Source organism: Camelus ferus, chromosome 15 (genome assembly GCF_009834535.1).
Source record: "Camelus ferus isolate YT-003-E chromosome 15, BCGSAC_Cfer_1.0, whole genome shotgun sequence".
In the NCBI taxonomy this organism is placed as follows: domain Eukaryota; kingdom Metazoa; phylum Chordata; class Mammalia; order Artiodactyla; family Camelidae; genus Camelus; species Camelus ferus.
This window is the reverse complement of record NC_045710.1, coordinates 41,792,832-42,081,189: the sequence shown is the minus strand read 5'-3', so window position 1 is coordinate 42,081,189 and position 288,358 is coordinate 41,792,832. Positions and strand designations below refer to the sequence as shown.

General features: G+C 35.6%; 2 protein-coding genes across 6 annotated transcripts; one reads left to right on the top strand and one right to left on the bottom strand.

The window, feature by feature from the left end:
• Positions 1–126,118: 126,118 nt before the first annotated feature.
• On the top strand, positions 126,119–198,320 carry FANCL (FA complementation group L). Of its 3 annotated transcripts, none has more exons than XR_004326345.1 (15): positions 126,119–126,282; positions 131,240–131,298; positions 133,279–133,339; positions 135,835–135,891; positions 140,358–140,458; positions 154,165–154,261; positions 159,286–159,354; positions 182,566–182,716; positions 185,007–185,090; positions 185,569–185,614; positions 185,690–185,771; positions 186,612–186,728; positions 188,029–188,100; positions 188,272–189,437; positions 196,954–198,320. XR_004326345.1 is itself a non-coding variant. In XM_032497595.1 (15 exons), exons 5-15 carry the CDS (start codon positions 135,838–135,840, stop codon positions 188,377–188,379), a joined length of 981 nt encoding a protein of 326 aa, XP_032353486.1. In that variant the 5' UTR covers positions 126,149–126,282; positions 129,665–129,739; positions 131,240–131,298; positions 133,279–133,339; positions 135,835–135,837; the 3' UTR covers positions 188,380–188,953. The 3 variants fall into 3 exon arrangements, 2 of the variants coding, with proteins under 2 accessions (XP_032353485.1, XP_032353486.1); XM_032497595.1 differs by lacking the exon at positions 196,954–198,320 and adding an exon at positions 129,665–129,739 and having other exon boundaries at positions 126,149–126,282; positions 188,272–188,953; XM_032497594.1 differs by lacking the exon at positions 196,954–198,320 and having other exon boundaries at positions 126,120–126,282; positions 188,399–188,953.
• Positions 188,464–284,123, bottom strand: VRK2 (VRK serine/threonine kinase 2). 3 transcript variants are annotated; one of them, XM_032497590.1, is made up of 13 exons: positions 283,815–284,115; positions 282,193–282,333; positions 253,704–253,753; positions 252,924–252,993; positions 251,743–251,830; positions 250,009–250,114; positions 248,722–248,814; positions 223,403–223,535; positions 215,012–215,132; positions 212,627–212,679; positions 208,656–208,822; positions 203,420–203,581; positions 188,464–188,826 (listed from the first exon to the last, which is right to left on the bottom strand). In XM_032497590.1, exons 2-13 carry the CDS (start codon positions 282,326–282,328, stop codon positions 188,497–188,499), a joined length of 1,509 nt encoding a protein of 502 aa, XP_032353481.1. In that variant the 5' UTR covers positions 282,329–282,333; positions 283,815–284,115; the 3' UTR covers positions 188,464–188,496. The 3 variants fall into 3 exon arrangements, with proteins under 3 accessions (XP_032353481.1, XP_032353483.1, XP_032353482.1); XM_032497592.1 differs by having other exon boundaries at positions 188,690–188,826; positions 203,413–203,581; positions 283,815–284,122; XM_032497591.1 differs by lacking the exon at positions 188,464–188,826 and adding an exon at positions 189,029–189,109 and having other exon boundaries at positions 203,413–203,581; positions 283,815–284,123.
• Between the last annotated feature and the right edge of the window lie 4,235 nt (positions 284,124–288,358).

Sequence of the window (288,358 nt, the reverse complement as noted above, 5' to 3'; positions counted from 1 at the left end):
AATTCAGCATGTGCTGTAGCACAACAAAAAAGGAGAAGAATAGTAGCCTTACAAGAGTAGAATGCTTGTTGATTCTTCCAAATAAATATACAGTTTTAAAAAATGATTTGGGTCCTGATTGTCATCATGGTGAAATGACTGGAGCTTCTGTGTGACTCTGCAGGACTGGACTGTAGCCACCGGATGGGGCCATCTCCCTCAGTCACTCCTCTAGGAAAGAGTTGCAAATAATGGGTTTATACTGCAGGCATAAATTGTTGTTTTCTTAATTCTGCCAGTTCTCTGAGTTATGTGCACTTTCCTGTGCTCTTTACAGAGAAGAGTATAATGGCCAACTCTGTTAACAAATTTGGAAATAATGAAATGGGACATTAGTTTGGGCTCTGGCCTTGGGGACTCTTGGGAAGGATCAAAGATTCTGCACTAACTGGTGGAAAAAAGCAGTCCTTTGCTCACTTCAGGATGTAAGCAATAGAAGATTTTTGACATTCTTACAAAAGTGACAACTCTGCCTTTTTTGTTTTTTTTCATGTTGCCTCTTACACCTTTGATTCCTACAAACTTAGACCCAGATATTCTGCTTTTACCAGTGGTTATACACTGAGCTAAAATCAGGCACAGCCAAGCATTTTGTGTCAAGCAGTTACTTATAATACATAACTTATTTTCCTTTAGCCAAATAAAAGCTACTTTAGAATAATTCTGCATTATTCTATTTGGAAACATTAGGCCCCATCTAGCTATGGTTATTGGCAGTCAAAATTCATCTCCAACAGTAATTAACAAAGAAAATAATGGTGGCCTCTTTTCTCAAGAGAAACTAAGCCCTTTATTATACTCCAAGAAAAGATGCTGTAAAACAGATTCTGTTTTACATACCAAGGAAAAATGGATTAATATTTCAGGTAAAAGTCATGATGTTCCAGGCCATTTCTATAGGCTAGGGAGTCAAATATAAATAATTACTATATATTTTATTGTTTTTTCCCATGAGTTATAGTGGACATAGTTGCATGATGCTGGTTTTGTTTTTTGTTTTTTGTGTCTGCATCATGGAAAAAAAAAAAACTTGATGATGCCGAAGTTAAAGATTTTATACATAAATATTTATGTCCTTCAATATCATAGGCTGTGAAACTTTCCCAAATCTGGAAGTTCATCTTTAGGATAGACAAAACTAACTTAGCACTTCGGAAATAACTTATGCCATTGTCTATCTACTAATGTCAATTAAACAACTGCAAACAAAATAATAACATTCTGCAAACCTAAATTTCTGTGACTAGCACCACGGGGAGCTCGTGGAAGTGCAGTGGTGGCGCACCTGCGTCACTGCTGGCCGCCGGCCCGAGGCAGCGGAGGTGGGGGGTGTGCGGCAGCCAGCAGGCACAGACTAGTTCATGCACCCATGAGACACCTTCCAGAAATACTTCAGAGGAACCTTGCCAGGTGCTGGGTCGTGCGTGACCAGGTTTGTTGTTTTTGGTTTTATTTTGGGGGTTTGGGGGGGTTGGGGGGGTAGGGGTAGAAGTGTCAAATGTCCAAATAGCAAAATTTGAGTCTCCATTCTGATGAAACCTAATTTATTTCCACAAGCTTCCGAACTCTGGGATAGTAGGATAACACTAATGAAGCTTAGAATATCTTCCCAGGTTTGAGGGACTCCAATCTGTAAAGCCAGTCCCTTCAAAAGTGGAAGGTCAGAAAACTGCAAAAGAAATTAGGTTGAATGCCCATGTTATCAGGGAAGGCATGATAAGAGAGCCAGCGGTGTGGGCAGCCACTGAAATGCCCATACCCCCTACCTCAAATTCTCCACACATTTTGGAACCGTGAAGGATGTTACTTTCATTGAAACCGTGGGGTCTTTTAAAAAGTATGTTTAGAAACATCATCTCCTACTCGTGTTGGATACATGAGAGAAGCAAATAGGAAGAAGGATGTGACTCAAATAGCTCGTGACTGGAAGTAATCTTAAGTTTACGTACAAGGAACCCATCCATTAGTTCCACCGATGAGATGATGTTGGGGGAAGAAGTGGGAATGAAGCTCACAGCGGTACGGGCCTGGGAAATGCCGGAAGTACTCCCTCTCTGCATGTCCACACAAACATCCTTTCCTGATGGCCACACGACACAGGGCATGCTCCACCCTGCCTTCCCATCAGGGAATGAAAACTCTTAAGGAGCAGTGTTACACACCACGTCGTGCCCTCTTCTCAGTCAGCACCATGTCTTTGTACTTCAAAGAGGCTTGATTCCTATTTATGTGACCAAAAGGAAGAGAAAATGGCCCTATCCTACTTGCTTTCAAATTGTTTTAGCTCTCAATCCTAAGCTTTTCACTACAAAAGAATCTCTGTCACATTTTCATTCTTCATAATTTGCTAGTTTTTTCTCTTAGATGCATATAAAGTAAGACTGTGTATTATTATTTTCCTATTTTTCATCCCCCCTCACCCACCTTCCTTGGTTTACATTAACAACGGCCCTATAGGGATATGCCTTCATTTTGCAGTCTTTCATTGGTCTGTTCCTATTGTTTCTTATCTTAATAACTCAGTTCTTTGGCGTCTGTGTATTCCAGTGAAATAACCTGGTTATTTCATAAACAACAAGCACACACATAACCCTGGGCCTGTATATGTACACACACATGCATACACAAACACTTTGAAACTAATTCCTTTTTCAACGAGGCACATTAGAATCACATCAAATATAAATCCACATATATGTCTACAAAAATTTTAAAGTAAACATAGTCATTCTGAGTTCAAAAAAATGGAGAAAATAGTTGAAATGATGGGAAAACTGATAGCTCCCAGAGGCTGAAATATTATGATCATTTTCATAATTGAAACAAATATGTAATTGTTAGACATCAGCAGGGAAGATTTACAATCGGCTCAACTAAACCAAGGAATCAGTAGCGATCAGTCGAGGAAAATGTACCCTCTTATATCTGAGGTAAATTAATTTTGTTACTGAAATGTCATTATGTTGTCATATTTCCACTCATCTCTTATTCAAACATTTCCATTTTTCATTCCTAATGTTTCATTGCTAAGATAATTGAACTTTGCCGTTTTTACCTCAAGCTTATATTACTTAAAAATCTCTGTGTGTGTATTATTACAATGAAAGGGCAGAGGTAGAGATGAGACTTATTTAGCTCTCATGGTTCGCGATTGCATTGAAGCTCACAATTGATTATAGCTTTCTAACCTCTCTTTTCCTTCTCATTACCCTCTTCATTTTATACCAGTATTCCTAGCCATTAGACTATCTTTATTTAGAAGGCACAAAAGGAGAAGACCAAAAAGGATTTGGAAAATAATGTATTTTTGTTTTGATGTTTCAATTTAATGCAGGTTTGAAAATGCTGAACTGTCTCAGGTATACTAAATATTCATTAGGCAGTTTAGCTTTTACTAAGTTCTAAATGAAAATGACCCAGCAAAATCAAATTGAAATTTCATAGAGTACTTTTCAAGTATGGTTCTAAAACATACATTAAACAAAATGCATTCATTTGAATGCAAGTCTCTCTCTTTCTCTAGAATACATACACACCCTAGGGTCTATTAGACTTTCAGTTCAGTGCCTCCAAAATGTGTGTGGTGTGGATCAAATAAATAGTTCAACAGCTTTCACAAGCAAACAATCTTATGGTCTGGTATATCTACAAACCTCTTGTGCTATTTCTTTATGCCTCCCCACTTACAAAGGTTAATGCAAATTTCATTTGAATTCAAGCAAAATATTCTGCATTATTTTCTGCGTAGACAAATCTGTTCAGAAAGAGCCCATCAGAATTTGTCCATGTGAATCCAGCAGCTCTTTATGGACTTGTAGAAGCCTAGCAAAATGTGCTCACTTTTAGAAATCAGATTTGCCGCTGGCCAACCCTGGAATCATAGTACTCTGAGTAGGAAGGACTTTAGAAATCATGTAACCCAACCCTCCCCTTTAAAAAAAAATGTAGAATTTAGCATACATTCAAAACAGAGTATGTTGTTTATTTAAAATGTCCTTTACCATTGGTAACAGTCCTTGTCTTGATATGTGCTTTATATGATAATAATAAAAGCACTCTAGCTTTCTTATGTTTACAGATTTCATGGTGTATCTTTTTCCATCTTCTTACTTTCCATCTATTTGTGTCTTTATGCTTAAAATATACCCATTTTATAGATGGATCCTGCTTTTTGATCCATTCTGACAATCTCTGTCTTTTAACTGGAGTTAGTCTGTATAAAATTAATGTAATTATTTTATTTTTGTGTTGTCTATTTGTGTCATTTTCTCAAATTTTTTATTCCTCTTTTCACCTTTTGGTTTAATAAAAGGTTTTTTAAAATAAACATTTTATTTTGGAACAATTCTATGTTTAGAAAAAATAAATGTAAGTCTTTCTCTTGCATAATTTATAATCAGAAATAAAGCGTGAAGATAATTCAGAGTTCCCATATACCTCACACCCAGTTTTCCCTATTACTAGCATCTGTGTTTGTTATTAATTAACCAATATTGATGCATTATTATTAATTAAAGTCCATACTTTATTCAGATTTCCCTAGTATTTACCTAGCGTTCTTTTGCTATTCCAGAATCCCATCTAAGACACCACGTTGCTTTTAGCCATTATGACTCCTTAATCTTCTCTTGGTTGTGGCAGTTTCTCAGACTAATCTCCTTTGGCATGACCTTGACGTTTTAGGGAAGTACTAGTCAGGCATTCCGGAGAATGTTCCTTAATCGGAGTCTGTCTAATGCTTTACACACGGTTAGGCGAGGTTATATATTTTAGGAGAAAGATGACAGAGGTAAAGTATCATTTCATCACAAGTATCAGGGTTACACAGTGTCAACATGGCATCGCTGTTGCTGTTGACCTTAATCACCTGCTTGAGGCAGTGTTTGTCAGTTTTCCCCACTGTAGAATTGTCCTCTTTCCATAACGTACTCTTTGGAAGAGAGTCACTCTTAAGGAGTCGGGAATTACGTTCTGCCTCCTGGAAGGCAGGGAACTTAGATAATTTGGATATTTTCTGCTCAGGAGATTTATTATTCTCTTTTATTTATTTGTTTGTTTGTTCATTCATTCCTTCAATCATTTATTTATATCATTGTGAATCATGGACATTTACTTTATGCTTTATAATCCAGTGCTACTAGGGTATCGTTGTTCTAGGCCCTCTCGGCTGACACAGCAAGGAAACGTGTGTGTATTAACCCAGGTACATATACCACGTGTCTATAATATTTCTGTATGTACGCATATATATGTATATACACACACATACTAAGCTAAAGATGATTTCATACTGATGTCTCTAACTCTAACCCATTACCACATGGATCAGTCTAACCCCTTCCCCTTGCTGTGTGTCACCTACTCCAACAGTGAAAAACAGAGCTCCCACTCTTTGTCATCCACTTACTTAATTGTTCAGTTCCAGTGTACATGTGTGGAAGTATCAGAATTATCTACCCACACCCTCATGGGAAATGACTTGATCAACTAGAACATAGCACTTATGTACAGATTCTTTTGCCTCCTGTCTTACAGACCCCACGTATTTCCAGAGTTACTTAGGGCAGCCACTTTTTCCCATAGTCCTTTCAGTAAAAATGTTTTATACATTTGTTATGAAGATATATTGTTTTGTCACATTCTGCATTCCACACTGGGACTCCACAACCCCCTAAGTGATTTTTTTTAATTTGCACACATTAAAATTTACTCTTTATGTTGTGAAGTTCTGCAGGTTTGACAAATGCATAGTGTCATGGATTTACCATTACAGTACTATTCACTGCCCTGTGTTTCACCAATTCAACCCTTCTCCCTCCCCTAAACTCTGGGCAACCAGTTCCTTTAACTGTCTCTATAGTTTTTCCTCTTTCCAGGATGCATTTAATTGGAATCCTGTATACAGTATATAGTCTTTCCAAACTGTCTTCTTTCATATAGCAAAATGCATTTAAAATTAACTCACATGTTTTTGTGTCCTGATGATTCATTTCTTTTTCTCATGGAATAAAAACACATTGTATGGAGATACCACAGATGTGTCATTTCATCTACTGAAGGACATCTGGTTTGCTTCTAGTATTTGATGATTATAAATAAATCTGTCATAATCATTTGTGTGCAGGTTTTTGTGTGGACATGTTTTCGGATCAGTTTGATAAATAAATACAAATACAATTACTAAATTGTATGTTTAGCTTTGTAAGAAACTGCCAAGCAGCTTTCCAAAGTGTCTATACGACTTTGCATACCCACCAGCAAAGAAGGAAAGTTGCCGTCGCTCATCCTCAGTAGCAATTGATACTGTCAGGTTTGGGTTATTTTGTTTGTTGGTTGGTTGGTTGGGTTTTTTGTTTTCTGCTCTTTTAAGAGATGTGTAGTAATTTTTCCTCGTAGTTTAATTTGTGATTCTTGAATGACAGATAATAGTGGGCGTATTTCATTTTGCTTATTTGCTATCTGTATATCTTCTTTGGTGGGTATCCACTCACATCTTTTGCCCATTTGTCAATTGGGCTGTTTGTTTTCTTTTTGTTGAGTTTAAGGGTTTTCTGTGTATTTTGGTTATAAGTCCTTTGTCATTTAGACGTTTACAAATTTTTTCTCTCAGATTGTGGCTTGTCTTTTCGTTCTTTAACAGTGTTTTTTGTAGTGCAAAGGTTTTTAAATTTCAATAAATTCCAGTTTATCAGTGTTTTCTTTCATGATTCATGTTATTGATGCTTTAGCTGAAAACGTACCACCAAACCCAATCTCACTTAGACTTTCTCTTATGTTTTCAAAAAGTTTCACAATTTTTCATTTTACACTTAGGCCTATTAGCCATTTCAGATTTATTCTTGTGAAAGGTGTAAAATCTCTGCTGGATTGACTTTTGTTACATATGGCCATCCAATTGTTCGAGAGCCATTTGTTAAAAAGACTGTCCTCTCTCCCTTGAATTTATGTGATAGGCCAAATAATGCCCTGCCAAAGATGTTCACATCCTAGTCCTCAGGATTTGTGAATACACAAATTTGTGAATTTGTTTTCAAATCAGTTTGAAAAATAAACAGGAGTACAGTTACTAAATTGTATGTTTAGCTTTGTAAGAAATTGCCAAGCAACCTTCCAAATTGCCTGTACAATTGTGACTACGTTAGGTTACGTGACAAGGGACAATTCAACTTTTAGATGGAATTAAGATTGCTAGTCAGATGATCTTGAGATGGAAAGATTATCCTGGATTTTCCAATATGGGTCCAACATAATCACAAAGGTCCTTAAAAGTAGAAGAGGAAGGCAGAAGAATCAGAGTCAGAGGAGGAGATATGATGATGGAAGCAGTGTCACACTGATGCAGTATGAGAAAGAGTGATTGGCCATTCCTGGCTTTGAAGGTGGAGTTGATCCATGAACCAAGAATGCGGTGCCTCTAGAAGGTGAAACAGTCAAGGAAATGGAGTCTCCCCTAGAACCACGTGGAGGGAACTCAGCCCTGCAGACAACTTGATTTTAGCCCCACTAGACCCATATCAAACCTCCACACTCCAGAAGTGCAATATAATAAATGTGTGTTGTGGTAATTTGTTACAACGGTACCAGTAAACAAGCACTATTGCCTTTGCTCTTTCATCAGAGATCAGTGACTGTCTTTCGGTGGGTCCGTTTCTTTGCCCTCTATTCTTTTCAGTTGATCTATGTGCTTTTTATTTCACCAATACTGTCTTAATTATGGTAACTTTATAGTTAAGTCCTGAAACTGAATCGTGTTCTTCTAATTCTTTCTTCTTGTTGTTGTTGTTGTTGTTGGCTCTTTTACAGTTTTTTGCCTTCCCAAATAAACTTTGGAATAAATTTGTTGGTATCTGTAAAATAGTTTGCTGGGACTTTAATTAGAAGTGTGCGAAGATGAAGCTGGAAAGACTTAACAATATTGAATCTTCCAATTCATGAACATGGAATGTATCTCCATTTATTTAGAGCTTCTTTAATTTCTTTCACCAGAATTTTGTCGCTTTCCAAATACAGATCCTGTACATATGTTGTTAGATTTATATTATTGTAATATATTATATTATTGAAATATATTATATTATTGTAAATGGTTTCTTAAAAAAAAATTCAAATTCCAATTGTTCTTTGCTAGTATGTAGAAAAGCATTGTCTTTTACATCTTAACCTTGTGTCCTGTAGCTTTGCTATATTCACTTATTAGGTCTATGAAGTTTTTTATTTGTTTTTTTTTGGTTTTTGTGTTTTTGGCAAGTTTGGGGGATTTTTTTACATAGACAAATCATGTCATCTTTAAGTAAGGACATTTTAAGTCTTCCAGTACAATGATGAATAGCAGCAGTGAGAAAGGATGCCCTTGATCTGTTCCCAGTCTTAGAGGTAAAGCATCTAGTTTATTACCATTAAGTATAATGTCAACTGCATGGTTTTTGTAGTTTTTTTTTTTTTTTTACCAAGTTGAGAATGTTCTCCTCTATTCCTAGTTTATTGAGAGATCTCACCATGCATGGGTGTTGAATTATGTTAAATGTTTCTTCTGCACTGACTGATACAATCATGTGATTTTTTTTTTTTTGTCTTTAGCTTATTGATAATGGTAAAATACATTGATTGATTTTCAAGTTTTGAACCAGTCTTGCACACCTGGAACAATCACTTGGTCATGGTGTATGATTCTTTTTATACATTGTTGAAATTGATATGCTAATATTTTCTTGAGGATGTTTACACCTATGTTCATGAGAGATATTGGTCTGTAGCTTTCCTTATAATATATTCATCTGATTTTGGTATTAGGCTAATTCTAGCCTCATATAATGAGTTTAGAATTGTTCTTTCTGCTTCTACTTCTGAAAGGGATTGGGGAGAATTGGTGTAATTTCATCCTTAAATGTTTGGTAGAGTTCATCAAAGAAGACATCTGAGCCTAGTGCTTTTTTACATAAGGGAAAGGTTATGAGTTATTGATTCATTTAAAAATATATATATAGGCTTATTCAGATGATTATTTCTCTTTATGTGAATTTTGGTAGTTTGTATCTTCAAGGAAGTAGTCCATTTCATCTAAATTTTCAAATGTGTGTACACAGAGTTGTTTGTAATATTTCTTTATTATCATTTCAATGTCCATAGGATCAATATTGATGACCCCTCTTTCATCTGATATTGGTAATTTGTCTTCTCTCTTTTTTTTTAGTTAGCCTGGTTTAAAGGTTTAATGATTTTATTGATCTTTTCAAAGAACCAGCTTTTGATTTCATTTACTGTTTTACACTTTATAATTTCATCAATTTCTGTTCTAATTTTAACTATTTCTTTTCTTCTGCTTGTTTTAGGCTTAAATTACTCTATTCTTTCCTAAGTAGTAGATGGCTGACTTTTTTTAAAAAGCTAGCATTAACATTTTAAAATTTTATTTGGCGCATTCAGTATATTTACATTAACCTTAATTTTTTATATATTTAGAATTACTTATACCATCTTATTTTATCTTCTACCTAACTCTTCCTATCTTTTTCTCCCCTTTCTTAACTTTCTTTAGATAGTTAGATTTTTTTTTCTCATTTCATTTTCCCCTTACTAGTTTGGATTTCTATATTCTATTTCCATTTTGTAGTTCTTTCTTTGGGAAGTTAAATTTACATATATTTACATACATTTAATTTACATACCTAACATATTATAGTCTAAAGTTAATGAGTATTTCTGTCCTCTTTCTAAACGCTTCAAGAACTTACAGAACTTTATTCCAGTCACCTCTCTCACAATAAATGTTTTTATTGTTGGGAATTTTAACTCAAATTTTTAAAAAAATGGTTTACGTTCTTGTTATATTGTTGTTACTTTTTTATATAGTTAATGTTTAGATTTACTCACATATTTATTGTTTTCATTGCTTTTTATTTTATTTTTTATCTGTGATCACTTTTTTTTTTTTTTTTGGCCTGAAAACATATTGCTTAGAATATTACTTAGTGAAGATATGCTGGTGGTAAAATCTAAGTTGAGAAAGTTCTCATCTATTACTAGTTTATTCATGCTAAGAATAAACCCATTAGGTTTTTTTTTTCCCCTGGAAAACATCTTTATTTTACCTTTTTCTTGAATGATGTTTTGCTGGCAATGGAAGTGTAGGTTGGCAACTGTTTTCTTTCACTCCATTAAAGACATTCCTCTGCCTTCTGTCTTCCATTTTTACTGTTGAGGAGTCAGATGTCAGTCTAATTCAGGGGTCAGCAAACTATGGCCTCCCTGCCAAATCTGAATCACCACCTGTTTTTGTAAATAAAGTTTTATTGGAACACAGCCATGCTTACTCACTTAAGAATTTCCTATGGCTGCTTTGACTACAATGGCAGGATTGAGTCTTTGCAGCCAAGACCATACAGCCTTCAAAACCTAAGGTCCTTACTATCTGTCTTCCCTTTACAGAAGAACTTTGCTATTATGGCTCTATTTAATGTAATCAGTCTTTTGAGATGATGTTTCTGCAATTTATAGTACTCTGCCGTTTCAATATGATTTGTCTCAGTATGGACTCTTTATATTTGTAATTTGTTGTGCTTTTTGAAGGTAAGGATTATTGCTGGTTCTGTGTTCTGGAAAAGTTTCATATCTTGCCTCTGCTGCCTCTCCCTCTTTTCTCCTTTTTAAAAGGCAAACTGTCTCACTCTGTGCTTCCTGTCTCTAATAATCAGTTTTGTATATTTTTCACCTTCTCTTTCTCCCTTATACATGCCAAGTAATTCCCCAGATTCACCTTCCAGTTCGCTTACTATTCCTCTAATTTAGTCTGCTGTGCAGTTAACATAATCCGCTGAATTTTTAATTTATTTGTAATAATTTTAATTTCTAGAAATTCTGTTTGTTCTTTTCCAAAGATACTTGTCCCTTTTTATATATTCTCTTTTTCCTTGCTCATATTTTCAAGCTACTCTCTTATTTCTTAAATATAGTAAGCATGATTTTTAAATCTGTAATTGATAATTCATGTATCTTTATAATCTTTTTCTGCTATATGTTATCTCATGTAGAACATTATCTATCAGAACTCTTTGAGACCTTAGATGGAGGTAATTCCTCCAAAGAGTATCTGCAGTTGCTTCTGCCCCATCTTTGGGGGCAGACCAGCTCAGCACCACCTGAAATTATAGTTTTATACATTTGAGGATTTCTGGAGAACCTAGCCAATGTAAATTGCCCTATAAGTCCCAGGAGTAGGCATTTGTTCAACAATTTTCAAGGAAGAATTTTTTTCCCACTTTCATTAAACACCATGGTGTAAGGCAGGCAATTTTCCTTATATTTTGGGTGGGGTGAGGAGTTGGGGATTCAGGGAAGGAAGGCTCTGGTTTGTTTATAAGTTACCCTTTCCCTCTTACATAGGAACACTTCTGGGATCCTGACTTCGCTTATTTTTTTATTTGCCTTGTAGTTATCTTATCAGTGCACTTAAGAGGTGGGAAAAAAATTATTCAACATTTTAGTTGTTTTTAGCAGAGAATAAGTTAGGATATTTTGTCTACAATATTGATGGGAATGTAAATCTAAATCCCCTTGTTTAAACGTGAGCATCCTCAGGTCAAAAGAAGGCAAGTGACCTGACTCAAGTCACATCGTTCTGATTGCCCAGAATAAAAAAAAAAAAAAAGAAAAGAAAAAAAAGAATTACCATTCAATTTACAGTTGAACAGCAAATTCTTTTTAAAGAATGTTCTTTAAAACCAAAAAAAAAAAAAAAAAAAGTTTTTAAGAATATTATTTTTAAGGAATTTAAGATTCAGAAGATAATAATTACTGGGATAGAAGCAAATATCCATCAATATTCCAAAGAGTAGGTTACCTATTAAACAGACAGTCAAATAAGTGCATTTCAAGGCACAGAGGACTGTCATTTGATTAAAGATTTTAATCTAATACACTGTCATTTCCACCTCAAACCGTGCACCTCAGACAAATGTCTTTGTTTCATTTAAAATTTTCCCAACTGCCCTACTTCCTAAACACCAAGGGAATCACCAGCTGCTATCCTGGTATTTAAGCCCAAATCACTGGCATTATCTTTACTTTCAGATCTTTCTTCTTCCACACATACTCATTTATCAACTTTAGCAGCTTCCTTTGCTCTGTCAGTCCCTTGTTGAGGTCTGGCTACTTCCTGATTAGAATATTGTCAGTTTCATTCTAGCTTTCTAGTCTTCCACATCTACCCAGAAAGCTTCCAACCTCATAGAAAACACATGTACACATACATACACTACACAGACAATTAGCCTCTGTGTTTTGTCTGGGCATCTTTTTATATAAATAGAGAAAGACTGCTTAGTGGTTCCTTTGGAGAGGAGGGTTCTAAAACTGGAGAGACAGTAAAAGAGTCTTTTGCTTTATATGTAATGTTTTGTTTCAACTTTTTAACAAAGAAGTTTACCTTGTACTACTTAGGTAATCCAAATTACAGTATTAAAAAAATGCTTATATTTACTGTCAAAGTAATGTTTCTTGTGATGTTTATTTCAGTCTTTTGTAGTGACTTTCTTTTACCCCTCCATATAATGGAAAAAATGAAATAATATATAACCCAAATGCCTATTGATAGGATAAATAAATTGAGGGTAGAGCCATGGAATCCACATCAGTGAAAGTGAATGAACCCTAACCACACACACACAGAACATGGATTCATTTCACAAACATAAGGTTGAGTGAAAAATGAAAATTGTGGAATATATGTAACTTAATTTCACCCATAGGAAGTATAAAAACAAGCAAAACTAAATACCCTGTTTTAAGATATGTCTGTATGAGGCCAAGCTATGAAGAAAAGCAAGTAAAGGAGAAACACAAAATTCTGATCTGTACCTACATCTGGGCAGGATGGAAACCGGGACGAGGCATCCAGAAAGGAAAAGAGGGGACTTCACAGCTATTGATAATGTTCTATCTCTTAAACTAAGTGGTGAGAACATGGATGTTCATTTTATCATTTTTCTTTAAAATGTATTTATTCATACTATAAAATATTTCATAATAAAAGATGAAAAAAAGAAAGAACTTATCCAATAAATATTTTCTTATAAACTAAAAATATTTTTCAAAAGCATGGCATTCTGCCTAGCACAGACTAAATGAAACACATGCGTTAGGATTTATTGCTGTTGCTATTACCTCTTCTTAAGTCTTCATTTTTGCCTCTGATTCATCTTCTCTCCTGTGACTGTGTTCTCCTTCGTTCCTGCTACCACTTGGTAGTATAATTCTTACACTCCCCTGATGGGAACCCATAATCTCTCAGGACCAGGAATCCTGAGACAAAAGGAATTTGGATCAGGGAAAGATTTCGCCAAGTATGTTCCTTTGGGAAAAGACAGGGCTACATATGAGGCTGTAAGTTTGACATCTGAAAGTAATTGGCTTTTAACGGCAATAAACTGACTGTAGGATGCAAAATGAGCTTGATAGAAATTGTTTAGTAAAAGCATGGATGACAAGTAAAGAAAAAGAAGAACAGAGCCAAATAAGATTGCAGATTGTATGTAACTGTTTGTATTTAAATAAATTCATATTATGTTAATAAAACAGTTTATAGAAACCTATGCATCCTATAATTGGGATTTCTCTGAATGTGACAAAGATAGTAAGAAAGTAATTTGGTGCAATAAACTAACATAAGGCAAAATTTGTATCCTTGAAAATCTTTGTTGCATTCTAAACAATGGAATTTCCTTAACAGTAGACGCAGATTTTTATTGAACACAGAATAAAGAAAACATACCTAGCTCAGGATTCTAATCTACAAAAGCTTACTGCTGCTTCCTTCTTTCAGTCTGGGATGGGAATGTATAGGAGCTCTCAAAGGTAGGATACCACTACATACTAAAGCCAGGCAACAGGGTGTATCAGTCAGAGAAGCAAAACCATTTGGAGATTATATATTTATATATACACATACATATACCTATATATGTATATGTGTGTGTGTGTGTAATTTTTAAGGGATTTGACATCACACAATTGTGGATGCTGATTGGGTAGTCTCTGTAAGGCTGTTGCCTTTGCCCCTGAGGCTGGAGTTTGAAATCTGCAGGGAGAGCGGAGTCAAAAAGAGAAGATGTTAAAGTAGAGGATTACAAGAACAAGCTGGAACCCACAAGCACCTGCTGGCCATTCTTGTTGCTCTGATATATAGGAGTGTCTGCAGGAGAAGCTGGCATTCTTCATCACCTGATGCAAGAGGTGGAGAAGCAGAAGAAGAATTCAGGAGAAGATGGGGCAGTTGCAAGCGTGTCTCCTACTCCATGCCAATGAGATAAGGCAGTAGATCAGCAAATATATGTGTGAGTTTTTACAACAATGGCTGCCTCTTCACTTCTGCCCTCCAAATCCTGCACAAGAGCTTCTCTTGTGGCCAAGTCTCACTGGAAACACAGTGGGAAAGGAATTCTGGGAGATGTAGTTCAGTCTAGCCAAGGTGACACATTACAAAGCTGGCACAGTACATTATGGTTGACCCTTGAACAGCACGGGGGTTAAGGGTGCCCACCCTCCCTGTGGTTGAAAAATCTGCCTATAACTTTGCAGTCAGCTCTCCTGTCTGAGGTTCCACATCCATGGATTCAACAGTGTAGTATTGTAGTACATATGTATTTATTTAGCATATAAAGAAGATGAGAAAGATAAAAGTGACTCAAGTATATTGAGAAAAGGAGAATAGTTTTGCCAACTATTGACAAATAGTTGAAGAGACAGAAGTAAGGAAATTGAAGGGGGCAGCAAGGACAATATGGAATCTGGTGTGGGATGTGGTGAGTTTGAGATAATGGCAGATCATCCACTTAGAAGTTAAAATTTAGGAATGAGGCCCATGTGAGAGATTGGAATTATGAAGATAATCTTTTCATGCAATTTATTCTGCAAATATTTGCCAAATCTCCATGACAATAAACACTATAAAAGCATGAAGATAAATATGGAGTAAAGGAAGAAAATCCACATTTATCAAGCATCCTAACACACAATAGACAACCTATTGGAAGGATTGTTTTGTTACTAACCACTTTAAGGATACTTTGGATTTTTTCAGAGTGATTAAGTGAACTTCTTCTGCCATATCAAACTCCGTGTTATTTCAACTACACCTGTCTGCCTCACTCTGTTCTCAGTATGCTTACACTCCAACAATGGAAAAGAATGCATATGCTAAGATAACTTCAATATAAAACTGCACGTGTCCAAGTTCTAACAAAGGAACGTAAAGCCAGGACCATCAGAATCCAGATGAGAAAGATGAACTCCACTGGCTCAAGGTGTTCAGGGAAATCTCAGTGGAAGAGGTGGCATTGGAACTTAATCTATAAGGATGGAAAATAATTTGAAACAGAGATGGGAAGAAGAATGTCCCAAATTTAAGAAGCAGAAATAACAAATATAAAGGATTAGAGAAGCGAGGAAGCTTAGAGCTTTGTGACTGGTGCAGTTTGGCTGAAGGTTAGAGTATTTGGGGGAAATGGTTAGAGATGATATCAATTGCAGATAGTCTGGGGCCTTAAACACCAACCTAAATCTGTAAGCTATTTAGAAAGCAAAGGGAAGACATCAAAGGCTCTTGAGCAAGGAAATGATGTAATTAGTGCTATGTTTTAGGACAATTACTCTACCTGCTGGCCACAACAATTGGTTCAGCATGGCTGCACAGCAGAAAGAGAGGCTCTCTTTCCTCAGGATTTGAAACTTGGGGGGTAAGAGTGAAGATGCTGGGAGCTACTATTCATTCATTCATTCGTACAGTATTTATTAAGCATTTACTCTGTGCCAGGTCCATGTTTGGGTTCTGAAGATAATAAGATAGACATAGTCTTTACTTCTGTGGTGTTTGCATGTTAGTTGAAGAGAAAGATAAATGCAAAAAATAAATAAAATAAAGCATAAGCTAATATCAGATAATAAGTTCCATAAAGAAACTAGAACTATAGAAAAATAGAGTGACTGAGAGCTTCTCAGATTACTTTACGTAAGGTGATCAAGGTGTATGACTTCGGAGTGATGATATTTGAGTTAAATTTTAAGTGATGAGAAGAAAGAATAATTATCCTGGTCAAAGGAAAGACCCTTGGCAACGCTTCCACTTTGAGTCCTTGCCTTGCCTGTTCGAAGCGTAGGAAGGAGATGAGTGGGACAGGATCAGAGTGAATGATGTCAGAATGTTAGGAGAGGAGGAATTACCGATTCATGTTTTTGTATTTCGCTTTTAAATATTTTATGACATTTGATAGTTAATTTTATGGATCAACATGACTGGGCCAGGGAAGTGCCCAGATACTTGATTAAACATTATTCTGGGTATACCTACAAGGGTGTTTCTGTATGATACGAACGTTTGAATCAGGAGACTGGGTAAGGAGATCACCCTCCCCAGTGTGGGTGGGCGTCATCCATCTGTTGAAGGCCTGACTAGAACGAAAAAGGCTGAGTAGAGCAGAATTTGCTCTTTCTGCCTGCCCCTCTTAGAGCTGGGATGTCAGTCTTCTCCTGCCTTTGGACTCAGACTCAGTCTTGAACCTACACCATTGGCTGTCCTGTTTCTTAGGCCTTCAGTCTTGGACTGCAATCATACTAGCAGCCCTCTGGGGTCTCCAGCTTGTCAAATGCACATCTTGGGACTTAGCCTCCATTATCGCATGAGCCAATTCCTTATAATCAACATAGATATACGTGTACGTGTATATATATTATATATGTACTTACATATATATTGTATTATTCACTTTCTCTGGACAACTCTGACTAATAGACACTCATGAATTCCTTTTGTATTTAAAAAAATGTGATCTTTTAAAAATAAAATAGACTTTACGCTAAAATAAAGAACAGAGAAACATTGAGAAAGTATTGGGCAAATTACTTGGGCAAGTAATTTGATTTCCATCTCCACATGGTCAGAAGACAGCATGAAGTGCCCCCACTTCATGGGCACTATGAAGCTCAAATACAATGTTTTTAGAACCAGGATTGATAGAGTGGTGCCACTCATTGTTGCCAAAGAAGAGCATCAAATAACCGAGTCTGGTTGTTTCCTGAGAGGAAGGAGAGCCAGCAACAGAAGCCAAAAAAGAGTGAAAAGAGAGGAAGCATGAAATTTAGAAAATGAGAGCATCACAAAATGTAAAGAAAAGAAAATATCAAGGAGGGAATAGTTAGAGATTTTAAATGCTGCTGAGAAAGACACACCCAGGCTCTTATCACATCTAAATTCCATTGACTCTATTGGCATTTAATAGTCCTTACTCCAGTGACAGGCACTTATGAACTCACTTTGATGTGTTGACTTGCTCTTGTACAGGTTTTAAATCATATTCATTTACATAACATCTGTGCATCATTTTCCTCTACATATGGTCTCCTCAGCCAGACTCTAAAGTTTTCAAAGCTAGACTCGTATCTTTTTTCCCTAAATAATAAACTTTTTTACTTTCTCCTCTCCTACTTCTTTTTGAACACACATAGCACCCACCCCTCCACAACACACACACACACACACACACACACACGCACACACACAAACTTGGTAAGGACACAGGAGCCATTAACAAGGATTTAACCTACAGATGTTAATAAAGACAGAAGTACAGATGTTTAAAAATTAATTTTGAACATAAACTATCCTTAGAAAATTTTGTTACAGGTGATTTACTCAAGAGCATTCAAACTTACACACTTCTATCCAGAGCTCTGTTTTGATAAATTCTAAATTATATACTTGTCACAGGAAATAATAAAACACTATCTCTTTGGAATTTAATAAGAGTTGCTCTCTTAGTCTACCAACAGGATATCTTACAAGTATTACCGTAAAGGAAATTTCTAAAGAATAATTTTCATTTTTTACTTCTATCAACTAATTCAGTAAGTAAAATAAGTTATTTCCAATGATTCTTTCTCTTTTTTTATGCTTTATTCAGTTATTTATTCAATTACTTCGGTAATCTCTGTCCAGATGAATAGAAATGAGTGAGTCTCTTTTATTTTGAAATAGATCATTTTTATGGTTGTAGGCATTGTCAAAGTTTTATAAAAGTTTGGCCTTTAGCCCACCATATCTATAATGAGCGTTTTCCTTTTTAAATCCCAAAAGACAACATTTAAATTTTATTTGATGAAGTAAATCATCCCCATTACAATGCCTTCCTTGTTTCCTTAAAGAAACCCAAAAATAAACTTTCATAGTGAAAAAAAATCCCAAAGGGTCTTAAAAATATTATAATACAGACATGTGCACGATGAGTAGAGAAAGTAAGTGTTAAGTGATGAAAACAAATTTTCATTGTGCTGTTATATAAAGCGAGTAACTGCGTATCTCAAAGTCTTCATCTTGGACTTAATTTGGAGGCCACTTTCAGTTGATGACTCTGCTTCTTCTTTATCTGAGAAAATGGAAGCAATTCACATACATCCACCACTAAAACAACAAACTTACCTACGTCTAAATCCGTGTTGATATTCTGCTCTCCCTGCTATTACTGCAGATGAGCTGAGTAAGAGTCATAGTTCCTGTCTGAGGCCAGCAGTTGTTACCTCCATCCTGTCCCCTCATATCTACTTGCTTGCATCTGCAGTTGTCTCTTTTGTCTCTCGTATCATCAATTTTTTTCCTCTCTTCTGGTCATCAAGAAAGCAACTCTGAATCCAACTCTCATTCCATCTACCTCTCTTATTCTCTGCTTCTATTTTTAGCAAAATTTTACCGTATGAGACTCATCTATACTCATTGTGTTCAATTCTTCCCTTCCCTTGTGAATGAACACAGTCAAGTTTTTTTCCTGCCTCTCTTGTCATCAGCTCTGGTCAAGGCACAAAAGACCCTCACTTTGCCATGTCCAATGGTTAATTCCCACCCTCATTTTATTTGGTCCATCAGCATCCACAGACATAGAGAATTGTTCTTTGTAGTCCTTAATCACTTGAGACACAGAAGAGTGGTCCCTTGATATTTTCCCTACTTCACAGACCATTCCTCAATTTCCTTTGCTGGTGCCTCTTTATTTTTCCAGTCTTAAAACATTGGTGTTACTCAGAACCAAGTCACTGTATTCATTCTCTGAGTGATCTCAACTGGTCTCGTGGTTTTTGACATCATCTTACACTGATGACATCCAAATTTGTATTTCCTGTCCAGGCTTCTCCCCTGGGCTCCAGATTTATAAATTCAGCTGGTTATTCACCTGTCTCCATTTGTGTGTACAACAGCCATCTTAAATTAATCAAAACCTACATTTTGATTACTCTCTCAAAGCTTCTGGTTCTTTATTCTTGCCTCAGCAAATGGTACCTCTATTCTTCTAGTTGCTCAGACCAAGAAAATTGGAATAATCTTGATAACATATCCTGTCTATGAAAAATGTCCAGGACCTAAACACCTCTCATCTTCCTCCACTACAACCGTTGTAGTATAAGCTGCTGTCAACTCTGCTTCCCATGATCTGCTATATTTTCCTTTGGAATACTTATCAACATCTGAGGTTGTGTATTAAACTGTGTTCCTCTCAAAAAGATATTTTGAAGCCCTAACTCCCAGTGCCTTAAAATGTGACCTTAATTGGAAATAGGGTTATTGCAGATGCAATTAATTAGGATGAGGTCATACTGGAATAGAAGGGGCTCCAAATCCATTATGACTGGCATCCTTATGTAAAGATGGCCATGTGAAAACACAGGAAGACACACAAGCAGAAGGCCACGTGAAGGTTGAGGCAGGGATTGGAGTTATATTGCCGCAAGCCAACATAGCCAACCTAGGCTACCAGAAGCTGGAAGGATCCTCTCCTACAGACTTTAGAGAAAGCATGGCATGACCAACACCTTGATTTTGAACTCTTAGCTTCTAGAACTGTGAGAGAATAAATGTCTTGTTTTAAGCCACTCAATTTGTGGTACTTTATTATGGTAGCCCTGGGAAACTGATACACCTGGCATATTACACATTTCTTTTATGTATTTATTTATGTCTTGTTCATTGTCTGTCTACCTCTACTAAAATGTGAGCTCCCCAATGACTAGGATTTTGTTAGTTTTTTTCATTGCTGTATTGCCTTACCTAAAAGAGTGAGTGGTTTATTGCAATTATTAAGACCTCAGAGAACAGGTCTTGGATACCATTCTATTCAGTTAGGGAGAGTGCCTTTTCAATTTGCTGTGTTTTTTTAAAGGCTGCTAGCCCTTGGAAAGAAAACATCATATCCAAAATGACCTAGGTAATAAGAAAAATTTTGACACAAAATCAGGACAAATTTCATTAAGAATATGTGGAACACAAGATAAAAGTCATTAAAGCATGTATGTATAATATTTACAAACAAAAAATAAAAGAATACAGTGCTGAGATTGTCATTGTTAAAACTATCTTGCTACTCTAGCAAAAATAAACCCAAGAAGGATAAATTTTTTTTAAATGTTTATCTAGAAGGAAGAGGTAAGATATGGTAGATGAAACAGAAATGAAAGCAAGACTTTTCTGAATATTTTATGTTGTATAATTGTGATTTTGGAAGCAAATGTTTCGTCTGCCCCCAAAAAAATCAATTTAAAAAACAAATCCTGAAGTAATAGAAAACAAATACAATTATATACCCTAAATGCATACCAACTGATGGAAAAACACACACACACAAAAAAAGCTATTTCAAGTCACTCTATAAAATGAATATGTCCTTAATGCAGTATATTCTAAGACAGATACAACTGCATAGAAATGTTAATCTTTACTTAGGGGTCTACCAGTGGTAAAATTGGTATTGTTATTTTGAAATTATTTATATATATGATAGGACAATGCAAATAAGTAATTATGATACTACTATTAGGAACCAAGATTTTCAGTATTAAAAAAAAGAGAGAGAGGAGTATAAAATCAAAGAAGTTAAGTTAAAATCCTATCATCTTCATTTTTTAATTTCCTTGTATTTACATTTGAATTAGAAGAACAATATGAATTCATTTAACTTAATCGCTTTTTTTGTAAAAATAAGTTCTTCTTAGTTTTATTCACTGAAGAGGCCTAGAAGCAATGACAAGCCAAGACGAATGAGCATACCTAGAGCCTATTTGTGGGATTTAAAGTCTAGTCTAGTCTCCGTCTCCATTAAAGGGGACTAAGACATCATAGGAAAAATCAGGGCAGGAAGTATACAACATCCCTGGGGTATCTTGATGGACTGGAGACCAAAGTCTCAGTTGAATCCCATGAGGTGTCAAATGAACCTAATGGTCAACATGATGGAAATCCAACTGGCCTAAGAGGGAACAGTCTGAGGTCAAAAAAATAATAATAATTAACACAATTGGTTGAAACCATTAAATGCTCTCTTGTGAATTCAAAATAATATTTGAAAAGAGAGTGAGGTGGGGGAAAAGAGAACTCCTAGGTCAGAGGGTGGGGACAACATTTCACTGGACACCACTGGAAGTAACTAAGCACCAACACCTTACCCTGAAGACCGGCAACAAAGAGGAGAGAAGCAAGCATTTATCCTGCCTTTTCTGTATAAAGCACTGCAGACTAATCCAATAGCCCTACAGATGAGGGAAGAAAAATCCTTCTTTATAAGCAAATTCCATAAATCTGTAATGGATGATAGAATTGGGGGAAAAAAATCACTGTTTTCAAATCCTAATGAAATAAGCGATTCAGGCAAAAAACCGTCAATGGATGGATGATCAGGTGAACAGTTGTTGAAGGGATCAGGCTGTCAACACTTGAGCCCACTGATCAATCTTAGCAGCACTAAAAGTGGAACTTAAGGTACTATGTACCTCTGATACGAAGCACACAGCACCACCGGCAAATTAGCCCTGCTATAAAATGCTGAACTTGAATCTAAACAAGCATCTAGGGGTAACCTCTATGTTCAGGAAATACAAAGGGAAAAGGAAAAACTAAATGACACCACAAGAAAGCAAATAGACAAATCCAGACTGCAGGAGGTTCTTCAAATCAGCTGACCCAGTTTTTTAAAATATGTCAAAGGCAAAGAGGAGGAAAAGGAGGGAGCAGAAGATGGGGGAGGGGAAATGCTTTTGATCATGAGGCTTCAGGGACACATCAAGAAAATGTCATTGCAGACCTTGTTTGGATCCTGATTCAAACAAAACAATTATAAAGAGACATTTTTGAGATAATTGGGGAAAATTTGATTATAGTAGTGGGTATTAGATTATATTATGGAGTAATTGTTAATTTTGTTAGGTGTGATAATGACATTATAATTATAGAAGAAATGTCCATATTTATTTAGAAAAATGTACCAAAATGTGTAGCAGTGAAATGACATGATGTTTGGGATTTATTTTGGAATAATTCAGCAGAGAAAAAGAAGAAGAAAAGAAGCATATATGGCAAAACCTTGATAATTATTGAATGTAAGTGATGGAGATACAGAGTTCATTGCATTGTTACTTTCTCATATGTTTGAAAGTTTTCATAATAAAATAATTTGGGTTTCAGGTATTAGGACATGATTCTTCAGAGAAATTCCAGTTGGGTGGCAGGGGAGAAGCGAGATTGACTTATGAGTAAGAAGCAAATTGGCAATGAAGCCAGGAGGCAATATGTTTAGATTCATCTGCACACAGAGCAGTTAAAGAGAAGAAGTAGAAATGGCAGAACAAGTTGTGAGAAGATGGTGTGTGCACATATTGTGCGTGAGTTTGTGTATGTACCTGTGTGTGTATGTTTCTGTTTGTATGTTTTAGATTTACAAAGAACCAAACATCAACTATTTTGACAGGTTAAAAAAAAAAAAAACCAACCTAGTAAAAATATACCCATTATTTTCTAGCATTTAAAGTTCTTGAGGTATTGGTTTATCCAACAGTCTTATCATTTTCTCTCATGTTCACAGAAATCACATGAGAATAATTGATTTAGCTTAAAGGTGGTAATGCTTATATTAGACCAAATTCAGGTCAAACACACCTCCTCCAAATCCACTTCTCCTCCTACCCTTCCATGTCTACGCCAGTGCCCTCTTGGCTCTCTGCCCCCAGCTCACTCCTGCTGTCACCTAATAGGTGCTTTTATCCTGTCATTTACCCACAAACATCTTCAATGACTCCCACTGCCTTTGGAAGAGTAGGCAAATCCTTGAGCCTTCATTTTTAAAACTCTCCAATGCCTAACGCCAATTTTCTGTTTTTAAAAAATTTTTACTGTATTTAATTTCTTAAAATCTTCTAGTGAACCCTCTGCTGTAGTCAAGTTATTCTGCTCATGCTTAACCTGACACGCCTGCATAATGTTTCCTTAAAGTTATAAAATATAACATTGCCTACAGATATCTATCTGTTGGTAATACTGTTACCAATCTAATTAGGCATCTTGTCTAAAGAATCAAAGTATTTTGAAGATATGAAATCAGTGGTTCTCAACCCATCATCAATAGTGCTCCTGTTGGGAAACTTTGTATTAAAGTGGTACAAATCAACCCAAATTTCTAGGTATTTGGAAGGAAAGGGATCTTTTAAGAACAATTTCTTGCCAAATTCTTCTACAGAATATTCAGTCCCAGACAGGCTATTCTAGGTCTGCCAAAATGAATTTAAAACTCACCTGCAAGCCCCCTCTGGAATTTTGAGTAAGAGAATTATCCGCAGCCGTCTTTATGTGTTCAAAGACTGCACAAGGGACTTTCTTTCAGGAAAAATTTACCCAAACCATGAGAATAAGCTGGTAAAATATTGGTTGCAGTATATCTCATGTGAGGAGTATTTTGGACCCAGAGGGGCTGAAAAAAAGAATACAGAGAAAGAAAAATTATCCTGCCCCTCATGGTGATTCTATTAATGAAATCTTATTTAAGATCTCAGAAATTGATCTAGTTTCATTCTTTTGCATGTGAATATCTGGTTGTCCTACCACCATTTGTTGAAAAGATTATTCTTTTCTCATTGAATTTTCTTGGAACTATTGTCAAACATCAGCTGAGCATAAATTTGTGGGTTTATTCTGGATTCTCAATTCAACTCCATTTACCTGTATGTTTATCCTTATGCCAATGTCTCTATATCTTGATTACTGTAGCATCACCCAACAAAAAGCAATATATACTTGAAAATGATCACTCCCTCAGTGTTGTGTGAAATGGCTTGAGGAGGGATAAGAGTGGAAACAAGGAGAATGATTAGGAGGTGATTACACTAGTCCCTGTGGAGAAGTCATGGTGACGTGCTTGATATTGCAATGGGATAAAAGTGGAGAGTTGTATTTTGAAGGTAGATCTTGAAGAACAGCATGTTGGGAATGAGAGAGAAAGAGATAATAGAAATAACTCCTGAATGCTTTGCCTAATCAAGTTGGTGCTTGGTAGAACCTTTACAGAAGTAAGAAAGATCAGAAAAACATCACATTTCTGAAGGACAATCTAGAATCTGGTTTTTAAATTATACTTACAAAATGTCTTTGAGGTAGTCAACTAGAGATGCCAATTATAGCCCTGGTTATAGAATTATTTCTGTTCTTAAATTAGGCAAGCTCAGGGTTGTTGTACCTAGAAAACTCTTGCCCTAAACCTTAGTTTGTTCCTTCTTATGATTCGTATCTAAGGCTCAGATGTTCACCTAACTGAGCCCTGCTCCCATTCCCTTCAAACCCCTGACCCCATCCTGGTTGTACTCTGTGACTTTGCCTTGCTGCTTTTGTAGCATTTAGGACCATCAGAAATTCTTGCTTTCTCTATCTTTAAAAAAAAAAAAAAAAAAAAAAAACTAGTTTAATGTTTGATTTCCTCAACTAGAATGTAAGTTTTCTAAGAAAGGGTTCTTTATCAGCTTTGTTCACTGCTGTATCCGTGGCGTAGTTACTGGTGCTGCTGCTATCAACTACATTGCTTCCCTCCCAAGTTATATGTATGTTGAAACCCTAACTCCCGATGTGATGGTACTTGGAGATGGGGCCTTCAGGAGGTAATCAGGTTTAGGTGACGTCATGAGGGTGGGGCCCTCATGGTAAGATTAGTGCCTTAATGCCTTATAAGAAGATACATCAGAGAACTTTCTGTCTCTTAATCTCTTTCCCCCACCCATGGAAGGACATAACGAGAAGGTTGCCATCTACAACCAGAAATAGAGCCCTCATCAGGGAAGCGAATCAACCAACCCCTCAGTCTTGGACTTCCCAGCCTCCAGAACTGAGATACAAGTTCCTGTTATTTAAACCACAGAGTATGTGGTAGTTTTTTTTATGGAAGTACAAACTGACTAATACACCTGGAATAATGAAAATGCATTAAAAGTATGTATGTGTGTGTATATATATAATGAATATATCTAATGAATGAATTCCAGAGCTCAGAAGATTGAAAGTTGGTGTGGGAAAGAAATATAATTTGGGGAGTTTTCAACATTTAGATAGTATTTAAACCTAAAATGATAGATGATTTGGGCGGGGGGGAGGTTGTACCATGAATGTGGTTTGGCAGCTTTAGTTTCCCTTGCGGGATGTCTTAGAGAGTAACCCTGCACCCATCAGCTGACAGTGTCTTAGATTCTATGAGATTAGGCCACTTCAAGGACCTCCCTTCCCCATTTTCCCCACACCCTGGATCATTCACCTGATCAACCAAAGAGATAGAAAGGGTCCAAGACAAATTCCTAAAGAAGGCCATGAAGGAATAGCTACAGGGAAGGAGAAAAATCAGCGAGGACTACAATTTATTTCAAGAGAGAAGAGTATCAGTTATGCCAAATGTTATTGAGAAGGCAAGTAAATTACTGTCAGCTGGATCACTAATTTATTAGAGATTTACTTAATGCTTACTATACGGAAAGCTGGACCTAGTGGACGGGGAACATGCACAAAATATAACTACCGTGTGTGGTGGTTTATGACCTAAGTCATAGCAGTAAGAGTGAACTCCAAGAATACATTAGATCCTGGGATGAGAAGTAGAAAGGACATTCATTCATATGTTCATTCATACAACAAACCGTTTTTGAGTACTATTGCAGGAAAAAGAAACCATATTAATATAGATAAATAATCTTAGAATAGTCCAGGCTTTTTCATTAGAATGGAGGAGAACATATTGCTTCCAGAATTTTTGATTTGCAAGTACTGTAATTCCCTTTAACTTGTCTCTACATGAAACAATGTATTTTACTGAGAATAAGGAAAGAAAATGATGCATTGACGTTGGAGAACCCATTAATGTAGTACCTTTGCAGAAAAACTCAAAGAGGACTAAATTGAATGAGGTATTTTTGGAGTACCTAATGTGTATCTAGTGTTAAACTTATAGTGATATAAAAGAAGCCACTGAAACTATTATTACAAGTTTACCATTAGAATATAATCAAGTGCTAAACAATGGCATATGGACCATAGAACAGTGAGCATGGATTTATTTAAACTCAAAATATATTTTCCTAAAAATAAATTGGGAGATAGTCCAATAACATACATTCTGAATCATTAGAGCCTTCCACCCCTCACCTTACTTAGCTTCTACTAAAGACACAGTGATTTTTTTTCACTATGTGGAAAGAGAAAGGTATGCCATAACTTTTCACTAGGTTAAAAAAAAAAAAAAAAAAAAAAACTTCTATCTTGGAAAAGATAGAATAGAATATCTGAGGCTGGAAGAGTTTTAACATTTATATTGAAAATGACCCCATTTTCCTCCAAGGGCAAAATCTGGCTATAAAAGACCTCTTCCCTGAGCTCTGCCCGGGCCACAAGTGTGGGACTATCAGCTATAATGAGGGCTGTGTGGCTAAGTCCCCATGCGCTGTATGGAATACTTATCCTGACCAAGTGTCTGTAGACATAACGAATGTTACAGCCACATTAGAATTATGGGCTGTAAAAAATATTGCGGTATCAATTATTTGTCAAGAAATAAAAGATGCATTGTAATTTGCCAAGAAACAACTGTCTAATGTGTTTCCTTTAAAAAAAAAAAAGAAAAAGTGCTTGCTTGCAAAATATTTGGAAAGTAAATTATCTATTACTATTGCTTGCTTGCTAATTGTCACTAATAATCCCTTTCAATTACTATGGTGAAGTAGGTCAGCCAATTTTTAGTGCTTATGAAACTCGCAATTTAGAGCCAGGCAGCGTATCAGCCGGTTAGGCTGTAATATGAGCAAAATAGGCTTTCTTTCAGTGCTCTTCACCCTGAACATGGATGTAGACCAGCTGTAATACCTAAAAGCAGTTACGCTTAGTCTTATTTATATTATTTTTGTAACCATCTGTAATGCTGAGAATCCATTCTTAGCCATTTTAATTTTATTTTTTAATTCATGGATTTTATGTTTTAGAGCAATCTTAGGTTTGGAGAAAAATTAAGCAGATGTAGAGAGAGTTCCCATATACCCTACTCCACCATTCATCCATTTTCATTTACCCCAACTTTTCTTTGAGTATTTAATATTCTTAGGCAGCTTAGAATTCTGAGGCTATCTTTATACAGTTTTAGTAATGTGACCACCTTCCTACCATAGTTACCTGCTAAATTCCCTTGATGTTTCCGGTATCTTGTCCAACCATATTTCTTAGACAGTTCAGCACTCACAGCCATTGAAGAGCTTTAGATTGGCCATTTGATGAGCAAACCTTGCAGCAGTGATGGAGTGTGGAGGATTGTTGGATCAGGGAGAGTCTGGGGGAAGGAAGGTCACAGTCCAGGCAGAACCGATGAGGGGCTAAATGCTCTTAAAGCCTTTACCAGGGATGGAAAGGAAGAGACAGATTTGAGAGAGCTTGGGAAAAATTCAGTGTGACCTAGCAATGAGTTAGATGTGTGTGTCGAAGGAAGAGTGGAGACAAGTCCCAAGTTTCTGGCCTGAGCTACGGGTGTGGCCGTTAACAGAGATGGGGAAATTGGAGAAGACGACCCATTTGGGGAGGTGGGCAATACTAACTCGCCATACTTAAGGGGAACTGCAAGTGAAGATGCCTGCTTTGCAGCTGAAATAGGGAAAGCTCTTGGGACTAGTTTCAAGCTGTGTAATCATCAGTGGAGCGTGAACAACAGAGGCCTGAATGGGTATGGGACAGGCCAGGGACGCTGCGGCACCTTAGAAAGAAAAGATCCACTTGTAATCCACCAAATCCATGGCTCTCGCTGGCATTTGGAGGCATAGGTATGAGAATTTGGCATTCTCATTCCTACCACGGCTTTCCCACCAGCTGAGTGACCTGAGGCAAGTCATTTCCTATTTCTGTGTCTGTTTCTCTGTCACTTACTGAAAAGAGATAATGAAGTTTGTCTAATTTACTTCGTGGGTCAGTGTAAGCCCTGATAAATCAATACATGTGAAGATGTCCTCAGACGTTAAATATAAGACATTATCCATCTCCGGAGGCTGGAAGCACTTTGGACATTCTGACAGGGAAGGAGGAGGAGAAGCGAGGAGGATAGGAGGGCAGACCTAGAAGAGTGAGGACTTATTTAATTGGAGTGGTTAACAGCCAGCGGCTTCTTTAGTTTTAACCCTTTATTCTGTCAAGGACTGTTACAGGTTGGATTGTGTCTCTCTCAAAAAAAGATACATGAAGTCCTAACCCCAAGTACCTCAGAAGGTGACTTCATTGAGAAATAGAGTGGTTGCAGGCGTAATTAATTAAGCTGAGATCATTCTGGAGAAAGGTGGGCCCTGAATCTAAGATGACTGATGTCCTTATAAGAAGACAGGCTGGTGAGGACGGAGTCATGGGAAGAATGCCGTGTGGAGACACCAGCAGAGGCGAGGCGTATGCAGCCGCAAGCCAAGGAGTGGCAAAGACAATGGGCCTGCCACCAGACGCCAGCGGGAAGCGAGGAAGGATTCCCCCTGCAGGGTCTCAGAGGAGGTGTGGCCCTGCCCAGAGCTTGATTCAAGCTTCTGGCTTCCTCTAGTCTGTGGCACTTTGTCACAGCGGCCCTAGGACACTAATACTGAATTAATTACTTCCTGTTTAGAAAAGTTTTAATAGACCCCATGGTTTCTGTTCCCAGGCAGAGGAATCAAACAGAGTAGCAGGGTAAGTTATATTCAGGGGGGGAAAAGTGATTTTTTTTTCTCAGTTGCAAGGAGGGCTTGCCTATGCAAGTAAGCGCAGTCACTCTTTCCAGTACAAGAAGTCATTTAGTCCAGGCAATAAAGCACGAAGCAGGCTGATTGGACAGTCTGATCAACCTCAGGCTGATAGATTATCATCGATTAAACAAGTGACCCAGATGTCTTTCCGTAATCCAGAGATGTGAGATGAATTTGTCCTGGGTGTCATTTCTGCTGATAGAAGCCTTGGAATTGCATTGAATAACCATTAGGTAGCCTGCTTCTTACCACTGTTGAAATGGGACAGAAAGGACACCACTAATTCATGTCAGGTGTGCTGAAGAGTACTGGCCAAGGAATTAAGAAACACAAGTTTCAGCCCTGACTCTGCCACTTTTGTAGGCTTTTAGGTAAACACTTGAGTAGACATCTGTAGTTTTTGTCAATTCAGCATTTTTTCCTTCAAAGATTGCCTCCCCCTCCCCTGTGCTGACACCAACTGGCCTCACTTAGATCAGGGCTAGGCAGGTGGCCCTTGCAAGTTCTTGTCTCTCGCTCAGCCAATCTAAATGGTTTGCAAATGTTATATGGATAACGAGGTAGAATCTTTGGCTTCTGTGTCGTGAACACTCAAGGTCGGTCCTGCTGGAGGTTGAAACCACTACAGAGGAAAGCAGGGCCATGGGATGGAGAAAGATGAAGACACCAGACATCCTTTGAACCAATAACTTCAGCTTGCCTTGAAGTCATACCATCCACTTGGGTTTTCCAGTTGTGAAAACCAATGAATCACCCCCCTCTCCCTTTTTCACCTTGCTTAGTTTAAGATGGATTTTAGTATTACTTAACCTCTCTGGCTTTCAGTTTTCTCATCTATAAATTAAGGAGATTACCGTTGAACTTCTACCATCACCGTGAGAAGAACATGCCCTGGTTGACCTCTCTGGTATTTGAAGGACCAGAGACATATGAAACAGCGTCACCCTAACTCACCCACAGACCCGTGGCCTCGAGCAGAGCTACCGGCCAAGCCCAGTCTAGATCGGTCAAATCGCAGCCAACCTACCAATGCATAGGTGAAAATAAAGAGATAGGATTTTTTAATGCAATAATAATAAATTAAGAGGTTGAGATAGTTAAATTTACATATGCTCATGTCTAAAAACGGAACATTAATAGGTAATTACTTTCCCATCCTCTCTCCACAAACTCAACTTCCTTTTTAGCCTCTCTGGCCTTAAGTCTAAAATTGTTACCATTTTTATTTTCAAATTTCTCTCCTCTAGGAAAAACAAAAGCTGCATTTATTAGGCACCAATGGAAATGGGTGAACATGTCAGGGTGAGCCCTTGAATTTTAGAGCTAGAATGTAACTCAGAGATCATCTAGTTCAATCTCCTCCTTTTACAGATGAGAATCCTTAGATCCAGAGAGCTTGCACGACCTATCAGAGATCTTACAGCTAGTGAATGTTAGATGGGACTAGAACCCCACGCTTTTTTAACGTGTATTTCATCACTCCTGTTATGACACATCTTTCCCAGTGTTTACCAAGTTTGGAAGGATTTAAAGCAAATGCTCCCTTCTGACCTCACTGACTGTAATTTTTCTAAGTATATTTGGGGCTTTTGAAAACTGTGAGCTTGAATACCAAAGCTTCTTCTTGTCCAAAAAAAGAAGAACAAATAGAGGTAGCTGGTAAGCCCGATGCTTTGTTATTAGCCTATGTTATGTTGCATCAATTTCCTGTTTCAGAGGAGTACAATGCTTCTGCCATTCAAAAAAAAAAAAAAAGGGAGAGAGAGATTTAAGTCACCACTCCATCTCTGTCTTTTATGACAGCACTTTTTTAAAGGCTGAGCAGCGTTCCCCCCACACCTGTTTCTTTTAAGCTGAAGGGACCCAGCTGCACTCAGCAGGGAAATCACAGAGACAACCAGAGATCTTGTCGATTTACATCCAAGCTTGGCTGGAGGAAAGTGGGTAGCTGATCTGAGGAGATAAGGGAATAAGTACGCTTACCTGAAGGTGAGCATGGCCTCGCCGAAGAGACCAGAGATAATGAGGAAGGCTGCCTTTGGTTTGGTGGGGAAACCCATGATTCTGTAACATCAATCAAGACGGTTTTATCTGATTGCTAAGTTTCGAGAAAACCAGTGAGCATTTAAAATAACTATACAGGGAGAGAAAAAAAGGAGATGGGGAAGGTACAATCGTTTGCTGTTACGTCAAGTTGGAAACTAAAGCCCTAAATGGTGTGGGATTAATAGTAAATTTCAGTGTTTCACAATGAAGGAGTGAATTTAGGTTAATTTTATAAGAACAAAGGGTCTTGTAGATTTTCAGGCTTCACCTGCAAGAGATTTTGACCTGGGTTCAACGCACATAGAAGAGAAACATTGTCTTGACATGTGAGGGCCGGGATAACAAAGTGAACTTCTTTAAAACTGAATGTGCTTAAAAAGTCTCATTGAGAGTAATCACATCATACATGCTTCTAGATGTTCAGTACACGTGGGTTAAAATCATTTGCTTTATAGTCATTCTCTTACATCATTTTACCTCCTCGTTTACCTGGAGACTGCTATAGGCAGCTCATTCTCGTACCGTAGGCAGCAACCAGGGGCATAATCTGAGGATGTTGATAGAACCTCTTCATCCCTTCCCCAAGTACACACCCACAAACACACACTAGTATACAGGCTTTGTGCAAAAAGTCCATATTGACTTGGCTTTGATGACTCACAAAGGGGCAGGAAATAATCTGCCTGATTAACTCATTATTGTTGCCTACCAGGGAACAATTCAGTTTTGGAGACTGGGAAAAATTGGAAACACAAAGTCTGTTAGGATCGTGGTGCAGGTATCAAGATGCTTGGAGTTGGTGGGGAGGTTCACAAAGAAAGGAGAGAAGTGCTGAATGTCAGATTACACAAGCAGCAAAAAGGAACCACCTCCTCAATTAATTTCAGTTAAATATTATAAAAATACCAATTATGTGGAAGGGATTGCCACAGTATTAATCATCTCTATATTTAAGGTCCTTACTCTATGATTAAGAATATAAAACATACACATCTAGAACATTAAAACATACAAACAATAAATGGCAGTGACTAATGACTAGTCGGGGCCCTAAAGACCATAAATGTTTGGAGATTAATGATATTGCTGCAAGGTGGGTGTGGAGACTGGAGTTCAAATAAGGCTTTAGTACAAGAGGAGTCTTGAACCAGAGCTTCAGGATGGTAGGATGCCAGGAGAGAGGGATAGGAAGACGTTCTACGTGAGCGAGGAGATGAGAGCAAAGTGCGGAGGTGAGGAAAGGCTGGAAGCTTGTGCAGAAGGGAGGGGAGACCACCCCGACACCAGGAGGAAGATTCTTGGAATGTTCTATATGACAAAGAGGCCGGGATGATCCACTGTGGGCCTTTTTCTATGTTGAATATGGGGAGTCTATTTTAAAAGAAAACGATCTGATTCATTTTAGTCGGGTTGATTGGCTTCTAATTCCCTAGACAAGGCCCCTCTCCGCAGAAGGACGTTCATAAAATGTCTACAGTCTGAGCAGCCTCCCAGCAGTTGCCGGCATCTAGAGAACCACTGACCAGATACCCATGTGGACACTGGAGGGAGCCCAGGGTCAGACTTGGAGTTTGGAGGACATGCAGCCCCAGCCAGCAATACCATTTTATTTTACTTCTCATAACCTGATCTTTAAAAAAAAAACAAAAAAAAACAAAAAAAAACAACTCCTTGTCACAACCATTCCTATTTCTAAATACAGAGCAAAACCTTGCCTATGCCTTTCTGCATCACCCATCACTGGGTACTTTTCCTCCCATTTTGCATCAGCAGGAGGACCTTCCTGCTCACTCTTTCTGTTCTTGCCTGTTTTGTAAAGTGATCGAGGAAGCAGTGGACGTATTCGAGATCCTCTCAGAGGATTGCTTTCTTTAGGGGGCCGAATTCTGTAAGCACTTCCTATGTGGCCATCTACTTGGGTTTTTTTTGTGTTTTTGTTTTTGTTTTTGTTTTTTTTTTTACATTTTCATTCCCTATTGAATCTTACAAGGGAACAATAAAGTGCTACCCCTCGTCCCTTAGCTTCTAATCTCCCACCCACCCACTCACAGTCACAAAAGGAACACAGGTCTTTTTCTTCCCTTCTAGCCACTGCCTTGGGCTAAATTTTACAGAATTTATATAATTGTGAGGAATATGAACATGTTCTAAAACTGACACTTCTCTTGAAAATATGAAGCTGACCAGAAATTCTCACAGTGAGTGATTTGGGAAGGGATGGTGGCATCTTAAACAAATAATCTGCTAAATTAATAAACCTCATAAATTACAAAATCCCTGAATACCAACTGCTGAAATACAATCACTCTCTGACCTGAACCTATTAAATGAAGAAGTCTGCTGTGCATAATTTACAACAGTGCTATGAATGAAAAATAGCTCCTTAAAAGGGAGATAAAATACAAAAATGGTCTTGTTGTAGAAACAGAATTACTGGTTATTTCAGTTCTTATTTATTCTAATATTGGTTTATGGGTCATCCAATCATTTTTATCTTTATCATTGTTTTGCTCTCAATTGCTCAATAATCCACAATCCAGACATCACATTTTGTTGGTTGGATGGCAGGAGCAATGTTAAAAAAGGCAGTATTCATCATGTTAAATTGTACATATGCGTAGTTTCCTTAAAGTTATAAAATATAACATTGCCTACAGATATCTATCTGTTGGTAATACTGTTACCAATCTAATTAGGCATCTTGTCTAAAGAATCAAAGTATTTTGAAGATATGAAATCAGTGGTTCTCAACCCATCATCAATAGTGCTGCTGCTGGGAAACCTTGTATTAAAGTGGTACAAATCAACCCAAATTTCTAGGTATTGGGAAGGAAAGGGATCTTTCAAGAATAATTTCTTGCCAAATTCTTCTACAGAATATTCAGTCCCAGACAGGCTATTCTAGGTCTGCCAAAATGAATTTAAAACTCACCTGCAAGCCCCCTCTGGAATTTTGAGTAAGAGAATTATCCGCAGCCATCTTTATGTGTTCAAAAACTGCACAAGGGACTTTCTTTCAGGAAAAATTATCCAAACCATGAGGAAAAGCTGGTAGAATATTGGTTGCAGTATATCTCATGTGAGGAGTATTTTGGACCGAGAGGGGCTGAAAAAAAATACAGAGAAAGAAAAATTATCCTGCCCCTCATGGTGATTCTATTAATGAAATCATATTTAAGATCTCAGTCTCTAATCTATTGAGACTTTGAGGGTGAACACTTGCTGGGATTGATTGGTTGAAAGAAAAAAAATGAAAAGGGGCATGTAGTTAGGACACTCAGATATTTGTACTGCTAAATCAAATTGTGAAAATCAAGACAAGTATGCAAGACTTTCTTCATTTGTTTTTTCCTAGATCTAAAGTCAGTTGAGTTCTGGAGCTCCTCCATTCTCCACACACACACACACACGTGCACGTGCACGCGCACATGCACACACTCACATTCACTCACCATTTCTACTGGTGGTGAGAAATTCTTAATCTTCCACTTCATGATCCTTCTGCCTTTCTGATTTACAGATATATATCCCCCTCGTCAAATTTAAGATTCGAACTCAACCCGTTCAATTTTCTCCCACTCTCTCTTCTGTCCTTCTCTTGGGAATATGTAAGTTCTCTGGAACCTGATAAGTTTGTAAGAGCAAAAGGTTGGAAAAACTATGAGTATTTTATCCTGCCTCTGAACCAGACCTCACGGGGCTGTGGGACAAATAAGGTCCAGGCAGAGGACATGTGAGGGTCTTGGTATCTCTTTGCCAAACCTATCTTTGTCCTTCTGCTTCTCCTGTTTTGACTTTGCTTTGGGCTCCAGTGAACGGTCTTGCTTCTTCTTGTAACCAACACCCACAATTCATTACCACAATTCCCACACAAATTCTGAGTTTCTCTTGTACACTCGTTACTCTTTCTCTCTCTAGTTCTTGTGGACACCTAAGAAGGGTCCTTACTCTACATTCCTTTTCCGCTAAAGGGACGGAGTCCTGCATCTGAATTCTAGTCTGGAAAAGGAAGCCTGTAGCCCAAAGGTAAAAGACCTAATGTACCTGAACCATCGCTGCGGGAGAGGAGTGATGTCAAGGAAGGCTGACAAATTGTAATATCCACCTTTTCCCTGATGCTGGAGTTTCCCATGTTTTCTCAGTACAAGCTCTCTCAGCTTTTTGGGCTCATTGTTGCCAATAAAATTCTGTTCCTGGCAATGAACTTTTCAGTTTTAAACTTGAGAACCTACAGATGAATTCATGGCCCTGATAAATATATTGGAAGTCTGAAGTGGAAATAGCTTAAATGACTTATTATGAAATAAGAAGACTTATTTCTTCATAAAACCACTGAAAGTTCTAGTCACTAGCTATAAGATAAACGTAGGGTCCAAAAGTTGTTTTATCCAGTCTACACTAAACATTGCAGACCCTTTTATATTCTCAATAGTCAGTGTGTTTTATAGCCTACCAGAAAATTTAGTGTGTATATTAGATCATTTTATTGTTTAATTTTTCAAAATTTAAAATTGCTGTAAAGGATTTTAAAACATCACCCGAAACTAACACAATATTATAAATCAATTCTTCTTCAATTAAAAAAAAAGTTTAAACTTCTTATCATTGGCCCAATCTTGATAAGTAATTTCAAATCAGTTTTTAAGTTGATTTATGTGTTAGGTGTTTGTGTGTTTTACAATAGGTGTCCAAAAAAAATTGGGAACTTGAACAAATTACATTGCATTAGCAACCACATTTTAAAATTTTGTTACCTAGTTTAGTTACCTACTTGCCTGGTAAAAGTACAAGCATTGTTATAATGTAGAGCTTTAAAAAAATCTGATTTCACTGCTGTTGGAAGTAAGGAGAGGCTGCAGACCCCTTGGGCCTGGACGGATCCTACCTCTTATGAGGAATGCAGTACCATCAGAATAGAGGTTAAAACAGGGCGCTCAGACCATCAGCCTCCTGGCTTAGCTAACACCGGCTGCCACTTCCTCACGCACACCTGTAAATACACCTACGAAGGGCATTCTGAAAATAGAAGTGACTGACTAGTGGGAAGTCGCCTTCTTCTGATACCAGGATTGATGTTTTCAGCGATGTTGCGTTTCCCTCCACCCGTCTTTCATTGTCAGTGGAAGAGTTTTCTCTAACGACTTGAAGATCTTGTCTCTCACTCTCCTTTATGGCACTTTTTACTTCTTGTGTTCTTAGTCAGTGTCAATGAACCTCACTGATTTCCTTTTTTTTTTTTTTTTCCACACAGTGTCAGTGTATTCACCTTGAATGTTTAAAACCTCGCCGATCTCTTCGCCCTTACGTTAACCTCTGTAGAAATCTCCAAAGTGACTTCCCTAGGTTCAGAGGGTCATGCTTCTTTCTGAACTCAACTTCTAATTTATCAGTTCTTATTTAATTGAAGGACAAAATGCAACCTCAATATAATTTTTTTAAAAAAGACATCTGTCCAAGCGCCAACCTAAACCCGGCGTTCCTGGCTCCCCTCACGTCCACGCCAGTGTTCCTTCTGTGGAGTTCTGCTGCTTCTGCTGCTCCCCTGAAGAACGAGGGTGTGATCCTGTATTCATAGTCACTAGAGAAAGTGTACCGTAACAGAAATGCGTTCACATCATTGGGATGAGTGTGACCCACTTACAGCAGGGACCTTCCAACTTGTTTTCCAGACAAGAGACACCGTATCTCACAAGTGGTTGTTAACAAATATGAAAAATGATATTTCAGTTCTTAGATATCCTTTTTTTATTCAGCGCATTCTTAAGTCTCTGAGCTCTTAAGGGAACGGAAGTGGTACAGATATTTCCCCATAGCTCCTAATGCATTTGTTTTAACTCCTTTTTCACCAGGGTCAGAAGAGGTAGGTTGGAGAATAAGGGAAATGGAGGATCTGTATCCAGGCTCCACTATTGTTTAGATAGTAGGACTTGGTATTTCTCACATGCAGAGAGGGTAGTTTATTCTGTTGCTTAAACAGAAGGAGAGAAAGTATTTTCCAAAAGTAGTATCACCACAGCCCAATATACCATTAACATCTGAAGTGATAACAGGACACATTTATTCTCTCTGATTATTAAGGAATTCCTCACTTATGAAATACCCTTAGTGGGAGATCACATTTAGCTTTGTCACTTCTTACACCTTAATGTTAAGTCATTTACCACTTGGGCATATGATCAGTATTAATTTTGGGGTGGTAAGCAGAGAATAGGGCAAAAGTTACAGAAATTGTTGTCTATGTGATATAAATAAGGGGGGCTGCAAAATTATCAAATGCACACTCATGAATTTTTAGATGAAGAAATTAAGACTCACAGAAGGTTGATCAGATCCAGATCCAGGGCTGAAGACCACAGACACTGACTCCCAGAGCAAGGCTGGAGCCCCTGTCCCATGGGGAGGGGGAGCTCTCCTCAGACATGGGACAGCGAATGCCTGTGAAGTCTCCACATGCTGCTGAAAATATTTAAGAATCTTCTTGTGCCCATTGAGGTTCTATTGGGAAAAGAGAGAAAGTTTAATGTAGAATTTTAGGGACCTGAGGGATCAGCAAGTCTCAATTTCTCAATTTTGACAGGAGATAACTGACGCCCAAGATAATTAGTGGTAGATCTGAGGCTAAAACCCAAGTCACCCAATTCCCGATCGAGTTCTCTCGTCACTTTGTCTTGCTTCTGTGAGGACTAGAAGATAAAAGTGGTTGCCTGACTTTCCTGGAGAGAAACAGCAGAATGTGAAACTAGGAGGGGAGGGTTATGTGAAGAGCAGACCGCAGGCAGAATTCTGTTCCAGGACGTGGTGGGATGGAGTGACGTGAGAGGGCAGTGAGTGAGGAGCTGGCATCGCTAGGGCTGCAGTTCTCGAAGTGTGATCTGCGGACTAGCAGCACCAGAATTACCCGAGAACTTATTAAAAATGCAAACTCTTGGCCCAGCCTGGATCTACTGAATCAGAAGTTCTAGGGGTGGACACCACCAAGCTATATTTTAACAATCTATCAGGTCATTGTGATATACCCTAAAATATGAGAACGAATGTGGTAGAGAAGTTTTCATGAAACTCATCTGGACCCGATTCTTGGAAAATAGAATCTTCTGAATAGGAAAGCTTTATCAGACACAACAGAACTTTGTTCTGTCTGATCTCTTCTAACTATGAAGACTGACCTGATTACTTTCATAAGACAGCCACAGACTCTTAACGTGGGCAAAAGTGCTCATTTAATTGTCTCTCATTTCTTTTCAAGCTTTGAAGTTCTTATTCCTTTTAAAATTATTTCTCACCGTATCATTTAGTGCTGTCTATTTAGGGATTTCCCCTCCCATAGTTTCTCTGCATCTATATAGTTTGGGATAGCAACAACATGACATGCTAAAATTATTTGGACTCACTAGATCAGAGGAAGCATATTTAACTGAAAATATTTTTAAAGGACAAATCCGAGTTGTCTTCTTTTTCTTTTAGGTCAACCCCACATTTGTAAGCTCTGTCATTTAATGGGGTCTTGAAGACGGTGCAATCATGTTCTAGTACAGATATATTTAACTCTGATTTTGCTAACCTACTCATTTTCCAACATTTTTCTTTACTAAACAAAAACAAAGACTGGTCAATAAAATAGGTAACTAACACAGCTGAGGAAGGGGAAGCAGCTCAACAGAAATGGATGCAAGAAGCCCTCGTGTGAACAATGAGGAGACAGCATGGTGCTGTGGGTTAAATCCATGTGGGTCTGAGCCTCTGCTCTGCTGCCTCACAGAGGCGGACCGCTGGAGCGTCATCCCCCTTCTCCTCTTAGTCTCTGTTTTGTTCCCTGGAAAACAGGAATATGAATACCCACCTCCTGGGGTATTTTTGGTAACAACCAAATGAAATAATTCATGTACAGTAAGAATTAATGATGCCTATTTATCTCCCCCTCTCGTCTTAATTTTCTTTTCTACCAACTTTGCCTTTACAATATGCTGTTTTGTATTAAATGGCTCTCAACTGTCTTATTAAATCATTGAGGACAGAGAATGTGTCTGAGATTTATTCATAATTCGTTCAGCCCTGTACACAAAACTCTGAACATCTAAACGTGTGTAGTTGGCCTCCAATCACTAAGAGATATCCAGTGTGCAATGGCAATGGAATAAAAAGTGCCACCAACACTTGTCCACGGGCTACTTAACGTCATTCCTGCTAGAAAGGCTCCTGCTGTCTCTGTGGTCCCTACTCCCTGGCTTCCTGAAGCAGACGGACAGCAGTCATAGGGCTTAACTTCATCAAAAGACCAAGAAAGGGTTTCCCCCTAAATAGAAACAATAATTTGGTCTGATGCACTTGTTACGCTGTACAGTGGTTCTCTTAGTGAAATCTCTGGAGGAGCAGCATTAGCCTCACCAGGAACCAATTAGAGATGCTAATTCTCAGGCCCCACCCCAACCTAAATCTGACTGTTGTGGTTTCACAAGCCCTCCAGGTGATTCTGATGCACATGCAACCATTGGCCTGAAACAATGCCTTTATTTCCACTTCCTAGTTACCAGGGGTCCCGGCTAGCATCCGTCATGTTTTTGAGGCAGTTATCTTATCAGGGACAGATAGTGGGATAGCAATGCATGTATTCTATCAATCAGTAATAGTTACATAGTGAAAATAGAACATGAAATGTCTCAAAGTGTGTTTAATGGATCAGTAATTCATAGGCTATTAATAAGTACGATGTTTGAGAAAGAACAGAAATTACTTAGGCAAATAAGTTTAGAGTAACTAAATAGGATTTCTTCCCTGAGAAATTCTCAGTTTTTTTATACGCACCAAAGCATTCTAAATCTCCAAAAATTTCCCCGAACTTTTTTGAAACCGCCTTTCTTTTCAAATAAAAATGAATCTTTGCTGATACGAAGATCTCTTTTGTGGTTGAATTTTCCACATCTGAATTTTGTTACAATATTACTTGTCATTAAGAAGCGTTTGATGTTATGCTATTTTTACTTGGAGCTTTTCAAAATTATTAGTCCAGAGGTTCTCAACCAGGTTCTCATACCACCTACCCCACCCCACCCCAGGGGTTAGCTGGCAATGTCTGGAGACGTTTTTGCTTGTCACAGGTGGGAGGGCATGTTTGCTACTGGCAACTAGTGAATAGAGGCCAGAGATGATGCCAAACATCCTGCAATACACAGAACAGCCCCCGCAACAAAGAATTATCCAGCCCAAAATGTCAGTAGCATCGAGGTTGAGATACCGCATATTCTTCAATCAAGTATTTAGTCAGCTTCTGTGCACACACCCACTGAGCTACAGAATAGACTCGTTGTCTTCATCTTCAGAGTTCCAGTCCTTACCACACTGCCTGACACAAAAGATGCACCCAATAAGAGCTTAGTGAATAAATGAATTAATTTGTAAAAAAAAAAAAAAAAAATGAATGATTGGAGGAAGCTTGACTCTCCTAAATGACATGGCAGCAAACCTTGCAAGACAATATAAAATCCACCTTATTTGACACAGCAAGTGAAGTCTATGTCCAGGAAGGCTATGAGGAGGCAGGAAGGTTGCAAATGATCTTAAGTGATCAGAGCAGATGCTGGAGAGCAGAGAGCAGCCCAGCCGAGGGGGATACAAGAGACGGCACAGAGAACGGGGCCCAGCCAGTTGCTCCAACACACCTTGTAGGTCAGTGCCACGCAGCTTTACTCACGGGATTCCACCTAGAGATTCTGTTCCATTCCTTTGACCCAATGTCCCATCACAGACAGGTAGCAGGTGGCAGAGATCACCATCTGCTGGCCTTAAAGCCGTAGTGTTTTGTTTACCACCACAGGGGTTTTTTTTGTCTGTTTGATTCTTTTTAGGAGTTTTCTTTTCTGTTTAACTGTCTTTAATGATCTCAGCAACATATTATATTTCAGTGAATTTTTTAACAAATTCAGATAAAACACCAAGTCCTCCTTGACCTCCACCCAGTCCTCTCTCGTGTTTGACACCACGTTTGTTTGTTTGAATTCACTTTGAATGCCTGTGGTTGACTTTGACTTTGAACTCGCCAGCTCACCACAGTCTCCACCTACTGCCTCACCCCTAAGCTGACTGCCATCTATCTGCCGCCCACCTGGCCCTGCGGTCACTTGCTGTGAGAGGAAAAGCACTGTAATTGGCGTCCTAAGACCACCCTTATCTGAACAAACCTCGGCTGACCACTAAGCACAGTGAGCTGTATCTTGCTCATTTCTAGGACCTGTGCTCCCTACAAGACAAGAATTAAGAAACGACCTGGCAAGCCATACTTTCCTGAGCAACAGGTACCCCGAGCAAGGGAGCGTGTATCTCAAAGAAGACTACAAAAGAGCAAAACCTTTCCCACGCCCGTGATCTAGCCATGAAAATCAAACAAAACTTGGATTCTGTCACGTGATAAATTCCATCATAAGCAATGATACAAGTGAAGCACTTAGACATTCCCCGAACAAAAGTGGTTCACAATTTTAGTATCATTTTTGGTGCTTCAAACGATAGTCATAAAAAATTCCTGTTTATTTTTATATGAACATACTTTGTTACTTTCTATAAAGTAGAATTGATATCCCAGGAAGACGAGTCATGTTTGTCCTAGAGTTTCAGCTACTTCCTGACAACCTACAAAACATTAAACAAATGTGAGATGTTGGGATTAGCGGTCTTCTAAGACCCAGCTAAACAACTCTTTCATAAAACCCTCTCTGACCGCCCCAACTGAACTCCTCTGAATTCCAGTGGTGGTGATTTCTCTCCTGTTTTCTTGGTCATTATGTGTACACATGGCCTTGTTTTGCTTCTATTGTTGTCACACTATAATTTAAATATTTGTGGAATGGAGATTCTAGTCTTTAATTTTTCATGTGTTTATCTCACCTCTCCTCACTTGGTTAATGGGCTTCTTGATGTCAGAGGCCACGTTCCCTGCCGCATTTTGCAACACGCTACACACATTGTAGGCGCCCAGTGTCTTTAATTTCATTTGAAGAGAGTGTTAGATCCTAGAAGTGCCACAGAATGTGTCTCTTAAAACTCCTCATCTATAACCTTGTCCCTTCTGATTTGTAACCAGAGAAGAGCTTTGAAGTGAGGTGACAGTTTGTTTCTTTCTTATGTGTTCCTTGGAACGAAAGCCCTTGTTTTCCACCCTGGCAAAATGAGATGATTTTAATCTCTCTAATGCAAAACCCAATATATGCTATTCTTTGTACTGAAGGTCATCTGCTAGAATCTAAAAGTATCTGTTAGCAATAATTATTTAAGTAGTGTATTTCTCATCTTCAAAGGGATAGCTCCATGTTTCAAATTAATTTTCTTATTTGTCTATGGTTGCAACTTAAAACACTTTTCCTTAGATGCACTATAAAATGTTAATAGCTACATATAGAGTGACTTTACGACTGTAGTATCATTTTTCTCAGCTTGATCAGCTCTTTTGAATGGCATCATTATGATCAAAGTTGTTTACAGTAATAAAATATGAATAGTTTCGATAAAAAAGTAGGCACCATTACAATTAAACAGTATCTGGCATTTTAGAATGTGATAACTACTCATAATGCTGTCTTAGTATAAGCAAGTCTACAATATAAACACAGTCACAAGAATGACCTAAAGAAGTCTTTGAAGCACAAAAAGGAACATAAATTGGGGGGCGGTGTGGTGCCATAGGGTGAGAACGTGACTCAGAGAGCAGAATATTCAACACACCTAGATTCTTTCAAAGAAATTGTGCTTTTACAAAAAAAAACAAAACATTTTATTTATACAGTACCCTTCATCTAGTTTTACATCTGTAAGAAACAAGCAAATTTTAAAATTAAGACAACATGCCAAATGTTTCAATAAAACTTGGGTCTTAATACTTTGTTTAATAAGGTTTACTGCAAAAATTAGCATATTCATATTTGTAGGGTGTTTATTCAATTATATTACCGTGCTATTGGAAAACATAACAACTAGGATATATAAAATAGCTCTATAAATCACACCTTGTACTAACACCTCTCCAACTGCAATCAAGTTTTCTTGATCCAGGCACTGATTTTCAGGTTTCTATTCCTTTTCTTTTTTCTGAAGATTGACTTACTTCTGGTTCTTATATATATTATTATATACCCATTGTCACCACCATTAGAGGGGTGGCAGGTAAGAGAAATTTGATGAATTCCTAGTCAATCAGTGTTGCTACTGGTTTGAGCTTCTGAAACAGGTTTGAAGACGCAAAGAGTGGTAGACTATTTCTTTGGGGGATAAAAAGGGCTGCTTTCAGCAATTTTAGGAAGGTGATTGTCTTCCTAATGTTACAAGTGAGTAAAGCTGTGAGGGCAAACACAGAAGCAGCTGAAAATGATGACTATGTTGGCTCCTTTATTGAAGAAGGGAAATAAGCAATTTTTGACATAGAGTAATTAGGAACCTGTGTACAAATAAATAAAAGAGTGGTTAAAAGATTACTTAACATACTGTATGTATGCCAGCAACACTAAAATGTAACTCAAGGCATATGATCTTTTTACTAATTCATTATTTTTTCATGAATAACTAAAGTGTTTTCTCCTGCCAGAGTATTTTAATTTGCCAGATGAACCAAGTTCAGACTTTGACCTTTATTTAGGGCTTTCCACAGTCTGACCTTGGCATCCTTGAACAAATGTATGGCTCCCCAGACCTCTCTGTAAACCTCCAGCTCATCTACAGCTCCTTGAAAAATTGTTACAAATTTGTGTCTCCATTGATCCCAAACACACATACACACACACACACACACACACACAACCTATTGCAACCTCATAAGTATCTAAACAATATCTTTCTTATGAAGCTGCTCCATTTCCACCCCATCTTCTGTAACCAGTCTCTCCAAAGCTCCTTCTTTGGTTCAGTCTTCCTCTATCATCTGTACCATGCACTCAACGCTTATCCAGAGCTATTTTAGATTTCTGGCTCACTACTTCTGGTTGCCTTTCACATAATATATCCTGAAAAATATTTAGTGGGAGTTTTTAATAGTCATGAGATATTCTGATTATAGCATAGAGTTATCCAATGACACAAAACAATAATCTATGTCCTAAATCTATAAGCTTGGAAAGAATTTCTTATAGATGGGGCTTTTCCGTTTTCCTTTAGCGCTCAGAATGTATACTTTCTTGCTTTCCTATACTCTCTGCAGGAGATACCTAAGTTGAAAGTAGAACAAAATTAAGAAACAAATTTTAAAAAAACCAAACCACTGAGGTATCAGAATTTCAGCGGAAATACTTCCCAAATAATCTTCATTGTATAAGCAAAAAAAGGCAAGTGCCAACTGTGACAGCTGTTATCTGCAACAAGGAAAACAGTGCAAAGCCAGTCCATCCTTTCTGATGTTTTTGATTTTCACCCATCCCAAGGGCAAGATTATGTGTATGAACTAGACAAGTGGTTTCTAGGGAGGGAAAATAAAATAACAACACATTTGATCATCACTACCAGGCTCAATAACACGGTTTTAAAGTAAAATTTGAGACTGTTAATTTAGCAGTTATTAATTTAAAAGATCAGCAAACTCATTAATTTAAGAACAAACATGTAAACCAATGATTCACCATTCCAGGGATATCATCTTTCAACAAATATAAGCATACCATACATGTTTGGCACCTTTACTTAAAGCAGCTGTGCAGGAGGGATGGAGAAGTTGAGGACTTTGGTGTTAGACACAATCACTTTTTTTGCTTGTTTGTTTTGACAAAAAAAATGTATATATTTAAGGTGTACAATGTGATATGTTGATATATGTATACACTGTAAAATGATCACCACAATCAAACAAATGAATATCTCCGTCACCTCCCAGAATTATCTTTTGTGTGTGTGTTAAGAAAATTTGAAATCTACTCTCTTAGCAAATGTCAAGTTTGCAGTACATTCTTATTAACTGTAGTTACCATGCTATACAGCAGATCTCCAGAATTTATCTTGCAACTGAAAGTGTGTGCCCATTGATCAATATCTTCCCTTTTCTCCTACCCCTCAGCCTCTGGCAACCACCAATCTACTCTCAGTTACTATGAGCTCAACTTTTTTTTTAGATTCCATATATAAGTGAAATCATGTGATATTTATCTTTCTGTGTCTGGTTTTGCAGTTAGCATAATGACTTCCAGGCTCATCCAAGCTCTCTCAAATAGTAGGATTTTCTTCTCTTTTTTTTAAGACTGGATAATTCATTGTTTATCTATACCAGATTTTCTTATCCATTCATTGGCCCATGGACACTTAGGCTGTTTCCATATCTTAGCTACTGTGAATGATGCGGCAATGAACATGAGAATGCAGGTATCTCTTCAAGATATTGATTTTATTTTCTCTAGATACACCCCTAGAAGTGGGATTGATGGATCATATGGTAGTTCTATTTTTAATTTTTTGAGGATCTTCCATATTGTTTTCCATAAAGGCTGTGCCAGTTTGTAGTCCCCGCAAGAGTGCACAAGGGTTCCCTTTGGTCTACTTCCTTGCCAACACTTGCTATCCTTTGACTTTTATTAACAGCCAACCTAACAGGTGTGAGAGGATATCTCATTGTGGTTTTGATTTGCATTTCCCTGATGGTTAGTGATGTTGAACATTTTTTCATGTACATGTTGGTCATTTGTATGTCTTCTCTGGAAAAATGTCAGTTTGGGTCCTTTGCCAATTTTTCCATTGAGTGATGTATTTGTTTGTTTTTGCTATTGAGTTGTGTGAGTTCCTTACATATTTTGGATATTAATCTCTGATCAGATATGTGGTTTGCAAGTATTCTCTCCATTCTGTAGGTTATCTTTTCATTCTGTTAATTGTTTCCTTTGCTGTACAGAAACTTATTAGTTTGGTGGAGTGCTACTTGTTTATTTTTGCTTTGGCCAAGGTAAAGGAGATTTTCCCCTGTTTTTTTTTCTAGAAGTTTTATTTTCAGATCTTAAGTCTTTAATCCATTTTGAGTTGATACTTGTGTATGGTGTAAAATAAGGATCCAATTTCATTCTTTTGCATGTGGATATCCAGTTTTCCTACCACCATTTATTGAAGAGATAATTCTTTCTCCATTTTACATTCTATCCTAGAAAACTAGTTGACTGCATATGTGTGTGTTTATTTCTGGGCTCTCTATTCTGTTCCATTGGTCTAGGTGTCTGTTTTTATGCCAGTTCCATAGGGTTTTGATTACTATAGCTATGTAACATATTTTGAGATTAGAAAGTATGATACCTCCAGCTTTATTCTTGTTCAACATTACTTTAATTATTTGGGGTATTTTATGGTTTCATACCAACATTAGGATTATTTTTTCTATTTATGTGAAAAATGCCATTAGAATTTTGATAGGGATTACACTGAATGTGTACATTGCTTTGGAAAGAATGGACACTTTAACAACATTAATTCTTCCAATCCATGAGCACAGGATATCTTTCCATTTATTCCATTTGATTATAAAATGCCTGCAAGTCATAGGAAAGAGAAAAGGAAACCTTCCAAAAAGAACATTTATATATACACACATTCACATATAGGGCATGTGCCTTGTGGGTCAGCCTCTCACAGAGTCCTCAAAGCAGCATGTGTATCAGCCACCGAATTTAGTCCCAGGCCACCATTGTCACGGTTTATATGATTTGCCCCAGCAACCTCACTTCTAGAAATCTGTCTTGGAAAAGTATTTTCACAAGTGCAGATCAAAAATTATTTTTTCAATTACAAAAAATTCCAGCAACCAAAACTTGAATTTGCCACACACCAGCAACTATTTACATAGCATTTACATTGTATTTACAACTATTTGTTATAAAATTATACATAGCATTTACATTCTATTAGGTATCGTGAGCAATCTATAAATGATTTAAGGTATATGGGAGTGAATCACTATGCTATATACCAGAAACTAGCACAAAACATTGTAAATCAAAGATACTTCAATTAAAAAAATTAAGTATATGGGAGGATGTGCATAGGTTATATGCAAATACTACACCATTTTATATAGGGGCTTGAGCATTTGTGGATTTTGGTATCTGCAGGGGGTCCTAGAACTGAGGAACCAATCCCTTGGTTCCCTGTGAAAACAATGTAAAACTCTACATTATTATCTTCTTTAGCTACATAAGGACCAGAACTAGATTTTGAGATTGCCTCTTCCAAGTACTTAAATTTTTAGAAAGTCTAGAAGTCTATCAAAAGGGAAACAGCTGAATAAATTATGGTAATTCCAGGTAATGGAATATTATATTGCTATTAAGAAGAATGAGGTAGTTCTCTATGAATTGACAATCAAATAGGTTATATTATTGTGAAGTAAAATATTTTAAGTTAAAAAAGAAAATTACATAATATATGTAAAGTATGGTGCCATTTTTTGGTAAAAATACATATATTTGTATATTCATAGAAAAGAGTCAACATAGATGTATGTCTCTCTGGGGGAAGGAAACAGTCACAATTTATTTGTATTATTTTAACTATCACAACACATATTTTTAAACTATTTCTATGGTACAAACACCAGAGAGTCTCAGAAAATTTCTATCAAACTTCAAGAAAGACATAATTCCTTTACTTGTTTGCAAACAAACAAACAAAAAGGAAAATCTTCAGTTTGTTTATGAGCTATTTTTTTCTATCTATATTTGCTATTTCATTTCATTTCCACATTTGGAAATTACTTGTTTCATATTCTTTGGTCGCCTATTGGAACACTAACAACTGATGAAACAGAAACCAATATTGGTCCACATACCCCAACCTGAGCAGATGATCCGTGCGTGGCGTTGTGTGTGGATTCAGAGCTGGCTCTTGGTAGCTGCGCAGCCTCAGCCTCTTGTCTAATAGTTGCTTGACTCTCCCACTGGACAAAATTGAGAAATCACACAACTGTGCTGCTGGCAGCCACTGGACAACCCCAGAGGAGCTAGCCTTCAGATGAAGCTGAATCCAAGGTTGCAGGGCAGAGAGACAGAGAGAAATGGGGTGTTTGGTGATGTCTCAGAGCTGATGGATTGAACAACCCTGAAACCTTCCCTATGCTGAGTTTCCAGTTACGGATGCAATAAATTCCCTATATTACTTAAGTTGTCTTGAGTTGCTTTTTCTGTTAGTTGCCATTGAAGGCATCTTGCGGATGTATTTTTCTTAAGTGAATAATTAGGAATGTAGACCAAGACTTATGCACAATAATGGTCATCAGAACTGTTTTATAAGAGTGAAAAAATATAAATGATGAAGATACTGAATATTAGGGAAACAGGTACATAGATTATGACTCACTGATACGATGGAATATTCAGTAGCTGTTCAAGTTGATGTTATCAAGTAGTTTTTAATGAACAGTTAGCTCCTTATCATCTCTCTCGCCTTGGTTAGCACTGAGTACTCTCTGTCCAGATTCCAGTCTCATCTGTTTGCTTTGCCACACATGGTTTTCTCTGAATAGAATGCTTCAAAAATCTTCCAACTTTTCATTCTACTTCCCCTTTAAAATTCATCCCAGGAACACCTCCTCCCGGAAACCTTCCCATAACTCTAACTTCCTTGCTCCCCAGCCTGGAACTAGTCCCTCCTCTATGAACTCATCATATTTGTGGTTATCATTTCTCTAACTGACAGGGTTTTAACTCTCTGATGATGTGTCTTTCTTTACCATTAGACAGGGAGTAACTGATTCTTATTTAGCTGTGCATTTGTAATGCACGTAGGTCTAGCATTGTATAGATGCTCTATAAATATTTATAGACTGCAAGGGTGGGTGGTTAAATGAGTAAATGAAGGAATCTTAACCAGGGATGTATCAAGAATGTAGGATAGTTAGCATCTAACTTTTGTAATGGTTTTCTGTATTTTGTACAGAAGTGGGAAAATTATGTTTAAAAAGCAATAGACTCTTTATATGGAAATTGAGACTAGACTTTTAAAAATAATCCATCATTTAAACTCCCTTTGTAAAAATGTATTAACCAAAATTTATTAATAAATATTTATAATTGAGATTGCTGAAGACAAACCCCACACTGCTATTCTCTCATGAAAAATTAAATTGACTTACTCTTTTGATTAATTTTGAAAGCTTTGGTTTAAGGTTATCGGAGTCTTGACAGAAAAATTGAAGCTGTGATTGATTTACATGACACACTTTTAATGGAAAATACTGTAAAACATTGCAAAAGCTCTCTGACATCTTTAAAGATGAACTCGGATGAGAAATGCCAGGTTTGCAGGGCAGGGAAAGGTCGCTGTAAGTCACCTTCACCTCAGACCCACCTTTTCTGAGGACCCTGGTTGGGCAGTGTGCTTTTATTTCCTAACTGCCACCTACAGGAACAGCAGAGAGATGAGACATTCACTTTCTCTATCTTACTATGTTGGTATTGGGCTTTATAAAAAGACTTAGAACAGCAGAGAGAATATAAAATAAATTCTGAATCTGCACATTACATATTAAAAGCACAAAGCTGGCAAAATCCCTTTCTCCACCCCTCCTCGAGGACAGATTGTATTAGTCATTTTGTAACCACCCTGCCAGAGGAGTAGATGGCATGCCGCAGGCATTCCTAGGAATTGCTGAATGGATGAAATGTTAATGGTGGTTATGTTTATGGAGTGGGATTATCTATGAGTGTTATTTCTTTCTTTGCATTCTTCAGTCCTTTCTAAATTTTTGAAATTTGTACTAGTGGTGTTATTTTCATAAATTCACAGTCTATAGAGATCAAGGGAGAGGAACAAAGATATTCTGATATTAGGAACCTCTTTGTTCTCTTCTGTAATTCCACGTGCTCCTAATAATTGGTGCTTTTGTATGTGTGGCCAATCAAGATAGAAATAGGTCTTCTCCAAGTCCTAGCCTGTCAGATGTGCAGCCTACCTGAATTTTTTCCCCTCCAGTTATCAGAATTTTTACTCTAGTATCTACTCATGTAAAAGCTAAACCGACAGGAGAATTACGGTGGCGAGAACTAATATTTGCTGACTACCTAGTGAATTTGATGCTCGGTTATGCCAAAAATCTTCTCACTAACCCTGCATCCCATGTTGGTGCCAAAGAATGCCAAGGAAAATTAATAGAGTGATCTTTAACTTCCCTATAATTTCTATCACTTCAAATAAATTTAAGTAAAAGCAGTGTACTTACTCTCCAAATGCAGCTTCGAGACAAATCGCTTCACCCCTTACCAACAAGACTTCCATATCTAGGGCCCTCCTACAAAGATGATTTGTAGGTATGTAGATACCACCATAGATATTATTATCTTTATTTTACAGATGAGAAAAGATGAAGGAAACCCGGAAAGGCACAGTTAGTGAGAGGGAGAGTTTATAAGAGAACTCTTCTCTTTCTGACCCAAAGTCTGTCCTTTTCCTGCTAAACCATGCTGCTAAACTTTATAAAACCACAAAATAGTAGATTTAGAATGAGAGGTTTAGAATTCATAGAATGAAGACAATCTACAGTTTATTATTTGGACACGTTATGCAAAATGATAAGTGATTCTGGTATTAATTGCAAAAATCTCTTGACTAAGAAATAGAAAAGAATCTCTCAGCCAGCTGTGTCCTAAGGAAATATTTCTGTTTCTCCCTAGTTCGAGATCTCTTTCAGACTGATCGTCCTGTCCTATTGGTTTTTGTTTTTCACCTTAGCTGACCGTCCGTAGCCCATGCTGTTCACATCATAATGATCTCCATACTGCAATGGCCATTTTCTTACTTTCAGAACTTAGCTGTTAATTGCCAAAAGGATTTATTCATTTATTCTCCTTTAGGTAACTGCTAAAGGCTCTCATTTTAGATTCAGTATTAATCAACTGTATTTCTCGCTCTTCAACTAGGTCTGTGATCATTAGCTGCTATAGGTATCCCTGTAATCCTGGAACATAGGAGGATGTGTGATGTTTCAAACTGCTCACATCAAATGACTGGCTATTTTATCTTGAAAATTAATTATCTGTATCTGACTCAATTCTAACCTTCTGTTCCCTGTGACTAGAAGGGAAAATTTGTATTATCTCTGGTGGGTTTTTTTGGAAGAGTGGAAATAGTATAAAGTCCTCCCACCTTGGAGCTGAATTCATTTACTGTTACCTCCACAGTGACAACATTAACATTCCCACCCTGAGCACAGCAGCTGAGGGTGGACTGTTCCTGGTTCACTGAACCAGGATTCTTGAATGGAAAGCTTCAATTCAACTCTGTCCATTGTTCTTCCCACATCTCATTACTACTATTAATTTCCTCCTCAGAACCATCTTCTTACAATCTCTTGATCATAGAAACAATGGACAAATTGTATAAGCCTCAATCGATTTTGGTCAGGAAAAAAAAATCCCAGGGGTTCATCTTGAAGACTCCGTCTGCACACATACCTGTAGCTGTATGAATGACCACGATGTAGTGATACACACACAGGTTTCAGATCCAGGAGATCTAGAATCTCTAGCTCTAGAATCTACATAGCATATTTTTAAGTTTAACCAAATGATATTTATATATTTTGCAACTCCAGGAATAAAAGAGAAAAAGAAAAAAAATTGTCCCCTAAATCTGACTTAAGCTGTTAGGAAAGGAGTTGGGTTTTTGTTTTGTTTTTAGTTCCAGATTTTACTCCTTCTCCCAGTTGGTGAAAGAAGAGGTTTTCCTATTACATGGATAATTAAAATTTAAGAATATGTGAGGCTATATTTTACTTTGATAAAAGCTTATTTTGAAGATCAAATTTTTGCTTTTCTTTGGTCCTTGCTGGAATCTTGTAAAAGGAATACTCTACCCAAGTGGAAAAAAAGATACCTGTCAATGACTCTGAAACAGTGACCATTTAATATTGACTATTTTCTAAAATAGGTTTTGCTTTTCTGTTTAGTTTTAATTATGTTCTCACTAAAGCCAGCTGATATACTTACTATGTAACTGAGTATGCTATAAATCTAGCTCATTAACAAATGTCTAATTCATATTACCTCTCCAGAAGCAGGCTTTTTTTGCTTTGTGTGAGGCTTATTTATTATTTTATTTATGTAGATGTATGTTTAATAACTTTAATGAAGTATAAATTACATACCATAAAATAATACCTTTTTTTAGGTATACAAGTAAATAGTCATAATTGTGTAACCATCACCACAGTCCAATCTTTAAACATCTTCATTGTCCCCAAAGATCTTTCATTTTCAATCACTTCCTGTTCCCACCCTCAGCCTCAGCACCAAATTTTAAGGAGAAAAATTTTTTTTCTTAAAAATGATCCAACTCTCCTCCATTATCTACTCTTTAGATAAGTCAGCCAGCCAAGGGACTAAAATTAACAAATCAAAACCAAAATTCACCTCAAACTAAATGGGCTTTTGAAGTTCAGTGCCTCCCCCAGAGTTATTTATTTGTTTATTTATTTTGCATAAAATCAATTGACACTGTTTAGTTCTAAATTATTTTGGAAGAAAGATCTAAGAAGTGGAGCCAGCAAGTTACTTAGGCTGCTTCTGTTTATCCCTAATTTACACTCAATAAAAATGCATTTAAACTATTTCTTTAAGCATAATTGAAATGTATAGATTTTTTTAAAATTCACTTTTAAACATTTTTTTAACTCATTGATTTTTATTTAAAAATTTTTATCTTGAATAGACAGTTTTCCCTGCACACCTTCCCAAATTTTACAAAATATACAATTATTCCAGCTAAAATTTTAAACTTTAAAGCAAAAAGATCTCAGTATAAAGTCATTGAGGGCGAGGGCCAATTTCCCGGCATGATTATACACAACCTGGACACCACAGGTAGTAAAAAGGTGGCCTTTGAAAGGTAGATTTCAGACCTGTTTAGTAAAGACATCTGCCTCATCAACCTTGTTGGCCTTGCAGGAGGGGTTACTCCTTACTGGCCATGTAGACGTCTATATTACTAATTAACTACTTGGAAAAAAGTAATGAGACTGTACGGGGTGAGTTATAGGCCTAATATCAGGAACTCTCCCATATCTTTCCAGCCTGCTTATACAGATGCTCTAAATGATTTCACTGGATAGTAAAATCTTTCTTTCATGGAGATTAAGAATTATCATATCACTCTACATACATTCATTAACAAATACATACTAAAGAGCCTATACTATAGAGAGACCATGCAGTGATAGAATTAAAATCATTTTTTAATTGGAAGAAAGATATTTGAATTGCACTGCAGGCGAGGTAGGATGAGCAAAAGTACTTACTCTTTCAGTAATCAGGAAATTTTCAGAGAGGAGATAAACTTTAGAAGTTTTTTGTAAGTACATGATAGACTATAAAGTTGGATCATGAAATGGTAACAGGCAAAGCTCTGGTCATATCTTAAAAAATGGAGTTTTAACAGATGTACATTACTATATGTATTAAATAGATAAACAACAAGGACCTACTGTATATATAGCACAAGGAACTATATTCAATTTCTTATAATAACATGCAATGGAAAAGAATCTGAAGAATAGATGTATAGATGTATGTATATGTACAATTGAATCGCCTTGCTATACATCTGAAACTAACATTGCCAATCAACTGCACTTCAGTAAAAAATAAAATTTAAAAAAAGATTCAAAATGGAGCTTTGTTACTAAGTCAGTGGTAAGGGGGCTATAAAAATATGACCCTCTTTTTTTTCAGTTCAGTTCTTTTCTATTCAAATCCACAAGTATTTATTGAAAGTTTATTATGTGAAAACCACTATGCCAGAGCCATAGGCAATGTAGTAGGCCATGTAAGTAAATGAATTAAATGTAACAGGGGAATTTCTGCTCAGTTGGCACTCAGCAAAATACAGTTGTGTTGTAAAGCGTGCCAGTCATAGCATTGCCTGCATATCTTTTGGGCCCAAACTTCAAATTGTGCAAGGATTAGTTATGGTACCTATTTTCTCACTAGACTGAACAATTAAGTCTTCAGATAGAAAGGATCCTCTAGGCAACACTAAATATAACCCAAGTAGCTCTAAATTTTCCACGATAACCTTGAAGCTCTGCATGATAAAATTTCCACAATTTTTCAAACTGTGCCAAATTTGATACAAGAAGTCACCAAATCCAAATACAATTTCAAAATGAGTTATACCTAGAGGAATTCCTAAGATCACTGATGACTCCTCTACCACATGTGTGAAGGTTGCAGGACAACGCTGACATTGTGCAGAAGCTCTGAATTCTGAACAAGAGGAAGATATGCAGCAGTGGTACGGAGGAACACGGTTCAGGAGGGCTGACTCTGGATTGCACGTGGGTTCTGCAGGCAACTGGAGGATGTGTTTTCACCAGGACCCTTGATAATTTCACCTATACTGCCAAGATTTTTCAGGTCACTCTAATTTATCCAGGAAAAATCTACTCATTAGTGAATTAATTGACTTACTAATCATACTCTTCACAAAATACAAATAACTTTCAAGAGAATAAAAAGGCTAATAGTTATTCACAAGTTAGTGGAAATTAGTTTGAAAATGTTTAATATAATTGCTTCCCTCCTAATAAATTTAAGCAACTACATAGTAGGAATGGTAGTTTTTATTTATTAGAGTAGTTATAAAACAATGAATACGTATACATTTTTTTCAGATCTTAAAAATTTTAAAAGATCTGTGACATTCATTATCTACTTTGATGCTCCTAAATGTCATGCGACCTAAAGACACTGTTGATTGCCCACTGTCAGTTGCTTGCATGTAAAACTTTAATTTGGGGTACTTCCCACACCTCATTGTGACCCAGGGCTAAAGCAAGAAAAATATAAACCAATTATGGTTTATCATTTCCCTTACTGATGATCTGTTTGGGGTGGGCATGTAACTCTCTTCTGGACAATGAGATAAGGGGAAGGCATGTTGAAGGGCTTCCAGAAAAGGTTACTTTGATCTGGTGTGGTGAGGGGAGGAAGGAAAAGGATGCACAGGAAGGAATCAGTCCCCTTTCTTCCATCAGATGTTCTTATACAGATTCCTCCACTATCCCAGAGGAGAGTGTTCCCATGAAACCTTTCTAATCTAATGTAGTTTTTTTATAAAAGACAAGTGGTGTACAGTGAACTTTCAAAAAGCAAGGGATACCTGTATTTGTAGGTGAGGCCATGCTTCAAAGGGAATCAAGCCAGAACTGCAGAAGTCATCTTATTTCCAGGAGGTTACTAAGTTATCATGCTGAAAATGGCTGACAGAAGAAAAAGTTCTAGGGTCCTTGGTCTTGTTATTCAGCTGCTAATTTAAATATTCCAGTAACTACATCCCCTTAGAAGTTTGTGTTATAGGAATGAATTCATCTGCCTTATTGCTTAAGATAATTGAGTCAGAGTTTTTGGTTAGTGCTAACTGAAATCACAATACATATGAACGAGTTAGATCCCTGATTTAGAGATGTGATAACTGAGGTCCAAAAGGTTAAAAAAAAAAAAACTACCAAAACCACAGGGTAAATTGCAGGTATGTGACATAGTTGTAATTTCACATTCCAGGGATTATATGCCTTCCATTTAATGCTATATCTATTTTGTTGAATGGAAACAGTAAGTAGTATTGGGGTGTTAGACACTTGGAGAAATGACATAGATTTATTCTTTTATTCTCCTCAGAATAGGAATGTTGTGGCAGAGGGCTTAGGATATCAGAAAGAACAATGGAAGACTGGAGTGCAGAAAAGAAGTAACAAGGTCATGTTTTGCCTATTTTGAAAATTTTGTCTAAAGCTAGCCTGAAACTCATGAGAAAAGTGAAACTGTTTCCTCCTTCTTATTTCATGCATACTTCTATTCCCAGAACCCCAGACTTTGGTGAGTAGTATTGGTAATTCTGCTATGTTCTGTCTAATAGAGCTATATTTAGCCAGGTAACTTAAGTAGGATCTCCTGAAGACAAAGTGGGGAAAAAAACCCCTATTTGAACTCCATTTAAACTAAAGGAAAAAGATGAATTTATTAGAAGGAATGGGGAATCCCCTGGAACAGAAAAGCAGAGCACACTGTGTGACTAAATAAGGGTCTAAAGCCAGGAGTTAAAAATCTATCAGGAACTTACATGTGCCATCACATAGGAGTCTCTGGGGCACTGGAGCTCTCTTTTCTAATTTTTCTCTCTCTCTGTGCAGACCAGCTTTTCTCTACTTCTCATGCCCAGGGTCAAAACATACATCTTCCCATCTACTATCAACCCATCAGCACCAATTTAACATGACTTTCTAGGCAAACGCTCTGTTATAATGGACCCAGTTCTCACCATGTCTCAATTCTTAATCCTGAATTATTCAGAGGGAGAATAGTTCTGGCCACACCAAGCCTCTGGATTGGTTTCACTCCAACCAGATTTCCTTACTTCTGTCCCATCAACTGTTGCCATAGTCGATGGCCACAATGAAACATCATGACCATCTCTATAGTAAGGGACAGTTCTCAGAGACATGGTTGTGGCTGGGAAGTACCCTCAAATCAAGTCTGAACAGAATTTCAAACATCCCTTTTAGTGATGAAGGGGAAAAAAGTAACCAGACATCCCTGATGACGATGATTACTTAGTGTGGACAATGGACAAATAAGTGAAAAGAACCTTAATTGCTAATGTATCTCACCGTTTTTCAGAGTGGAATTATCTGCATAACTTATAATTACCCATTGCACTTAGTATATACATTACATATACAAAAACATTTTTATGTATGTACATGTTCAAGGGGAATTCAAAGAGTAAACATGTTTTATATGGAAACTATATGGGAAAAAAACTAAATTCTTACATAGGTTATTTGATTGCATCCAAGTAACTCAGCTATATGCTCTCAAAACTGTAGATGTAATACTAAAATTTCAGATAGACAAGTGATATACAATAATGTAATGACATCAGAAAATGTAATATATTTTAAAGTGGTGAAATGAGTTACGTTAAAACCAGCTCACACCACACATGACACTAAGCATATGAAATATACCATTTAAGTCAAACAAAAAATACCCATATGTGAAATAAATTGAAATTAAATGTTAATGAAGCTTAGGGAAGTACAGGTATGAAAACTGTTTAAACTAAAGGAACTTAAACTACAGGTTAAGAATTGTATAGGTTATAAATTTTAACCATTAGATTTTTGTGTGCTGAAAATTGACATTCTGTATGTATTAACACCAGTATGAATTTTGTTTATCAAACATGTTTTTCAAGGGCCACAAATTTTAGGGGGCACAATGGCTTCCAATCATAAATTCTGACATGACACATGAATCTATGAAAATATATATTATATATGTAGTTATACATGTGAAAATATATTGGGAAAAACCCAGCTAACATGAAATTCATTTTGTAAATTGAAGTAGGCAATAGTATAGTTCTTTATGAGAGTTCCAGGGAATTTGAAAAGAAATGTTATGTGGAGTAGGTCTTTTTAAAAAGTAATGACTTAAGATTTTCAAGTGCCATGACAGAAATGTCAGAATTTAATCATATAGATTCACGTGCTGTACACAGAGGGGTTAGCTAGGATGGTAGCTGTTTTCAGCATAAAAATGAAAATAAAAATCATACTATTCATTTAGAAAAATCAGAACCACACAACACGTACCCAGGACCACAAAAACAAATTTCTCACTTTTTTCGATAAGGCAATTTCATTCCTTTGTTAGTTTCCATTTTCACTAATCTCTGCCCTACCTGGGTTGAGTGAATATGCCAAAATGCGATGCAAAAGCTGTTCTTGTTTCAGCTTAATTGGGAACCAGAAATAGAGTACATCTCCAGGGATTTCTAACTGAGCATGGCAGACATGAAATGTTTGGAGTGTTCAGATCGGATTTTGGACAAGAATGCGAATTATGTTTATTCAAATGCCTTTAAATCTCCAGAATCTCCAGGCCAAGTCTGCTGTGACTCTGGCTGAAGGGTGACATCTTACAACTTAAATGAGGCTGAGTCTGCGGTGGCTTCACCAGAGTACTTCCTCTGGTCTGCACCCAGGATCCAGGCCACCAAGGTCCTAGGACCCCACATCCTGGACTGAATTTATTATAATTCTGAGCAGCCCCTATCATTTTGTACAGTGTCATCTGGACACTAAAGACAAATCAGCAGGGACCCCAGATGGACGCTGCCAGGAATCCTCAGCCACGTCTGGCACCCTAAGGGCCAGTTAATTCCGTTCAGTCTCTCATGCTTATAATCTTAGGACAGTGAACAATATGCAAATTACTCCAGTCACCTAATTCTTCAATATCTGGTTTGTGCTTCCTTTTCTTTTTGTTGTTTTCCTACTGTGATACACCTACCTTTTTTTTTTTTTTTCTGTCAATTCAGTGTATTTGTTCTTTGAAACTTTTTTTAAAAAATTGAATTATAGTCAATTTACAGTGTGTTGTGGGACAACGTGGGCAGTGGCATGGTGACACACGGGTTGGGAAAAGAATTTACTAGAGCTAAAGACATATGGGGATAGAAAGGAGTTTATTAGGGTATGCTGCCATAGACAACAGCAGGCCACGGATGAGAGGTGCCTGTGTGAGCCCCGAGTGCTGGTTGTTGGGGTCTTTTATAAGGTTGGGTCACAAGGTGCCTTATCTGCTTGTGCACAAGTCTCGGATTGTCTGTAGGTGAGGTAGTAGGTTTAGGGTCAGTGAAGGGCCTGTGGGGTTTGACTCTGATAAGGTAGGCACTCCCTGGGGCTATTTGTTTGGGGAAACACGCCCAGTAAAGAATATCAGACATCTGAGAGCCCAGGAGTCGGGGTCTTTGGACTTTGAAGGATATCAGTTGGCCCAATACAATGTTATGTTAATTTCTGGTGTACGGTATAGTGATTTATGTTTATATATATATAAATATTTCTGATCAACTCTCCTACATTATCAGCTTTCTCACATTCACTCCATGGTCGTGTCTCCTTCCCTTGTTTCTATTGGTTTGCAATAATTTTCTTATTAAGGTAAATTTACATTTAATAGAAATCCCAGATTTTAAATGTATAGTTCCACAAGCTATAAAGACTTTGATCACATCTCCAATCAAGATATAAGACATTTCCTTCATTCCAGAAAGTTCCCATAAGGATCTTTCCGGTCAATTGCTCACCTTTCCTTCTAAGCAACCATTTACAAATTTTTATCACCGAAGATTAGTTTTGCCTGATTTATAACATCAAGTGAATTCTTTGGTCTGACTTCTTTAGCTCAGTATAATGTTTTCAAGATGTGTCTATGTTGTTGTTTGTATCGGTAGTTCATTCTTCTTACAGTAGAATAGTGTTCCGTTGTATGGATACATGACCTAACATTTGGGTTGTTTTGAGTTTTTTGCTCTTAGGATTAAATCCGTTGTGAACATTCATGTACAAGTCTTTTTGTGGGCATACGTTTTCATTTCTCTTGAGTCTTCAGATTTGGTTGCTGATTCACGTGGTATCTGGTTCTTATAATAAATTATCCATGACCCTCAGGTTTTATAAATCAGTCTCGTGAGTTTACTTAAGTTTAAGTTCACCTGTGAGAGTTGGAGCCCCTCTAAGCATAATGACAAATAGGGCTTCTAAGACTGGAGGGCAATCATGACTTGTGATGAATTCATCGTGGAAAGGTCTCAGGAGGAGCTGTTTCTAGACACTAGCTGGCCTTCACACCATGATTCTCCTCTGTCCCACCATGGACCATGTATGTTTTCATTTGAAGCTGTGTACATTTTAACTGTTCTGCCTGCCCGTGTCACACTTCTGCGTGTCACACTCCTACCTACATTCCACCAGTCACCGTGTCACTGTTGGGAGAAAATCTTCTCCTCTTCCAACTTGGGTCCAATGACTGGGGGCCTGCAGATTAACTGACCAAGAAACAGATTCACAGGAGAACAGACAGGGTTTATTTATATGTGTGCTGTCTACCTGCAGGAGTGCTTAGCCAGGAGTAACTCATACAAAAGCCAAAGATTGAAAGTTTATATTAAAAAAAATTTTTTTAAAGGTGGGGGGATGTTTCAGATTTCAATAGGAAGGTATGAAAGGTTCTGTTGGGCTTTCTGATGTTGGTAGAAATGGGCAGTCTATTTCTGTGGCAGCTGAATTCACAGAAAACTCCCTGGAGCGGGTTAATGGCAGCTGAATTTTCTGGAGGTTCTGCTTTAGTCAGATAAGGGAAGTTCAGATAAGATTTCTTTCTGCATCTTTTTAGTGCAAATGTCTTCAGTTTAAAATAAACTTTATACCCACTCTGGGGGTCTGAGTGGGTCTCCATATTTCCCTATCTAAAACTTCCCCAGAAGTTCGACAAAAAAAGAAGTCAGGTTGATTGCTGTGGAGAAAGGATTCAGGTTAGAAATTTGTGAGGTGGGAGGTCTGCAAAGGGAGAGAAACACAAAGATTAATGGTTGGAGCAGACAATAAACCCAGTTTTTAAATCCAGAGGGCAGATAGTCAAGATGATTTCTTGACGTTGGACTCGAAGCATCTTTAGTGAGAATGGTGGTGGTAATGTCACCGTCATGGTCATTTCCTGGAGCAGAGACTGGGAGATGCAAGTGCTCCTGTGAAATTTCTGAGCGGCCCACACTGTTTTGGTGATAAAGCCTTTGAAGTTCCGTCAAGTCATCCAACTTCAGCTTACAGGGATTTGGGGAAGAGGCAGCTTGTGTTTTCAGTGGTGCTGAGCCACGAGTGTGGGAGAAAAACTGGAAATATGAATTACTGGTAAAAAGTGCAAGATGGCAGGAGCTGGTTTATGAAAGGGTAAAAAAATAGCTCAAAGACAATGGAAAAGACTAGACTCTGATAACTCCCAAGGGTTGGGTTATAGTTTTCCATTGGGACACAGAATTTCTTGTACAGTCACCCTCTTTTTGATCAAATATAATCAAAGGAAAATAGCCCTTGTTTACAAAATAAGTGTGGTCTCATTTACATAAGCCTGGTCATTTACATAACTGCAGGAAAAATAATAATTATTCACATAGGCCTTTGTAACTTTGCTTTGTTGGAACTTTCCTAAAGAATCTCAGATTGGACTTTTAAACATCTCTCAGGGCTAGGACATCAAGCTAACAACTTGCCATCAGACTTCACCTGCATTACCTGTAGATTTGGGTGAATTCCTCTTTTCTCAGGGTTGCCAAAACAGCTTAAGTTTCCTGGACCTGCCAGGAAGCAACGTTTCTTACTCATCTGTAATACTGGGAACCCTGTAAGTCAGTACCAGGCCCATTTTTTAAAGAGGCCTTTATAAAGTCCCATTAAGTCAACTGTAGTAGCTTAAGACGTGTCTGCTCATATCTGATGCCATGCCATCACTCTCAAATATGACATTCCAGCCAAAACCTTGGTAATATAATCAATTTTCCCAATTATGTCCTGTTACAAGGAGAACAGATTCTTACTGAACTTAAGCAAGTAACTATATGGCCATGAAAATAAGAATACCCAATAAGGGTTTCCAAATTCTGGAGGGATCAGGGAAGGAGGGGAAAAAAATGTTTCATCTTTGTTTAGAAAGGTACAGTTTACTAAATTGTGAGTTATAGATAGCTTAAGAGAAAACAGAAAGGGGTTTGTTACACCCAGAATATTAAAGAACTGGCAATGCTCCAAACATCAGGCCATAAAAATTATAATCATTCTTCATCAGTTCATTCATTCCCATGTGGTTAACTCTTGTTCTGCTTGATCTTGGGTTAGCTGTTTTATGAACCCGTCAGCTTCTCCACTAAAATTCTAGAAATCCTTACTCAGTCCAGTGATATGATCTCAAAGTTATTTACGCAATGCCATCAGAAGCCTATAGCCCAGGGCACCTCTCATAATCCTTCCCAAGGATCTCTGAGACATTCCCTTTTGTTGAGGATGAAGTATTCTGTCTTATTGCTGATTATAACATCTTTCAGGAAAGCATCAGAATAAAACAGTAACTGTGAACAGCAAAAGACTTAAAATGGCCATCATTAAAGATTTATGGCGATTTCATTATAAAAGTACAGTAGTCCTCCCTTTATCCACAGGTGACACTTTCCCAGACCCCCAGTAGATGCCAGAAATTGCAGATAGTCCTGAACCCTAAATATGCTTTTTTTTTTCCTATACATACCTATGATAAAGTTTAACTTATACATTAGGCACAGTAAGAGATTATCAACAATAACTAATAATAAAAAAGAACAACTGTAACAGTATATTGTAATCAAAATCATGTAAATGTGGATTGTCTCTTGCCCTCTCTCAAAATATCTTTTTGTACTGTACTCACCCTTCTTCTCGGGATGACATGAGATGATAAAATGCCTATGTGATGAGAGGAAGGGAGGTGAGTGGAACAGGCGTTATGATGTAGCGTTAGGCTACTGCTGACCTTCTGACAATGTCAGAAGAAGGATCATCTGCTTTGGACGATCATGGATCACAGAGCCATGACAATTTCAATGGTTGTGTGTCAGGGGAAGATGATGTCAGTGGTTGGGGATCTCAAGCAGGATGGAGCAGGATGGTGCAAGATTTCATCACGCTACTCAGAAGGACACACAATTTAAAACTGATAAATTATTTATTTCTGGAATTTTCCATGTAATATTTTCAGACCATGGTTGACCTCAGGTAGCTGAAGCCATAGAAAGTGAAATGAAAGAGAAGGGGAAACTACTGTAACATAACTGATAAGAGAATTTGGTTGTTTCTGTGACATACATTTAAGGGTAATAATTAGAATTATGACTGATAACATACCAGGAGATACCATGAACAGCTAGAACACTGACAAATCTCTGTGGATTTTATATAACTCTGAAACACCTATATTAACAATATGTACCCAGGCAAATATAACCCAGGGAAAGTTAAATATCTCTTCTTATTTGACAATGTGTTTATGAAATTAAACACATGAAATAAACCTAATTATTTTTTAATACCTCTCTTTTTCCAAGGTGAAAGAACAAATCCTTTGAGATTTCCTAGGAGCCCTCTGGGAAATCTCAAAGTCAGTTTGAGATGAAGATTTCATTTAGGATTTGATTTTGGGAAGATAAAATATCAGAAGTTGTCAAAAATGACAAAAAGTTTAAACAGTAAATTACATAAGATCACAGATGACTATGAAACAATAAAGGATTTTTTTATAGTAAATATAAGAGGTAACATGATTATAAAAAGAAAAAGAAAAAACTTAGGTCATTTAATGGTGAGAAGATTCAGTTCTCTTAAATAATGGAAGACACGATAAAGACAATACACTACAACAGAGAGACACATAATCTTTGTTTCCTACGTGGATTATTCAAAATGTAAAGAAAAACCTTTTACAATCTTACGCTAAGAGTTCGCCAGTTATCTAAGAAACTCTGTCCTTTTGAGAGAGAAAAACAAACTCTAGTTTTACATCAGTACACTGTTGATTTTAAAGCTCATTTTAAACCTTATAATAAATTATAATAAATTCAATCTTGGTCAACTTGACCACGAGATAAGATTCCCTCTCTCTCCACCTCCCTCCTTTTTCCCCCTTTCTTTCTTTTTTGCAGACCCTTTACAACTTTACAGATCCCTTCAAGTTTTTGTCCTTCATTACCCTTTTTCCCATTCTAGAACAACCTTTAAACAACCTCTAAATAACTATCTCAAGACAATATTACTCTCCTTTACTGTCTTTTTCCCTTAAAAAAAAACAGCCCACACCCTGCATTCCTTTTATACCTTTCATACAGAGTTTTTATCCTTCACTCTTACTATTTCTAGGAGTTACAGCCCCAAAGTTAGTTTTCCAAAGTGCAAATGCAACCATTTTCTTACTTAATATTCAATAGTTATAGTAGTAACTGTACTTATCACCTACTGGATAAGGTTCAAATTCCTAGAAGGTCCTTGTTGACTGTGATTTTGCCAAACTCTCTAGTGTTGTCTATAACCATTTCCTCCTCTTACCCTCTGCTTTTTCAGACTATAATACATAAGGGCTATTCCTTGAATGGATTGTGCTTTTTCTTACTTCCACATCTTAGCACACAGTAGTCCTGTCCCCTGAAATTTACTCTCACCTCTGACCACATGCAGATTTCTACATGCTCTTTAAGAGTCAGTTCAGTTGTTTCCTCCTCTGTGAAGATTTTCCAGTTTTCCTGTCCACACTTAGGCACTTTTTTTCTCATGGCTTCCATTGCAGCTTATGCACACCTCCCTTCCAGTAACTGTCACGTGATATCATTTCATCAGTGTTCATATTTTGCCTCCTCGTGACATCAGTTTCTTGAGGGCGGAAATAGGAATCTTTTCTTCTCTATATCCCCATCATGGATCACAGTGCCCTGCAAAAAAGGGGCTGCCCAATAAGCAGTTGTTGAATGAATGAGGGAATAAATGAATGAAGTTTGAAGGCACCCTTTCAGCTCAAGCCTTTGGGGAAAGAAGTTCCAGTAACTGATGTCAGACTAAAGGAGAACGTGTCCAGGAAGTGGAGGATTTTTGCTTGCATGCAAATCCAGGTTGCTTATATATGATAGTCTTGAAAGTGCACTTTCATATACCTCTTTATTTTTATCTTGAGCCTTACAATAATTGGTGACGAGAGCAGAACAAGTATTATTTCCATTTCATACTGGAGGGATGAGGAAATAGGCACTGAAAGGTTGAGGGTCCTAGAGCTGGTTAGTAACAGAGATGGAGCTAGAATGTGGTGTCTTGAAAGAGCTTATATTCCACGTTTCAGATTTTCATTCCATTCTTCTTTTTAAACCTTGTATACTTTCCTTAACACACACATACACCCACACACTCTGAGCTAAGTTGTAACACAATAAGGCATAGAGCAAGAAAGAACCTTAGAAATCATGTATAATCTACTCCCTTATAATGAGAGTGATTATTCCTCCCATAAGACAAGCATCATCTACATCATTCATATTTCATCTGAGCAATTGGTATCTTTGTCTCCAGTGTCACTTCTCCGCACCTGCAAATAGCTACCCTTTTGCCTCACAGAAGCCTTAGGAGCAAGTACAATGCACTTCTCAAGGTTATAAATTCCTTACAATGTGGCATCCTTCTCCTTTGGATTTGGATGTTAAGAAGGGAATCTTTCTCTCAGCCACTCCCTCCCCATTCCCCAAGCATGATATGGGGGCGGGGGGGGGGGGGTCCTGCCTGGGAGATTTTGATAGTCCCACCCTTCCACACACTGAATGAGCTCGTAAGAGCAGCCCTCTGACTTAAGGAGTGTCAGCCAAGTGGCAGGTCAGCCTGTCGTCAGTGAGCCTGGGAGGCAAGCGTAAAGTGACACACCGACCACGCTGTGTTACTCATTCATCTCCGGTTGCTGCCTGTATCAAAGGAGAGACAATGGGAAGTACCTTCTCACCTTTATCCATATCACCTCTACCACTCAGATACAGTCAAGCACCTCCCCAAGAATAAAGGATGTTGTCATAGGGGCTAGTTTTTACTGTTAGTGTTGTTTTGTTTTAGATTTTGCTCTTGTTTCATGTTTCCTTACCCACTGTCATCACAGCTCTAGCCCAGTCATACAGGGTGTGATGGTTAGAGTAAAAACTTTCTTTTTTCATTTTTCAGTTTTATTAGGTATTTGACTGCACATATACAATATATTGCATGTAAATACATATACATATACTGCACATATTTTTAAAATTTATGTATATGTACTGTTCATTGTTTCTAAGAACATTTAGAGCCTTTAGCTTTTTAAACTTAGTTATCAAAGGAATAAAGCAAACCACAAAATAAGAATTAATTTAAAAAGATATATACACCCTGCTATTAACAGCAACATTCCTTACAATTGCCAAGATACGAAAGCATCGTAAGTGCGCACCAATAGATGAATGGATAAAGAAGATGCAGCATATATATGTAATGGAATACAACTCACCCCTAAGAAAGGATATTTTGCCATTTGCAGCCCTTCATTCACTTTTTTTTTCTTTTCACTTCAAAAACCAGAATTTTATAACTGGCATAAATATTTCCATTGCATCAAAAACAACAAAAATACCCAGAAATAAACGTCACCAACAAGGTTACCTATACTCTGAAAACTATAAAACACCGATGAAGGAAACTGAAGATGATACAAAGAAATGGAAAAATATCTTGTGCTCTTGGATTGGAAAAATCAACATTATCAAAATGGCCACACTACCCAAAACAATCTACAGATCCAATGCAACCCCTGTCAAAATCAGAGTCAAAACTTTTAACCCAGCATAAATCCATGGAAATGATCAATGAGAGGATATAAGTAATGTCAGAGAGAAAAGAATACCCAGAACTGAAGCCCTGAAGTGTAAATGTGTATTACTAAATAAGACAACTGTAAATGAAAAGGCAATATCATGCTCACAACTCATTTGCAAAGTTCATTACCACTCATGACTAGGTTACAATAATTGTAAAGAATTATTCATTGTTAAACACTCAGCAAAAATATGGGTTTGCTTTGTGTTTTATTTCCACTTTTCAAGTTTCTGTAGCTGTTCTGTGCACTTTACAATGTCTGTTCGTATCAAAGACAGATTATTTCCTGATTTTTAGGAGCACCTGGATTTTCTCAGTACAGGGGTGAGGAGAATTTATAGCAGAATTTGAAAATGAAATAAGCATGCTGTAATATTTTCAAAGTTTAGTATACATGCTTGTCTTTTCTGCAGGTGGGGGGCAAAAAAGATTAAAACGAGTTCTTTACTGGTAATTCTACTTTTCTATCGTGGAAATGTCACAGTAAAAATTATTTTTAAATTTGTTGCATGAAATTTAAATGCATCCCGTTTTATTTGAAAGTCTGGGTGTGCTTACTTGTGATATTTATGACAATACAAAAGCTTTCTGTGCTTTCTGTATAAGTAAACTATTATTCTAGATTATCTAAAACAGAAGCATCTCAACTGGTAACAGCTTTGAAAGAAAGGATACAACTGGAAACTATTGTTTCTTTGGATGTAGACCCATGCCCTGTCCTCCAAAAACAAAAGAAGCCAAGTGGTAGACAATTTTATCATCTGAAAGCAGTCTAATTATTATAAACTACAGTCATATTAATTCTTAATTCAAGTCTCTTTATATCATTTTTTAATGTAAGTTTAATGCAAGGAGCAGCAGCTCTTGCTACATAACTTATCAAAGATAATAAAGCAATAAAAGCTGGATTTGTCTTTTAGGCTTGAAAAAAACCCCACCAAATTTACACAGAGAAAGTGATATACAGCGATGACACAAGCTATACTCCTGTTATCAGAAAATAACACAATTGAATTGCACTGGGCCAGCTCAAGTTGTCATATCATGTTGCTATTGTTTCTTATAAAATAAATAGCTTTGTTTATCATGGGCCAATGTGACATGGCAGCACAAAAATCACATTCCACGCTCCGGCAGCAGGGAAGAGAGCAGGTGTCACCACTCAACCAAACCTGCAAAATCCTTTGGAATTCCTATTTATTAAAGTCCACATTCTTTGCACCTTGCTCGCTGGTCGCTATACATCTTCTGCAACCAGATTCACAAATATTTTCATGGATTAACCAATAAAAGTGCCCATTCAGAAGAACAAAGGTCTTTCTTAAGGAATGCTGGAATACAAATTGATTTCACCAGGAGCAATCCGACTGTACTGTGTCATGCACACTCACTTATCACCAGTTAAACTGCTCTTTCACCACAGGTAAAATGTCCCCCTTAAAAGTTGCTCTGTTCCTTTATACACAAAAGTGCAGGGCAGAAATCTTGCAATGCACCATTCATAATAATAATTTCCGTTGCCTGTCTCTTTACCTCCTCTCGACTTTTCTCATTTTATCCCCAGTATCTTGTGGCTTTTCTTTTGTAAGTTGCATTATAGAACCTTACAGTGAGGGCACAATAATGAAGAAAAGCAAAACTAATAGGGAAAAATGATAATTAAGCAGTCCACGGCACATTTCTGCATGAAGCAACGGAGGCAATGTCCAACATTGGTCCTACCTGTAGGAAAAGCTTTTGCTGTGCTAAGGCACATTTTCATTCTGATAAACTATGGAACCTAGAGTGCCCTCATAATGGTTTTCCCATAATACAACTACATTCTATGTCCTGAGGTGAGGATAAAAGTGAAAAATAAAAATCTAAGTAAATTGATAATACTTTTAATACTTTTCTCCGACTGAAAAGTGGAGAATTTATATCCTTTTAGGACACTAAAAAAAATTGTCATTTTACTTCTTTATTGTGTGTTTATATGCATACATATATTGTGTGTAAGTTTGTCCATGTATATAATGTATATACTCACATATATGCATGTATATATGCATACATACATAATTTATATAATATATTATGTCTTTTACATTATATACTTTATATTATACATATGAAATATACACACATTACACACACTATATATTTATAGTGTGTGTATATATATATATGTGTATATATACACATATATACATATAGTACCTTGGGGGAGATTCTAAGAGAAGATGCCATAAGCATAGGGTTCGTATTCTTGGAATAATGGAAATACTTTCCCTGCATGAATCTCAAGAAATCCTTTGACAGGTTAATCTACAAAACATGCCCTCTGATCACTTTTTACTTTCCTTATTTTAGAGATTTGTGACCTGTGCTAGAGAAAGAAAAAGTAGTTTACACATATTAGCATAGTAGATAGTCGAGCCCAGCTGTTACAATATCCATTTTCTCTTGAAAACAACATCCCCTCTCTTTGCCATCCTCCATTGAACTTAGTCTTCAGGGTACTTGGAAACCAATGAGCAGGAGATTGGATCAAGCTAAGTCAATCAAGTCAGACTTTTCTTGGAATTAGAATCTTGAGCAATGTCACCGGAATAGGCAATAGCTGGATCTGACTCTTCTGGGTCACAAAGCTCTGGAAAAATTGTTCAATAACTCTGTAAACCAGATCCAAGCATCTGCCCTGAGGTCTGACTTTCCAAGGCTTGATAGCCATTGTTTTCCTCCAGCGCCGTGAGCTGCCCTAATCATGTTCAACAAATTCCTTTTTTGTCTTTTTGTTTGGATTAGCCAGGATAGCTTTGTCTCATGCATCCAAAGAGCTCTAGCTGAAATAGTTAGCAGTATTTTCTATCCTGTGCACAAGCCATTGGGCTGCTCCAGAAAATTTCCCATTTCTAATATGAAGAAAGACTTTCAGAAGTATACCTGTGATATAATAAATAAAGCCTCAGTCAAAGAACTTCAGTTCTGATTTTGCCTTATTAATTCTGGACCTTTTTCAAATCATTTAATATCTCTGAACATCAGTTTTGTCATTTGTAAAGTGGAGACACATTTCCTGCTTAGTTATGTTGAGCATTCATTGAAATATAAATTATTCGAAAATCCCTTGTAAGTTGTGATGTATAATCCAACTGTTAGCTATTGTTATTAACTCCTTCGTTCCAGCTTGGCCACTCATGAGCTGTGGGAACATTTTCATTTGTGTCCCTCAGAATCCTCATATGTAAAATGAAAAACAACAACCTCAGAGAGCTGTTGTTATTATTCAGTAAGTTAGCAAGTGTAAAGTGACTGGTGCAAAGCAAGTATTATAAAACTGTTACCTATTTTTGGCTGGAATATTATTCTTCCACTGTGAATTCATAGCAACATAAATATACATGTTTCAGGATGGTATCTGCCTGTTTACTCCACTTGTTTTTCCTCTCTATTATAGTTTTTTTAAAAAATAAGCTACAATAGAGGCATCCAGATGGGAAAGGAGAAAGTAAAACTATTTCTGTTTGCAGATGACATTATCTTGTATATAGAAAATCTTAAGACTCTTACTAAAAAACTATTAGAACTAATAAATGAGTTTAGCAAGGTTGGAGAATACGAAGCCGATAAACAAAAATCAGTTGTGTTGCTATACACTTGCGATAACCTATCTGAAAATGAAATTAAGAAAACAATTCTAGTTAAGATAGTATCAAAAAAAATCTGCAAATAAATTTAACAAAAGACGTGCAAAGTGTATACTCTGAAAATTACAAAGCATTGTTGAGATTAAAGAAGATCTAAATACATGAGAAAATATCCCATATTTATGGATTAGAAGACTTAATATTGCTAAGATGGCAACACCCCCAGTATTGATCTACAGATTCAATACAATCCCTATGAAAATCCCAGTGGGGTGGGTTTTTTTTTTTGGTAGAAATTAGCAAGCTGCTTGTAAAATTATTAGGGAATTGCATGGGACCCAGTGTAACCAAAAAAATCTTGAAAAATAACATAATTGGAAAACATACATTTCCAGATTTCAAAACTTACTACAAAGCAAGCAGTGATCAATGTGTGTATTGGTACAGAAATAAACATGTAAGTCAATGGATTAGAATTAAGAGTTCAGAAATAAACTCGTGTATCTACAGTCAACTGGTTTTTGACAAGAGTTCCAAGACCATTTAATGGGAAAATAGCAGCCTTTTCAACAAATGATGCTGGGACAACTGAATTGAATGAATGCAGAAGAATGAAGTTGAATGCTTACTTCCCACCATATACAGACAGTAATGCAAAATGGATCAAAGACCTAAATGTAAGAGCTAACACCATAAATTTTTTAGAAGAAAACAGAGGGGTAAATCTTCATGACTTCAGATCTGGCACTAGATTCTTATATATGACACAAAAGTACAAGCAACATAAGAAAAAAATAGACTGAACTTCACTAAAATTAGAAGTTTTGTGCTTCAAAAGACAATATTGAAAGAATGCAGACAACCCACAGAATGGAAGAAATTATTTACAAATCATATATATGATAAGTAACTTTCATCTAGAATATGTAAAGAACTCTTACAAGTAATAATATAAAGACAAATAGCCAAGTTTTAAAATGGACAGAGTATCTGAAAAGACATTTCTGCAAAGAACATAAGCAAATAGTCAATAATCACATGGAAAGATGTTTGACTTCATTTGCCATCAGGGAAATTAAGTCAAAACCACAATGAGAAAAAAAAAAACACAATGAGGCACCACATCACACCCACTAGGACAACAAGAATCAAAAACTCAGGTAACAACAATGGTTGACAAAGATGTGGAGAGATTGGAACCCTCATCACCCCTGATGGCAGTGTACAGTGCACCCTCTTTGGAAAACAGTCTGGAAGTTTCTCAAACAGTTAAGCATTGATATACTATATGATCCAGCAATTCTACTCCTAGTTACGTGCTCGGGATAAATGAAAACATATTTCTACACAAAAGCTTGCACACAAATGTTCATAGCAGCATTATTCATAGTAACCAAAATGTAGAAACACCCCAAATGCCCATCAGCTGATGAATGGGTAAATAAACAAAATGTGGTATATCCATCCAATGAAATATTATTTGGCCACAAAAAGAAAGACGTATTGATACATTCACAAACCTTGAAAACTTTGTGCTAAGTGAAAAATGCCAATCATAAAATACAACATATTATATGAATCTACATGCAATGTCCAGAATAAACAAACATAGACAGAAAGTAGACTAATGGTTGCTTAGAGCTGAGGGGGTTAGAAGGGTAAGGAGTCGTAACTAAGTGAATGGGGTTTGAGGTGATGAAATTATTCTAAAACTAACTGTGGTCATAGTGACACATATCTGTGAATATACTAAAAACAACTGAATTAGGTACTTTAAGTGGGTATAAATGTATGGTATTTGCATTAAATGTCAATAAAGCTGTTTTTTCCTTAAAGCTGCTATAGAGAAAGGAAATTATATATCTCCAAGTAGTTAAACAACAGACTCAATATTGGACAGACACAGGACCATACTTGACTAATCTTGTATGAGTGTATCACAGGGCAGATTGAAGTACCTTGGCAGAAAGTGATAAAAAGTACGCTTTGCTTTGGGTTGTTGACTTTTTACGTTTTACCCATACCTTTAAAAGAAAACAAAAATTGGAAGAATTATCTCCTGCCTTCTCTGTTAAGCTTTTCTACTTCTCATTTATTACCACCTCCATCAGAATTGAATACTATTGTGTCTTATCAGAGAAGCTTGCATATATAACTGTGTCCCAGCACTGATTTCATCCCAAGTCACTTTGTTTCGAATGCTTGTTATGTCTACTAGGCTGCGGCACCTGGAGGTCAGAGACTATGTGTGATTTATTCTCCCACCTAATTTCTGCAGAGGGAATGAATTTTTTACATTTGGGCATTCCAAAAGACGGGCTTTTCTATCAAATATAGTACAAAACCATAGAAATTCAGAGTTGAGGCCTTAGAAAAGATTTGGTCTAGTGTCTCAATAGATGTTAATAAATCTTTTCATAGCATTCCTGAAAAATGCTTTATTCAAGCCACTATTTGAACATTTCTAATGCCGCAGAATCTGTACCTCACAAGGGGCTTATTACATTTTTAACTAGCTTTTATTGTTGAAAGGTTCATCATTAATGTTAAACCTAATCTTGTAACTTTCACCCTTTGGTTGGTCTAAGATCTGTCACATATGGCTGTACAACATTATCTAATTCATCTTCCATGACAGCATATTAATTATTTAAAGACACTATCATAATCTCCCTTGTCTTCTCTTTGCCAAGCTTCCCACTTTATTCGAATGTTTCTCATAGACCTGGTTTCTGGACCTTTCACTGTATGGAGTCAACTCCTTGGGACACCACCAGATTTTCAATATCCCAGTTAAGTTGTGCTTCCCAGAAAAGAAGCCTAAATCAAGTGATCAGTGTCAAATATACAGATGCCTTTTTCCTTCCTTAATCTGTACCCAGGGCTTCTGTTAATCTTTCTAAAACTGCTTGAGTTATTTTGCAAGTCACATCACGCCACAGTCTCCTACTAATAAGCTTGTCATAAACTGAACTCTTCTTACATATTTTTTCTATATGAATCCTGTTAAGTCGATCTCCTTCGTTCTTACACTAGCAGTCCATCTTGTTAACCTTCACACAAGACCATAGTGATTTACAAATAAACAAAATGCTCTACACAAACTAGGTGCTTAACAAATGTCTGTACCTCTCTTTCACATCTCTTACCACAGAAGTAATGTTCTATTTACTATGCAGTCATTTGAGGGCTGGACCCATGTGAAGTTTTGATCAGCACTGTATCCTCATCACTTAGCACAGTGACTGACAGAGCAGTCACTCTCGAACACTATTTCTTTCCATAATTCTTTGACTGCATTGCCACGTGGCCTAAAACAAGTCAATTCAGATAAATAGTTTGGTTGCATCATCAGTCAGTTCGGTCAAAACAGTTAACTGAGTGACCTCATGGTGACAGTGTTTGAAATGACCTTCCCAATATAGGGTCAGTACCATTAAAAACCCAAAGTTAGTGCCGGCTTTCCAAAATATGCCTCATTCTTACTGAAGAATCCAGTCTTTGTGTCAAAGACTAACAATCCCACAGCCTGAAAAGCATTAATTTACTGAGCACAGTGGCGTCCACGTACTTAGTCTCTACAACGCTGCCTTGTAATTAGTAGGTTCACAAGGCTGATGGCCTCAGCTACCGCGTGTCAGGTTCAAGGAGAGTTCATTTTCCTAGTTTTACTAACTCATGAAATTTTTGATTTGAGCATGTACAGTTTGTAAGGTATATAATCCATTTTTGTTTCCTTGAAAAAGTAAAGAAAAAATTCAAAGACATCTCAAGACAAAGAACGGTTTCAGAGTATAAGTAAATGGAATTTCTAAATAAATTGTAGATACTATTGGAAAAGACAAGCAACCTAAGATTTCTAATTAAAATTAGGCTGTCACTTTTTTACAGTATATGGAGGCTAAAGATTCTCTTTTATATTACACACCAACTTGACCACATTATTTCATAAATTACACTTAAAATTCCCAAAGATGTTAGAATTTGGGAAGCTTTTTATTGTTTTGGGGTTTTTTTTGTTTGTTTTTTTTTGTGTGTGTTCTCATATTTATGGAAGAATAGGCAGACAAACCTCCTGCTCTTTAATAACCTAACATCAGGTACTTCTTGGAAACAGGACACAATAGAGAGAGGGAGTGTTTATGAGTCAGAGAAACATGTGCTACTGTCAACTTGAATAAGAGCCATCAGATATTTCTGGTGATGAAAACCGTTCAGTGAGGTGAAACAGGCCACGTTCCATTCCTTTTATTTTCAGAGATGAGATGGATTTGAAAACCATAACCTGGCTTCTTGATGCAAGGACTCGCCACATGAGATAATCTCCAGCACATTACTATTGGCAAGCAGATCTTTCACCCTTTTGTCTCCATGCATTACAGAAAATGTTAAATCAGTTTGGTGTCCATATCAACTTTTGATCCTCGGAATAGCCTAGGGTACCATCATTATCTTCCCGAGGACCATGTATAGGCCTTCAGTAGGTAGTACTAATTTAATTTCTTTGCTAGAGGAAAAAGTAGCTGATTTTCTAGATCAATATTTGATTGAATATGTTTGAAATGTTGGCAGATAAAGGCCCCTTTTCTGGTCCAAAGACTTTTTGAACCACAGAGGTATAGCGTTCTAGCTCCCCTGGGATTTGAGTGGAAGGAGGTCTCAAAGATCTGTAAGAAGCCTTCCTGCCTTTCCTTGTGTTCTTCCAGCAAGACTCTCTAAAGGTTGAGATGAGAAAAAGATAAGATCAAGAACTGGAATGTCTTTATACCCATTTTTTTAATCTTTCCTGGGGCTTCTCTTAACTAAAAATAATCGTTTATAACACTAGTTTACAAAAACCTCCTATAATAGGATGGTTGAAAGGAAGCCTATCTGATCAGCTTTAAGGAGATAACCCAGTGACTTTGGCAAATAATTTGAGACCTCAGATTCTACCACTCATACCACTAATTAAACAAGAATGCCCGTGTATCATCAAATATGAAACGAATAGAAATTAAAAGGCTGAGATAGACACAGATTAGAACTTGAGTTGTGTCTAGTTAGATTGATAAATAAAAGATCTTTTCACAAACTGTACTGGTTTTGCAAAGATCTATACAAAGGAAAAATGGAGATTGGAGAAAAAAATTCCATCCATATAGTATCTGATCATACAAACAAAAAAATTAGTTCAGAAGCATGTGTCAGTATAATCATTGTTTTTTCTTTTTACAGCTTTATCAAAATTAACAGCTCTTCCCCAAATAAAACAGCTTCCACATAACGAAAAGTATTATTCAGAGTAAACAATGCTAGCAACATCGGTTTCTAAGTCTACACAGGAAATTCAAAGAAATATTCTTAAGGAGAATTTTTTCCTTTGCTACAGAAATGCACATGCATTCCCTCAGCACAAGAAAGAGAGGATACTCACCAGTTCCTTCCACTTTCTTTCCTATCATTGAACTTTTGTGTGACTGAAGGAGAAATTTGCTTTTCCCTAGCCACTGATTCGAATACACAAGCTCATTTTAAAAAGGGGAGTAACCAACTACGAGCAAAGCCAACTGCAGCTCCTCAGGACTGCAGACTCCAAAGGATTTCTTTTCCACAGGTCAAGACAAATCAATTCTCCTATTCTGAGATGGGAGGATTACACTCAGTTTAGTTTCCTTTGTTGTTGTTTGTTTTTTAATAACAGTTCCCCACAGCTTCCTTCTATGTTGGTAAAAATCACCTAATCCAAGTAATAAAATTTGCCGTATAAATCCAACAGCTATTCAGGGCATCCAATCACATTTCTCCCTTGAAATGGGAAATAATTAGGCTGTGAAAAGGGACTGAGTTTTTGATATGTTTTATTTTATCACACCTTGCTGACTGCTAGGTGTAGAACAGTACACATAATAAATACTTAAGTTGATCAGTTATGTAGATAAACTTAATAATCTTCAAGGTCTGCTTTTTAAGGAACAGCCATAATTTGAATAAAGTAAACCAAATTTCTAGCTACAGTTACATTATGAAATACACAATACTAATGTCATCAGAGATTGTATCAGAGATTGTAATAGAGTATTTCTTCACAGCACTACATCAATTGAACATAACACATAAGCAACTGCTATAGGCAGAAGGATCTTAAATACAAACTCAAATTGCCCCTGAATCTTTGATTTAGAATCCTTGCTTCAGGGTCTTCTTGCAACCCAAGCCTCCCTTGTCAACCAGGCAGTGCTGATTGTTAGTTTTTGAGAGTGTCCTTTTTTTTTTTTTTCTCTCGTGGTCTAACAAGAAAAAATAAAAAAGACAAAAGCAGTGAGAGTTATTGGATGTGAAAATTTAGAGTGATACCAGCAAGAAATACAAAGTATTTCATATAGCTTTCCTCAATATTATTGTTAATAAAAATGCTCTACTTTTCCCCAAAACCTAGTGTTTTGTAAGGTTCAATTTACATTATCTCTTGTAATAGAAGGTCCTACCATATGCTAACATTTAAGGTTTAAAATTTCTGGGTATTTTTCCTAAGTAAAATCCTGGGCACTGAACTGGTGTATCTCATTGACACATGTCATGTCTAATTTGAAAATTCTGTCTGACTTTATAATGCAGAAATATTCTTTTCCCACCCACATTCCCCATCCTTTCAGACACTAGAATTGAGAGGGGCAGGAGAGGGGCTATGTATTTACTTCTTCCTTACATCATTCATCTTTCGAGGGAAAGTTGAGCCTACTCCCAGCCTCCCAGCTCCAGGAAAATCTTATCAACTTGCTTAAAAACATTTCTCCCATGAACTGTGAAGAAAGCCTGAACTCCACTGAGGCCGGGCCCCTTCACCCCACCACAGGGAGAAGGCTTGGGATGAGGCCCTTACTGTAATCCACAGAGAATGACCAGGGAGGCAAAAAGACACTGAGTCCTTGACAGCCTCTGGACCAAGTAGCCCTGAAGTCTGCCCTGCTCTTGATTTTTCTTGCTTGAGCAATCAGTCTCCTCTATCATTTAGGCTATCTCGAGCTGGGTTTTCTGTTATTTGTAGCATTACAGGTCCTAACTGATACTCTAACTTTCCATTTTTAGTATATTTCCTTTCCCACTGTGTCCTTGCCACAAGGAACGTAGCTCATTTGTGGCAAATGATGTGGTTTCCTTGTGACAACATAGCCATGCTCCAAATTCTATTGTTTGGGTATTTCAATTTCTAATTCATTTTCTCAATGGAGTTTTCATTATATCTAACGTATATTCAATCTAGAAATCAAATTTTAAAGTTGGGTGGGCCTGACTACCTCCTGAGTGACTCCAAACCTGGGGATATGAAAGTTTCATGAGTAAAAACAGATGGAGAAACCCACTAACGGAAACAGAGGGTTTCATCCATACCGTGCACACACTGGTGAAACCCAACAGATCTTTTTCACTTAAGCAAAAAGCATGAGCAAAATAACATTATTTGAACATTATCATGAAACCGTGCTTTTAATATAATCTCATTAAGGTGAATTTAAAACTCTACATTACCTGACATTAAACAAAATGTCATAATAACAAATAACCATGATTAAATACTTCCATTGAACTGTATCAGACAGATAATATTTATATTGATATGAATCAAGGAAATCGTTTTCCAAAAAACCTGGGTGGCTATTACATATATTTTTTAGTTTCTCAGTTTACAAATCATTTTTGTTTGTTTTTGCTGATAAATTTGCAAGAGACTTTAAGACAGCTGAATTTTACAAATGAAATTAATGTATGTCTGGAGGCACTGTGATGCACTTGGTATACTTACCATTTGTTTTAATTATGTGATTAGCATGTTCTTACTCGTACTATAAGAAATCGGGTATGGTTAACTACATGACTTTTAATTACAATAAAATAATGTAACTAAAATCTAAAATCTATTTTTCTTTTATCTCATACTTTTACCTATATAACACTCTCTTTGGTGACAAGGATTGGATGCTCTGAAAATAGAACAAAGATGAACCACAGTGGGTAGTATGAATTCACTCCTAACATTTGTGGCAAAGAAGTGAATACAGCACATCCTGGAAAATTGGAGCAAACTCTGTGATACATATAAAGTATTCTGTATTTACACGCATGGAGTATTCTGAAGAATTTCAAATCAAAGAAATTCAAAGTTTGAGATCAGTCATCCTTTTTCTTGACATTCATGCTCTGGAATGATTGTATTAGTCTTTACCTAGATGAATATCCTCAGCAAATATAAATAAACATTCCGGGTATATGGCAAAGCCTATGACTAAGGGATGGTGATTCCCCACTTACTGAAGCAAGCAATTCCCAGGAGCACAGGGAATATAGATATGGTTCAATGAGAGCAGAAGAGAAAAATATGGGAACCACGTAGCCAGAGTTGGCTCTTAGATTGTGCCAGGTGGTTTAAGCCCTGTGCACTAGGTCTCCTTCATTACTTCAGAAAGCACTGCAACCAGAGTCTGATCACATAGACAAAGCATGGTTGCCAGGAAAGCAGGAAGCTGCCATTTTTCTGGAATTAGATGAAGCGGTTGGTCATCTGAGAGATATCCACTCTCATCCTTGGAATGAGGCTTCTGGATATAAGCCAGGCAGGGTGGCTCCATCTGCATCACTGGAGGGGATTCAGGGCAGGCTTTCCAACCAATAGTATCACAGGAACTGAGGTTGGGTGATACAAGGGAAAACAGAGATGGTCTCTATTGTTCCAGGAAAGGTACAGGAAATGTGTAACATTTTACACCAGGAAATTAACACTGCTACTCACAGCATCATCCTGAAAGATTTCTCCAAAAGCTACAGACTGGGGACTATTTTAGAAGATGTCTTGATATAACTTTGTAAGTAGAATCCATGATGCAGGCTCATGGAAGCAGGAGAGATGAATTATGTAGTTCTTAGTAGTTATCTTTACCCACATAGTACAAACTGAACATGGTATACTGAGTAGAACACAAGTTTTTTAGTCTGAGCTGTTGCCAATAACTGCATTGGTGGGGAAGTCAGAACCAGTGTAAGCCTCCATTTCCTCACTTATAAAATGAAAATGAGGCAATCAACCGGGATGATCTCTAAGATTTCTCGAATACATTTCGTGGTTTACACATTTCTGATAGATTTCCTGAGACAATAGGTGTCGTCTCTACTTTTTTTTCTCTTGTCCCACCTAACTTCAGTAGCCATGTTACTATTCATTATTATATAGAAGCTGATTTTCCTAAATCACCTGTCTTTTAAAGATTAGCAGCCTTCCCCTATTTCCACACCATCCTTCAGGAAGTTCCTCATATCAAACAGAGACTCTAAAAGAGGAGAAACTAAGCACCTAGCAGCTGTGATGGATATGCAGCGGTCTCCAAAAGGATAAAAGTAAGCCTGGCAAAAATCTTCGTTTCACTCCCTGCCTCCAATACATTTGTGAAGGAGCGTTAATGAAAAATGAGAGTGATGTCCCCATCACATGTTTTGGGATTACCGTGCAGCAACATCAATTGGAAACCTAATGAAACAGAGACCACCTATGGAGGAGGGATATTGTGTTCCTCTGTCTGCCTGCATCCAATTTACCAACCGGCTGTAGAGAGCAAGCTGCCTGTTTGTTTGAGGCCCCGGTGCTGCCTGACCATACATTTAACGTCTGTAATGGGCAGCGCCAGTTGCCATTGCCTTTCACTGGTAGAAGTAGGTCATAGTACTTTCCAATTATGGGGTGATGGTAACTGGTAATAGGCACATTTCCACTGAGGGTGAGCTCAAAATTCCAGCACTGTGTCCTCTCACCATGGTGACCTGTTGGAATCAGCCCGGGTACCAGGTGAATTGACTGGTCCTTCCTCTATTTAACCCTTTCCCTTGACCAAGTGAACATGCTATGTATGCATCAAATAGACCTTCTCCCAAGCAGGGGAATAACAGTAAGAAACCTAATAGGTGAGTTCCCACAAAGCGTATCAGGGAGTCCATAAAGAGGGAAAGCTGGTGATGTTCCAAATGGAAGTGTTCTGTTCTTTGTTTTTGCACCTGTTCAAACTGGCACCTGGTATTACACTTGTAACTAGTCAAACATTACTACTTTCTGTCAAGCTGGCTGGGAGAAACAAAAGAAAGAGAACATAGTGTAAAACATTAGCTCATCCTTGTGTGTTATTTCAAAATGTAGTTACTGTGTTTCCCTTGTCAGGCTCCCTACCTGTGCTTATCATTGACTGCAGTTTATTCTCTCTCTCTCTTTTTTTTTTTAAATTTGACTTCTAGAAGCCATCTGGTATTCAGTCTAATTCCCATATTACAGTTCTCCATAAGTCAGTCTGCTGACTGCCTGTCAGGTAATAGGATTAAGTTTAAGGTTTTCTTAATTCACTGTGAGGTTCTTCATGGATATAATCTATTATATCTTCCTGAGCTAGTCCAGTTGTAGATTTCTGTGTGTGATTTATGTTTAGCAGGTGTTACTTTGCTAGAGCTTTCTAAATATCAGCTTCACAATGCAGGGGAGGCTTTGGAAGACCCAAGGACTCAAAACTGTATTGCTCCACAACTGGAGAGTGGCCTCCCTGCTGAAGTTCAGTGTTGCAGAGCAATTTATTAAGCTAAAAAGATGGAGATCTCAATATATGGAAATTAAAGAGACTCAAATTCCAAAATCCACTCACCAGTTGCGCCTGTGTACTGTGTGACTCTCAGGATACAGTATATCATTTAACGGGTAGGACAACCAGGTGAATTTAAACGTACAGATTTACTCTTGGCTGTAAATTACCGTGAATTTGAGTGGTATTTTGATTTGTCCTATTTTTCACTTGAATTCCTTTGTGTGATTTTTGTTTTCCTGGTGTGAAGTTTGAGTGCCTAATGAAAACCTAGACATTGTTGGGGGCGGGGGGAAGGCTTCCTTTAAAGAGTATACCAATAGAGTATTTAAAAATTCATTATTGTACATTTGGAAGATGTATATATATAGCATTGAAGGAAACACGGAATAAGGAAAAAGCTAATTGAATAATGAATGTCCACTTAAGTATTTGAATGCTATTACAAAATTTTTATTTCTTATGTTACATGCACGTGAATAAAATTCCTAAATTGGGTTATGGCGATTTCCACTCTTCTCATTACAATGGGCCATTTGTCTTACCTTTGTGTGAGTGATACAACACAATGTTTATTAAACCCATAAAATCTTTAGCCTCATATTGTTCTTTTAGGTGAGAGATAGATATATTTTTCTTGTTGTTGTTGTGATTGTTGTTGTTTTAAGCCACTTTCTGTTTTATAGTTACTCTTCACCTCAACTACAGGAAGAAAATTGTTACACACATATTATAGATGGTTAATCCAAGACACAGGGAGATTAAGATATTGTGCCTGTGGTCACCCTGAAAATTAATTAAAATTAAAATGTACAGCTCTGAGTTCCCAGGGCACTGCTCAGCCCCTGGAGCAATGACACTTTATGCTATAAATTGTCCCTATAACTTAAAAAATTTATAATGTGCTCATCGATTTGCGTATCTGAGTATGAATTACAAACATTAAAATTGGCTACAATTCCTCATCACCCAGTTACTAACAAGAAGCACCTGAAAGGTCAAAGTCATGAGAGACCAAAGTAAATGATATGTGTGCACCTTTTGCTAAACACCTTACATATCATGCAACATGTATTCCTTATTTTTTTTTTAATTGAACTATATAGTCAGTTACAATGTGTCACTTTCTAGTATACAGCATAATGTCCAAGTCATGCATATATATATATACACATATTTTTTCATATTCTTTTTCATTAAAGGTTATTACAAGGTATTGAATATAGTTCCCTGTGCTATATGGAAGAAATTTGTTTTTTTATCTATTTTCATATATAGTGATTAACATTTGAAAATCTCAAACTCCCAAATTTATCCCTTCCCACTGTCCCCTGGTAACCATAAATTTACTATGTCTACAAATCTGTTTCTGTTTTGTAGATGAGTTCATTAGTGTCCTCTTTTTTCTTTTTTTTTTAAGATTCCACATGAGTGATACCATATGGTATTTTTCTTTCTCTTTCTGGCTTACTTCACTTAGAATGGCCATTTCCAGGTCCATCCATGTTGCTGCAAATGGCATTATTTTATTCTTTTTTATGGCTGAGTAGTATTCCAGTGTATAAATAAACCACAACTTCTTTATCCAGTCATCTGTCGATGGACATTTAGGTTGCTTCCATGTCTTGGCTATTGTATACAGTGCTTATAAACATTGGGGTGCACATATCTGTTCAAAGTAGAGTTCCCTCTAGATATATGCCCAGGAGTGGGATTGCTGGATCATATGGTAAGCCTATTTTTAGTTTTTTGAGGAATCTCCATACTATTTTCCATAATGGCTGCACCGAACTACATTCCCACCAACAGTGTAGGAAAGTTCCCTTTTCTTCACTGCCTCTCCAGCATTTATCATTTGTGGACTTTTGAATGATGGCTATCCTGACTGGTGTGAGGTGATAACTTCATTGTAATTTTGATTTGCATTTCTCTGGTAATTAGCAATATTGAGCATTTTTTCATTTGCCTTTTGGCCATTTGTATGTCTTTACTGGAGAATTGCTTATCTTAGATCTTCTGCCCATTTTCAAATTGTGTTGTTTGTTTGTTTGTTTTTGTTATTAAGTTGTATGAGCTGTTTATATATTCTGGAAATTAAATCTTTGTCAGTTGCATCATTTGCAAATATTTTCTCCCATGTTGTAGGTTGTTGTTTTGTTTTACTTACAGTTTCCTTTGAATGCAAAAGCTTGTAAGTTTAATTAGGTCCCATTTTTTAATTTTTGCTTTTATTTCTATTGCCTAGGTAGACTGCCCTAGGAGAACGTTGCTAAGATTTATGTCAGAGAATGTTTTGACTATGTTTTCTTCTAGGAAGTTTAGCGTGTCTTGTCTTATGTTTAAGTATTTAGCCATTTTGAGTTTATTTTTGTGTATGTTGTGAGAAACTGTTCTAACTTCATTGATTTACATGTTGCTGTCCAGTTTTCCCAACACCACTTGCTGAAGAGACTGTCTTCTTCATTGTATGTTCTTGCCTCCTTTGTTAAAGATTAATTGCTCGTAGGTCTGTGGGTTTATTTCTGGGCTCTCTATTCTGTTCCATTGACCCATAGGTCTGTTTTTATGCCAATACCACACTGTTTTGATTACTGTAGCTCTGTAGTATTGTCTGAAGTGTGGGAGGGTTATTCCTCCAGCTTTGTTCTTTTTCTTCAGTATTGCTTTGGCAAGTTCTGGGTCTTTTATGATTCCATATAAATTTTAGGATTATTTGTTCTAGTTCTGTGAAAAATGTCCTGGGTAATTTGATAGGGATCGCATTAAACCTGTAAATTGCCTTGGGCACAATGACCATTTTAACAGTATTGATTCTTCCAATCCAAGAGCATGGGATATTTTGCCATTTGTTCCAAGTCATCTTTAATTTCCTTAATCAGGAAATTTTTGTAATTCTCCATGTATAAGTCTATCATCTCCTTGGTCAGATTTATTCCTAAGTATTTTATTGTTTTGGATGTGATTTTAAAAGGGATTGTTTCTTTACTTTCTTTACATCTATATTCATCGATGATATTGGGCTATAATTTTCTTTTTTAGTAGTGTCTTCGTCTGATTTTGGTATTTCCTTATTTTTTTTTTTTTGACACTAGGAAATAGTTCAAACCTTGGCTTATTCATAGTAGTTGAACATGAATTATTAGATGAAATTAAAATTATTCTAATATGATTAAGATTAATGATATCATCTTTAAATACAAAGTATTAGGGGAAAATACTTGTGAACATACAAGTCACTAATAAGATATAATGTAATCTGTCTACTGAAAATCAGTACAGTTTTTTAAAAAGCCAGTAATATATAAAAAGAGTCATATAGCAGTATAACATGTATTAAGCACTGACATAATACATTCTGGTTTGGGAATTTCTTGATTTCTATGGGCATTTCCTCTGTAATAAAAAAATGTCCACAATTTTCTACTTTCAGCTGTTGTTCTCATTCTTTGCCCTGTTACGACTTCGTTGTTTGGCATCTCACAGTCAGTTTATCAATGGAACAATTAACCATATAGCATTGATAAGGATAGAAAGTTCATAAAATTGTCAAAAGAACAGGAAATTCAAGATCTTTTTTGAAAAGGCTGGTAGTCTCACTGGAAACTGTAATTAAAGTGTAAATGATTTTGCTTGTGTGTTTGTTACACAGTTCTACTAGTCTAGAGTTAAAGAAACATGGGACCCTACAGTGGATTGCAATGAAAATAGAACTTTAATTCTCTAGCCGGTGATAATAAAGCATAACTCCTTAGGGAGGGATTTTTCCCCGTAGTATTTGCACCACCTTCCTTTCAAATGCTACTAAGTGTGAAATTAGTGTTGTCCCTCAAAGTGCATAAGATTAATTGTTAGTAATTGAACACAGTTTGGGGGCTAATTATATAAAAATTAATATTAAAAGAATACTAGCAGATTGATTGAGTTTTACAGTTTGCATTTAGTTTTCAAATTACATGAGTTGAAAGGCAATGGCAAGAAACAATAAAAATCCATTCAAAGCTGCTAAAGCAAATTAAGGTTTACTAGTCCTTTGAAAGACAAATGAGTCAAATGCTATAATGTAGGGAAAGCAGTAAAAATGATTCTGAAATTAACTGTAGAATTAAAATATCAACTGTTCTAAGAATGTATGGGGGTTCACTACATTTGTGGAGGTGACCTGGCTTTCCCAGTGTGTCTGACTAGTTCGAGTAGAGCAAACCGGAATACTAAGGCTATTCTTTTGAAAATATAAATTATGATGATTTGGCTGAAGAATGGGAAAAGTGCATATAATTAATTGCCTCCCCATTAGTCCCTATTTATCTTTAAATTTTCAGCTAAAGACTTCTGCTTCCTGAAATATGGACTAAATGGCCTTTTCCCTATTTCTCCCACTAAGTACAACTAAAAGCCCTGGACATTACATATAAAACAAACATAAGAAGGCTCTGAAAGGTGGACAAGAAAGCAGCCTAGGTAGGGAGCTAGGAACCAAAGGAACAACCCAGTGGTGAGTTCTGGGTTTTCTTGATGCCTCATACATTCCAGACTGGATGCAAGAGAAATGTCAGAAAACACCAGTGGGTGCAGAGCTAAAGCCCCAGCAAAAGCCTGTTCTGTCTTGCAGGAACAGAAGGAGGTAGCTTAGCAGGACAGAAATTTTTAGACAATGCTTTGTAATAGCAAACACCACAGACAAAAACCCCCTCATCCTATCCAGCAAAGGCCAAGTGGAGAGCCTAAACTTTCGCCCTTGCCTCATTGTCCAGTGCACCCCAAGCTATCCTCCTGAGATCAGTAGGACAAGATACGTACTTCTGAAGCTACTCAACCTTCCTATCCTCATATTTTCTCTCACCACATGTACCCAACTCTCGTCCAAGGCTGTTTATTCTTTTGTACCCACCAGTCACCCACTCCGACCCGCTACTTTATCCCTGCCTTCCTCTTTGGCTGTCCGGCACTGAGCCCCTTTTGTTCTAATAGCCTGGGCGTCTACCAGGGCTGTTGGCAATGTCATTCTTTCCTCGTCAGAAGATCTTCTTCCTGATCTTCAGCTGCTGATTGTATTCTTTCTGAGCTCCCTGTGGACTGGCCGCACAGATGGGTTTGGACCTACCTGAGGCCAGCCATCGCTTGGGGACTGATATTAAGTGCCAAATAACAGAGCCAGGATGACAAAATACCTAAGGGAAAAAACCGTTGCCAAAACAAAGAGACATTAACAGAAACAAAATTATTTGAAGGTATTTTAACGTAGTGCTATCAGTCTAAGACAAGGCAACTTGGCTAAAATAAATAAGGTCTTAGAGAATCAAGACAAAAACTAATAGCTTAGAATTTCAATGTATTGAGAATCATACCCCCCTCAAGGGCAATATAATTTTTTGTCAGGATCCTCTAGAATAGTACATTGATGAAAGTATTATTTTTTTTTTAATTCTGGGGAGAAGTATAATGGATAGATTTCAGACTTACTACAAATCAAATCATTCCCATATTAGTTAAAATAGTAGAGTTCTGGTGTAAAAATAGGTCAATGGAACAGAAAGAGAGCCTTCAAATAGTGTATTATATATATGTAATAAGTTAATATATCATGAAGGTTTTATAAGCCAATAGCAAAAAAAAAAAAAAAAAAGACTTGCCAATGACAGTTTTTAGATAATTGGTTGGCAACTTAGGAAGGATCAGTTTTGACTTTCACTTTACACCATATACCAGTGCTTTTTAACTTACTTCTCAAAAAAGGATATATCCCCAACTATAGGACCAAGGATGAAAGCAGGAAAGGGAGATGGGACAGAGTGAACTGACCCCCACCCATTCAACTGCCCAACACCAAGCCACCCAAACCATTCTGTATTCTCACTTTTATAAATCAAATTTCCATGTCAGATTTTGTTTAAAGAAATAGTTTTTCACCAAAAAAGAAAACGAAAGTTTGAAAATTTACCATACACCAAACGGCATTTAGAGGAATGAAATGTTATTGAGAACAAAACACTGAAAATCCAAGGGAACATATAACTCATTACAGTAAATATCTAAAATGAGTAGAACTTTCCAAATATAGATGCAATAGAATAAAAACATAGGAAGGGCTGAGATGACTAGATAAAAATGTGAAACTTTCTTTACATCAAACTAAACCAAAGTAAAAAAAAAGATAGTAAGAAAGTATTTCTATTATAAGTGAATTTTAAGTGTTATTAATTTTAGAAAATTAATTTAATTTTGGAAAGCTTTTGTATAGATGAATTAAAAATACAAAGATCTCAAAGTTCATAAAAAAATTTTGTTTGGATAGCAATGTCCAAAATGGAAAACCCGGATAAATACCACAACAATAAAGAGATAGAGGGTGAGAAATTTCAACCAATTTTTGCAAAACGGAAGGTGGGTAAAGGAGTGTAGACTGAGCATAGAGGAAGGGGACAGGGGCGCTGACTGATCTGCCCTACAGAGCCCCACAGTTGGACTCTGAAACATCAGGGAGTGAGACCGGGAGCCGGAAAGAAAAGGTTTATCGGCAGCTTGGACACAAAATTCAGTCACTGCTGTCTCTCTCCACCCTGTCTCATTCCCTCGCGCGCACACCTGCACCCGCACACACAGGCAGAATCCCCAGAAGTCAAGCATTTATTACCCAAGTTACAAAAGTAAACAAGATCAGAGCTGCCTTTTCCAAAGAAAATGAACCACTTCTCTGAGGGAGAACTCAAGAGTGTGAGGAAGCCGCCCCAGAGCAAAGCTTTCTTTCCTTGCTTTAGGGCCTCCCTGGCATGATGGCTGCCTCCCACCCTACTCACCCCAAAGCAGAGCATGTTGGTGGATATACTCTGCTCCTGTACACAAAGCACAGTCATTTAATTCTGTTGTCACAGTCTTAAATATAAATAGGTAAAAAGGGAACAATTGGCATTGAGGGAAGCCTGTAACATTGTTACGTAAACGACAGGCCAGTCAAGAAACAAGCACCACTCCGAGGGTTGGAGTACTCAGATGTATTACGCCGGCGGGCTCAGAGGGGCTTCTGCTCCAAAGCTCTGAGCACCTTCAAGATGTGCACATGAGGTTTTATAGGGTAAAGTACAAGCTTGGGGTATTTGGCCAATAGGCATGGAACAGCTTTAGCAGCATTATGATCACAAAAGTGGAGGCGGGGAGGCAGCAAACCAACATTCCAAAGCCAGATATGTATCTTTGAAAATCCAGCTGGCTAGCAAAAAACATAAACAGCAAACCAACACTAATTAACTTAGATTTATAAGTTAGTCCAGCAGAACTCAGATCAGTATTCCAATACTTAGACTTGTTAGCCCAGCCCAGCCTCTCCTTCACATTCCTAGACTTATGAGTTATCTTGTCAGACCAGCCCGGTTTTTCCTTCACAACATGAAGGAGAATGATCATGAAGTAGAAACAGAAATGTCCATCAAAGAAAGACAGAATTAAGGCTAACAAAAATAAATTAAGAAAAATAATGTCTAATAATACTTCATGAATATTTCATAAAATACTGTATCTGTAAAGTATGAACAGGTTGCTATTAAAAGGAGGGGTCAAGCAGAGAACAAGAAAAACTCGTGGAAATAAAAATAGGATGGCTAAACAAAGAACTATCACTAGTACACAAATATATGGGAAAATAAACAGCATTACAAGATGCAAATTATGCAAATTGACACCAAAATGCCATTTTTTGTTTCATTATTAACAAACGCAAATTAAAGTTTTAATATAGAAATACTCGATGCTCGGGAAGATGTCATAAATCTCTGCTTATGGTATGATATATTTGTAAAACTCTTTGAAAATAATTTGGCAATATGTATATAAAAAGAGACATAACTAACTTTTGGCCTAGGTGTTTTGTTTTGTTTCCATCTGGGTGGAAGATATAAGGAAATTTAAACAAAATATAGAAACAATGAGGTGCCCCAATGTATTACCACAGTGGTATTTAGAAAAGTAAAATATTGCTCTCAGAATAGCTGTTCCTGAGTGAGCCCTCTGTTCAGCAGGCACTTTCAGAATATCCACGAGCACTGAGGGTGTTTAAAAATCTCACCCAACAGTCCTCTTACAGAGTCTACTTTTGGAAGTGAATTGTTTTGTCTTTTCTTCTCACAATTACTAGTTAATAAAAGTTGTTGCTAGACAAAATAATGCCTGGGATAGGTTTTGAAAGATAAGTAAGAGCTAAACAGAGTACAAAAAAAAGAATAGCATTTCAGACCACAGAAAAAGCATGAGCAAGTATGCAGAGCATAAGATGATATAAAGTGCATGAAAATCTCTAAGCAGCTTGGAGTTCCTAAGGCTTACACCATTCAGCTGGGCGTGGCGAGAGATGAGGCCGGGGAGGTAGATGGGGAGTGCCAGGTCAAGGATGGCCTCATCATATTCCAGACTAAGAAGTTTTGACCTTAGGTACTGGAGAGCCATGAAAGAGTTTAAGCAGAGGAGTGACAGCTTCAGATTGTGTTTTGATGTATCAGTGTTGCTACCTGAAAGGAAAAAACTGTATTTCCTCTCTCTGTACTCAATACTCTCCAATACCAAATGTGTGGGGATTTTTCCCACACCAAACAATTTAACTCTCCAGTGGAAACTGATTGGGTATCTTACTCTGACACCATCTACCTGGAGATAGCATCATATCTCACAGATTGAGGGCTCAGTCCCACAAGACTGCCTTCCCCCCACCTCAGACACCCATTGGAAGCCCAGGTTGTCATTTATGCTTCTAACATAAATGAATGAATTGGGCTATGAATTGGAGGTTCCCATCTCCACTCCTCAAGTTCAATAATTTGCAAGAATGGCTCAAAGAACTCAGGAAAACTCAGTTTACTTACTACATCACCAGGTTAATCATGTGGTTGGTTCCCTTGGCAACCAGATGCCCATTCTTAGGGAATTTTCAAAGGACACCTCATTAACATAAACTCAGGTGTGGCAGAAAGGGGTTTGTTATGAATGACAAAAGGCTTTCTTTGCTCTTATGACTTAGTAAATTCCAATGGTTTTAGGAGCTCTACCAGACCAAATATGTATTTCTTATTCTAAGTGTCGACTGAAATAAATGCACAACCTAAAAGCTGAGAGTTATGTTTTACTCTGTGGACAATTCTGAGAACTTGAGCCCAGGATGACAGCCTCTCAGATCGCTCTGAGGGACTGCTCCAAAGAGGTAGGGGAGGAGCCAGGATATATAAGAGCTTTACAACAAAGACCAGGTAGTTGGAACATTAAAAGATTACTTGTTAACTAAAGAAAACCAGACATCTCAAATTAAAGAATTTAGCACTTTTCTATGTATGGGAGGAAGCAAACAATTGGGCTCATTGAATTCATTCCTTTGACAAGCATCTAGCTATCTAGGGCCAGTGTCCTGTCCTTTCTTATTCTGAGTGCCCTCAGAGTGCACCATTGTGAGTGGCTGCAGAGGCTGGGCTGCAGGCTTGTCTTCCCTGGGGGATAGCGGCAGCCACTAATGACTTGAAGGCTTCAGTATTCTTTGTTTACTGATACGGTTTGCAGTATTTTTCATCCACCTAAGTCACAGTATTACACTAGAAAAATGGTAAAAAATAAGTGGGGCGTGGGAGATGCTGGGTTCGGTTTAGGGTATGTTACTTATATGGTTATTACAAGACATCTAAAGGGCTATGTCTAGTAGGAAGTTGGATATATAAACATAGAGGAGAGGGAATAGGTTAGGGCTGAAGACAACGTTTTTTGAAGTCATTAGCATTATAAGTGGGAGTTAAAACCATGGCAATGATGAGATTGTATAAGAGTGTGTAAAAGAAGAAAAAGTAACAGTGAGTTAAAAATGGAACCCTATGTGGCACCAATATAAAAGAGTCAGGCAAGGAGAAAGAGTCTACATAAAAATTAAAAACAAATGAACAGAGGTGGGAGAGGAGAATGAAACAACACTGGGGTGGAGAGTTGCAAAAAAAATGTCAATAGTGTTCAATGGAATAGGGAGATTTATTAGGCTAAGGAGCAAAACACGGCCATTAGACTTGGTTACCTGAAAGTCGTTGATAATTTTTTTCCCCAACAAGTCTCTGCAGAGCCTCATGATAGGAAATTTGATTATTAGTGAGTTATAGGAAGCAAGAGTCACCTCCTCTTCAAAGGCAACTGATTGAGCAAACCAGGAGAGTAAAAGAGTGTAGAAAAGAATATAGGGGATGTATGTGGGGGGGTGGGGGTGGGAGAGGGGCTTTTGTTACTGCTTTGTTCATTTAAAACTGGGAGACCCATGAATATATTTCTAGGATAAGAAAAACAAGCAAGAGAAAATAAAGCATGAAAATAAAAGAAGAGGGTGCAATCTTGGAGTAGACTGCAAGCACTGAAATCTAAAGCACAGAAAGCAAGGGTCTTACCAGGAAGATATAGACTGTAACCTTTGAGTCTTGCAAAAACCAAGTAAATGTAAATGTGTGTATAGAACAACCAGAGTGTGTGTTTTAGAGTTGGGTGGGGGAGTGTCAAGGTGGGGAGAACAGGAAATAAGCTGAGGTCTCACACCTTATAGACTTAATTTTTTTGTGAAGTAGGAGATAAGCTCAGTTGGGTAAAGAAATGGAAGAATATGGTAAGATTGGAGCATCACTGAGTCCAAATGGGAAAGGGAGCTGACAGGGTATAATTTAAGGATTGTGGAATGGCAGTGAGCCCCAAGATTGGAAGCCAGAAGTGTGTAATAGTGCCAGTGTGTATGGTCCTGAGGTTCTTCTCTAGTTATTCTCAGAATCCCAAGTGTAGCAGGGAAAGCTGTCTGTCCAATTGACCAGGGTGAGATGTTCCTGAGTGGATGTGCTAGAATAGTGGCTGAAGAGCTTGGAGAGAAAATAGTTCAGGTGCCGAACCATGTAGCTTAGGCCAGAGAGGGGCTAATAAATTAGGGAAAAATTCATCAGACAAAGGACTTTTATCAAGTAAAAAAGCATTAAAGTGAGCCTTTATCTGCAGTAGATTTGTATCACTATTATAAGAAAAATAATTTGCAGAGTTTTTTTTTTTAATTGATGGTAGAAAAAGCAGTTTTCTACCATCAATTATAAGTATAGAAGTACCTTATATTTACACAGCATGCAAGAATTAAAACATACCATTTGCAGGTTATACTAAAAAGATAAACTAGTATTAAATAGAGAATAACAATTCATGATATAGAGAAACAACTTTCTGATGTTCATGTGTTACGGAAACGACAGGCCAGTCAAGAAACAAGCACCACTCCGAGGGTTGGAGTACTCAGATGTATTACGCCGGCGGGCTCAGAGGGGCTTCTGCTCCAAAGCTCTGAGCACCTTCAAGATGTGCACAGTGAGGTTTTATAGGGTAAAGTACAAGCTTGGGGTATTTGGCCAATAGGCATGGAACAGCTTTAGCAGCAGCAGCATCACAAAAGTGGAGGCGGGGAGGCAGCAAACCAACATTCCAAAGCCAGATATGTATCTTTGAAAATCCAGCTGGCTAGCAAAAAAACATGAACAGCAAACCAACACTAATTAACCTAGATTTACAAGTTAGTCCAGCAGAACTCAGATCAGTATTCCAATACTTAGACTTGTTAGCCCAGCCCAGCCTCTCCTTCACATTCCTAGACCTGTGAGTTATCTTGTCAGACCAGCCCGGTTTTTCCTTCACACATGAAATATGTACCACTTTATTATTTGCCTCAGACCAAAAAAAAAAAAAAAAAAAAGAAGCTTTCCAACAAATTCATTTTAATAATCATACATTTCCACCTAGGTGACAGAGTTACTGTAAGTATCAAAGTGAATATGAGTAATTTTCAGCACACACCAATAAGGGCTTTTGGTTCACCTTGGGCCGTGTGTTTTTGGTTTTAACTAAATGAATAGGAAAAATTATAAGAATTAATTAAAAAGTATATGTTAGAACACTTAAAATAACACATTACTGGCATCATTGGGTAGGGAGCCATCTAAATTGACTTTGGTGATTTTTTTCCTCATACATGGGATGTTTTCAGACTTTCTGTTACTGACCAGAGAGTACATGAGGCAGTTTATTCATTCATTTGTTCATTCCTTTGTTCATTCACTCATCAAGCATGTTTTGAATGTCTAGAATATACTCGATATTGCTAGGGCCTGAGAATCAAAGGTCCCTGTGGGCCCGGGACTCATTCAGTTTTCACACCGAAAATCATGCATCTCAGGAAACCCTTTAGTCCCAGGCAAATCAGGAGCATTCTCCTCCTGGGGCCAGATGTGTTTCAAAATATTCCTCAGATTCTAGAGAAGCAGTATGGTATGTGTGCCATAAATCATGCCAACCCCCTAGTCTGGTCTGCGGACGCACAGCCATCATCAACAAACAGTACTATTTTTGCAGAGAACTTCATTCGTCAGGCTTTGCCTGCCAATGAATTTGCAGCAGACACAAAAGGCTTTTGTTTTTCCGAGCTTTTTAGATTTATAATTGCAGATAAGGGATTACTGTGTAAGGAGCAAGCTGTCCACAGGTTAATAGGGGATCACCTAAGAGCCCACAAAGAAAGGGAGAAATTAGGAAAACTTTCTCAGTTAAGATAAATCTTGAGCTGAGTTTTAAAAGATAGTGAGCAATTAGCCAGTGAATGAGGAGGTAATAGTGTTTAAAATAACAAGAAATGTGCTTTAGAAATTATGAGTACATTTCACAGAGTAATCCTAATTGAGCCTTCCCCAGGTTTCCTCAGAAAACATTTAACAAGAGCTTCTGCAATAGAACAACTTACACTTGATATTTTGATATCAATTTCCAAGTAAAGTCAATATCGTCTGGACCTCCTGAGAAAAAGTATTTGAATATTAAACGGAATCCTCTGTTTAAAGGTAGAACGTTGTGTGAGAAATGGCAGAAATCAAAATCTGTCACAGACAGATATGGATGAATTAAAGCATTATTAACTCGAATATCAAAGTCTCTCAAAACTAGAACTTAAACTGAACCTAAAGGTGTTTGTATTACAAAAAACGTTTTGCCCTGAAAGAACTTTTTTTGCTTATCTTTTTGTGCACAAACATTATCATTTACTAGTTCAAATCTAATAAAGCCTTCTCCATGAATGCATCATTAATAAAATCCGCAAAATGGCTTCTCTCAACATTTTCTTTTTGATTTTTCATGATTTAATTAGAAACATCTTTTAAAAGGCTGGTTTTACTATGGTAGTATCACTTCTGCATCTTCAGCAATACGCTGTTTAATCACAATGGGTTATAAAGTGGAACTCCCAGTACTTATTGTATTATCTAGTAGAACCCATGCATTTTGTATTTTTAGTGCCCCTGAGTCATCATCTTATATTTGTTCATCAACATTTTAACTGCCCCTCTTTAAAAAAATGCAATTTGATAGTTAATTTTCTAAACTTGTTATTCTTTTATTTCTTTTCAAAGGAATGCCATTTCATATGACTTTGCTATGCTTCATCTTGTACCTGAACCCTGTTCCCCAACAAATCAAAAGACATTTCTCTCTTGCTGCCTTATATTATTTCTGCGCTTTTTGCTTAGGGACATGATAAGCCTAAATCCTTCTAAGGTTTCATGATCATCAGTAAAAATAAATTAGCTATTTTACCACATCATTGGCTAGTTTTAGAAAACACATAAACGCTATGGTGGTAGTATCGAAATTGGTAGCATGAGATTGAAGGTCTAAGAAAAAAGTACATATATATATATAAATTTATAGGGAGACCTACATATCTGTAAAGAATGGGTTGGTTAGTTTGACAGTAGAAAAAAATGTCAAGTTACTTTCAAAGGAAAGATTTCTTTTTCTAATAAAGATTAATTATCATATTCTTTAATGCTCAAAGAATGGTTAAAAAAATGTTTTTGGATGAAGTGCTAGTTTGAGAGTATTTCACTCATTGCTTCTTGTCTGGAACAGAATCAAACCATTTTATACAAAGGGTCCATAAGCCTGTTGATGGAGAGTTAGGCAGTTTCCCACCTACCACCCCCATACCCTTGTCCTTTCCTTCTCTATTTCCCTCTTCTCTTAAATGTCAGAGAAAAAGAGGTTAGCAAGTTATTCAGGTAAGCTCCCTTGAAAGCTAGAGCCCATTTTTAGCAGACCCCTCCCCACCACCCGCAACACAATGCCTTTATCATTGCTTACACTATGCAGAGCAATAGCTGAAAGCATGGGTTCTGGAGTCCAGATGCCTTGATTTCAGTCCTGGCCGTGTCTTATGTGACTTTGGACAAGTTACTGGACCTTCCTTTATCTTGAAATATAATACTACTACTAGTAGTATTTCACCTACCGGGTTATATGAAATAAATGCTACAGTTCAGGCATTTAGAACTATTTCTAATACATGGTAAGAATTTAATCATTGTTAGTAGTGAGACAGGAAGGGGGCAGGGCGCAGCCATTCAAGGAATGCTACAGCAATTAACATCAAAATGGTGAAAGATTCAACCCCCAGTAGGCCTTGAGGCTCAGGATGATGAGAGATTTAACTCCTAGCAGATCTTGAGCTTCATTATACGCCCATTGTAATGTATTAACATGGTGAATAACACGCCCAGCGGCACCATGGCAGTCCCAAGGCTAGCCACAAAAGGTCAAAGAGTGGGAAATGGCCAACTTCCTGGGAATCCCAGCCCCTTCCCCAGGCTACTCAGACTGGTCCTTCCACTTACTAGCATATGAAGCCACCAAGCCCATAAAAACCAGCAACACGGCGCCTCGTGGCCGCCTCTCTCTCTCTCCCTCTTTGGAGACAGAGTGTGTCTATGGAGTGTGTACCTACTTTTAATCTGAGCACTCAACACCCACACCTTGTGGCCTTTCTCTTGCCTTTCAGTGTATCTCTCTGAATAAACCTACCTTCACTCAACTGTGGCTCGCTCCTGAATTCTTTCCTGCGTGAAGCCAATGACCCACCCACACTTGGCGGGGCACGTCCCAGGGGCTCAACCAAGACCTGGGACACAGCCCTCCTCACGCCCCACATCTGTTTTCCTGCATCAGTAATATTATTATTGTTCCCCTGTTTCATTTTGCTGGAAAGGTAAATTTCTTCTTCTTAAAAAAAAAAAAATGTACTTAATGCACCCAAGCTGCTCTCCTTTAAGTAGTTTATTCATTAATTCGTTCTTTTCTTCAGCAAGTATTTTTTGAGTACTTGCCATGTTCCAGGAACTGTACTAGATTCTGGGACCTTAAGAGTAAACAAGAAACACAAAGCCCTATTTTCAGACTTGAGAGTCAAGAAGGGGCTTCCCAATTAAACAAGCAATTACAGCATAGTGCTATTATGACAGTAGCAGTGCTGGGGTGGGGGTGTATGGAGCCAAAGGTGTACACCCAACCCAGGTTGGGAAAGCGCCTGGTGGGGAGCCCCAGCGTGTTGGAGAATACCATGCCTTGCCACTCTCTAAGTCCTAAAACATCACTTCCTCGCCTAAATAGGTGTCTGCAGATTCACAAATTGGATTTATCTGACCCCAAAAAAGAATAGGGCCTCGGGGACCTAGGTAGTTAGAAAGCACTCCAACTGATTTTGATGCAAGAGTCTGAAGATGCTTTGCAACAAGTCTCAGGCAAAAGAGGCCAGGCAAGAAATCCTGGAATAAAATCCCAGTGCTGCTGCAGTATATCCAAATTGTAAACAAACTGGTATATCATTCCAATAGTGCATTAAAGAAGAGCTTTCAGGTATGATGCATTTCAAAGACATATTTATCCTAGACAGGACAATTAATCAATGTCATCACCTTCTGTTCAGTAGTACTCATAAACCAGGCCAGAAAGAACTGAGTACCTTATTGTAGAAGACTTTCAGGTAAGAGGATTCTGTAGCATTCCATGATAACACTTTCTAATGATTATAATGAATGTTTATGTGGAGTGTCTAATTACTAGGATAATTACTTTTCTACTCCCCAACACTGTATATGTGTTGTCCCAGTTTGAGTGTATAACCTGTGCTGAGAACTCTATGCTCTGAGGTATGGGGGAGCAAAATGAAATTATCCACAGTGGTTTTAAAAGCCAATTGTTACTTTTTATACGTGGCAGAATAATAATAATAATTGGCACCACTTAAATCGTGCCTTTCATCCTGGGACCTCAAGGCACTCCAACATTGTTACTTCACATTATTTGAAGTGAATTTCTTTTGGAAGACGGGGCAAATTGAGAGACACATAATACATGGTTAGCTATGCTAATTCTGTTTCCCTTAACAAATGCAAAATAAATAGCCTACTAAACAGCCAGATAGTATCTTGAAGACAAACCCTTTCTAAAGTAGGTTGTGCTAAACAGATGTGCTTTGTTTCATATCAATGTTATTTTTAAAAATTTTCTTCACACAGACATAAATCCCAGACATGATTAATACTGATTTTTGTTGATTTCTATTTTATCAGAAAAATGGAAACAAGCAACTTGCTTGCACACAGGAAAAAATGTTTTTAATGAACAGTGTAACCAGATTTTTTTCAAGCTTTGCTGCCTTCGAAACTTTATGAGTAAATTTTGTGGAAAACTATGTAAATAGAGCATAATTATTTTAAAAATAGAAGCCTTTGTTATTAGTCATCTAACTGTCATAAGTATACAAAGCATCCCGCTGCAGAGACAAAGGACTAGAACAAAGTTACCTGCAGAGAGTTTTTGCTGTTGAAAGAATAAAAACTAAAGCAATGGGTGAACTTTTGGTTCACAGACGCAAATACTGAACGCTAAACCTGGCTGAGGGAAAAGTCACTTTAGCCTGATAACCGGATTACTTAGAACAAAAATAGGGAAAATTAAGAACTGAAAAGCAGAAAATTAAGGTGGAATGCAATTTAAAAAGTAAGTAGATGATGTAGGCTTTCATTTTCTTCCCCCCCAGTGTCCAGCTAATTAAAATTACAATCACCATGAAAGAGTCTAAACTTGGAAAAATCTTCAGCTAATGATTTTGTCTTTTTAATCATCTTCACATTCAAAGTCTTCTTTTATTCATTTAGGTTTTCACAATAAAATAAAATTGTTTTTCCCCTGTAAAAATCCTCCTTTTAATTTTCCTTATCTGCTTCTTTTTATATCGTATATTCTCTAGTTCTTTTTTCTCTGCCTCTCTTTGTGCCATATTCTTTCAGCTTTTTCCTTTATTTTGAACATACTTCACAGAAGGCAAAAGTTGTATAGGTATAGAGGTTGTATTATTTTATTTCTGAACTTAACTGCTGATCCAAATACAACTCTTTGAGGCTGCCTCACACACAAAGGAATAATGACTTGTTACATAAAATATACCTTGTAAAATTACACTTTCAAAAATTAAGTGGATTCAGTTTTCTTACCAGAACTATTTCTTCATTGCTTTTGCCACCAGGAGTATTCTTTATATTGCCAAGTGAAATCACAGCTAAAGATGCTGCCAATCTTTGGAAATGTTGCTTCATATCTCCCCTTTACAAATATATTATGCTTCAAACTCTCCTGGAATAAGTGTTCGGGGACGCAGGAAATAAAAAAGCACCCAAAGAGCATGAAGCTCATAATGGTGACCCTTTATTTAAGTAACCAGATTTAATACACATTAATCAAGCCCCACCATCCATACACTTTGTTGGAGGACTTGTTCCTAAACCCAGAGGTCAGATCTGGGCTTTACGCAGATCCCAGCCCTCTCTTGATCTGTTTCTGCTCGAGCTGCTTAGGTGACTATTTTATTTTCCAGCTTGATAGCCTGCATACATAAGTTAAACTACTTAAAGAATGGGCAGCAGCATTCCCATAGCCTGGGACCTTGTTGAAAATGCAGAATCTCAGGGAGCAAATTAGATGTCCTGAATCAGAATCTTTGTCTTAACAAGAACCTCCGGTCATTCATGTGCACATTAAAGTTAAGAGGTCCTCTTTGAAGCAATCACCTGTGAGCACTCTCCATGTGTGACTGCTCCTTCTTTGTCCCTCTGCACCCCTTCCACCCCGACCCATGAGTGATGAATGTATAATGTCGAAGGTAAGAATGGAAGGGACTGGCTTTCAAGCCTTGTCAGCATAGGACCTAGCCTAGGATGTCATTTCCCATGGCCAGGGTCCTTTCCTGATAAGCCAGCTAGATGGAATACCTAAAGCCTGTGGCCAGACTTAGGTGACAATGATGGTTTGTCAACTAGGAGCCAACTTGTCAACGTCAGCGCCTGCCTCCTAGATAAGAGACCAGCATGAGCCAGCCACACCCAAGACCAAGCACGAGGGCAGTGAGGACATGTATTTGGGATCTGGGGTAGTTTACTTCTGTTTCCTGCAGCCCAGGATGGATGCTCCCAGCCAGCATAGTTACCTCTGTGTCATCTGTGATATCCAGGTACACTGCCAAGGACCACTGCGTTCTGCTGATGACAAGGAAGCTAGCATCATCCACTCAGAACTCCCCTACATTTATCCATTCCATAAGCATGTAGGCTTATCCTTACTGGCTTTCATTCCACCTCTCTATAACTTATTTTCAGTATCTCTTGATGGCCCTTTTCCTTCTGTCTAACCTTGAAATGTTTGAGCTCCTTGAGACAACCTCGTCTTTTCTCACTCAGTATCTACTGTCTAGACCCCATTCTCTGTCCATTCCAGTGGCTTCAATTACCATCTATGTGTAAACTACTCCTATTTTTATCTCTAGTCCCGCTCTCTCCTCTGTGCTTCCAACCTATATATCTAGTGCCCATTCTGCATATCACTTGGATATCTCACAGGCATCTCAATCTCAATATGTTCAATACTGAACCTACCATTTCCCACAACTAACCAGTTCTTTCTCTGTTCCTGTGCTTAGTAAGTAACTCAGATGTGCTTCCAGTTAAGTCATCTTATGTCATAGCCAATTAATCATCAGGCCTTACTGATTTTACTTTCTGTATTTAGAATTCTTCCCTTCTTCCCATTTCTATCACCAACACTCTGGTCCAAGCATCATTATAGATTACCCAGGTTACTTCAATAGTCTCTCCACTGGTCTTTCCCTATCAACTCTAATGTATGAAAAGCATGATTTAAAAGATGATCCTAGGAAATCTCACTAGAGACAGCCAACAGCCCTAGTTAGAAGTTAGCAAAAGCAGTTATCCAACTAGTCTCTTAACTGATCCCTGCCTTCACCCTTCTATTATCAACAGAACTATAGCCACTAAGATTTTATATACCATGCAATGTTATGTGTGATACTCAGAGTAATTTTTTTCCCTAAAAACTAGGTTTTAATTAAGTCTAATCATGTCAATCTCTTGCTTAAAAATCCCACAAACTCTTCCTAATAATTTTACGATAAAATATAAAATTTCTTACATTGACTTTAAGGCATTCTAAGAACTATGTCCTGCCCCACACGTCATTTTAGTCCTCTCCACATTCCTACTCTTTATGCTCCAGTTTCTTGAAAGTACCAGGCATTTTTCTACCTTGAAACTGGCACCTCAGTTCATATTGTCCTCCTCTGTTTTGCCTGAAAAACTCCCATCCATCCTTCAGTTCTCAGATTAATCACTTCCTATGAGACTTTATATCTTACACCTCAAACTAGGTCAGACCTAGGTTATATGCCCTCTTATCAACTTCTACTTCTCCTGTGTAACAGGTTATATAATTTTTTATGCTATATCTGCCCCTCCAATTAGATATAAGCTCCATCCTTGCAAGGACTGTGTTGGTCCTTATTCACTTTAGCTCTAACAGTGCCGTATACAGGTAGGTTTTCAATAAATATTTCTTAACAAAGAAATAGAGTACGGAAGGAATGAATGAGGATGCCAGGTGCTGGGAATGCAGAAGAATCTGACAGAGCGAGATTGCTTTGACCTTTGTCATCCCACTACCTAAAGTTAGTACTTTATCAAGTTAGTACAGTAAAGCCAATTGCCAGTATTCCCTAAGAATACGTCATACCTAATTATATCTGACTGGCGAATGCCTATTGCTCCAACCCCTCACCCATGACTCAAGAAAGGCAAGACTAGGAAATGTCCTAGGCCTACAAGAGATGAACTCCTCAGCAGTGGTCACCATCGTATAGCACTCCTCCCCAGGATTGATGGCCTGGGTTCAGGTAGTAACCATTAGACCTACCTGATCTACCAAACTAACTTAGGCTTCTTAAATTCACATTGGTCTGACTCTGATGGTTCATCCTATAGTCAGAACAGTTTCCACTTAAGCTGTATTATGGGGCAGTGTGGGGATAGATCCAGCCCTAGGTCCTGCTCGGAATGGGTGTTTGCTTATGGGGTTCATTCTGTTGAATATAGTCCTCAAATATGTTTAAGGTCTCAATAATTATAATTTATAGAAAAATGTGATCTTCACTTTTGTCATGTGTATTTCATTGGTAAATGTGTATCATTTGTAAAGTATGACATTTGTATCAGATCATTTTCAGATTTCAAATTATGTAGCTTATTTATTCATCTTTTCATTAGTAACTTTATGGCTCTAACATGACTGAAAACTGATCAAATTCAGGCAAAATCTGTATATGTAATAGTTCTTTCAAGAAATAATTGCTCGAGTTTCTATTATGTTCAAGGGAATAGTCTAGATGCTGTAGCTATGACAGAAAATAAGACAGAAAAAAATATTCTTTTCCCTGGGGACTATATACACTGTTGAGGGGAGAGACAGACAATAAGCAAAATACACAAGTTAAATTTGTAGTTGCTAGAAGATAAAAGTTTAAGGGAAAAAATGCTTAGGGATACAGGATATGACGGTTGTAGGCTACAATTTTAAATAGATTTGACCAAGGAGTTTTACTGAAAATATGACATTTGGGCAAAGACCTGAAGATGGGGAGAAAGGGAGAAGCCATGTGGGAAATAAACATTCCAGGCAGCAGGAATACCAGTCCAAGACTCAGACAGGAGCATGCCTGATGTGTTCAAGGAAAGCAAGAAGATTAATGAGCCTGGAGCAGTGAGCAAGGAGAATAGTAGGGGATGGGATCAGAGAGGAAAATGAGTTGGCAGGAGAGATCCTATATGGCCTTATAAACCATTGTGAGGACTTTGGTTTTTACTTGATTGAAATGGGAAGCTGCTGGAGGGATTTGAGCCTTACAGGGACATGATACGATTTCCATTTAAAAAGGATCTTAAAGGTTTCTGTGTTGGTAATAGAAGGCCAAGGGTGAAAGCAGGGATCAGTTAGGAGACTAGTTGGAGGACTAGTTTTGCACACATCCTAACTAGGCTATTGTATGTCTCCAGTGATAATTCTAAATGAGCTGTGTAAAGGTTATGAATTTTAAGCCTTAGTTTTCATATAGTAATGGACCTGGTGGAGATGCATTAAAAATAAAGTAGGCTCAACATAACTACTCTTACCTTTCTAAAAGTGGTAGAGTTTCCTTGTGGAACCTGAGAAATGTTAAGGGAAGTTCCTTGGCAGATAGAGATAGGGTACTGCTGGGTACAAAAGCACCTAGTTGTGTTTTCAGAGTGCAGAAAGTCTCTCTGCACTTTTCTTACTATGGGCTTCAGATAATCTGGAAACATGTGGTACTCATTCATAAATTAATTACACAGTTATTTCCTTAATTCCTAATATTGCACAACATAGCTAATGCATAATCAGTTGATTTAGGAGATAAAAAGTAATATACATGGTCCTAGCCTTAAGGAATTTATTTATAATGTAGTTAATCTCATGAGGTAAGATTATAATGGAATAAGTATAGTTTTTATATAGGGAATAAAACTTACTACCTAACTTATAACATACTGCATATTTATGTTCTCATGTAGTCCTGTTTCCTAAAATTTTATATTTAAGTTACTATAATCAGATTGTGTTTCAAGAAATAATTTAACCAGATTTCATGCCTAATTAGTCATTATATGTAGCAACAGAATATGACCTTCAATATAGAGATTGCTCTTGCAAAGTAAAAGACACAGCAGTTAAGGAGTGTCTGTTGCTAGTAGGTGAGATTAGAAATGCTCTTTGGGATATTTTCTTAAAGGTTAAATAAAAAACAAACAGCATCTCTACTAACAACCTGAAGCAATTTATCCTGAATTTCCAGACTTAAAACTGAAGTCCTAAAATAACTTAAAATAGTTAAAATTTGATATAAAAGTCAATTTTAATAGATGCCAAATAATGAAAATTTCTAAGCTTTGGTCAGTGGTCTGTTATTATAGTGACTTGTTAATCTTAGTTTTAGAATTTGTTATGATAAAAAAAATTTCATAATAAGCACCACACCATGTCATAAAAATCAATGCATGTGCCACACATATACATGTATATATTTGTATATATAAAATACATACTTATTTACATGTGAAAGATCATAGCTTAACCTGGGTCTCATGATCCCTTTCCTGATGCTTTGTCTCACTCATTTATAGACTCAGAGAACAAAGGGATCAGGAGAATTGTCGATCTTGCCCTTAATGGAGAGTTCCCTCTATACAACTCAGCACAAATGAGTAATCCATCCACCATCTCTAAGTGGCCATTGAAACTATATTAAATAAAAAATTTTTTTAACTGTTATTCTAGACCAGACTTAAATGATCTTACTTGGCACAGGTTAAAATGGGCCAGTTTTTTCCGTGCCAGATCATTTTCAGATTCATATGTGTTTTCGGTGGACAAGTAAGACTTGTGAGGCTCGGAATCTATGACACAGCTTATGAGACATATAAGCCTAGAGCAAACAGCATGGTATTTTGAGGGTTGTTTGAAAAAAATAGAGTGTATCAAACCCTGCCAAAATCTTTTATGAATGGAGTAAACAAAATGTTGTTTTTCTAAGGGAAATATTTTCTGTGACATTATAAAGCAGCATTTGTCAAAATGAAATCCATTTGACCACAAGATTCAGTTTGTAAGAGAACCCCATGGAAAAAATGCTAATAGTAAATTAACAGTGTTGTTATTAAAAGAATAAAATAATTTATGGTACAAGAACTATCCCATCAACACATAGATTAATTTACACATCCTCTTTAGTGACAATTTCAGCATTTTTTCCATATAATTTTCAATTGTGGATGAAATTTTCTCTAAAAACATGATTACTATTACTTCTCCACTATAATCTTAATTGTGTATTTCTCATGCCCCTCTGCTGAATTCCACATTAAAATAAAGCATTCTAAAAGTGTATTTTATGGTTGCTGATTCTTCTGGGTTTTAAAGTTCACTGTCTTTGGATCCTGGCAAAAAATGCCTCTGCAATATGATTTAGTTTATGTTTTTAAAAAAACAGAAATACAAAATTGAAATTCAAACTTCTACTTTTCGTATCCAGTTGAAAATATAAATATATAAAATATATTAAAATATGAAATTTAGATTTATTAGTAAAGTCTTGGATTTAACAATTCATAACCTATCCATGAGAGTGAAATGAAATTAAACATTCTTAACTCTTTCTAACTCTCTTTACATTGGTTGGGTTACTGGTAAAACCACCATGTCAAAGTCCAAAAGAAAAGATAGAGTACTTGCTAGCATTTTTTTAGCTTGGGTAGGGAAATGAGCAAATGCACTTGAAATAAGTGAAAACACTTTCAGGGAAGCATCAACAACGGCAAATTACTATAATGCAGGGTCTTCAAATAGCACAAAACTGAGGTGTGGATTAAGAGTGGATTAAAATTAAGGTGTACTTAGGGTGATTCAAAAGACACTTCTCAGAGATAAGTTTTGAATTGGCAGGTGGGGACAGTGATTTCCAGTGAGATAAGAGGGCAAAGACATGGAAAGGATGACTATGAGGTGATGACTATGACTGTGACTATCTCCAATATTAAGTCAGAAACTTTCTCACAAAATGTAGTTACTGAAGATGGCATGGCCTTTGTCCAAGAAAATACTAATGGTCAGAGCCAAGGAGGGATGCAAGAATGTACCACTATAGACCCATGCCCCCTTTAATCTTTTAATCCCTTCTCTTTCAGTCCATCACTTACCATTTCTTTACCTATTCAGTATTGACCCTCCAGTACATCACTACAACCACTCAGTCGCCAGAACACTCAAAGGTTTAGATTCTGTTTTGTTCCATTACCCACCCTGGCATGGTTAGTTTCAGAAATCCCAGGAACAAGCTTTGTAGCCACGCCTGCATAGTGGTTGCTAGTGAATTGAACATGGATGGTCAAATTTGGGTTATCTTTCTAATGTGACTCACAGTCATGGTCTCACACTGCTTCCTCTTCTGTCTTTTCACCATAATCTTAACAACTTTTATGTCAAACTGTTACCTCTGTTAAAAAAAAAAAAATTGGAAAAGTTACCAATGTTGAAAGCATAGAATTTTCTCAGGAAGAGCAACAGTTCTCCTCTTCCCTATCCAACACCCCCTACAAGCTGTACTTCCAGTTATAACCACTAGTAAACCTCCAAATTTGGATCAATTTAGCTTTTCTGTTCTCAAATCTAAGATGTTGAAGAAAAACTCAGGCCTGCTCATGGGCTTTCAGAGCCATCTGGGCTTTCAGAACCATGTAGCAAAAATTCTACGTCTCCTGTCTTTTGCAGTGTCCTTTCCCATTTTCCATTCTCCCCCTTCTAACTACTCTCCTCAGATCTCCTACCGCAACAGCACTCTGTTGATGAGATCATTGACCAACTACTGAGCCAGAAGGTCATCCTGTCCACTTGATTATTAAGGAGCCTCTCTTTCATTGTGAGCCTTCTGCTGAGTATTTGCTTGAGGCACAAACATTTCCAGGCTCTGGGATTATTTTAAGAGATTCATTCCAAACATAAACCCATTCCATAAGCTTGCTTTTCCTTTGATCTTGTTCCTTCAAAGTCCTAGAAGATTCATACCATTAGCCCCTGCCCAGGACCAATATATATCTTGACCTCAGGCCAGGTCTTCTTCCATGAAAAGAGTCTAACATGGAAACACAAGTTCTGCCTATTAAAGAGATTTCTATTCTATTCTATTTTCTATTCTCCATTGTCCTAAGAGCTAATAATCTTCCTACATCTGGTATGGAAATATTGTATGGAGCCATTCTTAAACCAAGACATTCCACTACCTCCTCTTCCTAAATCAGGATGTAAAATTTACTTTTACAACATCAGTCAATTGCTTAAAGGAAACTCCCTCTGGGCTACACATGTAAGTTGAAATAAGTGTGGCAATTTGCAAGAGGCATAAGAATGTAGGACCTGTTCCATCATTAAATTATTAGATACCGCAAACTTCATGGCCAGGTTGACTGAATAGTATACAGTTTATTACTGGCAGCTTGAGCCAAATGGAATCCCCCTAGTCAGTCTCCTCTAGAACTAATATTAAGTCAGAAACTTTCCCACAAAATGTAGTTACTGAAGATGGCATGGCCTTTGTCCAAACTTGAGGATCCTTCTCTGTGTATCATTTATCTAGAGTTAGCAAGACCATTCAGTATCTTGGCTAGAGAAAGTTCAAGTGCCATGGGAACTTCTAGATCATAAGGACCAGTTGACAGTTACCTGCACTGAAACTCTGGACCAGGCGCTAAGTTTTCTTTCATTATGGATTCTAATTATAGATGGATAAGATGTGGATCATTTTGTTAATGGTCAGAGTAAGGCATAAAAATATGCTGCCTCTAAAGTTTAGTTACCCGTTTTGAAAGGAGTAGCCTGGAATGTCACGCATCCTCAAACACCCAGGCCCTTTACTGTCATGTCAGAGCTCTTTATTCTTACACAATTCACAGTCATACCTATGACTTACAAAAGCATCTGGAAGCACTTCTACTTTCTGATCTTCATACCCTATCACCATGATGCCTTGTGGGCATTGGATCAAAATGGTAACATGATCAAGGTCCCAGCAAACCAGACTAGATAAAGCCAGAAAACTGATGTATCCCTGAGGCAAGACAGTAGAGATTTAGTGGTATTTATGTCAATGAAGACAAATTTCTGGTGGTGCCTATAATCAAAATACATAAAAAGTGTTTTGACAAGATGAGCAACTGCACCATAAACGCTAATAGACACATTAATTTGTTCTAGAAAGGAGAGAAAAACTGCCATAGCAGAGCTACAACTGGGGCCTCAACTGATTTTGTTTACAATAATCCACTGTCACTCTCTTAAGATCTATGAGATTGCAAAAGCCAAATCTACCTATGAAATTAATCATCAAATCTACATCTTCCAGGAAAGGTTGTAGAGGTTCTGTTCATACCTTATTTTTGCAGGAAAAGAAAGTGCCAAGTGGCCTCCGCTTGGCCCTTCCTAAAATAATAGCCCTTACTTTATGGGTATAAGTGAGAAACTGTGTAGGGTCTGGTATGGTCCTAAAATATCCACTCCCACAATTCACTCAGGATCTGAGAAAACAACCCCAAGATAGTTTTGGGAGTCCCACTTGGCCTACCGTGAAATAAACTCAGGTCAGAACTCCATTTATCACCTGGGCTCCATAATGATCCCCCAACTCTAATCAGCTGACTACAGTGGGACTACAAGTCCCACGAAATCAGTGACAACCTTGAGCCAACATCCAATATTTCCCCAGTTTCAGGATTTCCTTTTCCTCAGTGTACAAGTATTCAGGTTAATGACTGCCAGCCCCATTAGGAAAGACAAGGCCGGAGGGTCACAGGATGCCAGTGTAGTGTTACAGCAGATCTTTCCTCATAGGTACCAGCTTCCCTGTCATCGAGTGATGCTGGGTCTGTGAACCCAAAATCCTCTAGCACGTTGGCTCCAGTGAGGCCTCTGTTCACCAGACCTAGAATAGCTTTGGTTAAATAAATCAAGACACACCTTAATTGACTGTCTGTCTATTTCATTCCTGGGGACCCCATGATTAATTAACCACAGCCAGAGATTTCTGCTGTTGAAGTCATTCCCTGATCCCTGAGTGTAGCATCTGGCTATTAAAACAATACCCACTTTGCTTCAGACTGTTAACAGTCATCACCTGGGCCAGGCCTCAGCTGGCTTCTCACATCCCCATTGAGATCAGGAATACCATTTCTATTGTAGCTCCTTCCACAAGCATTCCCAGCCCAGGGGGAAAAAAAAAGCCAGCAAAGCACTTTTAAATATTTGGGTATTTTTATTGGCAAGGAAGAGAAGTCTTCTGGGCCCTGTCAAGATATAGGGGTGAGACACATGATCCACTTAATCTACTTTCTTATCTCCCAAAGTCTTTATATTCTTTCCTCTATGTTGTGCCAGTGACTTTCTGGCCTTTTATTTTATCAAAAGAGACCAACAGTGGGTTCCTATTTGCTTTAGCAAACCCAGAAAACCTGTTAAAACTACAGCTAACTGCTTGAGCTACCACACTGATGCAATATGTCTTATGAATAAACTGATTGTAATGAGTTCATTTGTGTTCAGAAAAAATCTCAGATTTCCAGTAGTAGCGAAACATTAAAATAAAATAATATGAAGAGTTTTTTAAAAATATGGTGCTTATCACTGCTCCCTGATTCCCAGACTTTTAAATCAGAATCTCTGGTTTAGACCAAGCGTCTGCGCAAAATTGCCTAAGTCATTTTGATTCACAGTGAGGTTCAAGGACCACTGCTGTAGAAGTTATCATTCATTCCCAAGGTTTCTAACACCACCTATATACACTCATATAAATTTATAAATCCTTTTCTAAGACCTGTGATTTAAGCTTTAGCCCATCCAAAACAACATTTCTCTCTTTGCCTCTCTCCCCAATTTTCCTAGAACCTGGAGGCTTACATAATATAAAAGGGATTATCAAAATTAGAGCTTACCATATGCCAGGAGTTGTGCATAGATCAAAGTAAACAAATCAACCCTGGTCCCTACCTTCTTTGTGTAGACATTTGATTGCCTATTACAAAGTTTCGTAATCTCAGCTCTGTTGGCATTTTGAGCTGAATCCTTCTTTGTTGTGGGCAACTGTCTTGTGCATGGTAGGGTGTTCAGGAGCATTCTCAGCCTCTACCCACTAGATTCCAGTACTGTCCTACACCCTCCACCATGAGACAACCAAAAATGTCTCCAGATATTGCCAAATGCCACCTATGGGTCAAAATTGCTCTTGGTTGAAAACCATTGATCTGTGATGATCTGTACATAAAAGTTTCACAAGAACTTACATTTTAACATGTTATATACTAAATCTACTAATTTTCTTTTCATTGTTCCTAGTTTTGGATATTCGTAACATTATCAAGACTTCACCAATTCAGAAAGCTCTCTCTCTCAGGGCCATTGCGTAAGCTTGCCTAATTGGGTCATTGAAATCAGTATTCAACCAAAATTTTAAATGCTCTCAAGTGTTATCTTTCTAAGTCTCTTTTAAAATTGAACCAATATTTCCCCTCTTGCCTTTCTTTCCCCGTGCCTTTGTCTGGGTGAAGAAATTGGTTCTATTGTCCTATAGCATACTTGACGTTCTGGGTTTGCCTGATTGTTTACTTCTGACCGCATTCAGCTTGGTCCTCTATCCCTGTTTAATTTGTATCAAACATTTTTGGTCCTGTACTTCATGTTGCAGTACATCAGTTAACACAATGTCTGCATGTATGGCTTTTAGCTAAAGAGATATCAGGTGGTCTCGGCCTCATTCCACCATTGTAGAGTTGATAATTTTTGCATCAGGTGAATATCTATTTCACTATAACTTTTCAGATAATGGTTTAAGTATCTACTGATCTTACTAAGTCAGGTATTTATTTAAGAGTTATAAATGGTCATTTTCTGGAGGTCTATTTTTGGCACAATAATTTGAGGTGATAATTAGACATCTAAAGTGGATATATCATGTAGTAGTTAGGCATCAGCTCTGAAAGCTGGGGTGAGAAAGATAAATTTAGAAGTTATCAGTACATGGAATGACATTTAATATCTATAGACAGGATGACATCACTAAGGGGAGAAAGTAGATGGAAGAGGGTCCAGTAGTGAGCAATAAGTCACCCCAACCATTACAACTGGATGAAGAGAAAGAGCTAAGAAAGAGCGCTACGAGGCAGACTCTACCTCATTAATATCAGTTCTCATAGCCTTTTCCCCAGCATCGTCCCTGGACTATGATAATCACCTCTTAATGGATCTTACCTAGTTTTGCCTCTTCTAATTCATGCTCCACAGAGATCTCCTGATAAATTTTTCTAAAAGTTAAATCCATGAGATCAGTTCCCAGATTAAAACCCTTAAATAGTTATGCATTGTCTTTAGGATAAAACCCAAATGTCTTCTGTCATATGAGACTCTTTCTGATGTATTTCTTTCCTACCTGCTCAGCCTCACATCTTGCCAATCCCCATCCCTTACCTGTAAGTACCTTATGGCAGTTTCCTCAAACATTCTAAGCTGCTTAATGTTTCTGTAACTTTTATTCAGCTTCTTTGTGGGATAATTTATTTCACTTGGTGAACACCTAGATCATAGTTTAGGACTGAGCTAAAGTCAACTCACTTATTAAACCTTTCTTGACTCCAGTGAGGTGGAACTGACCACCATTATTCTGCCCCTACTGTAGTGTGTGTGTGTATCTCAGAATGTGACCTTAATGCACTGTTCCACAAAATGAGTACAAATATGATAACTTATTTTATTTCCAGTTAATTACATAGAGTAGAACTTAATTGCCATACTAGAGGACAAAAAAAAATTTCCCTCTTTGCTTCCTTTCTAAAATTTTCCAAGATTCTAGAGGCTTACATAATCCAAAGAGAATAATCAGAAGGATATTCACTGTGTGATAGTCATTAGAATTGGTCCAAAAAGTCCTGGTTCTCCTTCTAAACACATAGTGGGTATATATTTTTCTGCTCCCTTGGAAGAATTGTCCATGTTATTTGCTTGAACCAATGAAATGTATGTAGAAATGACACATTTCACTCCTTGTGGGAGCCTTTAAGGCTTGGTATTTGGTTTGTCCTTCCCTTCCCTCTGTGGCAGTGGGTTGTGGAAGCATGTGTTGAGATGGAGTCTTTACAGCCTGGATCCCTGTTGTGATGAGCATCTCAACCTGTGTTGGAATGTAGCAGGAACAGGAAATAACCTTTTTTTTTTTTTCGGTATTCAGCCACTGAGATTTTGAAATTATTTTTCCACAGAATAATATAGCCAATTCAGGCTGACATATACACTAAGTGGGGAGAGAGTGTAGAGTCTGATGATGCTAGTAAGTAAGGTGGCAACCAAGCCTGGCTGCTGAGCAGTCTTCTTGCACATCCCTACAGAAGAGAGTTTCTCAACCTTGGCATGTTTGATATTTTGGTCTGAAAAAAATCTTTGTTGAAGGAGGTCATTGTATGTATTGTAGGATGGTTAGTAACATCCCTGGCTTCTACCTGCTAGATGCCAGTAGTGCCCTCCACCCCAAGTTGTTTTAACAACCAAAATGTACCAAGCATTGCCAAATATCCCCTGGAGGTCGACACTGCTCCCAATGGAAAACCACTGCTTTAGGCAATACATATCTGCTTTTGATGCAACTCTTTACTTAGGCTGCTATAGCTTTGAGACAGAAATGTCACTCTGTCAGAGCTGAATTTTGCCAGTGTGCCTTTGATGGGTTCCCAGAGTCATGGCTTTTACATTTTGACTCTTCCAAGGCCACAGGGCTCAAAACACCTCCCTCTGGCAACCCCAGAAGCATAGCTGGTTCAGATGTCTGTTTCTTGTGATCTTGGATCTGCTATCCTTGGATGTCAGTGCCATCAGAGATGAGGTAGCTATCACTTTTTGATCCTGAAAAAAATATATATAGATATAAGTATGTGTGTGTATATGTATATGTATGTATGTATGTATGTATGTACGTATGTGTGTGTGTGTGTGTGTGTGTGTGTGTGTGTGTGTATAATTTATACATACCATTTCCAGGACAATGGATTGAACAAGCCCCTTTTGGCCCAGCTAACCTGATGGTACTCCAGAGACACACTTCCCTTTGGGAAGGGGAACTAACTTCAATGCCATCAGAGTAACTTGTCCTCTATGGAAATCTCTGTCACTAAAACAGTGAGAGGAAAAAAACCAGTTTAATTCTTGGTGGAACATCCTAATGTCAACAGTTGTTATTAACATTATCATTACTAATAATTGCTAACATCTATTGAGAGCTATGTGCTAAGTTGTGTTACATATATCTCATTAATCCTCACAATAATTGTAAAGATAGATTTTTTAATTCCATACTTTATAGTTAAGGAAATAGGGGCACAAGAGGAATTATGTAACTTGCCCAAAGTTTTACTGTGCACTGGTAATTTTTAAAGTCTGGACTTCAATCTATTCTGTTTGACTGACACCTAAGACCCCTTGCTCTTAACTACTTACATTGAAAATGTAATCAAGTGAGAGTTCCACTTCTGGAAAAGAGGCAAAATGACCCAGTGGAGACCATTCCCCAGTGAAACAATCACAACTTGTGAAAATTATTAAAAAAAAAAAACATTTAATGTCTCTGGAAATTGTCCTAAGGGAATATAGCAAAAGAAGTTATTCAAAACAATCTACTTCAGCCATGAAACCCTTGCTCTCTCTGTCCCAACTTTCCAGCTCAACATGATGGAATTTCCACCTTGGATGGGTGTTGTTAGAAGATGGGGCTCCTTTTCTCTCTCTGCTCATAGTCAAGGGATATAATATCTCACTGTGGGGTCAGGCCACCAGCATTTCTTATTCCCTCCAGCTTTGAGTTGCAGAGGCTAAATTCTGGCAAGTATAGCTGAGAAGTCACAAGCCCCCTTCTTCCATCCTGCCCCTACTCACAGGGTAGAGGTTTTACTCTAGGCACAGCATGGCCCAGAATACTGGGGCCCCAATCACCCTCACCCCAGCATGCTTGTAGTGTAGAGGTCCCATGCTGGAAACCACAAAATGAAAAAAAAAAGAAATATGAATGGCCAATAAGCACATGAAAAAAATGGACAATATCATTAGTTATAGAGCAAATGCAGATAAATAACAATAAGATACCACTTCACATCCACTAAGATGACTATAGTGAAATAGGAACATAATAACAAGTGTTGGGCAGAATGTGGAGAAATTGAAACCCTCATATGCTGCTGGTGAGAATGTAAAATGGTGCATTTTGGAAAACAGGCTGGAAGTTATTTAAAAGGTTAAACATCTCTAGAATTACCGTGACTCAGCAATTCCACTTGGGTATGTACTAGAGAGAAATGAGACCATATAACCACGTGAAATCTTATACATGAATGTTTATAGCAGCACTATGCTTAGTAGTCAAAAAATGGAAACAACCCAAGTGCCCATCAACTGATAATTGGGTAAATAAACAAAATGTGGTATATCCATACAATGGAATAATATTCAGCCATAACTGAAGTACTGAAAGATGCGACAACATGGATAAACCTTGAAAAATTAGGTTAAGTGGAAAAAGCCAGTTACAAAAGACCACCTATTTACTGTATGATTTCATTTATATGAAATGCTCAGAACAGGTAAATATATAGAGACAGAAAGTCGATTAGTGGTTGCCTCCACCTGGGGTTGGGAGTGGGAGAAATAAGTAGTAACTGCTAATGGGTATGAAATTGCACGATTTAAATGAATGAGTTATACATGAATTATATCTCAATAAAGTTGTTATAAAAATACAATCAAGTTATAGTGTTTTCCTGTACTAGGTTGTAAATCCTTGAGAGTAGGAGCCATGTCTCATTCATTTCTCTTTTTACTCCATTTATCAGAGAGGTCTAGTGCAGACGCAAAGAGTGTGGATTTTGGAATTAGGACAATATGAGTTTTGTAGCCTTTGGAGAATTATGTTAGTTTGCTAAGCATCAGTTTCCTCACCTGCGTGATGGAAATGATAGAACTAATATCATAGAGTTGTCACAGGGAGTCAGTGAGATAATGCATGAAAAACAATTATTGTAATGCCTGGCACATAGTGAGTTCTCAAGAAATGTTATGTCTCATTTATAGCAGGTGCTTTAAAAACATACGTTGAAAGGACAGAGGAAAGAAGGTAATCTAATATACGCATAGGCAATAGGGCTTGGGGATAAGAGCTTGAAAAAAAATCTGAATATGTTTATGGTGTTGAATTTCAAACTGCCAGGATGACTAGGAAGTTACTAGATATTCTCGAGTTGGGTAATATATTAAAACTTCTGAGGTGGAGTTTTTTACCAATTGTGAATAAGAATCTTTTAGAGAAGTGTGTTACAGGCAAGGAAGCAAACTGGAAGAAAAGGTGAATAGTAACTTCTGTCTGGAATCAAGAAGCCATTTCTCTCCAAGGCTCAGTTTACAAAGCTATAAAATGTGGAGAGTAATCCTTGTCTCAGCCACCTTACAGAGTTAATGGAAAGCCCAAATGATAAAACAAATATAAATGGGTTTTGAAAGCTATGCCAGTGAAAGTAATGCTCCTTACTAAATTATTAGTTCTAGACAGTAGCAGCAGCTAAGCTGCACATATATTTATTCAAATATTAATGGACGATCATCACAGGTTGAGTTCTCCGTGAAGCAGACCTGGAGAGGAAATGTTTATCAGGAGGAAGTTTTTGAGGGAGTTGTCTGGGGATCAACACCTGTGGGGGATGGAAGGAAGCAGTGCAGGGTGGGGGAGAAGATGGGGTGTAATTCAGGTACAAGGGGGCCTCAGCGAATGACGTGAAGAGCTCTGAAGCTGAAGTAGCCCTTCAGAGTGTCCCTTAGCAGGGAGGGAAAGAAGCCTTTATACTTTATACCCCTGCATTGGCAATCATTAGGTGAGTGCTGCCCTGGGGACAAGTCGTAACTTTGGGCCAGTCAGCTCATTTTTCAGCGGAGGGGCAATTAACATAAAGGGCTGACAGCCCAGAGCTGTCAGTGGCCACCCATCTCAGCAGGTGGGAGGATGTCAGTCAGCCCTGTAGGGAAATTTGGCTAATGCAGCACACCACCCCCAATAACAATAGAGTTAAGTAGAGAGTTGGTAGTCACTGGGTATATTCTACCAAAAGATTTCCAGTTTGGATAAATCAGGCCAGTTGTATTGTTTTTGCCTCTATTATTATTTATTGAGGAAAAAACCCCAATCTTTTCTTTTTGATTCAATGACTAAGATAATTCAGCTGTGTCCATAATTAACAATTTCTAGTGGAAAAGGCTTTTGGTAATCAGGATTATTGAGAAGATAAGTAATCAGAATATCTAAATGTAATCATTAAATAATTTTATTTGCTAAAAAAGAATTTTCTTTCATGGAGTAAGTATCTTAGGAAGGTTGAGGACAAAGGAATTATTGATTGCATCAAATTTATATTATATTGCCATTAAGGTTACTTTGATGTTAAAACTTTGTACAATAGTCTCTATAATTCATTCACTAACAAAATAATCTCTAAAATCATTATAAGAGCAAAACAATGCAGGTTTCAAAATATTTTGATAATCAACCAAACCCATTTGAAGCACATGGGAAAATTTGATTATATCATGAGAAAAATTAATTTACTTTTGACACAAAAGTCTTTTTCCAAATTTCTTAAACAGTGAAAATATGCTGACAATTTGGTCTGTTGGAATCATACATTGTAATTGCTATTTGAAAGATTTTAAAAGTCTGTTTAAAATATGTTTTTCCTGAAAGCTTAAAAACTTAATTCGTGAAGTTTTTCACTTTTTAATGACTTTTTTTTCCTTCTGAGATTTTTTTAATGTTCAAAATTATGGACTTTCAAAATAAGAGAAAGAAAGATAAGAAAAATTTTATGTACAATAAAATGTTACTGAAATTCAGTATGAATTTGTTACTAGTTAAAATACCAGCTATTCTTAAAGGTATTCAATTTTATTACTCCTAAGTAAGAAGAGGCTGATAAAACGCTTTCAAACAGACATTCAACAGGAAAAAAAAATCTTTGATAAGTAGATAAACTGATTTATAATTGTTTATCCCAAGGTAGCTGTTTCAGATTTGTTGAATGTGATTCTCAATCTGTGTAATATCACCTGGGCTTTATCTACAAATATACTGAATAATAATACTGGAGCCTCAGAGAAGTAGTCTTCACATTTTCAACTCAAATATCTGCCAAATTAAAAATTTTAATTTCACATACTTCTGTTGACATCTAAGATTTTTCATTATAAGTTTAAATAGTTCCAAAGGATATAATTTTGGCATGTTGTAAATATTGGACTTTTTGCAATATTGCTCATACTTCATTCTTTTAAATGATTAAATGGAATGTAAATATCATAGCAATTTGATACTCGCTATATTAGAGTAATGCACGCTACATGCTAGTGTAACAAATGAACCGCACAACTTCAGTGCCTTGATATAATAAAGTTTATTTCTCCTCCATATCAACTCAATGAGAAGGCATTTCAGACAGAGCTTCTTCCTACATCATGCCTCCATCATTCCTGAGGGTTTCAGAATCCTTTGATTCAAGCTAGTGGACAGGAAAAGAGAATGTTGAACCATGCATAGAAGGTTTTTATGAGCCATTCACATTCCATTGACTGATTCAGTCACTTGATCACATCAAACCACAAGAGCTGCTGGAAATGTAGTTTAGTTATGGGCCCAGGAGAAGGAGGAAATGGGTTTGGTGAACACACAGCAGTATCCACTGTAGTTAACTCCTCCGATTACTGAGTATCCTTCCTCTTCTCACACAGGAAACCTACTCACCCCCTTTCCCAAGTAGACGACCCAAAGTTTCATCTGTCACTGCATTCATCTCGAATTCCAGGACCTCTCAGTGGTACACATCCCCTCTATTAGAATCTGGATTTAGATTCCTCTGGTCACTGCCACCACCCCTTCTCACCTCAGCACACACACAAACACACACGAGCACAAACAATAAAATGGTGGAGCAGGGACAAGATAAATATAAGTTCACCCATTTGACAAAGGGAATAGTAGAAGATAAGAGCAGTTACTGTGTTTATAGAGGTTAGGAAATCTTGCAGGGTCAGTACTATGAAGAGCCCCTACTCTGGCAGCAGAAAATGTTTCTTGATTGGGTTTTGATTCTTCTCACCATGAAGAAGTCCATTGTTCTCTGTGGCCTCTGGCTCTACACAGATTCATCCCTGTCCATGTTCACCCATAGTCACCTCTGACATGGGCATGGCTTCCTTTAGATGGTCTAAAGACTATGGCTTTTAGCTCAATATATTCTGTACAGTATATAAAGTTGTATTTGACTGAAATTAGGTTAGCTGACAATTAACTAAAGACTATTCTGGCAGAGGGGTTATCCGTGGGGTTTTACCTTTGTTGGATGAACCTGTTTGCTTATCCAATGAGACTATTCAGTTTTCATATTCTCCTGAGTTTACATCTGTTTTTCCAAGTCTCGGGACAGCTGAGGAAGAGAGTATAATTTAGGTTGTGACTTCTACGAACTTATGCACACTAAGGTAACATACTGTTTTTCAGGAGAATTGAACAAATTGTATATATAGAAAATACCTTCACACTACTACAACTTATATGAAATGTACTAGGACAAAACTATAAACATATTTATGTTAATGTATAGTGAATAATACACTAAAGAGGCCTGCAGACTTGCATGATTTCATCTTTTATCTTTGTCAGTCAGGTTTTCATATGAAGTCCCAGCTATAAAACTTTGACTAGCCAACCCCGACATGTGATATTCTTTCCTTTGTGCCTTTTTCCTTTCACAAAGTCTTTTCCTTTGTACCTTTGTTAAGCTATAAAGGAAAACGAGATTAAAATGAATCCTCCTCGAATGGACTATTTGAAGATTATAACTATTTTACAAGAAAAAATTTTATATACTTAAGAAGATTTTGAGACTATATTTTAAAAGTTCTGCTAACTTTCGATACTTAAAATGTTTTTGTCATTTTGAAATGTCTATATATGTGTATATATAAAATTACCTTGAATTTTGGAATGATGATATGTGATTATCTCTTATGATAGGCACCTACAGTAGGGAAATTAACTATATCTGGGTTGATAGGGTTTATAGCTCATAATTTGAACATGAGCATCTTCAGGATTTTGGGAATTCTTAATTCATCAGATAAAATAATAAAACCTTATATAAAGGTGTTTTGCTTCATTTCTTTGTTGCTGCTCACTCTATACTGAACATGAAATTCACCTCCTGCTGCAGTAATTAGTTCATAATGTTTCCTGAAAGCATTTATTGTCTCACTAAAAGTGTACAAAACTATCTTCCTAATTGTTGACCAAATAGTAAAAATATCCAAAATAACTGTTCCACTTTAGATTTCACAAACACATTTCTTATTAGGCAGATAACTGACAATATGAATAAGATTTTCAAAGTTAGGTTTTTTTTAGATTTATTATTCAGATAATCTATATTTAACTATAGTTTTTATTTTTGAACCCATTCATTTCTTATGAATCCATTTTTAGAATTGCAAAGGACCTTAGAGATCATTATGTGATTTATATAAAGTCAAGTGTTTGAACTAAAATTTCTTTTTCTTTTTTTTAATGGAGGTAATGGGGATTGAACCCAGGATCTTGTGCATGCTAAGCAAGTGCTCTGCCATTGAGCTATACCCACCACCCTTAACTGAAGATTCTTGACTCTCTTCATTATGTTGCATTTCCTTCAACTCAATAGATGATTTTAAGTCTGACATCATTTACATTTATAAAAATCTTTGCTAATGCCTTAATTTAAAACATTCATGGTACTGTTAAGTACCTTGCTTTACAAAGAAAAATAAAAAATCCATCACCAACTAATATAAGTTCCTTCTCTTAAATAAATATCAACTAATTATATAAGTTCCTTTTCTTTCGCTTGACATTGACTTGCTCTTTTCATATATTGGGATTTTATACACATTTTATGTCCCAATATTGAGTGCACACATACATATCTATGTAACTTTCATGGCTTTTAGACATTCTGTCATGTTATATAGCTTGACCATTTCCACCAAATTGGATGTTAGGTTGTCTCCTAGTTTTATAAACTTTTTTGGATTATTTTCTTGGATATACTGTCATAAGTAGTACTTGCTCAAAAGAAAATAATTTTTATGGTTCCTGCTATGTATAAGTAGATTGATTTTTAGAAGCGTTTTGTGAATTACACATAACTATCAGCAATGTATGATTGTATCTGTTTCCCCATAGACCTGTTAACTTTGACTTTACATATTTAAGGTTTTGAAGAATAAAAATACAGTTACTCATTTTTTACTAAAATATTTGAAATGGCTTTATTTTGTGTATAAAGTCTCTTCTGAATTTTAGAGTGAATTTTAATTTTTGTTAAATTTAGTTATTTCTCAACATTTTGTAAGTTTAGCTATTTTCACATTACAGATAATTCGTAACTTTACTTGCTCTATTTGTCTATTGATAAAACAAGCAACATTAAATAGAAACCAAATTACTATTTTAGTAAATCCAATTTTATCTGCAAAGGATTCTTTAAAAGAATGGCATAAACCACAACCATATCTTATTTATCTTTCATAGCTGAAGGACATTTTCAGGTGGAAAATATAATTTCATGGCTTCCTCATTCTATTTGTAGCATATTTCATTACTATATAGATCACACATAAATTTCCAAAATGTGAAATTGGTTCTTTATTGCCTCTTAAAATGTTACCTATCCATCTGATTTCTAAGTCTTAATACTTTTAGAGATGATATTCAGTTAGTCAATAAAATATAAATTAATTTTACTATTCTTTTGAAAGGAAAAATCATCTTGAAAAAATAGAAAATAGAGGAAAACATACTAATATCTTTGGAAGTACATGTATTTACAATGGATCTTTAGTCTGAAAATTTGTCATATAAAGTACGCATTTTATTAATAATGCTATGCCAATTGAGTTCAAATCTTTTCTGTTGTTGGGGGAGGGGAGTTCACAGTGTTGCAGGAAGGGGGAATGACTCATCTCAACCATCCTTTCCCTTATTCTAACAGAATTCTAGGCAACATATTTAGCTGAAAAACTGCATTTCCCAGACCTTTTGTATATAGGATGCCTCATGTAACATAAGACTTGTTCAAACAGGCCTCTGGGAAAGCTGTCGTTGCTCTTCCATCTAATGATGGCTACAGCCCCAGCAGTAATCTTGGGGCCATGACAGAAAAGCCAGAAAAATTTCAGGTACCTAATATTGGGATTAATCTTTCAGCTTAAAAAATACATATGTTTCTCTTTTTATAAGTAAAATGATCTCTGTATTGAGAATCATCTAAATATTGGTTTGCCACTAATCAACTATGTTTATTCCTTTAGCTAGGATCCTCTAAGCCTTACCTATGTGGCCAGCTAACTCTGAACTTGGAACTATTTGAACAATTATTCATTTGATTAGTGCAATGACTTCACCTGGCTACACAAAAGAATCAGATATAAAAATGTAGATTTACTAAATTGAAGATAATGGTTTTCAAACTTTAGCTCGCATCAGAATCCCTTCTTAAAACATAGATTTGGTAACGAGATGCTTGGTAAAACATGGATTGTTGAGCTCGTCTCCCAGAATTAAGAGATTCAGCAGATCTGGAGTGACCTGTTCCCAGGTGATGCTGATGCGGCAGGTCCAAGGTCCACACTTTGAGAAACACTGGTCAAGGGAACAACCTGGACACCCAGGTATTAAAATACCTTAACATGAGTATAAAGGTTGAAGGCAGTATCGGAAACCCATAATTGAGAACTGGTAAGATTACAGCTGTTCCCTCTAAGCTCTTTATTTCCCAGCTTCAGTTTTCCAGAATATAAGTGAGGGCTTTGTGCATCTTCTCTTTGTATGCACTTTTCTCTTGCTTTCCTTTTAGTGTCTTGGGGTAAATGTTGTTGACTAGCTTAAGGCAAAATTTCAAAATAAAATCATTTTTCCCTTCAATTTTTCTTTCTGCATCCTTCATCCTTCTCTTAACAGCTAGTCTTTCTTATCCCTAAGTACTTATTAGGCTCTTCCTCCCACAACCTCTACTGTGTGGCCTTTCTAACTTTGCACCTGCTGTGAATAGTTCTCATCTATGCTCCCAGGCTTAACTGCAGCACTCATTACCTGAGTTGTAATCTTTGTTACGTGTTAGCTATTTGAGTACATTTCTTCCAGTTGCTCACCAAAAAATAGGAGTTATTAATCTTTCTATTGGTGGTTTTGGGGTGGGGTGATGTTTCCAGGGAAGAGGGTCTCATTGTGCTTTGCTGAAGAAGAAGATTGTCTAATAACCTAGATTCTCCTTTTCTCCAGGATTCAAGAGTCTTCAGAGACTTTTTGAACAATCCATTTACTTCCTATGTTACTTTAGATGATGACCTCATATTCTCTGGATTCCAGTCCACCCCTGTAACCCACTAACACTTACAGCAGACTTAACCCTTAAATGTTCTTTTGTTGACCTGAGAGGTTGGATTGTGGGCCTCATTGTTCCTTGAGTTTATTGCCTGGATTGAGGTGGAAATTATTATTCTGAACCTGCCCTGGATCTAGACTCTTTATTGGTCAAACCAACCTAATAAGGGGGTTTCTCTGGGGGAGTTTAGATAGGGCTGTAAGAACTAGGATTCCTCCTTATATCACCTACCAAACTGTGGCCACATAACTAAGTCTTTATGGACTATTTATCATGAACATATGCTTCTCAAGGCTTTACACTTAAAAGTAATGCCAAAATTACTACATCACCATTTATGAATTGCATTTTTCTGTTTGGATAGAAAAAAATGGGCAAGAGCAAACCGCTCTTTAAAGTTAATCAATACTTTTACCAAACCAATCCAAAGGCCCCCATGTAATTCTTAACTTTTTCAAACTTTATGTAGCATTCCACACTGCTGACCATGCCTTAATCTTTTTTTTTTTTTTTTTGTAATTTGGTAAGTTGAAGTTCATCTTTTATCAGTTTCATTTTTTAAAATATAGTTGACGTTCAACATTATATTAGTTTCAAGTGTGTAACATAGTGGCTGGACATTTATACACCTTGAAATGGTCACTACAATAAGTCTAGTAACCATCTGTTACCATACAAAGTTGTTAAAATATTGTTCACTGTATTCTCTATGCTGTACACTACATCCCCATGACTTATTTCATGACTGACAGTCTGTACCTCTTAATCCCCTTCACTTAATTTTGACAATTACCCCACTCCTTTCTCCACTGCAACCACCAATTCTTCTCTGTATCTGTGAATTTCTTTGTTTTGTTATGTTATTGGTTTTTAGATTTCACACATAAGAGAAATCATATGGTATTTGTCATTCTCTGTCTAACTTATGTCACTTGCATAATACCCTCAAGGTCTATTTGTGTTGTTACAAATGGCGAGATTTCATTCTTTTTTATGGTTGAGTAATATTCCATTGTGTATATATACTACATCTTTATCCATTCATCTACCAACAGACACTTAAGTGGCTTCCATATCTTAACTTATAAATAGTGATGTAATGAACAAAATGGTACATTTATCTTTTTGAATTAATGTTTTTGTTTTTTGGGGGAAAAATATCCAGTAGTGGAATTGCTAAATTGTATGGTAGTTCCATTTTTAATGTTTTGAGGACCCTCCATTCTGTTTTCCATAATGGCTGTGCCAATAGTGAGTAAGGGTTAAGTTGATGAATATTCTCTTAAGTTCAGCTGCATTCTATCAACTCTGCTTTTTGTTATCTCTTCCTCCACGTTTAATGTTTTTGACGGCATGTGTTACACCTTCTTGTTTTATGCATCCATTAACTACTTATCTTTTAAACTTTAAAAACTTTTAAACTTTTACTTGTCTTTTAAACTCCCTACTAGTTTTGTAAATGGTTGAGCTACTACCTTTACTCTATGTTTGCCTTTACCAATGAGATTTTTCCTTTTATAATTCTAGTTGTGCTCTTTTCTTTCTGCTTAGAGAAGTCTCTTTAACATTTCTTTTGAAGCCACTTTATAGGGCCCAGCAGCTCACTTCCCTCTGGTTACTAGAGCTACATGCTCTATGGCACCCCCTATGTGGGCTGTGTGGGCCCCTATTTGTGATGGGGCCAACTATTCTGGGCACGATTGTCATCACCCAGCACCCAGGCCTGCCTTGTGCAGTGGCTGCTGACCCACTAATGGGCAGTGCTGGGTCCCTGCATGGTGACTGCTCGGCTAAGGGTATCCCAGTACTGGTGCTGGCCTACTGGTGGGCACTTAAGTCCCGGCACTAATAGGCTAGAGGGAGGACTTTAAAATGGTGCTTACCAGCAGCAGCATCCTTGTGATAGAATGAGCACCCAGAATGGCTGCCTCCACCATCCTTGTCTCCAGGGTGAGTTCCAATTGCCTCCTGCCTCTCTGGGAGGCTCTCCAAGATCAGCAATGGGTCTGATTCAGGATCCTTACTTCCTCTGAGCCAGAACTCAAAACATACGAGATTTTGTGTGCACCCTTTAAGAGCAGAGTCTCTGTTTCCTACAGTCCTCTAGCACTTTGGAACTCATGCTTCATTGGTCTTCAGTGCCAGATGTTCTGGGGTTTCATCTTCCCAGTGCAGGATCCCTGGGCTGGGGAGCTCAAAGTGGGACTCAGACCCCTTGATCTTTGCAGAGAACCTCTGCCATTGTGATTATCTTCCCATTTGTGTGTGGTAACTACCCTCTACTCAGGGGTGTGTGTATTGACTATACCACATGGATGTATCCCTCCTACTTGTCTCGCTGTGGTTCCTTCTCTATATTTTTTCTTGTAGAAAATCTTTTCTGCTAGTCTTCAGGTTGTTCTCATAGATAATTGTTCTGTAAACTGTAGTTTTTGTATGCTACTGGGAGGATATGAGCTCAGGGTCTTCCTACTCCACCATCTTTGCCATAAACCTAGAAGACCCTTAAAAGGCTGTTCTCCCTCCATTTTTCCTTAATGTTGGCATTTTCCAACATTGTTCCCATATCTTTCAGTACTCCCTAGCAGTCTCTCCCTTATTATTCTCATTAATGTTAATGGCTGACATCCTATCTTCTTCCATTACTGATGGGAACTGGGAGAAGAAACACCTGAGACAAAGTTGAAAATGTAGGCAATAAAATAGTGATAGATGCTAACTGGAATGGTATTAGTACTTATAATTTTAAACTCTTAAGACTAATAGTCTCCTTTTAAAATTTTAAAATATAACAGATAAGGTGAAAGTCTCCTCTGACTATTCCCCCCATTTCTTGTCCTCCATTTTTCTCCCCAAAAGTAACCACTACTAGTAAAATACCGTGAGTTTATTTATTTATTTATTTATTTTAACATAAATGGTATAGTAGTAAACATACTATTCTGGAACTTGTATTTTTCTTTCATGAAAATGTTTTGAGAGTCTTCCATGTTAGAACACATAGTTCTTCCTCAAGAAATAGCATTTACCATAGGATATATAAAAGAAGTCATGCCTAGGATTCCTTGAAGACTTTGAACTTTGGTGCAGATAGGCATGTAGTTTGTCAGAGTGATTCCAAAATTAAAATAATGCTGGTGGTGGTAATAGCTCATTGGCTTTCTGACTTTTAAACACATTGAATATTCTCTGTGAATCTGACGGTGGCTGTCTTTGACTGGGCTAGATGTGAACAATGGCCCCAGCATATCACATATGAGTTGATGATGGCAGTGAGATCCATCACTCAATCTTGGAAACCTAAGGAGAATGGTTGAATCACTGAATTAAAAAGTCTTTATATGGGATCTCCCTTTGTTCTCTGATGGTTGGATTCCTTAGATTACACACTTTATCCATAATGAATGCTCATTTACAAATCCAACTTCTATGAATGGTGATTTGGATATCTTCCCCTTAGGGGCTAAGGTGATATCTGGCAATATGTTTTGTGACAATCTCTACATCTAATAAGTTAGTTATGAGGATTCAGAGGCTGGCTGTTAGTTTGGCTATAAGTTACATAGTCCAGTATACCAGTGGTAGTGGGTATGAGTGTGATGAAGATGGCTTGTCTGGACAGGGGTGCATATCTGTTCATAGAAGACTAAACTGATATTTAGGAAGTTTCCAGAAGCTTCTAAGTGTCCCCAGAACTGTATTAGTTTGGCCTTCCTGTATGTTCATATATGTATATACACCCACACCCATACACAACTCTAGCACTTTGAGAAAATTACTTTCTTTTCTGGATTTCATTCCTCCAATCTATGTAATGAGGGTGCTCTGCAGTTACTGTCATGGAAAACCTCTAGTTCCTGAGGAATCTATTGGGTAAAATGTTCTTAGGCTCTTTCCTCATAATACGTGGATCTTAGGTAGAACATGCTAGGATTATATTAAGAAGTTTATTATGTTGGTAAATCTGTTATCAAACTTTCAAATTAAATTCTTGAAACCCCACTGTTAGCATGAGTCAGTAACAACTTTAGATAAACTTCCCCTGAGTTTCATGGGAAGTTCATCTCTACCATGCTTTAATGGAAAGGTTATTGAATCTAGAATTTAAAAGATTTGAGTTTCATCTTCATTGTACAGGTCACTAAATCACTATCTTGAACAATTTAATGTCTCTGAATCTCAGTTTCCTTATATACAGAACAGACATTCTAAAAAATACCTACCTAAAGAACACTGCCATCAAAACTAAATAAAATAAAATGTGAAAGTGCTTTACACATGCTAGCTGTTTTATAACTTAAATAAATCCCATGAAGTCTATAATAATGCTATGTAGCCTGATTATTAGGTCTGAGGTAGAGGGGTGAAAAATCTAACTTTCTATAAAGTTCCCAGGTGATGTTGATGGTTCCAGGATTACATTTTGAGAACCACTGCTTTGCTGTAATTTACCACTGCTGCAACAATCTTGTTTTCCCCTACGCACCCAGAATACTCTGATAATTCTCATCAAACTTTAAGAATCTTCAAGAAGTTTAATTTCATTTTGAGGGCAATAAAGATGGGAGAGTGTATATCTTATTCATTTTTTTGCAGAGCCTGTAGTATATTACAATGTTTTGCAAATTCTAGGGTTCAAAAATGTAATGGGTTGAATACAGATAGGAATAAAATGTAGTCCAGTAAATATTAGTAAGTTCCCTAACCTTTAGTAAAAGGGAATGTAAAATTATCGTTCTTGAATTAGATTGACTCTTGTTTGTTTTAATGAAGGTACTGGGGAATTGAACCTGGCATCTTGTGCGTGCTAAGCACTACCTCCCCCTCCCCTTCTTGAATTAAAAAAAAAAATGTATAGAAAGGGTTGTTAAAGGACAGTTAACTTTGGTTCATCACGTTCATCAGCAATTTCTCCTCCTGTTTATCCTTAGACATTTGTGAGTGCAGCGCACCAGACCTGAATCTGGTGTTGATTTGAGTCTGGATTAACATGTTTCCAAGTGTTCTTGGGGCAATCAAGGCTAGATTGATTTTGCTTGGTCAGGCCCGTGAACCTGAGAGCAATCTTCCCTCCTGCCTCCCAATGCCGCCTCCTGCCGAGCCGCGTTTCTTAGGCGGGCTCTGAGCCCAGGTGTTCCCACTAGCACCAAACCTTCATGTTCTCCTGCGGAATCCTCGAGGCTTTTTCCGCCCACGCGCCGGTTTCCGCCTCGGCGCCCGAGACGCAGGCGGGACTGCGCATGTGCGGGCTCGGCGGCCGCAAGTTCCCGGCGCTTGCACGGCGGGCGAACCACGGCCGGCGAGCCATGGCGGGGACGGAAGCCAGCCTGTTACGCCAGTGCCCGCTGCTTCTGCCCCAGAACCGGGCGAAAACCGTGTATGAAGGATTCATTTCGGCTCAGGTACTCGCCCGGGTGGGCTCTCTCGCTGGGAGAGCCTCCCTCTGGCGGGGCGGCCCCACTCCTGCAAGTCTGACCGGAGGGGTTAGGGGCTCGGCACTTGTTGGGGTGAAGAGGAGCAGCCCGTCAGGGCTCCTGGGAGACTGGAGGTTTGAGAACTGCGGCGGCGGCTGGAAAGCCGATCCTCGCCGCCACCTCCGCGCCTGGGCCGGGGTCGCCGCCCGGGCTGGGGCGCTGGGAGACCCGCGCGCGCGGCCTGAGGAGGGGTGGAGAGCCACGCCCCCTCGTTCCCGCCTCTCAGAGTTTGCCTCCCTCCTAATTCCGCGTCTGTCCCAGATTTAAACTTTTTTTTCTAAGTCAATCTTTTGGTTTCCTCTATTCGAACGTTCCCCACCCCCATGAAGTTTGGAGACCGTTCACGGGGGAATCTCTGCTCGTTATATTCGTGTGTCCTGTAGAAAGGACATTTTGGAGGAAAACCTCATTTTGGCTGTACCGAGTCGTGGGTACCCGAGCACATCCAGTTGCGGTATTTTGTAGGAAATCTTGACAACCGGGTTGATTACGTTTGCTGATTCCAAGTGGCCTCTCTTGTGGAGTATATTTCACACGGTAAACTGGCTTTGAAATGTACAAACTGCTTTCCGAGTACAATATCTCACTTAATCCTCAGCCCTTTGAGGCAGAAAAAGAAATTTAAGTCTGTATTCTCACTTTATAGTTGAGTAAATCAAGACATGAGAAAGTGGAGAGATTAGATTTCTTGTCCATGATCGCAACAGACTCCCCTAAACTCAGGCTTATGAGGATGAGGGGGCCATATTTTAGAAATTCATTTGCCTTCAAATTCATTGTGACCATCACAAAAAGTATACGTTATAATTTATTGTTACTTGCTGGAGAAAAGTTAATCCACCATTTCCTTCCCCAATTGGAAGTATTGGTCTTAAGCTACATACTTGAAAACTTTAACAACATTTAGAAAAATTGAAGAGAGATTACTAAATTACATTTTTATCCAGCATCATTTTTACCTACTTACAGGCATTTTAAGAAAAGTGTTTTGTATTATATGTGTCTGTATCTGCTAAAGCCTCTTAGAAAACATACGTAGCCATCACAATTGAGATTAGGTGACATTTTCTTATGACCCTTGCTTTGCTACAATTCTAATTTGTACCTGCTAAGTGGCTTATTGAAATCTTAACCTAAACACTTGATTTAACGTTGTTTTATTTGGTGGAGCTAGCTTTCTAAAAATGTTTGCTTGTGTGTAATTTCAAACTAACAGAAAAATAGCAAGGATGTAGGAAGAATTTGAATGTACTCTTTAACAAGATTCACCATTTTACATTTGCCCTATTTGATTTATTATTCTGAGTGTGTGTATGTGAGTGGGTGTGTACCCACATTATTGCCCTGAACAGTTCCAGATTAAATTATAGATATAGTGTGCCTTTATTCCTAAGTACTTCAGTGTATGTTTTATGAGAACAAGGGCACACTCATGCATAATCACACTACAATTAACAAAATCAGGAAATTTAATTGTGATACAATACCACTGCCTAATCTGGAGTCCAAATTCAACTTTTGTTAGTGTTGTAATTACATGTTTTATACCCCTTCCAAGCCCCCTACCATCTGATACAACATTATATTTTTGTTGTCTCTTCAATGTGGATAGTTCTTTTTTTTTCTATAAACTTGGTATTTTTGGGGTACAGGTTGGTCATTAGGTAGAATGTCCCTCAATTTAGATTTTACTGATGTTTCCTCATCATTGAATTCAAATTATGCAATTTTTGGCAGAGATAACTGCAGAAAGTAATTTCAGTGGGTCTCATTATTGGTGATGTACCTCTGATCACCTACTTAAGGTGGCATCTGCCAGATTTTCCTCTTGTAATTGTTAAGTACTTTCAGGGAGCTACTCTGAGGCATCAGACTTTCACACACATACACTGCCCCCCCTCCCCCGACTCTTGTTTGAGTCAGTTAATACTTGAGTCAGTTAATTGAATTCTGTAAACTTTGGCCTGCCCTAACCCACCCCAGTCTTCTCAAATCAGAGAAAATGTTAGGCTCTATTTGGTTCTCCATCTTTGCGTTATACAGCCTAAAAATTCTCTAGGCTGGCCAATTACGGAGATTTTTCTCATTTGTTCCCCTTCTTTCAAGGATCACTGTCCTATGCTGCCTGTTGTTTGATGTCTGAAAATCGTTTCATATATTTTGTCCAATTTTTTAGTTAATGTGGGAAGGTAAATCCTTCCCTGTTGTTCCATCATGGCTAAAAGCAGAAGTTACCTTTCAGTTTCTTAAAAGGAATACTGAATTATATATTACTTAGTGAGTATTTGCACTCAGATTCTTGAAAGTTCTAGTCCATGGTTGCTTTTTTAAAAAACTCTTTAAGATGTATGATGCCAATATTTTTCCTTTTCCCATATATTATTTGTTCTTTTTCTCAAGAGTGGGTAGTAATGAGTCACTTTTCTCATGTGTCCAGTTGTCATTTTTAGTATGTGAATTTCCAGAAAGTATACTTGGATTATAATTTAAAATATTTCCTACTATTTTGTTTTCTTTTTCAAGGTCTCCAGTTATTTGTATATTGGATTTTGGGGGACTTGGTTTCCACTTCAGTTGCTTTTCTTAGATTGCCTTTTATTTTTTCTCATTTAGTGATTTACTTGCCCTTTTTATCTCTTAGAAAGTTTTTATTTTACTCTCTCTGAGTGCCTATTTTAACTTATCTTTATATTTTAATATTTTTTCTTTTTCTTTTTATTCAATTTCTGTTCTTAGTTTTAAAATTTCTGAATCTCATTGCAAATACTCACCAAATAATATATAATTCAGAATTGTAGTTTGTTTATACATATGTGGTTTTTGTTTGCATGGGAGATTGTCTTCACCTGAAATGTTTTGATTCTCTTATTTGTACTGTTTTTGTCTAATAGTAGCTTGGTATTGATGAAGACACTATCTTTGTGTTTGTGAACAGTGGCTTTTTGCAATAGTTTATTAAATTCCTCATTCAAGAATACCCTCTTTTGTCACTGAAGCAAAGTGCAATTTATTTAGTGGATAAATTTTTTAGTAGTGCTGAAGGAAGACTTGAGTCTTTTAATTTTCTTATATAAGATCTAAATTTCCCACTCTTTTTCCTAACACCCAGTTTCCAAAGACTATCTCTACCTGCCTGTTACCATCTTCTACTGCATTTCTTTTCCAAAATGAGCTCCTTGACTTTTGTGTTCATATTAAGTTCTCTCCCTATAGTCAGTGCTCTGATCTGCCAGAAGTGTTTATTATTATTTTTTGCACATAATCCAATCCCCTCTTCTGTCTTCTGTGCATTTTTTTCTGAATCACCTAGCTCTCTAAAAGGACTTGATGTGGGAGCCCGAAAGTGGAAATCACTGAAAAGTGGTTTATATTTTTCTTCTTACAGGTAATTTTGAAGTTTTATAGTGTTCTCTTTCTTTTCATTCTGCCTAAGACATGGGATTTTTGTGGTGATATTTGTTCTAATTTTGATGTATATCGTTTTCTGGGACGATATGTAGAGAGGTTCAGGTTTAGGCAACTGTCAGTACTTTTGTTCTCTGTAAGCCTGGAAAATCTGCTTCATGAGAGCAATTAACATTTTTTTCTATGCTTTAACTAAAAAAAGATAATTTTGGACATTTTCTTGAATCAGAAAAATATTATGGCACATGACATGGCATTTGACCTTTTAAAATGGTTGGATTTTGCAAATAAGGGGCTTTGGAATTTTATTCTTTCACATAACAGATCAGCAGAGTCGTTTTACTATTTTTCATGTAAATTTTGAATTCCAGATTGTTCTTACACCTATGTGTGGGATGTCTATAAAATTAGGTTAAAGTTACTACATCATACCTTTTGGTGCTTTAATGAAATAGTGAATTATTGTTACTTGACCTTTTGAAAAGGTCAGTAGTACATTTTGTTTCATTTTTTTAAAGGACATTTAAATGTAATGAAAGTCAAAACTGCAATATTACCATGAAAGTAAAGGTTATGGGGTACATTTAATTGTGTTCCTCTATTTTTGAAACTGCTTTGAGGGAGTCTGCTAAAATTCTCGTGGTAATTGTTTTTCAAGAATTTTATTACTCTTTTTCATTTTATACTGTTGGAGTAAAAGATTATATTTCTGTTTGTCTTTTTCTGCTTACCTTTGCTCAGATTTCATGTGTATTATCCTGTTTAAGTTACAAAGTTTAAGCTGCTTACCCATTCACTTTCTCAAGAAAGTAAAATTGAAAATATTTCTCAGAGAACTGTCCTTTTCTCCTTAGAAAGACTCTTGAGTAAAACTTGGTATTTTCAAACGTATAGCTAGTGAATATTTAAGTTAAAATAAGTAATTTAAGTAACAATATTTTAGTGATTTTATTTATTAAAGGTCTGAATGTGGGAGAATTAAATACACTGATTTATGAAAATATTTCTCATGTCTATATTTAGATTATTTAAATATATTACATTTTATTAAAATCTGGAAAATTAGATATGAAGCCTATAATGTATTGTATATTCTCATTTTACATTATTTTTTCCATATCAAAGCAGTTTGATGGAGTTACCTTTTTCATAAATTTATTTCCTAAGAAATGACATTTAAATTTCTTCTTTACGTCTGCATTAACCATTTCTTAGTATTGTGTTTATGTGAATGAATTTCTCTTTAGAAACAGTCCTATCTTCGTGTTTTGATTACCCAATAATTACAAAGTTTCTGACGTTTTTGAGTTATTTTCCCTTAAATGCAATATTCTGTTGCTTATTTTTTATCAAATATTTGGGTAAAGTTGATACCTTTTAGAAAGTAAATGAAAACATTGCCTTTTCTACGTGATTCTCTTTAACTTAACATTAAGTGAAAGATGAAAATTTGAACTTTTTTTTTTACTATTCTCCACAGGGAAGAGATTTCCACCTTAGAATATTGTTGCCTAAAGATTTACAACTGAGGAATGCAAGGTGATGTGGGGTGTTGTTATTTACTGTACATGGATCTTGGCGGGTTGGGTTGGGCAGTCATTTATCTGGTATGAACTGATTGTAGTCATTAGAGTTTTGGGTAAAGTGCTTATTAATCAATCAACTGAAACATTTCTGGTTTTTCCAAATCAATGTGCTTTGTAAATGGTATTCCCTAGTGCTGAAGTGCTTTGCAAAGGTAACATTCTCTAATTTTTTTTTTTTAAATTTAAAACAGTAAAAGGCAATTGTGTAAACTTCATTAACAAGTGAGAATATTTGGAGAATTCAAAGAAATTGGAAAACTTTGCTTCTCTTTTGACTGATGTCAATTTTGTGAATATGCAGTCTCTGGGACAACCCTCATTATCAGTTCTATCCAACAGGACATGTTGAGAAATTAAGTATCAACATGGTTGTTGGGATGGACAGCCCTTCAGGGAATGTCAAGAGACTAGAAACGTAGGTAGTGCTGAAATCTCATTTCTGATCCTAAAAGAGGAGGGAGAATCCAGAGAGTTAGGAGTAAAACTGATAGGATTTTGTGACTGATCAGCAGTGGGAGGTAAGAGGGAAAGAGCAGGGAAGGCATGTTTTCAGGTTCTTAACTCCTGTCACTAAGCTGGAGAAGAGGTCACGGATGGAAGAAGTAGAAGAGGAATTGTTTTAAGACATGTCAGATGTGAAATACCAAGAGGAGACTTTCCGTAGGTAGTAGTGTTTTGGTGTGGAACTTGAGCGTAAGACTTGGAGTGGAGATACATGAGGAAATCACAGTAGGCATGGGATTTGCGGCCATAAATATGGGTAGACTTGCCAGTGCCTGCACGTATGGAGTGAGAAGAGAAAGCCAATGACAGCATCTCGAGGGCATACCAACATTTAAAGGACTAGTAAGTAAAGAGGACCTTGGAAGAAGTCTAAAGATTGACAAGAGAAGTAACAGGAAAACCTGGACAGTTGTCTCTGAAGCCAGATAAAGAGAAGCTTAAAGGGAGGATGGTTAACAGTGCTGAGTGCTGCAAAGGGATCAGGTTAGATTGAATAGGCTTCATGTAGTGGTGGAAGCTAGCTTGGTTGGGTTTTTGGAATAGGAAATGTAAATAGTATAAATTACTTTGAAGAACAGGAGTGGCTTTAGTGGAGGGTGTGTAGTCAACAAGAGTTATTATGTGTTGTTGTGGAAATTTTTAATGAGATTTGCTTGAGTAAGTTAATATTATGGAGGAAAAAACTGGCAGAAAATAAGGATACCACAGTGAAGGAATAATCATAGTGAATTGGTGTGACTGTTGGTGGCAAGGGGTGGGAAAGTATGTTTGATGAGGGGATTTCCCAAGAGCAATTGAATGAGCTACTCTGCCACTCTTGAGAGTAGATAGTGTGTCAGTAGGGGTTAGCACACCAAGAGTAGAGAGGGTCGTGGGATGTTTGAAAAGGTCTTGCTTGGGAAAACTCAGACTTTCTCCTTCTAGATAAGTAGAAGCAATTCCTAGAAGAGTTACTTACCTAACAATATCGGGTGCACAGCTGAAGTGAATAAATGAACTTAAATTTACCACTATACAAATAAAAGTGTGTATCCTTAATCTGGAATTTGAAGACTATATTGCTACATATGCTTTCTCAAATACAGTTCTGTATATTATGATCAAAACTGTTGGTTTTATTTAACCTACCTTGGAGAAGAATTCAATTCAGTAGAAAACCTTGCTATGGGTATGGTAAAGTTTAAAAAAAAAAGTACTGTTTTGTTTACATGTCGTTTGCTGACTGCAGTTATATTTTGAAATAAAATTAGTACTGACAGTTTGAAGACATGATTTTCAACAGTACCAGTGGTAAAAATTTTATTAACTTGTCAGAATTACATTTATGTCATTCTTTTCTATGTAATGTACATGTTTGTGTTAGCATATAAATGTTTTTTCTCTTAATTCTGAACAATGAACAAACCATTTTGTTCCATTAAAATTTTAGATTACTATGTAGTTGGCAGCTGAGAACAATACTCAATGGATATCATCAAGTAGTACAACAGGTAAGTCCTTTAAAAGATTTATGTTTTAAGCGAGGGTAAGAAATTACTAAATCTCTTTTTAAAAGACCTATTTTGCGGACTATTGTAATAAACTAGTTTCATAATTGCTGAATTCTGTAAGTTTCATCTCTACCAAATATTTTAAGGATCCATGTTTTACATAAAATGTTTCCTGTCTCAGACTCCTCATCACATTTCCAGGCAGCATTTGTGTCGAAACTGATTTCCATCCTTGATTTTTTAGGGTCTTCAAATGCATATACCCTATCCATATCCATCACTTTTTGAGTGATTTTTCTGTTGGAACTGAGTAGAGATGGTACCTAAAAATCCCAGGACCCATTTAGGAGTTGTAGGGTAGCAGTGGCAAAAATTTGATTGTAATTCAAGATTAGCAACAGAAAGGTGGGGTGGAAATCACTTAGGATCATGTATGCCTACGTATTGAGAGTAGATGTAAAGGCAGGATTGGTGAAATAGGATTAATTTAGTTATTCTTTATTTTTTAAAATTTTGTAACTAAGTTTGTACTTTTGTCATCCTTCACACACTCCACCCACCTGCCCACTCCAATTCAAAATTTGTTAAAATTCTTAACATTTAGTTTCGTCTACCTGAAAATGCCTTTAAAGATTAGAGAAACAAACAAAAAATAGTTACTGAACAACTGAAAATAATGAAATGCCTCTTGTAGAAAAATAAATGTAAGTAGAACTGCCTTTCTTTTGATGCTTTATTCATTTGTATGTTTTTCCTGATTTCCTTTATTTTCTCTTATCTTAAAGCAGGTTATTATCTTTGGTAACTGACAGTGACATTCATACTCACTTAAAGCTTTACTGAACCACAAAAAAATACAGGAGATAAACTATTTGATTTGTAGAATGTAGGCTGTCTTTGCTGGCAGTATAATTACAGCAGATTTTTAAGGGAATGTTTAAATTATTTCTCTCTGTTTTCTCTCCACTGCCCCCACCGCATCCACTGTGACTGTATCAAATACTAAAGTTTAAGAAATAAATCTAATGAGCTGTGTGAATAGCTTGAAGAAAACTTGTTAATAAAGACTAAGAATAATAATCAGCTCTATAACAGTTTTTCTCCACCAGTTCACCAAGAGGGTTCCTAGAAAAAGTTGCAGTTACTTAATTCCTCCCTGTCTTCCAGTTGGTCACATAGAACCCAGTGTTAGTTTGAGTCTTTGTTTTATTCCGAAGTCCTGGTGAATATTACTATTCTTTCCTGGTATCATTTTTAACTTTAGTAATTATGGGTCGGGGGGGGGGGGGGTCAACAGCCTTTTTCTTTGATGGGCCAGATAGTAAATTTGTCAGGTTTTGTGGATCCTAAGGTCTGTCATAATCACTCAGCTCTGCCCTTGTAGCACCGAAGCAGTCTTGACAAGAGGTAAATGAGTAGGCGTGGTTGCATTTCATTACAACTCTATTTACAGAAACAGCTCTTGATCTGGACTCAGTCTCTGGGCTGTAGTTTGCACATCTTTGATATAATGTATTACCATCTCTAGTAAACTATGGGGAAAATACTGTATAGAAGAAGGGAAAGTCAAAGATTGGTTCTACAAACGTGTGCCCACCCAAAGCTGTGTTAAGATGTGAATCATATATTTCATGTATTGTTGAAATATCTGAGATTACTATTTTTCTCATCTAAAAACAGTGAATTTACATATCAACTTTGTTCAGAACCGTGGTGGTAGTCCAGGGCCTCAGAAAAAGTAACAAATACATTATTTTGATTTCAAGTAGAGGAATGATGTAGAGATTTGTCTAAGAAAGCAATTTTAAATGAGATTTATTTTTGCCTTCTTTTATTCTGTAGTTATTTTCTTTGAAGAATCAAAGATTTCTAGGAAATGGAACCATGACTTGAATATTCATTCTACTTCAGAAATTACTTCCTTTTTACCATTTTATTATAATGATTTTACCTTATTGAAAGATTGATTCCTTTTGAATTAATATGGGTTGGTTGTAAAAGGACAAAATTAACAATTATAGGTAGCCTTTAAGGTCAAGGAAAACATTAAAATAGACAATACTTTGACTGCTAATTCATTGCTCTAACTAGATTTTTTAATTGTATAGACTTGCCTGATTTTTATGTTTTATGCTCCTCTTGACACTGCTTTCATTCATACTGTCTTTTTCCCCCTTAATAGTGATGTGGTTTGCTAGATTTATTAAACTTGGCAATAATTAGTGCTGAAGAAATGAGTGTGTGAGATTTTAAGTGACATTCTTATATAATTCAGTATATCTCACCAAAACAGATTTGAGGGCTTTATTTCTCTTTAAGAATGAAATTGGTAGGAATAGTAGGGATAATGATCAATACTTCAGTTCTTACCATTTTAAGACAGTTAGAGCTAGTTTTTTTTCATATTCACATGGACTAGGATTTTACTTCAACTTCAGTGCATGGAATATTCATTGTACATATGAAAATTAATTGGAAATGTTGTTTTGATCTAGAGAATGCAGCACTCTCCTGATCTAATGAGCTTTATGATGGAGTTGAAGATGGTTTTGGTAAGGATTTGTTTTCTAACCCTGTTATGATATATAACTTTTGTATACAACTGAAGATTTCTGAAAAGTTTGTTAGGCTTAATTACACACATATGTTACATATCATAATTGATCATTTGATTAATTATGCGTAAAATACTTGATTATTTAGTTTATCCTATGGACATTTTATTATTTAGAACAGAATTTTATTATGCAAGTTTTCAACATAAACAAAAGAGGGAAGACTTTAGTGACTATTCATGGGCCTATGACCTAACTTCTAAATTTTGCCAGTCATATTTCTTCCCCTACTCTTAGAACAAAGAGAGTGGAGTATTTTAAAGGAAACTCTGGATTTTGTATCCATACCTCCATAAATACGTCAGTGTATACTTTAACACCTAAGTGCTTTTTGTCTGTTTTAAAATGTGCTGTCATGAAGGGAGGTGGGTAGCTCAGTGGTAGAGCTCGTGTTAAGCGTGCACAGTGTCCTGAGTTCAATCCCCAGGACCTGATCCATTAAAAAAAACAAAGTAAAATTTTAAACAAGTAAAGTTTCAATTTAAAAAATGCTGTTATAACCCCAGCAAAATTAGTGTTAATTCCTTATAACTGCTTTGTTTGTATCAGCATACAAACAAGGTACACACGTTACATTCAGTTGATACGTCTCTTAAGTCTCTATGTACCTCCTGTATAGCAGCTCCTCCTTTTCTCCTTATCCTTTTTTTTTCCCATGCCACCTACTTACTGAGTAAACCAGATTTTGTGTCTTATAAAATTTCCTACATTCTAGATTTGATATATTAGATATTCATGGTACCTTTTAACTTATTTGTCTACCTTTTTTCATAATCTGGCAGTTAGATCTAGAGAGTCTCAACAGAGTTGGATTTATTTGTTCTGGCAAGACTACTTTGTGTGCTGTATTTCTAACTTTGCATCAGGAGGCATATAGTGTCTGATAGCTCCTCTTGTAGTAGGGTTAAGATTGATCAATAGGTTTAGGTGCATCCAGTACAAAGTTTCCCATCAGCCTGTCACCTGATGATTTTAGCATCCAATGATGGTCATTGCCTATATCCAGTATTTCATTAGGGCTCCAAGTGGTGATTTTATAAAATCTGTTGCCTACGTTTATTAGCTGAAAATCTTTTACAGAGAACAACTTACTCTCATCAGTTATTTGGTTAATTTGAGGTGTAGCTTTCACTGGAGAGAGAGAATAAGTGCTTGTTTCTTGTCCCCTCCCTTTCTTTAAAGTCAATTTTTAGAATAATGAGTTGGTGCTTAGCAACTGTCAAAGGGAACTAGTGATTATTTTCTTTTTTTAGTATTATTATGAACTCATGGGTTTTTATATACTTGACTAACTTTAATCCATTGCAATCATTATTATTTTCAGTGCTTAAATTGTACCATTTTTGGTCAGTGTAAGCGCCTTCATGTTGGCTCCTGAGTTCTTTTAACACAACCCAAGCTTTGCTTTATGACACTGGTTGCCCCAGTTTCATTAACTCATCCTATTGCAGAACTGTGATCAGTCACTCTTCCAAACACCCATAGTTTCTTTGTAGAAAATGGTATTTGGATCCCACAGTCTGAAACTGGAGTGTTCATTGCTATTACTTCTAGGCCTTTTCAGCAGACAAAGCTGGAAAAAAGTACTGTTTAAGAAAATAATTAAGAGTTTGTTTCAGTATTTTCAGTTCAAATTTGGCATTATAGGGATTTTACTTTGATTTTATGCTTATGTCTCTTTTCTCTTAAATCTGAAAATCTTCGTTTCTAATATTAACATTTTATTACGTTTTTACTTGTTACGTTTTACTTACACTTTTCTTGTATCTATAAAATATTTCTTCATATTTGTTATACAAAATTACAATACCAATAATTCCTACTAGCAATATATTGAACTAACAACTGAAAGCAGTTTGATTTTTTTTGTGGTTCTTTTTGAAGACTTTCTATTGTTAGCAGCAGCTGTCACGTATTGAGCTGCTAGATTTGAGTCCTCTTCTTAATCCTCAGAACAACCCTCTAAGGTGGGACTTTGGTAAAATGTTTGGGATCAAAATAAAGAGTATAAAATCAACTTCTGAAGCTTAATTTTGACTTATAAATTTGTAAACCCTAATAAGGATTATCAAAACTGGTTATAAATTTTGTCAAAGGCCAAAATACGATAACCTTACTTACAGAAGATACGATGAAGTGAAGTTATTGTGGTTTATATCCCCTTGACATTGGACAAAAGTTTGAAAAGTTTCTTGTATCTTTTTATTATAATTTTAATAAGCTATACAAATAGAAGGACTAAGGGAACCAGGGTAAAACTACATATACTGTGACCCATCAAGCTTTGTTACTGAAGCTAGCTTTATTAGGTTGCAAGGATGGCTCTATTGGCCATTTAATTTTGAAGTAATACTCCTTAATTTAAAACTAAAATAAAATATTGAGATTGATGTCTGATTCACAGTGTTCTAATTAGTACATTTGTTATTGCATTTCTGAATAAAATGAGATCCTGTGTTTTTAGCTTTCTTAGAAATTATGGACAGAGTTAATGATGTTATTGCACATTTATGACTGTACCTAAAAATATAAGAATTATTAGTTTATTAGATTGTGTTGTCAGTAATAGGTTCATTTAATATAATCACTGGTGCAAGTATTGAGAATGTTGCCCAAATGAAATCAGTAACTGCTGAATTTAGGAAACTGTAAATCTTGCATGGAGTTTTCTAGTAATAAGTAGGCATATAGTAGGAGTTTGGTATATATTTAATAAATGAACAATTGTATTTAAAAAAAAACTCTGTGAGGTAGATTAATTTTTTTGGAGCTGAGTCACTGAGTGCTTAAGGCCTTAAAACTAGGAAGTGTTTAAAGTTAGGATTTAAAACCTGTTTGTAAAGCCTGTATTCTTTCTTCTGTGTTCCTTTGCTTACTTCTCCACAAAGAAGGCTTTGCTTCTCCTTTGCCCATCTCTCTTACGGTTTTAGAATAGGAATAACTTGTCTAACCCAAGGTTGAAGGCAGAGTTTACAAGTGTCATAAACCAGATTAAAATACATTTTTAGTATTATCTAAATTTACTTTTACCTTCATTATATGTGGATAGCTGTAATTAATATTTTTGAATTGAAAAAATTTTCAAATGAAATACCATGTAGCTGTTACAAGTATAAGTACAGGAACTAGACTGACTATCACTATCATTTTTAGTAACAGGATAATTTTAAGTACAAATTTATTTTTAAAGACCATCAGGGTATTTACATATAGCATTAGGTATTTAAGTTTATAAAAAAGGGCCGTATATGACTTCCCTTCTAATTCAAGCTGACATTCTGAGCTTCACAAACCTGCTTCACAATTTTGTTTATTTTTAACCTAAAGCAGATTTAGAACTGTATTAAAGTAGTTTCAGTAAATAGTTCTGATTTTGAAATGCTGTTTTATAAAAATGTATTCTTTCTAGTGTTATCTTAATTTAATAGTGTCCAGTCCTTGTTTAAGAAAAGGATAAGGACTAATAGATTAAACATATACTCAAATGAATAAAAATCTATACTTTTTATTAGGGTTGCCAGAAATATTTAAAGCTTTTTATACTTGTTCCCACATGGTTTTGTTATATCTGATTTTTTAAAATTTTATTTCTTTACTTTTTACAACACCGTTTGATAATCCAGACCATATGAACATCTGTGTAATTCATAGATACATTTATTTTTAGTTCCCAAATAAGATATTTGTCTAGGTTAGCACCTTTGAAGTAATTGGTAATTTTTAGCCTCGGCAATTCTAGTGATGTTTGTATTGCTTATTAAAAAAAATGTAAATTTTAGTTTTGTTTGGGGGAACATAAACCATCTTAAAGATATCATAGGTGGGCTTAGCAGGGAAATGAACTGTGATCTAGCCAGATAGATGGCAAAACACTTAGCTCATCTGGGAGCAATACAGAATGTAAGTCAGTAAAAGAAAATTAACAGGTAAGTACTTACTGTGATAATGAAGAGGTTTTGTTTGTAAGAAAGTGATTCATAACTGTGTACAAATATATCAGTCTAGGCAGTGTACATAGAGTTCAGGCTTTAATTCTTTAACAGTATGTGTTTTGTCTATCAAACGCTCTATCTACAGGGGTAGAAAAATAGTGAAGCCTTGAGGATGAGTTTTTTCTTTTTGAACTTTTCTCATCTCTGATAGGCATAGTAATCTAGGAGAATATTAAAGTCTTAAGTTTATATGGTATAATAATTGACATTTTTACATGACCTTTAGTGCAGTCCTTTAACTTTTTCATGTCTCTTTTTTTATAAGGAAGGAAATGAATTAGCTGGATTTTCTATAAAAATAATGGCCACTTTAGTTAGGCACAACGATTATAAAATTGTATTTTGTAATCAGGTACTAATAATTCATTGGCTAGCATTCCAGAACTGATTCAGGCTTTTTCTTTTAAATAGGAGGTTGCTTTAAAGAATAAACAAGAGCTACCTGTCCTACCTCCTCCTCCCCAGTACTACTCAAGCCTCATTGAAGAGATAGGAGCTCTTGGTTGGGATAAGTATGTCTATTTTAAAATATGATTTAGAAAAGCCTCTCTCTTACACGTTATAATTTAGTGTATTTATAGTTTTAGCAATTTATTTTGTACCTATTTTTAGTCAAAGTGTTTCATTGTAATTAGAGTATCTGATCCTTATTATGGCTATGAATTAAGGTGTATCATCATAAAAAAAATTGACCTACAAGGTAAACTACTAAATGTAACTTGGAAAAAGTAATGTTTTTATATACACAGTAAGATATTACCATATTTTCACTGAACATGTAACATTTTCTTTTCTCTTTCACTTTTAGTGATACATAATTGACAAAATTATATCATATCTAAAGTGTACAATGTGACGATTTGATATACCTATACGTTGTGAAAGGATTCCTACAATTGCAGTAATCAGTATATCCAATATCTCATTATTTGCCTTTTTTTGACCTTTTTTTTTTTTAACTTTACAGAATTTAAAAAAAAATTTTTTTATTGAAGTACAGTAAGTTACAATGTGCCAATTTCTGGTGTACTGCACAATGTCCCAGTCATGTATATACATACATATATTTGTTTTCATACTCTTTTTTTGTAAAAGATTATTACAAAGTATTGAGTTTAGTTCCCTATGCTATACGGAAGAAATTTGGTTTTTTTATATCTATTTTTATATACAGTGGTTAACATTTGCAAATATCACTCAAATTTATCCTTCCCACCCCCTTTCCCCCGGTAAACGTAAGATTGTTTACTATCTGTCTGCGAGTCTGTTCCTGTTTTGTAGATGAGTTCATTAGTGCCCTCTTTTTTTCTTTTTTTTTTATATTCCACATATGAGTGATATCATAAGGTATTTTTCTTTCTCTTTCTGGCTTACTTCACTTAGAATGACGATCTCTAGGTCCATCTGTGTTGCTGTAAATGGCATTATTTTATTCTTTTTTTGTGACTGAGTAGTATTCCATTGTATAAATATACCAGAACTTCTTTATGTAGTCATCTGTCGATGGACATTTAGGTTGCTTCCATGTCTTGGCTACTGTATATAGTGCTTCTATGAACATTGGGGTGCTCTATCTTTTCGAATTAGAGTTCCCTTCAGATATATGCCCAGGAGTGAGATTGCTGGATCATATAGTAAGTCTATTTTTAGTTTTTTGAGGACTCTCCATACTGTTTTCCGTAACAGCTGCTCCAAACTACATTGCCACCAACAGTGTAGGAGGGTTTTCTTCTCTATAGCCTCTCCAGCATTTATCATTTGTGGACTTCTGAATGATGGCCATTCTGACTGGTGTGCAGTGATACCTTATTGTAGTTTTGATTTTCATTACTCTGATAGTGATATTGAGCATTTTTTCATGTGCCTATTGGCCATTTGTATGTGTTCATTGGAGAATTGCTTGTTTAGGTCTTCTGCCCATTTTCGGATTGGGTTTTTGTTGTTGTTGTTGTATGAGCTGTTTATATGTTCTGGAAATTAAACCTTTGTCAGTTGCATCATTTGCAAGCATTTTCTCCCATTCCGTAGGTTGTTGTTTTGTTTTACTTAAACAGTTTCCTTTCTATGCAAAAGCTTGTAAGTGTAATTAGGTCCCATTTGTTTATTTTTGCTCTTATTTCTATTGCCTGGGTAGACTGCCCTAGGAGAACATAGCTAAGATTTATACCAGAGAATGTTTGCCTGTGTTTTCTTCTAGGAGGTTTATTGTGCCTTTTCTTATATATTGAAGTCTTTAAGCCATTTTGAGTTTATTTTTGTGTGTGGTGTGAAGTGTTCTGACTTCGTTGACTTACATGCAACTATACAGCTTTTCCAACACCACTTGCTGAAGAGACTGTTTTCACTCCATTGTGTATTCTTGCCCCCTTTGTCAAAGATGAATTGATCATAGGTCTGTGGGTTTATTTCTGGGCTCTATTCTGTTCCATTGATCTGTATGTCTGCTTTTATGTCAGTACTACACTGTTTTGATTTCAGTAGCTCTGTACTATTGTCTGAAGTCTAGGAGGGTTATTCCTCCAGCTTTTTTCCTTTTCTTCAATATCGCTTTAGCAGTTTTGGGTCTTTTGAGATTCTATGTAAATTTTAGGATTATTTGTTCTGGTTCCGTGAAAAATGTCCTGGGTAATTTGATAGGGATCACATTAAATCTGTAGATTGCCTTGGGCACTATGACCATTTTAACGATATTGATTCTTCCAGTCCAAGAACATGTGATATCTTTTTTCAGTTCTCTAAATCATCTTTAATTTCCTTAATCAGTATTTCATAGTTCTCCTTGTATAAGTCTTTCACCTCTTTGGTCCGATTTATTCCTCAGTATTTATTGTTTTGGATGCAATTTTTAAATGGATGGTTTCTTTACTTTCTTTTCCTGCTGTTGTTAGTATAAAGAAGTGCAACTGCCTGACTTTTTTGGGGTCAGTTTTCTTGTTGCTGTTATGGAGGGGAGAATTTTAGGGACTTCTGATTGCCATTTGCATTGACATCACCCAGTATATTTAGTTTTATACCTACCATCTTGCTATATGTTTTCTATTTATTTCACTAATTTTGTATTTTTTCTTTTCATATGCCTTAGAATTAATCACACAGTTTTATTATATTTTTCTTTCTCTTGATTTGTTAGGTATACTTTTTTTTTTTTTTTTTTTTTTTTTACTATTAGAGGTTACCTTAGAGATTACAACGTTGTAATACATTTGCCATACATATGGCAAAACCTATGTTGTTACCTTTACCAATTTTCTTATATTGCGAGGATCTAAAACTCTTTAATGCATTTTCTTCCCTTTCACTTGGCTGTGTTATTGTTATAATGCATTTTAACTCTATATTTAAATTTGACAAACTTTTTTGTTATTCTTAAAGCAGTATTTTTATACATACACAAATAATTATTATTCCCAGGGTTCTTCATTCCTTCCCTCCTGCATTTCTATCCTTCTGTCTAGAATAATTTTCCTCCTGGATAAAGAATTCTTTTTAGTATTTTTTATGGAGGTATGATTGACGTATAACATTATATTAGTTTCAGGTGTAGAACGTAATTATTAGATATATATGTATTATGAAAGCATCACCACAACAAGTCTAATTAATAGTTAACATCCATAACCACACATAGTTATATTTTTTTTTCTTGTGATGGTAATTTTGAAAATTTATTGCTCTCTTAGCAACTTTCGGATATACAATAGCACTGACCTTTGAACAACACAGGTCCTTATGTGTGGATTTTTTTTTTCTTTTTCAATGAATATGTACTACAGTGCTATACAGTATACAGTCGGTTGAATCTGTGAGTGTGGAACTGCAGATATGGAGGGCTAGCTGTAAAATTATAGGTAGGTTTCTGACTCCGTTGTGGGGGGAGTTGGTGCCCCTAACCCCCAAGTTGTTCAAGAATCAACTGTTCAATATTATTAACTAAGTCACTATGCTGTACATTACATCTGTATTAATTATTTATTTTCTAACTGGAAGTCCATACCTTTTGACCTTCACTCATTTCATCCACCACCTATGCCAACCACCAGTCTGTCTCTGTATCTATGAATTCAGTTGTTTTTTTTTTTTTTAAGATGTCACATATAAGTGAGATCACCCAGTATTTGTGTTTTTCTGTCTGACTTATTTCTCTTAGCTTAATGCCCTCAAGATCTATCCATGTTGTTTTCTTTTTTAATGGGTGAAAAGTATTCCATTGTGTATATATATGTGTCTGTGTTTTCTTTATCCATTTTTTTATCAGTGGACAGTTAGGTTGTTCCCATGTTTTGGGTATTGTAAATCATGCTACAGTGAACATAGGTATGCAGATACCTCTGTGACATTGTGATTTTGTTTCCTTCGGTTATATACCCAGAAGTGGAATTACTGGATATATGGAAGTTCCAGTTTTAGTTTTAGAGTGCATACAGATTTGCATCTTCCTTCTGGATTTTTTCTCTTACAATTTTAATGTTTCTTTTTGTGTCTAGTAATATGTCTTGCCTTGATGTCTACTTTGTGAGATATTGGTATAACTTTGCTAGATTTTAATGCTATGTTGAAATTCTCCATCGTTTTCTCTATTTTTTTGTAATTATCTTAGGATAATTTTCTACCTACTCTTGTAGTCTAGATCCCCTGAAGTCTTGTTTGGTTTTTTTTGTTTTTTTTTTTTCCTTGTGGTTTTCTGTCATGTAGTCACGGATCTTGGCATTCCTAGGAGTTTTATTAATTTTTTAAAAATAGATTTAATTTTTTTTTTTAGAGTGGTTTTAAGTTCACAGCAAAACTGAGAGGAGGTACCTAGATTTTCCATATACTTTCTGCCCCCAAATACATGCATAGACTCTCCTTATTGGTATCCCCTGTCAGAGTGGTACATTTGTTGCAATGGCTGCACCTACACTGACACGCTGTTATCGCCCCAGAACCAAAGTTTGCATTAGGATTTACTCTTGACGATGTACTTTTTTGGGTTTGGACATGGCGTGTATCCGCCATTATAGTGTCATACACAGCAGTTTCACTGCCCTGAAAGTCATTTATGTTCCACCTGTTCATCCCTCTCTCTCCCCTAACCCCTGGCAACCACTGCTCTTTTTAACTGTCTCCAAAGTTTTGCCTTTTCCAGAATATCATGTGGTTGGAATCACACATTATGAAGCCTTTTTCAGATTGACTCATTTTACTTAATGATATGTTTTTAAATTTCCTCTCAGTCTTTTCATGGCTCATTAGCTCATTTGTTTTTAGCACTGAGTAGTATTCCATTGTCTAGATTATCCCCGGTTTATCCATTCACCTGCTGAAGAACATCTTGGTTGCTTCCAAGTTTTGGCAGTTATGAATAAAGCTGCTGTAAACATCTCTGTACAGGTTTTTCCTGTGGATGTAATTTTTCAACTCTGTTGAATAAATACCAAGGCCTGGACTTTTCTTTTTTTTAACAGTAAACAGTAAAGGGTTTTTCTTTGTTTTCATGGGGACTTTTTTCCACTGGTGGGCTCTAAATTCTAATTATTTTCTCCTCAGTATTATGAGATTTCTAAATATTATCCTTTGTTTTTCATTGGCTTTCTGCTTGACTTTTTATCCTCTTATCTCTTGCAATTTAAGGATTTATCAAAAGTTTTGATGGAGAATTGCCAGAATGTTTTTAGGCCAAGGTCTCTGACCCTACATTTTCACAAGATTCTGGTCCTTAAAGTCTGCTATTTTTCCACTAGATTCTGGCCTTTTAAGTCTGTTATTTTTATTTCTCTGTCTTCAAGAGATTGTCAGAAATGCTGTTAGATTTGGTTTTTTATGTGTTTTGGGTTTTTTTGCTACTTAACTCATAGCTCTCTGTCTGCACTGTTTGCCCAGATCCTCCTTGCCTTGCCCTGTGCCCAGAATTGGTAAATACCCTGAGGGAAAAATGGCTGAAGTGTTGGCTTACCTCTTCTTTGTTCCCCCTTCTTCAGGACCTTGGCACTTCAAGTCCTGGTTGCCTTAGCAGTTCTTTGATGCCTTCAAACTTTTTTTTTTCTTCCTTTTCCATTTTATCAGACCACTCTAGTTGTTCTCAGTGGGAGTTTTGTTCTGTAGTAAGGTACTCCATTTTAGCCAGAAATGGATGATGCATATAGTTTTAAATGTGCTATTTAAGATTTTATTGAGGACTGGTTAATGTTTATTCATGAGCTTATGCTTTATTTGATAAGGCATCATTCCTGAATAGGATTTGAGATGGATGAAATCTTTTTAATAAAATTTAGCAAAACCCTGGAGGGGAGAGACAGAAGACAAGTAATGAATTGAGATGCCCAAGTCACAGTTCTGCTGAGGTTATTAAGATTTGTTTTGAGGCATTGATGTCATGGACCTGGTCATTCTTTGAATTTAAAGTGATAGAAAAGAGAAAGGTTATTTTGTCTTATTTTCAAATGGTTAAATGTGAAGATTTTGGTGTTTAGAGGATAGTTAAGAATGTAGGAAGGGTTTGAGAAGGGAAGAAGTGTTCTTCTAGTTTTATTTCTGTTATTTTGATACAATGAATTTGAGGCAGTTTTCTAAGTAGATGTGACATGATTCGGAGAACTCTAGTAATGAAAATTAATTGAAGCACTGAGTATGTAGATACCAGATTTTTAAATCATTTATTTTTTTCCACCTATTACTTATTGAATGCCTGCAGTGTAAGATATTGAAGATACACAAACAAGACAAGATTCCTCAAGAAACTTAAATAGTCGAGTCAGAATTTAAGTAGATGGTCCCAGTAGTACTTACTTCTAACTGTGATAAGTACTATGGAATATACTCATTGGATTTTTTGAGAACTGTTAGTAACAAAGTTATAAGAGAAATAGTGCAAGTGTATGAAATATTTTATGGAATATTTTATGGAATAAATGCTTTTATAGATAGAGCGTATTGACTTTTGCTTTGTACACATTGTTCTGATGTGGGAGAGAAAGGAACGCATCTCTAACTTAGGTAATAGATGAAAGCCAAAGGTAAGGATATAAACACCTCTGCTGTAGCTTTCGCCGCAATATAAATGTTTGTCTGCCTCTTAGACTCAGATTATTATATGTAGGAACTTCCATGTATAAGTTTCTGTTGTATACCACTGACTGCTAGCCACTATATAGAATTCTTATTAGAATAAGTTTCAAGATAAATATGTTTATTCCCAACTTTGTGTATGAGATGAGTGTATATTACCAAGCTGGCTGTGTAACGGTGCTCATGCATTTGGTGTGAATGATGCTCCCTGGAGTTGTGCTATCAGGATAACTCTGATATGGACTCTTTGTAAAGTTCCCTCAAGTACTCGGACATAGTCATACTTCGAGGGGTAACCAAATATCATTATGGATAAAATTGGCCAAATGCAAAATGATACCTTCAGAATCTGTTGCTTAGATTTGTGAAAGATCATAGTTTAATTATAGTGATAGAGTGCATAATCAAATTAGAATATACTTGCTGTTACCTAATTATTTGTTTGTAGTTTTTACAAATAAATAATATGTTAGCAGAAAAGTTGTCTACATGGATTGTGAGAAGCCAAATAAGATTATGTTAGTATTTATCCAACACTGGCAAAGTTAAGAAAATCTTCTTTCAATTTTATTTTTGACTTAATTCTTAAATCAGGTCTGGTATACTGATACACTGATAATACTAGATTTCAGGACCATCAAAGCTGAAAATGAGACCTGAACTCTGCTGTCCCCATATTAGAATTGCTACCTTTTGAGGCCCTGCCTGAGCAGCTGCCTAGCTTCTTAATTTAAATTATCTTTTAAAATGACACACATTATGATTTGTGTGACAAATTGATTTAAATGGATTTTCAGAATCTTCATAATTCCTAGACCATGTCAATATGTCTATATTTTACTTACACTCTAAATAGTAATCTTGTAGGTTTGATAGTGTAATAGTAAAAATCTGATAATAAAAGAAAAATCTCTAAGATAAGGAAGACCTTGCTGTGTTTTTAAATTACATACTTGACATATCTAATTAACTCTATAGGATCAGGCATTATCAAAAATTAAGTTAGAAAAAAGAAATATGTAAAATATGATCGAAATCTTTGCATTTTCCCCTATATTCACATACTTCTTTTAAAAAAACAGAAATGACTTTTTTTAAAAACTGAAATGAATTAGTAGCTGACCTTAAGTTTGATTAGTATTATTGTAGTTTCTATACTTGTTTCAACTTCTGTAAAAACAAGTTGTCCTAAGGGTAATATGAAGTTGTCGATGATTTTCGTGTTACACTGGCTCACAAAAGTGAGTGATGCAAAAATGTGTCTTGATGGATTTCTGTTAATTTCTGTTTGTGGTGTTTTACAGAATGGCTCATTAAAACAATAAGAATTAAACAGAATCCTTGAGGTTTAACAGGATTTTCTGTTTGGTATTAATAATATCCTGAGGTTGAAAGTAGTGTTTGCTTTATAGAATGGCTGATCTATATCCCACTTTAACTAGGTTAGTCCTGTCTTGTGCCTTATTCTGGCCCCTTTCAGCCTCAAAAGTGTCCCAGTTTGAAAGAAATGCGTAGCCACTTATAGGATATCTTCTGTTTATTTTAATAGTCATGTGGCCTAAGATAATTCAGAGATTAAATGGTTCTAATAGGGGGTAGTAATCTGATGGTTTTGTCCTTTTTAGATAGCATATTTATCAGTTAGAGTGAGTAGAATTAAGCTATTTGGTCTTTCAAATTTGTGAGAGAAAGGGCTGAGTTTTACTAAATTTGTTGTGTTGCTGAAAGATTGTCAGTATTTATTAAATTAGATTTTTAATTAAGTCCATTATTTTGGTATTGGACTTACAGAAATTGTCACCATCAATGAAGTAATTCTCAATGCATTTCAAGGAACTATATAGCATATTGGGGAAAATGGAGATACTTTTTAATAAATTAATTCCAGTAACTAGACAAGGGTTTTTAATGATGGCTTTTCAGCTATGTGACCTGGAGTAAGTAACGTAACCTCTCAGGGCCACATTTTCTTCATTTTTCAGATACTTAGTAATGAGGGTTGAAAAGAAACATGAGTTATGTGACTCAGATAATCCCTTCTGTAAAGTAAGTATAAAGTTATTAAGACATTAGTTCACCAAAAAATGTCAGACTATATGTGAGTTTTACAGCACTTAATTAGTGTTATGATTTCATTATAACCAGTAATGATAATTTTTGTTGTATAAATGCATAAGAACATAGATAATGAAAGTATGATTTTCATTCTAAATTACCTTTATAAATAGAGTGCTTTTTCCTCATGCATATATCCAAATCATTGAATGCAGATTATCTAATAGTGGAAAAATTGTGTTTCTAAATTGGTGATGTTTATAGTATCTAAACAGAATTTGCATTTAGTTATTTAAAACTTAACATGTGAATCAGTAAATGAACCAGTCTGCCAGTAGCTTGTCTATGTTCATATAATATATATAGAGCACTAACACTTTCATAGATACATAAAACTTTCATTTACCTTAAAACTTACTTGATTGGGAGGCAGAAACTTTCATAAAAAAAAAAGCAGTATGAGAATTTTGAGAAAGATGGTCCTTTTAGGCTAAAGATAATTTAGGAAGGTTCTTAGAGGAGGTGGATATTGGGAAAGCTTGGAAGGAATGTGGAAAGCCTTAAAGGGAATGGTGGGGGCAGGACTGTAGTGATGGAAACGTGCAGTTCATTCTTGGACTTTGGAGTGGATCAGTTGCTCTCATAAGAGGATAAGTATCAGAGCCAGACTGGAAGGTCTTGACTGGTATACTAGGGATTCTTTATATTCAGGTGATGGGGACTCACTGAATATTTTTGAACAAGGGGTTGATATGATTAAAAATATGCTTAGGAAGATTAGTTAATAGAAAGCAGGCTAGGTTGGTATACAGAAGAGACAGGAAGTAAAAATGTCAGTTAGGTTTTTTGAAGTAGTTAATGCTTCAGACTTGAGAGTAGAAATGGAAACTTTGATACTTTAGTAAAACATGAAGGTCTTCAGTCTGACTTTTGACATTATTACTACATAAATGCATCTAGATATTTAAAGAGAAGAAAAGCTGTGTAACTTAAGCTTTTGGTCAAAATAAGTACAATATCTCAAGAGATATAAAGCACATTCATTCTGTTCTTCTGTACTGATAACATTCACCTATTAACAGGAACAACAAAAACCTCTCTGAAGCTTAAGTATTAATACCCTTTTCAGATGTTTAAAAAAATAGCTGTTGAAGTTTAGTGCCATTTTAGTTATTGTAGGCAGTAAAGAAATGCGGTAAATGATAAATGTGAAGTAAAGTACAAAAAGTATTCTATTTTATTTCTTCAGATTTTTTATTTATAGTTTTATATTTTCTTAGTCAAATTTAGAATATGTCTAGCTAAGTAATAATACCTAAATTCCTTCTAAATATAAATTTAAAATGTGATTTTTCAAAAATTTAAACTTTCCAATGATGAAATTTTTCTAAATGTATTATTTAAATGAATAGAAATTATTTCATATTGTCTGAATTGAGATATCCAACTTAACAATAAAACAGAACATTTGAAATAGCCTTTTTTTAAGAAAAATTGATTTTGATATTACTTGTGAGAGCTTATTACTGTTTTTCCCCTTTAATAGCTCTTCCATCGACCAAACATTAAGGTATTCTTTTCTACTAAAGGTATTATTTTCTATCATAAATAGATAGAAATATGCTTATTAGTTAAGGTACAGGCTGAGCTGTTGTTAACAAAGAGAACACCAAATTCTCAGTGTTTTAAACAAGATAGAATTTTATTCATCATTCAACAGCTCAGAGGTAGGCAGGTGGTCAAGAGTGAGTTGGTGGCTTTGTTTCACAAGGTCATCCAAGAGCCCGGGTTTCTTTTATTTGCTTTTCAACCATCCACTGTCTGCATTGTTCAGCATAGTAGCCACATGTAACTATTGACATTTATATTTAAATTAACTTAAATTAGAAATTTAACGTTCATTGTAGTTAAAGTCCTCCATAGCTACACCTGGCTGGTGACTACTGTTTTGGACAGTGCAGATGTAGAATACCCACATCACTGCAGCAAGTTCTGTTGGTCAGATCTGCACTAAGAGAGTTGTTGTTGTCTGCACAGTCTTTGCTGGCTCAAACTGGCCTAAGTTGTAGTCTACAGGAAGGGAAAATGGGAGGGTCAGGGAGAGGGGCAGCCACAGTTTTGTTATAAATGATCCAAAGGATGCATATATCACTTCTGCTTACAGCACATTGGCCAAAATTTGGTGATATGCTAACACCCAAGGGCAATTGTAAGAGTTGCTGTCTGGATGGATTGGACCCAGCTTAAACTCAGTTTAGCCAGGAGTGCCATGGAGGCAGGGATCCAATTACCAAAAGGGAGAAGGTGAGAGTATATATTAGAGGACATCTGCCAGTCTAGGTCACAAGTACTCAACATGTTAATAATCACAATTAGGTTTCTCCCTAATCCCTAAAGTAGACAGGAATCAACAGGGTAAGATATTTAATTTTAAATGGCCATGTGGAGATTAACCTGAAATTATAATTTTTTAAAAAATTTGAATTACGTCTTAAGGTTTAACAAAATTAATCTTGTAATCATTTTGACTGCAAGGCAGTATTTTGAGCACGAGCCTGTTTTTCTCTAATACATTAGTTTTACGTCTTAAACTTTGTGGAAAGATATTCTTTTGTTTGTGTGCCTGCAAACAAAGGACTAGAACTTGAGTTTCTTTCTGTCTTATTTTATAGATGTTCTGTGATGATTTTGAACATGTTGATGCTGAGCAGCAGTGTGAAGTATGAAAAGTACTAGTTGGTGATTTAGTTGTTCCTTCTCTCTCCCTGTTCCTTCTTGCTCTCTGTATATATTTATCATGGTTCTAAACTATTTAGGGCTTATAATGAAAAGCAGCAGGCTTTTTCCACACCATTTCCCATCCCTGGTCTTACTCTTTGAAACAAATACTCTGAAATTTTCATGTTTACAACCTCCATATTTCTAAAAAATATGCCTGTGTTCAACATGGCTTGATTTATCTGGAATAACATTTACTACTATAATGAAAATAGATTTAGCTCGTATACTACCTTCTCTCTTCCTTCATCACATTTTTCTTATATTAGCTTTAATATTTCTTAAACTTCTTTCATGTCTGTTCAATTAAAGATGGCATCTCTTACTCTCAAATTAGCAATTACAAATTTTAATATTTCTAATCTTCCTTCCTCATAATTTCCCTTTTCTACTGCTCAGTTTTTGTTGTTTCTTTTAAATTGCATTGATCAAATACACTTACATTAGTTTCTGTAACTATGATTAAGCCTTCTAGTTTTGTCTGTTGCTGAATTCTAAAAATTGTTATTAGTAAACAGTTTGATTTTTTTTTATGACTACATAAATATTTTCCACTGAAAAGCTAGTGATCGAACAATTACAATTTTAACATAGCTTTATTGTTTATAATTTAGTTAAAAAATTTCCTCTTTCCATTTTGGTTTCCTGTGTTTTTTTTTAAAAAATTCTTTAATTTCTTCCCACATATAAGTCGTACTCTAAAAAACATTCGGTTTTTTTTGCCAGCTGTCTCCCTCCTGAAGCCTTCTTTCTGTCTTCTAATCTGTTTTGTCAGCCAGTATTCTTCTAACCACTTTACCTTTTTATAAAATTTGTTGAAAATTTGCTTTGGTTGATTCTATTCCTTGTGCTTTTTATAACTGTGGGTTTATTTATATCTTTTTAAAAATTCCTTTGTCTGTATATATGTGTGTGTGTGTAGAGAGAGAGGATATAAACGGGTGTACTCATCTCAGCATCTTGAATCTGAAGTGTTGATATTTTCAAAGAATCAGATGCCCATGTATCTAAACCTTTGAGTCATATTGATAAAACATTTGATTAAATCTCATGTTCTAATTTTTGGAGGGAGGGGCGTTTGAGATGTTTACAGATACAGCTAAAAGAAAATCATGGTTAACTGTATAAAGTCTGATATTTTTATGTAAATAAACATTATTTCTAGAATAGTTTTACTTTTGTTTTCTAAGATTCAACTTTTTATAGATTATGATAATTTTATAATTTTTTTCGTTTGATAAAGATTGTTGTGTTTTACTTTTTATTCTATTGAGTTTATGTATCTTCACAAATGTATTGCCCAGCATTTCTTGAAATTGACCCATTTTACCATTATATCTGGCCAGTGACTAAAGAGTATATAGTGATGTTAAAAAAAAAAGTTTCCTAAGTTGGAAGGCTAATGTTAGTTTTGAACTTTAATAGATCTTACCATCAGTCTGGGTGATAAGTTGTACAATACTCTTAGGCTACTTTTTATCTTTACAAGAGAATGGTATTGTAAAAATGTCAAAAAAAATACCCACATGCCCAGTTCACTAGTAAATATACTGCTAAATTTGAACCTTTTTGGCAGTAGTTTATGCTACTCAAGGGACCATATTTTTACAGAATGATGTATTTCAAAGTGTATTGGTTTCCATTGTAGAAAATTCATGCATTTAGAGCAACTTTAAACCAAAACAATTGCACTTGTGCTATATGTTTAAAATATTAGTCATCTTGAATACATGCCCAGGTTAAGTGTCAGAAGCTATATATTGCACAAAAAGAAAATTTATTGTTAGGAGACCAGCAGTACCTGTGCTTATGCAGCCTGTTCCTTCGAGGATCAATTTGAGTATATGAACTAATATCAGCCTGATTTTTGTACAGTAACATTATTGATAATAAAGCAGAAGTTCATTGAGGAGAAAAACAAATAAAGGAAGCATAAAAGTCTCATACTGTATGAAACTACAGAAATGGATCAAAGAGTTTGACAGGAAGTTTAATGTGTACATAAGTAGAGTCTGACAGGAACATGCTGTGTGTGCCAAAGGTTCCGGTGATGGAAAACCGAAACATAGTGCTCACTGACCACAGCATGAGCCTTGACACACATTGTAAATAATCCAGAGATCTATGACTGCATTAAGCGCTGGGCTGGTGTATTAACGGCAGTAAATCTATACCAGCATAATGGGATGGCATGTAGAAATTCCTCTGATTAATTTTTGTAATGGATTAATAGGAATATAGCAAATATTTTCATCTTGAATCCTACCATCCTCCAACCTCCCTCTCTCCCCAGCCCTACCCTCCCCATTGTGATCATTCTTTATTCCCTTCTACTCACCAGGCTGGTATATGTGGATACTGGCTTTAGTACCATCAAGTTAAAAGCCGAAGATGCTTCTGGTAGAGAGCATCTAATCACTGTCAAGTTGAAGGCAAAGGTACGTGCTTCATTAAACTGTTACTGTGGTCAGGAAGTACTGTGTGAAATGAACTCTGTGAATGTTTTCGATGTAAACAGTGTGCTAGTTGCTTCTAACAAATACATATGATACTATAAAAATTTTTATTTTGGAACACCTCAGAGAATTTATTCACTAAGTTTCCCAAAGCCTGCGTACAATTTCATGTCACTATTTTAGTTCAAATTTGATCAAAATATAGACTTTATAGTAAAGAAATATTACAAATTAGGTTTGTCAGCCTCAAAGTACCATCATGTTATTTTTGTAACATCCTATGTAGAAAAGACTTGGAAGTTTCTATTATCCCAAGTAAAGTTCTACTGCAGAAGTCTTTTGTCTTCAGTCTTACTATGAATTACCTTTGTTCTTATTTCTGCCCCAACCCCCAAACACAGACACACAAATATGCATGCTTTTCATTGTTTTGGCTGAAATTTTTTTACTTCTATATTTTAAAAATTTGCAAAGGTTGTATGTACCTCTATTTATAGCCTTACAGGCTAGTGATCTGTAACTACTGACTAATTTTATTGGCACAAAACATAGCTGTTTCATCTTTTATTTTTTAATTAGGGATTGTGAATTTTGAGACATAAGTAGAATAAGCCAGTTCAGGGTATTCATCATTTACTTAGTAATCACTAGGCAAACATTAGAATTTGAGAAAACCAGGACGTCTGACTTTTTTCCTGATCCCTAGGAGTCATCAATCAACTCTATTTCAGAAGATTGTAGTGATGAAAAGATCAATTGTGTTTGTCCTTTTTAAAAATGTCTGGCATTTAAGCTTTTCATGAGAGAACGTTAATACATAAAGTTGTACTGGGTGACACAGAAAAGTTGATTATCTTATAGTGCCTCTATATCAGACAAGTTGAGAAATGACTCTCCTACACAGAGAATGTTTTAGGTATAATTTTAAGATTCATATGGGATAAGTGTTGAAAAAAATTGGGCTAACAATCTTATTTGTAAAATAAATTACGTGGATATATTTATTAAATGAAAATGGAAAAAATTTGTTTTCCTTTTTAGTTTTTAAAGATTTTTTTTTTAGGATCAAGGAGAAATCTGCCTTTACCCTTCCAAAGGTCATATGCTGCCAGTGGCAAGGGTTCTGTCATCTTCTTCAAAATTTTTTGTTTGTTTGTATTTTGTACATTGATAAAAGTTGTTTTGGTGTGAATACTAAAATGGAAAAAAAATTAAATATATCCTGTCCTGATTCTGTTTGTTTAATAGCCTCGTGTTTACAACCGTTTCTGCTTTACTAAGAGATAATGATGATTTATTGTCTGTGCTGCCTGTAATTGCACCTATAAGATTTCATTATTAATTCTGGTTAATGACATCATTGGTAGTATTGAGAGGGAGGATGTGTAGCCACTAATATAGTCCATTCCATTTGCTTTTTCTTATAACTTTTCAAGGTAGATAAGGTGACACTTTGAATATTTCTCTAGAGAATATTTTCAAGTGTCAAGTTTTTGCAGTGTCGATAGCTGTGAAGCACTATTATGGATGCCTTTGCAAGAGGGAAGAGAAAGATCTATTTGAGTTAGGAAGAAATTAGAAAGAAAAAAATTTTACCAAAAAGCAAAAAACAAAACAAGACAGACTAGACCTGAATGAATCTTATGTTGGTGTGATTTGTTCAAGTCGTGGATTATCCATTTAGTTCAATTTTCATAGAGGCCAGAGTTATCTTTTAGATGTGGTAATTTCTTTCTTATGAATATTTGGGATTGTCAGTTAAAAACAGTGAAAGCTAAAACTTACACATTAAGAGTACATAATGTAAAAATCGTAGTCTAAACTAAATTTTTAAGGATCAAGCTGATTTCTTAAAAAATAACCTTACATTAGCCTTATTTATGTAAATACTCAAATTTCTATTTCTTTTGATATTTTTTGATACATAGTAAAGACATACATTTGTTTTATTTTTCTTCTTGAGTATATACTCTCCCAATTCTGCCTTTCTCTCAACTTTACCTCACTGTCCCCAAAAACCCACAAAGAAAACAATACCAATTTTGTCTAGACATCTCATAATAAAAGTAAATATATAAGTCAAAAAGAAATATAATAAGGGAAACAGTTGAATATTGTCATTTTTGTAAGTATTTTTATGCAGTATTAACAGTTCATCCTAAACCATGAGATTAAATTATTATCTTTTCTTTACCTTCTTAAAAAAGAAGTAGGGCCTCCGTAGCTTTGGCCAAGATCAAAACTACTTGAAAAACAAATCACAGATGTGTTTCAGAGGCTGGGCGCTCTGTCCGATGCCTGTTTTTGTAATCTGCTGCAATTTGCATGTATTCAGTTGCTAGGGGGCCTTACTGCTTAGATGGTCCAATTTATAAACACGGGTTAAATTTTTTCTTGGAAAAGTATACTATGGAGTCTAAAAAAATATGTTTGTGACAAAATACATACTGAATATTATATAATAATTGTATTCCCCTTATAGTTATTGATTTGATTTGTTATGAGATTTGAAAAATGATATTTTAATTAAAAATAATTACTGTACCTATTTCTCAATTAATATTGTTTTATGTGGAGCTTTTGTTGTCAATTAGACTTCTAAAGTAAAACTTTTGGCAGTTAGTCTCTGGTGGTTTTATATATGCCTCCAACTTACTATTGAAAACTGTCTGAATTTTGATAGTCATTTTATAATACTGTATTTAGATATCTATGCTGTAGTTAGTACTACAGTACAAACAGTTCTGAAAATGAATATCTAGGATGCTACTTCATAATTCATGTTAATCATCCAGGAGTGTGTAAATTTGTACTTTTTAGGCTCAATACAGTTATGTAAAGTTTATTATATAAACAGAATTGATCTTGAATGTGAATATAATTAACACAGTATATATGCATTTAACTCAATAGATACACAGTGACGCCACCTACATATAGATCAGTCTAATTTATTATGTACATATTTTTATATTTGCAAAATTACACCTAAAATATATGTTTGAACATTATCATCTCAGAAACTCTGAGGAAGTCTCATTTATATGTGCGGGACTATATTATATTTATTATAACCTGCTTTTCCTTAAACTCTTTGTGGATCTCTTTCTATATCAGTACATACGTATCGTTTACTATCCTGCATTTGAATGTAGGATCATAATCTCTTTTAACATCACGCGTTCTGTGTGCATAGTGACTTACAAAGTCACAGGTACTTTACTTGGTTTATGTACTCTATACAGTAGTCATTTCGTTAAGTTCATATTCTTACCTAGAATAATTTGTTTAAGTAGGAGAGTTGGTATATGTTCATTGTTAGCATCAGTAGGAGACAGATAGCAGCAACTCAAAGTGAACTAAATACTCCATTTTTGACCCATGGAGGTTTTAAGTGTGCATTATTATTTTTACAGAATATCAACATTTTAGAGGGAAGAGTTTTTTTTTTAATGCTTTTAGTTGAGTTCCATCATTTTTACATATAAAACAGCGAGAGAAGTTAAATGACTTGTCCAGAGTCACAGAGTTAGCAGAACCAGAGAAAGCTAAGATCTCTGCCTGCATTTACTTTGAGATAATCACATGACTTAGAAAAATGGTGTACAAATTGTTTTCCAGTGATTGCAGCAGTTATAATCTGAAGTATGTCATCTTCTAGTTTGAATTGTCTGAAATAGGGCTCCCTCCTTAATCTCAGCCTGACTTTTCTTTTTTTCCTCCAAATTGGAGCACTGTTACATTTTCATGTGGTTTCCTGTATATTTGCCTTTGTGTTATCAGTTCTAGAGAACTGATACCATAGGAGTATACATTGATAAGTTTATTTTTAGCCAGCCAGTCGTTATAACTAAATGTTGGGTTTTTGTTTTGTTTTGTGTTTTTTTGGCAGGGTGAGGTAATTAGGCTTATTTATTTTTTTTAGAGGAGGTACTGGGGATTGAACCCAGGACCTTGTGTATGCTAAGTATGTGCGCTACCACTTGAGCTGTACCCTTCCCCTATAACTAAATGTTAATTCTTTTCAAAGCATTGATTTCAAGTGGCTGATGTTTTTTAAATACTGTAGTGGTAATTTTTGTCCTCTTTTGCTATGCAACAAAGTAGTTAAAAATAGGAGGTTGAAAAAAGTGAAAATTTAAAACTTATTATAAACATTTTGTCCAATGAGAGAAAGGAGTTTTCCTAAAACTAATTTTCTTTTAGTATATTTAGCTTTTTAATGGAATGAAATGAGCATTTTAAAAATTATATATGACTTTCAAGAGTCCAGAATTGAATTTTAGAGAAATCGTGTAGTACAATTCTCTAATAACGAAATTGAAGAAAAACTACCTTTTGTCTTCATTAACTTAGAAACCTGGTTAGTCCTATGACTGTCAATTTTTGTATAAAAGTATTGAGAAATTAAATTTCTATTTATCAACCGTGAAAAGGTTTTTCTTAAACCTGTTACTTTGTTTTCCTTTAATAAGCCAGAAGGCACACCATTATTTCTTTTATTTATCTTGCTAAAATTAATTGCTTTATTGTGGAAAATACTTTTTTGTTGATAATTATATGAATTCATTTTTATGCATTTCTTGATTCTTTTAACAAGCATTGCCTCTTTAAATAGCGACTGAGGTTGAGATTAAATTTTAGACTGAAAGGAAATTAAATATCAACCAGTTTGAACTCTTATTTTAAAAGTAAAGACACTGAGATTTGATGTGGTTCACCCCTCAGATCACATTAGCAGCTGACCTGACACTGACTTAAGTCATTACTCTTTGTTTAAAACTAATTGGTTTGGCACCCACAAATCACCAGACTTTGTACCTCCTAAGCATAGCTTGACTGTTAATCCACTCTTGACATCTCTGTAATAGTAGAATCAAAATGTTTATATATAGTACATTTGCATTTATAATACTACTTTTCCTAATATATTCAGTTGTTTTAAAATACTTTCTGTGAAATTGTCACACAGAAGCAAAATGACCTAATTTTATGCCTTTTCCTAGTACCCTGCAGAATCACCAGATTGTATTGTGGATTTTCCTGTTTCATTTTCTGTTTCGTGGACACCACAGGTAAATTCTTAAATTTATTTTAAGTAGCTAAAAGCATATTCTGTTTACTCATAAGTGCCCATTATAGGTTACAAAGTGATTTTTTTCAGTTTTCTTTAAGCATTTATGTATAAACACACTTCTGAGTGCTGCTTTCATGTTTCCTAGTCGTTAAGTCCATTCTCTTTCTCTCTCTCTTACTCCCCACCCCCACCCCACACAAACACACTCTCCAGCCTTTAAATCTTTATGTTTCATTTTAAGTAAATATGAGGAAGCTCTATTGACAGAAATTTTCCTTTAAATTTAAATCCTAAGAAACTCTTTATAAAGCAGTGAGCAGCAGGTTAAAAATTGGGTGGAATTTTTCAGACATAATATCAAGAGAATGAGTTATGACTGAAAATATAAACCCTGCCATTTTTATTCAGTTTTTATTGTTTTAAAGTGTTTATCCTTAGTTTATCCTTGAATTTAGATGATACTCTTTTTGTATGTGCTTTGGAACATTCAGACTGAGTAAAGAATATAGAAGAGTCTTTCTTCTGCTCCTGTCAATTTAATTTCTCCATACATTGGTGGTATCTGATAAGTTACTGTATTCAGATGTGCATTGTAAATTATAATATTATATAGATAAAATTGGTTATGATTATCAATAGTTCCATCATCAACATTTATTTGTGTGATTTTTAAAGATCTGGCAGAATGGTGGTTAGATTCAAAGAACAGTCTAATGATGACAGGCATAGTCCATCTTTCACTCAGTGAATTGTGGCAGTTGATTCCAAAATGGAATGAACAACTTCTCTTGTTATGCAAAGAGAAAAACTTCCTGGTGACATTTTACAGATACTCACTAAAAAGAGGCTACTCTTATTTTTGTTATGAAATTTTGGTAGGCTCAAGTGAAAATTTATGCTTTCATTTTAAATTATAATATATAAAGTAATCATCTTGTATATGAAGTTAGTTTGGGGGAAAAAAAAAGACATATTGGGATTTAAATAGTCTCATGAAGTTTCAAATACTACTTTAATCATGCATATATATTCAAAAAATATTTTTCTCATTTTATTCTTTAAAAACAACAACAAAAAAGTCTCCCTCCTTCCATTAGAAATCAAGAAAAGACAGCAAAATAAAGGGGAGGAAAAACGCTTTGATTTGCTTTTGGTATTCTGTGTGTTATAAATGTGTAAGAAATACTGTTAACTTGTATGGAAAGAATTGGAACTACATATAAATTGTGTACCTTTGTGTTTTTTTCTCCTTAAAGCAAATTTATTAAACATTTAACTCAATACTTATTCATGATACAAATACTTAATGAAATAGGAATAAAAGTAAACATCTTTACCTACTACTATAAGCTACTACAAACCTTTCTTGTTTTTTAAATACACATTTTGTTTGGCTCTGTAAGTTTCACCTTTATGTTTTATGTGAGATCATGAGATAACACTGTACATAGTTGTATTACTCTTTCCAGATATACTGTCTCTAAATTATAATTCAGCATTTATCAAAATGCCAAGATTGAAGAATATGTTTTTAATGAGTTTCTTAGTGTTTTTAATGTATATAACCATATAAGTTTTCCCCAGACTTTAATCTGTGAAAATATTTCCATCTCCACCAAAAGACTGTTTAGCACTTTCCTTATCTTGCTATTTAGCTAAATTAGTTTGTGACTCTAACAGTAAAAAATCTTGGAGGACAATTTCTTTAAAATTTTGTATCCCTGCTTAACACTAGCTCAGTGTCTTGCACACATAAGCTTGGGATAAGTGCTTATAATATTAGTTCAAATTCAGGTTTAGATTTAATTGGGTCATACAGCAAGTTTTCTATTTTGTATTAGTTCCAAGAATACAAAATTAATTAGTAGTAACTGGAATGTCATAAATTCTTTTTTTAAATTAAAGAACATACTGAAAATTTTAGCATAGTACAGATAAAAATTTGGACACCTTTTTATCCACAACTCAAATTTGACATGTTAATATTTTGTCATATTTTCTTTAGATAACTCTCCTTCTGTCTCTCTCCTAGGAATAAAATGTTCCAGGACCTAAAACTTTACCTCCCTTTTCCTTCTCTCCCTTGCTTTCTTTCCCTTTCTAGAAGTAAACCACTTGCCTGGAATTGATGTGTATGCTATCCATGCATTTGTTTATGCCATATCCTGTAACATACAGAGTCTGACTTTTTTATATAATGTTGTTTCTGAGGTTTACCCTTGATCTATGCATGTGTAATACGTTTATTTTAAATGGTTTATATCATTCCATTGTATGAATCTAACAGTTAATTTATCCATTGCCCTAGTGATACGGTAGTTCACAATTTCTTACTTAAACAGAACATCTTCTTTGTTTCCTTGTACACACGTGAGACTTAGTGTGGTTTATGCCTAGAAGTGAAAATGCTGGATTATAGGAAATGCACCTCTGGGAGATTACTAAACATCGCCAAATTGCCTTCCCAAATTGGTTGTGTAAGTTTATACTCCTGCCCTGCAATGCATAGTAATTCCTATTTTCCCAAATCCTTTCCATCTTAGTCTGATTTTAATGTGACCTTAATTCTTATCAAGAACTGATAATCATTATTATTGTTTATAATCCTTACCTTAGATTTTTTTTTGTTACAAGCATTTCTTATATATTTTGGATGCATATTTGTTGGTTACATGGGATATAAGTATCTACTCTCTGAGGCATGTTTTTTTAACTTGTATATGATATACTTCGTCAGAGGTTTAACTTTCACTGTGGTCATATTTATCAGTCTCTTCTTTGTGAGTTTTGCTTTTTGTGTCTTGAATGAGAAAATCTTCCATTATCTTGTTCTGAAGAGATATTCTACAGTTTGCTCTAGTTACACATTTTTTCCCTATTTCCGTAAGTATTTCAGTATGAAGTAAGAATCCGTATTTACGCTTGCCTGTTTTATATATCCTCATTGAATTTGAATGTGTCTTCATTTGTAGAGGTCTGGGGTGATTTCAGTTTTTTTTTTTTTTTTTTTCCACAAATACCATTAAAATTTAGAAATTTTTCAAAATATATTATTTACCTATTGTTTTAGAGTCTAGTTGACATTGTAAGCACTTTGGTTATACTGCTAGCAGTAGGAACTCTTGAGTCTTTTAGACGTGGTAAAAGTGTTGGCAGTATTAGTTTATGTTTTGAAAGTATGAAGCAACATCAGATTTCTTTGCTGTGTATGGTCTTTTTTCAGTTGACCTGTTGGAAACAGTTCTGCTTGTGGGATTTACTATGTTTTTTCTTTTTTATTTTTAACAATTTTTAAACAATTGTAGTTCTTAAGCAAAATAAATGTTACTATTGTAGTCTAATAGGAAACTATATATAAGAGACTGTAAATAGGTTCCAGATAGTTGATTTTTAATATTCCTTGCCTGCTTTTTGTACATTTCCTCTTTGGAAACGGTGTTTCTGGACTTTAAACTTGGAAGATCTTTATTTTCCTTTCTTTTTGTAAAATAATAGCATGGCTTTGTGGCATCCATATTAAAAATGGGTAATTTTCCTTATGGTCCCTGTCTTCCTGCTGGGTTGATAATGTTTTGATGTATTTTTCTTTTGCTCTGATGAGAGGTCTGCTGCTGCTGCTCTGACATATTCATTTGGATGAATAATTATAACTTGCACAATGTCAAGCTGAAGATGGTAGGGTTTTGTGCGTCATGACAAGCCTAGTAGCCAGTGCAGGTGTCTCACAGCATGATCAGCAACAGCCAGTGTATTCTGGCTCAGAGGAGACATTTAGAGTAGTAAGAAATCAGCACCAAGGGCAAGGCTGCTGCTACTACTGCTGCCGTGATATGTGCCAAAGAAACACAAAGTGCTTCTCAAAGACAAGTGACTGCACACCTCTTTACAGATACTTTGTTTACCCAGTGAATTTTCTTACATAGTTTTCAGCATAGAATGTAAGAGCATGTCATGGTTTTTATCTTATTCCACTTCCCAACATCACAGATGCTCTAAAATGTATCTACTCTGCTACCCTTTGGGCTTTTACATACAGGTCATATATGTGAATATTGCTGACTCATAAAACCATAGAATGCTCTAATGTAAAACTTTTAAGTGTGCCGACATTTGTGATTCTATAAACACAAAATTAATTTTCTCCAGGTCTCTGACCAACCCAAAATGGATGCTAAAATTGCGGCTCTGCCATTATGTGCAGGCTTAGTGAACTGTCCTCGCCACACTGGTTAGAATTTCACATTTGGTATGATACAGTAAGCAGTGGTCTTTATATTTTTTATCATGTAAATCTCATATTCTTGGAGTAATGCCATGAATGCAGGAAGAGCAAAACTAATGATAAAGCCTCTGGCTGATAATCTGATGATGAATGAAGAAATTGTAATTAAAGGAAACAGTCCTATTGCATAGCAGGGAGCATGATCCATTAGTTAGAGCAGCAGACTAGCAGTTGGGTATCCTAGGTTCTGTTTACAGTTCAGCCATTGCCTTAATTGTATAATTTCAGACAAGTCACATGAGTGCCCTTTGCCTCAGTTCATATGTATATGGAAATAGTGAACTCTTTCTTTCACAGCGATCTTAAGAAAAACAAATTTGATTTAAAACCACATTAGGTGGAAAAACCATCAATATCCATTGTATGGATCCTGTGGAAGTTCTCTTTTTGACCTACTAGGTTATCTTTCTTTCCATTTTTCTCTCTGCTGTCTGTGTTGAAGAACTCATAGTACTGGATTTTTGTTCACTCTTAAATTGGTTATGCTCTTGCCATCTTGGTAGTCTCATTGTTGCCACAGTGGTATGGGTGAAAAGACATCAGAGGGATCAAAACAAAGGAAGCTAATTCATTATTGAGAGTAGGTGATATGGTAGACCCATGAGACATGGTGGTGTGATCTGTTGGACTCAGTAACTTATTAACTGCCTTTCTTTGTTTCTCTTTTCTCTTTCAGTAACATCATTTATTTTAAAAGTACCCCATGTTGATTCTAAAAAAAAAAAAAAAAAGGAAATAAAAATAAGCAAAATTAAGAAAATGTAAAATCCCTTCCCCTCTTCTCTCCCCTCCCCTTTCTTTTCCTTTACTTTTCTCTCTCTCTCTCTGTTTTTTCCTTACTGTTCTGACTAGGATATCTAATAACCTCAGAAATATAAATAGTAGATAGAAGCATTCTTGTCTTTTTCCTGATCTCAAAGGAAAAACTTCGTTTTCATCATTAGGTAGATTTATGCTTATAGTTCTTGTACTAAAATCCTTTATCAATAATTAATGGAATTTACTTCTATTTCCAGTTTGCTAAGTGTTTCATTATGAGTGAAAGTCAAATTTTTTTCAAATATATCCTTTCTTTATATTAAGATAATCAAATTTTTTTTCCTTTAATCTGTCATTGTGGTGAATTATATTGTTTGATTTCCTAAAAAAAACAATAACATAGTAAGTTTGGGGGAGGGAGTGAAATTGGATCTATGTATTTAATCCACCTTCTTTATCTAGTAGCTATAACCTTCTTTTTATATAATATTAAATGTGTGGTTTTTACTTTATTTGAATTCTGAGGTATAAACTAGTTGTGAACGTAATGCTGAAAATTTTTTCATTGCTTTCACTTAATGGGCTGCTAGTTAAAATGAAGTATTGAAAGTTTTAAATAAGTATGCTAAATATGTTGGGGTTCCACCTTTCCAGCTAGAGGCAAGTGAGGAAATTCTTTGACTTATTTTCCTGCCCACTTGAATAATTTGGGGGTGGAGTTTCGTGTGGATAGGTCGGAGTTCTTTGAACAGTCATAGAACTTAGGTACAATAAGGAAGAGAACTGACCCACAAGATCTACTACGGAAGTTATATCCTATTTTAGTGCTTTGTTAGATGAAATGGTGTATTTGTCACGGTCAAGTCTTTCTTTTCGTGTTTACCTTGAAAAAGTACATGAACAGAAAAGCAAAAAGCAGGATTTTTCAGTGGGAAACAATTTAAATGCAACAGACATTTAATATCTACAGATGGTCCCTGACCTAATTTGACTTAATGATTTTTCAACTTTACAGTGGTCCAAAAGCGGTACACGTTCAGTAGAAACATTTTGAATTTTGATCTTTTCCTGGATTAGTGATATGCTGAATGGTACTGTCCGTGTTTCTGGACAACAGCAGCAGCCGCAGCTCCCAGTCAGCCACGTGAGCATAAGGGGAAACAACCATGTACAACCATTCTGCACCAAGACAACCATTCTGTTTTTCACTTTCACAGTATTGAATAAGTTATATGAGATATTCAACACTTACTATACAACAGGCTTTGTGTTGGGTGACTTTGCCCAACTGTAGGTTAATGTAACTGTTCTGAGCATGTTTTAAGGTAGGCTTGGCTAAGCTGTGATGATGTTCAGTAGATTCGGTGTATTAAATGTACTTCTAACTGTTTATCTGGATATAACCCCATCATAAATTGAGTAAGAATTGTACTATATATGGAGCACTGAGCTGGATCCTAAGGAATTTGAGGTGAATTAACCAGGTTCTAACATCCTAGGATGTTTGGGTTTCAGGTGTAACTTTCAATCTCATCAGGAGACAGGCATTTAAAAGATAATTTCAGTAAAATGTGTTAAGTGATATGAAGAGCCATTTTGATAATGTAGAGAAGAGGCACATAATTTAACCTGATGTGGTCAAGCAAATTTTCTGGTTAAGATGTTACTTGAATGAATCTTGAGGAATGAGGGATGAGGCTTGGGAGGATATATGATACTTGAGGAGAGAACTACCTTAGCCAGAGAACAAAGGCATGACATTGTGGGAGATAACATGTAAATCATACATCATTTTGTACTCTTTAGTCAGTGATAGGACTGAGCTTTTGCTTAGAGTTAGGCGGGGTCTCCTGTACTAATAATTCTGATAATCTTGGACTTTATCCCCAAAGTGATGGGATTATAAGGAAAAAGCACAACGTGGCCAGAATTTTGTTTTATGATAGCATTTTTCAGAGTGTTTTTTTGTTTTGTTTCGTTTTTGGCTATTAATAGGATTAAGGTGGAGAAAGGACTCTGATCTAATAAATTTATGAAATCCTAGATTTAATTTCTGCTATTTCTTTAGGACTTCTCACCTTTCTTGGTACACCAAGATGTATTATAAGTCTCTAGCATTACTCTTTTTTTTCTCTTCCTCTCAGAATGCCTTTATAGATTAGTTTTCAGCAAAACTTGTTTTTTAGTAGGTCACTCTGTCATTGTAGAGGAGGGTTCTAATAGAGGATGGCAAGACTACAGTGAAGAAAACCGAGAGACTACTATGTACTTACCCACATAGGCAACGATTAGGGTCTGTTCGAGGTTAATGGTTGCAGGGAAAGAGGAAAGTAGATTGGGAAAATTCCACAGGTTATGTTGGTAGAACTTGGTGATGGATTGGGCATGAGATCTCATGGAGTACTCTCACTGCTTCTGGTGTGGGTGATTAGATTAGATAGATGGTTGTACTACCAAGTAAGGCAGAGAATGCAGTAAGAAGAGGTCTATTAGAGGCATATTCAGTTGGGAATTTGATGAGTTTGGTATGCCTATGGTATGTCAAAATAAATGTGTTTAGTGGGCAGTTGGATATATGACTTTGAATCTCATACAGTCAGTTACTTGCCAAATTAAGGAAGAAGATATATCATAATTTCAGTTGATTTCTAAGTTTATCAAGGTTAATTTAAGCTTTGCAGAAATTTTGAGATATGTGCATTGTGAGCATATGAGATACTTTTATGGAATGGTAAAATTCTTCCATGAATTTAAACACTTATTAATGAGACTAGTCATAAATAGTAAAAAAACAAACAAAAACCAACCAACCAAAGGAAGAAAAGCCCTCAAAAAAACAAAACCAAAAACAAACCAGGGTTTTTTAATCAGATGTCTTCAATACCAGTCTAAGGTACATTAAATAATTTACCTGTTGATATTAATAAATCTGACTTTGTTGTAGACCTTCATGATAGGCTTAATTCCGCTGGACCACTGTAACATAGTGAAAAGAGAACATAGAATCTTAAAATCTGGGCCAAATTCTGGCTTTATCCTTAGAGTGCATGACCTTGGGCAACTCTTTTAACTTTATCTGTAAAAAAAGAGGGAAGTAATACTTAAGTCATGGATTGCATGTAAGAGTAAATTGAGATACTGTTTATGATAGTCCTTTTGAATTGTAAAGTGCTATACAAATGTATAAAGTGTATAGGGAGGTAACACAATTTATGAATTGGTGAGCTTTTAAAATAGCAAGTCAAGTCTGTATGCTAGTACCACACTGTTTTGATTACTGAGCTTTGTAGTAAGTTTTGAAATCAGGAAATGTGATTACCACTTTGTCCTTTCCACTTTTTTCTCCAGCTTTGTTATTTTTCAAGATTGTGTGACTATACAGGGTCTCTTAAGATTCTGTATAAATTTTAAGATGGGATTTTCTATTTCTACTCAAAAATGTCATTGGATTTTGATAAGGATTGCATTGTCTTCCAGTTCATGAGTGGATTGAGATTCCATTTATTGATGTCTTCTTTAATTTTTTTCACAAATATTTTTTAGTTTTCAATTTGTAAGTTCTTAACTTCCTTGGTTAAGTTAACTACTAAGTATTTTACTCTTTTTGATGCTGTTGTAAATGGAATACTTTTCTTAATTTCTTTTTTGGATTGCTCGTTATTGTTCTTCAGAAACACAACTAATTTTTGTGTTTTGACTTTACTGGTGGTCAAAGTGGTATCCTGCTACTTTGCTGAATTAGTTTCTTAGTTTTAACAATTTGGGGAGGAATATTTGAGTTTTTTACCTGTAAGATTACATCTTCTGCAAGCAAGGATAATTTTACTTACTCCTTTCCAGTTTGAATACTTCTAATTTATTTTTCTTGGCTACCTGATCTGGCTAGAACTGTGTTGAACAGAAGTAGTAAAAGTAGATATCCTTGTCTTGTTCCTGATCTTAGAGGAAAAACTTTCGGTCTGTGAACATTGAGTATGGTGTTTGCTGCTGTTTTTCATAATGTGGCTTTTATTATGTTGCAGTAATTTTCTTCAATCCTAGTTTGTTGAGTTTTACCAAGAGAGGGTGTTAAACATTGTCAGATGCTTTTTCTGTATCAAGTGAGATGATTGTGGGGATTTTTTTCCTTATTCTGTTAGTATAGTATATTACATTCTATTGATTTGCATATATGGAGCCATCCTTGCATTATGAGAATGAATCCCACTTGATTCCTGTGTATAATCTTCTTAATATGCTGCTAAATTTGGTTTGCTGGTATTTTGTTGAGAATTTTTATATCAGTATTCATAAGGGATCATGTTTTTTCAGTTTTCCTGGGGCTTTAGTATCAGGGTAAATAAAGCCTTATAAAATAAGTTAGAAAGTATTTTCCCCTCTTCAGCTTTTTGGAAAAGTTTGAGAAGAATTGGTGTTATTCTTTTTCACGTTTGGTATAATTCACCAGTGACACTGTCAGGTCCAGGGCTTTCTCTTTTAAGATATTTTGATTAATGATTCAATCTCCCTACTCTGTTAAAATTTTCTGTTTCTTTGTGATTTAGTCTTGGAAAGTTTTGTGTTTCTCAGGATTTGTTCATTTCATCTAGGTTACCCAATTTGTTGACATACAGGTTTTCATAGTTCTCTCTTATAATTCTTAATTCTGTAGAATGGTAGTAATATCCCCACTTTGATATCTGATTCTAGTAATTCGAATTCTTTCATTTTTTCTTAGACCATTATCTAAAAATTTGTCAACTTGTTGAACTTTATAACGAACCGACCTTTGGTTTTCTTGATTTTTCTTTATTGTCTTTCAGTTCTCTATTTTACTTATCTCTTCTGTAATCTTTATAATTTCCTTCCTTCTGCTAGTTTTAAGCTTAGTTTGATCCTTTAGTTGTTAAGTTAGGTTGTTGATGTGAGATCTTTCTTGTTTGTTAGTATGTGCATTTAGTTATAAATTTTCTCTTTAGTACTGCTTTTTCTACATTCTATAGAATGTTTTCACCTTTGTCTCTAAGTATTTTCTTATTTTCCTGTGATTTCTTCTTTGATCCATTGCTTGTTTAAGAGTATGTTATTTAATTTTCATGTATTTGTGAGTTTTCTAGTTTTCTTTCTTTTATTGATTTCTAACTACATCTTGTGGTTAGAAAAGATACTTTATATGATGTCTATCTTTTCAAATTTATTGATAAATATTTTGTAGCCTAAAACATGGTGTGTCCTGGAAAATATTCCATGTGCATTTGAGAAACATGTATATTCTGTTATTGGGTAGAGAGTTCTATTTATGTCTATTAGATCTTGTTGATTTGTTGTGTTGTTTAGGTCCTCTATTTCTTTACTTCTGTCTGCTTATTCTATTATTGAGAGTAGGGTATCACTGTCTCCTAACTAGTACTGTACAGCTATTTCTCTTCAGTTCTGTTAATTTTTGTTTCATGTTTTGCTGATCTGTTATTACCTGCATGAAAGATTTAGTTGTTATATCTTCTTGCTGGATTGAACCTTTTATTAATATATAATGTCCTTTGTCTCTTACAACCTATCTTGATTTAAAGTCTATTTTGTCTGACATTAGCATAGCCACTCCTACTTTCTTTGGTTATTATATGCATGGAATGTCTTTTTTCCAGTCTTTCACTTTCAACCTCTTTGTGTCTGTGGATCTAAAGTGAGTCTTTTGTAGACAGCATATAGTTGGATCATGTGTTTTTAATCTATCCTGCCAATCTGTCTTTTAATTACAATTTAGTCCATTTATAGTTATTACTGATAAGGAGGGATTTAATCTGTCATTTTGCTACTGTTTCTTTATATCTTACAGTTATTTTGACGCTTATTTCCTGCATTACTATTTTATTTAGTGTTCCAGTTGGTTTTTTGGAGTGAAACATTTAAATTCCTATGTTAATTATTTTTGTGTATATTCTGTAGCTATTTTCTCTGTAGTTACCATCAGGATTACATTTAACATCCTGTAGTTATAACCCTCTAATTTATACCAGCTTAACTTCAGTAAGATACACAAGCTGTGGTCCTTTACAGCTCTATACCCACTCTCCTCAGTTGTTGATGTCACTTAATTTTATTTTTATAGTATGTGCTCAGATTCACAAACTGATGTATTTTAAATGCATTTGTCTTTTAAATTATGTGGAAACCAAGGTGTGGAGTTACAAACCAAAGTTAGTCAAACCAGCTTTGAGATAAGTAATTCTTAGTTTTAAAAAATGTTATAGTCTCTTAAATCATTTAGAAAACAAGTGTAGTAAAAACATTTTTATAATAATACTAACTTTCATAACTGCACATGTATTTACCTTTACTGAGATCTTTATTTTTCATAGGGCTATATGCTACTGTCTAGTGTCCTTGCATTTTAACTTGCGAAACTTCCTTTAACATTTCTTGCAGGGCAGATCTAATGGTAATAGACTCCTTTTGTTTGTATAAAGATGTCTTTATTTCTCCAACACCGATGAATGGTAATTTTGCCAGTGATGGGATTTTTGGTTGACTTTTTTTTTTCTTTTAGAAATTGTGAATATTAGTATTAACCCACTGTCTTCTGGTCATCAAAGTTTCTGATGAAAAATCTGCTAATAGTCTTTGAAGATCCCTTGTATGTGATGAGTCACTTCTCACTTCTTTCAAGATTCTCCTTGTCTTTTGAAAACTTGATTATAGTGTTGTAGTGTGTGTCCCTTTGAGTTCATCTTACTTGGAGTTCATTGAGCCTCTTGCGTGTATATATTTATGTATTTCAGCAAATTTGGGAGTTTTTCAGCCATGCTTCCAGATGTTCTCTTTGCCATTTTCCCTCTCTTATTCTGGGACCTCCACAGTCCATATATTGGTCAACTTGATGTGTCCCACAGTTCCCTTAGGCTCTGTGTACTTTTCTTCAGTTTTTTTCCTTTGTTTCTTAGACATAATAATTACTTTGTTTTGTTTTGTTTTTAATGCCCTGTAATTTTTTTTTTTTTTTGCTATTGTTGAAAACTGGGCATTTTAATTATATAATGTAACTCTAGAAATTGGATTCTCTCCTCTCCCCAGTGAAGGAAGATCGAGATCTCCCATTTTGTGTGTGTGTGTGTGTGTTTTGTTGTTGTAGGCTTTCTCTGTGTCCAGTATCAGTCCAAGGTGTAAGCGTTGGGTCTTCTGGCCTTTTTGAGCCCATACCTTTCCCTGGGCATGCAGAGTGACTTCCAGATTTTTCCTGTATAGGCAGTTGCTTTTTTTTTTTTTTTCTTCCAGTTTTATTGAGATACTGAGTTGACATACAGCATTGTGTACATGTAAGCTGTGCAGCGTAATGATTTGAGTTGTATGCGTTATCAAATGATTATCTCAGTTAAGTTCAGTGAATATCCATCATCTCATATATTTACAAAATGAAAGAAAGTAAAAAATATTTTCTTGTGATGATAACTCCTGGATTTACTTTCTTAACAATTTTCACATATAACATACAGCAGTGTTAACTGTATCAATCATGTACGTTACATCTCTAATACTTACTTTTCTTATCACTAGAAGTTTATACCTTTTGACCACCTTCGTCTATTTCCTCCTCCACCCACCCCTCCCCTCTAGTAACCACAAATATGATCTCTTTTTCTATGAGTTTGTTTGAAGTGTAATTGACCTACAACACTATTATACACAACATAGTCATTCAGCATTTCTGTGCATTGCAAAATGATCACTGTAAGTTTAGTCACTGTCTATCACCATACAAAGATATTACAATATTATTGACTATATTCTCCGCACTGTACATTTTATCCTCATGACTCACTTATTTTGTAACTGGACGTTTGTACTTCTTAACATTCCTCATCCGTTTCACTCATCCCAGTTGAGCAGCTTTTGAATGTTAGTCTTTAATGTCTGACACTCAAAAGGGGAAAATGAAGACGAGGGTAGAAAAGAAAAAAAAGAGCCCCGTCTTCCTAAATACTCTGCCAGACATTTCTGCAGGAGAGGGAGGGACTTGCAGTGGTGGGAGGAGGTTCAGCAACAATGTCCAACTGCCGTTTTGTTCATTTCTCTGAGATTAGAAGCAATATTCCGCCATCAGAGCACAGATCCCTGATATTTGAAAGACAGGTCCTTTTTGCGCACTCCGGCTCCTATAAGCTGTGTGTGTGTGCAGGGCTGCCTGTCATGGGGCTGGGAGCTGGGTGATGGGTAGCCCCTGGGAAGCTCAGAGCTGAAATTGACCAAAGTTGCAAGCCTTCCGTAGACTCCAGAGTTCCAGAGTAGTTACATCGGACAGATTTCTGTCAGCACATTTGTTGTCTACATTGGGATACAGGTCATTGGTGCTTTCTACTCAGGCATCTACCCAGAATCCTCTACTGATTGGCTTGATTTTTTTTTTTTTTTAATGGTCTACAATATAGGATAGCTTAGGACTGAACTGGAAGTGCCTACTCATTCTCTGCATAAACTTGACAGGTATTTATTTATTCCTCCCTCCTTTCTTTCCTCTCTCCCTCCCTTCCTTTCTCTTTCCCTCCGTCCCTTATCTTTTTTGTTAATAGAATTGCTGTAGTCATTCTGTGATGGCTACACATTGAATGTATTTCATTTAACTTTGTGGGCAGATATACTCTCCACATGACTTAAAAATAGTAGCAAATCTTTTAAATCATCAGTGGTCAGTAATAGTACAAAAAAAAAGAAGAAGAGGTGATGCATTCTTTATGGATTGTGTGACAGAACAACCTTTGATTAAATAGATTTATTTATTGAGATACCTATAGAAAGAGTTGAGAACATTAATGAAGCTTGCAAATAAGATGAAATGAACTGTATTTAAGAGATATATCTCTTTAAAGATATCTGATTGGGAATATTGCAATTAATATTAAAATTACATTTCTGTAAAAGTTTAATCTCTTGATATTCCCTTATTCTATTGAAGCCTTTTGAATTCCTCAGAGATAAAGACAAAAATGATTATTAGAGGATTTATCTGCACATATTATAGGAAAGTATAAAAAAATCAGAATGGAAAGCAACTGTTGCAAGTACCAGAAAATTATGCTATTAATTTAAGTGTCATCAGAGCACAAAAGATCACATTCCGGGACTGCAAGAAAATTATTAAAATACTGGAAATAATAGTACTTAAGATGAAGATATTATGCTCTAAGATCTGGTTAAGTGACTGACATTATTATATCACTTCAGGTATTATAAAAGTAACAAAATGCTCTTAAAGATAATAAGCGTTACATTTTGAGATTGGCAGTGTTCACACTTCTCTGCTTAAGTGCTTTCCTAGTTTAACATAATTTAATAACATTTATGGGGGAATAGCTAACATCTTAGTTCCCAGATATATCCTTCCTCCTTCCTTCTCCAATATATACACATTTTATATATCTGTGTATACATGTAAAAGTGATAAAGTGTTATTCTCTAAGTGGTGGGTTTATGAAGTTACTCTTCTGCCTTTGTCCTTTCTATTAGGAATGCTGCTATTTAGTAATTTTTTAAGCTTCTAAATGTTGAGAAATCTACTTCAGAGAAGGTACTGCTATGTAGATCCATTACTGTCCAGAAATCAGAATGAGTGTTTTTTTTAAACAGCTTTATTGAGGTATAATTGATATACGATAAACTGAACATATTTAAAGTGCACAATCTGATGAGCTTTGACAAATGTTTACCCCCATGAAATCAATCCCACAATCAAGATAATAAACATTTCCACATCAACCAGGTTTCCGTCTTCCCCTTTTTTATCCCACCATTCTGGCCCTCTTGTGCCCCTTGATTCCTAGGCAACCACCGATGTCTTCTGGAATTTTACATAATTCTATGAACCTTTCTATGTGAGGCTTCTTTCCTCAGCATACTTAGAGATTTGTCAGTGTTGTAGCATGCAGTCATAGTTCATTGTTTTATGCTGAGTAGTACTCCTTTGTATGAATGTGCCAGGTATTGTTCATTTACCTGTTGATGGACACATGACTTATTTTCAGGATTTGACTGTTATAAATAAAGCTACTGTGAACATTGTGTGAATGCCATTATATGAACATAGGCTTTCATTTCTCTTTGGCAAATACCTAGGGGTGGAATGGCTAGGTCATATAGGAAGGGTGTATTTAACTTTTTGAGAAACTGTTAACAGTTTTCCAAAGTGGTTGTGCCCTTTAACATTCTCCAGAATAGTGCTTGAGAGTTCCTGTTTTTCTGCATCCTTGCTGGCATGTGGTATGTCCTATCATTTTCATCTTAGCCATTATAACAGGTAGCTCATTATGATTTTAATTCGTATTTCTTTAATGACCAGTGACGTTGAACATATTAAATGCTTGTCATCCATGTATCTTTGTGAAGTGTCTGCAAATCTGTTGAATAAAGACCTGAGTTAATGGAGAGATAAACCATATTCATGGATTAGAAGACCACATTGTTGTCAGTCACTTCTCTCTATATTGATCTATGGATTCAGTGCAATCCTGATCAAAATCCCAGCCGATTTTTTTAATTGAAAAAATGATTCTGAAATTAATTTGGAAATGCAAAGAGCTTAAATAGTCCAAAAAACTGAAAAAGGAGAAAATTGGAGAACTAATAACACCTGATTTCAAGACTTACAAATTTACCTTTAAGACTAACCTATCTATCAAGACAATGTAGTATTAATATAAAATATGACAAATAGATCACTGGAATAGAGAATTTAGAAATATACCCATAGAACTGTATATACATATAACTGTTTTCAGTGAAGGTGTAAAAACAGTTCAGTGGAGGAAAGATAGTCTTTTCAGTAAATAGGACTGAAGTAATTTGCTGTATGCAAAAAATGATGAAATTCAGCTCATTATAAAAATCAACTCAAAATGAATCATACACTTAACGTAAAATCTAAACAATGAAACGTTAGTTTGGGGAAGTTTTCGGTCATGATTTCTTCAAATACCTTTTCAATCCCCTTTGCTCTTTCTTCTCCCTCTGGGACCCTTGCCATGTGTAGATTGGCACACTTTATTTTTAAAGAGGATGTGTTCCTGTGTAGACTTTGTGCTTCTTATTGAAATTTACCTTCTTAAAAAAAATCCTGATAGTTGCCTTTTGCTTGATTTGTTTTTTTCGAGATTGAACAAACCCTGTGCAAGCTATATGTGATCTAAAAGCATTATAACTTAGCGGGCCCTTTTAGAACTCAACTTATAAAACAAAGAGTTGCCATCAGCTTCCTTTGACTTAGCACCACCATTTGAACAATTTTATGCAGCTTCTATGTAACAGTGGACTATAGCCACTAACTTCTTAGCTTGTACTTATTTACCTAGTTTCTTTGTCAAATATAAATTTTTTTTTTTAACATTTCAGTAATGTACTGAATGAGTTGAAAAGAGTTTTTAGGCTTAAGCGTATAAAAAATTCATCAGTGGGTGGTGACAGTGGAAACCAGACCACTCATTTCTTTCACTTAATATACATCCTCTCAGCCATGGAGCTAGTAAGAACATTTTCATCTGCTTCCCTATTGGCTATGTTTCATAAGAAAATGTGATACCCTTCGAGATTTTTATAGAATGCTGATATAACATAGTTTTCTGATTGTTTATTAAGCATGAACAAGAATAACCAACTTGCTCTTCTCCTGCTCAAATATTGGGGTACTTCATTCATCACACTTTACAGCAATAAAAATTGGCAAGCATTTCCAAAACAGACTGTATTTCTGCATTTTAAAACTAGTTAGGAAATAGAATATGCCTTTTAATTTTTTGGTAAGGTCATGATTTGGTGACATTTGAGTGGATAACTTTCTTATGGTTCAAGATCTCAGGGTTTAAATGCCAAGTCTATCATACTGAGCAGACTGTTCAGAAATCTTTTCAGTTGTGTTCAGAAATTTTCAGTGAACCAATGCAGGGATCTCACCAGATCTCATCAGTTCTGCTGACTGAGAAGCCTATATACAGAACAGCCCAGGTGTCCTGATTTCAGTGCCGAGAATTTCATTAAATGCCTTAGGTGAACCTAACATTAAATTGATCTCTTCATATCTTTATGCCTACTGTTTTCAAATCATGTCGAGATGCCAATTTTTTTCTTTGAGATTAATACATTTTTATTCTTCTGACCTTTGTATTTCGCAGAGGAAGATTGTACATCATTTTATTTAGTGAATATCTCCCGTTAAACTTAGCTCTTGTGCTCACAGTGCATGTAATGTTATAGATGTAGTTTTCCAATGTCTAGTGGTTAGTCTGTGCCTTTTTTTCCTGTCACTGCCCTACCCCATATAAAAATAGTCAGCTAGACTGAAAGAAACATAGATAAAATAATGTTGTGATTAGTATGCCTTCAACATGTTGTGTGGCAAATCTTTGGAGTAGGTAGAATGGAATGTACTCTTTTCACCTTGTTTTATGTTTTCTACCTTTCTCAGAATGTCTCTCTCTCTCTCTTTTTTTTTTTTTTTTTTTTTTGATGCTTTAAGGATAAGGGGTTGGCATTCCATCCTACCCCTTCTCACCACAGCACAGCTTAGATGAGAGGCTTCTGCATCATTATCTTGGTTACTGGGATACTTTTCTTCTCTGCAAGACAGTTCATTGCTTTTGGAGCACTAAACCTTTTCTGTGTGTTATTTTTTTAAATTAGTTAATTTTTGTTTTGTTTTGCTGCTGATTGTTTTCCTTCTGCAGTTGCAGTTTCTTTTCTGTCTTACATCTTTTTTTCTCCATTTTATTTCTTTCAATCATGGTATTATGTGTATATGCAAAAAAGAATGGCATTTTCCTTTGATTAATGAATTAACCAGTTGCAGTATTCTGGATCTACTTTTTAGATTTTCATCATATTCAAGCTATATAATTACCTTGCTATTCCTACTAGAAATCTGTGGTTTCAAACCTATTCCAAAAGTTTTGGAAGACTGAAATTTTTCCCCTATATTTTAGAAAATAATAGTAGTTGTGTAATGCATCTTTGGCTTCTCCCCTTAAATACATGGGAATATAAAATGTAATGTAATCCAAATATTTTGATTCTGGTATGAAAGTTCTTTTGATTCAAGAGGAAATGATTGCTCTACAGTGAATCATATAAATTATTTATATTTATATAATTTGAATGAGAAATGTTTATAAACTTGATTTAGAAATACATGGGAGTATGTTACAGTACTTGGCATCTTGAGAGGAAATACGTATTTTTAAGTGGATGGAATCACCTACTTTATGGATTTTCAAAGTCAGAGTTATCAACTTTTAGAGCTGGTGGTCACCTTAGAACTTAATCTTCCTCACATTCCCATTTATACAGTGTTAAAACTTCAAGAGACAGTATGTCTTGATCAAATGCTTTGTTACCCATCAAGATTAGAATGGTGACCTTTTGGTGAACTGGATTCTTCTGTCTTTGTATGAGAGATCCTAACACAGTCCTGATACACAGCTGAAATACTAGTTTCATTGAGTTAAGTTTAGTGTATTTTTCACTATACTGTACATGGCATGAAATGAAAGGATGACTAACAGACCATTTATTCCTATTTCTACATATACTTTTATGATTATACAAATAATTGTTATTGTTGGAAGTATGGAAAAGTACAAAGAAGAAAATAAAAGTTGTCATAAAAAGGGTTGTTTTAAAACCATACTCCCCAGGAATCAGTGAAGTCTTGGAACAAAATCATTGGGCCTGAATCAGAACAAACCCACTTCTGATTATTCTGGGATGGGTTAAGAGAATGTATCATAGTCCTGTATGACCTACTGAATGCTCACCTCGTTAGTGATAGAGCAGTGACTGGGAACGGGAGTGCTATAAGAGAGAAGCTGTACCGTGGAACTGAGCTACGTCAGGTATTGAAGGAAAAGCTACTGTCGGAAAGCAGACTCCCGTCCAGTAGACCTCATTTTTCTCACCATCCTGCAACTTTGAGGCTTTGCTCACCTTTTCTCTTTCTCTTACCCTGAAATTTTGCATTAGAGGTATAATGTCTGAACTTAGGCTGAGTATTTTTTATTATGTGAATTTTTTCTCTAGGAAACTCTGTCCTCCATTTTTAAATATATATGAATTTTTTATTGATTTTCACTAACCCTTTTATATTAAGGGTGTTAATCCTTTGTCTAATATGATACAGATTTTTTTCATGGGCTGTGAATTACTCTGTGGGGATCATACGTCTTTTAATAATGCTGTCAATTTTTAAACATACACAGTACGCTGAGCACTTAGCATTTCATATACATTATCTCACTCAAATCTTATAAGGATTAACAGTATTTCTATATTACAGATGCCAAGTGAGATTAATTTGCTGAGAAAGATGCAACTGGTTTGAAGCAGTGAAGCTAGGAATGAGATTTAAGATTTGACTACAAGTCTATGATCTTAATTAACATACTGTATTGCATCTTATATTTTCTTAGATTAGAAAAAGTATCTGCTATAGAGCATAACACTTACTAGACACTTTATATATATTTGCTGGATTGAATTAAGACATAATTCATTTTTGTAGTATTTACTTAATTTGATTTTGCGTAACTTAGTATATGTAAATGAGGACATGCATTCTTTGATTCTTGACCCAGACAGCTTCCACTTAAAACCATGTACAACAAAATAAAACTTTTTCCATAGGTCTAATTTTATAAAATACATTCCATTTTTACAGATTTATTGTATACTCCCTCAAAATTTCAAAATTGGTTGCAAAAACAAAATATTTTAAATGTTAATAGTGAAAAAACACTGAAATTAATGTTATGATGTAAACATTCTTAAGGATACCTTTATTTTCCCTCATTAGCTTGAATCTTAGAAATGTGACTCTGGTAACATTTAGACTGTAACAAGGATGGCTGTTCTTCATTGTTCCACTTGTGGTTCTTAACTTTGTCGGCACGTTAGAATCACTTGGGGAGCTTTTAAAATTCCCAATGCCAATGCTGCATTGAAAAGATCAATTAAAAAAGGAATCTGTGTGTGTATATGTATGGCTGAAACATTATGCTGCACATCAAAAATTGACAAAACATTGTAAACTGACTATATGCCAATTAAAAAAAAAAGAGAGAAACAAAAAAACACCACCAGAAAGAAAAAAAGGAATGGCTGAGAATCAAATCTCAATATTAGTGTTTAAGTTCTCTAAGTTAAAGTGAATGCAATATGATTTTTATTGTAGAGAAAGTTACAGGTACTGATACCATTTCTGTAGTTTGGTATCTATATCCATAGTTGAAGGAAATACTAAATTTTACTTAGAGAATATAAAGATGCATTTTTTTAACCCAACCTTATGATTCTCTGGTTAAGAATGCCTATCACAGACATTGCAAAGATTATAACTCGCCTTATACAGTGAGCTGCTTTTCTCAGAAGACATATTTGTGTTTTGTTTTGGAGATGGTTTTAAATATATATAGATTTAAAGATTTATGTAAAGAGATCAGTTATTGAATATTTGAAAAAAAAAATTAGTCCATAACCTAATTCAGAAAAAATAATTTTAATTAACTTTCTTGGTTATAATAAGTAACTCACATGAGTTATATAATTCCTCCCAATATTTTAAGTTTTCAGACATACAGAAACATTAAAAAGGTTTATGGTGAATATTCATATATACATCACCCAGATTCTATAGTTAACATTTACCATACTTGCTTTAACACTTATCTTTCCATTTATACCTCTTTTCTACCCGTCAACTTGTACACATTAAATATGTGCTGTTCTTTATCAGTTATACCTGAATAAAGCTACTAAAAAAATCCCAACATACTACCCAGAAATTTGATGATTATGTTTGCATCTAATAATCAATGACTATTTTATTATAAGCAAATAAATTGTAGTATTAGATTTACAGAATACAAAAGTCAATTTAATTACAATGTAAATAATACATTTTAGGGGGCTATGACGAAAGGAAGGAAATTCAGTCAGAAAGTTAACTTAGTAATCTACTTGAAACTGTACTTAGATTCCTGGTTTGAGTAATAGGGCAAGTAGTATCCCCTTTCACTAAGAAAAAAACCAGCTGGAAGGGGTTATTTCTCTGGGAAGATGATGAGATCAGCTTGGAGCAATCCGAGTATGCTGTGTGGGTTAGACAGCCATAGAGTTATCATCTGTATAGAGATGGCTGAGTAGTTTTGGACTTCTCCATCTGGCCTAAACAAATTTGGGAATGGTCAGAGAGAGATGTTTACTGAACCTTGGACTAGTAGATCTACCCACAGAAAGTATTTCAATTTACTTTATGTAAACATATCTATGCATACATATTAAACAATATTAATTGCAAGTCATGATAGAGAACTGTGGTTTTAATCACTAATAACAAAACATAATTTGCAAGCTACTTGTAAATAATGGTGGCCTTAATAAATAGAATGATGCAGGTCATCAGTGATTATTTTTTTATGTCAAATAGTTCAGTTTACTTAAATTTATTGAATAGCCTCTGGTACTTGTGTTGTTTTCATTACATGGTAGCATCACAAAAAAGAAAATACCGCTTTGAGAACAACTGCACTTCAACTGTTTATTGTAAAGCAGAAAATTATGATTATAAGGTTTGCGGAATACAAAAAAAATCAACGTAATCACAATGTAAATAATGGGCCTCAGGGGCCTATGACTACAGGGGAAAAAATCCAGTTCCAATGTTGGTTTGAATGGTTTTAAGAGGGCGACTGTTATGTTTGGTTTTATATTTTAGATAGAGTACTCTGCAGTAAGGTAGTTGAACTCAAGGATGGAAAGTGTGAATATGGCAATAAGAATAGGGGATTATTTTAATAACATGTAATAATACTAGAATAAAGAGTTATTAAGAAATATGTTAAATATAGACTTAGGCCTTATGTTAACTTACTGAATTTATTAGGTATAAGAGGAAATCTACAGGGATCAAAACTTGTTTCTTATTTAGGTATCTAGAGAATGGTGGTGCATTCAGTGAAAGAGGAAATAAAGTGCAGCTCATAGTTTAAAAAAAAACTTGGAAATTTAGTTTTCTGATTTCTGGATTCTGGCACCTAAACTTGTAGAGAAGGATGGTATATCAGAAGAGAATCTTCTACCCTCAGTGTCCTAAAAGGTTATTTTCAGACATTATGCGCTAGTTCCTACTCAACTTTTTTCTGTGTATAGGTTAGAAGAGTTGAAACTAGCTTTGTGAAACTGAGCAATGAATCCATCTACATATAAACCCTGACTGGGTTTTAAGAATTTAAGTACAAAATACAGTAAGGAAGTGAGTTCACTATTTTCATCTTACTCAGGGTGTATCATATTCTTGCATTGTTGGTTTGTATCAGTTCTTTTGGATGAATATATTTGTAGTATTTTCAGTGACTTTTTAAATATATTTTGCTTATTTGAAACAATAAATAAATTCTTTAATTCTTTTTTAAACTGTTAAAGTTTTGCTTGCTTTTTATATATTTAGTTGTATCTTTTAACTGTATCACATTATTTTATGAGAAGCTGTTTACTTTGAAAGTAATTATGAATTGATTTTTAAAATCGGTGATGGCTTTAGTTCTTACCATTTAGTGAAAATGTATTTAACTCCCATAAAGGATTAATGTCTGAAATGCTAAATTCAGAGATTGGCTAAAAGTTTAACGTGTGAACAAATCTTGTTTGTAATTTGTTTGAATTCTTTAAAAAAATGTGTAAAACCTTTTCATACTCTTTGCCTAGTTAAGTCTGCATTTATTAATAATGTTTAAAAGAAATTTAATGAAATTACAACTAGCACTGCATTTAACTTGATAACTGGGCAAAAATATTTTCATAATAAAATTTATGGGCACTATGCTAAATATATATATTATATATGTTAAGAAAGTTGTATATACATACCTTCTTGTTATTTTTCCATACATAATGGTACAAAATACATCAGAATAAAAATAAATACAGTTTTTTAAAAAGTTCTTTCTTGATAAGGTGCACAGTCCAGTGATAATCAAAAAGAATACTGTCAACACTGGTAGTGGTGAAGAGAGATGAAGTTGGGAGAGTTGACAGCTGTGTACTAGTTTTACCTGAAATAGAGCTTAAAACTTGTAAATTGAGTTGTATTTTAAGTGAAAGATTATCTGCTGTTGATAGAGTGTCAAACAACTCACTCAGCTCTCACCTGTCTTTTCACAGAGCTCCTTAATAAGCATTCATAGTCAGTTTTTGGCAGCATTAGAATCACTGAAGGCATTCTGGGATGTTATGGATGAAATTGATGAGAAGACTTGGGTACTTGAGCCAGAAAGACCTACGCGGGGTGCGACTGCACGCAGAATTGCATTAGGTAGGGGAAAAGAGGATTAAGGAGGTATTTTTTTTTTTTAGGTGTTTGATTATATTTTGTATTACATATGAAAATGAATCTAAGATAACATTGGACTCTTGGTGAAATTTTTTTTGTATGAAGTCAACTATTAAAACTTTTGGGGATGAACTGTGATTTCTTTTATTACCATGCATTTAAATGTAAATATTTCAGGTAGAAAGGGCAAGTACTGAGGTGTTTCATTATAAAAGGTGATGATCCAATCAATGCAAGTAGCATTCAGAGATAGTGTTTAATTAGCTTTTAATTAGCACAGAAATAGTCGGACAGGTTTTTCTAAACTTTGATTACTTAGGGGAAAAAACTATGTTAGAAATACTTAAGTCTTCTTACCTGTGAAACTAGTTAAGATTAGTATGAACAAGTCTGGCGATATTTTCTGACAAAAATATAGAGGAGTGTAAAAGAACCTGAAGTGGGCTGTGCACCCACCGAAGAGTAAACAGAAAACTGCAAAACAATAAGTGAATATGTTTTAAGTATTTTCTTTAAATACATGAAATTAGTAAGATGTGGAATAACCATAAATACATTCCTTGCAGTATTACCATACTCTTTACTATGAAATGCTTGTTCTGTGTATTCTCATTATGAGCAGGCAGTACATGAAGTCAGTTTTAGAATTTAGCCTCTCAAGATTTTAGATGTCTTAGACTATATTTGAGTTCACAGTAAATACCATAGTTATGAAGGATATTTTGGAATTCTGATGTCAGTCATATCCAAATTAGCAGTTTTTATAGTTTCTACTCAGGCATGATAGATGATCCGGGGGAAAAGTGTGGCATGTTCTTACGAGAAGAGTGAAGTGTCACTGTGCAGCAGTTCTGCAGATAGTGCTGCTCCTCACCCAGTTTGAGGAAGTCTTAACAGTATTTAATTTGGAATAATTAACCAAATTACAGGATATTTGTGAACAAGTAGATACTAAAATGAAAACATTTTCTTCAAAGAAGTGTAATTTATTATCTTAATGGTCCCGTTAAACCAATTACTTTTATCAGGTTATGATTAAATATACTTTTTACTATATTTCTCATCCTTCAGCATAAACAACCTGGTTTTTAGTCACTCTTTCAATATTTACCTCTTTTCCTTCAGGCATTGATTAGCCTTTTTAGGACCAAGTTTTCAGCAAATTAATTAATTAATTAATTAATTAGTTAATACAGTTAATTAATAGTTAATTTATTAATTAATTAGTTAATACAGTTATTGTTGTTAAGTGAAAGTACTTTCTGGAGCCATTAGAAGATGACATTGCTGAAGGCTAACATGGAATTTATATTTATGGTAAAAAATGCATTAACCAATGAGATCATAAGTTAACTTTTTGTAATTTTGTTTTTCTCATTGAATTACTTGTACTCATTTTCTGTTTTACTTTGATTACCTTCTTGCTAGATCTGTAATAATTCTATTTATATTGTTGCCAACTTTGGCCAAAGGCTTACGCTGTGGTGTATAGAACTTATTAAGACATTTTTACCATAAAAATGAAATCCAGATTAACCTTAAACTACATGTGCTAACCTTATACGATGTGCCTTCAAAAAACAGCAGTAAAATTTACGAAATTTGTACTATACTACAGTTAAAATTTATGAAAGAATTTAGTGCCAAGTAGAAATAGCTTTTTCTTAGATTCTGCAAACTAAGTTGTTTTTGTTATTAAAAGAATAGTTTCCAAAAAAATTAACATGAATTGAACTCTGAACTTATATAGGAAAGCTTCACATGGTGATAAAAAAAATTCAGAAAATGTTTTCATAAAACTTCATAAAACTCAAATCCTAAACATTTATTTTTACCATTTGTTGTATTTTTAGTCTTTTATGTTTCTTCTGTTACTTTTCAAGAAAGTCATGATGTCATTTAGATCTTTATTTCTTAAACTTGTGATTTGGAATTTTTATATTAAAGACTTCTTTTGTCACTCTATAGAAATTTTTAATTTAAACTTCAATAGAATTCTGCCCAGAATTTCAATCTATATTAACTTATGGATTGGCTGTTTTTTGAAACTTAGGATTCCCAAGTCTTTAGTCATGATCAAAATTTTAAAATTTACTTCTTTTAGTTAAATTGAATTAGTAATACATTTTACCTTTATAAAAAACTGTACATTAAACAATTGATTAATCTTTCCTTGGGTATACAGTGAAATAAGTACCCAGATACTCCTTTAGTTTTTGTTTTATGACATCACTATACTACTCCTAAAAGCTTTACTTTTCTTTTATTCTAGGGAATAATGCTTCGATAAATATAGAGGTAGACCCCAGACATCCTACTATGCTTCCTGAGTGCTGCTTTCTTGGAGCTGACCATGGTATGAGACCTCAGGCTTAAACGTTTTTAACAGATCACAAAATCTTTGTCTACCACTGTAATTAAATAGTGTTCTATTAACGTATTAATGGTAATTATTTTAAATGAAAATGTCTAATTTTGAACTGTGTATTTCTGTGTTTTTAGAATATATAATATATATGATTTAGGTATTTTATTGAGGTGGTTAGGAAACAAATCCTGTAATTAACAATATTACATATATTTCAAAGTTGCTGAGAGAGTAGATCTTATAAGTTATCCCATGTAAAAAATTTAACTGCATGGTGATAGTTGTGAATGTGTGGTAATCATTTTGCAGTGTACACATATGCCAAAATCATTCTGCTGTACACCTAAAACTGTAATACAGTATTGTCAGTTAAGCTCAATAAAAAGAAATTCTGTGCCAAATGTGACTTACAAAATGAGCAGCAAACCCTAAATTATTAAACTTTTTTTTTTTTTAATATTTTAAGTGATAAAACCCCTGGGAATTAAGCTGAGCAGAAACATACATTTGTGGTAGGTATCTTTGCCATATAATTCTTACTTTTTAATGATTTTACAAATCAGTAACAATTTTTTTCATGCTTTTAGGGATCCAGAAAATAGTCTGTTACAAAATTTGAAAGATGTTTTAGAAATTGATTTTCCAGCTCGTGCTATCCTGGAAAAATCTGTAAGTTTTATCAGTGCTTTGATACTCCAAACAGTGTTGCATAATGAAAGTTAAGTGTTATTTTAGACACTAGAGGAAAAATGGGGCTGAAAGGAAAGGAACTGGAAGAATATTGTTACAGACTTCTGAACTGTAAGCAACAGTTGCATCGAAGAACTTGTTAACCTTCATTGGTGGTTATAAGTATTTTTTCATGGTCTTCGTAGCAGTGAAGTGATTAATGACAGACATCTGTATTAAAAATAGGGGGAAAGGTCCAATGTAGCTAATGAGATGTTTGGATTTTCTATACTGTCAGCTTATGGGTGACTGAAATAAAGTTTTAATTAGCTTGATAGAAGTGTTTGTGAAGGATGGCAGTACAGTTTTTAAAAATTGAATAGACACCACTACACAGCAAAACAAACTTAGAACTGATTTTTGACAAAGCTGCTGAGGATGTAGACTACTGAAGTGGTGGGGATGTTTTCTTCCTTTGCCTTTATACCAAACTTCAAAATTCTGTAACTAGTCACTAGGGAATGTCATTTCCTGTCTTTACGTACTATAGTGGCATTATATTGATGTACGAATTGGGAACGTTACTTAAGCCCAAGCATCTTGTGAGCCAAAAATAGACTTTTTTAGTACATCTATATTATTTACTGGATGAAAAAGGAAGCACTCTTCTACAAGTAGCTTTTCTAAGGTGTTAAATAGACTGTATTTTCTATAATTTAGCAATATAGTTAACCTTTATAAATATTTTATAAAAATGTAATATCTAATACCATATTCGTTTCTTTAAAATTTCACCTTGTAAATTTTGAACACATATGCTTATAAGTATTTCTTTTGAAGGATTTTTCTATGGATTGCGGAATTTGTTATGCCTATCAACTTGATGGTGCCATTCCTGATCACGTGTGTGATAATTCACAGTGTGGACAGTCTTTCCATCAAATATGCTTATATGAGGTAAAACTAAAAATACCAGCAAGACTAATGTGGCATAGGAAGTATGCGTATTTGAAATATACAGAATCTAAATCATGTTGTCAGTAGTGATTTAGCTCCTTTACCGGTTTATTCCAAATGCCGTGTGCTTCATTTCTTCATCATGGTTACTAATGAGTTTTGAAGTGTCCTAAAGTATCCAAGAAGGGGGAAAATGTATCTAGAATATATTCATGGACTGTTTATTGATGCATAGAAAATTAAATTGATGGTAATTGGAATCTTTCAGTAAGTGTCTCATGTAAACGCTGTATATTCATCCAGGTGAGATTAACGGTGGCAGTAAGGTAAAGGGAGCTAGCACTATGGAGTACTTACTAATTTTCAGGCTTTATGTATGTATAGAATAAACGTAATAGTCCTACTTTTGGTATTGAGAAGAAAGCATTTTGTGATCTGAATATCTGACAACACTAAGTCAGTGATATTTTATTTACTATTGATTACCCGTAAAATCTGCTTTCATTCCTGTCTATAGTCATTTGCTCTCTGTAGTACTCATCTTGGGCCAGAGTTGACTTATGATTAACTATATGTGCATCTATGTACAAAACACCTTGCAGTTATATATAGTGTTTTCAGTTTTCAGAGACTTCCTTAATATCACCTCTTGATTTTTGTGATTGAAGATAGCAGCCGGTGCTATCTGCAGTGTAACAATGGAGAACTTAGGTAGAGATGTCAATTTACTTTATATAAAATCATAAAATACCAAGTCTAATTATAGAGATACTCTTAAGGGAGCATGTACTTTCTTTTGTAATAATGAATATTCATTTAATTTTTAAAAATGGACTGTCTCATGCTTATAATTAATGAATTGAGAATTAACCCACTATTGGTGATTAAGACCAGAATTAAGACCTAAATTTTCAAGAGCCTATGTTATATTTTACAGCAGGAGTTCTTAATTTGTGATTAACGGATTTGAGTAGGGTTTGTGAACGCCATGGACTTAAATGCGTTATTTTTGTGTATATCTGTTTTGAGGTAGAGAAGATGGCTTTATTTTCATCAGATTCTTAAAAGGGCCTATAAATAGTGGCATAGACCTTGACATCCATACTGGTTTTCCCTTTTTATTCAGAATTTTAGTAGTTAGGTATTGGCTCAGGAAATGTCTCCCTTATTTCTTGTAAAAGAATAAAGAAGGCAAATCTGGCATAAAAATATAATGTGCTCAGAAAGGAAATGATATTTGGAATTTCTGTAATTTTGAAATCATGCTGACACTGCTCCCTTTATTTTTAAAAATCTTCAGTGGTTAAGAGGACTGCTGACTAGTAGACAGAGTTTTAACATCATATTTGGTGAATGTCCATACTGTAGTAAGGTAAGCAAATTATTACATTTCATAAAATGTGCCTAGCTTTTAGTAATGTGTTTTAGATGATATCTATATAGTATGTCAGCTTATATAAAATTTCTTGAAACATTTGTTAATCTATGTATTTTTAAAAAACAGAAAATGTCTAATTGTCCCTATCAACATTTTAATTTTCAGATTTCTCCTTTGATCAAAAAAAGGTTAACCCCTTATCTAGATTTCTTAGGTGATATGAAACTTAAAAAGTATTTTCCAAACTGTATCATTACACCATTTCTAATATAAAACATTCTCTTTTTATAAGCCAATTACCTTGAAAATGTCTGGGAGAAAACCCTGAAATAAGAATGCAACATTTCTGTGAAAAACTGGAAACCTTAAAAAGGATTTTATTTGGTATCTTCAGAGAAAGTATAAAGCAAGACATACTAATATGAAAAGAAAAACAATGGTGATGCCATAATAATATACATCTGATTTTGTCTCTTCACTAAGAGTATGCCAGAGTCCTGTAGAACTTTCTAATTCTGTGACCTCCATATCAGTTGTAGAAGCGTCTGTGTACCAAGATGGAGATCTTGACTTACTGAACATATCTGGACTGGTAAAATATTGATGGGGTTCATAAAATGAATTTGGGAGTTGTACACAGCTGGATATTTGTGGAGAATTTTTTACTGCATTCAGACATTCTTGAGACTCACAGTATTTTTGTCTTCTCCTTGTGCTTTCCTATGGGCAAATACATACATTGTGTGTTAAATTTGAGCTGTGTAAGGTTTGAGTTATCAAAGTATTTATTTTGTGTACTCTATAAGAATGCTAAGTAAAACTTTTTATACAAGATCAAATTGTACAAGATTAAGTTTTTGAGTGCTTTTTATTTTTCCTGAAGTTACTATGTTCAAGTGTATATATAAAAGTACTTACCAACATCAAACAACCAAATCTGGTTAATTTGACTGGTTCTTTGAAACCAGTAAGTAAGTAGGCCATTTCTTAAATAATTTACAATCTAAAAATAGGACAGAATATTAAAAAAATGAATTTTTTGGAAGACAAAAATAAAACCAGGCTTAGGGATAAGACTGTCATACAATTAGAAGGCTTTTTGGTCAGTAATAATGAATAATGCTAGAGGTACTGGTGCAAGTATTCTGTGCCCACAGAGTGGCGCCAACCAGTGACCCGGTAAAACTATTTGGATGGTGGAGTATTGGGACCATAAGCTTGCCTCACCTTGCGACTACAACAGAACTATAACACGACCACAACCAACTATTGAACAGCCATCAAGAAAAAAGATCTTCAACTGGAAACAGAGAGGGAACCACAGCAGGAAGGTAGGAAGGGGCGTGCTCACGATATAATCAGGCCCCATACCCCTCGGGTGGGCAACCACAAGCTGAAGAACAATTAAGTTGCAGAGGCACTCCCACAGGAGTGAGAGTTCTGAGCCCCATGTCAGGCTCCACAGTCCAGGGTTCCAGCATTGGGAGGAAGACACCCCAGGACATCTGGTTTTGATGGCCAGTGGGGCTTAACTTCAGGAGCCCCATGGGACTGGGGAGGGGAGAACAGGATCTCACATGCGCCAGATCCAGAGACAGTGATTTCATAGGAACCTGGGTCAGACCTGCCTGCTGGTTTTGGAAGTTCTCCTGGGGAGGTAGGGGATGGCTGCAGCTCACCCAGGTGGGTATTCCAGGAATGTTCACCTACACGAGCTTTCCTAGAGGCTGACATCTTGATTGGATCATTAGCAACAAGACCTAGCCCCACCTGACAGCCTGTAGGCGAAGCCTCAGGCCAAACAACACAGCCCCACCTGTGAGCAGACTTCCTAAGCCACAAACACCTCTAGTCATGGCCCTACTCACCGGAGGTCCAGGTCCAAGCTTCTCCAGCCAGGAAACCTGCATAAGCCTCTAGTGCAGCCTCATCCACCAGAAATAAGAAAACAACAGTCCCCTGACCCTTGGGTGACAAGAGAGGAGTGTACTGCTGGGATTCATAGGACATATCCCAGAGGGCCACTTCTCCAAGGTCGAGAAACGTAACTAACCTACCTAAAAATACAAAGACAGACAAGATGAGGTGGCAGAGGGATGTCTTGCAGAACAAGGCATAAGATAAAATCCCAGAAGAAGAAATAAATGATGAGGAGATAGGCAATTTACCTGAGTTTAGAATAATGATGGTGAAGATGATCAGAGAAATCAGGAGGAGTATAGATGCACAGAGCAAAGTTTTTAGCAAAGAGTTGGAAAATATAAAGAATACCCAAATAGAGTTAAAGAATAGAATTACTTAAATAAATATCACACTAGAAGGAATCAAGAATTGACTAAATGAGGCAGAAGAATGGATTAGTGAGCTAGAAGAGAGATTAGTGGAAATCACTACTGCAGAACAGAAAAAAAGAAAAAAGAATGAAAAGAAATGAGGATGGTTTCAGAGGACTTTGGGACAACATTAAGAGCACTAATATTCACATTATAGAGGTCCCAGAAAGCAAAGAGAGAGAGAAAGGACCTGAGAAAATTTCTGAAGACATAATAACTGAAAACTTACCCAAGTCCAGGAAGCACAGAGTCTCAAAGAGGATCAACCCAAAGAGGAACACACCAAGGCCCATAGTAATCAAATTGACAAAAATTAAAGATAAGGAGAGAATATTAAAATCAGTAAGAGAAAAGCAACCTTGTATGTTATCAGCTGATTTTTCAGCAGAAACCTTTCAGGCCAGAAGGGAGTGGCATGATATATTTAAAGTGATGAAAGGGAAAAACTTACCACTAAGAATACTCTATCCAGGATGGAGAAATCAAAAGCTACACAGATAAAGAAAAGCTGAAAAAGAATTCAGCACCTCCAAACTCGCTTTACAGTAAATTTTAAAGGAACTTCTCTAGTCATCAAAGCATGAGAAAAGAACAAAGAACTCATACAACTTAATAAGAAAAAAAAAACCAAAAAAACACCAATCTAAAAATAAGCAGAAGACCTAAACAAGCAATTCTCCAATGAAGACATACAAATGGCCAATAGACAAATGAAAAAATGCTCAATATCATCAGAGAAATGCAAATCAGAACTACAAACAATAAATAAGGGAACCCTCCTTACACTGTTGGCAGGAGTGTAGTTTGGTGCAGCCATTATGGAAAACAGTATGGAGATTCCTCAAAAGACTTGTAAATAGACTTACCATATGCAGTCCTACCCCTGGGCATATATCCAGAGGGAACCTTAATTCAAAAAGACACATGCACCCCAGTGTTCACAGCAGCACTATATACAATAGCCAAGACATGGAAACGACCTAAATGTCCACTGACAGATGACTGGATAAAGAAGTTGTGGTATATTTATACAATGGAATACTACTGAGCCGTGAAAAATAATGAAATAATGCAATTTGCAGTGTGACATGGATAGACGTAGAAAATGTCATTCTAAGTGAAGTAAGCCAGAAAGAAAAATACATGGTATCACTTATATGTGAAATCTTTAAAAAAAGAAAAGAAAAGAAAAGAAACTTATTTACAAAACAGAAACAGACTCACAGACATAGAAAACAAACTTATGGTTACCAGGGGAGGGAATGGGGTGGGAAGGGACAAATTGGGAATTGGAGATTTGCAGATACTAACTACTATATAAAACAAACTACTATATAAAATAGATAAACAATAAGTTCATACTGTGTAGCACAGGGAACTATATTCAATATCTTGTAACTTATGGTTAAAAAGAATATGAAGATGAATATATATATGTATGTTCATGTCTGACTGAAAAATTATGCTTTACACCAGAAATTGATACATTGTAAACTGACTATACTTCAATAAAAATATACTTAAAAAAAAACTACAAAAACAAACCCAAAACATTTAACAAAATGGCAGTAAGAATATACCTATTGATAATTACCTTAAATGAAAATGGATTAAATGCTCCACCCAAAAGACACAGACTGAATGGATATGAAAACAAACCCATATATATGCTGTCTACAAGAGACCCACTTCAGAGCTAGAGAACATGCAAGCAGAAAGGGGATGGAAAAAGATACTCCATGCAAGTGGAAACCAAAGGAAAGCCGGAGTAGACAAAATAGATCTTAAAAGACTGTTGTAAGAGCCAAAGAAGGACACTACATAATGCTTAAGGGATCAATCCAAAAAGAGGATATATCAATTGTAAATATATATGCACCCAACATAGGAGCACCTCAATATATAAGGCAGTTAACAGACATAAAAGGAGAAATCAACAGTCACAATAGTGGAGGAACTCAACACCCCACTTACATCAATGGACAGATTATCCAGACAGGAAATCAATAAGGAAATACAGGCCCTAAATAACACATTAGACCAGATGGACTTAATTGATATCTATAGAGCACTCCATCTGAAACCAGCAGAATACACATTCTTCTTAAGGGCACATGGAACATTCTCCTGAATTGACCGCAAAGCTACAAGGTTAGAAGTCAACTACAAGAAAAAAAAAATGCAAACACACGGAGGCTAAACAATATACTATTAAACAACCAATGGATCACTGAAGAAATCAAAGAGGAAATCAAAAAATACTTTGAGACCAATGAAAATGAAAAACACAATAATCCAAAACCTCTGGGACACAGCAAAAGCTGTTCTCAAAGGGAAGATTATAGTGAAACAAGCCTTCCTCAGGAAACAAGAAAAGTCTCAAACAACCTAACCTTACACCTGAAGCAGCTGGAGAAAGAACAAACCCCAAAGTTAGTAGAAGTCACAAAGATTAGAGCAGTAATAAATGAAATAGAGACTTAAAAAAAAAAAAAAGAGCAATGAAACTAAAAGCTGGTTCTTTGAAAAGATAAACAATATTTGATAAACCCTTAGTCAGGCTGATCAAGAAAAAAAGAGGGCTCAAATTACTACAGTCAGAAATAAAAAAGGAGAAGTTAACAACTCACACCACAGGAATACAAGGGGTTATAAGAGGCTACTATAAGCAACTGTACGTCAACAAAAAGGACAACATAGAAGAAATGGACAATTTCTTAGAAAGGTACTAATTACCAGTACAGAAATTGAATCAATAATTAAAAACCTCCCAGCAAACAAAAGTCCAGGACCAGATGGCTTCACAGGTGAATTCTACCAAACATTTAGGGAAGAGTTAACACCTGTGCTTCTGAAACTATTCCAAAAAATTGCAGAGGAAGGAACACTTCCAAACTTGTTCCATGAGGCCACCATCACCCTGATACCAAAACCATACAAAGATAGCACAAAAAAAAAGACAATTACAGGCCAATAACACTTATGAATAAAGATGCAAAAATCCTCAACAAAATATTGGCAAATAAACTCCAACAATGCATTAAAAGGACCATACGCTATGATCAAGTGGGATTTATCCCAGGGATGCAGGGATTTTCAATATCTGCAAATCAATCAATGTGATACTCAACATTAACAAATTGAAGAATAAAAACCATATGATCATCTCAACAGATGCAGAAAAAGGTTTTGCAAAATTCAACATCCATTTATGATAAACTCTCTAGAAAGTGGGCATAGACAGAACATACCTCAACATAATAAAGGCCATGTATGACAGACCCACAGCTAACATCACACTTAATGGGGAATGCTAAAGGCATTTCCTGTGAGATCAGGAGCAAGACAAGGATGCCCACCTTTGCCACTTTTATTCAACATTGTCTTGGAAGTCCTAGCTATGGCAATCAGAAGAAAAAAAATAAAAGGAATCCAAACTGGAAACAAGTGAAACTGTCACTGCAGATGACATGATATACTATGCATAGAAAACCCTAAAGAAGTGACCAGAAAACTACTAGAGTTTATCAATGAATTTGGTAAAGTTGCAGGATACAAAATTAACATACAGAAATCAGTTGCATTTCTATACACTAACAACAAAATAGCAGAAAGGGAAATAAAGGAAACAATACCATTTACCATTGCACCAAAAAGAACAAAATACCTAGCAGTAAACCTACCCAAGGAGGTAAAAGACCCTTACACTGAAGACTGTAAGACACTGATGAAGGAAATTAAAGATGACATAAACAAAGGGAAAGATACACCGTGTTCTTGGATTGGAAGAATCAATATTGTTAAAATGGCCATACTTTCTAAGGCAACATACAGATTCAGTGTAGTCCCTATCCAAATTACCAACAACATTCTTCACAGAGTTGGAACAAAAAATGTTAAAATTTGTATGGAAACACAAAAGAACCCAAATAGCCAAAAAAAAATCTTGAAAAAGTACAAGAAGCCAGCTGCTGGAGTAATGTATATAAAAGCAAAAACAAACAAATGGGTTCTAGTTAAACAAATTTGATCCAGGAAAAGATGCTCACACTAATCTAGGCAAAAAGAAATCAAGCAGTCTATACAAATTAGTTTCACTATGTCAAAAGAGATGTCTTAAAGGCTTTTTAGCTTTTCTATTAAAAAGAAATTGAGAGTCAGGTAACTATAAACTACTCTTTATTTCCTGAGAGCTAACAAAGTCACACTAATGCAATTTTCCTAAAATTCTGTCGGCTCTTTTCACTAAAGGTAAAATGAATTAATGGTTATTCCAGTAGGCCCATAAAGCATTGTTCTTCCACAAAGAAAAAAGAAAGAAACCATCAAATCATAATTCTGAAGGCTGATTACCAGCCACAGGTAAACTAACTTAAGCTGCATTTACATGTAACTGGAAGTGGAAGTGGACCATCTTTGGTAATCCCTATCTAGGTGAGAACAGAAAAACTACTAAAATTTCAAGATAGAATCATCTCCTATGTAATCTGAACACCTTGTCTCTAAGCAACAACAAATGATGTCTAATGGGAAGGCACTCGTCAAGGGATTTAGCTGTCTTCAGTTTACTGAGAGCTCCGACTGGGAAAGATCTATGGCTTGGGTTAGAAGACTGTGGCTCATTGGCTGGCTACCTGTTTTGTGAATAGTTCTACAGGAACACAGCCACAATCACACCCATTTGTTTATGTACTGTCCATGGCTCCTTTTACACTATGATGGCAGCACTGAATTTTCTAACAAAGATGGGACCTTAAGCTTAAAATATTTACTACCTGACCTTTTAAGAGAAAGTTTGCTGGCCCCTGGTCTATGGCATCATTTTACAAACATTAGAAAAAGCATACAAATCATTTTTGGGTTTTGTTAAAATGCAGATCTCATTCACAAGGTCTGAGGTAAGACCTGAGATTCTGTTTCTAAGAAGCTCCAGGTGATGCCTGTGCAACTGGCTGGCACAGCTCATTTTGAGTAGCAACAGCATAAGGCATAAATTAGTCTATTCTGTCAGAGCGTTGGTTTTTAACCAATATGCCAATAGTGTTGCTGTCAAGAAATCCTGCATTGGGAGTGGTTATTAGTCTTGAATGCACATTAGAATAAATTAGGAAGCTATGAAATTATCAACACTCCAGTTCAGAATTTCTAGTTCTGGCCATTAATAATGGGTATCAGATCTCCCCTCCTGCTATAAAAGCCTATAAATTGAATACAAAACAATACAGCTGCACAGAATTTATGAAGCAATTTGTCAGGTATAGCGAACAACCAGGGCTGTGATTCTTACGAAAAGGCAAACAACCCAGACCCCAGAAAGGCCATACTTTAAGATACTTATTTTAGACCAGTCCAAAAATGCCTAAACAGAAATCAGGATATGATCAAGTTGAACCACCAATAAGTTAACTGCTTGCCAGGACAAAACACAATACTCTTTCAAAGAATACTATAAAACCTGGAATCTTAAGAACTTAGCATCTACACTGTTCACCACACAATAAAACTTTACTACACATAAGGAGCAGGAAAATGTGACCCATAACTAGAAGAACAGAAATGGACATATATATGTACCAGATGGCAGAATTATCAAACAGGGATAAAATATCTACATAAATATGTTCAAGGACTTAAAGGAAAAGTTAAACATAATAAGTGAACAGAGAAATGGAAAAACAGTGCACTTCTGGTAGTGAAAAAACACAATATTTGAAATGAAAAATTCTCTGGCTAGGCTTAACCACCAGTTCAACAATCAAGTAGAGGCCAGACAAAAGAAGATATCCAAACTGGAGTACAGCAAGATAAAAAAGACTGATCTTAAAAGTGAACAGAACCTCAGAGTCTGTAAGAAAAGGTAAAGCAGTCTAACTTGCATGTATTGGGATTTCAGAAGTATGAGCCACAACTTGTGGCTGAAATTTTCAATTTGATGACAAATGTCAACCCACAGATAAAAGAAGCTCAATGAACTCAAAGCAGGATAAACACAAAGACAACCAAAGATCTAGAAAATCTAAAGATTAAAAAATAAATTTTAAAAGCAGCCAGAAGAGAGACAGAGGATTAATGATAAGAATACCTACTAACTTCTAAAAAACACACCCAAGAAGACAGGAGAACAACATATTTAAAGTTCGGAATGAAAAATTCCATACCCAGCGAAGCCTTCAAAATGAAGGTGAGGGGCATCTGGTTCCAGACAAGAGAAATATTCTACTCTATACTTTCTGCTAATTATAACTAATGACTTTTGACAAAAAGGAACTAATAGAACATCCTCAAAGTTGTTTAATAGAAGGCGGACTGGATAGGGACATCAGGACTTGAAATGAACTAATCATGAGTCTTCCCTAATCCCCCTGTGCATCCAAACCTGGGCCATAAAGCAGCCCTGAAAACAACATGCATAGACAAAAAGAAAAAGAAAAAAGGCTGCTCTCTCCAAACAGTGGACCAGGGAGAAGCCAGGTCTACAGTACAGAACGCTCTGACTACACCTGCTCTACTCTAGGTGCACACCATGAAAGAAACCGCACCCCTCCCACTTCTGACCAGGTGCTGTGGAAACTGGGGTGAGTCCTATCAAGTACACCGCCCTGTGCTAATAATCAGGATGTGCACTTACTCCTCCCCACCAAGCACTAAGGAGACTAGAGTGGAACCCTGTCAACCAGACCATCCCCGCACTAACAAGGTGGTACCCTGCCCCAGGGTGTTATGGAAATTATGAGACAGCCCTGTCAACCATTCCAAAACTGTACTACTGAGGTGGCACACTTCCCTCCTTACCACGTACTATGGAGACCAAAGGGCAGCACCCTGTAGACTATCCTTCCCTGCATTAACACAAGCAGAAACAGTGCCTCCATCCCTCACCCCAGACTCTGTACTGTGCAGCAGAGCCCTACACCGACAGTGCCCACGCTGCATTAAGCAGACATCGGCAAAGAGAAAGTAAACCTCTGCTTCCCACTGGCCTCAAATACTGCAGGGAGGAGCCCTACTGACCATCACTACCATGCATTAAGGACTGCAAAGAGGCGGCATTCCACATCCTCCTAACTAGAAAACCTTGCTGTCAGTAATTACTGGATAGACGGACAACAAGGTTAGGTCACACAAACCAATGGGATTTAACCATTATTTATAGAGCACTCCACCCCAAAATAGAATACATGTTCTTTTCAATTGCAATTGGAATATTCACCAAGATAGACCTTACCCCGGGTTATGAAATAAACCTTAACAAATTTAAAACAAAGTTATACAAAGTATGTTCTCAGACAATAATATAAATTAGAAATCAATAACAGAAAAACCTTTAAACACTTGGAAATTAGGCAGCACACTTCTAATAACTAAAGCATCAAAAGAAGTCTCACAGGAGAGTACAAAATTAAAATACAATATATAATGATTTATGGGATGCAGTTAAAATGGAATTTAGTAGGCCCTTTATAGTGTTAAGTAATTTTATTAGGAAAAAAAAAGTTTCACATCAGTAGCCTAAACTTTTCACCTGAAATAGAAAAAGGAAAATAAATAAATCAAGCTAAAAGAAAGAAAAGGAAAATCTCCAAATATATGAAAAAAATTTAAAAACTCTTCTGACTGGGTCAAAGAACCCAAGAGGAACTTAAAACTAAATGAAAATGAAAACATAATATATCAAAATATATGGGACATGGCTAACACAGTGTTAGAAGGGGAATCTGTAATACTAAGTACTTATATTAGAAGAGTCTCAGTTCAGTAACTGAGGCTTGTTTCCACCTCAAGCAATTAGAAAGAGAAAATAAATACATAGCAGAATGAAGGAAATAAAAACAAGAGCAGAAATCAATGAAACTGACAAAAGAAAAATAGTAAAAAAAAAAACAAAAACAAAAAAAACCCCAAAAAAGCTAGTTCTATGAAAAGACCAATAAAATTGATAAACCTGGCCAAAAAAGAGAGAAAACATAATAAACTACTGATATTTGTAAGCATATTACTATAAGCTTCAATCTCACTTAGAGGATTTATATAAAGGAATATTATGAACAGTTCTACACATAACAATATAATGACTTAGACAAAAATTGACCAATTCTTAGAAAGCCACAAATTATCAAAACTACCTCAAGATGAAATAGATTAGGGGTTGGTAAACTGTGGTCTGCAGGCCAATTTTGTGACACTAGAAAATTACATGGAATTCAAATTTTTGTGCCATAAATAGTTTTGTTGAAACTCAGCCATACTCACTTGTTTACCTACTGTACATGATGCTTTTGCACTACAATGCAGAGTTGAATAAAACAGAGACCATATGGGATCTGTAAAACCTAAATATTTACTGTCTGGCTCTTTACAGGAGAGTCTGCCCACTCTTGAAATAGATGATCTGAATAGTCTTAGCAAAAAAATTCAATTCATAGTTAAAAAGGAAAAGAAATTTCCAGGTCCAGATGGTTTTACTGGAGAATTCTCTAAAATATCTAAAAAGAAATTCTATTCATTCTCTTCCAGAAATTAGAAGATCTCTCAACTAATCTGTGAGGCCAGCAATACCTGGTTACAAAACCAGACGAAGACAATAAAATGAAAACTACAGACCAGTAGTCTTCATTAGATATGCAAACGTTCTCAACAAAATACCAGCCAACTGAATGCAATGACATATGAAAAGAATAATACACCATAGCCAAGTGGGGTTGATTCAAGGAATGTAAGATTAGTTCAATATTCAAACACTGATCAGTGTCATCCACCATGGTAATACCATAAAGACGAAACATCAGATGATCATATTAATTGATACAGAAAAAGCATTTGACAATATTCAACACCCATTCATGGTAACTCTTAATACACTAGGAATGGAGAGGAGCTTCATCAACAGCTTTATCAAAGAATATCTACCAAAAATCTACAGTTAACATCACACTAAACAGTGAGAGGCCAAAAACTGGAAACAACTCACATGTGTTCTTCAACACTACGTCCATACCTCAGAATGCAACTTAGCAATAAAAAGGAATCAACTATCAGTACATTCAAAATTTGGGTGGCTGTGACAGGTGTTATGGTGAAAGAAAGCCAGTCTCAACAAGTTACACAGTCTATAATTTGATTTATACTGACGTGCCCCAAATGGCAAGATTAGTGATGCAAACAGACCGATGCTTGCCAGGATTTAGAACTGGGGAGATGGTGTCACTATAAAGCAATATGAATATCAAGTTACCATTATCAGGAATGAAAAGTTACCAGTATCGGGAATGAATACTGAAGATGTTAAATGCAAAATAAGAGAATATCATGAACTATATAGAGCTGACAAATTTGACAACTTAGATGAAATGACAAATTTCTTGGAAGATCAAATTACCAATCCTGACTCAAGAAAATCTAATTATCACTACTATCTGTGATAGAGAGTAAATTCATAATTTAAAATTTTATTCCAACAAAACTCTAGACCTAGATGGTTTTCTTGCTAAATACTGTCACTTATGAAAAACAAGTCTTATAAAAACATCTTCTGAAAAGGCACTTCCCTCTCATGTAACTTATATAGAGACCAGAAAACAAAACCATACAAGGATACTATGAGAAGAGAACTACAGACCAATATCTATCAATATAGATATAAAAATCCATAATAGAAAAATAGCAAATTGCATTCAGTATGACAACACATAATGACTAAGTGGGCTTTATTCCAGAAATAAAAGGTTAACATTCAAAAATCAATGTAACTCCTTATAATAGTAAAGGAGAAAAATCATATGATCATCTCAACAGATCACAAAAAACAACTTATTACCCATTTATGACTTAAAATTATTCTCCAGCAAACTACAAATACACTGAAATTTCCTCAGTGTGAGAAAGAGCATTTAGGAAAAACCTACAGCTAACATCACACTTAATGGTGAAGGAAAGAAGAGAGATCCCTGAGATCAGGAACATAACAAGGATGCCCACTCTCATTACTTGTATTGAATATAGCATCAGGGGTCCCAGCAGCTGTAATAAGACATAAAAGAAGTAAATGAAAGGCATACATCTTGGAAAGGAAGAAGATTCTATTGACAGACAACATGACTGACCATGCAGAAAATCCTAAGAATACAAAAGAACTACTAGAACTAACAAGTGAATTTTAGGAAGGTCCCAAGACACGAGGTCAGCATACAAAATCAGTGTATTTCTATATACCAATAAATAAATGGAATATGAATTTTTTTAAAATGACATTTACAATAGGATTAAAAACCAAAATATCTGGAGATAACTTTTAATGTGTAGGATATCTACACTAAAAGCTACAAAACGTTGAAATAAATTAAAGAAGATCTACATAAATGGAGAAAAGTATTAGGGTTATGCATTGGAGGATTCAGTGTTGTTGGAATTTCTTCCCCTGATACTGATCTTTAGATGTGGTATAGTATCAATTAAGATCTCATTGTGCTGCTCAGTAGAAATTGACAAGATGATTCCTAAGTTTTATGGAGGGGACCAGGACCTAAAATGGCTATGGCACCTTTGAAGAAAAAAAAGGGGCTGAAGGACTTAAACTACCCAATTAAACTACCTAATTTCACAACCTGCTATAAAGCTATAGTAATTGGTGCAGTACGGTTTGGGTTTAAGGACAGACAAATAGATTGATAGAAAAGAGAATCCAGAAATAGTTCCATGCTTATACAGTCAGCTGATTTTTGAAAAAGGCCCCAAAGAAATTTAATTAGGAAAAGGAAAATCTTTTAAACAAACAGAGCTGGGGTAACTGGCTTTTCTCTATGCAAAAGAATGAATATCAACCCTTACCTCACATCATACCCAGCTTGTTTGAGATGGCTCATTGACCCAGACATGAAAGCTAAAACTATAAACCTTCTAAAAAGTATACAGCAAAATAACTCTGTGACCCTGAGGTAGGCAAAGATTTCTTAATTTTTTTTTTCTGTAAAGAAACCTAAGGAAAAAAAAAACTGATAAGCTGAACTTCAAATAAAAAAATTTCTGCTCATCAAAGACACTTAAATAAACAAATAGGCAGGCTGCACACTAGGAGAACATTTCCACAATATAGATACTGGACAGGAGACTTACATGTGGAATATAGAGAGAATTTCTACAGCTTAATAAAAAGACAATCATCCAAACAACAATGGACAAAACACTTGAAAAGATATTTCACAAAAGAAGATATATGAATGGGCAGTCAGCAGGAAAAGGTGCTCACAATTATTAGTCATCAGGCAAATGATAATTGGAATCACCATGAGACACTAATACACACACACTGGAGTGGCTAAAATTAAAATAACGACTGACAAACTCCAAATAATGGGGAGGATGTGGAGTGCCTGGAACTCACATACATTACTGGTGGGAATATAAAATGGGAAGTATTTGTCAGCTTTTTACAAAGTTAAACATACATCTGCCCTATGACCCAGCAATTCCACTTCTCAGGACAAACAAAACATGTCCATAGAAGGACATGCATCAGAATATTCATAGCAACTATATTCATGGTGGCTACAGCCAGGTGCAGCCCAGGTGTCCACTAACAGGAGAATGGATATGCAAATTATGATGTAGTTATACCACGGAGTACTACTCAACAAGAAAAAGAACAAATGCAAGAGTGTGGGTAAATTTCAAAAATAACATGCTGAGAGGAGGAAGCCAGACACAGACTATATGAAGAGGCAAAACTAATCTAGTGGTAAAGTCAGAATATCAGAAAAGTGGTTGTTTCCGGGAGAAGGGGACTGACATGACAGAAAAGGAACAAAGAACCTTCTGGAGTAATAAAATCTACACACACCTATTGCATTGCCACCCCAATGAAAATGAATCCATTTCTTTGCTTGCAACCCGGTCATCAGTATTTTTATAGTCCTGCCTCCCTCCACACACAGGTGATACTGGTGCACATTAAAGGCTGAAAAAGGGCACTCAATCTAAATTTTGTCACGAAGTGATATCTGACTTTGATTTTATAAATGGGAACTATAAAAAGTGTCCATTTGAAGTGGATTCCTTCATATCAACTTAAAAAATAAAAACAAAACAAATGATGCTACAGTTGTTCTGTATCAGAGTAAATGCAAGATTCCTGTTAGTACTAAAAAAAGCATTTCTCTCTAGATAAACTTGTATGCTTGCTGGTTAGAGGAGACATGTCTAACTTGTATGCTTCTAGTTTTTGCCTTGGCTGCCCAGAAGTTCAGAGCCAAATTCAATGCTCAGTTTAGTGATTAACATCCCAACTGCTTGATTAACCAGTTTTTTTTCAGGGGGTGGTTAGAGAGGCTTGGGAGATAGAAGGTGGGGGCATTAAATTATCTTGTTCCATATTGTAAATGACCTCAAATCATTTGGGGAAAATGATGTGTAAATTATATATAAAATGTTGGCCATTTTGGAAAAACATTTTTTTCATTGCAGGTATAAATACCTTGCATGCTTCTCTTTCTTGTCAAAAAGGGTTAGATTAAGAAAGGCTTTTGGTGTTGCTTGAATGAGTCATCTGCTAAAGGTGAGTCACCAGACAAATGATGGAATAATATAAAAAATACATCATTTAAAAATACAGCCATACTGACAGAGACACTCTCACATTGGATTATGAGTTAGACTGGAAGAACCAGTCTAATGTAAAAGTCTAATGCAAAAGTATGGAATATGAGGAGTCACTTATGGATCAAAGGAGGCATTAACAATTTCAGCGCACATTACATTCTCAGGCTAAAGAAAGAAATCAGATCTGTATGCAGATGTGCTCACTGTCATTCTGTTTCTATGATAACTTGGCTGCTTTGATTTTATCCACTGGATAGGGTATTTTCTGTCCTTTCTCATTTAACAAAACCTTGGCCCCCAAGAGAAAATAAAACGTCCTCACTCCCAAAGGGCATATCCGAATTTAACACTACGGGAGAAGTCGGCAGCGACAGCAGCACACCTCTCACCTGCGGCGGGTCACGGCTGGGCAGCCCCGAAGGCTCCTCCTCTCCCTGCACTCTTCTCCGCGCTGCGCAGGACTCGGCACTTCTCTCACTGGGGCCTTGTTTTCCTATTAACCTATTTTGCATCTGATTGACTTGCTTTGTTGTAGCCTTTCGTGAATCAACCTGTTGATACAGAGTAAGTAGTAGTATATAATGAAAACTTTCGACACTTATAAAAAAAAATGCATTCATGTCCAGATTCTTGAAAATTCTGTACTTGCCAAGCTTTGAAAAAAAAAAAAAAAGGAAGAAGTAAAGAGGAAACCAACAAATGGAAGTCAGAGAAAAATATAGTCGTTGGCAAGATCCAAGCCTTTTCTCATCAGTAGGACAAGACCAATTAAAATTAGTGTCACTGTTGTGCACTCCTTAGAAATTATCTCTACAGATAACTTGCTTATTGAAAACGGCATTTTTACAGAAAACTGTCACATTTTAAAACTGCACATGAATTCATTATTAACCTTTGCTGGGAGTAGATCCAGTACATCTTTTTAGTTTAAATTCTTATTAATTAGAATCTTAGTCTTCTATCACTGCAGTGAGCCTAATTAATGTGAACATATGAAAGGAGCTTACAATGTTGCTTACTTTCTTACACAGGTAATTTAACCTTTGAGCAGATGGATAACAGTCCATGTCATCTAATACTGTGTACCAGTATCAGAGGTTAAATTCTATGAGCTTGCTGTCTCTAAGGTTTCTTTTTCACACCATGGTGTTATCTGGGGGATGACTGACTCTCAATAACCTTGAAGTAGACACAGAAATAGGAGGGCAGATCCCACAATACAGTTGGAAGATTGAAAGCCACAGTGAAGATCCTTATGTGAACTATTTGTTCAGCAGCTTCATGTTTACAGCAGCTGGAAGTGCCATCACCTTTTTTCATGGGTTAAATAGGGGGCAGAAGACAGGAACAGCACGAGGGGAAATAATGGAGTAGCCAGTGCCAAACTGGAGAATGAATTACATCGGCGGGGCAAGCAGAGCCTTAATTTGTAGTCTCAATTTTTAGCTTCTATTGCCAAGTGTGTTCACTCCTTCCCTTTAAAATATGCTGGTGTTTTGTGGCTAGGTCTAAGTTGTCACAACACCATTCTTTATCCACCCCTCCTCCCTGATCCAAGCTTCTCAAAGGATAGCAAAGCCACTGCTTCTCAGTAACCTGAAAATTGGAATTGCTTTCTGATCACTCAGGGGTTCTTTATTTCTACCTCTCAACTCCTAGGAAAATCCATGTGTAACCACCTTCTGAGCCAGTTTTCCACTGAAGTCATCTTGGTAATAAATGCCCATCATACCGCTAGTGTGAAACAAAGGGTTTCCCAAGGCTGCAGTACACGGTTCTACCCTAATCAAATGCTGGCTTGCCAATCACTATGAAATGTGTTCTGCGATATAAAGGATTCGTTGAGATATTAATTGAGGTTTTTAGAGCCTCCTATATGCGAGGCACTTGAGGCATAACAGTTTTTTGGCCTAGGAGCTTCTGATATACAAACAAAATTTGGTCTAATGTATTCAGTCCTCTTTGAGGCCTCCTGGATCTCCTGTCAGTTGGCTGGATGGTTAAGTTGTGCTGCCATGAGCACTTCTAGCTAATAACCAAAATGATACCCAGTTTATGGAAAATTTCTATTTCTAGGGAAACTTTTAAAATGGTAAGTGAAGTGTGATGATGAAGTTTAACTCTTAATTGTGAACAGAGTAAAACTTGTTCTTAAAGATATAAAAGTAAATATAGAAAACACGCCAGGCACCCCACATCATCAAATAGAAAGATACTCTCCAAACCTGTGTCATTTTCAAGACAGTGGCTATTCAAATAAGGTACTTTTCATTTAATTTTCCATTGGCATGCCACCCTGTTCTACAAAATAAGCAATATTTTTGGACTCCTAAAGCAAAAATGTGCTTATAATTAAGAATTTATATCCTCTTTCTCACACATAGAAAATAAATATAAAAACAAGTTTAACAGAACTATTTTTGAGAATTAAAGCTCAAGAAAGAATTCTGTAAATTTTTAAGTTCAATACAAAGATTACTACTACCGATAATAATATATTCACCCTTGGACTTGCCATGTGAACCCTCAGATCTAGGGTGAACTAACTTTCCGCCTGAAACATAGGACAGCTTGAACACTTTAACCATGACCCCGCAGCTACTCCTCTGCCAGGTAAAGCATGTAGGGAGGATGGCTCATCATGCGGCTGTCGATAACCATTATGCTATGGATTCAGGTATCAATACAAGGAGGGAGATACTGATAAACTGATAAAGGGATCCAGCACCGTGGAGGAAACACCTTATTCAAGGGTTCAGCTGGGGCCTCCAGGAATGCTAGTTCCCAGCATGGCTTCAGCATTTTCCTCTGGGAATCCTAGAGCTTTGGCTCACCTCGATAAGCATTCTTACTGAATATGGTTTCCTTCAGTGAATTCTGGACATTAAATCCAGTGGATGGGATAGCTGGACTGTGGTGGCCCTGACGACAGATTCCTGTAATTTGGCAAAGCTACCTCAGGAGCCGTCAGAACCACTGGCAAGTAACTGCAGCTACACTCAGCTACACCGCTCATTTCAATTGAGGCAAATACCCCCAAAGATTTGCTTTTCAGAAAAAAAAAAAACAATGTCTCTACCATCTGGAGAGTTTAACATCAATAATGTATTTGAGGACTTCAAGAAGAAGGCTCAGTAATAGGGAACAGTTCATGGTGCCCAGTAAGTAAAGCCCGGTGTTGGAAAAATACCTCATTTTTCTTTTGTGAAAAGATGCTGTTTGTTGAGATTCTTATGGTGATATGCTATTTTCTAATACCTAACCAAAACATATTTTTGTTATAACTGCTAAATTTAAAAGGCACAAAACACTTATACTTAGGAAAATAACACTAAAAAAATTAAACATTTAAGACTTTCCTTTGAATACTCAATTGTAGAAACATTTTATTAGAGGCTAAATGTTTTCAGGCCCACTGACTTCTTTTTAAGTATCTTTATCCATAAAGTACAAGTCCAGAGTTCATTCTTTATTCTCTTAAATAACTAGATCCATGTACAGAGTAATTAGAAACGTCTTTAGCTACTAACAAAGGGAGTCTGTCTAAAAAGAGAGAAATGTGTGGCTATGTGAGTGAAACTCATTCTGGACTTAAAAATGATTTTGTTATGGAAGTAATTAGTTGTGGAAACTATCCTGTACTTGTATCATTTAGGACAGTTTATACTGCCATACTTTGCTTTTGATCATTTTCAAGTTTGGTTTTTGCAGCATTACAAAATCTGTAAACTTTTAAAATAAAAATTAAGATATTTAAGAGGTTTGTTCACATATGGTAAGCCTATATTTTATACTGTAATTATTAAATATATTAGTGTACTCAAAATACTCAAGAAATAAAGTCATTATTCAATAAATATCAATCTGCTTTGAAAAATATCCCCAGTTCATCTTACTGTCTATAATACTGAGGTTGATCATATGGTTAACAGATATTAAGGTCTTAGGAGTGCATATTATTCTTAGTGTTAAAGTGCTGCAATCAAAAGGGAAAAATAAAATATTTTCGACTGAATCTCATTGGAAAAATGTTTTACTTTCTATCTCTGCATATAAAAATGTTTTCACAACAAACATCCTTTGAATTTGATGAAACTGAAAATTCTGGTGGATAATAATTAGAATTTTATATCAGAGGATATAGCTATCGGTTTTTAAAATGGCTTCTTTTATATTTCAATTAAGTTTATGAAACTGAAAAACTACAAAGAAGGAAAAATCTACTTAAATTAGCGCAGATTAAGTGATGACCATTATTGCAAGGGGAATACGACGTCAAGGAAATAGCTCTTTGTTTTGTTGCAAAAGTGATAAAAACACAAAAGTCAATAAAACTGTTAAAATAAGTCTCAGTAATTACCAAGATCAAAATCCAGTGGCTTTTTATTAAACATGAACTTTTGTTCTGCCTTCTGCAATACGTAAATAGTGCTGACAATTGGTTTGTGAGGCACTTGCTACAATAAAATGTAATTGTATCATGAGAGAAAGGTGACAATCAGGAGATCATGAAAAAATTACATATTCTCACTGGTAGTTAATTAGCCATGCAAAACCTCCTCAAACAGATATTCTCTTCTATTAGGAATGATTACTATGCAGGCCTACAGATGTCAATACCACAGTCATTCAAATACTTCTTTCCCTACTAATTGAAGGTTGTAAAGCTCTGGTGCCAAGGTTTTGCTTCCAAAGAGCTAATTTATGACTAGAAGGATATTTTATGTCTTCAGTTGCAGCAGCTACAAAATTCAGCAAATCAGAACCATCTGTGCACTGATACTTGACTCACCATTCATCTAGCAGCCTATCAGTCACATTAGTTTGCATCCTGCATTCTTGGCTCGTGAACACTTGTGATGATCCAAAGTTCATAAGAAATATTAAAAATGAATGGCATCCTGACCCTACCTTATTGTACAAGCATCAGGGAAAAAAGCCCTATTTTTTTTTTTTAAACATATGAGCAGTGTCAAGGTGGGGTTGGATATTTAGCTGCCTGTCCAGTAATGTTGCTGAGAGCAGTCTCAGGTTTCCCCCACCCTCCTAAAAAAATGTTTCCTCTTAATTATTTCGTATTGTTTCAAGTTCTAATTCTTTTTTTTCTTAATGTTGCTGTGAGGGAGTCAGTTGGAAGACAGAGTAAAGGAGAAGTAAATTGAAAGTAACTTTTTTTAAAAAAAAGAATTGTTTCTATAGATTGAAATATCTGCACATACAAATAATTGGTTAAATCTAAGAATATTACTACCACCACCAAATTATGGCCAAACGAGTATGCAAAAACAGAGGAGTGACTAAAGAAAATCCGAAGAAAAGCAGCAAGAAAAGGCTTTCATGAATGAAGTCGGTCGGGTTGGCCTTTGATCTTACCTGAGACCTGCCTCTCTGACATCAGAGAGTCCTTTAGTTCTTTCAGATGCACAAGAGGACACAGATCCTTTTTTTTTCTAAGAGACAATAGGTCAAAAGAACTTTCCACAAAATTTCTTGAAGCTGAGTTAGGAGATATGCGAATTAAATATACTAAGCAAGAAACAGGGTTGTCAGACTCGTTTTGACACCTAAAAAACTTCATTTGGTAGAAAAGCTTCACAGAAGGTAATTCCAGGGACAGTTACTTACCTTTGGATTGTTTGGAGCAGGCATATTTAAGCTCTCTTCTTTAGTGGAAAACTCCAGTGGTCCTAATGGCATTCCATCTGGATTCAGAATTTTCCTGAGCATTTGATAGTTTGGCTTTTCATCGTATGCTAAATCACGAGCACACAGCAAATACTGCGCTATTTCACCTGTGAAGTATCACATTTTTTCAGTATGTCATTCATAATTGGCAAGAATTGTCAAGACTCCAATATCCGCAAAATCTCGGTTGTTTTTTCTCTTACACATGCGTGCACTCACATCCACACACACACCTTGAAGAAACTAAGAATGAACAATTCGATGAAAAGCACTTTTTAAATAATACCCTCAAAGGACTGGAATACAGTGACCTACAGATTTGATAAGATGGGGGAAACTGGTGGGTTTCTTTTTTTCCCCCACATATCTTTGTTGATATGTTTACAATTCATTAATCTTATCAAGGGAAGCAAATATTTAAAATCATAGTGATTTTGATTTATGGGGTGCAACAACTAAGAACTACATGAATAATATAATAGACTAATCATGCTTCATAACTTTTCATGTTGAAGTTTTTAAAATTCAGTTAAAAACAAGTGTTACTTATTATAAACCTCCTTAAAGGAAAAAAAATCATTGTAAATTTTAATTAAGGCTTTGATTTAGAGATTACAACAGTATATTTAGAAATGACCTTGAATTCTACATTTTTAGCTGTGACTGACTTTAGAATTTGCCAAACCTCACTCAAATCCTCCATACGTAGCTAGCCCAGTGCAATGACCACACAGTCTTCCTGATTTAGAGCACAAGGATGAAAAGCTGCCACCTTTTTTTCTCTAACATAATCCCTTCCCTAGAATGATATATTAACTCTCGCCCCATGAAAAAGTTGTGAATGAGAAACTTTAATACAGTACAAGTGGAATCAGTAACCAAAACTTACAAACAGCCGCTTAAAGCATAGTTGACGTTTTTTTTTCAGGTGGAGGTTCAATCTGAGATACAAGTAAGTGATCATACTGTACACTGTTTAAAAACTGGCCTGTTTTCATTTGTTCACAGAGACATTTAGATACGTCATAACCTAGTTTTTACAAGCCTTTCCTCTTCAAAAGCTTATTCCTGACCCAGACACAAGTTCCTCTGTCTCACTGAGTTGTTTATGTCCTACGGCGGGGAAACCTGCGAAGCTTCCTGGGCTGGCACAGTGGCTTCCTAAGCCTTCACTTCCCCTCCAGGCCGACCTCCACTTGAGTGGGCAACAGCAGACACACTGGCTTTCACTCCCTCCAGGAAAAACCCCACAGGAAGCAGTCATCATCTCTCCCCCCGAGGAAAGTCAGAGAGTGACAGTTTACGCTGTCCACAGCTGTCTTCTAGGAACATAAGGCTGTTGTGGCTAAGATGAAAACTCTTGGCTCCAGAGTTTTTTTATTGTGTTGGATGGTGTTGTGATTCTGCAACCTCCTTTTGTCCTCTCTGAGGTACAAGACGAATTTGTTATCAAGCATTCGCTCAACCAGATCTCTATTAACTAGCAAGTGCTGCTGCTTCATCACATTATAACTCATGCTTCCAGGAGCCCTTTTTGGGGCATCCAATTCCTGAAGAGACGATCAAAAAAAAGATTAAATTCCACTTTACAATTTTAATATAAACACTCTGTTGTTCTCTGTCTCTTGCAAGACTGGTAAGCCCAGTTTGGCATATATGACATTTCTATTAACCCAAATCTCCCAAATGGAGAAGAGAGCTGAATTTGCTGGGTACACTTTTCACAAATCCCTGTTAGAAGACGACGGCAAACTCCTGGCACTCTAGCAGCCGTGCGGCAAAGCCTTCGTGGGGCTGGGCCTTGAAAAACCAAGGTACCAGTGAGGTGGGAGAGGCAGAAAAAGACAAGAGCCACCTCTGTTATAAATTTATTATTATAAGCCTGAAGCTTAGACTATCGGGATACAGTACTGGTTTAAATGTCAGCCTTTCAAGATCTGGATTTATTAATGAGGTACACCTTTTAATTTACTAACTTATTTCCAGAGCTATAAAACAAAATGCTTTGAGTAGTACAAAATTAGGATATTCTTGAATCCCCTGCTTTTTAAGCTAGTGAAATGCCAAGTATCATCACTGACTATCCTTTCAAGAGACACAAACTTCTGAAACTTACTACACTGAGTTGGATGTGTATGTTGCAAACTTCTCAGCTGTTCTATTTCATAAAATATCTCAGTAACAGACCTTTTGTAAGTCAGATTAATTTTCATGTTAGCAGTACCCACTCTAAGCACAGCCAACTAACTTGAGATCCTCAGTTAATAAAGTTTTGGCATTTTGTGCTTTAGAAATAGAAATCTGCATTTTATAAATAATAGTATAGACTCAAATGGTTTGTACTGAAAAAGAGGAGCCTGGTACTCCTTCCGTCATTTCTTCCATCACTCAAATTTTCTTATCTCTAGCAACAGCAGTGCCCCAGAATATACACGGGCCCATGAGCAATCATCTTATACAATCCAGGGCTTCAGGTCTTTTTTTCTAATCCTAAACTGAACAGTTACCTTTCGTGCAGGAAGGACAGGAAAAGTAAGAGAAATACGTGATTAAAAAAAATTTTTAAACATCTTTCCTCTCGTTTTTGCTGTCCTATTGAGTGAAGCATAAGCTGTATGACTTGGTAAAAACACCAATGAGAATGTTAGCCAAAAAGGGTACTGGCATATTGACAGAGTTACTCAGTGCAGTTACATAAATGAAAAACTTTCATCTTGCAACCCATGCCCCCAGGTGAGAACACTGCTCTCCCGTCTGCCTCGCTCGGTCATAAGGAAAGGGACAACAGAGAGTGGGAAGGAGAAGGCTCACGCTGGGCGGACTTATGGGGCTTGGGAAACGGAGGTGGGAAAGCAGAACGGGGTGGTTCCTCTTTCTTCTCCTAAGGAAATGAAAATTGTGGTTTCTTGTCAAAGAAGGGCTGTAAATATGTTTAAGATGACTTAACTCTACTTTGAAACTCTCAGGTAGAAACTGACACTATTTGACCTTAGCTAGAGGGTCAGTTACATATTTACTCTCAGAAGTCAGGTAAAAGCTAACTCTGAAAATGCCTGCTGTAAGTGGAGAACAAGACACTCTGCTTCTCTGTCTCCAGGAGAAAGCAAGCCTGACAGCAGAGGCGGGCTCTTTCTGCAAGACAGTCTAACTCGGCTGTTACATTGGTGCTGAACAACATGCCACACGGCACTGGGCAGTTCTGAACTGACTTACTATTCTTACTGAAAATACTGTCAATTAAAGAATTCCAAAATGGTCCATACTAACATGTAAGAGAAAACCGTTTAACGAAATAGACCTCCGATTCCCAAGGACATATGCCTTTGCCAATCCCGTTTTTTTGATGGCTGTTCAGTCAGAGTGTAACCCAGGTCAGAACAGCATTGAATGGTTTGGTTTTTTAAATTGTCAGTTGAAATTTTGTGCTTTAGAAATAGAAATCTGCATTTTATAAATAATAGTATAGACTCAAATGGCTTGTACTGAAAAAGAGGAACCTGGTACTCCTCCCATCATTTCTTCTATCACTCAAATCTTATCTCTAGTCTTTTCTTATTAGATAAACTTTATCTTCTTTCAACAATATATGGAGGAACAAAAACAAAAAGTCAGCTCTAGAAATACCAGATATGGCTGACCATTAAATCTGTGCATGGGTCCCAAAATGTGTGTCTAAAAGAAAACAGTGCATTCAACAGAGCTGAGAACTCTGCCTGAATATGTTCTTGCAGCATTCTTGTGTCCTGATGGAAACAGGATCTAAACATTCTCCTCTCTAACAACCTATCCATAACCCTGAAGACATTCCTCCCACCTCTGTGGGAATGGGTGCAGCAAAAGCTACAAAACAGGAGTGACACATGTGACGGCTTGTAAATCACACAGAAGGTGGAAGTTATCATTTGACTTACTGCTTCCGGAAGGAGCCCATTTAAGCACTGACTCAGGGAGCTCATCCAGCAGACTAAAAAGAAATAGAGTAAAGCACAATTAATTTGTTTGCAATCTTGTAAATCGCTGTTTTGATTAGAAAACAAAACTCAAGTTCTGTGTTGGTGGGTCACTTGCCATACTTCTCTTCACCCACCTGGAATGGCTAAGAGGGTAAGTGGAGGGAAGCAATCCCTCAAGTCTCACTGACCAATTTTATATCCATCGCCTAGAAACTAAATGAGAATTACAGTATAAATGCTTTAACACAGAGTTTGTACATGTAGAAATGTACAAGTAGGGACACATGGTTCCCCCACCCCCTTAAAAACAAGAAAAAATACACAGAAAATTGTATCTGGACTTTCAGGATTTTTCCTCACCTGGTTACCACTGGGGTGGGCAAATCATTTAATTATTTATGTATACTGTTCTCCATTGGACAGTGTTTTATGCCATCCTATGATTTCACAAGTTAACAAGAAATATCCCCAACACAAAACAAAAAATCCCATTATTTTAGCACTTTCCAGTGTTTTAGACTGAACAAGTACAAATCTCTTAAGTTGCTTCAGCTACAAATACATAAACACTCAACTACAATTACTGACATGAATGTCTGATTCACAAACTCAGGCACAGGCAGAACTGCAGCAATAAATGCGCTGATCTAATATCACCCCATGTCAGGAAAACAAAGGGCGTGAGAGAGATACAGTATTATGGTTGAATACGCATGCATGCCTGTATGGGAAGTCTCAGTGTTATGGCTTCTCAGCAAGTTGAATAAATTATGATTATGTATTACATAAGAAGTTTGGAAATGTCTACACCTCAGTTATATACACATATAAAATATGTCTTATACATATGTCTTAATTATAAGCTTTATGGTACAATATTAGCTTTACTGATCTATAGGGTTATATTAGTAGTCAAGTAAAAATGAAGATATTAATATATGTAAAGATCCCCAAAATATAAATGAGGGTTATATTTATTACCATTTTATTATTTACATGATACCCTATACACCATGTGGGCCTGTTCATTAGAGATGTCTACAATGAATGCATCTACATACTCATATTGATGAAAGAGTAAAATAATATTAGTTAAGTCTTATTAAAAGAAAAACATACATATGATCATTAGAAGTAAAATGCTATTCTTTTAGATAAAGTCTTTTATTCAAAGTAGGTAAACTAAGGTGGAAAATTTGGATGCCAAGACTGTTTACATATGCCCATTACTGTGCTTTGATCTGACCCATATATGGAAACATGTTAGTTACACGAGGGTTGTACGGACACATCGATCCCTGCAGTAAACACGTGGTGAGGTAGCTCTAATAAACTGACAAGTAAATGTAGTTCATTTTGGGAAAGGGACTGGGATGATCAAGATTCCAAGTGGAGAACTATTTCAATATAATATATGTCAGTATTTACAAATGTAATCTGTATTATTCTGTATCTGCAAGCTAGCTTTTCTGTTAAGAACTGATACCACACTGAATTTGAAGACATTTCTATGGATCAGCCACCTCTTTTGGAAACTTCTGTGGTGACTCGCCCTACTTAAAACATAGCTGCTTTTTCCCACTGTGATACTGTATCTGTGGATAACTACTGTTGGACATATCTCGGCACAGAATGAAAAACTGGCTATGCTGTGCTGCGTGCAACTGACTTCTCCTTAGGCCTGATCAGTGAGAAAAACAGTGAAATAGTAACCCATTCTGCTCTCAGTCTAATCTAATTCTCATGCTAATGGAGTTTAGGTGATAAAAATTGAATGTGGAATACTAAAAGTGTTTTTTGTGGCTACAAGATGATCTCTTATATAAACACCTCATAAACAAATTTTGTTTGTTTCTTCCCTAAGAAACAAAACATACTCCCACCAACACACAGGATTAAGAAAAAGGTATGTTTCTTTCACTTGAAAAATATAAGCCCTATTTGTCCCATTTCACACTGTGGCTCTGCACGGTTAGTATCAATCACACCAAGCTCACACCACCTCCGTCTACTTGTACAATGCTAATTTGAAAATACTCCTCCTTGAAAATACCACCACCTAGAATCTAAGCTTTGGAAAACACCATGTAAAGGAACAAATATTTCACTTCAAATTCTGTATTACAACTCACGTACATGTGATTTCATAGGTGTTATATTCATGTCTGTAAACTGTTTTATGTCTGTAAGCTGTTTGGTTTTGTAAAAAATATTTTTCAAAGTTAAGAAATTTGCTTTAGCTATCATTTGGTTGAATGGCAATCTTCTCTGGGAGGTTAACTCCCTTTAGTGTGTTCCTTCAGACCTGCTGCTGTACATGATGGAATACTTGAAAATCTGTACTTTGTTTTAGCAGTCTGGACAGCCACAGGGTCCTTCAGGTTCCGTTCCCAGGGCAGTTTCCCACATAACCACCGCAGCAGGCAGTAGCCGAGGATTTCAAGGTCACTTCGTCTGGACAGGGCTATAGGAATAAGCATTAAGAGAGAAAGAGGAGGGATAAGCGAGTTTTGAGAAATAGAGAAATCATTGAATGAACCACCACTGATGAAATATGAAAAAGCCAAATGGGCGATGTGTTTTGTTTGTTCAGCTGGAGTAAAACTTAAACGCCCAGGCATTTGGCCCCAGTCCACAGACAGGCAGTGACTTGTTGCTGTTGAAAGTAAGGGTCAGTTTCCTCACCTCCTCCAACTTCATCCTTCCTCAGTCTGACCTGTCACATGAACTTGATCTCCATGGCCTCTGACATGATCCAGACAACCCATAACCTGGCACCAACACTTTCTCAAAGAGCCAAGCAGTAAAACAAAGAAATAAATGTCTGCAGCTAAATTGCTAACATATGTTCCAGGAAGTCCATGGGGTCTGCATTGGTCATGCAGAGACCCTTTGAGTGCAGACTAAACACTGATGGCCTTTCCTGCTCCACGCATACTAGTAGCATTTGAAATTGGAAGAATATGACAAAACTGCCATCTAGTGTGCAGTATTAAAACACAGATCAAAGTACAGGATAAAGTACGCCTCCTGTTTTGGGTACACGGATCTAAAATTGTAAAAATACTCTTTTCAGAACTAAGCAACACTAAGCTGAAATTCTGGTCAAATATCCTGAATAAAAAGATAAAGGTGAGGCAACAGTGCACAGGATGGGGCGGAGGTGGTGGGAAGTCGATTTTAAAGTCAAAGAGAGGCTTTCAGAATTTAGTATAACATGGCTTTTCACAAAAAAATGCAGTAAAAGAATATTTTTAGGCCAATATAAATATCATTTATATAAAGCTATTAAATGTCAAGACTAATTTTATCATAACTTTATGTATTTTTTAAAGTAACTGATTTCAAAGCATGGACAATGAAATGTAAGAAACATGTCAAATATAACAAATATTACTGAAATAATGATGAAAACACCAAACAAAATCCAACAAAATAAACTCATTTTTATAACCATTCCCAAACTGTTATAAAACAACAGGCTGGTATTTACATTTCTACCATTAGCTGAACTTTCATCTGTGTAGGGATATAAAATCTCCTAAGTGCAATATGTAGCTGTTAAACCTGCTGTAAACAGGTATCTTGTTTTATTATGTTTCATTAAATAAACTCAGAAAAGTCACTCAGTAAACTTATTTTTAATTTAAAAAGTCATCTACTGAGAACAATGCTGCTAGCAGATCATAACTACTTTTGGTCACTGTACTTAAGTTATTGTAAAAGCAGGAGACAAGGCCAGCTCTTGCACATACTCCATCTTGAGCGCTATCAAAGTATGGGATTATTACAGGCCCTTCAATCTAGTAAGATGCCACAGTCCCGTGGGTGCCGTCTAATTTCTGCACAAGCTTCAACAGTGTCCTAATGCAAGACCTGGCTCTCCTATTAAAATAAAAACACAATCTCTACCACACTGTTTTGGAGTGGTATCATCAGTAATAAATCTCCCATCAATAACGGAATGGTTCCATTTGTACGGATGTGTTCACAAGTCCCTTTTCCATTATGGCAGTTTCTGATTACCACCACTTAAAAAAAATTCATATCCTCTAATTTTAGAAAAATTATATTCTGGTACCTGTGTGGACAACATGAGCTACACACAAGAGGCCCTTTCAGGAAAAACAATCAGAATTAAAATGGAATGAACCTTCCCAGCCACTTCCCTCCACCCCCCAACTGAGGGATTAATTGATACGAAGCTGTAAGTAATGACAAGTCATTTAGATTTCTGAAGTCCATCTTTTCATAAACTGGTCTTCATTTGAAATAGCCCTTCGAGAGTTAACTTCATTTCGCTATTCTAGTTTGGTCTTACCTAATTAAAATACACTATCACATTTTTCAACCTTTTACTTATTTCCTTTCGCTGCACATGTACATTAATAACTATGATTAGGTAAACCTTTCACCACTGTTTCCACTAAGTTCTAAAGAAATACATGTAATGTTAAAAAAATATCCTGTAGTGACTCTTTCCCGCCATTAAACAGTGAGATGAAAGGACTAAAAATGTTTCCAAGTAAATACCTCTCCCTGAAATTCCCTTCTGCAGAAACAAAGTGCAAAGTTCGATGTGTTTCGGAGTTTAACTCAAAGACTCTCCCAGTGATTATGTCTTCCTTCTGTCCACTGTATACAGAAGAGTAATTTTAACATCTGTTAAATTAATTAAAAATAAATATTCTAGATGACAATATTAGCATCTCTGTGTGGGTATGTAATTAACACAATGAACTGATCGTGTATCTTTAAAATACATCATCAAAATATAGATGATATGAAAAATGGTAAGTGTTGAATCGAGGATAGAATATTTGGATATTTACTATATTATTCTATTATTTCCTGTATATTTGAAAACAATTAAATAAAATGATGAAAATAAAAAATAAGAATTGATCATAGTTGAAGAAGACTATTAATATCTATAATTCTTTTTAATTGGAAAGTTGAAATATTTTGTGGATTATATTTTGTGGAAAGTTGTGGATTATTTTGCTTCTGTGTAATTTGTATTTCTGTTTAATTTATTATAATGTATAAGGTTTTTCAGTTGTATTTGATAATTAACATAATTATTAACAGTGCATTTTCATATAGATTTCCTTAAAACAAAAATCATTTTTTACAGTACTACTGCTTAGAAATATAGCAAGATTTCATTACTAATATTTTTCTTCTACATTCTCTTGTTAGTTCCTAAATAAAATTTAGCATCTAATTTTTATTTAGCTTATTAATATGGAGCAATGTAAATGACTCTTTCCATTGAAAGCCTGTGGTGCTCTCAGTTGCTCAACAACTGTAAATGATAAAGTATTGCCAAGAGTAAGAGAAAAAAAAAAAGGCACAGGTAGAGTGAGACCTGAATTCTATTACACTAGAAAGCAGATTCCAGAAACAGCTGACACTAGAATGCATAATTAAAATGAAAACAATTGCTATGATTTATGGAGCTGCTACTGTGCCAGACACTCTAGCTGCTTTTATATTATCTAAGTTAATTATCCTAACAATAATATAAGTATCATTAACCCTGCTGATCAATAAGAAAATAGAGGCTCAGAGAGGTTAAGTAACTTGTTCAGTATCACAGAGCAAAAATTCACAGAGCTCTGTATTGAAATCCAAGTCTTTCAGAATCCAAAGCTAACACTCAATCTAATTACTTTGCCTCCATTGTTAGTTTTACTGTTATTTAAACAACATCACATATGCTACTTCTATAGTTAGAGAAGTACTTCAAGCAGGCATTTTCACTTAAAACACCCAAAGACAAACTGATGCAGAGACAGTTGTTTTGGCAAGGAATAAGTAAGCAGCAGATATTGAGGTCTTAGTTGCAGCACTACCAAAATTTTTCATCCAACTGTCCTTTCATGAAGCTGTTTCTTTCAAACTACTTCATTCTGATAAAGAAGAGTTAGTCTAGTTAAAACATTAATTCATAAAGTGTTAAATGGTCCTTCCAATCTGGTAAGAGAACAACAGAGAAGTTACACTGGAGAACTGGTCCTTATTCTCAAATCAGAGAGCAGTAAAATTATCTGGGTGTGATTCACCAAATGCAATGAAAGTAGAATTGGGAGAAAAAGAAAAGTGTATGTGTTAAACCCCAAACAGATCTGCTTATCTGTCTGAAGTGTCTTCTGTTTAGTTTTATTTCTGATATACAGTAACATTATGAAGTATGAAGAAAAATAAGATTTGGTAGGAAATAATAAACTTGAAAACTTTTGCCTCAAGCAGACAGGGTTTAAATGCTCAAAATACTAGTTTAAATACTTAGAAATGACAATAAGAAAGCAGAAAACATCTGAATAAGATGCTCATTTGAGAAGTGAGTGGTGGCTATCTGCAGAACAAATTTAAAGTTTCTTTTTATCTTTTCTAACTAGTAACCTATGTTATTCAGCAATTTTGTGAATTCAGATGTATAAAGAGCTACCAAATTTTATGTTGGCCGCAATTCACTGCAATTTCAAAAGGGATGCTAGAAAACTAGAATGCAATTTATCACATTTCAAATAGGTCTCTCTTATTTTTTCAGTACTTTATATATTCTAAGCCTTAGTTGTTTTTTTTTTATGAAATACTACCGTGTGAGGCTTAGGAAAAGTTATTCAACACAGCAAAGGTATCTTACATTTGGCCAATGTGGATTCTTAACCCAACCAAATAGCTCAAGATCTGTGTCAAGACTCTGAAAATCATGTCTAATGTCAAAATTGAGTTATGCCACATAGAAGGAATAATGTCTTCATTATTATCTATTTATACATCAACCAAAGACATTTATAGCAGTGAAATTTACCTAAAAATAAAAATCAATAGTATGTTTTTCTGACTACTAACAGATTCAATAGAGCATATCAATAATTTGATGGTTTACCTTAATACCTTACAATTGAAAAGTGGGTTCCCTTTCATGAATTGTTGTTTAAGAAGGTAAATATTGTGTAAACCATGTCATTTCCCCCAAGTTTGGTAGCATGAAAATACATTCTCAGTTTATTTCGCAAATATTTTGTAAGTTGGAGCACTAAATTAGAGTGAAATGAAGCCATGCAAGAAATAACACAAGACTTGGATTTCATATACTGTAGCAATTGGCAAAAATAAAAAAAAAGGGATGTAATACATTTCTTTCCTTGACAATGAATATATTATATAAACAAATAGACATTTGAAATGCAGTTTAGATATATTCTATGGTCATCTATGATGTCAAATTAAAACAGGTATTATACACTCAATGCACAGGTCTGAAGTATTTAAAAAAGCTCCATTTGTTAAGCGCAGTACATCCCTAGAGAAATTAGGTATTGACTGCATGCCTCAGTGAGTAGAAAAATCTACAAAAATCTATACCACACATTGATCCAAATATTGCTTTTTAACATTACTAAGAATGTAACAAATTTTAAAATAGTGTGTTTGACACAGATATAATTCTCTTTAATTATCAGGCAACAAGCCCAAAACATGTCAATGTTTATACATGTTGGTTTTTATGAGGAATAAAAAATTAATAATAGACAAGATAAGCCCAACAATATATTACTCTACTTGTACACTATATAAAGCATTGTAGCTACTCAGAAAGGTCATATAAGAGAACTGAGTTTGGAAGAATAACTGCAATTAAAAAACTACAGATACATAGATGTACAGCAGTTCCAGGAACAGTTATCCACCCACTCAGTGATCCGTCCATCCATCTCTCTCTACCTCTATTCATAGTTTTCGGTTTGTAATAATATAAGCTACGCTCCTTTTTAAAGTTGAACCAGAAGATGCTTAGGTGAAACTACCTGGCCCCTCATACAAGTTCCTTCACTACAAAAACCTAACTAATTCACAGAAACACGAGAGTTAGCTCCAGTTTCTGAATAACCACAACAAAGGAAGCAGCGACCATGCAGTCCGACTGGGTTAACAACCTCTGTTAAGTGGGTAATTCACAGTCAGTTTTACACTGAAGGCTGAATATTTTTCTGGGCCTCATCAGACAGATAAACCTAAAACATAGCAAATGCTTTGACAGCTAGAGGTTCTTCTTCCTTGTTTTGCTCTTTATGTTTTCCCTTTGCATTATCTCCCTCCGTATTTATTTGATCTCATGGCTAGACTGGTATAGAAAAGATTTTTCTGAGATTAAACTACATAGTGACTGTACTGAAAGTAAACATGTGAATATTTATGAATCTGACCTTCTGTATTTACCTACAGGATTTATGGCCCTGTTTATCCTATTTTCTAGATATGACAAAACAATTATTTCATTTCTAATAAAATCCTCAAGTGAAATGTTTTATTTTGGAAAATTAAATGTAAAATATTAGGAATGAACAGTATTCAAACATTTGAGGATACCAAACTCTTTACTTTTTACACTAGACTAAAACTGCATATTAAATTCTCAGCATACATATGTATTTATGACTGTAAGTCTACCTATCTAAGTATGTGTGTATATATGCATATATACATATATGTATATCTATATGTAAATATAGATATATCTAGAAGTTTAGTGTATATTCAAATGTATTAAGGGAATCTAATTTTTACAGCAATCTTGTGAAACCTGTGATAAAAATAAATATTCACGCCAGCATATAACTTTCTAGCAAATACCAAAAATATATAATGTAGGCGCTCCCCTGAAGAGTCCTTCCAAAGAGATAGTATCTTTCTACCATCATTCTCAGTTCAATCTTCTCCCCAGAGACCCAGCATAGTGAGATCTACCCAACTCTTCAACATGTATTATTATTATTTAGGGAGAAAAAAACTTAAATGCAGTGTAGAATAAAAATTTGTTCAAATTTTTCATGAAGACAGCACAACGAAAATACTGCCCCAAACTATGCAATAACTGAGGAGGACTTTTCAGATTTACCGCAGTGCCAGCATTCAGCAGACCGACATGTAACAAGCCTACCTTCCCACTCCACAATCGCGGTGGTTCCTAGCTATGCTAGTAGTCAAAACCCAGCTGGACCAGTATTGGCGCTACCAGGTGAACTAAGTGGCCCAACCGTAAGCTAGGAACATTATGAACGTAGCTGGACCAATGCTGAAGAATCTGTGTGATGAGCTTCCAGTTATGCCAGTATCAAACAGTACTTGCAGGTTTCTAAAAATTCCTTCATACTAATAAATCTGGCAAAAGTAAAGAATAAAATTCATTGAGAACTTTACATTGAAAAAGAAAACCCACTATTAGTGACTATTTGACTCTTACATTTCTTAATTTAATTAAAGCCATGTCCCATTTATATCTTTTTAAAATGCTCATTGATTCATTAACAATGTTAATAGTGAAAAACTACACAATATTACTAAATTTCTGAGTGACCATTACTTTTCTAACCAAACTATCCTTGAAAAAAAAAAATGTAGTAATTTCTTTTACTCTGATCAGGAGTATAAAAGTTAATTTCCATTCCAGAAAACGTAACATATGTTTCTTCCGGAAAGGAACAAGGTATATAACCGACACACTTGTTTCACTTTTTCATTGGCTTACCTTAAACTAGTGTGGGTTTTAATTGCTCTGGAAAATGATCAAGACCCTCTACATTACATGGTCAATGGCCCTTTTAATAGAAAAGGCAATAATATACAGTTGTTTGCACCAACTAAAACTCGTTAGAAAGTATCAGTTTAGGGTAACAGTTCAACAGCCATTAACACGTGCAAATGTCTAATTGCCTTTTAGTGACAATGTGGTCCTTTCGAAGCTGCTTAAAAATTATTTCTATGGTTTAGCATACTTGAAAATACTTTTACAAACAAACTTTACAAAAAATATAATTTTGAAAGCCGAAGTTTTTCAATAATCACCATTTTTTTTACTAGCATAACATTAGAATTGACTTTTTGTCTTGCTGACAGAGCAACTAAGAAACTACAGTTGCATTGACCATATTGATTGTGAACAAAGCAACCATCAGTGGGACGCTGCACCATATATTTTCAATATTGACCTCCTACTTCCTTTTCCATGGCTTCCTGGGTCGGCTATTGGATTTGGACTGCAGTGTAATAAACAGCTAAGGTTTAATTAATGGTAAATGAATACAAGACATAGGTTATGACTTTAACTAATTAGGGAATTGTTGAATTAAGTCTGCCTTGGAATGCAAGGCAGTACAATCAATATCCAATAAAAGGACTATGTATGTAATTTACCTGCAAATGTGTTTCCAATACCATCAAAGCAAGTTTAAATAAGTAAGATATATGAAAGGCGACTAGGAGAGACTTCCACAAGTTAACACTTTATAGTTTCAGAAAAGATTTCCTTATTGAGAGATGGTATCTTCTAAAGCCCTGACAAGGGCACCATGAAAAACGGGAATAACGTGTTTCCTCACACATGTATCTGTACCAAATCTGCAATACGCACTATAGCATAAACATTCAGTTGCTGACCTCCAAGTTTAACCTAAACAAACTAGTACTTTCCTGCCCCAAATGAGTATCAAGTTTTGCTTACTAGACACCCTTTTATTCATTACTCACTTGTCAAAGTCTCTATCTCCTCCCTCTGTTAGAAGAAATACTCACTGGCATACAGGAATTCACTACTTTTGATAAAAATCTCACCAATGTTCTCACTCTTCAAACTAACTATGCAAAGTCACTTCATGGCGCCTAGGACTCTTTGCTCTAATTACTCTTCTAAAACAAAAATAAGGGAAAAAAAGAGAGACCTACCTACTCCCTTGTGGGCATCCAAGCTGGTAAACTCTATTGTCCCATTATGGCCTTTCCTCGGATTTTCCTGATACTGCTTGTGGTTCCCACTGGGACAGTATCTGTAGGAAAGTCCATAATCTGCAAGATAAACCTGGAAGACATGAACAGACAAATGATTATAATAATGCTTTTGTCCTCTGAAAATATAACCTTTATAATTAAGTCTTAAGAAACTGATAGGTTAAGAAAGCAACAGACCTACATTTTAGTAACCCAAATGGTGCCTTAGGATAAAATATATACAACTAGGGGGCCATAACAAATAACTTTCCAACTTCATCACAGGCATAGCTTGTTTCTGAGTTGACTTCGATTTCCAGTCTTTTTATTTTGCTCTTAAATTCCCTTTCCTCCAGGTGGGCATGAAGACATCATAAACCACAATGTGTCTTTTTATCTGTATTCATACAGCTTATAAGATGAGCTCTGCCTTTTCTTATAACCCCTTCCTGTAACATAAAACTGTTTCAAACAGGGAGGGGAGATGAGAGCAAACAATCTAAAAATATTAACCAAATGTTAGAGGAGTCTCCTTTAACGGGCAGTACAAAAACAATGAACATACTATAAGAGGTAACCACTCTTTAAAACAAAAACAAAAACAAAAACAAAAACAAAAACAAAACAAACACACCATCACGTTGTCTGTATTTAAGAATGGAATATCAATGCAGTACTTTTAGCCTTTCAGACCGATCCATATCATCACTGTTATCTTTGTAAGTCAGTCAGAATTGCAAGCAGGGTTTCCAAACAGAATATAGATTGTTAAAAGTCAGATAGCAATTCAAGTGAATTTTTCTCAGATTACTTTTGGAGAGAGAAAGAAGGGGGAGAAGCAGTTTTACAGATAGAGCACACACTGAACAGGGAACTATTATGACAGGACATTTATACTGACATGTAGCCACACTACCATAGTTCCCAGCTGTATGTTACCATGCTCCCCCACCTAAAGAAAGCAGTTTCAGCGTTAAAGCATGTGTTGTTTCACATGCATTTCTTAAAATTTAGGGACTGAGGCAACGTTTCATGATATAGCTTCAGGCAATGAAGTGTTGCAATACAACTTGTATTTTAACATATATCTATTAAAGAAAAATTAAATTTTAGCTTAAGTGTTTGGTTCCAGGATAGCCTAAGTAGGAGATATCTTGAACTTCAAAATATAAACAGCACAGTTTTCTTCATTGGTTGGAGAACATAGCTTGCTAGTGTCTGAAAACATGGTATTTCAGTTTTGTCTCCCACTCACAGATGCCAATTCTCAACATGGCCTCAGAAGTAACTCCCCAAAGGAACTAGACTTCAGGATCATATGTATAACTGGTTGCTTGCCTTCACTATTTATGATGCATTTTTATCTTTATTTCAAGCACTCAATAGATTTCACTTTGCAAAACAGGTATCCCAAAAATGTACATACTGATAATCAGCAACATTTTAAATACATTACAGTAGTTCACTATTTAAAAGACAGCTATCAAGAAGCTTTTCATGCAGTCACTAACAACAACAAACCCCTAAAATTTATGGATTATTTTATGGCTCTAATATGGTTATGCCTAATATGCACCAGACAGCATGCCAAGAGCTTAAGGTTTATCAGCCCACGAACAGAAATCCTGTAGGTAGGTACCATTATCTCCATTTTACCCTTAAGCAAACTGAGGCTTAGTGACATTATGTAACTTGTGCAGTAAAATGGAGCCAGAGTCTAACTTCAGAATCTTCATCTTAATGACTATTAAACTGAAATTGCACTAGATCCGATTTAAATAGATAAGGAAGACTTTATTCAAAGCTATTGCAATAGAGAAGAGTGAACCCAACTCAACCGAAACAAAATGTGGGAGTTTTTAAGTGCTGAGGTTGAGCTAGTGAAAAGTACTGGAGAACATCAAGGGGAGGCTGGTCAACGTGACTAGGTCATCTATGTTTGATAATTGGTGCTTAGGCTCCTAGCCTCCCTCAAAGACTGAAGAGAAAGGAGCACACTCTTTCTTAAAGATTACATTTTAAAGAGATGACTCCTGACTCCTAGGTGCTAGAGGTCCTTGAGAAAGACATTCCGGGGTTGTAAAACTGGCAAGACACTAAAAGAATCACATCTCAAAGGGGCAGAGAAAGAAATTACAATTTCAAATTTTCTTGGGTAAATGCAGTAAGAAACGGGAGGACAGGGGGCTATAGTTAGGAGGAAACCTGACCAAAGCTTAGTCAAGCTGAGCAGAACTTTAAGGCCTTCTTGGTCATCACTGAGCTATGGAACTCAAGGTAGTGCTGGGTTAGTCCAACTTTGAAGGGCAATGCAGGATATACATTTAATATAAAGACAAGAAGTTAACAATATAGTAAAGAAAACATGCACTAACCATGTGACTCAGAATACACTAACTCATTTGAATAACGCCGCAGTGAACATGGGAGTACAGAGCTCTTTGAGATAATGATTTTATTTCCTTTGGATATATACTGAGAAGTTAGACTGATAGATGATACAGTAGTTCTATTTTTAATTACTCGAGCAACCTCCATACAGGTTTCCATAGTAGCTAAGGGCTCCCTTTTCTCCACATCCTCACCAGCAGTGGTTATCGCTTGCCTTTCTGATAATAGCCTTGCTAACAGGTGTTGAGTTGATATCTCATTGTGGCTTTGATCTGCACTTCCTTGATGATTAGTGATGCTGAGCACCCTTTTATGTGCCTGTCAGCCATCTGGATGTCTTCTTTGGAAATCTGTCTGTTTAGGACCTTTACCCATGTTTTAAATTGTTTTGTTTTGCTGAGTAGTATGAGTTCTTTATATATTTTGGATATTAACCCCTTATTGGATATGTGATTTGAAAATACCTTCTCCCATTTAGTAGGTTGTCTTTTTGTTTTGTTGATGGTTTCCCTGCTGTGCAGAAGCTTTTTAGTTTGATGTAGTCCCACTTATTTATTTTTGCCTTGTCCCCCTTGCCTGAGGAGATATACCTAAAAAGATTATGCTAAGACTAATGTCAAAATGTGTACTGCCTATGTTTTCCTATAGGAATTTTATGGTTTCAAGTTTTATGTCCAAGGTTTTAATCCATTTTGAGTTAATTTTTGTGTCAAATAAGGGGGCACCCAATTTTACTTATTTTTTTTACCATGTGGATGCTCAGTTTTCCACCCAATTTTACTTATTTTTTTTACCATATGGATGCATTTATTTAAGAGACTAAGAGACTAACATTTCCCCGTGTATATTCTTGGCTCTTTTATCAAAAATTGACCATACATGTGTGAGTTTATTTCTGCTCTCTAATCTGCTCAGGTGATCTGTGTGTCTGTTTTTATGTCAATATCATACTGTTTTGATTACTCTAGCTTTGTAATATAGTTTGAATCAAAAAGTGTGATGCCTCTGGTTTTGTCCTTTGCAGGATTGCTTTGGCTATTCAGGGCCTTTTATGGCTCCATACAAATTTTAGAATATGTTTTTTACATATTTCTGTGAAAAATGCCACTGGAATTTTGATAGGGACTAAACTGAATCCATAGATTGCTTTGGGTAGTATGGACAGTTTAGCATTATTAATTCTTCTAATCCATGAGCATGGGATATCTTTCCATTTATTTGTGTCTTCCTGAATTTCTTTCACCAGTGTTTTGTGGATTTCAGTGTATATATCTTCCATGTTCTTGGTTAAATTTATTCCTAAATATTTCATTTTTTTTTGATGCCATTGTAAATTGAATGGTTTTAATTTTCTTCCAATAGCTCATTGTTAGGGTATAGAAATGCAACTGACTTTTATATATTGATTTTGTATCCTGCAACTTTACTGAATTCATTCATTCTAGCAATTTTTTTGGTGGAGTCTTTATGGTTTTCTCTATATAATATAGAGTCATCCACAAACAGAGACCATTTTACTTATTCCTTTCCAATTTAGATATCTTTTATTTCTCTTTCTTACCTAATTGCTCTGGCTAGGACTTCCAGTACTACAGTGGATAAAAGTGATGCAAGTGGGTATACTTGTTTTATTCTTGATATCAGACGAAAAGCTTTCAGCTTTTCACTGTTGATTATGATGTTGGCTGTGGGCTTGTCATAACTGGCCTTTTTTATGTTGAGGTACTTTATTTCCATACCTTATTTTTTTGTGTTTTTAATCATGAAAGGATGTTGAATTCTGTCAAAAGTTTCTTCTACATTACTGACATGATCATGATTCTAGGCTTTCATTTTGTTCATATGGTGATTCACACTGAGTGGCATGCATATCTTGAACCATCCTTGCATTCCAGGAACAAGTCCTACTTGAACATGGTATATTACACCTTGAATGTACTGTTGACATCAGTTTGCAAATTTTTGGTTGAGAATTTCTGCACCTATGGTGATCAGGAATATTGGTAATTTTTTTTCCTTTTGTGTCCTTGTTTGGCTTTGGTACCACAGTAATGCTGGACTCTTAAAATGAGTTTGGAAGTATTCCTTCCTCTTCTATTTTTTGGAAGAATTTGAAAAGGACTGGGTATCTTTAAATATCTGGTAGAATTTACCAGTGGAGCCATCCTGTCCTGGACTTGACTTTGTCAAGGGGTTTTTGATTATCGGTTAAATCACCTTACTAGCAATTAATTGGTCTGTTTAGATTTCCTATTCCTTCATGATTCAATCTTGGAAGGTTGCATATTTGTAGGAATTTATTTCTGTAGGTTATCTAATTTGTTGGCATGTAATTGTTCATAGCAATTTCTTATGATTCTTAGTATATCTGTGTTATCAGTTGTAAAATCTCTTCTTTCATTTCTGTTTTCACTTAGTTGGGTCTTTTCTTTTTCTTACTTTAGTTAAATGTTTGTCAATTTTGTTTATATTTTCAAAAAACCAACTCTCAATTACATTGATCTTTTCTATTGTACTTTTAGTCTCTATTTCACTTAGTTACACTCCGAAATTTATCATTTACTTCCTTCTACTAATTTGCACTTAGTTTGTTCTTCTTTTTCTAGTTCCTGCAGGTGTAAAGTTAGGTTGTTTTGAGATTTTTGTTTCTTAATATAGATGTTTATCACTATATACTATCCTCTTAGAACTGCTTTTTGCTGTATCTCGTAAGTTTTTGCTGTATCTCATAAGTTTTAATGTGTTGTATTTCCATTTTCATTTGTCTGAAGATATTTTTTATTTCCCTTTTGATTTCTTCTTGACCCATTGGTTGTTCAGGAACATACTGTTTAATCTCCACATATTTGTGAATTTTCCAGTTTCCTTTTTGTTACTGATTTCTAGTTTCATAACACTGTGGTTAGAAAAGATGCCTAATATTTCAATCTTCTTACATTTATTGAGCTGTTCTCTAACTTTACATATGATCTAGAGAATGTTCCATGTGTGCTTGAGAAGAATATGTATTCTGCTACTGTTGATGGACTGTCTATATGTGTTAGGTCCATCTGATCTAATGCATAGTTTAAGTCCAGTGTTTCCTTATTTTCTGTCTAGATGACCTATCCGCTGTTAAGGCCCCCTATATTATTGTAAAGCTACTGAATATTATAGAAAAATGAACAACAATCTATCTCCACCCACCTATATAAATTTTTATTTTTAGTTTGGATTTTTATCTACTAGTGTAGCAAATGGTTCAAATATTTATATTCTTATAGATTCTATGAGAATTGGGTACATTCTCCAAAATTCTAATGAAAGTTTTACCACTAGCATCTATAAATATATTTTAAAATTACAGACTGCGTGTACTACTGACGAAACTTAGGAGGAATTACCTTTGGTGAGTAGACATTTGATGTAAGGGGAAGCAAAGTCAAAATTTATCCAAGTAATTAAAATACTGAAAAATCAATTCAACTCAAATGAGGTCAAAATCAGAGTTTCTACTAAGGTAACTTAAGAGAAATATACAGTCTAGAATTTTGTCAGGACAACTCAAAGAAAGAAAAAAAATGGCTAGGAACTGTTGTCAAACAAGATAAGGAAGGAAGGAAAGGGAGCTGGGACATTTGAGGTTTAAATTATGTGATAATCACTAGGCAAAGTACCTTTCAGAAATTATTTCATTAAATCCAGGCAATCACCCAGCCAGGTAGCACTGGTCTCACTTTACAAGTGAGCAAATTGAACATTCCAGTAGTTAAATAACTTGCACAAGTCACAAAGCTAGCAAAGGATGGAAGCAGGATTCAAACTTATACAAATATGACTGTGTCCATTCTATTTTTTTTTTTTAATACAGTACCAAACTTGGGGTTCTATCCATTTCTGAAATTTTGCTGAGCTAAGACTGATTTTTATATGATTGGAGAAAAAGAAAAGAAGAAAGACAGAAGAATGAGAAAGAGATCCATATGTGGCCAACATAACCTAAGTATTTACTATCTGGCTCTTTACAGAGAAAGTTTGCTGACCTCTAAAGTAAAACTTAGTTTCAATTAACTTTTTTTCAATAACCTTTTTTTTCTGTGGAATCAAAAAGAACAACTCATTAATATTTTTCACTTTAAGGATAAATATATATAATATCCCTATTTTAGACAAGCCTATAGTGGGAAACTCAAGAACACCAAGATCAGGTAGAGGGTTATTATTTACATTATAACAAGACTAGTTACAGGAAAATTTAAATATTTAGCTAATATATTTTAAATAAATTTTATGCAATTTTTCTGAATTTAGTAACCATTTCCTTTCTCCATGAATAGAACAGCCCTGCCCTCTTCTCTTTACTTCAATCCCATAGATCTTTCAATCACATTATAATGCCTCTCACATTTCCACGTGGTACTCATTCTTTTCTTATCTTTCTTAATTATGTACTATGATTTTTTTTTTTTTTTTGGTCTTCTTTTTTTTTTTTTTTTATGACTTCACAAGGTAGGCAGGGAAGATGTGTCATTATACACATTTAACAGACGAAAAAAATGATATACCCAAATAATGCAAGTTATTCCAACACTAAGTTCAGCTTTTACAAAAGTATTTATTGTTTTAATAAATTTTTCAGCTGCCTACCCTCCGCCAATCTCCCCCCAAAACCCACCTAATTTGAACTAATGCTTTCAAGGGCTTTGAATTTTAATATTTTATTACTGAAAAGGCAGTGTAGTAGCCATTGAGGTACAATCCCATGAAGAAAGAACTAGCCTTTCACTTGTGAGAAGTGCACTAAGCTAACAGTCTCCAGGGGCAGGGCCATTAGGAACCACTGAAGTATGTGAGCCAAGGAAACACTCTTCCTGGGCAGCTTCTACTAAAGAATGATCATGGCAGGAATACTGTGTGGCTATTTCTGCCCAACTGGGGACTCTACTACTGGGACCCTTTTGCTCTGGTGCTTCCTAACAGACTGGCTGAGACTTCTCAGAACTGCATCATGGTTTGAGCTCTCCTTGGTCAATCCTTCTTTGCCCTCTTTCCTTCCAAAAGCATCATTACAACATCCCACTCTGAAAGCTTCCCTTGTCCAAACCTGTCTCCTTTCCTTTTATGTCTCTGTTATACAGGTACTATACTTCCCCCAGTAAAGCCCTTGCACTCCTAATGCTGTCTCAGCAGCTCCCTCTCTGAAAAACAAATTTGACACAGGTGGTCAGTAAATCATAGCCTTGATTAAAAGCACTAAACTAATAAAGATGAAAAACAAATTAGCCTTTGATGATCATGAAAATACAGCTTTCCTATACTAACAGATCTGTCTCAAAAAATCAACTTCCTATTTCACCTAGCCAGATTTACAACCACATAGGCCACATTCTCAAGTTCTGCATTTAATGAAACTTTTACTTCCCTTCTCCTTGCTTTCTTATGCTTGTAGGTTTACACCACTTTGTTTTTCCAAATGGATGAGTGAAAGGAATGATTAAAGAGCACCCTGTGATAATTCTGCTTTGCAGTGAATCCCATTAGGAGGGCCTTTGCCTTTGGTTCAGCACCACTCCAGGGATACCCCAAGCGCTCTTCTCCCCTTCCTACCACACCTCCTGGATTCACACTTCTCACTTCCTAGACTGACTACTCATACCTGAGTAGATCCTTTAACCACAAGACAACTCATTGGATTTTCATTTGTGTTCAGATGGATCTACCATTTTAAAATGTACTAACTTACTTAGCTTATATTTACGTCTTGGCTTCACATTTACAGGCTGTAAACTCCTATGGGACAAAGGGCTAGGATGATATATGGACATTTTTGTATCCATTACAACATCTACTCTGAGGCCTTCTGCACAGTAGGCTTAAATAAAATTTTATTGATTTGACTTGATGGTAGTAACTGGACAAACTGAAGTAAATTCCATTCAACAGACACCTAAGTGCCAAATATGATAAAATATCAAGAATCATACATTTTAAAAAGGAAAGAAAAAAAGAAAAACAAATGCACATTACTGAATACTTGCTATGTGAAGGCATTAAACGCTTTATAGAAGTCAAATCATTTAACCCTCATGACCCTAAGAGGATGTTATTTTAATATATACTAAGGATGAGAAAATATGACGAGTGAGGTTAGGCGCTCTGTGCAAAACAAATATGCTTATAGTAACTGGCAAAGCTGAGATCCCACCCAACTTAAATCAGTGTGACCAGAGGGCTGAGCTTTTTCCACGTGTGTCCCACAGAGAGGCTGGAGAGATGACACAGCACATGGAGAGGGAACGTCTCCTCCGACAAAAGTATACAGATTTAAGTTTAATAACACTTTAGAGTAGGGGGAGGTTGTTTCTAAATTGGAGGACCCAGAGAACAAAATGACATTTGAGTTGGACCTTGAAAAATATGAGATTTCCACAAACAGAGAAAGTGAAGAAGAGATACACAAGGAAAACCAGGGCATGGGTCAGTGTGTGTCATGAGTGAAGGGGTAATTGGAAACAACACAAGCCAGAAAAGCTGGCTAGCTTAAGTTTATAGAAAACCACGCTAAGAAGCAGGAACATAACTTCTGTAGGCAAAAAGAAGTCACCAAAAGTTTTTGGCAAGGAATATTATCAGCTCTGGCAGCATCACAATGAGGAAATGAAAGTGGAGAGTCCACTTAGGAGAAGATGATGATAGTCCAGGCAGGAGGCAACGGCAGGCTGGACTAGGACACTGGGAACAAAAGAGGGGAGACTAAGAAGAGAGCCACCAGTCATTGGACAGGAGGGTTGAGAGACAAGAGTCAAAGATAACTCTGAAAACAGTGTTGCTGGCTGGGTAAGTGAGGAGTCAATAAATAGACAAAAAGAGGAAGAGGAGGAAATTTGGAAAGAAAATGACTTACTCATTTTTGTACCAAAAGTATACTGGTTGATTGATGGCTAACACTCTAGCCCAACCAGTTCCTGCTTCTCTCAGTTTATACAGAACTGAGTGACAGACTCAAAGTTGACAGAAAAAGTAAAGGCAGGCCCTCCTTCCCATCAAGAGTCAAATCTGCTGCCTTCCTGCTCCTCAAGGAACCAGGAACCCTAAGTATGGAGCAGCCAGAATGGCTCAAATGGAAGCATTTCTCAACACTGGATATGATGGACAGGAAAATGTGAGCTGGAGAAGGGGTGCAAGAGATGATGGAGCTGGAAGAGAAAGAAGATGCTAATATGGACAAATGTCATTGCCCACTAGGATGTGATCCCCCACTAAACGACATTACTACTTTACCTCTGTTTTGCAGATTCACATTAGAGAACAGAAGCATATACAGCCCAAAAATGTGATTCACTTTTAAAGCATTTCAATCTTTCCTGTTGTATAATCTAATCACCTTATCATCATTTAGACTATTTTATACAATTAAACCCTTTTAATCAGCATACCCTGTTGTAGCAAGAAATGTGTCTTAAACTCTCATCAGAGACTGATGGAAATTATACTACAGAGAGACAGTCACTATTCATGACTTTGTTTAATGGTAATTTAGAAAACACTTTAAAAACTCTAGGAAAAATATATAGACTTATTCAGCAACTTTAAAGGCTCTTATTTTTAAAAAGCCAGCATCTATCTTACTGAATAGCACGTAATATTTTCCTATTCTTTCAACAAGATACTGTAATGTGAAAATCTTCACAATAAACCAAACGCTTACTGACTAATGGAAATCACTACCTGCCAAAAGAGGAACGAAGCATGGAGTGAATAAGCAGCATGTTTATGTTCACAAAAGTCATTCATATCTATTTAAAACCTTGTAGCCTCATAGATGCTACTACATTCTGATATAAATCTGTGCTTTTTACTCTTTTATTATACGGTACTTTTTTGTTTCTCCTCAACTTCTCGACCTTTTTGCCAGTGACACAGTGCCTGAGGATTTTATGTGTTCATTACTGCTCTTCAGCCTGGAGAAAAGAATACAACTTTTAAAAGGTGCCAGGTCACTTTTAAAATACGATGTTTATTCAAATAAGCATGAAAATATATTTTTCAAAAATATAGTTTGGTCTTACATTTTTTTAAACATGCTTTATATGTTGGATTTTTTTTTTCCCTCCTGGACCTCACAACTACCTACTCACATTTCAAATCTGGAACTTTATCCTTTTTTTCCTTCACATTTAATGCTCATTGGGAGTGAGACTTGAAGACATACCCAGGAACTTATCATATGAAGAAATAGCAGAAAGCTGCACCTCATCTCTCTTCACACCCTCAGGCCCAAGTCTACAACTCCCTTAAATAGCACCATAAATTCAAGCATCATAACCAAACACTGAGTTATCTTTAGCCGTCTTCCAAATGCTACTAGCATTTTGACCCCATGACCTGCTCTTCTATTCCACCCTGGTTCCCTCAGCAGTACGTGAAAGCCTATGTGGCCCAACATGGCTGCGACTTAACATGCTTCCCAGACTTCGCGGGAAAAGCCCCTCAGTAACTCACAGGCCAGCAACTGCTTCTTTACTAAAAATGCCTTCACCTACAAAAGAAAAAAACCTTTCCAGCTATAGTCAACTTCCCATTTGTCCTCTTGACAAAAGTTCTCCAAGATTACATGAAAGAAGCTACAATACTTTCTTTATAATTTCCAACGTTGTATGAGAGGCCTAACGTGTGTCTGTCCTTCAACAAAATAAATAGGCAATGGAAGAGGATAATCTGAATTGCATCCAACTTATGGTCTTCTTGTCTAAATCAAATCGGAGCTTAAGACTTTTCAATATGTCAATAAGCATTAATCCAAGCTTGGTATGTCTGGAAGCAACAGGTACTCACAAAACGTTAGCTGATAAAATTTGACTGTCATATATGAAGTTTCACCACATGTAAGTTTTCTCTACATAAAACAGTTATCCAACATAAAATAAAAAAGGTCTCCTTGCTCTACATTAACTACAAACTCTTTTGATTTCAAAAATAATGTTTGAGGTTGCCAGCAATCATGCCATTCTTAAACACACAGCCACTTGGGGATCTACAGTTCTTTTAAGCACCCCTAAACATATGTACCTCTTAATCCATCCGATTTATACAGCTCAGTGAGTTGATTCTAAATTCAGAAATACCATTTTACCCATACTAACTAGAAAAAAAAATACATAGCCCTTTATAAATTAAAATGCTCAAATATATCTGTCATACACAGTTCTTTAGTCATGTATGCATCTGGCCTTTAGAAATATAAATAATATGACCAGTGGGACCCAGTAGGCATCAATAAATATGTATTGATTATGAACAGTCAAACACTAATTTTTCAACAGCATTAACTCCTTTGGAACTATATTCTTGGGGATAGGTGATTTGTTAAATAGACCACCCTTTACTTACAGAGCATCTAAATTCCTAAAATGGGAATCTTTCTCCCTTATATAGAAAACAGACCCTGAATGCTGTTCTCTACAACTTAAGAGATATCTATCATCAACCTGCACACCAGGGAGAATTACTCTTCTTAAATCCAATTCATTACCATTTTCTTAACAACTAACCAGAACATCAAATGTCCTTCTTCATAAATCTAAACAATTTCGAGGGAGCATGGATAAAGGTTCTTTTGTCATAAGCTTAAAAATAATACAATCTAAAAAATTATTTTCTAGCCTCTACTATGTGCCTGATACTGGTCTAAACCTTTCGTATGTTTAAATCATTTGATCTTTATAGTACCTTTTTAAACAAGTACTATTATCCTTTTTTTCAATTTAAAAATGGAAGCACAGAGAGGTAAAATAATATGGCTAAGAATACGGAACTAACAAGGGGGTAGAGCCAGAACTCAAACCTGAGAATTCCACAGCTCACAACCTTAACTATTCTACACTGAATCCCCATTATAATTGAAAGTTATGCAAATAGTCTCAAACTTCTAACAAACTTTTGCCTGGGAATAGGAGGCGGTAAATACCCCTCTTTTAATATCTTCTTCTGATCCAGAACAAGGACAACAAGCACACTGTGTATATCATTAAATGGAGATTCCACCACACGTGTTCAGGAACTAACTGCTTGGAGATCCCATGTGTAAGAACAAGTCATGGTAGACACACTACCAATTTGGCCCTGCCTGGAGCGGCTCTACGTAAAATAAAAGTGCTTTCTGTTCTTACTTTTCCCCTTTTCTTTTTCTTTCCTTATCCTAGTACCCAAAGCTCATATATTGCCAAAATACGCTGGCATCCATGTTAACGTGTTTAGCAACTTATATGGAACAGAACATTACCCTGGGGTTTTTATTAAAATTATTTAGAAAACTGGTTATCTCAACCTCCATTCAAAGCTTTATGTCTAGGTCCCTGAATCAGTTCTGCGTGGCTGCTATAACAAGGTATCACATACTGGATGACTTCAACAACAGAAATGTATTGTCTCAGAGTTCTGGAGGCTAGAAGTCTGAAATCAAGGTACTGGTAGGGCTGGCTCCTCCTGAGGGCTGTGAGGGGTAATCTTCTTCATGCTTCTCTCCTGGCTTCTGATAGTCTCAGGTGTTCCTTGGCTCCTAGAAGGAATTCTCCCTGTCTCTTCACATCTTCTTTCCCCTATGCATGTCTGTCTCTATGTCCAAATTTTTTAATAAGAACACCAGTCATATTGGATTAGGGCCCTCCCTAATGACCTCATCTTAACTTGATCATCTGCAAAGATCTTATTTCCAAATAAGGTCACATCTACAGGTACTGGTGCGTTGGGATTTTAACATCTTTTGAAGGGGATACAATTCAACCCGGAACAGTCCCCATTCTCATTTCTTTTTGTGAATATGCTGACAGAACTCTGTCTGTAAGAAAACACTCATAATGACTATATTAAGTAGTAAAGATCTCTTGACACAGTGGTTAGACTTCTCCCAACAGGAATTTAAGAAATGTACAAATAGCTTAGCTGCTGTACTTGTTAAACTATATCCAACTATACTTGGTTGGCTTTACCTGTTACTCCTGAACATTAAAAGACTAATTAATCAATTCATTTGTGCATTAGCCTATTCGATTACTCATTGTTCACCCACCGTTTATTTACTGAGTGCTTATATGCCATGCTTTGTGCCAGCTGCTGGATACACATCAGTGAATAAAACATAATTCCTGCTTTCCTATTTACAAGACCACGAACATGCTCTCCTGATGGACATTTAACTGAAAAAAAATCATGCTCACTTGGTTCTGTAACAGCAGTTTCCTAAATCAGATTCGTAGCTAACAACCAGTTCTATCCAGGTAGAGACTCAGAACTAAAAGGGACCAAAGAGATCATATGATCTAGGCTACTCACTTCACAGAAAAGGAGCCTGTGGCAGAGAAGTCTACTGCAATAAACAGTAAGAAGAAAAAAGAGTAAGTATAACTGGAATTCAAAAATGTCTGTATTCCCATTTTCTCTTAAATTTTAGGGAAAAGAAGAGAGTAGAAGTAAAACTATACCTGATACTAAGTAATGACTGTTAATTTTGTTAAGTGTGGTAAAAGCATTGTGATAATATAGTGAATTATCCTATTTGCATACATACTTAAGTATTTTGAGGCAGAATGCCATATCTCCATTTTAAAGCATTTTAGCCAAAAGATAGATAAAATAAATTTCCAAAATGTTAAATTTTAAATCAAAGTGATAAGTATACAGAGTTCTCTGTTTTTCAGTATTGAAAGTTGTTGTTTGAAATTTTTTTTAATAAAGGTTAAAAAAACTGTCCTCCAAGAGGCAAAATTACATACTTCACAGGTTCTCAGAGTCTCTGCACTGGGAAATAAACTTCATGAAATATTAATTTTAAACATGGAAAGCATGGCTTCCAAATTATAATTATTATGATGTTTTCTTCAGTATTTTCCCCCCATCACCACCCTCCAATAATAAGACTGTAGTAGCCCATATTCATATAGCTGTCATTTGCATAGTGCTCTGAAATAAGAATTTTTATATGGACCTAATCTGATTCAAAATCAGACATCTTAATATATACATGTTAAGAATAAATTTTAATGATAGGAACACTATGAAGTATCAGATACAGAGCTAATAATATGTTTAATTACTTATAATAATTTTAAAGTAATAAATTGGAGTGTAGTAAAACACAGTAGTACTAACACATTACAGAATGTTAGATGGAAACAAAATTTGGAGCTGACTTTAGTTTTACTGGACAAATCATTCTGAAACAATCCCAAAACAGTAAGTTTGTAGAACTGATCTATGAATACCAGATACATACAATCTATTGAATCTCATAAACAGTCATATGATAAATAATTATATTGAGATAAAAAATTCAGTGAAAGTATATATTTTAAAAATAATTCTATTAATATAAAACTCATAAAATACTAATTTTAAAAGTTCAAGTAACAAAAAATCATAGGGGGAATTTTCAAAGTCTCTTTGCTTAATTGAAAAAATATAGCAGAATCTTACTAGGAAGAAAGAAAATAACACGTATGTTGCTGCATGCTTTAAGTGAATATAAACAGCACCATGTTACTTAACCTACAATATAAGCTGTACATGCGATATCAAAGTATTTTAAAATAGCCTTGTCATCTGCACCATGTAGTAATATTATGGCATCCTCAAGCTAAGACCATCAGTGCTACTCTGGAGCTAATAAAATACAGAAGTATGTTACCAGGGCTATATATGTTCAACAAAGGAAATGCTCTCTCTAAATGGTAACCATATTATGTGCACATACCATGCAAAATTCTTACTAACACAAAGTCACTCCATCTTACAAGTAACTGTGATTGATAAATAGATTATGTTAGAATTCCCTCTAGCAAACAGTGAACAAGCAGCTTTAATGAGGCTTATGACCCTACCCGATGGATATTCTAGGGAATCTGAAAGTGAGTATTTTGCCACCAGACACAGGTCAGGTACTACAATTCCTGCTCCCAGATCATTAAATTTTTTTCTGAATTTAAACTTCTCTAACTATGCACAATAAACAAGACACTTTGGAAACATAAGAAATATTACCTTCAGCAATAAGCATTAAGTACTTGGAAAACATATTGTCAGAGAATCACAGACTTTTACAGCAAGAAGGAACTTTTGAGATCACTTAGAGTCCCACGTTTTATGGACCAGAAAGCCAAAGTCCACACAGGTTAAATGATTTGCTGAAAGCTGCAATTCTGCTCAATGTCAGAGCTGAGACTAGAACCTGGTTTCTCAACTTTGAGTCCAACACAATCCCAGGAATCAAACAAGAATTTGTAAAAATCACAGTCTACTTATCACTCCCGATGTTGACATGAACTGCTCTTCTCTAACTGCGAGGGCATTCCTCTTTGACTTAGCAGGCAACTCTGGGGCAGAAACACAGGGAGCATGGTGGGGTCAAGAGGCAGAACAATCAAGGTGGTCCTGGTTCTAAGTGAGGGGTATTAGCCTCATGATCTGAGAAGCCAACAAAGAATTTTTTGAGTGCTTATTACAAAAGGAACACTAACCTAGATGCTGTGAGGAACACAAAAGAAGGAAGAGAATATACCTACCTGTAAGCCTCAGGGAGTTCCTTCTAGTTCAGAATATAAGACAACACAAGACAAGTGAGACTTGAGTGCTCATGTGTTTCAAACACACATTAGAAGCTAAAGGAAATTAGAAATGGAGATCAGTACAGACCACAATCATCAAGAAAGGCTTTCTGGAAGAGTACGAATGTAATCTTTGCCTGAAAAAACAATGTGCTTCTTTCTGATAAACAAAGGCCCGGGCTTCCATACGTGAGGAGAGCATCAGCACCACTGAAATAAAAAGATGGGTACAAACCCTGATTTTAGTTAAAATGCTTCAACTTCCTTCACTAGTGACACTGGGAGATGCAGCCAAATGGGTGGTACTCATTAGCAAAACCACTACTCGGTATTATTTCTGGTAACATCATTTTAATTTAAAGAATTTTTTTAAGCAAACCAGTACACTTGATTTCTATTTCTCCTACCAAATACAATATTAGCACTAAAGCATTTTCTTTAAACTTTTGCCTAAAATAAAGTTTTTTTTTAATATCTTACTAAAACACAGAGGATGTAAAGAAGTACACAAGAAATTCCAGATTTTTTTAATGAGATTTTTCCACAGGTGAAATTGGGATTTCTTTCTTTTAATAAAAATGCTGAAAATCATGAAAGAAGGTAAAATGTGTACACTTTGAGAGTCTTAAAAATTCTAAATTTGGATAGTATGAGATGAATTAGTAAGAAAAGGCCAAAATGCTGTTAAGATACAGGGAGAGAGATGAGAAGACTCACAATATCTATAATCGGCCATTCAAACTCTCAATGAGGCTATCTGACTATTTTTAAAGAAAAACATTGTTTGATCCCACTATAAATATTATTTGGGGAAATTTTTTTTTCTCAAAAAAAGCCAATAAAATAAAAGCAACCCAGAACATCAACTGTGTCCTCAATGGGCTATCCAGGCCATGACTTTATTATCTCCGCCAGGACCTTTCCATCCCACCTTAGTTAACACAGCAGCTACTCTTACCCAGTACCTCTTTTTTTTATCTACTTCCCAATTTTACCTCAATCCTTACAGCCCTATTCCTTTGATACAAGCTATATAAACGTCAACTTTTCTTGCTTTTTTCTCTTGCCAAACCATTCAGCATCTTCTCTAATTTTGGATCTTTTCTCTCACTTTTTTCTGCTCCTTAAATACTTTACTGCTAAAATTTCTTTCTCCATAGTTCTAATTCAAAACATACATGAAGGGAGAGCTAATATTTAAAACTATAAACAAGAAAACTTTCTGGAAATAAAAGGCTTGATTATATATCAAAAGGCCCCATAAGATATCTGGGGAAACCGACACATGATGATCTATTCTAAAACATATCCTGGTAATAAAGGAAAAAAATCCTAAAGACAGCATGGCAAAAAGGACAAATACAATACAATAGTAAGAGGAGTAAACTGGCAGCAAACTTCTTAAAAGCAAACTGCAAAACAAGGCAAAAATACATCAGCATTTTCAAGAAATTCAATGGAAAAAATTATGAACTAAGTATTTTAAATCCACCCAAGCTTTCCCTCAAGCATCAAAGGCTATTGAAAAAGTTTTACACATACAAAGGAATACTATACCCATGGGCACTTCTTGAACAAACTACTAGAAGATTAGTTTCATCCAATCAAAAGATGAGTAACTTAGGCAAAAGGACAGAAGGGTGAGCATTTAAAATACTTAATGATCTAAGATTAAAAAACAAGGCTAGGGATGAATGAAGAATATATAAATATGCATGTTCTGACACAGTAGTATGACTGAAAAATGAGACAATGGTAAGGAAAGGAGGAAAAGAAAGTAAGTGCAGTAACAGTGAACTGATTAAAGTTGTGGTAAAAAAAAAAAAAAACCATAAAAGACTATTACAGTAATACTAGAAGGTTAAATACAGAAGAGTGGGCTCAAAGCATCTTTAAAAGGTATAAATACCAAGATAATCACTACAAACAAAAATATAAACTTTAACAGACTCCTCCTCCCTCCAAAAAACTGAGTGAATATAATAAGCGTAAAGAAAAGACATAAGAAACACAGCCAATATAATTATGACTATTCACCAAATAGTACAGCAGTGGACTTTATAAAACAGAAACTACAGGAGAATCAAGGAGACAAACAAAAACACATTAATCACTGAAGGCTTAAGTTGGTACAAAATAGATTAAGTGGACAAAAACTAAGTGAAGGTATAGATGACATAAATAATATAGTCAATAAAGTAGATCTTTTGGACAGATTTTAAACTTTACATTATGAAAATATAGACTACCTTTTTCTCAAGAAAACATGGAAGACTGACAAAAATTGATCCTAAGTCATAATAAAAGCTTCAGTGCATTCCAAAGAGTAAAATTATTATAGCAGTTCTCTGACCATCTTGTCACAAGTCTAGATTTTAATAACAATTTTTAAAAGGTCCTTCTACATGAAAATTTTAAAACCTTCTATTGCACTACTTTTGAGTGAAGGAGAAATACAAACCTTCTAAAAAATAAAGATAATAAAAACGGTGCAATGAAAATCCATAAGGTACAATATAAAACAGTGACCAGAAGAAATATCACGGCCTTAAATACCTATGGAAGTAGAAAAGATTAAAAATGAAAATAAATTAATTAGATCCCAAATAGAAGACCAAGAAAAAGAATAAAAAGGTAAAATTAAAAGAGCAGATGAAAAGATATAATAAAGGCAAAATCAGAAGTGAAATAGAAAAGAGAAAAACAATATATCTCATTAATAACTCAAAATCCAAGTTTGCTGAAAAATTAACAACAAACTAGCCGCTTTCATCAGAAAAGAAAAAAGGGAAAAAGCAAAAATAAAGTGAAAACTATAGAAGGAAACAACCACTAAAGTAGAAGAAATTTAAAAGTCATAAAAGACTATAGTTCAGACCACCACACAAATAAATTTGAAAAACTAGACAAGAGATAACAACTAAAACTGACCCAAATACAGCTAAAGAGCTGTAACCAATTTCCATAAGAAAAAATAAGAGTTACAAGGAACTTCCCTACAGAAAAGCAGCAGAACCAAAAAACTTTCACATTTAAAAACCAAATGGTGCCAACATAACAGAAATAGGTATGGAACACAGAAAATGAAGGGAAACCTGCAAATTCTTTTTATGAAGCAATTAGAATGTTGATACTTGAATCTGATAAAAATTGTACAAAAATAGATACTTACAGACCAGCATCACTTATAAATACTAGAATGAAAATACTACATAAAATAGTAGTGAACACACTTCAGTATCATAATAAGTAAATAATATACCATAACAAAGTCAGATTATTCCAGGAAATAAGGTTGGTTCAATATTAGAGGCATAGCAATAATTAGGTGATCTGAGAAAAACATGATCATTTCCATAGGTGCTAAACAATCACTTGACAAAACTCAATATCCATTCCATAAAAACAAAGCATGAGCTCAGGAACAAAGGAATTGATGGCTATTTCCTTCATATAAAGACACACACACTCACATACACACATTCACACATATGCAGACACACTAGTCCTAAAGACAGCATCACATTTAAAGAGGTACTACCACAGACATTTCCACTAAGATCAAGAAGAGGCAAGAATGATCACTATCTTCACCTCTACTTACTATGTACTGGATGCACCTTAGACAAAACAAATCAGAAATATAAGAACTGGAAAAGAAGGAAAACTGTATCTACTTGCATAAAATATGACAGTTTCCTAAGAAAACTCCAAAGAATCATTATGAAAAGTACCTCAAACAAATTCAGTAAATTAACAGGATATAAAATGAATGTATTAAAAATAAATAACTTTCATATACACAAACTCAATCACTCAGAAGATAAAATGGTAGAGTAAAACCACACTGACAACACAAACAAAAATGGTTTAATATTTAAGTGTAACAAGAAATGTGCAAAACTAAAATAAGCAAAGCTTTAAAATATTCCAGAAGATACAAGAGTAATAACTGGTGGAAACAAAAACATTCCTTGTTGTTGAACAGAACACATCTACACACCATAAAGATGTCAGGTCGTCCCTAAATTAATTTTAAAAGGGGTAATGCACTGTATTAACTATGTAAAGTCTTATCTACATAGGTTTGATTACATAAATATTCTCTAAATAATGAAAAAAAATTAACAAAATTCCAATGGAAATATCAGCAGTACTTTTTAAAATGAAGCCAGACAACAGAATATAGAAAAATTTGAATAGCTATAAAATACTGAAAAAGAAAATCTACAAGACACTACCAGCCTTACCAGATGTTAGAGTACATTACAAAGCCTCAGAAATTAATGCACTAGTATGACAATGAAGCACAAACAGTTAAACCAGAAGGGTCCAATAGGAAGTACACAAATAAACTCAAGTACATAAGGAAATTTAAATATATGATAAAAGTGGCATCTAATATCACTGACGCAAAGTTTTTTTTTTTTTAAATAGTGTTATAAACTGGAAAACCATTTCAGAAAAAGACAAAATTGGGCAATACCTCTTGTAAAAGAACTCTAAATGAATAAGAGGTTTAAATGTAAAAAATAGTATTATATAATAAAATTCATATAAAACCTATCTGTAGTACAAGGTTACTAACCATGACTCAATATTCACAGTTAATAAAAGATTGATAAATTTGACCACATTAAAAATTTAAAAATTCACCTTCTACATGGCAATGAAACACCATAAGTATAATCAAAAAACAAGAGTCAAATTTGGGGAAAATATTTGCACAATATGCAATAGGTGAAGGGCTAATATAATTCATAGCTAAAGAACTCCTCAAAATCAAGGGAATAAAAACCAAAAAAAAAAAAAAAAAGCTAGAGAAATGGGCACAAGACATGAGCAGACAATTCAAATTAAATAAAGAAATTTTAAAAACTGGTCTATTTTACTTTTAGCAATGAGGGAACACAATGGCTGGATTTATGTTCCTGCTGCCCGTAGAAAACTAGACAAATAAAATAACTTAAAAAACCCACTACTATATATGACTACACATCTATTATAACGGCCTAAATTTTTTAAATGAATGAAACCAAGTGATGGTATGATGTGCAGCAACTGGAATTATCACATGTTGCTGGTGGATATGTGTAACGGTACAATCACTCCGGAGAACAGTTTGGCTCTTTTAAAATTAAACATACACTTCCAACTCTACTCTTAGTAATTTACCCAGAAGAAGTTAAAACACACCTACACAAAAACCTGTAAATGAATGTTTACAGTAACTTTATTCTTAATTGCCCAAAACTAGGAACACAAATACCCATCCAAAGGTAAACAGATAAAGAAATTGTAGTAGTTTTCAAAGGACCACTATCTACCATTAAAGGGAAATGAACTACTTATGAAATACAGCACAGATAATTCTCCAAAACATTATGCTAAGTGAAGGAAGCCAGATACAAAGAATACATATCTATAATTTCATTTACATGACATTCCTAAAAATGCATACACACACACACAAAAAAAATACGAGAGAATTAATCGTCAGGGGGCAAGAGAAGGGGACTGACTAGAAAGGGTGATGAGAGAATTTTGAGGATGATAGAAATGCTGTCTTGATTGTAGTGGTGGTTACAGGAAACGTGTCAAAACACATCAAACTATACATTTAAAAGGAAGAATTTTACTGTTTGTAAATTGTACTTCAATAAACCTAACCTTAAAAAAGTATGCAGACTTTTAAAGGCTTTTAATATATATTGGCAAATTGCCCTGCCATTAACTTAATTTCTTCTCCTACTCCCATTTAATTTACGTTCCCACTGGCATTCTACAAGTACCTGCACCCACAGCAGCCTCAATATTGTCAGATTATTATTTTAGACTTTTCCTATTTGATAAGTTCTTTTAAAATGTTGCTTAACTGTTTTGATCTGCATATCTCTTAGTTTCTAGTGATGGGGGAACTTTTTTCATCTATTTCTCAGACAGTCATATTTCTTCTCTGTTCTATTTATTCTATTTAATCATTGTTTTAAGAAAGTATTTGTTTTTCTTACTAATTTTTTAGAGCTTGCTATATATCCTAAAATATTTGTCATAAATAGATTTCCTAGCTGGCCAGCTGCATGTAAATCAGTGAAGTTAGAATATTCCCTCACACCATACACAAAAATAAACTCAAAATAGCTTAAAGACTTAAACATAAGACAAGAAACTATAAACTTCTCAAAAGAAAAAATAGGCAAAACATTCTCTGACATAAATCTCAGCAGTGTTCTCCTAGGGCAGTCTACCCAAGCAATAGAAATAAATCAAAAATAAACAAATGAGACCTAATTAAACTTACAAGCTTTTGAACAGCAAAGGAAACCATAAATGAAACAAAAAGACAACCTACAGAATGGGAGAAAATATTTGCAAAAAGTGAGACAAGGGCTTAATTTCCAGAATATATAAACAGCTCATACACCTTAATAAGAAAAAAACAAACAATCCAATCCAAAAATTGGCAGAACACCTAAACAAGCAATTCTTCAATGAAGACATACAAATGGCCTATAGGCACATGAAAAAATGCTCAATATCATTAATTATCAGAGAAATGCAAATCAAAACTATAACTGAGGTATCACCTCACACCAGTCAGAATGGCCATCATCAAAAGTCCACAAACAATAAATGCTGGAGAGGGTGTGGAGAAAAGGGAACCCTCCTACGCTTCTGGTGGGAATGTAGTTTGGTGCAGCTGTTAAGGAATACAGTACGGAGATTCCTCAAAAGACTAAACATAGACTTACCATATGATCCAGCAGTCCCACTCCTAGGCATATATCCAAAGGGAACCTTAATTCAAAAAGATACATGCACCCCAATGTTCACACCAGCACTCTTTACAATAGCCAAGACATGGAAACAATCTAAATGTCCATCCACAGATGACTGGATAAAGCAGCTGTGCTATATTTATACAATGCAATACTACTCATCCATAGAAAGTAATAAAATAATGCCATTTGCAGCAACACGGATAGACGTGGAGAACGTCATTCTAAGTGAAGTAAGCCAGAAAGAAAAAGAAAAATACCACATCACTTATGTGTGGAATCTAAAACAAACAAACAAACAAAAGACAAACGAATTTATTTATAAAACAGAAACAGACTCACAGACATAGAAAACAAACTTATGGTTACTAGAGGGGGAAGGGGTGGGAAGGGATAAATTGGGAGTTTGAGATTTGCAGATACTAACTAATATATATAAAATAGATAAACAACAAGTTTATACTATATAGCACAGGTAACTATATTAAATATTTTGTAGTAACATGATTAAAAAGATGAAAGTGAATATATGTATTTTCATATATGACTGAAGCATTGTGCTATACACCAGAAATTGACACATTATAAACTGACTATACTTCAATAAAAATATTAAAAATAAATAAATATATTTTCCAGTTTTTCACGTGCCTTTCACTTTTCAATTTTTTAAAATATACAGACATCTTAAAATTTGAAATTTCTCAATATTTTCTAAGATGGGGAGTATTTTTATTTAGAAATTTCTTTCCTCATGTACAGGTCAGTTAAATATTCAGCTAAATCTTTTTTAATTTTTTATAGATTCAATTTTTTAACTTTTTAAATCTCTGCTGATACAGTGTGGTTGTTGAAATTTAAATCAATTAAAATTAAGCTTTTCCCCTAGGTTTCTTCTAGTTGTATGGTTTCAGGTGTTAAATTTCACTCTTTAATCCATTTTGAGTTTATTTTTGTAAGAGTCCAATTTCATTCTTTTGCATGTGGATATCCCATTTTCCCATCACCATTTATTGATGAAACTATCTTTGTCACACTGAATATCCTTGGCACCCTTGCCAAAGATTAGCTGATCACATATGCATTGCTCTCTATCTTGTTCCATTAGGCTGTGTTTGTTTTTATGCCAATGCTATACTGTTTTGATTACTACACTGTTGTGATATAGTTGGAAATCAGGAAGTGTAATACCTCTAGCTTTGTTCTTTCTCAAGATTGCTTTGGCCATTCAGGGTCTTTTGTGGTTCAATACAAATTTTATTTTTTTCTATTACTATGAAAAATATCATTGGAATTTTGATAGGAATTGCATTAAATCTGTAAGTTTTTATATACCATTGTTCCCAGCCCCCAAATGCAGCCTCCCACGCTATCAATATCCCATGACACAGTATCACATCTGTTACAATGGATGAACATACACTGATAAATCCGTTATTATCAAATGTCCATAGTTTACATAGGGCTCACTTTTGGTGTTGAAAATTCTATGGGTTTTGACAAATGTATAATGACATGTATCCATGATTATTTCACTTCCCTAAAAGTCCTCTGTACTCTGCCTGTTCACCCCTCCCTTACCTCTAACTCTTGGCAATCACTGTTCTTTCTAGTGTCTCCATAGTTTTGTCTTTTCCAAAAGTTACATAATTGGAATCACACAGATTTTCACTTAGTAATATGCATCTAAGTTTTCTTCATGTCTTTACCGCTCATTTCTTTTTAATGCTGAGTACTACTGCATTGTCTGGATGAACCACTGTTTATTTATCCAGTCACCTATTTAAGGACATCTTGGCTGCTTCAAGTTTTGGCAATTAGGAATAAAACTGCTATAAACATCTGTGTGTAGGTATTTGTGTGGATGCAAGTTTTCAACTCCTCTGGGTAATACGAAGGAATATAACTGCCAAGATCATGTTAGAATATGTTCAGTTTTGTAAGAAACTGACAAACTGTCTTCCACAGTGGCCATACTATTTTGCATTCCCACCAGCGATGAATGGAAGTTTCTGTTGCTCCACATTCTCATCAGCATTTGGTGGTACACTGCCCACATTTCCAGTGCTTCATAGCCATGTGTGACTAACGACTACCATACTGCACAGTAACACATAGATATTTCCATCATCACAGAAAGTTCTATTGGAAATGCTGCTCTGTTTAAAACTTGTTTATACAATGGAAAAGGAACTAATGTGACAGCTTTTTTAAAATCTCTGCATAAATCCATCCCATCTTTCATTGGATTTTGATGATTCTTTGTTTATATTTGCTCAGAAGTTCAAATTCCTGCTCAGCACTTCTTAATTACATATTCATCAACATATTATTTAACCTCTCTGAGTCTCAGTTTCCTTATCCTAATCACTTATTAGTTCAGCGCATTAAATTGTATAAGCAAGATACGATAAATTAGAACACTCATCATGTTACATCCTCATCTGCAAACTCTTCCAGGTTACGAATTTGTCTTTCGAATGTCTCAGTATGGTACTTTAAAGCAGCAAAAGCTTAATACTGTACTTACCCGATCTGGATTTCTGTAACCCAAAAGTAGGTTTGCTGCTTTTATATCACCATGAACATATTCATTTTCATGTATATATTCCAGTACATCCAACTGTGGAAGGAGACATATAAGATTATACTGATGTCTATTTGGAATTCATGATCAACCCGAACATTTTAAATAGAGAATAACATCTATTTTTCCATATTAACAACAACAAGGTGATGTATTTCACAATTATGCACTTACATATTCTAAAATTATCACATGTGCTGGTCACTCATCCTGGGAAAAAGTTGAATAAAATTATCCTCATATATCAAGTGTTTTAACTGAACCTCTGATGAAGAGGAAGCCAAGCTTCAACAATGCCTATGCCTATGCTCCCGACAGCCTGGGAGCCAAATCACACTGTGCAAAGAGGAAAAACACAGTAAAGTGAAGTAATCATGACGCCCACTCAGCAACTCCTCACTCAAGAAATAATTATAAGTAAGTTCTGGGGACCCCATAACAAAACCCCATGTTCACAAGCACAGAGAAACACATTCTCTCTCTGTGGAGTAACAGAAAACACCTATGCTTCATCTGTGAAACCCAGGAGACCTGCATATTACCTGCACCTAGCGCTCAATAAACATTTGCTGGCTGGCTAGAGGATGAATGGGAAAATTAATGAGTTCTATTTGCCATATCCCAACCTGGCATGAGTAGTTGCACTTTATCTAAAATGGAAAAAAATAAAATGGAGCTTAGGCAAACCAAACACAAACAAGATAAGACAAATATGTGGTATAAACAAAATGTGTGCATGGGTGCTATTAAGATTTCATTGCTTCTTATTTGGCAAAGTATATATTATTCATTGCCACACTAATTACTGCCACCATCCCAAACTCATAATAAAAACTTTATAGCACCCTCCTTATCATCATGTGTGTAGTATGGAAAATAATATATTTTGCCACAGTTTGCATTGTTATAAATATAACTGACAAAAGAGAGGTTATTCTTATAGCAATGCAAGCTTGTTCTGATGTGTAAAACAAAACTGAGAGAGAAAAAAAAAATCAGACTGTAGAACCAAAGCCTAATTGAGTTTGTAGTGCCAAACGCAGCACATTCTGTCACTTACAGAGCCCACGGTTATCAATTTCACCAAAATAGCAGCTACTCTCAATAACTGACATTTCTAGGGCAATAATCCTTCATTCTCTGATAATTCCACAAAGGGCAACAATTTGTATGTTGTAACAAGTAAATAATCTGAAAATGGAGCATGGGAAATAAGTCATTCCTTCTTACCATTCGGATACCTAGCTGCAGGACAGTTGACTTTTTAAAAGTACCATTCTGGTCTGAGATCTTCTGCAAATCTATTCCTAGTCTTTCCATTACCATAAATCTGTAACTGTAAGAAGGAGAAGTCAAAAACAGATGTTAAGACAGCAATGCTGAAACTGTCTATTTATGAATTTGAAACAAGGGAAAACACCCCTGACTTAACAATAAGGAATGACGCAATCCCAACCATAAGAGAACGAATGTACATGAATAATCTTGTTATTTTGCAAAAGCATACTAAGTATTTACTTTGCAGTTAGTTTTCTAAAAGAAGAACATGCTGTGCTGAACTACCCACACTGTCTTAGATCATGAAGAGAGAAGAGTCTTTCTAAATTAAATAGTCTTGAATTTAATTCATTTTGACTCCATCACATTCTCTCTCACCTTATGGCCTTGAATAAATTATTTGTCCATACAGGAAATTTTATTTCTATTTGTTTCTTGACCTTATAAATCATATTTACTTTCTCTATACACTTATAAACATGTGTTTTTTTAAATGCAGCTCTTCCTTTTCTTGTCTGTTTAGGACCTCCTCCCCTTCTTTTCTTCCCTTCACTTACACACCCACATCAGCCCCTACTCTGTATCTATCTATGTATACACACACAAACACAGACATAGGGGAATTTCTGACTGTTTTACAAAAATGCGACCTTACTACATGCTCTTTTTTGCATCATACTTTTTTCAATAATCTCACTGAAATCCTTCCAGATCAACTGGTAGAGCTCTAACTGATTTCTAAAATGCTGCATAGTATTACATGGTTTGGATGTATTATGATTTATTCAGACACTTCAGTTCCCTATTGGTAGCCCTTTACTTTGTTTCAAGATTCATTGTGTTTTTATTTATAGCATTTAAAGACCATCTGAGCAAAGCACTGACCTCTAAGCCTATCTTCCCAGCTAGAAAAAAAAAATATTATCACCTGTCTTAAAAGGCTATTGAAAGAATAAAAATGGGTACCTAACAAATGACAGAATTTTTTCTTTTTAAAAATTACTATTAGTGAATTATTTATATGTGATGATTAGCCATGTTTGATGAGTTTTAAAATATTTCTACAAATTCTTTGCTTCTCTCAAGAGATGGAACTTGATTAACGTTTCCATCTTGAATATGGGGTAGACTTAGTGACCTGCTTCTAGCAAAGAGAACAGAGTAGAAATGATGGGATATCATGTCTCAGATCAGATCATAACAAGACTGTGATGTTCTTCCTGGTTGCATGCTCTAGTGTGTGTTGTCTTTCTTCCTCTCTTTCAATTAATTGCTCTATGGGAAGCGAGCTGCCATGTCTTTGTGACACTCAGGCAGCCTATGGAGAGATCTACCTGGTGAGGAAGTGAGGCCTGCCAACAATCACATGAGTGAATTTAGAAGCAGAACTTCTTACGCCTCCCAACAGCCACAAGAGTGATCTTGAAAGCAGATCCTTCCCCAGTCCAGCCTTGTGATTACTGCAGCCCCAAAGACATCTGACCACATCCTCCTGAGAAGTCCTAAGCCAGACCATCTAGGGAAGCCTTTTGTACATGGATAGCTGATCCACAGAAACTGAGATAATATCAGTTTGTCATTATAAACCATCACATTTTAGGTAATTAGTTATATAGCAACAAATAACTAACAGACCACTTAAGAAATAGTTAAGGACAATAATCAATTATAACAATTCCATTTTACCTTCTTCCCTTGAATTCAGTAATACCAGATCCATAAAACAGAGGAATTCCCAAATAATCAAGTTGTTTGAGTGCTATCCATTTTTTGACTACAAAGGCAAATTAAACAGGAAAAAAAGACACATTTTTAGGAAGATATTTCTTACTTTTGAATAGACACTTAAACTTACTTAGCTAAACTAAATAGAAATTAGACCTTCTTAAAAAATTTAAAAGTCAAATATATCTAGCTAATAGTTTCAAATTCTATTTATCACTATAATTAACATAAAAACATATACAGATTTCTAACATTTTTAAATTTTAAATTAAATCAGTTATAACCAAAACAAAAAGTCATAGTCATAAAATGCATTGCTATCATTTACACAAATGTTTTCATTCATTAAGAAATTCATTCTCTTATATGCTTGTTAAATTTTTGAATATAAAATATATTAACTACTAAAGGACCAGTAAAAAGGTGGCTTTTTCTTCCCTATTACTAAAAATCTAAAGCTACAGTAGTGAAAAAGAAAGTAAAAATTGGGCAGAAAAATCATCTTACTCTGAAATTACATTACTATGGAAATTGTTTTGATTAAATTTCATTTTAAAAGATCAAATTCACTTAAACAATCAAGTAGCTTATTTAATTTTTCACCTTTCTTCCATATATGTTTAATGTTGAAGACAGCTCTACTGATAAACAATGAGTTTAATGCATTCTACTTGTCACCTTGGCATAGTTTAAGCAGTTAGTAAAGACTACAGTCTTAATGTTTAGAAGGTTTTATTAAAGAAAACAAAGTCAATTATTGAGGCTAGACTCATCATTCTTTTTCCTAAACATAATGTAAAGGACTTTGACTATATAGTCGTTACTCATATCAGCTTCCTTTAACTTTTACTTAGTCCACCTGTATCACGTAGTATTTATAAAATGTTTTTATTCTTCTTAGCTCTGCTTATATTTATTTCACATTGAAATCCTCTAACTGGTAGTTTTTACATCTGATATCCATCTACAACTAACTTCAAGTTTTCATCTGTCTTGTTTTTATATAAGTTAACTGTATCATTTTACAATAAAAATTTCTAATTGAAAAGAATTTTCCATAAGGCCAGAAAAAGACAAAAATATTAACACCCATTTTAGTAAACATATATATGGAAGTAGCTAACTTTGCTAATTCTACTTACTAGAGTCTTTTTTTGCTGCTCTTTGATAAAATTTAAGTTCTGAAAATAATGGGCCATTTTCTTGATATTCCTATAAAAGAAAAGAACAACTAATTTTATTAGAAAAAAATCTTAAAGGCAGAATTGGTATTTCAACTGTGAAAATATGTATACATATGCAATATATAATAGTACTTGAATCATTTATCATAAAACACAGGCACCAGATTTCCACTAAAAAAAAACTCAGGAAAGTATTAAATAAACTTGAAGAAACTCAGTTTTAAATTTCACATACTATAAAGCTACCTCTATACAGTTTTACACATGAAAGCAATCTTATGGAAAGAACTTCCTAAAAGCACTGTGAATTATACACATACACAGACACCCAACGTGTACCAACATGTACATCAGGGTGGGTACACTGCAAACTACCCTGGTGGTTCATTCATACATGATACCTTTAATGAGTATCTCCTATATTTCATTCATTGTACTAGGCAGAGGGGATACAAACAAAAATAAAACCTCATCCCTGCCTTTAAGGACTTCACCATCTAGAGCAGAGAGGAAATAAGAGGGAGAGTGATAAGACAGGTAGGTAAGATACAAGGATGATAAATGTCAACACAGAAGGACAAGATTCTCCAGCCTTTACATTTTAATAATATGAAAATATTAGGTGTATTGATAAGTAAAACTAAGGTGAAAAACATTTTTTCACAAAAATAATATGAATAAAGCAGAAAATAAAAAAGTCAAATATATGTGAAACACAAATTTAAAAGCAACACTTACCACTTTTATTACATGTCTTGCATCTTTATCTGGTTTATTTGTGGGGAAAGCTGCAGAACAAGAGACAGTGAGTAAAAAAAATAGCTGTTCTCACATACTGAATGTCTACAATATCCCAGATCCTGTGCTAAGAACCTCTTACAGTAGGTCTCATCCATTTTATACAAGATCCTTCTAAAGTTTAACAAGTTGAATAATTTGCTAAGAAGTAGCAGATTGGGATTTGAAACTCAAATCTGACACCACAGCCCATACTTTTTACCATAAACCGTATTTAAACATAGACACCAATAGATGATATTAATCATATAGATCCAAATGTAGGGGAAAATATTTTCTAGATATATTGTCTTGAATCCAATAAATAATATATAGTAAAAATCCACTGATTCAATTTTGCTAAATTAAAATCAATTATTCCTAAATTAAAGATTGTGTATCTCATAACATCAGCTCATTTAAATTTCAAGTTATCATACTTCATCTTATTATTTACCACTTGCATTTTAGATACTGTAATCCAACTTCTGAAAATTCCATGGTTCAAATTCTTAAATCAAATCAATTCTTTCATCTACATTATCTAAATTATTAAAGATTAATTTTCAAATCTTAATTAAGAGAAGTTAACGTGTCTACTGTGTTGTGAAAGTCTATAATTTTGTCACTCTTCTATTCAATCTTCATCCATTTATTCCTTTATCATTCAATTAGCCGGTATTTATTTATCAAGAGGCCAGAATAGGCAAGGCACTGAGTTAAGTGTTAGAATGATGTTTAAAGGAAAGCGAAAGGGGAAAAAAAAAGGGTCAAACTAGTATTGAAAACCAGCACTTAGATTAAGAAGATCAAATTCTCCAGGTATATTTTCAGTATACTTATCAAAATGCTGTCTTCTTATCGCTACTTCTAACATTTTTCTTTTCCTCCTAACTCTATCAATTTTTATTTTCTCTTGTTAATTCTCTTAATAGATATAAAAAATACATTATAAATTTACTAAAGTATATAAATTCTATTTGACAGTTAAGCCAACTCATGCACAATTCTGTTAACCAATCTCCAAAACTTTGATGTAAGCAATGCTGTTAGCCAGTTGAAGAGATCACTTCAATTTTAGTTGCTATTAGATATAAACTGTGAACCCAGACCATTTTACAGTAAGAAAGAAACTCAACTTATTTATATCAATTAAATTTTTCTTTTCATCTTTATTCATATAAAGTCATTTCATTTTCACCCATGCAGTAGTCCCAAGGAAACTTCAGGAAGAGTGGATTATCCATGTCTAAGGAAGGAAAAACTAAAGAAAGTATATAAAGAGGAAGAGGTCCAATCCTAGTATAGAAGAAAGGAAGAGAAAAGCCCCTCCTTGCACCCTATTTGCACCCCTTGCAAACTATTTTTATCAGTATGGTACCCAAGGCTGGAAAGAAACAGGGCTGCCCTAACTCTGGTCAACTCAGTCAGTACTGACTCTAGGCAATGGTCTTTGCTTCCTAAAGTAGAAGTTGGTAGAAACTCCCTGCTTCTTGTCTGAAAGCAAGTAGCCATAGCAGCAAATAAATTTTTAAACCCAACAGTACATAAGAAACAGAAAAGCACAAAAAGGAAATGGGGGTTTCAACTAGCTAAATAACTTACTATGTTGCAAATGGGAAAAAAGATATACAATCAGTCCAATGTCCTATTCCTTGCTGATTTCAATCAGTATATCTTTACCACTTTATAATCTGAATCTTCCTTTCATATTATTTCAAATGAACATAATCGTGTGTGGACATATACTTGAAATATCCCCACACTTGTCACTTGATAGCTACACAATATTCTGTATAAACTTTCAAGTCAGATTATATTGGAGGGCCTAAATCTAAAATCAATTGACTAGAAAGCTCTTGGAGATGGATCTTGAACAAATAAATTGCCCTAGTTACCACGGAGGTCTCTTTATAGTAATCAATCAGTTAATTAATTAAACAAATATTTATTTTCTACTGTAAGCCAAATCATATCCTAGCTAGTGAAATTAAATGATGACAGAAAACAGACGTGCTATCTGCTTTCATAGTCTAGTAGAAAAATCAGACATTCATCAAATACTCATACAGGAGTGTAAAACTGTAATTATAATAAATGTTAAAGGGAGAGGTAGATGGTACTATGAGAATGTATAATTTAATCTATGTGAAAGGCAATGCTTGAGCAAGAATAGAGACATGGTGAAGGGCCAGATGCAAATCTGACTAATAATTTCTGTCCATGAAAGGTTTTAAAAGCTTGAGGTGTAGTTGTAGGATAAGAAACACATAATTAGATGTGCATTCTGAGCAGATTGTTATACTACAGTGTGAACAGACAGAAGGGGAACCAGAGTAGACAGAGACATATCAGTAAGGATTTAATTTTGAAAGATCAGAGAAGAGAGGACTATAGATTGGACTACAGTATCAACGGTACATAAAGGAAAATGAGCAATTCCAGAGATTTCGGAAAGTGAAACTGATAGGACTTAACCATGGAGGGAAAGGGATCTAGTCTGGTAGGTTACAGCTGACTTACCTACTGGGGGTTGAGAAGAATGATCAATCACAGACAGTGATAGTGTTGAAAGTACAGTAGTCTCACATCTTCAATTAAATTTTTGATTAGAGGTCTGAAGACCCGGTAAGGAAAGAACTGTACACATATATGATACTTACCTTCCTAGCATTTCTTTTCTATGCATTGGGAACCTCATCTGAGTTTTTCTTTGAGGAATGAAACCTCCCTCTATCCTGTAGACCTGGTAGGCCTGCCTATCACAGTGTACTCTCCCTTACATTCCAGAGTCGGGCACATGACCAAGCCTGCCTAACTGGAATGTATAAGCCCACTGGCCACCATAACCAGTTCACAAAGGGAAAAGTGCCCCAACTAGGCATATAAAAGTCTTCCCTAGCATTTAATGTTAAGTGCTAAGTAACACAAGACAGACCATAAGCTGTAAGGATACCAAAGTTCTAGAAATAGCAGATAATTTTCCCCAGATAAATGGAAAATAAAGCCTGAAAATAAAATCCAGAACTGAGGAATGTAGGGTTAAGGCAGAGAGAGAGAAAGAGCCCTAGTGACACTGCAGAAGCCCTGGATCTGCCCATATCTAAAGCCAGAAAAGGCCCGCACTTCTCAGTTACAAGAGTTAATAAATCCCCCTTTTGTTTAAGTTCATTTGAGTTTCTAACACTGGCAACCAAAGACTTTCATAGAAGGCAACTGGAAAAACTATAATATGATGGAGTCTAAAAGAATGTCAATAGACTAGCATACTAGCTAAACCAAAAAACTTCCTCTATAAAATAATCAGAATACTGAATATAATAAACCAAACTTTCTTACAAATGCAGAGTTGATCTGTAAAAAAACAAACAAACAAAAAGGCGAGGAAGCCAAAGACCAGAGAAGCCTAAAACCAAGAAGGAGATGTAAGTGAGCACTGATGTTCGAGGCCATGCTGCAGCCCTGGAGGAGGGTGCCCACGCTGCGTAACCAAGGATTTGAGTGCTAAAACTCTCTTGGCAAAATGACAAGTCTTTGGACCTGCAAGAGGCAGAAATTTGAAGTTAAGATGGACACACAAAGTCAGAATTTTCAAAGTGCTACATCCTTAGTAGTGTGGAGCATTAAAAAAAAAAAAAAAAGAGAGAAAGAAATAGGGAGATGGAGCAGGAGAAAGGGGGAGGAAAGACAGGAGGGAGACAGGGAAAGCGGGAGAGAGGGAGAGAGGGGTGCAGAGTAGGGAGAGAGAGAGACGGAAAAAATCTACCACACAAAGAAAAAAGAAAACAAACAAACAAATCTTGTCTTAGCAGAAACCCTAAGTATAAGAAAAAGTAGAGTCCTGATAATTTATCATCCCAAAGCAGCCATCAAGAATTTGAGGCTTAAATTTACACCAGTGTGGTACAGGAACTCAAAATCAATTAATAATCCAGAGCACCTGGCAAAAGCAAAAAACTAATCTCCTTCAAGGGACATACTGGACCCACAGGATTATCAGAGATAAAGCATGGCTAAAGATGAGTTAATGATCCAAAATTACAAACAGGAGAGAAAACAAAAGGCATAAACCCCAAGAAACTTAAAACCTCCCATACAGATTGAATGTATGCTTAAAGTGATAAAAGACACAAAGAAAGGTATCAATAACACAAGAAATAATATGAAATGCAGTATGAAGACAAGTAAACAAATTGGTTGTAATTCAAAAAGCATCAGAGATCTAAGAGATATTGACCAAGAACAGGGAATACGTTAAGAACTTCAAGTGGAAATCTGGGAGTAAACTTGAATTTGGAACAGCCAAATAATGGAAACTAACCAAATCTCCAGTAGAATGTTTAACAAAATGTATTACAGTCACAGTATTGAATACTTTGCAGCAAAGAAAATGAATGAACTACAGACACTATAGTAACATAGATATATATTGAAGACATATTGTTGAATGAAAGGAACCATGTAAAACAGAAGGCATACTTACGATTCTATCTATATAAATTTAAAACTCACAAATTATACTCATTTATGGGTACATATATATACTATAGTGAAAAATAATAAAATAAAAACCATAAATAGTCTAGACGGTGTGTTACTACTACAAGGGAGCAAAGAGGTGCTGGAACTACTGGAGTGCTGATTATGTTATGATATATTGTATGTTTGGCCTGGATGGGATTGTGAGTGTTTTGTTATCAGTTATAGCTTTTTGACAAAATACATATATGTTATATGCACTTTTCTTTATATCAATATATGCAATACATATATAATAATTAATATTTCAAACCTAATGAACAGGAAAAAAAAAAAGATTAGATAAAGCTATAAAGAGAATTAGGGAACCAGATTAGACCTGAGGAAATAACCCAGAATTCAGCACACAGAAATAAAGAGACATAAAATATGAAGAAGAGATTATGAAACACGAAGGGAATATGTGACAGAAAAACAATTTCCTAACAAAAGTTCCAGAGCTAGAGAAGAGAAAGAATGAAGTACAGGTACTTTTGAATAAATGTTTGATAACTTTCAAATCATGAATTGGAAGTCATGAATTTTCAGATTTAAGAATTTCAAGCCCCCAACAAGATAAGTAATAAATCTGAACTTCAGCCCACCACAGTCAAAGAACATTAATGACAAAGTTCTAAGAAGGAAGTCAATAGGAAAGATTAGATTACATACAAAAGATAGATGAAGTGACAACAGATTTCTCAATAGCAACAAGGGAATCAGAAAACAATTGAATACTATTATGTTCATATGTTGAGAGAAAACAATTATCAATCTAGAACAATCTAGAAGGTGCATGGAAAACATTGACAAAAATAATGTATGAGATAGGAGTATAGCGACTAGAGTTAAAAGTGTTGCAATGCCCAAGTATTTATCCAGGAGAAAAGGAAAGACCTCAATTAGTTTCACAGTTGGTTAAACCAAGAGAGTATATTGATAGGTTAAAAGTAACCGCTAAAATAATAGACATAAAATTCAAAATCAGTAGATAAAAAAAGAAAAAAGAAAATCCAAAAAATCTAATAGAAAACAGGGAAAGAACAGATTCAAAAAAAAAAAAAAAGGCAGAATAAATAGAAAACAGAAAATATAATAGAAATAAAATACTTGAATATATCAATTTTAACTATATTTTTTCATATTTTAATATCTCTGAAATTTGAATGCATCTTATAACTGAAGACATCTTACAGTTGCTGTTAATAGTTACGACAGTTGACACTGCCTGTGCAGATACAAACTCAGTCCCAGGTGTCTATTTTCCTTCACTTCAACTGAACCATGTACACTGCTGGTAGTATTACATGTTAAGTTTAATTGTCATATGATTTGTATATATAGAAAAATTAACTAATTAACCAGCCCAAAACAGAGGAATGGAGTATAAATTAGCTATTAGTGGAAAAAATATTCATTAGATATGAATGAGATGAAACTAGGTGTTCCATATGTAAGACTATTTTACAGGTATAGTGTCATAGTTTAATGGCTAGTATTAGGTATTACATATAATGCAGGTCTTACATAAACATAAAAGGAATAGTTCAAGAGGAAGATAATTTTGAACTTTTAAGCACCTAATGGAGACTTAATATACATATATAAAATGATATACCTTATAATCAGTAGCATCTTACATTTGAAAAAATATGCCAGTAATCATAATAAATTTGAGTAGACTAAGCTCACCAGCTAAGGAAAGAAACTGTAAGGTTGTTAAAATAAATAAATAAATAAATGTAAACTATAAGACAACTAAAACTTGGTGGTGAAGAGAAACAAAATAAAAAGATAAAAATAAAAAACTACCCAAAATTAGCTGAAAGAAGGCTGTAATATATATTTTCAAAATTACGTAAATCTAAGAAAGAAGAATTAGATATAAAGTTAGTTTAGCACAATCATAAAAGAAATGATTCAAAAGAAAAACAAAAATTATGAACTTTAAAGCATCTGATAATGTACCTTCATAATATATGTCCCAAACCAGCAGAATTCCAAGAAAAAAATGGCAGAGTAATAAAAATTATGAAAGACTTTAAATGCAACTCCATAATGTATAGGCAAACAGACAAAAACAAATTGAAACAACACAGTTTTTATCTAAAGGCCACATTAAAAATAACAATGAAAGAATATACATTCTTTTCAAACTAACATAAAACATTTTTTAACTGCCCATAGTTTTACCTAGAAAGCAGGTTTCATCAAATATCAAGGAATTAGGGTTATTAAGGCTACATTCTGTGGCCTTAATGCCTTGTCCCTATGTCAAAGAAGAAATCACAATGGAAATTAGAAAATACAAAGGACTAAATAATATTTAAAATATAGTATTTAAATTAGTTAGGATGCAGTTAAAGTGCATATTTATTGCTCATTTTTCTCTGATAGAATGTAATCTTCACAAAGACAGAAATATTTTATTTAGATGTATCCCAAGCACCTATAATAGGGCCTAGTAGGCAGTCATTAAAAATTTGATGAATGAATAATGAATTAGTACATGAAAAAAAATTATATTATTAAAATTTTTATTTTAAGAAACCAAGGGAGTACCTAAGATGGCATAAGAAATTCCTGCACTCCCCTCCACTCAAGGATCGACCAAGTGTACAGCCACACAGAGTAATTCCTTCTGAAAGAGATTCAGAAACTAGCTAAGGTAGGGAGTTCTCAAGCAAAAACAAAAGAATGCTAATTATTAAATGAAAATTATATGAAAATAAATTAAATGAAATATGAAAATAAAATTAAATGAAAATATATAAAATATATAAAAGTATAAGACTAGCAGGTAAAGGTAAATATATAGTTAAATTCAGAATATCCTAATATTGCAATAGCAGTGGATAAATCACTTATAACTCTAGTATAAAAGTTAAAAGTCAAAAGTATTAAAAACTGTAACATAACTTGTCAATGAATATCTGAGACAAAACCATGTAAATTTTGACAAAAACATAAAATGCGTAGAAGGGAAGTGTAAAAATGCAGAGTCTTTGTCTGTTTTCAAATTTAAGTTATCAGCTTAAAATAGCCTGTTAGAAGCATAAGATGCTTCATGTAAGCTCTATGATAACTCCAAAGCAAAAACACAAAAGATAAAGAAATTAAAGCACATGACTATGAAAAAATCATCAAATCACAAGGGAGGAGAGCAAGAGAAGAAAGCAACAAAGAAACTACAAAACAACCAGAAAACAATTACCAAAAACTTTCATATCTATCAATTTACTTTAAATGTAAATGCATTAAGATCTTCAATCAAAAGACAGAATGGTTGAATGGATGAAAAAATAAGACCCAACCATATGATGTCTACAAGAGATTTGCGTCTGCTTCAAGGACATACAAGATTGAAAGTGAAGGAGTGGAAAAAGATGTTCTACATAAATGGGAACCAAAAGAAAGCAGGGGAAGCTACATTTATCTCAGACAAAATATACTTTACACCAAAAACTGTAACAAGAGACAATGAAGATCATTATATAATGATAAAGGGATCAGTTCACTAAGAGGATGTAACAATTGTAAATATGTATAAATCCATATGTGCACCTAAATATATAAGGTAAATATTAACAGATCTAAAGGAAGAAATAGTCAGCAATACAATAATAGTAGGGGGTTTCAATGCCTTACTTTCAACAACAGATAGATCATTTGCATAGAAAATCAATGAGGAAATATAGGATTTACATTATATGTTATACAAGAGGGACCAAACAGACATACACAGAACAGTCCATCAAAAGCAGCAGAATACACATTCTTCTCAACCACACATAGAACATTCTTTAGGACAGATCATGTTAGGTGACAAGTCTTAAATTTAAGAAACTGAAATCATATCAAGTATCCTTTCTGACCACAATGGTATGAAATATCAATTACAAAAGAAAAATTGTAAAATTCACAAATATGTAGAGATTCAACATACTCCTGAACAGCCAATGGCTCAAAGAAGAAAATTTTTAAAAGCCAAAAAGTAACTTGAAACAAATGAAAATGGAAACACAATATATCAATACTTATGAGTTACAACAAAAGTAGTTCCAAGAAGGAAGTTCATAATAATTTTCTTCTACACTAAGAAAAAAGAAAAAATTCAGCATGTCCTAACTTTACAACTCACAGAACAAGAAAAAGAACAAAGGAAACTCAAAATCATTAGAAAAAGTAAGTAAAGATCAGAGTGGAAATAAATGAAACAGACTAGACAGACAACAGAAAAGATCAAGCCAGACAAAGACACTACAAGAAAATTACAGACCAATATCCCTGATAAACATACTGAACAGACTATTTAGCAAATTAAATTCCACAGTACATTAAAGGATCATACAGTATGATCAAGTGGGATTTATCTTGGGGATGCAAAGCTGGTTCAACATATGTAAATCAATCAATATGATAAACTACATTAACAAAGTGAATAAAAATCATACAATCATCTCAATAGATGCAGAAAAAGCATTCAACAAAATTCAAAAATCCTTTTATGATCAAGAACTCAAAAAAACTGTATAAAAGGAACATATCCCAACATAATAAAGACTAAGTATGAGAAGCCCCCATCCAATATCATACTCAATAGTGAAAAGTTGAAAGCTTTTCCTTTAAGATCAAGAACAAGACAAGGATGCCCACTCTCGCCACTTTTATTCAACATAGTATTGAAGTCCTAGCCAGAAAAATTAGGCAATAAAAAGAAATAAAAGACATCCAAATTGGGAAGAAAGTAAAATTATCTCTGTTTGTCGATGACTTTCTATAGAGAAAACCCTTAAGACTCCAGGATACAAAATCAATATACAAAGAATCAATATGTTTCTATACAATAGCAATGAGGTATTAGAAAAAAAATTTAGAAAACAATATCATTTACAATAGTATCAAAAATGCATTATTTAGGAATTAATTTAACCAAGGATGTGAAAGATCTGTACACTGGAAACCTTAAAACATTGATGAAAGAAATGGAAGAAGACACAGTAAATAGAAAGATAGTATATGCTCGTGGATCAGAAAAATTAACAGTGTTAAAATGTTCATACTACCCAAAGCAATCTATGTATTCAATGTAATCCCTATCAAAATTCCAATGGCATCTTTCACAGAAAAAAAAAAAAATCCTAAAGTTAGTATGGAACCACAAAAACCCCTGAATGGCCAAAGTATACTGCGAAAGAAGAACCAAGCTGGAGGAATCATACTTTCCAATTTCAAACTGTACTACAAAGCTATAATAATCAAAATAGTATGATATTGGCATAAAAACAGACACATAAATCAATGGTACAAAATAGACAGCCCAGAAACAAATCCATGCATTCATGGTCAATTAAGTTTTGACAAAGGAGCCAAGAATATACAATAGGGAAAGAACAGGCTCTTCAATAAATGGTGCTGGGAACATTAGATAGCCACATAAAAAATAATTAATTGTATTGTATAATTGGACCCCTGTATTATACTGTACAGAAAAATCAACTCAGAATGGATTTAAAGACTTGAGGGTAAGACCTAAAACCATAAAAGACCTAGAGAAAACATAGCAGGTAAGATCCTTCATATTTTCCCTCATAATAATTTCTTTTGGATTTAACACCAAAAAGCAAAGGCAATAAAAGCAAAATTATGTAACTGAGACTATGTCAAACTAAAAAACTTCTACACAGCAAAGGAACACCGTCAATAAAATGAGAAGGCAGCCTATGCAATGAGAGAAAACATCTGCAAACCACATATTCAGTATCAAAATATTCAAGGATCATACAACCTAACAGCAGAAGAATAAATAACCAAAATTTTAAATGGGCAAAGGATCTGACAGATTTTTTTTCCCAAATAAGACATCCAAATGGCCAACAGGTGCGTGAAACAGCACTCACCATCACCAATCACCAGGCAATGCAAATTAGGCCACAATGACCTATTACCTCACACCTGTTAGCAAGGCTCTTATCAAAAAGACAAGAGGTAACAAACAGGAACCCTTTGTACACTCTCAAGTAGGAATGTAAACTGGAATAAACATGATGGAAAACAATGTAGAGGTTCTTCAAGAAATTAAAAATAGAACTACCAAATGATCTAGCAATCCCACTTCTTGGTATATATTCAAAGAAACAAAATCATTATCCTGAAGAGACATCTACACTTTCTTGTTCCTTACAGCATTTTTAACAATAGCCAACATATGGAAACAACATATGTGTAAATGGATGAATGATACACACACTATGGAATACTATTTAGTCTTTAAAAAGAAGGAAACCCTGCCATTGTGACAACATGGATGAACCTGGAGAGCATTATGCTAACTGAAATAAGTCAGAGTAAGATAAATACTACATGGTATCACTGATACATGGAATCTTAAAAAAAAAAAAAAAAAGGTTGAACTCATAGAAACAAAGCAACATGGTAGTTGTTACCAGGGGCTGCTAGAAAGTAGAACAGGGATGGGTTGGTAAAAGGATATAAGCTTTCAGTTGTAAGATGAATAAGGTCTGAGGATCTAATGTATAACATAGTGACTAAGGTTGATAATACTGTGCTGTATAATTGAAATGTATTAAGAGAGTTGAACTTGAGTGTTCTCACACAAAAAAGGACAAAGTAAATATGTGAAGTGATGGCTGTGTTAATTAACTAAATTGCTGGAACCCTTTCACAATTTCAAATTATATCAAATCATTACATTCTCCACTTTATATATACTACAATTTTCTGTTAACTGTACCCCAACAAAGATGGAAAAAAGCAGCAAAAAATATGTATAAATCTAACAAAATATGTCCAGTATCTATATGACTAAAACTATTAAAGTCTTGTGAAAGATATCAAAGATCTAAATATGTCGATAGATATATCCCATTCATGGAAAGAAGACTCATATTCTTAAGATGTCAGTTCTTCCCAGCTTCTATAGACTCAACACAATTCTAGTCAAAATACCAATAAGTTTATTTTGTGGATATCAACATACTATACTGATCCTAAAGTTTACGTGGAAAGGAAAAAGACCCAAAACAGTCAACACAATACTGAAGGAGAACAAATTCAGAGGACTGACATCACCCAACTTCAACACGTTCTACAAAGATACAATAATTAAGAAAGTGTAATAGTTTCAAAAGAATAGATAAATAGATCACCAGATCAGAATAGAGTCCAGAAACAGACCTGCAAAAATACAGTCAATTGATCTTTACAAAGGAGCAAAGGCAATTCAACACAAGGATAGTCTCCTTAGCAAACAGTACTGGAATTGAAAATCCATATGCAAAAAATGAAAGTTGACACTGAGCTTAGTAAATATTAATTCAATATGGTTCACAGACCTAAATGTAAAACACAAAATTATAGAACTTCTAGAATATAACATAGGTGAAAATCTAGGTGACCTAGATGTGATGTGTTTCTAAATACAACATCATGTATCACTAATTTTTGATACAACATCAAAAGCATAATCTATGAAAAAGAAAACTGGACTTCATTAAAATTAAATATTTCTGTTTTGCAAAAGATACCATACAGAGAATGAAAAAAATGACCCCAGTCATTTTCCCCCACAGTCTGGGGGAAAATATTTGCAAAACACATACCTGATAAATAAGACTTGTATAAATATACAAAGAATTCTTAAAATTCAATCATAAGAAAATTAACCTACTTAAAAACAAGCAAAAGATCTAAACAGACTCCTCCTCAAAGATGATATACAGATGGCAAATAAGCATATGAAAAGATGCTCAACATCATATGTCATCAGGGAATTGCAAATTAAAACAAGATACAATTACATATTTATTACAATGGCTAAAATCCAAAACCCTGACAAAACCAAATGCTGACAAGGATGTGGAGCAATAGAAACTCATTAATTGCTGGTGGAAATGTAAAATGGTACAGCCACTTTGGAAGACAGTTTAGCAGTTTCTTAAAAAGCTAAATACAGTCTTACTATATGACCCAGGATTCACACTCCTAGGTTCTATGTCCACACAATAATCTACACATGGATGTTTATATCAGCTTTATTCATAATTGTCAAAAACTAGAAAAATGCAGATGCCCTTCAACAGGTGAGTGGATAAGCAATCCATGGTCTAATCACACAATAAAACATTATTCAACAATAAAAATAAATATGACATTAAGCCATGAAAAGACATAGAAGAAACTTAAATGCATGTTACTCAATGAAAGGAGACAGTTTGAAATGGCTACATAATGTATGATGCCAACTCTATGCCATTCTGGAAAAAGTATAACGACCAGTAGTTGCCAGGGGTTTAGGGACAGAGGGCAGAGAGATAAATAGATGGAACACAGGGGAAATTCAGGGCAGTGAAACTACTCTGTATGATGCTATAATGGTGGATACATGACATCATGCATTTGTAAAAACCCATGAAACTGTACTATATAAGTGAACATTAATGTAAACTAGACTTCAGATAATAAATTGTAACAAATGCACCATACTAATTCAAGACACCAGTGCCAAAATTATACAGATTTGAAACTGATTAAGACATTAAACCAACTATTATAAAAATGCTCCTGCAAGAAAAGACAAATACTTTTGTAACAAACAGATAGACCAATGCAGCAAAGACACAGAAGATACAAAAAAATCAAATAACACTTTTGAAAGTGAAAAATACAACGACAAAATTTTTTCTTAAAAATCCATGATTGGGCTCAGGATTATGGAGATGACATCTGAAAGAGCCACTGAACTTGATGATGGATCTATAAAAATGTATCTAACCTGAAAACCAGCAAGAGAATGTGAAAAAACTGAACAGAGCCTCAGGATCCTGTAGGCAATAATGAGACATTTAACACTCATAATGTTGGAGTTCTAGAAGTAGAGAACTAAGAGTGTGGTACTGAAAAAAAAATATTTGATGAAGTAATGGCTAGAAGGTCCCAAATTTTATATACACATAAGCCTACAGTTCAGTGAATCCCCAATGGGATAAGCCCAAAGAATTCAATGCCCAGACACATATAAACTGCTGAAGGCTAAAAACACAGAAAAATCTTGAAAGGAGCCTGAGTAAAACTATAAATTAACTAAAAGGGAACATGACTCAAATGACTGTGGATTTCTCAACAGAAACCAAGAAGACCAGAGGGAAGAGTCATGTTTGAAGTGCTGAAAAAAAGAACTATCAATCCAATATCCAGCGAAAATATCCTTCTGGAATTAAAGCTGAATTAAGACATTCTCAAGCGGAAAAAAAAAAAAAAAAAAAAAAAAAACCTAAGAGAATCCACAGCCAGCAGAGCTGCTATATAAGAATTGCTAAAGAAAGATATTCCAAAAAGAAAAAAATCATACAAGGGAATATGAACTATCAGGAATAAAAGGAGAGAAAAAATGGTAAATATATGGGAAAATGTAATGTATTATGCTTTTCTTTTTCAGTTAAAATGTATTTAATAGTGAAAGTAAAAATTACAACATGTTTTGAGACACTTTAATATAGATGTACTATATAAGACAACTACAACAAAATGTGTAGGCTTCCAAAGAAAATCTTAGAAATTTCAGCATTGAATACTTAAACTACCAAGAAGAAAGGTTCAAATAAGTTTCCACCTAAGGAAACTAGAGGAAAAGGAGCAAACTAAACCCAAAGCAGAAATCAGTGAAATTGAAAACAGAAAAATTCAGTAAATCCACAAAACCAAGAGCTACTTCCTCGAAACTATCAATAAATTTCCTCGAAACTATCAATAAAATTGATAAACCCATGTCAAGACTGACAAAAAAAGGATAAAAAAATCAAGAATGAAAAAGGAATATAACTATAGAACCTGCTAACACTAAAAGTATAATAAACTAATACAATTAACAACTCTATACATATAAATTTGACAACTCAAATGGAATGCAGCAACTCCTTAAAAACTACAAACTGAAAGTTAACTAAGATGAAACAAATAACCAGATACGTCCCATAACTACTAAAGAAGGTGAAATCAAGTTCTAAACAAACACACACTCTTCTGAAAAAGGTACCTCTAAGCCCAGATGGCTTCACTGTAGAATTCTACAAAACATATTGAAAAGACAAAATACCAATTCTACGTAATCACTTCGAGAAAGCAGAAAAAGAGGGAATACCTTGCAACTCATTTTATGAAGCCAGCATTACCCTGAAACCAGAACCAGACAACAACAGTATGGAGAAAAAAAAAAAAAAAAAAAGAATGATAAACACCAATATGCTCCCCTCATGATATTGATAAAAAAAAAAATCAGTGTCATCTACCATATTAAGAATCTAAAAAATAAAAAACATAATATAAATCCTTCTTACATCTTTCATTATGGTGTCTATTTTGCAAGTTTTTACCTTTTCATGTAATATTCTTATTATCCAAAAATATACTATATAAACAGATAATAGAACCATTATTTTTTCTTCTTGATGGCCTCTTTATGTCATTTTCCCATGATTTAGATTTGTTTTGCTTACTAATTATTAATATAACTAATTCTTTGTTCAGCTGGGTCAATTCTTTCCTTAAAGCCTCTATCCATGTTTCACTATCTCTCATCTTCTGGACCTCACAGATTTTCAGGGTCCGATGGAACTTAAAAACACTTCCCACAATAAAAGCCTCTTATTTTTAAGAGATTCCATAGTGCATTCAGTTTATTTTTTTAATTGAAGTATAGTTGATTTACAATGTTGTGTTAGTTTCTGGTTTACAGGAAAGTAATTCAGTTTTATATATATATTATATATAATAATTATTTTATATATATATATATTCTTTTTCAGATTCTTTTCCATTATGAGTTATTACAGATATTGAATACAGTTCGCTTTGCTTGTTTATCTATTTTATATATAGTAGTGTGTATCTGTTAATCCTAAATTCCTAATCTATCCCTCACTCTCCTTCCCCCTTTAGTAACCATAAGTTTGTTTTCTATGTCTGTGAGTCTGTTTCTATTTTGTAAATAAGTTCATTTGTATCATTTTTTTTAGATTCCACATATAAGTGATATCATATGGTATTTTTCTTTGTCTGCCTTACTTCACTTAGCACGACAATCTCTAGGTCCATCCATCCACATTGCTGCAAATGGCATTACTTCATTATTTTTTATGGCTGAGTGATAGTCCATTGCATATATATACCACATCTTCTTTATCTACTCACCTCTTGATGGACACTTAGGTTGTTTCCACGTCTTGGCTATTGTAAATAGTGCTGCTATGAACATTGAAGTGCATGTACTTTTCGAATTAGAGTTTTCTCCAGATATATACCCATGAGTGGGATTGCTGGGTCATCTGGTAACTCTATTTTTAGTTCTGTAAGATACCTCCATAATGTTCTCCATAGTGGCTGCACCAATTTATATTTCCACCAACAATGTAGAAGGGTTCACTTTTCTCCACATCCTCTCCAACATTTATGTGTAGACTCTCTAAGAGCCATTCTGACTGGTGTGAAGTGATAACCTCATTGTAGTTTTGATTCATAATGCATTCAATTTACATTAAACTAGTTAATTTCAGAACATGTGTACTTGTTCAAAAGTTTTCTGCTGGAGTAGAAACTCTGATATTACAGAAGACTTACAATTGTTTTCTTCTCCTTTTCATCACACAGGAATAAATGTTTACTATATATGCAATTTTGTTTTGCTTTCTTTTCACTTTTCTTGAAATGTTTTATTGTGTGGGGATTTTTGAGTTGGTGTTATTACTTTTTCTTCTACCACCCTCCTAACACTTTGTACCATAGAAGGTTTACATAACTAATACTCAATTGTCAACTGTAATACTCACATTTGACACTGGAGATCTATGTTAGAATTGTAACATATGATCTTTGAATAGAAGCAAGATCAAGTATAGTATAATAGCTTTTCTTCACATTCTCCAGAAATTGCAATTAATAACTTTGTATCACCGTTAAGTGCTCAAAAACAGGTATTCTAATATATTATTATATTTTATTCACTCTTTTCCTTGCTATGTATATACTCCAAAGAAAAAAGTATCATAGCATAAAAACTAGCACGCAATGTCAGACAAATCTCTTCTCCAACAAAAATACCTAAAGAATTACCTTTATATGAAATGTTATTATTTTTCATAAAATCATCTATGGGTACATAATAATGACTATTATGTAATAAAATGTTGATAAACCTGAATAATTTTTTCAAAAACTGTATCTCTATTATAAATAAAATAGTTTGGTATCTGAACAAATTCTCTAAGGAAACATATTCTTTATCAAGATTCTACTAACCCAAGTATTTATTTTTGTTTTATTCTTAAAAGATCTAGTTTTCTTAATAGTGCATCTTTAAATTATTATCCAATGAGAAAAAGACATGGTCAAAAATAATTCAATACTTGTAAAAATATTTATTTTTATATGATGTTCATCAAAATTGTATCATAGGGATTTAAAGAGGCTTCTTTTAATCCTCCTGTTGGTTATTAGCCTCAAAACAAATGCATAAAATCCGTATAGATGAGACAGATTTATTCATTTTATTAAAAAGCAGAAAAATCTACCAAATCTTTCTCAACAGTTTGTATGCACTACTGACTATTCTCACTTTTTTTCCATAAAAATATTGTTTAATCTAGGTATAGTACATTTTTAATGTATTTTTTCCAGTTCTTAACATTAGATTTACTATAAATATCAGATGTTCTTTCACAGATTTTGTGAACTTAACATTAAAAACATATCATGGATGCTCCACACCTCGAGTTGTCAATTTAAATGAAAATGACACCACTACCAGCATCATCACTAACATATTTCTTAAATTAGCTGCCAATACCATCAATTAGACATTTCACTGTTATTTTAGAAATGAGCGTGTCATTAGCATGTCATTTGCCACTATTTTCTCTGGCAAGCAATAAATTCAAAGTGTTCTTTGACAAAGGACATCAATCAGGAGAGCAAATGAGACCTGAGTTGAAATGTAGGTGGAGAAGATTATTAAAACTGCGGCATGGAGGCAAATTACTTAACACCCCTAGGCCTAGGTTTAAATGAAATAATGCATATAACGCATTTAACACGAAGCTTGGCACACACTAAGGGAAAGATTTTAGTAGTAGTTGATGATGATTTCCTGAAAACCATTTCAAGAACTGTCCCTAGCAGTGTGCCCCAGATAGACACTTACCCTTTACCAGAGATGCTCCCTTTCATTCCTTTTTGCTTTTCTATGTCCCATGTTCATGGCCTCCACAGTGAGCCTTTGGGAATACTACCTCTAAGAATTTCATTAGGTGGCACTCAGAACACCTACAATGGAAGCTATGCCCTCCATGAGCCTCTTTCACACATGTTGTAGCTTCTGATTGCTCTTGCTTGATATAAATTTGCGGGAAGCTGCCTTTTCTCCAAACTAAGCATAGGAGAGAAAAATGGCCAGTGTCTCTGGGGAATAATTAACAAAAGACAGTTTGTTTCATCTTCATGATAAAATACAGCATCCCTATTAAAAGGCAAATTCATCATTCCCAAAAGTTAAATAGAATGACACTTTAAAAGTAATTCCAGCTGATTAAATTTAGGGTTCTGGAAAAAAATTTAATTCATGAATATACTCTGAATCTTTCATTTGATTTTAAAATGTATAAATGTTCATTTAACTTTGAGCCCTTGCCTCTCAGTGTTCTATTCTGAGCTAGTCAAACAAGTGGTAGCAGGCATGCTGGGCTCAATAATACTGCCTCTCATATTTAAATACTCTTTTTCACTTGGATTGCAAATTAAAGACAGTCTCCTGAACACTGACACATTTTCCATGATTGATTTTGCAAAACGTGTTGATTTTTCCTACACTGTTTTGCCTCTGTGTGTGTCAACTTTGGCCTTCTTTTCTTGCTCCTTTGCAGTGCTGCTGTCTCTTTGAAGCCATTGTTTCTGCCCGATATGAAAAATGTACATTAAACTTCACGACTAATTACACAGATAGAAAATTCCTGATCTCAAATATAAAATACTCATGCCTAGAAACCATAACAAAAGCTTCAGACTAAGTATAAAACTCTAAATCAAGACTTTCATTCACTTGGATTAAAAGAAATTCCAATAATTTATTTTCTGTTAAAGTTGTGTTTACAAGTCTTTGAAAAGTAGATTTCCTATGCATGTTACATGCCTACAAGCCAATCCATTTAACGTTAAACCCCATCTATTTCCTCCACAGAAGTTTATACTTGCTGTTAAGCCTACTTAAATGAAGTGCTACTCAGTAGAATTGTTTTATTCTAAATACAAAACTGGTTAGTCTTAATATAATGTCCATTTTTTAACCCTCCCTGCACTATGTATTAGCAAAGTAGACTTTTCCCATGAATTCTGGTCATCTGTGGATTAAGTTCAGGGCTTCCTGTATTTAAAAATGTACTTGAAAAGAGAATGAACAGATACTTCTCCCCACTCCCAAACTCCCCCAAATATACAACATAATGTCTCTAAGTCTAAAAGGACAGCACCTTACACACATACCACATGTTATATTATATGGGGCACAAAATTTCATCTCAGTAACCTAGTTGCTAGGAAAATTATTTTTCCCTAATAGACTAGTTTCTGAGTTAATTTAACCAATTATTTTTTTTTTAAAGCTATCACATGCAAGGCCTACAAGGAGTTTATAATCTAGTGTTGGTAGGGGGTGAGTAGGATACAAACACCGATCGTGCACAACAAGGTAAGCGCTTGCTGAGAGCACACCATGGGCAGGAACAAGGAGAGCGTGAGCAAAGTTGTGGATACTCCCCGCTTGCCTCATTAGCATGTCCAAATTTTCATAAGGCCCACCAGCCACCATGTTTCCACCAGAGATCCTAGCAAGAGACTACCCTAGCTCCCAGCCTCCCAAATCTAGGTACTCGGCTCCATCTGGCTGTCGCCTGCCTTTCAGTAAGACCCACACTCCTCAGCCTCTAGTTGTCCATGTCTTGCAGTTACCAAGTGCAGTAAATGCATCACATGACATCACACGACTATTTTCGGAAACCTTGCAACAACCACTAGCGTACCAAATGGCTAGTCCAAACCTACATATGAAATTTTAGTTGCTTGAAAATGATGTTTCAGAGTGGAGAGATGAGGAGGAAGGGGTGGATGTAGCCACACCGCTCTTCAGAAATGGCCACAGTACCTAAGCAGAGCAAGTTGGAGTAAGGTCTGCACATGAGCCAAAGCTTAGAATTTCATTGCCTTTGTTGGCTCATGTCACTTCTTTAATTAATGTCACTTTCTCTGGTTTAATATCAGAGCAAGTGACAAGAGTGCTTCTGGATGAATTGTGTTTTCTGAGGACTGCATGGCATACTCTCCCGCAGTCTGACAGAGGGACGTGCCAGTTTTACTTGGCAGTTACAACGCACCAGCTTTAGTTTTAGTAGTTTAATTTGTGGCAGTTATATGTTTTGAATACGTTGAAGTATTCACAATGGTCTCATGGAATCTGCTCCATAGATAAAGTTTACACAGTGGAAAAGAAAAAGCAATGGCTATAAGGCGATTACGAAAAGCTTCTCTTGGCCACAGCTGGTCTTACAGGCATTCCTGTAAATTTAAGAGCATTTAGGGGATATGATTAAAGTGATCACGAGGAATGATGCCCTCTGTTTTTTTCTTTTTTGGCCAGTGCTGTAGTTGGTGTGAGACGATCATAAGGAATATGATATTTAGAACTCAATTTTATGCAAAATCCATTATTCAAGAAGTGAAGTTTATATACATGATAGACATGCAATGAAATAAATGTTAGAATAGGAAGCTTTGTTACTTATGCATTAAGTTGGTTCTAACATTTTGGTAAACTAACTTTTTATTGATATAAAATTCAGAAGAATTTCTGCAGTGACGAGAAAGGACTAAACTTTTCCTTTGGTTTGTTAAAGATCTTTCTGTTTTAGGCTGAAGTATTTGGAAGGTTTTTGGTTTGGAGTTTTTCCTTCATCCCCTTTATCCACTTTTGTAGAGCCTCATCAGCTCATGGTGAGTGCTGCCACCAAGGAGTTCTTCCAAACTTTGCCTGCCCTTTCTAAATTTAGGGTTCTTTACTGCAGCAGGTTGAAGATCTGGCTTTGAGTGCACCTGGCTCTGCTGGAGAATAGAAATATTCATCTCCACTGAATGCATGCTGCTTGAGTGCTAGAGGCACTTGCAGGAGAGTAACTCTCACTGGAAACTTCATTACAATACTTTCTCTTCCCTACATGAAGTAGTAATTCTCATTCACCAAAGATAGAATTTTGCCTGACACAGCCACAGGAGCTCCTGTTTGACTTTCAAAATTAATCAGCCTCTAAGCTGGAGTAGAAATGGCATGTCCTTTAACCTTAAAGCACAAAAAGCTCTCAACAGACTGCAATTTTTATATCCCTGGATGGGAGTTTGGGCCCCTGATACTTAAACTTGATGCACATACTGGGTTTCTGGCATGCTTTTGCCCATACCCATCTGCTAGCCTGGCACAGTGCCCATTCAGAAGGTGTGATGCCAGTTTCAATAGGGCATAGGTGCCAATCAAAGATGGGTTTGGAGGGGCAGCATGCAGAACGCAGCAAAAGTCAGCTCTTCTGCCAGAAGATCCTCCTGTTATCATATAATGCCAATGAAGGGCCACATGCTTCATTGCCTGGGATCACATTGCATCTGTAGATGTTTCTGGCCTTCAATGGATGTCTTTCTACAGAATCTTTTTCTCCAAATATTACTTGATTGGAGAAGCTTAAGAGAAGTCTACCTGACTTACTGAAGTACATCCTTTTAAAACAAACAATGGAAATCTTCAGCAATTTTCTTCAAATAATTGCTGAGTTTTGTGTCTTTTCTCCTATAATACACTTTCACATAGAATACTATATAGTGTACTCTGTTCATGTAATGGAGTTACAAAGGACAAATGTTCCGAAGAAGCACGAACGGCAAAACCAAGTACCAAAGCAGCATAAGATCCACAAACTTTTGAATCATTGTTAATTGTGGATGGTGGACAAATTTTCATCATCCAAATAGCTAATTTCTAGTGAATTCTCCCACTTAGAGCTTTAGAGTTTCTTAATTTTCATTTCATTTATTTCACAAAGATAAATAGTCCTGTTCCTTAAAAGGAGGACCATACCTCCTCCTATTTATTCCCCTTCTTCCATATCTAAAGAAAAAAAAAGACACTTCAGAAGCAAAAGTCTATCCATATTTCATAAGGAAGCCAGAAGCTCTCAAAGCTGAGAATTCTTTTACTGTGTGGCAGTAGAGGTGAGCTTATTTCATGAAGATGAAATTTCCCTATAGCGATAGGTTTCAAATTTAAAAACCTTGACCACCGTAAACAGTTACAAGATAGTAACAGGTGCAATAGAAGAGACACAACATATAAATCATTGAAGAACAGAGCCATTTGTAAATCTTCCCTTAAGGCATGAGAGTTTGACAGTAAAAATGTTGAAAATGAAGATCTATAATATATGTTGAAAAGAAGATCAGACACTTAAAAAAATGAAAAAGACAAGCAAAGGCTAAGTCAGCCTTAGAATAACTCTTCTTTTTTATATAAATAATTCAAACTTTTGTAGATACTTAGATTTCTTAACTGATAAGTAAATAAACACTGCTCTCTCTTTAAAAATTCAAAATTAATAACCTATGTACAGCACATACAAAATTAAAATACAACTTCTAGGGGCTTTTAATTCTTGTGAAAGGTACAAGTGTATCAAATTCACAAAAATCCCAAGTGATCCCTTCCTCTGTTGAGTTTATATCACCTACTATCTCTTTAACATCTTCAACTGAGAACTAACTTATCCTATATGCTACAGTTTCTAGCACAAGTTATTCTTACTTCATATTTATTCCCTTCTTCTTTTCACCCCCACAGTATTATCTGCAAACTTTCCTAGTAACAAGTGTGGTGGCACCATAATGTTGTATTTTGTCAGATAAGAGCAACTGCTTATCTCAAAGCCTTCTCTGTAAAACATTGTCAAAACAACATTTAACACAGCAATAGGTAATAAAGCAATAAATGTTCAAATAACTCCACTTTGTTGCTAGCATTATCCTTAGGCTCTTCTGAACATTATTCTGCGTACCTTAAAGTATTAATCCAGTACAGCTGCACAGAAAGTAAAATAAGTAAAAATTTCAAATGTTTAAATAATCTTTTCTATTTCTTCATAAACAGAAGTCTGTTCCTTCACTGATAAAATAAGTGAGCTAAACTTTGATGATTTCTAAAACTCCTAGTTATTCTATCCTCTTCCTCTGGACCTTGCCAAAAAAAAAAATTACATACATTTTTCTGTATATATATGTATATATACATATACACACACATACATAGTTCTTCAGTTTCTAAAGAGCAAAACTGAGCTAATCTGAGAACATGATCCAAAAAATGCATGGCAGTAGCTTGGATGAAGTCTAAACATTTATCCATGGATAAATGATTGATCTTAAGGCTTCACCAGAGTTCATTTTACTTAAACAACATATTATTCTTTAGAAGATAATGTTATTGATTTATTGTCAATAAAGCATATATGCTTAGCACAGCAAAGAAAACCAGAAGTAAAACAAGAAGAAAACCTACGGAATAGGAGAAAATTTTTGCAAGTGAAACCAACAAAGGCTTGATCTCCAGAATATACAAGCAGCTCATACGACTCAATAAGAAAAAAATAAACAACCCAATCCAAAAATGGGCAGAAGACCTAAACAAGCAATTCTCCAAGGAAGACATACAAATGATCAAAAAGCACATGAAAAAATGCTCAATATCACTAATTATCAGAGAAATGCAAATCAAAACTACAATGAGGTATCACCTCACACCAGTCAGAATGGCCGTCATTCAAAAATCCACAAATGACACATGCTGGAGAGGCTGTGGAGAAAGGGGAACCCTTCTACACTGCTGGTGGGAATGCAGTTTGGTGCAGCCACTATGGAAAACAGTGTGGAGATTCCTCAAAAGACTAGGAAGAGACTTACCATATGACCCAGGAATCCCACTCCTGGGCTTGTATCCAGAAGGAAATCTACTTCAGGATGACACCTGCACCCCAATGTTCATAGCAGCACTATTTACAATAGCCAAAACATGGAAACAGCCTAAATGTCCATCAACAGGTGACTGGATAAAGAAGATGTGGTATATTTATGCAATGGAATACTACTCAGCCATAAAAACCGACAACATAATGCCATTTGCAGCAACACGGATGCTCCTGGAGAATGTCATTCTAAGTGAAGTAAGCCAGAAAGAGAAAGAAAAATACCATATGAGATCGCTCATATGTGGAATCTAAAAAACAAAAACAAAAACAAACAAACAAAAACAAAGCGTAAATACAGGACAGAAATAGACTCACAGACAGAGAATACAGACTTGTGGTTACCAGGGGGGTGGAGGGTGGGAAGGGACAGACTAGGATTTCAAAATTGTAGAATAGATAAACAAGATTACACTGTATATCACAGGGAAATATACACAAAATGTTATGATAACTCACAGAGAAAAAAATGTGACAATGAGTGTGTATATGTCCATCAATGACTGAAAAATTGTGAACACTGGAATTTGACACAACATTGTAAAATGATTATAAATCAATAAAAAATGTTAAAAAAAAAAGCATATATGGATGCTTTTAGATGACATCATAATAGTTAATTTGTCTGTTTTTCCTGTGACTAAGAGTATATCTCTAAGATTTCAAACTGGGATTAAGGGTAACATCCATAATTATGGAAGAGAATAAAGCAACCTGGCTTGTGTGTGTTAAGAATCCCAACTTCAGCCTCAATTTCTCAGGCAAATAACTGTGGAACATCTAGTCTGTGCTTGATATTTCAAAGATGCTAAATGATCATAGCTATGCCCAACTTCAAAAAACTAAAACTTCCACAGATAAATCATTTCTATTTGTACTCATATAATAAGCCTTCAAAGGAATTTTGCTGAAGTTTATTACCTATAATTCTGTTTTTCTAGATTTTTGAGTAATTTCTGAAACACGGTATCTTTTATGTCTGTAGTAGATAAGATACATACTGCTTAAGTGAGAAGTTTTCACTATGTCATCATGGCCACTATTGCAAATTTTAGTGGGAAATACAAATATAGGTTGGTAAGTAAAATGTCATAGTCTTCCACTGACATTCTCTTTGTTCTTAGTTTTACCACATTAGCTAAATCCATCACAGTCCACGGCAAGACAAACAGAAAAACCCTCCAATAAATGTCTTTGTTACCATCCTAATCTCCTGCAGCACGAGACACTGAACTCAGCTAACACTGAGGATGGTAAGCTCTAAATAAATAAATTACACTGAAATGCTTACCAAGTTTCAAGTTCTTTAAAAACATTATCTCATTTAATCCTCACAATTGTCCCAATTACACCAATAGAAGCAACTCATGACCAGGTGAAAGTCACTCCATTTGTAAATGGTTTAGGTAAGAATTCAACTCAGATTTGCCTAATACCAAAACCCATGCTTTTATTTATGCATTTCTCCCCTAGTTTGCTTGGTCCTATGTTATACCTAGCACACAGAACTCAAACTCTTAGTTCTCTCTCATTTCCTGGAGTTTTAGAAAGTTTTTCACTCATTTGATACTAATACGACAGCAACTTTTTCCACTCCCTAAACCAGTTTCCTTTCATCCTTTTCTTCCCGCTCTTTTCATAATCAAAGAAAGAACTTTATTTTGTATTCAGCCTTTTTTTTTCCCTCTCCTAAATATTCCTATTAATGCCACAGGCACATTATTTCTCCAGGTCAAGAGTAAATACAAAACATCTCTGCTACTTCCCCTTTATATTTCGCTGATTACTGAAAGGCCCTGGCCATAGGTCTCAGAGCTAGAAGACAGCTGTACACGCACAATGAGTTCCACACAGCGGCTGGTTTCTTCCTAGCCTTAAGTAGCAAATGCTCAAGTGTCTGCTGAAAGAGTGAGCATATTTGGAAAAAATCATGCTTAAAAGGGCTGGACATAAAGGTATTAAGGAAACTTGACTTTATCTACTTCATTTACATACAGGAAGTGATGAGAACTATGGTAAAATGTAAAAACGTGATATAATTTCATACAGATTTGCTTAGCTTTGAAAATAATAAGTAAAAACCAAGTTTAATGAAGTTATTGCTGATGGCATCTCACTAGAGAGCTGATTTTATGATTTATGAATGCCACTTTTGGTGGAACAATGACAACATTTGGAACACACAGCTTTATCATATATTCTGAAGCATGGAGACTTTTCCTCAAAATAGCTGAACATTTTTTTAAAGTCCTTCCTCAATGGTGTACACTTGCTAAAATTCAGATAGTAGGGGGACTGCATAATATATGAAATGTTGAAAATTGTAAAATAAATATTATTTTGGTAATGAGAAGAAATAAGTAAAAAAATATGTGTAGTACTTAGACTGAAAGGAGATTTTTCTGTATTTGAATAGGCACAAATAAATCACACACCTAAGCAAATAAATTCCTTTTTCACAAAAGGAACCACACAAGTAGTAGGTATGTGCACACATATACGTATATATACATATATGTATATGTGTATAGACATGTATTTAAACATGCACTTAAATTTAAATACATATTAACACATATACTATTTACATTTGAAAAGAGAAAAGCAATAAGATCATTATAATCTTTGAAATTACTCAAATAGGTCAAACATCAGAAAACTAAAGTATAACTAATAAGCTGTGGGATCCAAAGCTGTAGCTCAGCCACATCAGACATAATTTATTCAACCTCAGTTCCCTGACCTTGAGTCAAGACAATATACTAGAGATCTTAGCTCTTTGCTATATTAGAGAAATCACTAATTCAGAGTCTCAACCAACACTTATTCTACAAAGAATTCTACTGTCTATGGATTCTAAGTACTCTCAAGGTCTTTATCTGCATTATCCAATATGGTAGCCACTGCCTATATGTAGCTGTTAAGCCCCTGAAATCTCACTAGATACATCCCAGATTTTAAAAACTAAAAAAATGAAATATTCCCTTTTTTATATTGATAACATGTTAGAATTATAATACTTCAGATATATTGGACTAAATATTTATTATTTAAATTTCACCTTTTTATCTTTTTTAATGCAGCTCCTAGAAAACTTTAAATTACACATGTGGCTTGCATTACATTTCTACTCAAAGTGCTGCCTATGTCATTCAAACTAGTCCTCAGAGTCACAGCACTTCAAACTTTTTAAATAGAGAAGTTGTTCTTTATTTAACACATAAAATGTTTTTATGTTGGTCTTATCTTTCCAACTAGATTAGACACTGAGGTGATTAAAAAGAAGTCACTTATTGACTGAATTTCATCCATTTGTTCAAAACTACAATCTTAATTGTATCAGAAAAGGAGCTTTATCCTTCATGATCCATGTTTGTTTGAGAAGGGTGGCAAAACATGCCACCCTAAATATGCCTCTTTGACATAAGGATTATTTTGAACTAAAGGCACTGGAAAAATAGCAAATGCAGGGACAGGCCTTCTCTGAAATCCCTTTATTTGCCTAAAGACAGATTGCCCTTCCCCCACCAAAAAAAAAAAAAAAAACCTCAATTGTTATAAATCCCCTCTAGGGGAATTTCATTAACCAGGAAAGACTGACTCATCGCAGAAGAAGAAGCCGTTAGAGGTTGACACCACTCCCAGACAAACTCTGTCACAAACTATCATCCCCCATCTATCCTTCCAAAGGCCCATTCATCTTCCCTAAAAATCATTTACTGTCCCTTAAGTGGCCTATATCCGCTTTCCCCTTTCCCTGCTAAGAAGGTATATAAGCTCCCAAATCTCACCATGTTTTGGAGCATTCACTTTTCTCCCTGTGATATCACTGTGCAAGTAACATTAAAAAAATTAATAAATTTATATACCTTTTCTCCTGTGAATCTGCTTGTTGGCAGTTTATTTCATAAACTCAGCTATGAAATTTAGGAGGGTAGAAGGAAAGTCTTTCCTCCCCTACAGTTTGAAATGTTTAATAAGGAAACCAAGATTCCCCCAGTGAAGGTCTTTTACCAACTTCTTAAACTGCTACATTAACAGATGCAATGAGCCAGTACATTTGGCGGAACTTAACCTGGAGGAAACTTTTTTTAAAATCACTAATATTTAGCTTATTTTATTTATTAAATCTAGTCTTATAATGGATATGCCCTGGTCATTAAACTACAGATTTTTTAAGGTAGCTCTGAATTATCCTTTTAAATGTAGGATAATTTTTAAATTTTTAAATGTACTGTGAAAGTATACTCAGGTCAGGTTCCTTCCCTGAACCAAAGAACACAGAAAACAAATTTGACTGTCTATTTTCTTAATTATCCCAAGGATGATACATAACTAGTACCACTCTAAATGTATAGGAGAGAAGTGAATTCACTCCATGCAATAAATGCATTGAAGTATTCAAGACTAAATTCTCTAGTGGCGCCTAGTCAAGAAATGACCAGAACCCTGTACTACTTAAACATTAATGATTAAGATTCACAAATGGAAAGTGTTTATATTCATACAATTGTGTCCCCTGAGCTGTAAAAAGCAGTGTTTCCAGGAAAATACACTCTCTAGAAAGAACATTAACATTCTGCCTGGCTGAAAACTAATTATGCTCTGAGAACACTTCTAAGAGTCCTTAAGAAAGACCTGAACAACAGGGACTGAGGTCAGTCATGTCTTGAACCTGGATATTCTACTTAACTATCTTCATAGTACTTAATAACATACATTTATGAATTCTATTTTATTTCAAAGTTTTAATTTTTAAATTATTAAGTAATCACAGACACATATATGAGACTATTTGGTAATTTATAGTTATACTTTACCTAAATATATCAAACCAAATCCTCCAGAGCCAATCATCTTGCCCAGTATCCACTGTTTTCCTTCAGTATCATCTAGAACCTGGCCTTCTGGAAGTGGAACAGGAAGCTTGTATTTCTCATTTTTTCTTGGTGGCATCACTTCTGCGGGCATTAGGGATGAGATGGTGATTAGGAACAAAACAAGAAAGAAAATTCCAGCTAAAACACATTTCTCAAAATGTCTTCTGTGGGGCACTTTCCCGGGTTTCCAGATATTAGAATTCTAAAGTCAACTGGGTTTGGGAAAACTCACACACTACATTCAAACTGGAGAGTCACCGACAATACAATATTGAAATCTAAGAGTCACTGATGTCAAAAAACAAAACAATGATCCTATTGAACCTCACTTAACATTGCAAAATTCAATTAGGGGGTCAAAATACCTATTAACAGTGCAGAATACACCTTAAGAAATGAGTTAACAATTCCCAATTACAAAGAGAAAATAAATTTCATGTATATGAAAATACTTTCATTGAGAATGCTAAGTGTCAAAGTGAGGTCTTCCGTCACTAGAAAAAATACAGCTTTGGATTGGAAAGACATGGATGATAGCAATATACATCATTACCAAGGTCAGCAGCTGACATAGAGTAGGTACTCAGTAAGTACTTCGTAAATGAGCCCAGGATTTTCACAGATGTGTAACTCATCAGAGCACTGGGCAGTTTCAGGGCTGGCACATTACTCTTTCAGCTTCTTTCTGTTTCTCTATAGCCTATCCCATTTTAAAAACTGATGAGTACTTTTGAAATGAAAGTTAGTGTTCATTGTGTAAGCTATCCATTTCTGAATGAGAAGGTTTCGGTTCCTTTATCAGGTTTTCCCTCCTTCACTTAACTTTAATCCAACGCCCTGTTTTTACTTAGCACCACCCGTGATAGAGCAAAGGAACACAGCTGAAATCTTTAACAGTATTCACCTGTCCTCCTCCTAATGAGAACACAAGGGAGGCCAGGAATTTAGATGAACGACGCCTAAAATAGGAAGTTTTGACCGCTACTTTATATATATCGACCAGTACCTTGACCAATACTTCATATAAACTGGTATCCAACACATATTTGCTGATTTAAAACCTTAAGTCTTCAACTTTGCAGTGGAGTCTAAATTCTAAATCAGTATAAAGATAAACTCAGTTTGGGGTCAAGTCCATAGCATTATCAGAACTTGAGCCCTGAAAGGCGACTCTAACTATAAAACGCACATCCTGGGCACGGGTACCGAGTTTAAGTTCACAGGAGGAAGCGCCAGCCCGACTTGAGCGTCTCTGCCCTGCCGCTCCGGGGTTCCTTCCCAGAGCTACGATGAAAACCGCTCGAGTTTCCGGGAACAAACTGGTACCCAGAGGCCTGAACGAGCCACGCCCGGGCTTGGAGTGGCCGCGGCGACGGACCGTGAGGGCGGAGGCAGGGGCGGGGACCGCGCAGCCGACCGCCCGCCCGTCCCCCCTCGGCGTCCCGGGACCCCCGCCAGGCCGGCCCGAAACACCGCGAAGCCGGCCGGCGTCTGGGACTCACTTCCCGCCTCAAACTCTCCCCAGACCGGCGGAGAGAAACCCGACCCCCTCCCCCGCCTACCTCCTCCGCCCGGCGCTTCGGGAGAACGCGAGGCAAAGGGGCGCCGGGCTCTCGCTCCGAGTTAGGAAAAAGTCAGACCCAACCGCGGAAGACTGGACCCCGCCGGCGGGGGGCTGGGGCGCTGCCCGGAGGCCCGGGCGTCTGTCTCCGACGGCAGCTCCTCCCCGGGCTTGGGGCGCCGCGAGGGCCGGGCAGGCGGAGAGCCGGGCGAGGAAGTGCGGAGGCCCGCCGCGACGCCCGGGGCTCGGGAGCGAGAGAAGGCTGACCAGACCCTCGGCGTCCCGGCCGCCAGGCCGCGCGCGCTGCCTCCCGGGCCTTCACTGGGCCGGGCGGGGCGGCGGGCCTCCAATCCCGCGGGGAGGCGGGCCCGGAGCCGAGCCGGCCCTCGGAAGAGGCTACACTAACTGTCTGCACCTGGGCCCGCGGCGCAGGGCACGCCCGGCCCCGCTCGCTGAGGGCGGAGACGCCGGCCTCGGGGCCCGCGGAGCCTCGCACAGGCCGCAGTCGGCGCTCTCCTCCCAGCACGCTGTCTGCGCTCGCGGACGCCGAGAAGAGGCAGCGGCGGGTCTACATCTGGAATGGGAGCTGTGTTTTTTACCATCCACCCTGGCCCGCCGGAGCCTGGAGGATGAGCCATCAGATCAGTCTCGGGTGCATTTGCGTAGAAGAAATTCCAGGTCTCTGGTACCATGATCTCAGTACCTAGAGTTTCCAAATCAATGGCCGGCCCTTGCTGAGCATTTACCCGGCAACTAGTCATCTAGCCAGGCCTCTAGAGCCAGAAGCCTGGTGTGAGCAGGAAGGCCTGTGACCCAGCGTTTACGTTCTCAGAGGCACACTGGCTCAAAACACATTTATTAGTCTAATAATCTTGACTAAACGTTAATTACTTTACAAAACTTCAAATTTTTGTTTGTGAAACGGAAATAAACCTATTTAGGTTATAAGCTCTGTTAAGGAAAAACATTATTGTGACATTTTTCAAAATGGTAGGGAAGACTTTATTACAAACTTAACAATAGGAAAAAGAGCTATGCTCAACTCCAAAGACAACAAAGAAAAGTAGGAGTTTATACTCAAGGAGTAGGTTGGGGGCCAGTAGATGGAAAATTACTAAGAAGAAATATCAGGGGTGAGGAGAGAATTCTGGCTAAATTGAGCTAACAGAATTCTTGTTGAAGGCAGGCCAGGCTAATCATATGTCATACTAGGGGAGGTGGAGGATGAGGAACTGGATTAGAGATGGAGGATGGTGAACTCTGGCTAAACTTAAAAGGATATTTGCTAAAACTGGACAATGTAGAGAGAACATGGAAGTCCAAAAGTCAAGGCCTATTTAAAAAGAGTTCAGGGGAGCCTAAGTAGAGTTCGGTTAAGGGGAGGCGTCTCCATCAAGTTATTAGTTATAAGAATACTATGATAACTGAAAGAAATAAGTAGTTTTCAAATATATAATAAGGACTCGTAATGAGCTTATAATATTTCAGGGTAGAGAAAACAAATGTTCAGAAAGCAATTATTAAACAATACATCAACATCTTATATAGGAAGTCAGTAATTGCTTGGGATGCAAATGCTGAGAAGAAAATCAAAATCCTGTAATGACTTTGACAGAATAAGGTTTTAGGATTTCCTACATCTATCAAAATGTCACCAAATGAAAGATGGCATGAGAAGACATTTCTTAAAAAGCACTCATGCTGTGGATATAAAAGCATTTTAAAGAAACTCAACAGTCTATATATAGAATAATCCCACCCTTAAAGTTGTCATTTACTAACCTAACAACATTCATTCTTATTTCCATAGGATGTGTGTGTGTGTGTATAATAAACGCTATTGATTGCCTATCCAAACATTTATATGGGCATTAAATCTCCCATACCAAATTGGTTCAGGTTTCTACCCACTTCCCCAGGTTACTTTCTTTGGGAAGATGCAGCTCCAGCATCAGGCAGAACATTACTTTTCAAGGGTCGTACGTGGCTCCTCTCTTTCATACCTATACCAATATGTTAGCATCATAGCCCTTTCTGGCTGCTATACCAGAATACCATAGGCCAGGTCATTTATCAACAGCAGAAGTGTATTTCACACAGTTCTGAGGCTGGGAAGTTCATGACTCAGTTACCTCCCAATGTCCCTACCTCCAAATACCATCACATTGGGGATTACATTTCAACATACACGTTTTAGGAGGCCACAAATATTTAGTCCATGGAATCTGGTAAATCCTGTTAGGTCAACCTTCAAAATATATCCAGAATCCATCACTTTCTACCACCCCTACTGCTATCATCCTGGTCTAAAACCCACATCTTTTCTAGATACTCGTAGTACCCTCCTAAATGCTATCCTATTTCCTACCCTTCTGCCTATCTTCAGTCTATCTGTAAAAAATAGCCACATGACCTCTTTTAAAAGCTTAGATCTCTCCTCTGCTCAAAATACTTCACAAACTCAAAATACTAATTCACTCACTGTTAGCCGGTCTTTACTATAACCTAAAACAGTGTTTTTCAACCTTGGCACTATTAACATTTGGGCCAGATAATTCCTTGTTGAGAAGGGAAGGATGGTCAAAAGGTGGATTCTCCTGTGCATTATAGGTTATTTACCAGAACCCTGGGCCTCTGCAGTACCACTCCTCCCAAGTTATGACAACCAGAAATGTCCCCCAGACATTACTAAAATTTGTAAATTTTGCTAAAAATCATTGCTGGTTGAGACTGACTTGCCTACAATAATCCAAATGTTCTGCACCTCCCCCATTCCTATTATTCTGTCCAACCACTGGGGCCTCCTTGCTGTTCTCAGGACTTCAGCACTTTTCATTCTGCCTGGACCACTCTTCAATCCCATATCTGTATCTCCTGCTTTATCACCTTCTTCAGGTCTCTATTCAAAAGTCAAGTCAGTGAGACCTTTCCTTATCCTATCTAAAATTTTATACCCACAGTACTTCCTAGCCCCTTTTCCTTTTTTCCCTCCTAGTGCTTAATACTGTAAAACAACATATTATATAGATTACGTATTTATTCTGAAAATAGACACACAATATTCCTCAGTAAATTGTATGCTCCATGAGAGCAGGCAACATATTTTACTGTTTTAATCACTACTGTAGTCCCAGCCCCTAGAATGCATATAGAAAACATACTATTTTCTTTTTAAAAGAATAAATGAATCATGGTGGTACCATTCCCTTTTCCAGTGATTGGTTTAGATGTATGAAGTAGGCATGTATGAAGTGTAGGTAATAAGAGGTGAAAAAAGTTTCCTGTACACTTCTATAAAGAGATGGTCTCTTCTGCCTAGAATTTCCTCAGTCATCTTGTGATCATGAATATAGAACAAAGTACAAATCTAATACACCAGAAACTGCAGAACATCCAACAAATAAAGTTAGAACACTTAAACTATCGATCTATTTGTCTGTCTGTCTGTCTATTATATATATGTAGAAAGAAAGAACAGAACCTCAACCCTTAACTCATACCCACATAAAAATTAACTTAAAATTGATCATAAACCTAAATCTAAATGTAAGAGTTTAAACTATAAAATTTTTGGAAGAAAATCTAGAATAAAGTCTTTATGATCTTGGATTTGGCAAGTCTTGGTAATCTTTGAGTTTGTGTAATTAGAATGTACCTGGGGGAGGGGCGGAGCTGAAAGCCCAAAAGAAAAAATTGGTAATTAATTTCATAAAAAGTAAAATTTTTTGCTCTTCACAAAGCACTTGCATATCAAGTTTTAGTAAGTATGTGGAGTAACTGGAACTCTATTACACTGCTGATGGGGATCCAAAATGGTACAGCTACTTTGGAAAACTGTCAGTTTCTTATAATGTTAAACATATAATTAGCATATGACCCAGTATTCATGTTCTAAGTATTTACCCAAGAGAAATGTAAACCTATGTCTACACAAGGACTTGTATGTGAATGATGTAAATGTTTCTAACATATTCCTATGTAATAGCCAACAGCTGGAAAGAACTCAAATTTCCATCAGCTAGCGAATGGGTGTACACATTGTGGTATGCAACATATCTCCTATGCAATGGACTACCACTCAGCAATAAAAAGGAACAAAGTATTGATACAAGCAACAACCTTGATGAATCTCAAAAGCATGATGCTTCTTGAAGGAAAGAAGACACAAAAGAGTACATACTGTATAATTCCATTGAAATTGCCAGGGACTGGGCTGGGAGGATGGGATTGGCTACAAAGACATTAATGGAACTTTTCAGAATGACAGAAATGTTTCATTCTTCAACTGTGGCAGTGATTACATGATTATACATTTGTAAAAACTCATTTAATTATACAATTAAAATTTATGAATTGTATTATTTGTAAGTCATGCCTCAATAAAACTGACTTAAAAGAAAAGAATGGCTGAAGAGAAAGATAGGAACTTGAGTCTTTGAGACCCTTATTGAACTATTCATTCAGCCACCTTACCTTTCATAGTCATCCATGGGGTGTCAGGTATCCTTATTGTTTACGCCATTTAGCATCAGTTTTTATGTTTCT

What these genes read in the sequence shown, in the direction of transcription:
- FANCL (XM_032497594.1), top strand. Translation starts at nt 126,121, where the DNA reads ATGTGCGGGCTCGGCGGCCGCAAGTTCCCGGCGCTTGCACGGCGGGCG. An exon ending in CTGTTTCGTGGACACCACAG is followed by an intron (nt 159,355 to 182,565) that starts GTAAATTCTTAA and finishes GTCTTTTCACAG; the next exon opens with AGCTCCTTAATAAGCATTCA. An exon ending in GTGCTATCCTGGAAAAATCT is followed by an intron (nt 185,772 to 186,611) that starts GTAAGTTTTATC and finishes TTTCTTTTGAAG; the next exon opens with GATTTTTCTATGGATTGCGG.
- VRK2 (XM_032497590.1), bottom strand. Translation starts at nt 282,328, where the DNA reads ATGCCACCAAGAAAAAATGAGAAATACAAGCTTCCTGTTCCACTTCCA. An exon ending in TGCAGCTAGGTATCCGAATG is followed by an intron (nt 248,815 to 250,008) that starts GTAAGAAGGAAT and finishes CTCCTTCCACAG; the next exon opens with TTGGATGTACTGGAATATAT. An exon ending in CCAGCCGTGACCCGCCGCAG is followed by an intron (nt 188,827 to 203,419) that starts GTGAGAGGTGTG and finishes ATTTGCCCATAG; the next exon opens with GAAAGCACAAGGAGAAGACA.